Raw genomic sequence first — 287205 nt, 5'->3', positions numbered from 1 at the left:
CAGCAGGGCATGGGGACAACTTCCCAGGGTGCAGGGAAAGCAACTTGAAAGGCTCTACACAAGTGCAGTGTTTCCAAATAGACACCTACATCTATTCCTGCTGCAGAATAGGCACCAGCAGGGTTTTGCCAGGCTGTTTGTCACCACATGGAATTGCAGCCCTCTTGGAACTCCTGACGTTATCACAAATGGATCAAGAGGCAGCGCAGTTAAAAATAAAATCCCAGTTTTCTTCTGTGTCAAACCATGACATTGCTGCCCAGCATCTCGCATTCTTTGTGTAGAATAATTGTATACAAAGGAGAGAAACACATATATTACTTTAGCCTCACCCATTCTTTTAACAATATCTTAAGTACTGTAGTTTCATACTTAGCATCTTTGGCATTTATTCTTTCATTTCTATTCACTCAGAAGGCTGAGCCATAATCAAAACCCCCCACATTTCTCTATTCTGGTGTTGCTTTTTTCATAAAAGCTTTATAAAGGTTTTTTTATAGAGGCCACTATGCAGGATTTATACCTCAGAGTACAGTTTTATAGACATATAGGATTTTTACCCCCAAAACCAACAAAGTCAGAATGGATTTTTACATGAGAACAGTGTACCAGGAAAAGAGAATATGGAGGAAGCTGAGGATGCGCAGGGGTTTGGACAAAACCTGAGAATTTTAAAATGAGAGGAGGACTTCTAAATGGGTGTTTTGAACAACACCCTGACTGAAGGATGGGTGAGAAAGTAGATTTCCAATAGCAGAGGAAAACAAGGGCATGGAGATCACTCACCCAGGCTGGCCAAAGAAAGAAAAGGAGGAGCCAAGAGCAGGGAAGCGTAGAGTACAGTACCAGACAAAGTTACAGAGCCTGTGGTAAGTGAACCCCTTAAAACTTTAATGAAAGCAACCTGACTGATCTGTTTGTTCATCTAGTGTGCTTTCTATAATTTCAGTTTTCTCAGACGAATCAGCAGGAATATGGAAACCAGCAGAAATGACAGACAGCTGACCCAGAAAAAAACCACCACAACTATTTTCAGCTTTATTATACAACACACTGCATCCAAAACAAAGGCTTCATTAAAAAAGCTGCTCGTGATCTCTTCATAGAATCACAAGACACACACCCCAAACATTTTTGGAAAAGCTGCATAGACTGTGTTCAGCTGTCAAAAGTGCTTTAGGTTCTTTGAGTGCAGAAGGCATTTCAGTCCAATGTAGGAGGGGCCACAGGCACCAGGCACTCCTCTCTCAGACATGTCATTAAACATTTTACCAGTGCTTTAGTGAAGAATTCTGATCAATAGAGTGTATTACCCACAGCACGATGGAGAAGCCACATTTTGCTCGCTAACAGCTGAATTTCCCAGGAGCTATTGATAGCACAAACATGCCTGCCCACGCAGACAGAGGACACAGCTGGGTAATCCCTCTGCTTCCTCAGCCTGGACAGTGTGCAGGGCTAGCACATCCCTGAGCATGGCAACCAGGAGCTCTGTGCTCCCAAAAAACAGAGGAGACACCAGCACAGAGTGACAAACTCTCAGGCACAGGAATACCCTCAACAGTCTGGGCTAGAGGAGAGCAGTTTTCTGAGGGATGAAGTAGATGTGGAACATTTCCTCTTCCCCTTTCCTGCCAAACCCATCCACAGCAGGGCTGTGTGGGCAGGGGAGAAATCACAGAATCACAGAATGGTTTAGGTTGGAAGGAACCTGGAAGATCATCTTGTTCTTACCCCCTGCCATGGGCAGGGACACCTTCCACTATCCCAGGTTGCCCAGAGTCTTATCCAGCCTGGCCTTGGACACTTCCAGAGATCCAGGGGCAGCCACAACTTCTGTGAGCAACCTGCGCCAGGGCCTCAGCACCCTCACAGTCAAGAATTTCTCTCTAATATCAAATCTAAACCTGGCCTCCTTCAGTTTTTATCCATTCCCTCTTGTTCTGCCACTACAGATCCTGAAAAAGAGTTCCCCTCTGGCTTCCTTGTAGGCCCCTACAAGAGGGGCTGGGAAAAATTTGTGGTCATGGTGAACAGAAACTTTATGGGGGTGAAGAAGAAGCACAACGCTCTGCAGTTTGGGACAGAATAACCCTGTCCATTGGTACCAAGTGAGGAGCAACTGGCTCTGCAGCAGCTCAACATTATCTGTTGTGGTGGACACTGATGTGGCCTCAACCCAAATAAAACAATCTACATGCTTGGCTGCATTGGAGGAGCAAGGTCAGGGGATCAAAGGAACTTATGAATCTCCTCCTGTTCAGCAGCAGTCAGACCACACCTGAATTACTGTGTTGAGCTTGGGGCACCCCAGTTCAAAAGGAGAAAAAGTAGGGGGCCCAGTGGAGGACAAAAGGATGGCCCAGGGCCTACATCAGCTGAGGGAGGCCTATGTCAGCTGAGGGAACTAAGCTTGTTTAAATTGATGAAGGGAGGATCTGGGATCATCTGGTAGATCACAGAACCACAGAATATGTCGAGCTGGAAGGGACCCACAAGGATGCCCTGCACAGCACCATCCCCAAGACTCACACCCTGTGCCCGAGAGCATTGTCCAAACACTCCTTGAGCTCTGTCAGTCAACAACTACTTGATGAGCATTTTGACAAAGATCACATAGCCAAAATCTTCTCTCCAGAACAGCCAGGCAACACTCGGACACACCAACCAGAAGGACCACAGATTCTTCATCAGGGTTGGAATGGGCAAAGCCACAGCTGCCCTGACTCAGTGGTGGTGATTCTGCTCTGCAGGTGAAGGAGCCTGGACCAGGTGATCTCCAGAGGTCCCTTTCAAGCAATGTTTTTACAGTTTTGGGGTTCAGTTTCATCTTCTAAGGGCCAAGTTAAAGCAAAAATTGAAATTGCATAGTGTGGTTATTCTCTGGACAAGGCAAGTCACATTTCGGGGACATGGCTCTGTGTTTTGGCAACATTTGGAAGCAGTGAGATTCCATTAAGGAAAAAAGGCTTTTTGGAGGAGAAACTGGCTGAACAGCCTAGAACAGGTTCCTGTCACTGAGGACAGGTCCCCTGAGGAAGGATAGTTCTAGAACATTTGGAAGACAGAACTCAGGGAGACTTGTGAAAGATCTGCAGTGAGCAGAGGTCTCAAACTGAAAAGACAGGCAAAGACTTTGGAAGTTTTGAATCCAGTGAATCCAAAGGCCTTTACTCACCAGAAAAACAATAGGAAGAACCAGTTTTCAGATTAACACAGCCAATTCCACAAGCTGAAAGTCAATAAATGCAGGATTTGCTTTCAGGACTTCTGCAAGGCTCCCAGTGGTATGGTTTGTTGAAGAAGAATGTAAATGATGGTGAAGGGGTGGGTCTTAGGAAATACGACTGCATTAAAATCTCATGCAAATGGCTTGGAAAATGAGGACCTGGAAAAGAGCACAAACACCCCTGATTGTCTTGTTCAGGGCTTTATGTGAACTGCTTCATTTCTGCTGGTCTGCTAACAGTTGGATTAACTATAAAAATTCTGCTGGGAGAGTAGTTTGGAATGGAATTTTGGGAAAAGAGAGTCTTTCCTTTCTAGTCTGGTCATGAGTCTTGTGTGGTGAAGATGTGCCTTATTACTAATTTGGCAGGCAGGAAGAAAAAATGAGGCAGAAATCTCCTCTATGGCCATCACTGAAACTTTTTGCATTCCTTTGGTTGCCCTGTATTTCCCTAGAGCTCCACTGGGTGCACCTAGACTCTGCTTCTGAAAGAATAAAATGTTCAAAAAGAGAAAACATTTCCCTTTTAATTCTGCTGTTTTCTCTGTTCCCACCTCACCGAGGAGATGACAAATGTCACTTGAAAGCTGTGGATTTTGTAAAATGCCACAAAAAATGTTGGAATATGCATCATGATGTATACGCACAGGCAGAACCTTCTCTTCTGAGCCAGACTATCCAAGATCATCCCATGGATGTGCAAGTGCACTGCAGTGATGCCTTAAGAGGCCTCCTAGAAACAGAGACTAGACAGGAGTAAAGGATTAAAAGAGGTATTTATTAGAAAGGCCTTCAAAGGTACTGATGCCATGAAGATTTTTGCCTTTTCTTTTATACCCGTTATACCTTTTTACAACTTCTGTACTCCTAGTGCTTTTTGCCTACATTCTTGGACTTGTTTGTCAAGCTGAGAGACTCAACATTTTAGAAGCTTCGTAGCCAGGGATCAGTGTGCCCCAGACCCCAAGGTCCTCTCCAGAACACATTCTGTAAACCAAGAGAGAACCATCCAGGGGAAGGTTCCTTGGGGAGGGGGGCTCACTCGAGCCTCTCATTGGGGAATCTTTGATAGATGTGCTAATTAGTAAAACCCATAATGTTATACCTGATCTTTTGGGGCATATTCGGCAGGGTGCATCTTGATGCATATGACCTGGACGTGTGCACCTAAGGATCCTTAAAATAAATACCAAGGTAAAATCCCTTTCCCCTTCTAACCGTGTTTGACTCTTGATTTTAAGGCCAGGAAAAGGCATCAGTACACCCTGAGGAGCCTGAAGCTATTCTCAAAATGGACCCCAAAATGGACAACAGGTCACGAGTTCTTCACACTTTTATAGGTTTTGTTCATTTGCATATCAGGGTTAATTCTCCAATTAAAGCTTCAGTTTTCCCTTCAGCTTACCCCCCCCTTTGAGGCTCTTTGGTTTATACTTTTGGCCTAGGACAGTCTTGGTGTCCTTGGAGAGCAGGCCTGGAGAGGCTTTGTTGTGTCTACCTAGCATGAGAGAGCAGAAGTTAACAGGCTACAAGAAACTTCAGAGTGACACACCAAGCAGTACAGGATTTGAAAAATATAAAGGTAAAAACCTAAGGCATCAGCAGGAAAAAGCCTAAAAGGGCAGCAGTGGGTTCCATATTCACTCCCTAGGTTTTGACTCTAAAACTGCAGAGAAGGACATGTCCCACATAATAGAGTGACAGAGGAAAGAACTGAATGATTTAGAGCCCATCATTCTGTCAAGCTGCTCTGGTGATGAGCAAGGACAGTGAAACATATGTTGTTTGAGTAGTCACTCAAATCTCAGGGAAAACATATGATACAAGTCGTGTCTCTCAGTGTTCACCAAACACAGCAGCTACTTACATATGTGCCATGGGCATTTGTCTTCCCAGGCTTAAGTGGGGGACTTTTCTCCAGTTCCAGGTACCACCTCTATTTTGTAGACAAACGTGCTCTTCTCTTTCTCCTTTTTCTGGTAACACTCCAGCAGTACCTCTTAAATTGCCTTCTCTGTTTTTCTTCCTAGACAATGACTTATAAAAATGGGACTACTGGCTTCTACCAGGTGGCATGCAGACCCCAGCAGCAGAGAAACAGGCACACCTTTCCCTACTCCTGCAATCCAAAGCACACTGGCACAAAGTTTATCTTTCAAGAACCTTCTCAGAGAAAGCCACTCTGTTTGTACTTTGCAGGGTTATCCAGCACAACCACCCTTCACCATAAGCATCACAACAAACAAGGCAAATATTCCTTGCCCTCAGTTACCACAATAATCTTGAGGATGGCTTGGGGTGCAGTTAGGCTCATCCAGAACTGCTCCTCCCTTGCCTGACTTGTTCAGATCAGAGAGTCACTCCGTCATTCAACCTACTTTCTCTGACCTTGTGCAGTGTTTCTATCATGGAAAGTCGCCCTGTTGGTCTCCTCAACATCACCTTTATTTCCCTGTTCTTTCTGAGGAAGTCCAGCCAAGACAGAGGTGTTTGGAAAAGCATTTTCACATAGGAAGGAGTTTTACATGTGAAATGGAGCAATTTAGAATCATAGAAATGTTAAGGTTGGAAAAGACCTCTAAGATCATCAAGTCCAGCCATCAACCCAGCACCACCTCCATGTTCACCAATAAACCGTGTCCTCAAGTGCCCCATCCACAAGTTTTTGAACACTTCCGTGAGCATGGTTTTCCAATGCTTACTCACCCTTTCTGTGAAGAAATTCTTCCTAATATCCGGTCTACTCTTCCCCTCTCTCTCTCTCATCCTGACACTTGTTTCCTGAGAGAAAAGGACATCCACCTGGATACAACCTCCTTTCAAAGTAGTCAGGAAAGCAATAAGGTCTCCCCTGAGCCTCCTTTTCTCCAGGCCAAACACCTCCAGCTCCCTCAGATGCTCCTGGGGTGCTCCAGACCCTTCCCCAGCTCCACTGTTCTTCTCTGGACATGCTCCAGCCCCTCAATGTCTTTCTTGTAGGGAGGGGCCCAAATGTGAACAGTGATTTCTGCTGCAGCCTGACCAGTGCCAAGTACAGGGGGAAAACTATGGGAGTGGGAAAGATGCAAAGCCAATCCTCACCCCATCATTCAGGGAGGATAAATACATCATTTTTCTGTCTAGTCACGATTCTTACAAACTTTCAATATTTGATTATTATCAGGGCAGGGTGGATGTTACTGCTTATGTCTGGCTTTTCACATCAATTCTTATATTTTAACCTTTAAAAATGGTACTGACTTTGATTCACTTTTGAGGGAGAAGAAAAATGTTGAGGTAATGGTGGATCTGTTTGCTGTGGCCATTTCATCCAGAACAGCTACAGCCCCTTGAAAGCAGTCAGGGGGTTGGTCTTGCACTTGCCGCCTGCAGAAACTTAACTGACAGGGCACAGCTTGAAGAAATGTTTTGTTATGCTGCTTATTGCAGCACGGTGTTTGGCAGAAGTGATGGATGAATGTGATGACTGCCACTATTTCTCTTTGCTTGCATGTCATTAATGTATTGCTTCTTAAGGCTAATAAAATATGCAGTAAACTTTACAGTGTAAAGCTTCAGCATCGTAAAGGCCCTTTCCATGCGAGTGGGGTACTATGGGTGCCTATAAATTTGGGTGGAAAAAGAAATTGCAAGAAAACATTATGCCAAAAATAAAAATACGTGCTGAGAATGTAAGGAGTGAAAGCTTCCTGAGAAGTGATGAGCCCTGGGGACTAATGATCCTTTTCTGAACCTGCAAGAACTGATCAACACAGGATCAAGAGTTTGCTGCATTTTTTTTCAAGGTCACGTGCACACAGGAGCCACCAGGACATCAGTACAACCCTCTGATTCTGGGTAAATGGCCCCAAAGCTGCTGCTCCAGCTGGGAGCTGTCTGCTCCGTGGCTGTGCAAGTCCGCTGCTGGACTGAGTGGGCTCTGTGAATAGTTATTTGCCATTAACAATAACAGCTTGTTTTGATCCCTAATAGCAGCTTAATGAAAAATAAGAATTCTAATAAATACTGGCTGTGATCCTTGTCTCCCACAACTCACTTCCCCACCAAGAAAAAGGGAATTTACAGCATCTGAAAGGTGGACATTTCAGTAGCTGAATAACTTCACCATGATAAGGTAGAAAAAAAATAAGGGTTTTTTGTTGTTATTGCACTGAAACCTGTTGACAGAACTAGAGAGCTTTATTCAAGGACAGTCTGATAGCTGGAAGTCATTTGGAGAGGAAGGGAGTGGAAAGAAAGGGGAAGAAGTGGGAAGACTGCACTTCCTAAATAAAGACAGATGGTGCCTGTGGTTTCTCTCGTAGGTGTGTTCTTGCTTCCTTGGGTGCATTTGCAATTGAACACAGTTTGGTCACCATCTGACATGTTTATAAAAAACTGCTTCTTGGATTGGTGAGCCTGCTGATTTCTCTTGGTTTTCTTAAAGACTGCAGGACTCCTGGGTAATAAAAGAAATTGAAATAAAAATCGGTGAACAGTATGGCTTATTTCTTCAATGTCACTTTCTGAGACTTAATAAATACCTCCCCACCATCCCCACAATCCCACCCTATTGTCTCCCATATGGCACTGTGTTATATTCCCCATTTATAGCTCAATTTATTCTCTTGTTCCACACAGGAAAGCCCAGAACATGGAAAGGCTGCCTGGCACCACAGCTTATCCCATCTGTAGCAGCTGGAAAGCACAAAGGTCTGGAGAAGGGAGTGTAAACAAGTAACTAGACAGATGAGAGACACAACTATGGTTATTTCTTGAAAGACAAGACACATCGAGATTTTTTTTTTTTTTACAGCAGCAAAATGATCAAAACCACATGACAGCTCCTGCTTACAGGTATTCCTGTCATGTCACCCTTCTCTTTGTACCAAGTGCCGTCATTCCCTGGAAATAGTTGTGTCTGATAAAGATTAAAAGAGAGGATTTAAGGCTCAGAGTGTGTGTGCATACCATCCTGTCCTGTTCCTGTCTGATCACCCAAAGAGAAAAGTCCCAGCTGCGATTTTTGCAACACTTCCTTCGTGCTGTGTTGCATTCCCCAGCCCTTCGTTTCCTTGGGTTTAGTCCATCTCTGTAATATGGGATGACATTACACTTGTTTCTCCCCTTTAAACTTCCAGTTTTGATTCATAAGATGTTTTATCAGGCTGACAGGTGATCTCAATTCCTTCAAAACAAACAACCAGCAAATTAATTTTCTCTCTTTCTCTACCCATTCCCATAGAACACTGGGAAAAAAACCATATGGAAGATAACAAATCTATACATGTTTATAGCTCTGCCCATACCCCCAAGGAGGTTGGACCCAGGTGGGGGTCAGGGTCATCTCCCAGGCAAGTAGTGACAGAACAAGAGGACGTAGCCTTGAGCTGTGCCAGGGGAGGTTCAGATGGGACATCAGGGGGAATTTCTTCATGGAAAGCATGGTCAAGCACTGGAAGGGGCTGCCCAGGGAGGTTTGGAGTCCCCAATCCTGGAGATGTCCAAGGAAGGCCTGGATGTGGCACTCAGTGCTCTGGGCTGGGGACAAGGTAGGGATCAGTCAAAGGTTGGACTCAATGATCTTGGAGGTGTTTTCCAACTTAAAGGATTCTGTGATTCTGTGAAGGAATGGCAAAAGTTCCATGGTTAAACAAACCTTTTGTTTCTCAATGTATCCAGAAGGCAGATGTTCATAATCACTTCTGAGCTGCCTCTGACAGCTCCTGTATCTGCAGTGTAAGCCAAGACATAGCTCAAAATTATGGGAATTACCTGGCCAGTGGGTACAGTCACCCCAAAATGGACAAACCACTTGGTCCAGAAAGGCTTGTTCTTAATGCAACTTCTGCTGGAGAGCTTCAGGGCAAGAGAAGGTCTGGAGGTCGTTCTCACATCACTTGAATTTGTCTGACAGTGCAGGCAGCTCCACTCACCCAGGGCCTCAGAGAAGCTGATCTGTACGTTTTCATACACGAGTGGTAGAGAAAGGCTCATACTGCCCCAGCTTCCCCTCCACAGACACATTATTGACCCAGACAGTGCATCCGATCACTGCCCCTCTGGAGACTTTACTGTATTTCTGAATTTATCCCCACTCCTGGCCTTGAATATATTTACTTCATTTATAACACTATAGTCAAGGCTTTCCTTTAATTGTGTATTCCCAGCAAACTAGACTAGAAATCTGACAAAATTCAAAATCCAGAGAAGAGTAATCAGATAATCTCAGGGGAGGGATTTTTTTAGAATTAAACATGAAAAGAAATGAAGTTATGCAGTGTCCACTGTGCTACCTATACTGCAATAAATTTAGTTTATTTCATCCTGCTGTATACCATCAGTGTTCTGCACGCTGCAGAGTTTCATTCTGAAAATGCAGAACAGCACATTCAAAGTTGCAAGTGATAGGGAGAAACCAGAGCTTTTAGCATCAAAGAACATCATACTGGAGGGCCTTGGGAAAGTCCAAAAAAATTATTTAGGATTAATGCATAACTATATTAACTGGATGCTTCTGCTAAATTGATTAGCAATGAAGTTAGCTACATTAGCCTTTCCCAACTTTAGGTTCCAAGCTGACCCAAAAGATTATTTTCTGCAATTCATACATCTCAGAGCTGTTGCTGCTGCCTGACTGCTGCCCACAGGAGCTGTCACCACACCAATCACACATGGCTCATGTCATTTTTTTAAAAAAAATCTCTCTGTACTGATAGAGGGGGTAGAAGTGCTGGGCTTGATTCAGACCTAGACAAAGGAGAGGGTAAAAATCACCTCTTGCTCGTGTTGGGGGCGGCTGTGTCTGCCAGCGGGGGGGAATATTTGATAACTGCACAGGAGGCAGCTGTGATTTCCTGTCCTGCCGTGGTTTCGGCAGTGACTCACTGGGGATTGTGTGCTGCTGAATGCAGCCCCTGAATGGTGAACTCATTCCCTGTGCCTCTCCCAGAAAGGAGCATTGTCCAGTGTAAAATGCACCCAGCTGCACAGCCAGCGATGGAGCCAGAGCTGACATTTCCAGTTGCACGTGCTCCTCCTTGGCATGGTGCTGTCCACCCGTTTGAAGCTCAGATCCTCCAGGCAGCTCATCCCAAGGTCATCCTGCTGATGAACAGTGCTAAGTATTTTTATTTACGGCATTAAGCACATCCCCACAAAACTGGTGACCATTAGAAGTTTCCTCACCAAATGGAGCAAGTAAAATGCACGAACTGACATGGATCAGTATGAGTTTATCACATCAAGCACTGATTCAAAGACACAAAGCTTCGTGCAGGCACATCATGCATAGGCAGGAGAGAGTTGCTTTGCTTTCCAGAGACCCTCAATGGCCTGCTGTGAGAAACTAAATAAAAACTAAATAACTAAATAACTCTTTGGAGTTTCCTTGAACTGGCATCCACTGAGACTCACAGAATGGGTCAGGCTGGAAGGAACCACAGTGGGTCACCAGGTCCCACCTCTCTGCTCCAGCAGGGCCATCCCAGAGCACCATGAACAGGATTGTGTCCAGACAGTTCTGGATTATCTCCAGTGAGGGAGACTCCACACCCTTTCTGGGCAATCTGTCAGGGAATCTGGGCAGGAAACGGGAAGTGTAAAGGCATGGACAGAGCCTTAATCCAAGGCAATCAGAACTGTGAGTTTTTCCTGTCTCTCCAAATCACAATGCTAATGCCATTCGTGTCTCACAAAATGTTCACTACAAAATGTTCATTGTCTTTTGAAGAACCCTGTTGTCTTTTTGGGAGAAAGAAAACTCAGATAACTCCTCAGCTCAGGTATTCCCTACAGCAGCACTTTGCTCACGCTGCTAAATCAGAGAGTATTCTAATGCAAAATAGCTCTGTGCTGCACATTAGCTTCACAGGAAACATCACATGAACTTGGAGCTCAGGCCAGTAATCATGAAGTTTGGATATCAAACATATTTTACAATATTGTTCAAACATAATAAATACCTCAGGCAAGTTTCTCAAAGCCGTCAACTGACTGAGAAATGATGTCCCATCAGAGGCTGCTGAACATGTCACCCCTGTCATCCTTACATGTTAGGAACACTAATTGCTTCTCAAACTTGGAGCCACAGGAAATACAGCTACATCCATCCCTGCCCTCCACATACTGGGTAACACCATCCATCCCCATCCCACCTTGACAATTTTAATGATGTTTTCCAGGAAATTCTGGGAAATAGAAAGCAATCTCTGTCTTTCACACACGACACCAAAAACCTCCAGTAGCAACAGAGTGAGAAGCTCAGTAAAGCTGTCTTAAAAGGAAAATGGTGACAAAATGCTGGCTGTGTTGCTGCTACTTCTGTTTCACATAGATACGTGTCCCGTTCATCTGGAACAATCTTAAAGAGAATTAGAATACATTACAGTCGTAGAAAATAATTCATTAAGATTGCAGAAGATCAAAAAGCTGGCAGTGACAGGGGGAGGCAGGCATGTCCCTCCATGTCCTCCACTGCCATGCAGCAGCACAGCTCCTCTCAGCATCACTCAGCACCTGCAGCAGTTTGACTCCTGATGTGGGGCTGGATTGTCTGGATGGCTGTCACTGGGCATGGTGCTGCTGCTTGTCGGCTACTTTTGAACTGGTGAATGGAGGAAGCCACCACAAAGTGCCACAGGAGTAATCCATCCTGTACCTAAATTGTTCAGCACAACTCTCTTGCAAGCACAATGTCTGCAGTGGTGCAGATAAGGGAGAAGACTATAATCTGTTATCATGAATTTTAATGCAATGCTTTATATTTATACCCAAGCTATAGGACATAAAACTGAAATGAATTTCTTATGCTGCAAGTATTATTTGCTGTTTTCCATTCTGGTTGCCATTTCACTCAGATTTTCTTTAATAATACATTTTATAGGCCTGTACCTCTGCAATTCTCCCCTGCCAGCTCAACTCTTCTGTTAGCAGTAGCAATGGTCCACAAAGCCCTGTAATTTGAAGTGACCCTGGGACTACCCTTTTCCCTGTTCTCCCAAGGCTGGTAAAAATCACAGCATTAAACTGAAAGTAGCCCCAAATTTCCAGGCTTTTGTTAGCTTGTCTCGGATCCTCCCAACATGCATTTTTGATGTTTAATTTCTTTTGTGTTTGGCCACCTCTCTAAACTAAAATGGGAGCAGAACACCTCTTCCCAAGCAGCAGCCAGGAGCACTACCAGGCACCTGCACACCGATGAAAAGAGTCTCACCTCTGAAGCTCCCAATCAGCACAACCATCACCTCATCAGCCCAGCCCTCACATCCCTCCAGGTTCTTCCATGGAGGGGAGATGAGGCTGCTAAAGGTTGCAGAGAGAGGCAAGTTTCCTGGAGGCACCCTGCTGCTGGCTCCTGCCTCGTGCCTGGCATGCTGATGACACCCCATGCCAAGTTCATTTCCTTGCCTGCCTCCTCAGGCAGGTACCCTTCCAGCTCATGGAATGCAGCCTCTTGCATGCTGAGAGCAACACGCCCCCTGTGCCATCATCTTGTCCTCTTCCTGGACTTCAGTTAAGCCCTGGAATTGTTCTTCCTGTTATTGCCTGGCATCCCTCCCTCTGGGACAGTGCTCTCTCCTCATCCTCCCCCTCCATCTCCTCCTACTTCACTCTACAGCAGCAGAGCTGTTTGCTCTGGAGGAGGGAAAATTTCTTCCAGCCCCAGTTGCCTCACCCTGCTGACACACTCGAGCGTGAGGCCATGCTCGTGTCACACTCTTGCAAAGGAGTGGGAAACACTTTTGGCCAGGTGGGCCTTTCCCCTGCTTTTCCACCTCAGTTAATATTATTTAACATGTTCCCCTTGTGGTTGGGTGCTGACTTCACTTTTCCAAGCAGCATATGAACAAATGTTTGTTCAGGTTTGTATCACACACACAGGAAAACCACTTTTTCTTTCCTTCCAGAGAAATGCACCTCATTTGACCTGTTGCATCATAAAGGAATGGAGAAAAAGACACCAAAATAAATTACTGAAATCTGTTTTGATGGGGTATAAATTCCTGTCAATCAAAGCCAGTTTGGATGGGACATTAAGCAACTTGGGCTAATGGAAGGTTCCCTGCCTTCCATTGGAATGAGATGATCTCCCTTCCAAACCAAACCATTCTGTGATTCTCCGATTCTGTGAATTTAAGGAAGACCCCTGTTTTCTTAATGGTGAATCAGCAAGCAGCCTGGCATCCTGGCTTGACCTCACACAATACTGAGCACATATAAGCAGTTTTAAAGCCAAACATTAAGTAAACATACAGAGAACTTTATGAAACATTTCTAAGGCTGGTCTCAGAGCTTTGAAAGTATTCGTTTTAAGGCGTAATTTACTGCTCACTGTCGCAATAAAATGAACACCACAGATTAAAGCAAAGTTTGTGAATCTACAAAACATGGAAGTAAGGCACATGAGAAATGGAAATCTTCCTAACCATCCAGAGCATAAGTATTTCCCATGAATATTGGATCCAACAGCACTGTAGATAGTTAGAATTTTGTCACTGCTTCCAGCAAACCCAGGATAGACACAAGTGTTTGGGAATAGAAGAACCGATCTAGGTAAATAGAACTCATTTCCAGCAATTACAAAGTTAGGGGTGTGCAGCTGCCTGGGTGATTTTATTTCTTTGCATGCTAGACAGTAGGAAAAGGAGAATTAAAAGGGGGGTTTTTGCCTTGGTTTTCCTCTTTAATTACCTTTGATAGTTCTAAAACTTCTACCAGAAAATTACAATCATGTAAGATATATGTCTAAGCAAGACAGATCAGGGGTTGAAAGTTCAGAATTTACCACTTAAAAACATTATTTTGTACCCTTTCATGCAAAAACCTGCATTTCATGCAAAACACCCAGTAAAATCTCTTTCTTATGCACCATGTGGGCAGCATAAGCTGGTGCACTGTTTGTTCCCTTCTCCTGGTCTGCCAGTGGGAATGACCATCGTGGAACAAAGACTGTGGGAGTTAACTGACTATTATGTAGGCTCAAATCTCAAAGACTGCAGAAGTTTTTCTGGGAAGCAGGTGGCTTTTTTCTGGAGTTTCTCCTAATCCATCCAAAGATTGTCAAAACATCTCAAAGGTTTCCTTCTCCTCGCTCCCTTAATTATTGGACCAGTAGTTGGTCTCCTAGGGCTACACAGAAGGCAACTAATTAGTATGGAGAAATAAAGGAGCTGAAAAATCTAAACCTGCCCATTCCTGCACCTTGCAGGAGAATTTCAGGTGGGAAGGAGGCAGCATGGAATCTGGGTGTGTCCTCAGGACAGCCTAGTTTTGACACCCACTGCAGGATTCAGCAGCAAGAGAGAGTTCATTTAGTCACTGTCCCCACAGATGCCTCTTCTAGGGCCTGCCTCATATCTTCCAGCTGCTGACTGATGTTTTGGATATCCTGGAGAGTCTCAAATGGCGTTTCCTGCCTGTGGTTAGGTGATATCATCTCTGATTCACTCCATGACCAGAGATGACCACAAAGAGGGTGCAGGAAGTACTTTTCTCCATCCCCTTTTGCAACTTCTTGACCAAAAGGAAATCTATAGCACAAAATCATAGAATCACAAAATAGTTTGGGTTGGAAGGGACCTTAAAGATCACCCTGTTCCAGCCTCCCTGACATGGGCAGGGACATCTTCCACTAGGTTGGGTTACTCAAAGCCCCATCCAGCCTGGCTTTGAATACCTGTAGGGACAGGGCATCCATAACTTGTCTGGGCAACCTGTGTCAGTGTTTGACCACCCTCACAATGAAAAATAAGAGGCACAGAATTACTTTAAAGTGTCTACTGGCCAGACACCAAAAAAACCCACAGCACAAAATTAAATACTTCCTTGGAGTTTCCACTCTGAAATAATTTCATTAAAAGCAGCCTAAGCGTTTACAATTAAGGAATATACAGGGATGTGAAGACAGGTGAGTGCTCAGATATAACCACAGAGTCTGTGCACCACAAGGTCTTTTCAATATATGCTGCAAGTGGTAGATGGCCCAGTGGCTCCAAAAATACTCTGCGGCACAGAGGGAACAGAGGGTGGCACAGTCAGGGAACATTTCCGTGGCGAAGCTCAATATCCAGGGAGACTAAAAAGGGATGGGAGAAGAGCCTGTGGGAGGGAGTCAGATGCAGCAGGGAGAAAGGTGAGGCACACTGAGAGGAGGGATGTGAGAGCGTGCAGCGAGCGTGAAGGTGATGGAGAAAGACACCCTCTCCGTGCAGCCCCGCTCCAGGCAGCTGCGGGCAGGCAGAGCCGGGGCTCCTGCTGCGGTCCAGCAGCTCCGCACAATTCCTGGCATCCTCCCTCCTGCAGCGCTCAGGTGATGAGAACGCCTTGCCCTGCAAGGGAGGAGCCGGGGGGGCTGAGCACAGGGAAGGACAGAGCGAGAGGCAGGTGGGGTTCACCGGGACGAGGCGTTTGGAATGGACGCGGCAGGTAGGAAAACATCGCTGCTGGCAGGAATCCCGAAGTGGAGAAACGCAGTCTGTGTTTAGGGAGGAGGGAGAGAATTTTGCATCGCACTGCGATGACTTGGAGGGTGGGAAGGAAAGATCGAGGAAGCTCCATCGAGCAGGGGAGAAGCCAAGCGCAGGGTCAGCCGTGAGGCACACAGAAAGAGAGGAAGGGTCGGGTATCAGAGGTGGGGATGAGGAGAGAGGAACAGCGTGAATTCTTGTACAGAGTTGTAATAATCAAAACATTGGCAGGGCCTTAACTAGGCAGCCCTGCTGGGTGCCCAGATAATACAGCTGATTTTAATTGCTGATGTGTGCATTTTATGTCATTTGCCTGATGCACAGCCCCTTTATGACCGTGGAGTTTGACCACAAATCAACAGTCAGTCATAAAGCATCACGCAAATGACCTCCTCCCCAAACAGGCTGTGTTATTTTTATTGATATTCAATATTCAGATTTTAATGGAGACAGATGGATAGGCGTAAGGACAGGAGCAAGATGGGGCCCAGAGAAACGGATTTGAAATAAACAGATTGACAAAACATAAAGGCAGGAGGTAAGAGACAGATGAATAGTCAGGGAGGTGCCTGCCACCAAGGTAGGCAGATATCATCTGGAGGCAGACTGCTTGGGAAAGGCCAACAGATGACAAAACTGTCAGGCAACAGAGAAATATATGAGCATGAAATGGGAAAAGAAGGACCAAAGAGAGCAAAAAGAGAAATAATCTCATACACAAATCCCATTATTCCACCTTCCGCCTTCCTCTGCCTCACCACTCTACTCCTTCCCACCCCTCCCCGTTTCCAAGGAGCATGGTATAAAAGGTTTGATTTCGGGTCTAGCAGGCTACATACTGTCAGATGTGGCATTGTTAGCTGGAGGTCTAGGAGGATGCCTATTGCTTCTCTCCCACCTGCTGTTTATTTCATAAACTGCAATCAGCACGCAGCCAGTCCACACCTCTCATGTTTATTAGCTGGGACAGCGAGAGATGTCATTAGACCTTTAAAGCACGGGACCAAATACCACTAGTCCCAAATCAGTGTCAGTGCCAGTGGGTCAGCCAGGAGTCTTTGCAGCACCCACCTCCCCATTTGCCCACAGACCTCACAGACTGGTTTCATTCTCAACCTTTGAATTTCATTGCTTGGAATTATTTCGCATTGCCTTGAATTTCTATTCCCCTACTTGCTCTTGATTCACTTGTTATTAGTGTATGCTCATCCAGGAATCTGTTATAGACACCAAAAGTAGCATCCATTTGTCAGGGGCAGGAACAAATGACACGTGCATGGTCGGATATTTATTGTATTTATAGTATGACACAGCGAGTAGATATCAGCTCTTGAGCTCTGAGGTCCCAGCACAGGGAGGACGTGGAGCTGCTGGAGAGAGGCCAGAGGAGGCACCAGGATGAGCAGAGGGATGGAGCAGCTCTGCTGGGAGGAAAGGCTGCGAGAGCTGGGATTGTTCAGCCTGGAGAGGAGAAGCTTTGGGCTGAGCTCAGTGTGGCCTTGCAGGGCCTGAAGGAGCTGCAGGAAACCTGGAGAGAGACAATTCCCAAGGGCTGGAGAGACAGGACACAGGGAATGGCTTCCCACGGAGTAGAGTTAGATTAGATATTAGTAAGAAATTGTTCCCTGTGAGGGTGGGCAGGCCCTAGCACAGGCTGCCCAGAGAAGCTGCGGATGCCCCACCCCAGAAAATGTTCAAGGCCAGATTGGATGAGGCTCTGAGCAACCTGGGATATTGCAATTGTCCCTATTCATGCTGGGGGGTTGGAACTGAATGATCTTTAAGACCCCTTCCAACACAAACCATTCTGTGATTCCATGATTCTATTATATAATTCCCCTTTTCCTGTCACTCCAGGCCCTCATAAGTAGCCTCTCTCCACCTTTCTTGTGGGCTCCCTTCACTGGCCATGCCAGTGTCCAGGACATGCAGATATATTGGCTCCTGTTCGAAGAAAAGGGTACTAGTGACTAGAAATTCCAGTCAAACAGGGGAATTCCTTGTTACTTCCTTGTGTATGATTCCAGTCAAGGGACAAAGGCTATGTTTCAAACCTTCATGAGAGAAGCAGACCATTGTAAACTTTTGCCCATCTTAGATATGGGATCATTTGCCAATTGAATATTTCACTCCCTGCAGATGTGAAATTATGACTTCAGCTGCAAGGTGGCAGATTCAGGTCTCCACCAATGACTCATCCGGTCTGTCTGCATGAATGTATGAAGTTCATGTCCCCATCAGTGACATCTCTAAGTGACCAAACTCCCCAAAGTCACAAATAAAATCTAAGAAATACCCTTCAAACATTTGTAGCTAGCAAACACTATATGACCCCATAGCAATGTCTGTCTTCCAGTCTTTTTTTTGTGGATAATAGATAGAAGAAAAAGCAGTCACTGCTCCCTGACATTCATGGGGCTTATGTGGTTGAGACCTGAACTGGGAATCTAATGACAACTGGTACAAAGGATTCACTAAGGTCTCATGTGATTTGATTTCAATCTTCCGGGATTCTTTTTTAAAGGACTACATTCAAAATGTTGCATTGCTCAACCAAACGCTTTTTTAAAAAGCCAAACAAAAGGGAACCGTGTGAAGCTATAAATCTAGTTCTCTATTCATGCATAGCTTTCATTATGCAATCACATACTCTGATCTATGAGCTCTCTGAACAGGACAGGACTAAGCACACACTCCTGGGAAAGCAGGTTGCAAGAGCTGCCTTTAGTCAGAGTTTTGCAGCCTTGGTTCTCCTTTGATGTAAAATATTACGTGTCCACTGGACTGTGGGCAGGTTTGGAGGTTGCTGACAAAGACAGTGCCTGTCCCTGTTCCCACAGCACCCTGCATTCTCCCACCCACTGCAAAGTGGGCAGTGCACCAACCTTCTCTGCTGTGGGGAAAACAAGGAGGAGTAAACATTGCATCTCTCTTGGTTAAAATGAAATGACTCATCCGAAGCTGGATCAAACCACTCATTTCTTCTACAGACCATGAACAGACCATAATAGACCATACCCCTGCCTTTAGGAGAAGGAGCTGCTACAGAACCTTTTTCCTACAAAATATTCCCAGCTTCCACCAAGTCTGAGCATTCAGAGGTCATTGTGAGCCTGAAAATCAAACCTGTGTTGCCTCTGAAAAGGATCAGATTTGGCCTCATTGTCATTCGTGGGTAAATAGCACAATAAGATGTATCCAATCTGTAAAAGCAGATCCAGAAAGTGAACGTGTTTACATCAAAAATGATACTTTCATTTTGTCTTACTTAGAGGGCCTTCCAGGAGACAAGGAAAAGGTTATTTAGAGGATCTTGCCTTCTGTTGGCAAAGCATTCCAGAAAAAACTCAGAGATGGAGCTAACAGCTGACTGAAGCACCTGAAGATTCTGTGTGAAGTGTTAACAACTAATTTGGGGCACCCAGGAGTTTGCAACCTGGTCACCCTGTGACAGCTTGTGCTCTCCAAGAGCTTGTGCACAAGAATGTGCATCCTGAGCCAAACCTGCATTGAAGGTCACCCCTGAGGAACAGCAAAGCTGTCACCCATGAAGGTTTGGAGCAGCTCTCCTCAGGAAAAACAGTATAGTGAGAAGGGGCCAAGCTGCCCTACTCAAAGGGCTGGGCACTCTGCTCCCCACCTGAGCATGGAAACTGTGAGTGAGGAGTGTTCCTGAAAGGTTGGAAGCCTGGTCTGCAGAAAATGCTCTGCAAATCCAGTCCACAGACAGGGATGCTGAGCCCATGCAGGGAGTACACAGGGATGGCTGGTAAGGATCTGAGGTGAGAAGACAAAAGCTTCTCCACGGCAATGAGGACAAACCAAGTCAAAGCCAAAAAGCTGACTGCTTAACTCTTTTCATGTAAAGTTTTTCAGGGAAAAAAAAAAGAAAAAGCTAAACAGAACCACATCTGCCTGAGTAGGGGAAATTCAGAAGAGAAAAGAAAGGCTCCTCAGTTTGAGATTTTCTCCCATTTTATTTCTGCTCTGACTCTGATGACCCAGCCTCTTGGTTGCCAAAGCTGAAAATAATTTGGGCACAGAGACTTTGTAGAATGTTGCTCTGCAATATAAAAATCTTTCCCTCTGTCTTCATTCATCCTGGCTGAAGAGACAGCTTTCATTTTTTAAAACAAAACTGCTCCCAGGAAATAGTGTCAGTTCCCTTGTAAAGGCCAGTCCTCCATCACTGCAGGCCCTGTGTCCCCACCAGGAGCGGGGACACCTGGGGTGATCAAACCCAAAGTGCACTTTAAAGCTCCCTTTTCCAGGTGGATGTCCCAGACAGCTCCACAAAGGCACCCAGAGCCCAGCACTGTGCTGAGCACACACCCCAGCTCTGCAGAGTCCACCAGGACCAGCTGCAGGGACAGCTCCTCACTGCAGCGACTGAAGCAGCTGCGAGGACCTCAGCCAGTTCCCTGCTGCCTCAGCCTCTCTGAATCCCTGCTCAAACCCCCTTTCCAAGATCACACCTCCAGGAGTGGGTCTGTGAAAGCCAGACACAGAAGCTACTCATGATCTGCACCCTCAAGAACTAGAACCAGACACAAGATGATCTGTAGCAGGACCCAGACGTCAGAGGGTGAAAGTGTGACAGTTTTGGAGCCAAGCAGATGAAGACAAGCAGCAATCAGTCACAGCTGTACTGCTGCCACGCTCCAAGCTGGGTAACAAGGCCATTCCTCGCTGTGAAATGGTACTCACTGCATTCAGGAGGAGGGTGTGACAGTGAGCAGGGAGATGCCATCTACAGCTCCCTGGCTTTTTAATATTACGTGTGCATGGCTGGAGCTAGTAAGTCTTCCCCTGACACTTGCCCCAAGGTGCAGACAGCTCCAAGGAGCAGAATGAGCTCACAAAATAAGGCAGCAGATACATGTTGTCATTACCTATAGGAGTGAGTTACTACTGCTGTTTGCTATTTGCATAACAAGTGCCAAAAGCCCCAGACACCTACATCTGACTTGACTGACTAATCTATGCCTGTAATAGTGCATGGTGTTCATGAAATAAATGAAATACAGTTACAGTTACACTCCACAGCAATACAGGAGTGTTTTTTCTTGAGCACGCTCAAAAGGGTTGCTATTCAGTTGAGGTTCTCCGCAGCAATCATTTTTGCAAACTCATGGTGCCTTCCAGGAAAAATCCCAGAGCAAGTTTCTATTTTTGAGAGCTAGAGAAGAAGTCTGCAGAGGGTGAGATGCTGAGGGCTGCAAGTCCAGAATCCAGAAGTGCTATCAATAGAAAGACGATTGGAATTTGAGAATGACAGATGGTTTCATATTTTTCTCTACCGACAGCTCTAGATTCCACCCTGAATACAGAAAAAAAATGGGGTCTCTAGATCAGGGCCAAAGGTCCTTGAGGTGGGAGACAGAGATAGAAAACTTCCCAGATGAGTTTGTGCTGCAAAGGAGATGAGGGTCTGACCTGCTCCTCTTTGAAAATACTTAGAGGACAGAGTGAACTGTTCCCCACAGAAATGAATTGTTTAACTCTGCAGATAATTGAATGAAGGTGGAGGAAGGGGCTAAAAGTTAGGATCCCCCATCCTCTTTTCTCCATAAGGAGACTTTTTTTAGCTTCATGAAAGTAAACATATGTTACTATATCAGAAATGGAAAAGGGATCCATTCTCCTCAACCCATTTTCAGTCCCTGGTTTTTTTGCATGCAGATCCAGCTAATTTGCACACAGATCCCAGCTTTGTGAGACATTTCAATATGGAGGAACTTGTTCTTTCTAAAAGATGCACTTCTTTCCCCTCCCCTCCACATGCACCAGAAAAGGGAAATTTTCCCTAGAGATCTGGCATCTCCCTAAGGCAGTTGACTGATGGCAGCCCATGTAATTCGTTGTGGTGTAGAGGTAGAACCCTTCAATTAGGATATGGCTGCAACACTGCTCATTTCAGTGTTCTGAAGTAACCTACGTAGAAATGCTCAGGGACGTGAGTTGGGGGGGATTAAAGTTCCACTAAAAATCTTTCAGGGACTTTATCGAAGTTGCAATAATAGTAGATAAAATCCATGGCAGATGGTTAATATTCTTCTGGGAAGTATAATGCTAACCACTGAGAGGAAAAAAAACAGAAGGCTGTTGGACTTACTCCTTGCAGCATGTTTGGAGAAAGAGAGAAGGTAGTGGTTCAGGCTTACAAAGCTTTTACAAAGCATTTGGAGAGAACACATATGGATGGTTACACGTACGGATGTGTGTCCCTTTTGGATTGGGGAGAAGAATGAGCAATGAAAATCCCATTCTTCATCTTCTCTTCATTTCCAATAGAAAACCATTATTTTGCTGGTCGGTATTTTTATACCAACAAAAACATGCCTAATTAGAGAGAACCACAGCATATTTCTCCAGATGTATCTACCAACAGTAGTTAATTACATTGTTAATATTTAAAATTTTTATAATAACAGGAAGGTGGGCGAGATTTAAGGGGTTAGTACAATTGTAAGAGGATACCCCTCATATTTCCACATTAACAGCAAGACTCAGCAGAAATATGCTCTAAGGGACCCTATAGCAATAAAAATCCAAATTCAGCCAGAACTACTACTGCTCTTCTAACATGTAATTCCTAATGAAAATTTTAATTCACAGTATGATCAATTCCTATTAAAAACAGGTTAGCCAAACCCAGGAAAAATAGCTTCATTTTAGGCAATGGGCAAATACAATAACTCTCACTTTCCTCTCACACCTCCAGACTGTGTGTCTCCAAACAATACCCACCCGTAGAACTGAAAATAGCAGAAATATTCTTGAATTGTCAGAACATGGTTCCAAGGAAGTTCTTTCCACATTGGAAATTATGGTACATTCCACTCACAGTCATGAGACAAGTTAATTAGACAGATACAAGAAGCTACATAGTATTTTCGAAGTAACTCCACTGGAAAAGGTGGTAATTGCAGAGTCACTGAAGTAAAAAGGCCCTAAATAGAAAATGCAGCTCAAATGTCTGTGTACATGTAGATACTTTAACCTCAGCCTCTTTTTATTCTCTCTAAGTTCAAAATTCTGAGCCCCCACCTACCCTGTGTGCACATTTCTTGGCAATTCATGGCTCATTTTGAAGAATTGTGTCATTTTGTGAGACTCTCTGAAAGCTCTTAGATGCCTACAGGCTTTGCTGGGCTGGAGCTACAGCATGTGACAGATTGTGTGGCCATTTCACCTCCACTATATGATATCACTCCATTAAACCTCATTTCTGCTGGAGGACAGAAGCAGAAGGAAAAAAATATTGGAGGGACAGCTCATGTGCAAGGTGCTTTCTTGCTCAGAGTGCCAAGTTTAGAGTGTGGTTTTCTTTAGGTCTTGGGACAAAAAACTTTAGTTTGTGGCCCTGTGTTCATTTATGCCAATATAATGTCTATTAACTTTGCCAGAGTTAACCCCAGTGCGAATGACACGAGAAGGAAGCTCCAGAGCTTTATTTGTTTCTAATGAACAATGTCTGTATGCTTGAAAATAAATGAAAGTACATACAGAAATACCAATAAGCCCTTTTTGAACACAAAAACTACCCCTTGCTGGAGAGAGGGAAAGCAGATCACTGATTCCCAGAGCACAGACACACCACCTCTCCCACCCAGGACTGAAAGGGTTTCCCTAAGGAACTGCAGCAGCAGAGTGAAGTCAGTGACTGCCACTTGTCCCAGCACCATCCTGCACAGGGAAGTCAAAATGCCCAGTGGCAAAGATTAGGACTGTCCCTTCATGATGGTCTCCATGAGGAGCCATGCAGTGCCTGAAGAAAAACACTCCTAAATCCCCCTTGAGGAAAGTGGGTTGTGAAAAGTGGATGGCGACTGCTACAGTCATTGGATAAAATGCAAAAGCTTGGAAAAGCTTCAGGAAGGAGTTGCACACAGTGTCCCAGATATGACACACAAGGAAGGGACAGTTTGACTCCTCACATGCAGTCAGGGTACAAGCTGGAGGAGAAAAAAAAAAAAGAAATTCTTCAAAGTCTCAAACATGTATTCATGTATTTCTCCCCCACCCCCCATAGAGACTTCATTGTGTGACTCATGAAACATGTCATTTTAAATCCTTAGAGGATAACTTGTCAGAACACATTGTGCTTTAAAGCCTTTCTTTGGTCTCTCATTTAAATCTTTGAAAGACTTTGTAAGTTATTTTTTCGCATACACTTTGGTTTTAATATTGTAGAGATGAATGTGCCTTCTCTCTTGCGAGTTAAGCACTTAAAATATTCTGGATAAGTGAAATGTGAGGCATGAATTGTGAAAATGACAATCCTTATGGCCCTCTATATGCAGAGCAGCTCCAAGGCTCCCGAGCCTTCAGACTTCCCGCTCCTCCTTTGGTGGTTAGAGCTTCTAAACACCACCCCGGCAATAAAAGGTAAATGAGTTCCTGAAGCAGAGAAAGTACCAAGGAGATGAAGCTTTTGTGAACATGGATGCTGCTCTTACCATTATGGGCAATTAGAGGGCTTCGAAAGTGTGTTGCCTGACTTTCTGTTGCTTGGTAACTGTGCACCTAATTCTTTCTCTAAGAGGTCACAGAAATGTCAGAAAATCCATTTTGTTGGGGCAGGAGGGGGTGGAGAGACAAATGCCCCCATAAGAACATCAGCCTATGGATTCATTAAAAGAACTTCATGCTTTCCATTAGCAGATAGGAAATACAGTTTTATTCTGATTATTTTCCTAGCACCATAAAACTGCAATTTCTGACCATCGCCAACTATGTAACGCATTTACTGTGCCAAAAAGCTTGGGAATTGCAAACACACTGATGAAATTTGGCATGATACAGGTCAATATAACTCCTGGGTACACTGACAAATAGCCATTATTGGCCTGGTGGAGTCAATGGAAAAACACACTGCAACAGCGACAGCACTGTGAAAGTGATAAGGAATTTCTGAGACTGGAAGCTTTGCAAACATTGCCTGGCACAGGGAAAAAATTATGAATTTGGAAGAAAGCTAATGAGACAGAAGATAAAATTTTCTTCTCCAAAGAGATACAAGTTGCAGCTTCTGCAGCCCCTGAAATACTAAATGACTGTCACTGGAGTGAACAAATTAAGTGGTGTCTGTGAGGGAAGAGCTTGGCTATTTTTACCTGCATTTTAAGGAACAGGACTTTGGAAGTACATCTCATCCTCAGCAAATGTCCGGATCTTTCTACTCTGAGACAGGTTTAGTATTACACACTCTGTGTTACACACTATTCCCCACAAACAAATTCCCCCCTTCAGCTTCAGCAGTGTGCTCAAGTTTGCAAAACACAGTTTAGATTAAATTAATGCCCCTGGGATTAAGTGGATGCATTTTAAGAGGGGCACAATATGCAGGTGTCCACCACTGACCATCAATCATTTTCTTGCAGAGCTGAAGGTTTCCTGCAGCTGTCACTCTAATCGCTCTACAAGAATGTGCAGTCATTTGACAAAAGCATGTTTAGGAGGAAAGAAGGGCAGACAACTCATTCTGCATTTAAGAAACTGGGCCCATTTAATCATGAAAATAAAGGACATTTTCATGTTGAAACAGCCTGCTCTGTTTGTGAAATGACACAACTACACAACCCTCAGACCTCTCCGTAAGACAATGTTGTTGTGGGCAATTGAAAAAACAAAACTCAGGGCCCCAGCCTACCTTTGGCCACAAATTTTCTGCACAGTATTAGATAAATTGAACTCAGGCCACCACCTAGTGAGGGCAGATGTATCAATGGAAAATTAGAACTTGATTTTTCCTCATGATCTTCCACTGGGAGGATTTCTTCAGCTTAGAATGATCAAAAGGATTGTGAATACCTACATATCCATTACTGGGAGTAAATTATTCTGTAATATATCACTACCACTGAAGCAAAAAATCACAAATCACTAAAACACGTAGGTCTTTAAAGTAAGGGGAAGAAATGCTATCAGGTTCCAACAATGTCTGTTGTTCTGTAAGTACATAGGTACATTTCAGTCACCACATTTTCATCATAAACTTTGAGATAAATGCATGAAATCACATTGTTGAGATGCTCTCGTTTGTTTATATACAGACAGAGTAAAAGTGACTTAAGAGCTCATACAAATAAAGATTTCATGCATGTCCAAAACAAAGGAGTAGCACAGGCTACTCTAAGAAACATATATTGGCAAAATCCAACAAATCTTTGTGAAGATGCTTGTACCATTATTCTGGTCCACAGAGTAAAATGGATTTTGATGCACTTTAATGCATAATTAAATTCTACTGTCTTAAGTATGTTTCTCCTGACATGTTTTTCTGAAGACGCCATAGAAGATGGAAAAATGCTTTATACAACCCCTTAAAAAATGTAAGCTTACAGCAAAAACTTCTGAAATATTCTTGAGGCGATCAAAGTTCTGTGAAATTGAGGTGGGTTGGAGGTTCTTGGGAAAAACAGGCTCTAGAAACAACAAAGAAGGCGAAAAGTGAATAACTAGAAAACAGTAATGGTGCAATAAAAGACTATTTTTTTTCAGTATTGGCTGTGAAAGCAAGTTTAACAATAGCTGAGAATGAGCCATGCCAGCTACATCCAGAACCATGCAGGTCATGAATTTGCTGACTCTTAAACCTCCCCATATTTTCCTGTGGCTGGTTTAAACACTCTGCAAAGTTTATAAATGTAGTGAAATGGCCACTGGCATTTAGGCAGCACAAAAACTGCAGACAAACACACACAGCCACACACCCACACATTTTCTGTAAATAATCTGTCAGCTTCAAGTTCAATGTCTGCATTTTGCTGCTCCACACACTGTCTTACTGGAACCAGAGAACTGATTCAGGCAAGAAATGCTCCACAAGCTTAAACTCACCTGGCCAGGGCCAGGACCAGGGCCTCAAGTTCACGATGTCAAAGGGTCTGGTGGTTATCTTGGATGAAGGAAACATAGAATTCAGCTTATGTGGAACAGATTTCCTGATGTGCCCCTCACTAAAGCGGTCTGACACATATCTGAACTCCCTGTATGCTGGTTTTTTTCCATTTCAGCCCCTTGAAGTTGCTCTAATTTCATGATACAGGCTGGGGGCAGAATGGCTGGAAAGCGGCTTAGTGGGAAAGGCCCTGGGGGTGCTGGTGCCAGCGGCTGGACACGAGCCCAGGGGTGCCCAGGTGGGCAAGAGGCCACTGGCCCCTGGGCTGGATCAGGAATTGTGTGTCCAGCAGGAGCAGGGCAGGGATTGTCCCTCTGTGCTGGGCACTGAGAGGCCCCTCGAGGGCTGTGCCCAGTTCTGGCTCCTGCAGGAGAGCCCTGGAGGGGCTGGAGCGTGTCCAGGGCAGGGAAGGGAGCTGGGAAGGGGCTGGAGCCCCAGGAGCGGCTGAGGGAGCTGGGAAAGGGGCTCAGGCTGGAGCAAAGGAGGCTCAGGGGGGACCTTGTGGCTCTGCACAAGTCCCTGACAGGAGGGGGCAGCCGGGGGGGTCGGGCTCTGCTGCCAGGGAACAGGGACAGGAGGAGAGGGAACGGCCTCAGGCTGGGCCAGGGCAGGCTCAGGGTGGACAGCAGCAGGAATTTCCCCATGGAAAGGGAGCTCAGGCCTTGGAAGTGCCCAGGGAGGTTTGGAGTGCCCATCCCTGGAGGTGTCCCAGGAAGGGCTGGAGGTGGCACTCAGTGCTCTGGGCTGGGGACAAGGTGGGCATCGGGCACAGCTGGGACTCCATGGGCTGGGAGGGCTTTTCCAGCCTCAGGGATTCTGGGATTCTGGGATTCTCTAAGTGGATTAATCCAGGGCAAGCAGCTCGAGGAGATGTTTGTGCAGGCCCTCGGTGCTGAGGCAAAGATGATGTCCATGCCTGGAGAAGGAGGGAAGGGACAGAAATCTCAATCACAGAGAGGATGCACACACGGGAGGGCAGGGACAGCTGCAGGTCACACCAAAGCCAAAGAGACTGTTCCCAACTGCTTCCAGCAAGCCTTGAGTCCAGGCCCAGGTCTCTTCTATCTTTATTTGCTTATTCTAGGATTAAAGATGCACTAGGAGAGGGGATAAAATGCAGTGAGACTGGAAAGCGGAAGCATTACTTGTGACTGCCTTCCAACACCCAACATTGTGCACTCCTCCATCCATGTCACTGTTACTCATTTCCCATCTAAAGAAATTCTCAGGATGTTTATGGTATAGCTGTGTTTATATTTCAAAGTGAACAAGTAAATAGTGATTCTTTAATTGTCCCTATGCAGCTGAAAGAACACAGTGCTTGAGCAAAACCCTCTCTAAGGGGGTAAGTCTGGCAGACCACCTTACCACGTCATTATATTAAGGGCTGAACCTAATACATCTGACACTTTGAAATTCAGTGTCTCATAAATATCTCTCAATAAATCCTTTCAAGTTCCAAAGACCATTTCTAAGAAAACCACAATTCTCTTGATGTGACATGCAAGTTAATTTTCTTTTTGGGGAAAAAAAAAAAATTATTTCAGTTTTGTCCTAAAGAAAATCAAGGGAAATGAATTTTTCAGTAGATTAGCTCTTAAAAAAACCCAAAAACAAACAAACAAACAAAACACCCACCCACCCACCCCCCCCCCCCCCGACAAACAAGCAAAAAAAACTCTAAAAACCCCAACCTTCTGGAGTTTTAATAGAGACTAGAAGGATGTACTTGGAAAAGCACACCAGCCAACAGCACAAATATGAAAACTGTGTTAGTTTAGAATGGATATCTGTCTATACTGGGCACATCTCACTGGCTGTTGCTATTCCAACCAGCAGTAAAATCAGTTTCCCCTCTTGAGTACAAAATGAGTGAAATGCTTTTCACTGAAATACAGCAACTGTTTTGTCAATCTCTTACAACTTTGCACTCACATTTTTTCAAAGACTTGCAGAGGACAGAAAGTTCTCCCAGTCAATGAAGAGGCACAACTTCCTTACTCAGCATCGCACACACCCCCGCAGCATCTCACGAGGCTCCCGTGGGAGGGACACACACACTGGCAGCCGACCCACAGCCAGTCCACGTGGGCAGCACCCTGAAAGCGGCTCCTTTAATGTGTCTCCACATGTCCTGAAGTGATAGAAACCCACAGCCTCCCTCCTTCCTTCCTCTGCAGGACATCACTGCTTCTCTCTCCCACTGCTTCTGCAACATCCCTTGATCCGGACAGAATCATGGAATGGTTTGGATTGGAAGGAACCTTAAAGATCATCCAGTTCAAAACCCCCTGACACAACCAGGGAACCTTCCACTAGACCAGTTTGCTCAGAGCCCCATCCAGCCTGGTCTTGAGCACTCAATTTGTCCTTCCAGCCTCTTCCTAAAGGTCACTGTCTGGAATCAGCTCTTAGGTAAAAAACATTTGTGTAAGTAACTTTTGCAAAGGATGTCGGCCACATTGCATTACAGTAAGACAAATCACACTGTGCCAGGTTTATGACCCTACAACCTCTGGTTACTGCCCTTTTCCTGATGCTTTGCCTCCACTGCACCACAGCTGCTGCTTTTAACTCTCCTGTAAAAGCTTTTGAGTACTCCCACTGGAAAATCAACAGCTTGATCTTGAGAAAGGAAGAAAACACATCAGGCTCTCCTCCTGGTCTGATGTCCGGCACACTCCATGGCACAGGCAGAACTCTTGAGGGAGAATTTTGTTACCCATTTCAACAGGCTCTCCTAGTGCCCATTCTCTCCAAATGGCCGGTAAAAATAACTCTATATAAATATATTATTAGAGGAGAAAGGACTACCACAAGGCACAATATTTTAATCGAGGAAAACCAGGAATGGAGTCCTTCAGAACATGCCCCAGAACCTGGGCTATGCCAGGTCTAAGTGAACACACTCCCAGATCCAAACAGAAGGACTGTGGCAATCTCAGACAGAGATCAAACGAAGCCTGATCTGTTGAGTAAGGACAGGGGGAGAAGAAGATACACCACAAGCTGCCATGAGATTTCTCCAGTCTGTTATTCTTTTTAAGTAGAAACATGTGGTGGAAGATTAAGCAGCATCTTTTTAATCTCCGATTGTCCAGCTCCCCCTGCTGTAATTACATATTGGACACAAATGGGAACAGATGTTCAGAGTCTAAGCTAAGAATTATATACTTACTCAATATCCCAGTGATTCAAAACACTGACTGGGAGGCTGGAATTTAAATTTACATGGAGTGGCAAATGAAAGAGTTCCTAGAACACCATGAGGCACAGAGAATATTAATGCAAACTTGAGGATGCACCCTTAATGGAAGGAGACAAACAGACTGAATACCAGCTAGAGTGGTTTTAATTACAGTAATTTCTCTGTAAATTATTTTAACCCATCCTCATCCCTAAAAAGCTGAGCCTCCATTGTTATTTTTCACATAATCAAATCTCTACAACCCTATGTATGCAGCTAGATAGAAGGTTCTACCTAATCATTTCATCATCTATTGAGTGGCCAGACTAATTTCCCCATATAAAACCTAAGAAGAACAGATCTATCAGCCTGTATTTTATCTTGTTTATTTTCCAAGATACACACTTGTCCATTATCCAACTACATAAAAGCTTTTTGCCTGATTTGCTGAGAATTTTAAATAAGTGGCTATTACCTCCTTTCACCAGACTTGCCTTCCCTCGAAATATCACAGTGCTAGGAAGGAAGATGCTTTAAATTGGAGAGATGCCTTACCCAACACAGACATGAATCATCTTCCCTAAAATTTAAGGGCATCAAAACAAGAGAGAGGAAGTAGTTCTAGGGGGACTCAGGCATGTGAACTTCCACAGATTGCATCTCACTCCAGTCAGTTTCTCATTTCCTGAATCAACAGAACTGCTCCATTTTCTCTCAAACATCCAACTCCTTCCACCCATATTTTGGGTGCCAGTTGAAAGCCCATAATCTGATTCCTCCCACTGCAATGGCTCAGGCAGGAGTGCAGATTTGAATGTTCTGAGCACTCCAAGGTGCAGATGCACACCAAGAACACGTGTCTGAGTGTGACACAAATCCCTTTACTCATATGCACATCACAACTGAGAGCAGACACTTGTTTACCCAAACATTTTCTGACAGAAAACTTGAAAACACTCTTAAGTCCATTAGTTTCACTGACCATTATGAAAATGTTGACTTTTAAAAGCACATTTTATTACATATGATTTCATTTTTCTTGCAAGATCACAGGCTGGGATGCAAACCAATGTGCTGTTTGCTGCCAGATGGCGTGTTGGAAGGGTACAAACTTATTTCACACGGAGTGCTATGTGGCATGAGAATGCTGTTCTTACACTTCTAAATAGTCGTGCTTCTTTGAATGGTTTAGATCCCCAGTATTCTTTCAGTAAGCTCATAAGCTCTTCCCATTTTAGCTAAAGCCTTGTGAAGTTAATAGATAAATACCAGAGGACCTTTGGTGAAATTTTTATGGATAATTAATCTGTCCCCCTGCCCCTTAAGTTTTCTAGATGCCGAGCTCCAAAGGATCAGCAGGGCAGCTGGTCCAGGCACTGGGCTGATGTGCACAGGACCAGAAAAAAACACCATTGCCAGGTATAAAAGCAGCTGAGAAAGTGATAAATTGACCATAATGCATAATTCTGATAAAGGAAATAACCTCCATGTGCCTTCAGCCTGCACCAGGTCCTCCTCAAAGAGACAGGGGACAACCCAGAGTGTGTGTTCCACCACTCTGTAGCCCTGATTTTTCATGGAAAAGTGCTGGTAATATCCTTAACAGCATCAGGGTCTCCAGAAAGACCACCTATGTATTTTATCTGAACTAGCAGAACGAAGATAAAAGTCTTCAAAACCTTTTGGGAGGCACATTCCACGTGTCAACAGGCAAGGTCTACATCCACAGCCACTCTACAGCCAGGCAAAATAGGTTTAATTTGCACCAGCAGCCTCTGTGCAGAAATCCTGCATGGCTGCCCTGCGCTTTTCAATTTTTGACATATTTGCTTTGGAAAAGGAGGTAGAAAAACCTCTCTGCCTTTTTCCCTCAGCAAAGCAACGCGCACAGTCTGCGCCCGCTGCTAAAAATTGTATCGGTATCAATCTCCTCAGCATCACAAACACACCCACATGCGTCTGAATCCTGAAACGCTTATTTTGCAAAGAATGTGCCAAAAGATTTACTTACTCTTTAGAACTGTTTAATGATGTTGTGGGGATCAAAGGAGCAAGCATTTCATGACAAAAGGAATTTGTACTCCAGGCTCTACAGCACAGACAGTGATTAGTGAGTCATACATAAGAAGTGTCTCGCTTTTCTCTTTTAAAGAGCTGTTGTAGCATTTACCTAAACATTACAGTGCTGAATCAGTACTTTCACAAGTCTTCCCGGTGACTGCCTGAAACTGCTCACCTTACCTGGTTTATATCCTGGTGATGGTTCCTCGACTGAAAAATGTGTTCAGCTCTGTGTTAGCAGACATTAAGGATGAGTCCAGGATTTCCTGGGGGCTTGGAAAGCAACAACTGCATCTGAAGGAGATTTAAAAATATCAGTTCCGAATATATTTTTATTCACGAACAAAATAAAAATAATTACAAAGTGTCTCCTAGTGGAGCTCAGCTAACACAAAGAAACACTTTAATTCCATTACTTAATCTTAAAAAAAACCCCAACAAAACTACCCAGAGCTGAAACATCCACTCTCATTGTGATACAACCCCCATCCTTCCCCTGAGTTCTTCCTGTTTAAGTCCTACTTCCCCCTCCTTCCAGTGTATAGCTCCCATCTTGCTGCCCTCCTTCCTAAAAAAAATGCTGTTTCCCTCTCCTCAGTAATCGGGGATGATGATGATAATGATGATGATGATGATGATGATGATGCTTCCTCCACCCTCACTGGTCTCCCTGCCCCTTTTCCTGGACAGTGTCCATGCAGTTCACTCCCTCTGCAGCTTTGTCACATTCATAGCACCCAAAAATTCACCCCATGGTGGTACTGGTTTGCTCCTGGAAATTGGGAGAGCACAAAGGAAGAGAACAGGATTTTCTTTTTTAAATTGGCTAGAATAAATGGTTGTTTTGTGGTTGTTCTGAATGCAATTTGACACCCATAAACTTTTAGGCAAGTTGAGTTTCTTTTCATCCCATGTTCTCTCTCCTCGCTCAACAAGGAAAGGTTTTCAGTGCTGAAATGGAAAGATTTGCAGAAAAGACTCGCCTGTAATTTGAGTTCTAGAAAAAACCTACAGCTCCTCGAAGGAAATTAAAACCAGAAGGAAAACGAGTTGTTTTCTCATAAAAATCATTTTATGAAGAAAAAAAATGACTGTCTAAGCTAGCATCACTTATTTTTGATCTGCTAAGACTTCTATTCCTCTTTTTATAGATCTGCCACCAAAGACTCATCCTTTCATTAGCAATTCTCTTCATTCCCTTCAAGTGGTTCATTAGCAATCTCCCTACATTTCTGTTGGTTTTCCTCAGTGTGTTGCAAAGGGGGGGGACATTCAGGTATCAGATGTGGCACTGTAGTGGCCCCAGTGGGTGACACATCCTCTCTGCTTCGTGTGGCTTAACTCCCTTGTGCCTGAGAACCCTGACATGACGCCACTCTTCTGAAAAAGCAGCCGAGTAAAACACTTCTCTGCTTTCTTGGTGCTTCTCATTCTTGTATCACCTGCTCTGTGAAGTGAGGAAATTTAATTCACCCCGAGACATGGTCCCAGCCCTGCCACTGTCCTCACTTTTCTGTCCTGCCACTGAGCCCAGACGGCTTCAGCACTGGTGTTGCTGCTCACCTGTGCACCAGCTGCAGGGAGAGCTCTGTGTGCACTTCTGCTGCCAGATATTATTTTAAGAACAGAGCCTCCATTACAGGAACTCTGAAAAACACTTAAAAGTCCAAGATTGCAGGAAAAAAAAAACACTGTTAAAGAAACCCTCACTGGAGCGGGAGCATTTTGCATGATTCATGGGCAGCACGGTACCTGAAATATTTCTGTGGTGCCTTTCCCTCAAAGAGCAGTGTTGGGATTGCAAGAGAACATGCCAAAGCACTCACAGTATTTCTGCACAGCTCCTTGAATAGATGCTGCTAAATGTATCTGAAGGAAAAAAATTTGAAAGCTGTGCTGAACTCCTGTGTCAAATACGGCCAAAAACTCGACATTTTCCCTTGTCTGGTTGCTTAGTGCTTGGAGAGGAGGAAACATAGTCAGTTATTCTGCCATATTTATAAGTTAACATCCTGACAAAGTACATCTCAAAGATGGTAACTCGGGATCCCTAGCCAAATAAGAATTCCTCCAAAATTAGGAAAATTTGGATGAAAACTCCAGATTTGAGCAGAGCAGAGAGGAAAGACTGCAATACCAGGATTCAGATTAGCTTGGAAGCCTGGCATCGGAAGCAGATTGTTCCGCTGGAGCTGCTGCTTGGCTTTTTGAGCAAACAAATCAGTCCTTCTATGTGAAGGTACACACAGCTAAGGCAAGGAAGGCTTGCAGGATCCCACGTGCCTTTAGCTGAAAAACAGGCAGATTCTTCTGAGATGGTTTCAAGGTGTGTGTGACAAAACCAGCTTGCTCTTGATATTCCCCGATTCCAGACAAGAATTTCAGAAGCAGTCAATAAAATTCATGTTCCTGGCTTCATGTCTAAGCTCCTAAGTAGAAATGCTCCGAGAGGCACGGAGCACCTGCAAATCTGATTTATGCTCACAGCAGCCGCAGGAACTCTGCACCTTTGAAACTTCAAGTCATTTGACATCGCCAGCTTTTGACAGACTGAAGCATTTATTACTTCAAATGCTGTATTTTTTATTATCTGGACTAATATTTGAGAGCTGCACCTTCCCCTCTGCTGAGGCAAATCGCGCAGACCTCACATGGTTCATCACCTCCAAGCTGTCAGCATCCCTTTGTCGAGGCGCTGACATTGGAGCAGATGGCATTCCCGGGGTGATCTCGCTAATAATCAGAAGTCCTGCCCCCTGCCTCCTTTTTTCATTGCTGTTCAGCAATGCCTCTGCACCACAGCTCATGCTTGATTGATTACCTGCTCCTGCCTCTGCCTCCTTTCCAGAGCCGCTGCCTTGGGAATGCGCTGCCCCATGCTACAAGTGAGAACTCCTGCCTTTGTCCCTGGATGTGTGCCCTGGCATGTCACCTTAGTAAAATGCGTGTTCTTCAGATGAATGCAGCTCCTCAGGAGATCGAGGCAAGGCTGTATCAGTAACCAGTTGTCTTTCCTGCTTATTCATGTCTGTGTCCTCACCTGGGATTTATTGTTATTAGCTCTGAAGATGCTCAACAGACTGAACCAAGAGCAGATTCCTGGAGAAACCTGATGTTAACACCCTTATTACCTGCATCACTCCCATTTTCCAAAAACAAGGACAACTTTAACCAACCTTTGTGTGTTTGCTGCCTTTGTACTGGTTTTTCTTTTATCAAAGGGGCCCACAGGACCTTTCAGATACCTCTCAGAAATCCGAGTAAGTCACGTTAACAGTGACTTCTTGCTTTATTAAAAACTATGAAGTTGGAGAATATTATTCTACCTGGAGGGATTGTTGGATGAGACAGCATTACACCCCCACATTTTAATTTTTGCCTCACTCAAGGTGAGGCAAAAGGTTTTCTGGGAATCTTCCTGGAATTCATATCAAATGAGCCAGTTTAAAGTTTCTAGCATTAAACCTATTAAAGTTTCTAAAAATTAGCATATCATTAGCTTCTTCCAGTACTTTGCAACTTTCTTGCTAAAAGTCTACAGTGAATGGTTTATCAAAAGTGTCAGGCAGTTCTTGTTTTGCCAACAAAGAAAAAATACTCACATGCAGTTTTTAACTGTTTTCATTCTCTTTTCATTGATTTGTCTTTTTTTTCCACATGAGCAGGTTATGAAAGTTGTCCCTCCTTAAATCCCTTCTCCACGCCAATCTTTTTTTTCCTTCTCTGGCTTCTCCTCCAGTCTGCACTCTTTCCACTCTGAGTTTTATTTACCCACATGTCTTAGGGTTGGGTTTAGGTTTTTATCCCTCTGATAATTCTTCTACCAGAAGGAACTTGATGAGATCCAAAGCCCTCCTGTTTCAGCCTCTGGGTTCTGACGCTGGCCAACATCAACTGCTCCAGAGGCAGACATTGGCCATTCTGCTGCCCAAGTAGTCTCTTTCTGATTTCTGATGCTTAAGGGTAGTTTTAAACTCCATCCTTCCTCCTTTCTTCTTTTCCAGAATCATATTTTTAAAGCAACACAACTAGAGGGAAGATAATGAGAGTAAAATCCAATCACCTGTTTTTCATGGGGATCAACTGTGAATCTTCTGAGCCAAGACTTTGGCAGAGAAATTGGCAGTTTCCATAATGGAACTGTGAATCAAAACACACAGAGAGGGATTATTATTGAGCTACCATCCAACAAACTGGAAATGTATTTTGAACTACTGCTTTTAGTCCGTATTACTCCACATTCACTACAGTTAAGCACACAGCACTCCTTGGTTACAGGAGATAATTCATTACTCCTGGGTGAACTTTCCGTGGTTACTGCAGCACATAACCTGTGCAACTCCTAAACCTTCTCAATGTTTTATATTAAATGAATGCAATCAAAATGAGTAAGATGTCCTATACAGATAATGCAACATGCAGAATGAGTATCACACATTAATGATACACAGCAATAGCAGGTCATGCTCCTGAAAGCATTCCTATATATTCATGTCAGTGTCTGACAGATGAAAGGGCTGCACACAGCAAACGCTGGGCATCTCTAATTAATGCTGACCTAAGATGTGACACCAAATTAATTGTTCTAAATGCACTAGAAAAAAAACCAATAGCATATTGCATGAATGCACAAAAAAATTCCAGGGAATTTGAGTATCTTTCTTCCTGCAGGAATGGAACACACCACCTCAGACCCCGAGAAATCACGACGACCTGGGAGAAGAACAGGCCACAGAGCTGAACTGGTGCCACTGGGCCATGGCCACAGGCTCCCTCTTTGATAGAGGGTTGTTGACAATGCCAGAGGTACTGAGTACAAGAGCAGTTTTCAGCTTGGGTCGGTCAGCCTGGGGGTTTCCATCATGCCTCAAGTCTAGGAGGCAGGGAGGAAAGGCTGAGAGAATTGGGATTGTTCAGTCTGGAGAAGAGAAGCTTTGGGGTGACCTCATTGCGGCCTTGCAGGGCCTGAAGGGACCCTGCAAGAAAGATGGAGAGAGACTTTTTACAAGGGTCAAGGGTGACAGGACAAGTGGGAATGGCTTCAAACTGACAGAGAGTAGGGTTAGATGGGATATTAGGAAAAAATTCTTGACTGTGAGGGTGGGGAGGCTCTGGCACAGGTTGCCCAGAGAAGCTGTGGCTGCCCCATCCCTGGAAGTGTCCAAGGTAAGGTTGGACAGAGCTCTGCTTAACCTGGTCTAGTGGAAGGTGTCCCCTGCCATGGCAGGGTGTGGCATTGGATGATCTTTCAGGTTCCTTCCAACCCAAACCATTTCAGGATTCGATGATTCCATAACGCTACCTTAACTCACTTGTTTTTCCAGAACGATTTCCAGCCTCAAAGTTTGCAGGGAAGAGCCAAACAAATGTGCTGTGAATAACTCAGAAGCTAGAAGGCAAATGTGAAAGATTTCTAACTTATTTTCCAAAGTCTTACGCATTACTCTTCAATGCCTATTTTAGCCTGACTCATCTTGACTAAAAGCTCAGCAATAGCAAAGGTTGACAGTAACTCTAAACAACATTTGGGTGAGAAATTAGAAGGCTGGCAGAGGTAACAGGGTTTTCTGATAAAAAAAATAAATCTCCCAGTTTATCTGCAAAGTCATGCACCTGGTGAAATCCCAGGCATGAACTGGAGGAGCACAGAGCAGGGAGGAGAAGCTGCTGGAGCGAATCCATGGGTCAGGCATCGCTCTGTCATGGCAGCTCACCTGCCACAGCTCCAGGGACCACAACAGGAAAACCTACAGTTCAGCACACAAGGAATGACTGGAGTTACCATTTATTCCCTGCTCTGGTCCCAGTTCAGGAAAGCTGCTCAGTGCCTGCCCAGTTGTTTGCAGGATCAGAAGTAAAAGTGAATTTTTCAGTTGTGTGCATACAACACGTCCCAGGGAGCAACTTTTAAAGAAAAAAAAGATGCAGAATTGTATTTTGCTCTTGGTTATTAGAGTCTATTCTAAAGCATTTCTCTTCTACCATTCTTATTTGACTAACTAGTCATCTGTGATTTTAATGTGGTTTCAGGTTTTGCACCTTTTTTAAGGACTCTTCATGTACTTGTTAACAGCAGGAAAAAACAGCAGAACACTGGCACTGGAAATCCTCTCAGCACCAAGGTGACCTTTTATTTGCTGATGAGGTTACCTGCAGGTGAGATAAACAACGGGAGAAACCACTCCTATAATAACCAATCTCTTTAAAGTAAAACATAAACATCTGCAGTTTCTCAGACAAATGCATGTTTAATGTGTCCCTAACATCTCCCTGCTACATCCCCAGGAATTCACTTTCCTTTTCTGTCACAGAGTATCTGCCCAAGTAGAAGGTCAGGAAAAAGCCTCTGCATTCCCCAAATTCAGGCTCATCCAGGGCTGGCTCCCAGAGTCAGAGCAACCCTGATGCTACAGTGAAAGTCAGCCAGTGACCAGAGAGTGACCCCAGAAGATGCACCAGAAATCAAACCATCCCAAGAAAGCCACCCCAGCGGCAAAAATTTCATGAAGAAAAACGAGGACTGAAAGGGTGTGGAACAGGGAGATCAATTAGCTTTTTTTTTTTTTTTTTTTTTTTTTTTGCCTGGTGGATTTGCTTTAGTTTTGCATTTGTAATTACTTAAATGCAGTGTTCTTCACAACAGACATAATTCACAGGCCTTTAATGCTGTGCCTTTCAAAACAAACATGAGTCACAGCCCCTAGGTAAACTTCCTGGGCTGGCAGTGAATATCATTATTGTGTGATAGAGTGCAGCAAGCTGTTTGCCAGATTACTCAGTCTCCTAAAGCTAGCAAAATGCATTGCCATTTATTTATTATGCTCATGATAATTACAATTATCATCACTGCAGTGCCAATCTGTTTGCTGCAGAATGAAGGCCTCTTCATGATGTCTCCAAGGATTCAGTGTCAGCCTGAGTAGTGTAACCAAATTATGGGGCCTTGCAGGATTATTTTTTTCTGCAAAATGAGGGCTTTAAGAGGTATCAAGCAGCACTCTCCTGCTTGTTTAACAACAATGTGCAGGAAACCCCTGCTACAAACCCCCCCTTCTGTACAAAGGACTGTTCTGGTTCCTGGCTTTGGGCCACTGTCTTCTAAGAAAATATCCGAGCATGAGTTCCAGCTCAATATCAAGTACACTGAACATAAAAATGAATCTGTATTTCCAGTGGCCCACAAATGTGTCTTTTCCTGCATCTATTAGGATCCATAGAAATTACATAATGTCTGAGTACGGGTACAAAGTAAACATGAATCTGCCTCTGCCTTTATTTCTAGCCCGTTCCTCGGAACGTCTTGGCACCCAGAAGGAGGAGTCAGAACACGCTGAGACGTTAGGCCAGAGAGAGTAGCAAAACCCAGATTGTGAGCAGAGGGGGTGGAAACACAGAGTGTAGGCAGGTGAGAAATGTGAGATCATTTATCCAACCCTGCAGCAGTCTAAAAGAATACTGAGCTTCATATGGTGCTTTAAATCTTCAAAATCCCCAACCAGCGTTAGTCAAACTAATGAAATTAATCATCTAAGGGTCGTTATTCTTTTATTTTTCATTTTAATGGGTTTTTGTTGGAGGATTTTGATGAGTTGCATTGATTTAAAGCCCTGCAAAGGAGTTCTCTGAAGTTGCCTCGTGTTTCCCTTCACATACCTGCTGACAGAGGATCTGCAGGTTACCTGAACACTGGTTCCTTGAAGGCTCCTGACACGATCAGGAGCTGTGTTTCCTGCTAACACATGTTACAGTGTTAGGTGACATTTCTCAGACAAGATAGGACCAGATCTCTGGGATTCATTCAGCTAATTGGGTTTAGAGAGCTGTCTTGTCACCGCACCCTCACTGCACTGATGTGGAAATACGTTCAGCACAAATGCACAATCCTCTTTCATTTTCATATACAATGAGATGCTGAATTACAGCACTTAATATAAACCATTCTGCTCACCCCCGTGGGAGTTGCAGACGATCATCATTAGTGTAAAACCACAGCCATCATCTCACCACACTGAGCCCTGGAAGTTCAAATATGGATCTAAAACCAAAACACAGACTGAAGTCAGCTCTAGGGTTGATTCAGCGTTGTTATTAATCATAGAATCATAGAATATGCTGAGTTGGAAGACGCCCACAAGGATCATCACAGTCCTGGCCCTGCACAGTGTCATCCCCAAAAATCCCACCCTGTGCCTGCGAGCATTGTCCAAACACCTCTTGAACTCTGCCAGGCTTGGTGCTGTGACCATTCCCTGGGGAGCTGTTCTAGTGCCCGAACACCCTCTGGGGGAAGAATCTTTTCCTAATATCCAACCTCAACCTTCCCTGACACAGCTCCAGCCATTCCCTCAGGTCCTGTGCCTGGTGACAGAGAGAAGAGATCAGTGCCTGTTAATTATGAGCCACTAAGTGGGGCAAAGAGAACATTTGGCACCTCTTTGGACACAAAGCACTAGCAGAGGTCTATCTCTGCAGAACAGCAGAATAAACCATAGGTCACCCTACTTCTAATCACACCTAGGAACCTTTGGGTAGGCATTTGCTATGATTTTGCAGTGAGAGGGAATGGGAAGAAAAGCGAGTTCTGAACATTCACCTTGTCAAAGCTCCCAAAATGATGAATGATAAAGGTTATCAGTGAGTGACCCTTATTGCACAGCAGCAATTTAGGCAAAAAATTATCAGGAGCTGAAACTGTTTATCCTTCATTCTGCCACCATGCATAATGGACCAATTAAGATATATCATAAGCTGCTCATTGATGTCAGACCGAAGTCAGAGGAACTCAAAAGATGGGAACTAAACCAGATTGCCAAGGACAAGTAGAAAAGAAAAACATAAGCACATAAGGATAAAGGAGAAAGCCATAATCAGGGGACACAGAGGGTAACATTCCATAAATACACTAATAGAGAGTGAGAAAAGCTTTGTTCACTATAAACAAGGAGAGTGTTACTCTGCTATTTAACAGGCAGGGAAAGTGACTGTCAGGTGACACCAAGAAGACCACAATGGTAAATGCCCCTTTTGCATCAAGTCTTCTCTAAAAAAATGGGAACTACACAGGTTTTTACTTCCAGTCAGTTAATTTTAAATGATGAAACGTCTTTTGAATTTAGGAGAGACAGACAAGAAATATGGAGAGAGACTATTTATAAGGGCCTGGAGTGACAGGACAAGGGGGAACAGCTTTAAGCTGAAAGGGAGTACAGTTAGATTAGATATTAGGAAAAAATTCTTCCCTGTGAGGGTAGGAAAGTCGTGGCACAGGTTACCTAGAGAAGCTGTGGCTGGCCCATCCCTGGAAGTGTCCAAGGCCAGGTTGGATGGGGCTTGGAGCAACCTGGGATAGTGGAAGGTGTCCCTGCCCATGGCAGGGGGTGGGATGGGATGATCTTTAAGCTCTCTTCCAACCCAAACCATTCTGTGATTCTGTGTCCTCTGTTTTGACTTTAATAAGAATTTTTATATGAACTGATCTAACATTTACACAAGCAAGTTGCAAAATCCAGTCTAGGAGGAACTATGTAGATATAATCTAGATTCAGTCCAGTTCAGTGTTTTCATTCATAGCTACGACCATGGAATAAAGCTGGAAGAAACTAGAGGCACATGGGAATAGAACGTAAAATTGTGTCTGCAAACTAGCAAAATAGGGGGAAAAAAATAAAGTCCAATAAATGCAACTGCAATATCCTACACTCAACTGACAGTGCAAATACTGGATGTGGAGAAGCAGGTTAGGTAACAGCTCTGCAAAGATGGGTGTAGGTGTTAGAGTCAATGACAAACCGAGCATGAGTCAGCAGTGTCACACTGTTGTGAAAATGGCAAGTGTCACGCTGAGATACGGAAACAAAAATAAGGTTTCTGAGACGTGAATCAATCCTTCTGTTCTGCCCAGCACTGGCAAGAACGCAGCTGAGCTGGGCACTGCACTCCAGGAAAGTCTGCAGTAAAAGAAAATAGTCCAAAGGGGAGGAAACGTTGAAAGAACTGGGATATGTAGCTGAAAACAGAGGAAAATGTACCAGGTAGCCATCTTCACATAGAAAGCTGTCGTATAAAGGCAGGGAATAAGCTGTTCTTTGTGGAAATATAGCTAGGAGAGAAGGTTTAATTCCAGCAAGAAAGATTAAAACATTAGGAAAAACATTTTACTGGAAAGCCTGGTGAAGGAGGACAGCAGAACTCCTGCTGGGGCTGTCTCTCCATCACTGGAGGTCTAAGAGTACGTTAGAGAAACGTGTCAGAAATCATCAAGGTCTGCTTGATCCTCTTCAGGGGAATGGACCACCTGAGCTCTGGAGTTTCCTCTCTGCCCTACACTTAACACTTATTCATAAGCTGACCACAGCAAATGAACCCTAATCTTAATGAGTGACCTAGCTCCAGCCAAGCTGCCTATTGCCCATCACTCCACACTTCATGATCAAAGTGTTTTCTGAGTCCAGCTCTTTCCTCTGCATAAGCAACATGGTTGGTTTTTAATTCTGAGACTTTTAAAAATGACTTTTCCTTTCACTGTTGGCAAAATTCTATCTTGTGTTTAACCAGTCTTGTTTCAGGAAATGTATACATGCCTCTCCTTTAATAGCTAATCCTGTTTAAAATGCAATCTAAACAGATGCAGTATTTTACTAGCGCTTTCTGTTCTTTTCAGAGACACAACAAAGTTTAAAATTTACTAGTAAGTAACGTTATCAGCAAAAAAACCCAGCCAAATAAATGCTGTTTCACTTCGTTCCAAACTAGGATTTATGTGTAAGCAACCCCAATCAAACCAGAAAACCAAGTTATTCACATCATGTGCAGGTTCTTTCACAATGCTGACCCTCCTGTTCCTGTGGGAAAAGTATGAACTGAATTCCTATAATCAATACCTGCTCAGTGCCTTCCATCAGGCACCCTCGAATAACTGATCAAAAACTGATGCTATTCTCATTTCAGCAGTGGTAAAATACCAGCAGCCCTGCCTTCATCAAAGATTGAAGCCATTTCTCAAGGTCAAACAGGAAAGCAGTGCCCAGCTCAGGAATTTTGCCCTTGAGCTCCAACATTCTGTCTGGGTCCAGCTCTAACCCTGTTGGTTTGAGTTAGGGTTAGGGTTATGTTTTTCTGCATAAGAAGACGCCAAATGCCCAGTTTTAGACTGAGTTCCCTTTTGTCCATAACTATGGGATCACAATAACCACCCTCACAGCTATTTTTTTCCAGAATAAACTGTACAGTGTTAACCATTGATGCTTTATTGTCATTGATTTAGTAGCTGTCACAGAGTTACAGGAGGAGATGGATTGCTGTTATTTTAGCCTATAAAAGGTCTTATGCCTCTGTCAGCAAACACTTTATTCCTTAAAATAAATAAGTAATCTGAAAGAAAATAAACAAGCTGGAGAAATCTTTTAGACAAAAAAAAAAACAAAACCAAAAACAAACAACAACCAAAAAACCCACCTTTATTCTTTCTTATTTTATACTTTCTTTTCCATTTTGTAACTGCTGCATTCGCTATTTCTTTCTGGATAACAGAGCTGTGCTTCAGTGCTTTAGAGGAACCTGGAGGGCAAGTGAGGACATTCTTCACACCCCACTGGGAATACTTGTACTGGGCATCACTGGCAGGATTTGGGTAGCAGAGGACTGCAGGGGTGACCTGTGTGGGAGGAGGCCATGAACTGCCCTGAGCTGATTACAGCCACATCCAGACAGCTCTGGAACATGAAAACAACCTAAATCTCAAAATTTCAACCAGCCGGAGGAGTACTTGGCTCCTCTGCTCAAACATATTTAAGAAACAGGGGCAAGCACTGAGGGCAGGAGACAAAGGAGACAAAGGCACCTTCTTTGGATGCCAAAAAAACTGTAAAGAGAAAGGAAAAAGAGAGATTTGGAGGAATGGAAGGGGCACGTGGAAGATGCCCCTGAGAACAGAGCTGGAGAAGCACTCCTGGAAGGCAAGAATTGCCAGAAGAAGTTTCCCTCTGCCCATCACCTGCCCAAAGGAGCCAGTGGGGACTCACTGTGGCACACAGGGACAAGGGATGTGGAGGGGGGCACGAAGGAGGAGATGTGCTGGGGTGAAGCTTATCCTGAGAAAGGGGAGGAAAAGTGTTTCCCTAAGTGCTTAATCATTTCTCTCTCCATCTTTTCTCAATATCTGAATCAGTAATTAGGGGGTTACATTAAATAACAATAAATCAAGTGAAATTCCTTGAGTAGAGACATTTTGCCTGTGATACTTTGTGTTTCCTCATTATTCTGAAAAAAACTTCCAGATACTTTCATCTAAACAAACCTGCCTTCTGTTTCCTACTTCCTAACTCAGGTTATACATTCAGCCCTGCTGAATCTGCTACACCATAGGCCACTTTTGGCCACTGATGTCAGCAGGACACTTGAGAAAATTTCAGAGCAACAGCAAGAAATGCCACTGTGCTGCAACTTAGGTTTTCCAGCTGTATTCAAAATGACAACAGGCATTTACCTTCCTGGTCCTGCACCTCCAGCAAATAAGAAAACTCAGGAGCACCAGGATCTGCCCAGGAATGTCTGCACAGCACAAGCTGAGTAGGAGAGTGCTATCAGTGCTTTCGTGAGGCACCAACAGCCCTTAGCAAAAATCTACGGACTTGGCCAGCTCGCTTCAATTATCTAATTTGTGGGGCTATGTTTCATATATGTTTTAGATTGATTTAATTAGTGTTAATTAACATAACTTTATGTATTATGAGAGACAGCAGATACCCATAAAGATTTTTATATTGAGCTGTATGGCAGCCAGCAATGCACCAGCCAAAAAAATATAATGAGGCATATAAAAAAAGCCTGCTGCACAACACTCCTTGGTAATTTTGAAAAATGAATGTCAGAGTTTGCACAATACAAGACATGCCCCCCAGTCTGGCTATGGAAGCTGGATCAAGCTCTTGTTAGGATCATGGAAGATGCAAACTCCAAGGCTGATCGGGAGGGAGTCATTCCACACCTCCAGATTTTCTCCTTCCCCACAAAGCAGAGTAGATGGAAATGTTTCCTTTAATAGTATCCAGATGGAAGATACACCCTGAACTCCTCACTAGGATCAGGAGATAGGCAGTTGTCTTCTTGATCTTTTTTTGTGAAGTCTGAAGCATCATGTGCTGTTTGCCAGTTGTTTAAGATGGACCTGCCTGGTCCCTTCCAACCCCACCTTGCTACAACAGAGACAAAGGGAGCTTGGTGTGAAGGAGGTGAAGAATCTCCACCTCTAACCATGACCTATCATAGGGAGGAGCCTAAAGTTGTGGGAAAAGCCAGAGGCTGCAGAACAGCATCCACATTCTCCTAGAAAGCATGAAAAACAAATGGCAAGGAGAGCAATAGAGTTCTGTCGTGTCCCACCAGTAAATGTCCACCCACCAAGCCCAGGCACAACCAACAGGAATCTTGTCCCATGCAGAAAAAAACCCCAAGCCTGTTATTTTTAGTAGCACCTTCCTTTAATTGCACTGCTGTCACCCACACAGGCAGAATTCAGGAGTCTTCAGGGACTCAATTTGCCAAGGACCGGACAAGGTGGCTGAAAAACAAACAGAAAAATCAAAGAAACAAACAAAGAAGTAAGTGATTCCACAAGATGTCTTCCTTCTCCCAGCAGCACAGTTCCCATGTGGAATGAATGCCTTTCCCAGGGCTGTATCTTCATCTGCAGATCAAGGCCCATCTCAGAGATGAGGCAGGGTGAAGAGAAGTTGGAATAATACAGGAAAAACTGGGAAATGGGAGCACTGCAAGGACAAAAGGTTCCAATTAACTGTCATTACAGCTCCAGAGTTACAAATTCGAGGGGGTGCTGGAGAGATGAAGCACGAGGCTGTTTTGCCTCACATTTTGGCCACAGGAATGTATAATGAAAAACAGTAAAACCAGAAACCCCACTATGCTCATAAACAAATGCTGCTCCTTCCTGCCACGTGCCTTAATTACTGAACATCCCAACACTCCAGACCCGGGCCCGAGTTCAAAATCAGAGACTCAACCTTGGCATGATTTTGGAATCCTGAATGAGTGCCAGCACCACCAGAGTCAAAACTGTTCCTTATAGACTCCATTACCCTGGACCTGAAGAGATGAATGTGCTTTACAAGACTGCCACGACTAATCAATTGTGGCAGAAAAGCTTTGCAGAGCTGGAATTTGTTTTTTCTTCTGCTGAAGCCTCTTTTTATCTATATCATAGTGACACCCGGTGGCCGTGAGCATGAATGGACCTCGGTGAGAGAGCTTGGCTGCTCCTGCTTTACTGCAGACAAAAATGCATCCTGAAGTGTCAACATGTGAGCAGAAAGTGAAAATTATTTATAATTAGACTCTTTTTGACAACTAAAAAAAAAAAAATTAGATGTATCTTCATTAGAGAAATCTAAACAGGATTTTTTATCTTTTTCTTTTTGTGATAAAATAGGCACAGCTAAAAATTAAATGCATACAGGATATGTGGTTATTAGTCAAACGGATTTTTTTATGATGCTTACTACTTATTTTTATGATTAATCAATTTACAAACATTTTTCCACACAGAGGCTGATGCTCCCATCTTTGCAAAATCAAACTGGAAATATATTCCTACCTTGTCAGCTTGCTCTGAGGTACAACCAGAACTAAATTGCTTTTCTTTCATACAGTATGCAAAATATAAACACAAAAAAAATGCAATATTTTATTTACTGTGAGGGTGGGGAGGCCCTGGCACAGGGTGCCCAGAGCAGCTGTGGCTGCCCCTGGATCCCTGGCAGTGCCCAAGGCCAGGCTGGACATTGGGGCTGGGAGCAGCCTGGGACAGTGGAAGGTGTCCCTGCCCATGGCAGGGGGTGGAGCTGGATGATCTTTTTGGTCTTTTCCAACTCAAACCATTCCATGATTCTGTGATTCTGTTTATCTTCTAAAAGATAAAGCATTCAAGTGGCAAGGACAAGATTATGGGATGAGCGTCTGAGCTCTTTATCAGCTGTACTGGTTATCTCATTTACATGACCTGGGACTATATTGTTCCATTAGAAAAATAATTAGTGGTCAGAAAGACCAGAACTTGGAGAAGTCAACATTCCAGGGAGAAGGAAGGTGCCTGAATTCACAGAGCAAAGTCCTGTGCAACTGAATGCAACTGAAGTCGAGATCAGAGCTATAATCTCCTCCATGCACATCACCACAGTAACTATTGGGGACTGACAGCTCTTGTATTGAGGGTGTTTGACAGTGGGATTCCCATTTTCAGGCTCACAGACACTTCACCACCTCAGACCATAACAAGAATATCAGATTCCTGCCTCAACCTGACATCAGGCCATACTCCTGCTGGTCTGGAGCTTTTATCAGCGAGAAATTCAGTGGTCTAGCCTTGTCCTCTGCTACAATCACCATTTTCACAAGCTTCTGTATCAACACTCTGGGCTTCAACAAAATCTTGCTTCACAAACCACAGCATGTACCAAAATGCTGGAAAACATTCCATTTCCAGGTAGGAAATCTTGCCTCATGCACACAACATCGTGCCCATCAAACAAAGCACTGTTGTAGGAAGCTTCATGATTTGAATGAGAGGCTGAGGGGGGAGACCCGACACATCAGCATGCAAGGAGCCTCTGTCTCCTACACCATTTTTCACTGAGAAGGCTTTAAAATGCAAAATTCCTGGTAACCTTCCTCATTAGTCATTTCCCTGACTACAACAGCTATCTTTCACATCTGATTCGCTCAGTAGTACAAATATCTGTGGACTATGCATGACTGGTAACCCCTTGAAACTTCATCAGCATACTTGGCACAAGCGTGGAGAAACTGTCTCACTGAAGGACTCTCATAGATCACAGAGTTACCCCTGCCTAAGTTCAAGCCCAGTCCTCATCAGCTTTCAGCTGCCTTAGCTCTGCAATTTATGACTGTCGTCTCAAAGCAGGCCCCCTTGCTTTGAACATGTTGTGATCTATGGAAGTGGTTAATTATTTATTAATTTCTTTCTTTGGTCAAGAACATTGGTTGCATATATTTTGCAAAACAAAGTTCCAAGCTGTTCTTTTTAAAATGTTGATGGCATTATTCAAGGCTGAAGTAAGAGACAACACTACCTCAAATTTAATTTATTTTTTAATGGTAATAGCTTTATGAGGGAATGTTATGTCTTTATGTGCTAGCCCCACCCAGGACTCTCAGTATCAGCCTTTCGGCTTTCAGAGAGACCTGGTGACATCTGGCCTGGCACAGCAGAGAATTTATAAAGGTGAGCAAGCACAGGATCAGGACAGTCCTGAACTGTCATCACCCCAATGAAAACCCCAATGGTTGAGGTGCTGACCATCCTCTGCACAGCCCCAGGGGGATTAGAGGTCACACCAAAGTTCTGCTCTCATAATTTCACTTTTCCAGCAGCTGAAGCAACATGAAGTCCAACCCTTATTTGTCCAGTCCTGGCTGAGGGAACCCACCTGGACTTTCCACCTCAAAACTTCCTGTACTCCCATGAGAACGTAGCCTGCCCTGTATTTTAAACACCCTAAATATATTTTAGCTTCAATCAAGCCATTTCAATCTAGCCCCCCAAAAAGCAAGATTTTTACTCATTTTTCTATTCTGTATTCCAATAGAAACAAACACTACCAAACTTCTCCCCCATGTGTGCAGATAAAAGAGTCTGCTGAGCTTTTAGATATCCCCAAGTCCTTTCTTGCTGCAGTGGCTAAGTCCACTTTATACCCCCCAAGTTACCCCAAAAGTGGTCTCTCCTTACAACACTGTGCTAGAAAGTTCTCCCTTTGTCTAGATCCTGCTGGCCACTGGTCCTCTTCCCCCTCCCATCCCTTCTCCCATTGGCCCCTGTTATCTCACTCACCCTTGCCTCTGCCCCCTAGCCCTCAGACCATTGGGTTTGGATCCCTTCCCCTTCCTACACCCCATACCTGCCCTCTTTTTTTGAAAAGGGGGGATGGAAAAGGGAAGTTGACAAAGGGAGAATGAAATGATTCGACCTTTCAATGATCTTGCCATGATCCTTAACAACTTTGTTTGAGACCCTTACAGAGACACCAGCCCCAACTCCTCCATGGAGCCTGGCACCCATCACCCTGCCGTCTCCTAGATGTCCCTAACCTGAGCAAGCACCCAGAGACGCTGCTGTGGCTGATAAGAGCATGGAAACAGCAGCCTCAGTAGCCCAAAACCGCATCCAACACCGTCAAAGGAACTCGGGACTTGTTGGGACATTGGGAATTTGGGGGAGGGGTTGCCTCCCTCCAGAGGCTTTGCGGGTGTTTCTGGTTGTTCTGCCATCCTTTCATTGTTTGAAGTATTGCCACAACCCTGGACCCTCCCTGTTAAAATCAAAATACACTTTCCTCATTCATAGAAAGGGGAAGAACAGTTCCCACCTTGGTTAGTTTGGAGTAATTGGGGGAGGCCTCCTTTTAAGGTAAATTAGGGGGAGATGTTGTGGTGGCTAAGTCCACTTTACACCCCTCAAGTTGCCTTAAAAGTGGTCTCTCCTTACAACACTGGGCTGGAAAGTTCTCCCTTGTCTAGATCCTGCTGGTCACAGGCCCTCTCCCCCTCCCATCCCTTTTCCCATTGGTCCCTGTTATGCCACTCAACCTTGCCTCTGCCCCTTAGCCCTCAGACCATTGGTTTTGGATGCTCTGCCCGCCTTTGGGCGTTTTCAGGATAAAACCAGCACAGGCGTTCAGTTCTGGGTTCTTCTTGCCTCTGTTCCCTTTGGGTGTGTTGGTTCCATTAAACACCTCGGAACTGCGTGCAGAGAACCCCTCTCTGTCTCCAGTTCATGCACAGACTGTGTGTGTGAGCTGCTGTTCACAACCACCTGTGAGGGTGAGATGGGTGCACACGTGGGTGCTGGCAGAGTGCCACCTAAGCGTGTCCACAAGGGACCCAGCAGGGACCAACACGGCATCGATCCACCGAAGGTCTCATTCAATACTTTCTGATAAGAAAACCGAGAGTTTAGGCCAGCACATAAAAAATTTAATGTTATTTATAAAGTTATTGTAGTGTGTTACTGTGGAAATTGTTGGGCTGTAAAAAGACTGGAGTTGAATATATGCTCTATCCTCTACAACTGGACTGAGAGAACTCAGTAGTTTCCAGACAAGAAATCTTGGGTATTTCTCCACAGTATTAGTCTCAAGAAGTTGCTCAGACTTGTTTTAAATGACTTAATGCTGCTACATCCCTTGAAGTCTTGCAGTGAAAGGGTTCCTTGTTGTCTGCCCTTAAGCTTGCTCTTCGTTTCATACCGTAGTATCTAATTACACAATAATTCTCTTCCTGGTCTGATATTTATGCTGTTTTAAAAAAAAAAAAAAAAACAGGGTAAAATGGTTGTAGATAAGACAGATAACATAACACAAAGCAATGCATCTCTGATAAGAGGAGAAAAGTTGTAACATGAAATTTCAGTTCCCATGACTTTAGAGACGAGATAAAATCCGCAAGAGAAAAATCGAGGCTGAATAAAGAATCTGTGCAAGGCTGACTGCGCAGAGATGAGACTCCAGCTATTTATGCTCTTAGGAATTCTGCCCTGCAGCCCAGATAGGAAACAGATATTAATCTCATGCCTTTCTCCCTCTGCTTTTTCCCTGGGGACACCTCTCTCAGCACCTAGAGCCACAGAAAATTTGGGTTAGATGAGACTTCTGGTCCACCCCACTCCTCAGGGCATGGCCATCTTCACAGTGAGATCACGTGGATCCAGGCCCCATCCAAAAGGGTTTTGGAAATCTCCCAGGACGCAGGTATCACAGCCATCTCCAAGCACCTGTTCCACTACTGAACCACTCTCCTGTGTGGGATATCCCTCCCCAATTCCAGTGCATCCTTCACCAAAGGATCATGAGGTGAGTGATAAGTCTGCAGGTAATTTATAAATCAAACAGCTACACCATGCTGCAGGGATGACATTTGTAGTCCAAAATACCTCTTTTGATAAGTGGCCAACTCCAGCTTACTTTCTATTCTCCTCTGTCTCTCCAAGACAGGCTGGTGCAACTTGGGAAATCCATGTAAACAAGCCAAAAATCAGCCCATACTCCTCCCAGACTTCTTTCGGAGTCCTTCAAAAATCAACAGATGAAAATTTATTCACGCTCTTCCCTAATCCCATGATCATTCACCCAGTCAAATAGTTTCCAGGTATCCTTTGTGAAGAGAGGATAAGGAAAAAATGTTGTCTCTTATGAAGAGTGGCAGTGAGATTTAATGTCTTGATTCCCCTTCCTGGTTGCCTGCAGCTCCAAGCAGCTCCCTGGATTACAACCCCTCGCTGACACAAATATTTTAAGCAAAACAGGAACTTAGAATACTTTGCCATCCCAACTGCTCAGTGCATATAGCAGCAGAATAATAAATACTAAGCAGGGAGATAGCATTGACACTTGGCCTAAGGCTGGCACTGCCAAGCGATGTTTAAGAATGTCTCTTTGAATTCTGAAGCACTCTTATGCTCTTTTCTGTTCATGTACCACCGCTTTGAAGTTCATAAACATTCCAGTGAATAGCTTTTTGATTCATGTGAATGCTTGAAAAATACCTATTCCCTGCAAAATGCCTGCACATAATTGAGTTTTTCAATGCAGCAGCACAAATATTTGCTATTTGGTATTCCACTGCAAAAATCTGTCCTCCAGTCCATGAATAACTACGAAGCCACACAACCAGCAACATAGCAGAGAGGGCAAAAAGTCAAACGAGATAGTTTGCACATGTAAATTGACAATTGTTTATCTGTATTATCCACTGAACAGATTTGCAGAGTCCAGATACATTTAATAAACAGTTCATGAATAGCAAAAAGTATTTTCAGAGTACTGAATATTTTCACCTTTTGGACCATTATTCCTTATTACATTTCACTTAAAGATATGAAAACTACCAGGTATTTAAGTGCAGGGTTTTTCATGACAAAGAATAGTGAGAGCCTGCTGCATTTTCACCTTCAGATGAGATAGTTTGGCACTACAAATCATCACAATGTTGTCTTGAAGCGAATACCCCAGCACATTAATTGCCTCACAGAGGATTTGCTGAACATTGTTTAAGTCAGGGAAGTTTTAATTATTAAAGAGATGGAAGTGTTTTTCAACCTTCACACACTTTCACAGACTTGCATAGACAAAAGGAGAAGAGTTGTGACTCAAGGTGCAGCATTTGTTACAACACTAAACTTCAGATATTCCCAAGGAAAAAACGAAACCCAGAACAAGCTCAACATTAGTTTGGTTCTGTGACTGGAAGCACTCTCTGAGAGCTGAATTCTGCATGTTAAACGTCAGCTCTGCTCCCCACTGTATTTTTAGCATGGACACAAACTTTATTTTTTGATGTTACGGGAGGGAAGAAGTAGCACAAGGCAACATGAGGCTTTACACAAGGCTCCTTTTCCACCAGGAAGAGCTAACACAATGGCCTTTTTCTGGCATTTCTCCCACTCCCTGCTGAGGGAGGGTCCTGTGAGATGATGTTGGCATGTGGACACAACAGGGAGAAGCATGGCTCGTAGATCCAGGTAACTGAAGCTTCCCCAGAACTGCTCCAGCTCCAGCCAGGCATTGGGCGGAAGTTTGCTAGGCTCTGAGCTCAGAAGGTTCATGGTCCAGTGCACCTCCCCAGCCACCCTCAGCTCCTACAAGGAAATGAGCCCTTCATCTCTGCTGCCTGCAGCAGGTCGCTGCTACACAAAGCGCTTGTGGTTTGACTTGTTTGTTATCAATGCACCGCCTTTCATTCTTGTAAGGAAACTTCTTGTTCTTTGAAGTGGGAGAGAGTTTCAGAGGACAAAAAAAAAAAAAAAAGCTTGTTTCATAATCTTTTAATCTGAACTCTTTAGCAAGTTATACAAGCACTGTGTTTAAGGTTCTCGTGCAGAAGCGTGGCAGCTCTGGTCCACCTTCATCAAATGCGTCCGATGTCTCAGATAATTTGATTTTTTCTTGTTTCAAATGATAGAAGAGAGGGACCATTTATCAGTAGCTGTAGTGATAGGACAAGGAGTAATAGGTTCAAACTGAAAGAAGGGACATTTAGCTTAGATATTAGGAAGAAATTCTTCCCTGTGAGGGTGGTGAGGCCCTGGCACAGGTTTCCCAGAGAAGCTGTGGCTATCCCATCCCTAGAAGTGTTCAAGGCCAGGTTGGACAGTGCTTGGAGCAACCTGGGATAGTGGAACTACACAATCTTTGAGGTCCCTTCCAACCCAAACCATTCTAGGATTCTGTGATTCTAATACTGGCCTGCCCAACTCTTGTTTGGATCACTGCCTGTCAGTAGAAGCAAAACACAGGAGGATGTCAGTCTCACACAGTTCTGCTGCCTTTGTCCTCATGGGAATACAAATACCCTAAACACAGCAAATGTCCTGAGTATGAAGACTAGCCTGTCTCCCACCCCATTACTTTTGTGCATCCCCCTCCAAAGCCCTCTGGGGATTCCATCACATTGCACCTTAACAAATTACGTGTACCAGCTGAGCCATGGCCATTACATCAGCATTCCTGTGTTCTGAAACCTCATAAATCCTCAGGGAAAAGATTTAACACCGGTGCACATTCTTTTGCGTTAGATGGAGTTGTAGAGCACGATTGTTTCATCAGAATGAAGGCTGCCTGAGTCGTTTCCAGTGACATTTTCAGACGGAACACGCTGTGCCTCAGCTAAGGCAGTTTTGAGTACTACAAACAGGGCCAATTTGCTGCAATGCAAAGGTATTATTTTCTCAATCACTACGGGCAGTTTACACTAAAAACTCTCTGAGCACATCCCAACAGTGCCTGCACAGACAGCGTGAACCTCAGCATGTACCTCAGCAAAAGGCACAGAGATGGGCAATGCAGAAAGTGGCAGCGTGCTCAATGCTTTTTTTTTTTCCTTAGTATTCAAATTCAAAGTCTTGTTCAATTCCTCAGTGTTTTACCATGGAGATGGAGTCTGGGAAGGAGGACAGCAAACAGTGGGAGAGCAACTGGTTGCAAATGATACAGAAAAGCTCACTCAGACCTGCAGGAGTGCTGAAAGTGCTGGCTGATGTGATAGCAAGGCCCCTGTCTGCCATCTATGCAAATTCATGACAATCAGGGAAAATGACCTGGCTACCAGGAAAAGGGGAGTAATTCACATGCTGAATGTCAGAGCTTGAATTCAGAGGAGTCCTGTAAAACAGAAGGATTGGGCCAACTAAAACCCTTCTGGCATTCAACAAGGAGAAGCCCAAAGTTTTGGAGCTGAGAGGAAACAACTCCATGCATCAGGAAACAACGGAAAAGAGCTCCAAAGGATTTGGGGGGATGGTGGACACCAGGCTGAAAAAGAGCCAGCACTGCAACTCACCCTGTGCACACAGCAAGCTCCTCACCAGGCCACATCCGGAGGCCAGGACAACATATCCAAGGAAGTGACTCTTCCCCTCTGGTCAGCACGGGTGAGATCACAGACTGAGGACAGCTGTGGGAACCCAGTTCAGCAGGGTTCTGGCACAAGAGAGACAGGCAGAGGGCTACCAGATAGCTCAGGGTGCACAAACACAGGACCTGCGAGGAGAAGCTGAGAGGAGCTGGGCTTTGGGTTCACTGCAAGAAAAGAAATCTGATTGCTGTACCCTCCAGAAGTCTTTTCCAACCAGATCTTTCCATGATTCTGTGATATTGAAATGATTGTGTCTCCGTGTATGCAGAGACATTCATTCAGGTATATTTCAGGGGAGCAAAATGCCAGGGAAAAGGAAAAGAGAAAACAAAAAAACCCCTCAGCAGTCTACAAGTTAATATGGTAACAAGGTCCTCAATATCATAGTTGGGACCTAAAATCCACGTAAGGATTTTATGGCTTTTGAATGTGTCTGTGTGAGAAAACAATGAGGAAAATAAGAATCCAGGACTGACACCACAGTGCCACATTGTGACTTTTGCCTTCAACACAGATATTCCCGTGCCACTGCAGGCAGGTGGGAAGCACATGAAAATCTCTTCTTCCTACCCCTTAAATCAGCCCATATGGACTACTGCCAATTTCTATACTTTATTGATAAAATACAGCCCAGGTGTGAGTTTGCATGAAGGCTTTTCCACGGCATGGAAGAAAATACATTTCAGAGGGTTTTCTGATGGAGAACAATTCTTACCAGAGCTATTTTGGGAGTGCAGACAATACAACACTCTGCAGTGCAGGACACAGAGAAGGGTCCGCATGTTGAGTCCAGCATTCAGACCAGTTTCATCAATCTGCATCCATCCTGAAGTTGCAGATTTGTCTCTACTTTTTCAGGAGACCACCAAGCAGATGTTCCCCAGACCAACAAATCTGCTTTGTTCAGCACAGCAGCACCTACACATCCTGGCTGAGGCCCAAAGGGAGTACAGCTGTGTTGTGCAGTGTGACATTCCAGAGAATCCCTCTGAGTTGACAGAACCCTTCCTGCACCTCAGCACACCCCTGGGGTGCCAAGGAGGCAGCAGCAAATCCACTGTCAGAGCCCCTGAGCCAGACCCACTGTTTTGATAACATATTGAAAGGGGCCACAGGCTGCTTTCATCTTCCAGGACAGGGGGGATCACAACAACCTTATGAGAAACCTCATGTCCTCCCCCATAAAAAGCCCAGGGCAGCTCTGTACAGTGAAGACCAGGATCCCTCAATCTTCCCTTACCCAAAGCATAACCTTTCCCTTTCCCAGGAGCACTTCCCCCCACCTCTTCCCTTGCTGGTTTCTATAAGCCAGACAGGAAATCCATGCCTGGTCTAAATCCCTGCAGCTATGCATCACTGGATTGCACAGGGAACATCACCATCCTTCCAGGTCCTTAAAGGTCCTGTGAGCTTTTTTACACATCTCCAAGCCTCCAAGCCTGAAATAGAGGTGTTAGCCCACTCCAGGCTTAGCTACAGCTAAGAGCATTTTAAGAGACCTTAATCCTCCCAGGCATGCCACCATGTGGAACAGTATCTCACAATTCTCTCCTAGTTTCCTCAGTTTGTACCTGATGGAGCTTTTCCCAGTAGTTGTGCCACATAAATGCAGCTTCCTTGATTTTCCCATAGAAATACTCCTCTTCCCCACTGTCCATCTGCCTACAAAGGCCTTCTGAAGGAACTGGGCTTTCCACATCACCCCACCTCTGGTAGGAATGAGAGGTATTTGTATTCTGATTGTGATGGCAAATGACAAATCACCTGTCCCATGAATCAAGAAGATGGATTTAAAAATTGTAGCATCATTTTTTTTTAAATCTTAAAAGACTTCATACACATTCCGGTTTATGAATCTTTCAGACACAGTCACATCAAATGTTCTTTCCCCTAGAGATGTAAAGGATAGATAATGTTTGGTGTTTTTTTCCAGTGAAAGAGGAGAATTGCACGGAAAGTATCTGTCTTCAGGAACTGAGTGTTGTCTCAAACACAGAGAGACTTGAGATGGAATCAGCACCCTAAACAACACATTGAATCACCAAACCAGAAGTATTTTTCTCTGGCTTTCAGAGTTGGGTGTTGCCTCCACGCTTACAGCCACCCATCAAGCACAGTTTTGTAGTCTTTTTCTTTCTCCTTGTGTCTCATTCAGCACTTCAGAAATCTGTGACCAGCTGTGCTTGGCATTTGGGATGAAAACACACCAGATAAAAAAAGGCCAAGAAACTGTCTGCAGCCCAAGGTGTTACATTTAGCTGGGCCTTGAACCATCTCCAAAGTTTCCCTTTCCCTTCCACAGTTGGATTGCCCAATGCAATATTTTTTCAGGCTCTGAAGAAGTTGTTTGTGAGTTCTTATATCTTTGATTCCTTTGAAAAGAAGCCCTCTTATGTTTTTGTCTTGCTGGAAAATATAGTCTTAAAATTATGCTAGTTTTGAGCAGAAACAGAATAATGATGAAGTTGGAATAAAAGGTCCATACCCTTTGCAAAGGTTTCTAATATGACACTTGGAGGAGGATTATATAAAGAAACCAACAACAACAAAAACATAAAAACATCAGGCAAGCTCAGTATCTTCCAGGGCAATATAGCCTAGTAAAGAAAACAACCAATGCTGATCTATAAGAGACAATATGCTTGGGATTAAGGAGAAAAACACAGAAAGTCCTTTTTAAGAAGGGATTTAAACTTTGGAAACAGACAAGAAGTGAAAGGAGTTATTAAAAAAAAAATCTAAAGTACAAAATGAGAAAAGCTTGATGTAGAAAGAGCAAGGATTGAGAAAAGTATGCTAAAATGGAAAAAAAAAGTGAATTGGCAGGTGGTGAGGGAGATGAGAAAAATAAACAGAACAGCCACAATAAGCATAAGGTGAGAATATCAGACTACAAAAGGTAGTCTTCAGAAAAGATGGGGATTATGAGGAACAGAAAAAAAGTGAAAAAATCAGTCTGGTTTGTATCAGCTTTACGAGAGTGCAGGGCAGGGAAATGAAGAAATAATCATAGATAATATGGGTGATGTTGAGGCACAAAACAAAGGCACATGGAAGGGCTTATCCACTGAACCAAAATTAAGAATTGTGATGAACTGTGCCTAAAAATACACATGGCATGTTTTGATAGTGTGGGCGAGACGGGTCCAAAGCAGAGCACCACTGTTTTTAAAAAAGGTATTTTCTTGGCAGTGACAACAAAAATGACACAACCGTTGCCAGTGAGGGGAGAAAGATGAGTGGTGAGAATCAGATGGGAAGAATAGAATTTCTGGGTTTTGTTATCTTTAAAGCAGTTGTATCTCTCCAAAAGGGAGATAAGGGAGGCAGAAACAGAATTATTGATGAGTACGTGAGCAGACAGGAAAGAAGGAACATACCTGGGTGCTGTGAGCATACCAATATCACTGGCCAGGAGCAAAAGTGCTGCTGATAGCGTAAATAAAGAGACAACACAGAGGCCAAAACACTACCTTGGGCACAGTGCTAAAAGAGGCACCTCAAAACTGCTAAGAACTTGAGCAGTCAAGCTGGAAATGAGGTGAAGTGAAACCTCAGCACCACGATAAAGAAGGAGGAACAAACTGTTGGGTCAAACACAGCACTGGAGATGTGATTCCTGAGCAAAGCAAGGATGTCTGGTAGCAGGATGACACAGAGCAAGAGCACTGAAGGGAAAAGTGCTACAAAGCTGCTCCTCCCTTAATGCTTGAGGATTATCGTTAAGGGTACATTTCTGTACCCTTCTGTACATCCTGCAGCATTTCTTTCTAACTCGGCACGCTCCTAACTTGGTAAATTCCACTGACTTGTGTCTGGGGTTCTCTTCCCAGAAGGGGAAAAGCAGAAACAGGGGAGGGTGAAGGAACAAAGTCTGATGTGCAGGGAAGTATAGCACCACCATTTGTCTGTGTTACAACAGCTACAGCAGCACTGCCCACTCAAGTAAACTGATATTTTGACCTTACAGACTTCAGCTACAGCATAAGCAGCACTGGGGAAGACTTTGAAAACAAGAGAATGGAAGTGCTCAGTGACAACAGCCAGAACAAATTACAGGGCAAGGATGAGAACAAGATGTAAAGACTCCAGCAGCCTGTTGTCCATGGGACAGAAAGATGCTTCAGAAAGTGATGCCATTGCTTTAAGGCAAGTGTTGATGGCTACTCATATGGTAGGGAACCTTTTAAGCTTACAAAGAAATACATGGAGAAAGAGAAATCACAGAATCCCTGAGGTTGGAAAAGCCCTCCCAGCCCATCCAGTCCCAGCTGTGCCCGATGCCCACCTTGTCCCCAGCCCAGAGCACTGAGTGCCACCTCCAGCCCTTCCTGGGACACCTCCAGGGATGGGCACTCCAAACCTCCCTGGGCAGCCCCTGCCAAGGCCTGAGCTCCCTTTCCATGGGGAAATTCCTCCTGCTGTCCACCCTGAGCCTGCCCTGGCCCAGCCTGAGGCCGTTCCCTCTCCTCCTGTCCCTGTTCCCTGGCAGCAGAGCCCGACCCCCCCGGCTGCCCCCTCCTGTCAGGGACTTGTGCAGAGCCACAAGGTCCCCCCTGAGCCTCCTTTGCTCCAGCCTGAGCCCCTTTCCCAGCTCCCTCAGCCGCTCCTGGGGCTCCAGCCCCTTCCCAGCTCCCTTCCCTGCCCTGGACACGCTCCAGCCCCTCAAGGTCTCTCTTGTACTGCATGGCCCAGAACTGGGCACAGCCCTCGAGGTGTGGCCTCACCAGTGCTCTTAACACGTACACCCACACTGTCCTAAGAAACACCATCCTGAAGGTCAGGTTCACAGCCCACCCAGACAGAAATCCTGAAAGCCCAATCCCAGGCATGGCCAGAGGGTGCCTCCTCACTGCACAGAAAACTACTTGGGGGTTCTGGCCCTCTGAAGCAGCCTGTTTTAAATAGGACTTTATATTTGGAACTGCGAGGGACTACTGAGCAATTGCACTGGAGTTTTCTCACAACAGGAATAGCAAAGAGAGATGTTATAATATTCCAGGAACAAGAAGTCAGTGACATTTTAGGAGAAGCAGAGTGTTGGAGGTGGTATCTCTCTCTCTAATTATAAAGACCTGCTCTAGGATACTTCATCTCTCTCGTGTCAATGCAAGGACTGTAGGACCACCTGTGTCACAGAACCCTTCTTTCAGACACTCTTTCAGTACTCACAGCACCACACAGACCTGGCAGCACTGATCCCAAAGGGAGAGGTAAGGAGGAAAAGTTCTCCATCCTTTCTTCCTGTGGAGGGGAAGCACTGCCAAAATTTTCCAGCGGAAACTGGGAACCAGAGGGCACAGGCAGCAGTGTCCAAGGGCACCCTACAGCACCACACAAATATGAAGAGTAAATTGCACACACCCAGAACCGTGATGAGCCTGGCATGCGCACATCACCTCTCACCACAGCAGTGACAACAGCATTCATCTCTCTATAGCCACAGAAACAGCTTCAAACTGAAAGAGAATAGGTTTAGATTGGGTACTGGGAAGAAATTCCTCCCTATGAGGGTGGGCAGGCCCTGGCACAGGGTGCCCAGAGCAGCTGTGGCTACCCCTGAATCCCTGGAAGTGTCCAAGGCCAGGTTGGACAGGGTTTGTGCAACCTGGGATAGTGGAAAGTGTCCCTGCTTAATATAAAAGTGCTGCAAAGTACCAGTTTGGTCTACTTTTTCTGGCACTTACCCTGCAATTCTTTTAGAAGAATAATGCAAGATGAAAGGTAACTTTTAGATAGTTTTCCTAAAGTCCCTTTACTCTTATGTGGAGCTTTTAACTGGGAAGACAGAGAGCATGGAGGGAGAAGATGTGTCAGACTGTCCCTCACATCCACATGCATCTACAGCAAAGAGAGAACATTCATCAAAACAGGTAATGGGATTCTTCAGGAAGCAAAAAAACCCCTTCTGCCCATGCTTCACTCTTGGAAAAAATTGGTGCTGTAAGTTTAAAACTCTGCCTTTGGCTTGCGTGAGCTGCATTTCCTCAGCAGATTATCCCTGATCTCACTGCCCTTGGCAGCATTAGAGGGGGTCACATTTTTACACAGCTGAACTACTTGAACGATTTCTTCAAAGTATGAAATAAAAACATTCTTTCCTTCAAAGCAGCCATGAACACTTTCTTCTTTATTCTGTTTGTTCAGTTTTTCTTTTTAAGTCAATAAACACTTTATACCTTGTATTCATTGCAAGAAAAACAAATTCTACTCCATTATTCGTATCTACATTCTGTTAACAGCATCAGCTGCCGAAAATGAAGCATTTCACATGTGCCTTCGAAGATGTTAACTGCAACCCCTAAATGATTTTCTCCCCGGCAAAAGTCCTAATTGCATTTGGCAGGAATGGAGTGGGGAGTGACACCTCTGGTTATCTTCTGCCAAGCCTCAAAGAGCTGCTTTGTCCTCTTTCCCAGCTCCCAGGAGAGAACCAGCGCAGTAAACACCATCTCCTTAGGTACTACATGTAGCAGCAGCAGAAGCATTTGCAAAGGTCACCTAGCAGAAGGCATTCCTGCCAACTTCCCTTCAAATCCAAATGCTTATTATGAACTATTTAAAGCAGAACTTGCTTATACAAGGTGGAGTGAACCCGAACTACGTGTTACAGCCCTCTTTTGTTGTAAATGGGTAAGATTTACTCAAGTGCTAATAGGGTACAGGAGATGGATAAGGGTATTGCTAATACGAGGTAACCAAAAACTTATTCAGCACTTTTGCACAGACATTATATTCAGCCTACCTCTATTGAGACCCTAGAAAGATGAAGCAGAAAATCCTGAGTGCTTTTCCTCTTTGAAACATGTATTCTCTCATACAAGTCTAATAAAGGAGATTACCTCCAACATTGAGTCAGCTTCTATTTCTTATTTTTTCCATTTCCTAAATAGACTAATAGGATTATCAGTACTAAATCCTGAAAATCATATTCAAAAGCAACACCAGCCAAACCTTTGCCATGGGGACCAGAGTAGAAGGTGAAACCCTGAAGGGTTTTTTTGTGGTCCTTCAGAAACTGTTAAAATGCAGTCAATAAACTCATCCAGTAGAGACTAAGAAGGAAAAGGGAGAATCCAGAAGGTCTCGTTGCTCTCAAAATGAGACAGAACAGATTCCTGTATGGAAAATCTTAATTAGTTACCAAACCACTTCATCTGAGGCGTATTGGATTCCTGCACTCACACCCTCACTGGGTAAGAAGTGCTCTAAAGCTCTTGTGCTCTGTGTCCACAGCCTGTTCCTGTCACTCCAACAGGGCCCTTTTCCTCCTCCAAGTCACGTCACTGCACAGGTCCCTTTCTCTTTGTGCTGTCACAGCTCTTCTGTCCACCCCTGAGCACGCCAGGCCACTTCAACTGGAAGCTGTCTCCCTCCCTGCACTCTCCTGAGAGCCTCTTGTCACTTCTGTGATTTCTGTCCCCGTGTTCAGCACTGCAGTGCCCAAGAGCAGAACCTCCAAGGAAAGTCTGATCCAGCCCCACACCAGGACCAAAGAGCTTCCTCCAGCCTGAGGGTGCAGACCAACAGAGGAATGGAATGTGGTGTAAAAGGGACCCTGGGAAGAAAGGAGCTGCCAGATGGGTTGCCACTGAGCACGTGTAAACTGATTTTTGCAGGAAAATAACGTCACATTTGGTTTTATTATATATACCTCATACAAAGGCAAATTTCCTTTGAGTCTTTTCTTTTTGTTTTCTAGCACCTGGACATCCCAGATTTGCTTCTCACACATGAATACCCCAAATGGACTGATTTAAAAAAAAAAAAAACAAAAAAACACAAACTGCAGCACAATATGCTTTTCTCCAGTGCATTCCTCAGAACTGCCTGGAACAAACTTGCAGAAAATAGGGTGAGTCTCTGGCAGACCTGCAGCCCAAAGGACTTCAGCCTCTGAGTTTAGCAATTACAAGCTTCTCTAATTCGAGGTTCTGTGCATTATTAATCAGAAATCATGCAAACAACTCCAAGAAATATATTTCTGATGCCCAACATAAGAAACAGTGCAAACTATTTAAGAAGGAAAGACAAATTGAAGTAAAGTTACCAGATCTTGCCCTTACAAGCAGCAAATCAATCTGGTTTACTTCAGTGGGCTCTACCATTACAAATGAGGGAAGAATCACCTGAAGTTTTTTAAGCTTTATTTTCAGCCTTCTGCCTCTTTTTGGCTGGCTGCCTGGCAGAGGCTGCATCTCTGAAACAGCCTCCCTGATGCACTGTTTCCTGAAAACAAAGAATTCGAAGAGGCAAGCATAATTATTCTCATTGTTGGGTTCTGGAAACAAATGGCAGGAGACATAACTGATGAGAAGACCTCTAAGTCTGTGTCTGATGAGGAATAATGAACTGCTGGAAAGACAGCAAAAAATTGAAGTGCAAAGTTGTGTAACATTCTACACATTAATAACATAATCAAACTTTTTAAGTTGACCATTTTTTACTCATCTTTCTAGAAAGGGATCAGAGTCTTTTGCCTTAGGACATTTTTTTCTGGACCATTTCATTACTGTCATTACCAGGTGAATGTAGGATAACAGTCCTTTTACTAATTGACTTACTTAACCTTAAAGCACCTAAACAATTTTTCAGCTCTATCCTGCAGAAAGTCCAACATTCAGAGCTGAAAAGAGCTCATTATCACTTTTTTTTAGAGTATGCATGAGTTTTAAGTAGCATTTTGGGTTTATCATTAGCACAAACACTCAAAAGTCTAAATATACCCTGGTACATCCTGAACTCAAAGTTCATTCTGTAGAACACAATTCCATTCCACCTTTCTCTGGCATTTCCAGAGATCTCCAGAGGCCCAGAAGGATGACAAGACGACCTTATTTTGCAAAGCTGATAGATGCAAACCTCTCTTTGGTGCATCAGATTTTCCCCATGGCTTAGAAGCCCAGAATATTTCAGTGCCTGTGGACTTACTTTGCTGGTGACATCTTCATTTGTCATGTACATGTTTTTCTTTACATGCATGAACTGAGCAACTTCAACCTTTCTAAGACTTCTGGAAAAACAGAGCTCCATTTTGTTTGGTCTTTTTGGTTGGTTTTTGGTGTGTGGGGGGGTGTTTTTTGGGGTTTTGTTTGTTTGTTTTGTTTTTTTGGTTGGTTGGTTGGTTGGTTTTTTTGGTTTTTGTTTTTTTGGGTTTTTTGGTTTTGTTTTGTTGTTTTTGTTTTGTTTCATTTCGTTTGTTTTGTTGGGTTTTTTTATGGTTTTGGTTTTCTAATTAGAAAGAAATAGGATACAAAATAAGTTATTTTGATCAAGGTCACTGGGAAGAGTGTAACAATTTTTTTCCAGTGTTTGTTACTTTTTTGGATTAAAAAAAAAAAAAACGAACTTAAAAAAAAAGCAAAATTCTTAAACAAAGTACCATTTCAAGACCAAAAAGCCAAAAACGAAAAATAAAGAGCTCATTGTCAGGTTGCAAATAATCTTCTATCAAAACAAACTTTTTAAAAATTGCTGCTAATTGCATGTCCCTAGGTTGCCCCTCTAAATTCTCCTTCCTCCCAGAATCACTCAGGCATGTGGTTCATGCTCAGCCTTAGCATTTCAGATTTTATTTACTACAGCAGCATATCTAAACCAGAATCCAGAGATGCACTGGCCCAGGAAGGGAGGAAAGGAAGGAAGCTCTCTGCCCGGCTGGCAGTCACTGAGTTGAGGCCCCCAAGTTAAGGAAACTGCAGGTTTTCATAGATTATGACAAAATTTACCAGTCTTCAGAGGCTCTGCCAGGGTCAGCACCAGGGTCATAAAGAAAGGTGAACCAAAAAAAGCAGCAGGTTATAAAGACAGGTTGCAGGAACTAATTTTGCTCTGTGTGAGCTCCTTTATTTGTTGAACTTTGCAGTTCAACAACTATTGCCTAGACTTCCATGAGGACTCTCTATCCCATGTCCTCCACTTCCAAGTAAATACTGTGGAGTCTAAGCACTTCTGAAAAGTCTTGACCTAGCTGAGGGGTATCCTGAACATTCAGTAACAAGCTGTTCCTACTACTCTTACTATTAACAATAAATGAACAGTCTAGCAGTTCTGGCCAAGTGGGCTGCAGCCCCACATTTATGTCTGGGTAATCTCAGCAGTGCCAGCTCTCAATGTGTTGTTTTCAAAGCCCTGTTATAGTTCACTGCATGTTTAATTTTTCATAGTTTATGAATTTATAACCATTGCTGTTTGTGGTGTAGGAAGGTCTGGAATCAGGAGGTCGATATTGGATCATTTGAAGGTCTAACCCACAAATTATTTCTTCCCCTGTGCCAGCTAGAGAACAGAGTTGAGGAAGCCTGCAGAACTTTCTGAGGAGAAATAACACTTTTGTGAGAGTGGTCAATGCATTTATCTAGAGCTCTGCAGGTTGCCTCAGATGTGGAGCAGGAGCTCAAACAGCAGCTCCCCAGACAGCAGCGAGTTACACCAGACCAGAAACACTCAAACAGAAGGTGATAAACCATCAGAACAAACATAATACCAAATATATTGATGGTGCTGTAGCACCAGGGTGTTCATGACCCTTCCCTTAACCTCAGCTCTCTGCTGCCCTTTGAGACTGTGGGGCCTGAGCAAGCCCTGCTTGGAGCCACTTGGACCTGCAGCTGTTTCTGCCTCCCCTTCCTTGGTTCCTACTCCTTTCCACAAAGAGGGACCATGGCTTCTGCACAGCCCCTCTGCTTTAGCACTGGGACAAGCACAAAACAAGGTGTATTTTGCATCTCTGCCCTTTGGTTGGTCACGCACCACTCTGTTAGAGAAAAAAGGATCATAAAACCATGGAATGGTTTAGGTTGGATGGAAACTTAAAGATCATTCCATCCCCCCTGCCATGGGCAGGGACACCTTCCACTGTCTCAGGTTGCTCCAAGCCCCATCCAACTTGGCCTTGGACACTTCCAGGGATGGGGCCACCACAGCTCCTCCAGGCAACCTTTTCCAGTGCCTCACTACCCTCACAAAAGAGCTCCTTCCTAACATCTAATTTAAACCTATTCTCTGTCAGTTTGAAGCCATCCCCTCTTGTCCTGTCACTGCATGCCCTTGTAGAAAGCCTCTCCCCATCTTTCTTGGAAGGCCACAGTGAGGTCACCCTGAAGCTTCTCTTCTCCAGGCTGAGCAATCCCAATTCTCTCAGCCTTTCCTCACAGGAGAGCAGCTCCATCCCTCTGCTCACCTTGGCTCTACACCACCTTACGTGTTCACCTGCAGCCAGAGGGTGATATCATCATTCAGACAACTCATTGCACAGACAGTGACCAGAGAAGGCACCCCCACCCACAGATCCTCTACCCAAAATAAAGAGATGGATGGTGATAAGGATTTGCACCTACATCCCCAAGCACAGAGTCTTCAGCCACAAGATTCATTCTGCATGAGCTCTACACACAGGGCACAGACTCCATCCTTATAAAAGTCCAGAAGTGTCCCTGCCCTCCCTTTGGCACAGGGGACATTTTAGAGCCCCAGGAATACGACTGGAACAGCTTTCCTGGGTGGCACATTTCTCATCCCATGGGGCGGCTGTTTTATTCGGGGCCTTTGACGACAGAGCCAAACCTTGGCAGACACAAAACAGAGCCAGACCTTGTGGCCTCTGCTGCCACTTGATTGTTTGCACTTCTGTCTCATACAAGCAGTACTGCACTGGATTAGGCCCAAAATATGAAAAAGCTGATTGCAAGACAACTACAGACAGAGAAGACCTTTTCCCAGTAAGGTTCAGGAAGAACAAAACCTCCCCTCTCCCAGGGCTGCTGAAGTCTGTGAATTAACCCTTTGCACACTGCAGGTCCAGCTGGGCTTCCTTCCAGAACAGTGCGGAATTAGCAGCAAGGAACAATCACTCTTCTTAAAACCAAAGTATTGATTATGCTAAGAGCAAGAACACAGAAAGTAGACAAAGCAATTTTAGGACAGAGGTCTTTGTGTCCGTCTGCCCTTATCATTGTGTAACGATAGCACAGGTCAGTCTGACTCCTTCAGAAGCTCAGCAGAAGGCGCTTCGATCTGAGCAGTCCCCTAATAGCTTCCTCTTTGGGAAGGAGAGGATCCCTTTTTAGCCACACACAGTTCCTCTGCTCAGATCAGCTCCAGCACTTCCTCTGCATCTTCAGATGCCTTCTCTGTTCCTGCTTGTTTTCTCAGCAGGCCTGATCTAACATCTCCACAGAGCAGCTGTCCCCTCTGACTGAGTTCAGACACCTTGCCCACAGCACAGAGCAGTTGCATTTTTATGATGCTCTGTATCCTGTAAATATTGGTGGAAGATCGTGTTATAGAGACAGATGTTAATTCACTGTCAAGTGCCTCACGGTTTAAAGCACCATGGTACCAATGAATAAAATTAATGCAGAGTTGGATTAAAGTCAAGATTTACCTGAAAATTTATATGTGGACAGTTGACTTTAAAAAAAAAAAAAACACCTTTTCACAGAGGCTGATATTTTAAATTATTTTTATTGTTATTTACTCAAAGAACACATATTTGGAATCACAAAAATAGAGAAAAACAAGATTCACCAAATATTGTAGAATACAAAGCATATAGACACGTAAACTTGTGCCTACTTCTGACATTTCATTTATTTTCTGTATGTGATACATAAAAAACCAAATGTGCATGTTGACTGTGGCATTCATTGCATACAGATGACTTCCTCTCCAAGGAACATCTTGGATGTAGTTACATTTGGCTCTCTGGGAGGACTTTTTTTTATATCTCCTTTCTTGAGCAGCTGTTCACATTGCTCTTCTAAGGCCCATTCCTGCCAGCATTCAGAAATGCACTGGAACTTCTCACCTGTACGTGGCACAGCCTAATCCTTATCAGATGCTTAAATAAATAAAAGGAACAGAGGAGGCAAGGCAGAAACCCCACAACAGGCCCTGCTGGGATGGTTCACAGAAGGTTTCACACACAGCATCTCCTGTGCAGCAGCTGCCTGATGTGTATTTACTACGAGACCGATCCAGGGCTGTGGAATACAGGATGAGAAGAACTTTTACCAAACAGCATGAAAAAAAGGACAAGTTTTCTCTTAAACACTTAAAGGCTATGCTATATCTTCTATGCTCTGAAAACTATACACTCCTTGGACTGGAATTGCTTTAGCCAGGAGTGTGGTAACGTATCTTAGCAACAGCGGCAAGGGGGAAGACTTACTGTACTGTAAAAGAATTAAAACAAAATGCACATAGCTGCTGACTGTTCTAAATACATCCCTACCACTCTGAGGGGGTGTTCAATTATACTCCTGATTACTTTTCACATTCCCTTTTCCAAAGGGGCGGGGGCATTTCTCCAGTTTTCAGCTCACCCATGAAGAGCCCCAAGCATTTTAATTCCCCTTCAGCTTCATCTGCGACTAGACAGACCCCACAATGTAACCTGTCACTATCCCAGCTACGTTAGGAAAAGCCATTACTGTAGCACCCCGGAGATAACCTCTTTGTGTGAGCCTGGCTGCCACTCCCTCAGGTGTTCAGCTACCATCAGCCCACAGCAGCATTTTCCCTCTGTCTGGAGCAGGTGAGACTAGACAGACCAGGGCTGTGATATTTCACATTCCTACTTGTCAGGCAAATAGAGAGCTTTGTGCAGCAGGGGAACTTTGCACAATTTCACCTCTTAGCGAGGTGTGTGGTTTCCCACAAGCACAACAACCTCCTGAGAGGAAGCTTCATTTACATCCTCTCCTCCATCCCCAGCCAGGCCAAGGTCCTTGCAGGTTTTCCCACATCCCTTGCAGCACTGTCCTTCTTTCAGAGAGCTCCACCGGCCAGGACAGGGTCTGCATCCCCCTCCTGCCATAGATGCAGGAGGAAAAGCATCCAGCTGCACCAGAAGCACTGAAATGACCCAAGGGAGGCCCTACAAAGTGACCACAAGGGCTCCAGATCTGAGGTGGCAGAGCCAGAGTAATGAAAACATCAGTGAAAAAATGTGAAAACACCTATTTTCCTTCAGCAAGGGAAGGTGGGCTCCCACTTTCCTTGTAAGAATTACCATCTTCAAGCAACTCTGACAAATGGCTACGATTAACAGCGTCACTCGAGTATCCTTCCCCCAAACAGGCTGCTCAGCCTTCCCAGGAACGAACACCACTACTGTCTACCTCTTAGGGAAACTTCATTTAATACCTGTGAAGCACCTGGAAATCTTGCGGATGATTACTCCAGCTCAAGGAAGGGAAGGAGGGAGCTCTTTCAGTTTACTCTGGCAGGGGAGGGATCTTAGTCCACGCAGTTTGGCACAGATTCACACACAGGGAGAGACCAGGTGGTTGCCTAGGACAGCAAATTGATCAGGGGACACCGAGAGAACACATGACTTAAGCTGGATAATTTTCAACTTTTATCTACTAGCCAGGACTTGGGGGAAGAGCCAGAAACAACCACAGAGTGACTCTGCTTAGACTTGCCCAGTGTTACATTTCAAGGCTTTTGGACTATCTGCTCCATCCAACGATCCATCAGGCACTGTCATTAGTCCAGAGATGTCGAGACTAATTCCATCCTAAGTGTTCCCATCTTTCAAAAGGCCACACTTGACTGCCGTTATTAATTCCGTGCATGATGAAGACATTTAAAGCCTCGCATGCTCTCTCAAGGAGACGCCTTGCGTGCCTCGCTCCTGCCGGTGCAGCAGATGAATTTCCACACGCGCACACACACACGCCCGCTCCTCACACCAGCCGCCACCGTGTGAACTGGCACACGGGGACATGCTCCCGCATCCCCGAGTGACCCCGAATTCCCACCTCCACCTCCTCCTGCCCGACCACAGCCTCCGCTGCCGCGGGGAAGTGATGGCAGCGACTCCCCACGGAGGCTGCAGGAGCCTGGAGCCCCGGTCACCCCCGCCACCACATCCCCGCTCCGCCGCTCTCCCTTTAAGGCTTTCGGAAACTTTTCTCCCCACCGTGCCGTCACGCTCCGATAGCGGGGCTGCGGGCAGGGCTGAGCCGAGCCGGGAAGTTTCTCCCGTGGGCGCTGGGTCGGAGCAACTTTCCCGCACGGCCCCCGGGCAACCGGAGCGCTCGGAGCTCCGGGGGCCGTGCGGGAGAAACGCGAGGAGGAGCTCGCTTCGGGGGAGGGGGAGATGGAGTCGGGGCGTGGGTAAGCCGCTCCCTTCTTCCTCCTCCTCCTCCTCCTCCTCCTCCTCCTCCCCCCTCGGCTGCTCCAGTCTGGCAGCCAGGCGGCCGCTGCCTCCGGCCGGAGCCGCCGCACTTGGGAAGCGATTCCCGGCCCCGCGCTGCCGCCGGGATGGGGACGCCGCTGGCGGCTCCCGGGTTGCTGCTCCTCCTGGCCGGCACCGCGGGGCTCTGCCGGGCGCTCTTCTCCCTCCCGCTCCGCGTGTCCCACCCCGCCGCCCCCGCCGGCTCGCCGCCCGCCCCGGTGGTGCTGCGGCCGGCGAGCGGCAGCCGGCAGCAGGATGCCCCCGGGGCTGCGGACGGCTTGGCCTTGGCCTCGGATCCCGGCGGCACCCTCAACTTTTTAGCCATGGTGGAGAACCTTCAGGGCGACTCCGGCCGCGGCTACTACCTGGAGATGCTGATCGGGACCCCGCCGCAGGCGGTAGGAGCGGGCCGGGGGCTGCGGGCTGGGGGCGCGGGGAGGGGAGAGGAGGGGAAGGGAAGGAAGGAGAGGGCCAAACTTGTCCTGGGTGGGAGCGACTCTGCCGGGCTCCCCCGGTTCCAACGCAACTTTGTCGCCGTGCTCGGCGCTGGCGCCTCCTCCTTCCCCTTTCTCCCCCTTCCCGGGAGACGGGGCCGGTGCCCGGCGCGGGGGAGCGGCGGCGGCGGCAGCGACTTTCCGCCGGCCGGCAGGGAGGGAAGAAAGCAGAGAAGCAGCCCCCGGCTGCCCTGTCCTGCCCCTGCCCGGGCACTGCTCTGGAAATCTGCGGATCTGGTCCCCAGGCTTTTTTTTAGGCTGTGTCACGGCGTTTGGATCCGAAGCGAGTTGTTCTGCCAGTCGAACTGACCGTGTTCTAGAGACAGAGGGTGCTTTTTTTATTATTCTTTGCTTTTTTAAGCTGCTCTGCATCGTGATTGGATGCTTTGGAAGATCTTCCCGGTGCTCCCGGGAGAATCACTCGGCATCTTCCTGCTAAACTAAGTGATGGCTGGGCACAACCAGCCCCTTCTGTCGGGAATCCATGTGTTGCTCATTAACAGGGCAAAGAATGTGTGTGTTCTGAATATTGTTTTCAAATAGAGCGTGTTGCCTTGAATCTTCCCTCTCTGCCTCCAGCAGAGTGGCTGAAGTTTGTTTCAGGGTTTGTTGTTTTTTTTTTTTTGCCGTGTAGTTGCTCTTCCATCCGTGTCATGAGATCCCAGGCGGAGCGGTGCTGGGCTGCTGGTGGGGATGACTAGTCAGCTGAGTTGGGATTAATTTCCTGAGAGCCCTCGGGGCTTTCCTTCAGAACTTTTTGTTTGCTTCAGGAGTTTGGGTCCTTATGTTCCCAGTGTAGACAGGGAAAAAAAAATTCTTTATTCTTCTGCTTAACTCCCCTACGTAATAAAAAGCCAATGAATGCCAAAATGTGCAGCCAATAGAGAGTGTTCAGCCGTCATTGCATTTTTTGGACGTCTGTGAGCTCTTTCTTTTTTTTGACCCTCGAATGTATGAGGATTGACCACATCATCTCTCTAATCAAAAGGTATCACACTAGGATCAATGCATGCATTGAGAAAGGCTGGCATTGTTTTATAATCAATAAATAGGGTTTAAAAAAAAATCTAACTAGGTCTGACATATCAAGGTGTGGCCCAGTAGCCACAGAGGCCATGAAATAAATTTTCCTCCATGTTGAGTGATGCATATTTGAGTAGTTCTGTTAGTGTGGCATGGTGTGTGCTTCATAACTCCAGGGAACATTCAAACATTCAATATTGGCTTCTGCCAGAATCGAGGCACCAGATTTGATTGGACTAATCACCCAATTCAGCATGTGTTAAATGAAAAAAAAAAAAATTTCAGGTAGAAAAAGTGGCTATCAAGCATATTATCTCCTTACATGTCTTGGGGGATTCTGAAATTGGAAGAAGTGGAGAAGGAAAAATGTGACAGGCCTTTAATGATATGACTGGAGGTCTAAGAGGGAGAAATGTGCTGCCCTCAGTACACCCAGAGGCTTCACTTATGCTTAACAGCTCGTATCACTTGTATGATGGGTGATGTAAGGTTTCAGCTGAACTTGTCTCTGATTTTTATTTTTTCCACATGAAAAAAACATACTTTGAATCTGGCTGCAAAGCTTTTACTATTTGGAACTAGTTCAGACTTCTTGCAAAGTTAATTATTTTAAAGACCACCACTGGTTTGACACATGTGAGGCTTTATTTACAAGTAGACCCACTGAGGTTGTAAGTAAGGTTATAAATGCTTCTATTTCCCAAATCAGATCTTGGTGTGTAATGACTCAGTGGAGCAGTTAGAATTTATTCGCTACTTTTGATGAGGATGAATTTGTTCTCTCGTTCCCTGGCTAAAACCAGAAGACTTAAAGATCACAAATGTACTTGCTGTTTTTCTGCTTTGCAATGAGTAGTATAAAGCTACAAAGCTGCTACTGTTGGTGCTGGAATGCTTCACATGCTGCTACTAAAAGCAAGTGTCTGGATAGTGCCAAGCGTTGGATTGTGTTAAGCTCCTTGGGCAAGTCGTTGCTGGAGCTGGGAGTGGGCTGTGCATGATCATGTAGAAAAGGAAAATCTTTTCCTGATTTAAATGCTCCTCCCAAACTGACTTCGCTTCACGTCAGAAGCTGCGCTGTTAAGTGATGCTTGGACACCTTCCTTTGCTCTTGCACCCCTCCAGCTTGGGACTTCCCAGCTCCCTGCCTCAGCCAGGCCTGCCCCAGGACTGCCAGCCCAGAGAGCAGGAACACTGCCCTGACATTTTGCCAAGGAGGAAGGAGGATGCTGGCAAGGAAGAGCGGAGGAGCAGCGCGGCTGCGCTTCTGTACTGAAAGGTGGATGGCACGGCTGCTGCTCTGGATGGGAGAGAGAGGGGATGGGGAAATGCACACAGGGCAGTGGGGGACCATGACCAAGTAGCAGGCTGTGAGAAGAGGCACCAGGTTTGATGTCGTGGTCACATCAGTGTTGGTGCCCGGTGACTTCGGGAGCGTGTGCGTCAAGTGTTGGAAGCTGCTGTGCCAGAATGGGGAATGAACATTTGTGAAAGGCTTCAGCACTGCAGGGCTTGCTTTACTGCTCAGCTGCATTTTTAGAATTTTTCCTTTTTTAATTTCTGTTCTTGGAAGGAAGCTACGATGACAGAATTTCGTTTTTCAGGTCATTTAAGGCATACTTTTTGGCTTTCATTCCAATTCTGATTTGTCATATAGCAGATAAACACAGCACAGAACTGCGATTCACAATGGCAGTTCTGAAACACTTGTTCTGACGGTACAAAAATAGAGCAGCTGTGTGAAGTCAAAATTTATTTTATTTCCAAGACAGGAAACTTCAGTGCAGTCAATCCAGTTTTGCAAAGTGTTTGCAGCCAAAGTGTTTCTGATCATTTCCAGTTTTATGATACAGTATCCTTCCTAATCCTATCAGATCTCCAGCCCAGCTACCAGGTCGGTGTCAAATGTTATTACTCCCATTAATTCTTACTCATTCACATGTAGACCTACTTAAGATTATGTGAAAGGTGAAAACAGTCTATTGAATTGAAGGGTGTGGTGTATTTGTCCCTTACTTCATGGATGTGTTATGTGTCCTACTTCTGATGGATGATGTGCTTTATATCTGTCTGTACAGGTGCACTTCTTCCAATTCCAGATTTAAATAAGAGGTGGCAAGAGCCCAATATGAATTGTATGCAGTGTTCTTAGTTATTTCTTTAAATAATCCGATAGAATTCCTTTGCTCTATCTTTTATTATTTTGCCTACCCTGAGATTATAGGCACTGTGAGAAATTGAATCAAAGATCATTTAGGGGTTTTTGCTATCTTCGCTGCAGTTCTCTTCATATTAATTTTGTTTCTCCTACAAGCTTTTGACCAAAAGAATAGTCACTCTTAAAAAAACTCATGCTTTTCACAGCTTTCTTGAAGTCCATCTGGACTGCATTAAATGTTTGCAGGGACACTACCACTGCCTCATCTTGTCTCTTGTATGAGGTGGTGGTAGTCCTGCTGGTCCCACTGCATTTCTGAGCTGTGTTTTTATTGAGTACAGGTAAATGTTACTCCTGCAACTTCTCTGTGAAAGAGTGGCTGGGTGTGTGGCCCCTGAGAGCTCCGGGTCTGATTAACGACAGAAGGATCCAACTTGTATTCTGAATGCCACCGCTTCTTTCTTTCAGTGTCAGTTTTTCATTCTGTGCATGAAGAGGCTTTTCTATCTGCTGTTTATCCTAATGGCAGTTTGTTCTGTGCATGGGGTGAGCAAAAACCCCTTCTATAAACTTGCTCCCAAGTTTTAAGGTCAGCGTGGATGTTGGGTCTAACGGCCTCCGCTGCAAAACACAAACTTCAGTTCCCACATAATTGGTGGGAGGTTATTTTCCCTTCTATTTCTTCCAGCTATTAAAGAACGGAATGATAAAGAAGGATATGTATTAAATACCTCTAGTGTGTCACGGACTCAGAATTTATGGCTTCGTGTTCTGAAGGTGATGTACACACACATTAACAAGTTCTGAACTTGCAGCCATTATTCCTTAATTGCTGGTGGCTCTCACTCCCTGAGTGTTGGAGGGAATGAAGATGTGAGGAAAGATTCAGCTGCTCTTGTAATCTGATTTCTGGTGTGCTCTTCCCAACACCTCAGCTCCACTTTCTTAATTTTGTTGAAAAGGGGCGCACTGTCTTTCTAGATAGCAGTTTTAAAATGTGATCTTTCTTGGTTCAAATATTAGAAGGCAGGTTCCATCTCAAATCTCTCCTTCTTTCTGTCTTTTTAATTTTATTTTGTTCAGTGATTACTAGAGTCTTTTGTGTTTATTTATGATTTCTTAATGAAAGCTGAAAAAACAAAGAGTTGAGAAGCAAAGACGAGTTCTGTGGTGCACTGGAGTGTTTTGAGGTGGCAGGATCAAAATCCCTCCAGATCTGTCTCACAGAAACACTACTGAAATGCAAAATATGCCTGTTGTTAAATGATGAGATGAGTAGATTTTGGTGGTTGTTGCTGTTGGATACCTGCAAAATAAAAAGGACAAAGACCTGGCAGTTGTAATTCAGGACTAATTCAGTGAACAGCTGCGGCCTAGTGGGCTGTGTTGTATTTTTGACCCAAGACAAAGCAAACAAACATACCAGGTTTGGGTTGACAGAAAAATCCCTGCCTTTACAAATGAGCATTCCAGCACCTCCTTCCATTCAAAATTAGCCCTGGCAAAAGGGACTGCATGGAGGGAGTAGAGCCTGTACTATGGAATAACCCAAAATACGAGTGCTAGTTACAGTAAATGGAAGATGCTCACCGTGGTCATTCCTCAGGATGTGCTCTTCTCCCAGAGTTAGGGATTAGAGCCCCACTAACTGCTCCTTTAAAGGTGCTTTCTCCTCTTCAGAGGATTAGTGGAAGCTTTATTATCCAGGGTCTCTGGTCATGGCAATCCTGAATTCAGATCCTGGTGGGTTGGTGCAGAAGAGCTGTTGTGAGGAGCAGGGGTGGTGGGAATAAGTGTCAGGCTCACATTTTTTACACTCTTTGCATTTCATTCTCTATCAAGGAAAAAGCATCAGTTAAATCTGGAAAGAGGAAAGTAGAGGGTGAGCAAATAACTGTTTTGCCTGATTAAGGTGTAAATTAGTTGAGATTTGGAGTAGAAATGAGATGAAAATGAACCAGTGGACGAAAGAAAGCCCATGTGGAATTTCCATGTGTTTGGTTCATTTGAATTATTAAGGAAGAAATCTTTCTCGTTGTTTTTGGGTTTTGTTTTGTTTTTCTCCTTCTTCTCCCCCCCCCCAACTAGAGGACTGTGAGCTCTAGGGACAGCATCTGCCAAGAGAGATTTAAAAGCTACTACACCTTTCAGGAGTCTTCATTTTCTTGAAGAGCAGTTACGACTTTGAGTATGTGAGGACACATTAGCTATTACATTGCCTCCACATATCTTTGAAATTTTCTCACTCAGTGTAAGTGAGACGAGTCTGACCTGAAATGTTGTCTGGTCATTGTCAAGTACAGCTCTGTTTGAAGAAGGAAGCTGGTACAATGGCTTGCACGTGTGCCTCTCCAGTACGAGATGGACAGACCTCTCTCCCTTTTCCTACTGGCTGTAAAATACAGTTTTAATCATACAAACAACTTGTGTAAATAAGTGAAGGAACTTGTTGCTTCTATTTCAGCATAGATTAAGGCTTGAGATCAAATCTTCAAAGTAAAGGAGGCAGTAAAAAAGTAAGGCTCAAGCTGCCTTAAAAAAGGAAGTGTTTTTTTCCTGCCATTGATGGACCTGTCCTATGTCTTGGTGCTTCCCAGCCTGGGTTTGCTCTGCAGATCCAGCTCATGAAGCAAACACAGAGCTTGTTCCAAGGTCACTTTTACACCTGAATTTGTATCCATTAGCTCAGTGCTTTTCAAAGCACTTAAAGTAGCCCACAACTTGATAGATCTTATTTTCCTTTCTGCACGTGCCTCCATCACAGCCCGCCGTGTGACTGGATCGTGGCATTAAGGAACTGGGCTGGCAGGACCCAGCTCACTCGGGCTAGTAACAGCCTAGTTGAGACCAGGACCTCAGCATGAGCAATCCTCTATGCTTTTCCCTTGACTTGCAACACTCAGGGAGCTCCTCTACCACTGGCAGCACCTGAGGGAGCTCGAGTCTGCACCAACCCCATGATTTTGGTTTTGCTGCAGTAGCTCCTGCGTGCTCTGCACAGTGAAAGATGCAGCAGCCTGGGATCACCTGAGAGCCTCACCAAGGAACTCTACAAACTTCTCCCTGTTAGGATGAAGGTTTGGCCATGGCAGCTGCTGCTGCCCACATGCCCAGCCTGTTCAGCAGCCTTGCTCCAGGCGTGGCTGTCCAATGGACTTTTGGCCGTGCACGTCCAAGAGCAGCCACGTAGCAAAGTCAGCCCTGGAGCCTTCAGAAAGCCTCGGGGCCAGAATCAATGTTTGCTTCCTCTTTTGCCAAAGGCTGATAAAATAGCACCTTTTTTCCCCTGTTCTCTCTCCTCCCTCAGAGTTCTTCCCTCATTCTTCATTTTGCCTGTCTTTCCTACTGGTCTCGCTGCCTTTTTATGTCTAAGGGTATTTTTTGGGGAGGGCAGCAGGGGACAAATGTTTTAGACTTTCATTTTGGTTTTTTTTTTTAAGAGTCCTTCTCAAACAGATAAAACCTGTGGGGTATCATGGGGAGGGAACTTGAATAAAACAAGCTAGATGGGGGAAAAAAATCTTATTCGAGTGAAAATTACAATTCACTGAATTAATTAATGTGTCATAATTAGGCCCTTTTGAAGGGAATCTGTTAAGACAGTAATTGCACTCTGCAATCCCTTTTTTCCCTCACCGCTGCTTACTAATAATTTGATATTGTGAAAAACAAATTACTTGTAGATTTTGTCCTCTCTGCTCAGTTTGCAAGTACTAAAATTAGTTGATTTTATTTAGCTTTGTGGTTGGCTTATTTTTATACCTATTTACTAGCAAAAACTGCTGTTGAGCTACATTGCATGCTTTCAGGGAAAATGCTGGTCTCACATCCTAGGCTGGTCGTATTTTAAAAGAGGAAAGGTATTAATGCTGCAGTAACACTTGGTAAGCTCCTCCCCCCTAAATACAGAGAAGAATCCATCCTTAGGGATCCAAAACTCCAAAACTGGCATTTTTTCTTCAAAGAAAAAGACTTGACAACTCAAGAACTGAGAGTCACCTTTCCACTTGAGGGAAGGATTAAAGGCCAGCTCCTGCCATTTGACAGGGGAAAAATAACTGGATACTTTTGGCAGCCATCTCTCAGATAATTCTTTCGTATTTGTGAGTGGATCTGCCTGTGAGAGTGGCTCTCAGAAGAGCACCTTGGAGCCCACCTGGTGCTCAGGCTCAGGTCAAGGTCAGATGTGAGCATTTTCTCACCACCCAGGCTCTTTCTGTTTCCTACTTTGCTGCCATAAGAAGCTTCACACCAGAGAAAATCAGGATTTGGGGCTTCTACAGGAAGAAAAGGCTTACCTGCTTTGGGTCCTGCATATGCCAACTTGAAAATTTTATTGTGCTGTTTGGGAAGAAAAGAATTTGAAGAATGCCATTGGCAGCAATAGTTTTGACACAGACAATAAAATACTGGGGTGTCTCATTTCGACTGTGGGATTTGGATCTATTTTCAAAATTGTGACTTTGTGAAATCTCGAGGGAGGTTTTTTCCCTCACATTTTTTTTCCTATGTAAATGGAAACTTTACTTCCAAAATTCCGTTATGATACGTGCTGATACAGAAACCCTGACTGTCAGTGTTTGCAGTACAAGGAATTAACAGTTGTGGCATCTTTTCAAGGCCAGGTTGGATGGGGCTTTTAGCAACCTGCTCTAGTGGAAGGTTCCCTGCCCACGGCAAGGGGGCTGGAACGAGATGATCTTTAAGGTCCCTCCCAACCCAAACCATTCCATGATTCTCTGATTCAAGCCAGAGCACACTACACCAACTTGGAAGCTCTTCAGGGCAGTATTACTGTGCTGCTTAAGCATGGTTTGGAAAGGCTGTGCTTTTGTTTGCTGTGCTGCCTGCTAGATGTCTGCTACAGGAAAGAGTGAGGTGTGAGGCGTGTCAGAGAATGATTCATCAATCCTACCTTTTCTGTGACTAAAGATATTTTTATTTAATTCATTCATTTTTCTTCTCAGTGACTCTCGGGTTGCGAATAAGACAGAGGAGTTCAAAGGTGGTCACACTTCCCAAAAGTCTGGGAGCTGCTGGAGCAATATAACATCTGATGCAGTCACAGTGCTTCAGTTTAACTCTCAGAGAGTAATCTTCTCATTACTTCTCAGAAGCAAAGTCCTTCAGGGAATAACACAAACATTTCACTTGATCCAAAGTGCCAGATTTTTTGCATTTGAACTGCTGTGATAAATAATGTTGGGGATGGGGAAAATTCCCAAAATTGCTCAGGAGCTGTGGTTATGAACGCTGGTGTGTGCTACATGTTCCAGCTAAAATTAACTTTCACTTGCACTCTGCTGAGCCTTCAGGTTAACCTTGAATGACTTTTGGTCACTGGCAAGTGACCAGATGCCAGTGGTACTACCTGCAGCTTTTAATCCAGGTTTGGGAGCTTTTCTCTGTGGCAGGTGTGCACAACAACATTTGCTGTTGCCAGTGGGCGAAATTCCACGATTCCAATGCCCTGAGCACCATCAGCTCCAGTGGTATGGATAGAATGGTTTGGGTTGAAAAGGACCTTCAGGATCATCCAATTCCAGCTCCCATCACACATCCACCATCTCACAGCAGGAGGTAACCCCTGGCCAGGGTAGAAGGTAGCTCAGTCCTGCCTGCAGGTTGCTGTGTGGAGGAATGGGTTGCAGGAAGCTGTAGTCTGGCGTGTGCTGTTATGGTGTGTCCTGGCAGGCTTTACCAACCCCAGAGCATAACAAAGTCTTTTAACTTCCTGCCCTACAAACTCAATCTGGTATCTGGAAATGAAGCTGTGTTCCTGCATGCCTCTGTGTTCTCCTGTGTAATCAAGATTTTTATAGTGGAACTTGGTTAACAATTGTAATGATGTATGAGCCACGGGCGAAGCTGGTTCATTTCCCAGAGCTGCTGCCTCTCCAGTATTAGCCAGGGGAAAGAGTAAAGTATGAATGTTTGAGAAGGAGAGAGCAAAATAAATGACTCCAATAGCAGGGGGAGGAACAGTGCTGCTTTCAAAAAAGAGAGTTTTTTTTTTAAAAGCATATCTTATTTCATGTGAGAATCAAAACTGCCTTTTAAATTGTCCTGCCAAATTTTTAAGTAAAAATGTTAGAACAAATATGAATATAAAACATGATTCTTATTTTTAATTAATCGAACACATCATTATGACATTGCTTAACAGCTTTTTTTTTCCTTTCCTTTTTTTTTTTTTCTTTTCTCAATCAAATAGTCCTTCCTGATAATATGGAGCATAAAGCTGTTTTCTGTTTGTGCCTTTGAACTCCCTTGTATAATTGCAAGGAACACCCATGATGACAATCAAATTCTGCTTGGCAGTATCCTAAATAGGTCAGGTGCAATGGGGAGCAAAAGCCTTCCATCTGCTGTATTCCCTTTATTAATTGCCGGGGAAATAAAACCACTGGAGTTGCATCACCTTGTTTGTGCTCTGAGACCTAGGACTGCCTGTGCACATTCCTGTGGCCACCGAAGATGGCACGGAGCAGTGGGAAGCTGCCTGGCCCTACACCTTTTCCCCAGAGGGGTGGCACAACGTTTTTAACAGGAAACACAATCAGAATAACCAAATTCCAGTCCTTGTGACTGACATAGCTGAACTTGGGGGTTTTAGCCTGATCTTTCCCTCCTTCCCCTCCCTCGCCTGCACTGGCAGATCCAGTCATGTCCCTTTACCACCCTACCAGCCCAGTAGGTGTGTGAAAGTGTGGGATGGTGGCTGTTTCTGGGCAGAAAGGGAGGAAAGAGGTGGGAGCTGCTATGACAGGTGAGGAAGAGGTGGTTCAAGGTATTTAAGAGGGTGGGATCGGCCTTTTCAGCTCCTCAGGCTGACACAACCCAGATCTCGTGTTAAATAAAATCTGGCAGTGCTGCAGTTCAGTCCTGAAGAACAAGTCATGGCATTTTTACAGCAGAGGTCATGCCTTGAAGTACAGGGAGTTCACAGCTGGTTTTCCAAGGTGCGTTCTTCTTTATTTACCTCTCCATACCCAACTATCCCGGCTAATCCAGGGATCTCACTGCGTGAACATGTCTGTACTTTCTTTCCTGGCCTCCAGGAGGGACAGGCTGCTTTCAGAGCCATGAACTTCACATAAGCAGCAAGGTGGGTGTTCCCATGGAATCATACCCATTGACTTTCATGTTTAGGGGAGGTTGGCTGCTTCACTGTTGTGGTGTGTGGATAGAGGGGACCCAGGGAAACCTGTGCTTATCCACTTTGGGTTTGTTACAGCGTTTAGGGGAACAGACTGGAAAATGTCTCTAAGCATTCAGTGCCCTTGAAGAGAAGCACTAAAAAAACATAAGGAGGACTTCCTGAAAGCAGGCAGTAAGTGCAGCTAGGAGAATGTTCTCTCTAATGAGTGGTGCCCCACAGTGTGGGTATGGAAGTGCTGTTGGGAAGAGCTCGTTCTGGGGAGAACAGATAAGACTTGATGAGTCAGGAGTGTCCTGCTTTCACCTCTCCTCCTCACAGCTCTCCAGGCTTTCAAAAACCTTTGCTAACAAAACCTCATCTCCAAACCTAACATCTTGACAGAGGAGGGGGAAAAAAAGCCTGGAAAGAATCGTGTCACTACAAAAGCGAGGTGATGGGGGGAGGAGAGGTGAGAGATCAGACCTGGCATGCAGCCTTCTGAAAAATCTGATTTTTCTCAGTGCTGTCCTGTGCAAGTTTCATTTTCTTTCTATTTGCCTCCGAAATACAGCCTTTTCTCAAAGTTTTTTGCTGCCTTCAAATCACAGAATTATAGAATGGCCTGGGTAGAAAGAGAACTTAAAACTCATCCATTCCCACCCCCTGCCATGGGCAGGGACACCTTCCACTATCCCAGGTTGCTCCAAGCCCCATCCAGCCTGGCCTTGAACACTGCCAGGGATGGGCCATCCGAAACTTCTCTGGGCACCCTGTGCCAGGGCCTCACCACCCTCACAGGGAAGAAGTTTTTCCTAATATCCCACCTAACCCTACTCTCTGTCAGCTTGAAGCCATTCCCCATGATCTTGTAAATAGTCTCTCTCAAAAACAAAACAAAAAAACACCTTCTTAAATACTGAAGGAGCAGCTTTGGCACTTGGTTTCACATCTCCAGTGCAGTTTGAAAGCTGGGATCTTACTTAAATTTGAGTTTGAAGTTCAGATCTGTGGTGTGAGGCAGACCTTTAAATAGAGGTAGAAATAAAGGAGTGAGACTGAACTTCTCCTGAAGGGTTTCTGCCTGCTGCTGAAGGACAGAGGGACTGTGGTGTCTTTGGCAAAAGGGAGATTACCAAAAAAATAGCAGTGCTCATGAGGCTAGGGATGCCTCCTAGCCTAAGCTCAAGAACATCAGGAGTGGGCTTCATTCCCCTGATTAATTTTGTTATTTCCAGATGGCACAGTAAACATGGGCAGTGACTCACCTACAGGGTGAGGAAGGTTTAAAGATTAGTCACTTCAAGCCTTCTTGAGTTTGCCTAGCATGTCTTGGCTGTGTACATATGTATAAAACTGTTTTGGTCTCACTGCAGTTGGAGAGCTGTTGATTTAGTTTCAAAACAAGCTTTTTTTTTTTTTTTTCCTGTAGTGTAGGACTTCTGAGGCTAGGTAGAGAAGAAGAGTTAAAAATGCCTGTTTGGTTTTTTTTTTCAGTTTCATAGCAGTTTCTCTGAGTCTAATGAGCGATAGAGGAAAAGAGAAGAATGACCTGACAAAATAAATTGGAAGCTAATTTTGGAGAGCAAAAGCCTCGGAAAATTGAAATTCTGAACTGTTTGCAGCTTCTAACTGTAATCATTCACTGGATATAATACATTAATGTAGGCTTACTGATTTCATTACCTTAACCAAAAAAAAAAAAAAAAACAGAGCAAAAAGTCCTCCTTAATATTGTATTCTGAAAGGTAACGTATTAGCATAATTCCTTTTTTGTTTGTTTTTCTTTTTTACTCTCTTAAGAAAACCCAACCTCTAAAATTCTTTGACATGATTCTGCTTTTTTAGAAGGAGCATGCCCTAAGCAGTGCTGGTGAACAGAACAGCCACAGCAGACACTTAACCTCAGACAGTGCCGTGTTTACTGTGGAGCTGGAAGCTCTCCCTCTCCTCAGGTCCTCCTACAGCACCCTTAGCTCCATCTGATGTGGCTGGCCCTTATCCCATAGAGCTCAAGATCCTGCTGGACAGTGCCCAGCAGGTCTGCTCTGAGGTGGGTACAGTCTGGGGTTTCCGAGTGAGAAAGTTTTATGCTGGGAAGGAGCCTGTGAGATGAGTGATGCCATTCACAAGCACATCTCCAAGAGTTAGGCTCTTTCTAGCTGGGGAATTATTGAATCAGTAGCTGTCTCTCCTGCACCTTAAGTCACCCTGTTCTCCAGGGAGGGAGGGGTGAGCTCTGGATGAGACTCTTGCTAATTTAGGACATGGCACAGAGCTTAGACGTAGCCCGTCTCTAAACCGAGGCTGCGTGGGCACTGGGATTCCTCATGAGGCTTGCAGTTAAATGTGAGAGTTGCTCCCAGTGGCATTCGGCTTACAGCCTCCCTGTCTCGTCAGTGCTGTGCTGTAATTACCAGGAAATTGATTAATTTAGTTCCTTTACACCTACTAACAGGTGGAAACAGGCTTTTGTATTTAACAAGAGCTTTGTGTGCACTTGAGCGCAAATAGCTGATGTCTCATGCATTCATTCTTGAATTTCAGAGTGTTTGTGGGGGTTTTTTTAATCCCTCATTTGTCTAGGCACTCATTATCTTTCCATTCAAGAACGTGTGTGGTATAAGTACAGTGAATTTACAGATTTTCCTCACTCAGATTCGGGAGCCCTCGAGGAACCTGCTGCTCTCAGTAAGCACTAACTCTGCTTGTGGTTAAGTGTTGGTGGCTGCACTGAGGAAGGCTGATGAAGGCACCTCTTGGCTTCTGTGCAACCCCTTCCTTCTGAAGGGTTTGGCTCCCTGGGGGTCTCTGTGGCACCCTACATCTGTTAAAAGACTACCACTTTTCCCTTAGTCTTCTCAAGCCATTTAAAGCCTGTCAATGCTTATTTACAGGTGATTTTTTTTCTAGCTCTCTAGATCATTGTTGTTACTCTCTAATAAGTCCAGATTTTACTCAAAACCCAGTGCCTAGAGCAGGACTTCAGCTGCAGCTGGTTTATGTGAACCACAGGATCGCTTCACACACCTGGTTTTGTCTGCTCTAGGTTGTGAGGTGGGAGAGAGACTTGTGTCTGGGGGGAAAAATACAAAAAAGAGGAAAAAAAGGTTAATCTTTTCTGAAAAGGCAATGAGACAAAATTGCTACGATTCACACAGCTCTAAGATAAGCAAGTAATGGCTCGTGTTCAACAGCAAAGCATGTTCATATAGCATGAATAGGATGGATGTGCTGTATGATAAATCTAGACACAGCAAATAAATTTCAGCCTGAAAAATAAGATAGCACATGAGATGGCATGTGCAGAAAGAATGCTAATGTTTAGGAAACCGAGGGCACTGGCAGGAAGGAGAGCATAGAAATGAAGAATAGATATTTTGTTTTGTTACCAGGATTGATTGGCTGACTATTTTTTTTGTCTTTAAACCATAATAGCCTTCCCTTATTGTCAAAATGATAATATATATAAAGCACTTCCTGTAATATTTTTCTTCAAAATGACTATTCATCAGTCCTGCAGTCAGATGCTCATATTTCAACTCACAATTTAGTTTAGCAAGTTTATACTTCAGAGCAATCCGTCATTTTAGCATTTGTGTTTTTTATACAAATCTCCACTACAGAAGCATGCAGTGCTCTTAAGCACGGATAGATTGGCTAATCCAGATAGTACTTTGTAATCTTCTGGCAAAGAGATTATTGCTTTTCAGGCAGGGAAAAGAAAGTATTCCTCCCAGTCTAGCAGTGCAGATCATGAAGAGATCGAGGGGAAAAAATCTTCTGTGGGGCCCAGTGAGGGTGTCAGAGTTTCTGGGAATAGATGTTTTAAGTGGCTGGGGAAGAGAGTGAGTGTGAAGGTGGTAAATGTGAAGGTAGCAAATGTAAAGGCAGCAAATGTAAATCCCAGGTCCTGGCACCAGCTGGGAATGGAGTGAGGGGAATGGCAGCAAAGGCCAAACACACTCTGGAGAGCTTGGCCTGCTGCTGCCGCTTGTTCTCCTGTTGACTCCCCAGACTACAAACACAGCAGTTTCTGTGACAAACTTCTGCTGTTGTGAAAGCAGGAATTATCTTTGGTGATAAACTTGACCTTCTGGTTTGCCCATGTTTTCATGCAGCAATAAATCACCTTCCTTTGCATCCCCGGAGCTGCAGCGAAATGTGGGCACTACCTGCTGAACAAACGTCATTAGAAAATTATCTCCATTCTTTTTTTTTCCTTCCTCACAATGCCTCTCTTATCTTGGGTGCATGGGTGAACCCTTCTTATGACTACTGGAGGGGGTTTTTTTGGAGGTAGGAGCAGATAGGTTTTCTCTGGTGAGGTGACCTCACTCAGGGCAACACTGGAAATACTTCTCCTCCTGGACTTGGTGTAAAATGTGGGTCTGTGCCCTTCCTCCTCCTCTTCCTCCTTCTCCAAGGTGAAGCATAATTCCATCCAAGGTGCAGAGGCTCATTTGGCTTTGGGGTGAGATGTTCCTCTGCTGCAGGGACTGCTTGTGAGCAGTGAGAAATGGGAGAGTCCATCCCTGCCCCAATGTTCATGGGCAGTGTGCCAGCCCAACAAGTTTACCTATTTTTATTTTCAGTCTTACCTTTTAAACAAAGTACATGTTATTCTGCAAGCAGAAATGTGTTTCTGTGGAGGCTTTTTAAGTTTTATGTCTGACTTTGCAGTCCTCTACATCTAGAAATGCTTCCAAAGATTTCTCTAACTTGTCTTTTAAATTGCTTTTATTTCTGCATCTTTAGGGGAACAGATGAAGAACCTATATTAAAGCCTAGCCTTCTGATTTTTTTTTTTTTATTAGAAAGTAGGCTGTAAATGCTAACTCTGAGTAACACAGAGGGGAAAAAAAACATACAGTGTGTCTGTGCTTAAAAAGCCACCGCATATTGTAATATTACTAATTTGTAGAAACAAATTGCTGAAATAACCTGACTGACAGTCAGTGCCAATAATAACACGTAATAACTGTGGGCAAACACAGCACATAGTTACTGGTGTTTTCTTTTCTGTGTGATGGTTGTAAGCAATTCTTGCCAGATGGGCTGATAATGTAATTAGGAATCATTGTGTTAAATGAGGCAGCATTTAAATTGCCAACTAATTTTCCTATCTATTAACCAGCTTGAAAAAGAAGAGCTGTTACCCAAATGATTTCTAGCTGCTAATCCCTAACAAGAAACAGCGTTTCTTTGAAGTCTTTTTTTTTTTAAGTACTGTCTAGCAGATTATTTTCTGGGGGGTTTATTATGTGTAGGGCAAAATAAGAAAGAGAGTTAAGAGATGGTACAAGTTCAGGGGTGAGATGGGGTGGACTTCTACTAAGCCAGTACATTGTGATGTGTGGTAACAGCTCCTCTGCAGGTAATGAGAGGATTCCTATTTCTGGTCTCTACATGGGGAAAAAAACTTTTTTACTTTGTCATAGTTCACTGTGTGACATGCTCCAGCAAGCAGAGTAGAATTACAAGCCCTATTTTGTGTGTGCTTTGGGAGAAATCATGAAAGCACAGCAGGACAAGATTTTGAGTGGCACATGAATGTTACTGGTGTGGAATGGCTGCTCTTTTCTGAGGACAAGAGAAAGGGGCGCCCTTGGGTCGAGTTAAAATCCCAGAGGAGGCATGATAGCTTGTAGTTTTCATCAGGAAAAGAGATATCATTGCTAAAAGAGAGTAGATTTAGATTAGATATTTTTAAAAATTCTTCCTTGAGGAGGGTGGTGAGGCCCTGGCACAGGGTGCCCAAAGCAGCTGTGGCTGCCCCTGGATCCCTGGCAGTGTCCAAGGCCAGGCTGAACAGGGCTTGGAGCAACCTGGGATAGTGGAAGGTGTCCCTGGGGGTGGGACTGGATGATCTTTGTGGTTCTTTCCAACCCAAACCATTCAATGATTCTATGAATTCTTACAGAGCCAGATTCTTTGCTCTGCTGTCTTGTGAAGGAAAATTATCAATTATCATTAAGGTTTTGTCTGAATCCCAGAGTAAATGTAAGGCTGAATGAGATTGTTTATTGCATTTATGGACCTTTCTGTGCAAATCCTATTCCTTTTTTTATTTTTCTTCCTACTGCCTATGCTTCAGCTGAAGCAGGAATGAAGAGCCAAATACATTTTTGCAATCTGGTTTCTTTACAGAATCATGGAATAGTTAAGGCTGGGAAAGACCTTTCAGTCCAGCCATCAACCCAGCACCACCTTCCATGTTCATCAATTAACCATGTTCTCAAGTGCCACATCCACATGTTTGTTGAACACTTCCAGGCATGGTGACTCCCCTGGTCAGTCTGGTCCAGTGCTTTACAACAATTTCCGAGTAAAATTTTTCCCTAATATCCAGTCTAAACCTCCCCTGGTGCAGCTTGAGGCCGTTCCCCCTCATCCTGTCACTTGCTTCCTGGGAGAAAAGACTGACACCAGCTCACTACAACCTCCTTTCAAGCAGTTGTAGAAATTGCAGCCTGTCCAGTTGTGGAACTTTACTGCTTGACCTAAAGGGATTGATCAGACCTGTGAACTTGGGGAAAAAAAAATAAAGTGGTTTTTTCTATGGACCAGTCTCTTAGTGAGAGAGATCCCTAGCTCAGTGTGGGTGACCTGGGGAATCACATCAAAAGCGGGAGGTTTGATGGCAAGCCCTAGGATTCCACACCTGGAAAAGGCTGTGGATGCTAAACCATGCAGACAGCTGCTTCAAAGAAGTGCATTTTGCACTTTCAGCCTGTGGGATTTGTTTTGTATATTTTTCTGGAAGTTACCAAAACCTCCCAGCCTCAAACTAAAAGAGGGAAGAGAAACTTCTACAAAGTCTGAGCGGGCCGTGTATGAGAACAGAGGCAACTTCTGCCCCAGCTAAGGGATACGAGCAACCACTTTGCAGCAAAAAATGAATGATTGCTGCTCTCACTTTCCTTCAAAATGTGAAGGAAGTCACTTTCTGAATGCATGGTGGATAACTGCAAATTGTTTTATGCCAGGCAGTTAAATGAGGCATGAAGAATAACCATTCTAGTGTGGATGTCGTCATATTGACATCACCTGCTGTTCCAGGGCAGGTGCCTGAAGCACAGAGTGCCAAAGCTTTGCTGAATGAAAAAAAGATAACACATCAATAGGCAATTTTTTTTTTTTCTGGTAGCAAAATACAACAATATTTAGCAATGGAAGGCTAAGAAATATTAAAAACATAGTGGTAAGTTAAATTATTGAAGCAGCATAGCATACAGTAAGTGCTATTTGATGCTGGTGCTAAATCAAGCAGTGGGAAGTTTAAGGGATCCTTGAAGAATTGACAAAGTGTTTGACTTCTAGTGGAAAGAAATCATTAGGACTGGGGATTTTTTTAGTGTCTCTACCCTTTCAGAGTAGAAAAAATGTAAAATGCATGACCTCCGAGGCTTCTGCTTTCAGTGTTTGTGACTTTCAGTAAAGAAGTTTGGATTTGCTTGTTTTTATAGCCACAACTTAATGGCATATGGATAGTGCCAGATTCCCTCTGTAAGTTTGTCATGGCAGAGGTGGATGTTCCTGTCTTGCTTTCTGTAAAGTAGGGATCTTTGTGAACCTCCTGTTAATAATAACACTATTTGCATATAGGAAATGCAGACAGCAAAATAATCTCCAGGTGCTTTACTAGGTGCAGGTTTCATGCCCCACAGCTGTGGTAAAGATGACCTTTGAGGGGAAGAAACAATTTAGTGCATTTGCTCTCAGTGTCTGCTGTCTAGGTCTGAAATTGCACTTGGAAACCACAAAAAAAAAAAAAAATCCCAGACAAGGCTTTGCTTCTTCCAAAAGAAAAAGGAAGGTAGTTTTTCATTGGTTTTAATGCTGGGCACATGATCAGTCAGCAGTCTTTGTGCAGTTTTACTCCAAAGCCTCATCCAGCCAAGTCTCTCTGAAGGTGGCCTGTGCAAAACCTGGTTTCATCTGACAATCTGTGGCAGAACAAGGGGATCACTAAACAAGCATCTCTGGGTGACTGGAAGTGTTCCACTCGGGATGGCCATGATAAGCCCAAGGAAGCTGCTCTGCCTGCCCGTGAGAGCTCCGATTTACCAACCGTGCCACCACTGCTGGCTCTGCCTCGGTGTCAGGGTCCTCTGTCCCTGTGGGAGAACGGTGAAGGCACAGAGAGGTGTGGTCACCCTCCAGCTGTCAGCGGATCGCTCAGGGAATCAGGCTGAGGTGCCATGGAATTCAGTTTTTGCTTGTGAGCCAGGCAGCAAAGTGCAGCAGCTGGAGAGTGAGCACAAAGTGTGGCTTCGTGTTTTAGGAGAGGGCAGGGCTGTCCTCTGGAGATCACAGAATCATAGAATGGTTTGGGTTGGAAGGGAAATTAGAGATCATCCAAATCCAACCCTCCTGCCATGGCAAGGGCACCTTCCACTATCCCAGGCTGCTCCAAGCCCCATCCAACCTGGCCTTGGACACTGCCAGGGATCATGGGGCAGCCACAGCTGCTCTGGGTGACTTGTTCCAGTGCCTCATCACCCTCGCAGGGAGGAAGTATTTTCTAATATTTAATCTAACCCACTCTTGTCAGTTTGAAGCCATTCCTTGGGAATTGTCTCTCTCCAGGTTTCCTGTGGTTCCTTCAGGCTCTGCAAGGCCACACTGAGCTCAGCCCAAAGCTTCTCCTCTCCAGGCTGAACAATCCCAGCTCTCGCAGCCTTTCCTCCCAGCAGAGCTGCTCCATCCCTCTGCTCATCCTGGTGCCTCCTCTGGCCTCTCTCCAGCAGCTCCACGTCCTCCCTGTGCTGGTCCCAGGGCTGGGGCAGCTCTGCAGGTGGGCTCTCACCTGAGCACAGGGGCACAGGGGCACAATTCCCCCTTTCCTGCTGCCCACACTGCTTTGGATGCAGCCCAGGACACAGCAGGTTTCTGGGCTTTAAGTTGACATTTCCTAGGACATCTCCAACCTCTCAGCCACCAGCACCCCCAAGTCCTTCTCGGCAGGGCTGCTCTCCACGGTTGATCAAGACAGGACAGGATGGACAGCCCTGGACCATGGCTCCTTCAGTGGCCACCTTGTGACTCTCCAGAGCTTGCCTGAAGCTGCCCCAGCAGCACCATGAGCCCGGCGGGCACCGTGGAATGAAGCAGGCTCCAGTGGAGCCTTCACAACATGAAAGTGGCTCTTAATGAGACGTGAAGGCACTAAAGAAAATTCAGACCCGAAGGGTAGCCAGGAGAGAAAGAGAACTCAGTAAGTTATACCCACCCCAAAATGAGCTGCTAATCACTGGCGCTATTGTGAGGACTACAATAAATCAGTGTCTGCCCTGGCCGCCTGCATCTCATTATGCACAAACATGTGGATAGAGAATGTCAGCCTCAATAGCATCTGTCATGTGAGCTCTGCTGTGTCTGAGTGGGCTGGAGCTTGCATGGTTAGCCGGCTTTGTGCTTTCCCTCCTTCTTTGTGGGGGATATCTATTTTCTTCTGGAAATCTTGATTTTGCTCCGTCTTGTGGGTAGTAAATTTGCTCTTTCCTCCGATGGTTTGTGAATTCCTTGACGATAACATTGTATTTAAGGTGCGGGGATAAAATATCTTTCATATGTGTCATATTTAGTGATTTTTGGTTGGTTTTGGTTGGTTGTTTTTTTTTCCCCAAGTTCTCCTCCGTGTACGGTGCCATGCATATCACTGAGGCTAAGGTAACACCTACATGTATTTATGCAGCTGATGTACAGTGCCCATTACTCAAGCTTCATGGACTACCTCGGAAAGGCTAATTAATTTAAGCCCTGCAGCACCCCTTTGAGGCAAATTTGTCGGTCCTGATAGATGCACACATTGTAGCTGGTCTTTGTTATTTATTTTTCATATGGTTTCTATGCCAGGGAAGGGGGGGGGGGGGTGGAAATGAATAGTTTGTACTTTGTTAGGTGGTTGAAAAAATGTTTGGGTTTTGATATCATTGAAATGAAGTATGTAGCAAACTTTGGATTTTATTGCAGTGTCTCAGAGATTCTTATTTTCTTTTAAAGCCCCAGCTCCTGGAGCCAGGTGAACTTGAGGATGTCCTTTTGTTTTTAGATGTCTCTGTCTCACTCGTGTGGGTGCAAAATAAATTTTAATGTATTGTCTTTGCTTAATCTAAAATCTGGGATGCAGCGAGGTGCTTGGCTAAGGTTGTAGGTTTGTTTCTTTTTAGTCTTAAAATTTCTGCAAGATTGGAGCTGGGAATACCAATGACAGAGTGTGCGTGCAGTTGAGAAGAGATTCTCAGAAACTACTGCTTGGTTTTGTGTTCTTGTCTAAATTTCAGGGATCCTCACTCCCATACTTAAGGGGGTAAAACTTTAAGGGGGTAAAACGAGAGTAACCGTCACCTCCCTCCCCCTCCATGAGCAAACCAAAGATGTTTTTGAGCATTGACTCACACTTTTTGTCTACGCTCAGTCTTGTTAGAGAAGGATTCAGCACGTCTTCTTCAAATGCTTTCTCCGTTGTGTTTACACTCATTTCTCAGTTCAGCCCTGTTTCTCCACTTCCCGTGTCAACACCAAACCTGTTTCCCTGATTGTTCTCTCTTGCCCTTCCCACATCCCCTTCCGGTTCTAGATCCCAAGCTACATCACGTCTTAAGGAGTGATGAGGACAACCAAAGGGGCTGGTTTGAGCTGGCTTTAAGGCATGGGCAACCAAATCTTCGTGTCTCACTCCCTCCTACAGGAAAATTCTTAATTCCTTAATATTTTTCTGGGGACAGGCGTTTTAAGCCAATCTGAGACCGTGTTGTCACCAAAGGAGGCATGGTTGGCTTTTTCTGGTATCTGCTCCTACCATCTCCATTTGAGTAGCTGCCTGATAGGGCAGATTGCTTTTTGTTTTTTTTTTTTTTTGGTACCTGTAGATGAGGAACCTGATCTGATTTGCATCACAGCCCCGTGGCTGCGCCAGGGAGCCCTGGGAAGCATCCAGCCAAGAGCAGAGAAGAAGTGTGACCATTCTTTTGGTAGCAGCAGAGTCCCTGACTGATTTGAACTTAGCATTTAATGGCTTTGTACCTAATGTAGTTTCCAGGTCTCACTGAAAGAAGTGATCCTGCATGTGGCTGCGTTTTCCTTCAGCTTTGCCACTGTGCAGCTGTGATGGACCAGCCTGGTTACCTGAGCCAGATGGGGAAAGGAGGTGTCTTGTTTTGTCCATGTGGTTTTGTGAGGCAGTTTTCAGCCTAAATCACCCTCCCAATTAACCAAACAAGTGGCCCCCTCTTAGGCCACCTTTCAATCACGGTGTTAATAAATCTGCCACCCTCATTTTTAAAGGTGGTGAAGGCTGTGGAAGGTTGCTGCTGTTTGGGATGAACTGGGCATCGCTCCCATGTTTTCCAAGCCACGAGGCAGCTTCCTGCTCCTGCTTATTTCTGTCCAGACCTGCACTCAGCCCCTACCTTGGAATCTCATAAGCTCTAAGGCAAACAGTGCTTTAAGCAGTCCATAATTCAGCCTATCTCCTGGACAGCTTGCCAAGACTCATGGGTTGGGCCAAAAAAATTTGAGATGATCAAGAATTCATCTGCTGTGCAAATGTGGGCTTGGCGGGTTTTCCCCCTTCCAGGAACAGGACTATTTTAAAGCATTTCAGCATGATCAGCTGTTTTGGAGGGGCTGCAGCAGCATATCTTTCCCAAAAGTGACACTAAATGTATTTCTCAGGGCAATGCTCACCATGATTTTAAAACTGAAGGGAGTTTAGATAAAAACTGCAATGATTGGGGTTTTTTATCTTTTTGGTTCGTTTGTTTAATTGGATATGCAAATCACCTCTCCTTTCTTCTCTTTTTGGCAGTTAAATATTCTGGTTGACACTGGGAGCAGTAATTTTGCTGTAGCAGGTGTGCCTGATCCTGATGTCACGTCCTACTTCAATCCCGAGCTGTAAGTACCTGTTCTGCTGCCCGTTGTTACAGTGCGGATACTGCAACACGTGTATCAGACAACGAGGCCCGTGGAAAAGAAATCTATATGGACTGATTCTTGATAGATGTTTCAGAGATGTTTATTTCTCCAGCCGCATGGCCGGGGCTCTGCCGAGGAACTGAGGCAGTCACGGGACCCGAGGGTCCTTGCCCGCACAGGGGAACACAAAACAACCAACGGGGAACGAGGCTGACCAGGGGTAGGGAAAGCCCGTGTCTCCCCTCAGGGCCCTTCTCCCAGGGCTACATGGCAGGGGGAGGAGACCCTGACATTTCACCCGTTTATTTTTAACAAAAAGAGATTTAAAACTTAACATTGAAAACAACTGGATAAACATGACAAGAACAGTTTCAAAACAAAACGAGCTACCCTCCTGCGTCTTTAAATGTCCAAACAGATTCTCTGGAACATCTTAAGGCTGACGGAAGGGAGACAGGACTCTGAGCATGGTTTGTGGGGAAACTGAGGCAGGAGAGGGTTTCTTCCATTTGTACCTGTTGGAACTCTAAACAACAATAGTTAATTTCTTCCCTCCCCCTCTTCATCCCCCACTTGGCATTGGAAAGGGATTTTTGGGGAAACAATTGGCAAAGGCATGGTTTTGTGAGGGAAATCACGAGTGAAAAAACAGATTGGGAATACACTGGGGGTAATAGGATATAGGGTAAAAGGTGGGATTAGGAAAGGGAGACTGTAGGGACTGTTTATAGTGCGGATACTGTCTAACATGACTACAATTTTTAGCATATATACTGCCTTTCACAAAAACACCATCAGGCCCAGTGACCTCTGCTGCTTGTAACCCTCTTCTACCTTGTACAATTTTGAGCTCTACTACTTCTCCATCTCCTAAACTTGGGATGTATTTTTAAGGGTTATTCTTTTTAATAGCAGGTCTATGAACAAGTATGTCTTCCTGGTTGTCACATCTTGTTATAAAACCATAATTTTGTTTAACATTGTACCATTTTACTATCCCTAAAACCTTAGCTACAGTGATTTTTTCCTTTTTCCGAGTGGCTGCTTTCTGTCTCGCTGCGTTTTTGCTTTCTCTTTCGCTTTCGTTCACTCCTGTGTTGGAACTGCCAGGGCTGCTGGGGCCATCGGGGCTGCTCGTGCCTGCGCGCTCTTCCCGGGGTCGCATTCAGGGCCGCGCGGGCCGGGCCGGGCTGCACCGCTCAGCTCCCTGCGCGCCGCCGCCTCTGCTCTCAGCTGCACAGCCACTGCCTGGGGCCACGCCCATGTCTTGGCCAGGCCCCCGAGCGATGACCCCCCCGTGCCCTGCTCCAGCGCACGTCTCGGCTGGGCGCGGCTCTGCTCCGCCACCACCGCCACCAGCCACCACTCCTCTCACGGGGCTCGCTCCACCACATGTTGTGTGGGGCCGGGCGGGCACCGCCGGGTCGTGCTGCTCCCACTGCGCCTCACTGTGCTGCCGACACTGCGGCTCGCGCCACTGCGCCTGCACGCGGGAACTGCCTCGCTGCTGCTTGGAGAGGGCTCGGTGCATGTGGCCTGGGTCACACAGTCCCTGAGTCAGGCTTGCTTTCACCAGGACACAGCTGACATTGCTCAATAGTCTTGGTAATTAAATAATATTCACGAAAATATTTTTCCATCGGCATATATTTTGACTCAGAAATTAACTGTGTCCAAACAGTCTTCCAAAAGTCTTTGGTAAGAATCAAATCCCAAGAAATGTAGAAAAAGTTCTTAAACAACCATGAAAGGAAATGTTTCAGTTCCTTTTGAGCTTGAATTAAGCTAAAATTTATAAATCATTGTTCAAGAATCTTTTCAAGTTTAAGATAAATGTCCATATGCAGCTCTGAGAGCCAAGAGTCTTCCCACGGTTCCTCCATAGTTTAGAGATGGAACAGCAAAACAAAAACAAGAAGAGAAATCCGGAGTTTACTCACAAATCAGTCGCTGTCCTTAGGGATCAGGGATTGTTCTGCCTGCATTATCCACCATTTGTTACAGTGTGGATACTGCAACACGTGTATCAGACAACAAGGCCTGTGGAAAAGAAATATATATGGACCGACTCTTGATAGCTGTTTCAGAGAGATGTTTATTTCTCCAGCCGCATGGCCGGGCCTCTGCCGAGGAGCTGCTCAATCACGGGACCCGAGGGTCTTGGCCCGCACAGGGGAACACAAACCAACCAACGGGGAACGAGGCTGAGCAGGGGCAGGGAAAGCCCGTGTCTGTGCCCTCAGGGCCCCTCTCCCAGGACCACATGGCAGGGGGGAGGGACCCCAACACCCCATGGTGGAGATTAGCGCGTCTTTTGGATTCTGGCTCCTCCGTGCAAGACAGGATGATAAGGCAGCTCCTGGGGCACCTGTGACATCCCGTGGATGTTGGTTGCCTGGTGGGAATTTTGGCCTTGCCTGATGCAAAATCCTGCCTGACACCATGAACAGCCCCACTGATGGCAGTGCAGCTGAGCTCTGGCTGAACATCAGCAGCACTAATTAGGGCTAGAGAAAAGAGAAGGTAAAAAATCATTTGCAAATCACACCAATTTCAGCCAATTTCTTACCTGAATAGACTTGCAAGAAATTAAAAGTTTCAATATGCTTTGCCTTGGTTTGAAAACAAAAATTAAAACCCAGTAATTGTATCAGTTACTTGACATTTCATCCAGAAGCAAAATTACTTAGTCAAAACCTAATTTGTTGTTTAGTTGAGGCCTCAGGCCTCAATCAGTCAGTGATCCGGACAGACCCTGATGAATCTTGTTATTTATAAAATACAGCTTGGTGGTTCTGGTGTTTGTTATGCAGTAAATTTGCTGTGTTTAACATAAGCTGACATTAATCACAGCCAAGCACAGCTTTGTCTGTCTGAATCACTCTCCCTCTTTTCTTCCTCCCTTTCTGCCTTTCTCTAGTTTCAATTATTTCAGGTAAACTTCTCCAAAATGCAGTGTCTCTCTTTAGCTGAAGCATATGGATAAAAATACTTAGAGGGCTGGGAAACTGGAGAGTATCACCCTTCTCACTACCTCATAGGTGTTTTAACATGGGGTTTTACACTTTTTCCAGTAAGATGCACTGGTAATGGAGGGAAATCCATTATTTCCATACTGCTTACTAGAATAGCCTCACCTCCTGTCATATATTTAGATGTTAACAGAGATATTTCACATCACACTGATATGATACGAGTCTGGAAAATCCAGAATTTGCACTTGATAACTATTTCTGTGCTACTGCAGAGTATTTCTTGCCAGCCAGTTATCTCCTTCCATAGGCAGTGGCTAGAGAAAATTTAATTGCAAGGAATTAAAAGCACAAGCATTCTTTCTCCCTTGTCTCTTAATTGATGTTATTGAGACTGGAAGGACAAGGCCTCTCTCATAAGAAACATAAACTATTAGAAACAGCAACAGCAGAGCTTGTGTGGGGAAAAGGACAGACTGTGGAATCATGTGAAGGTTACAGCCTCTGGTCGGTGTTCTCAGTGGATACTGTGTTTTGAGAAGTTTAATACAAGGTTGATAATGAAACCTTGGAGTCTGCACCCTGAAGAGTTAGTTAGTTAAGAGTGCTTTGTAAAATTCCAAACCAAGTCATTACACTCCAGAGCAATTGCAGCAACAGTTTCTGGTTTGGGTTGCACTGATGGAGTCCTGCAGTGTGCTCAGAATACAAACATCAGCAGACTCCTGGGTACACCATGCTGCTTCCATTTTAAATATTTTAACTACATTTAAATAAATGCCGTCTCGGAGGCATCCTGGTCCCAGTGAAATCAGGGAGATGTTTCAAAAACACTGGTTGCAAGAAAGGTCTGTAGGTCACCTAGCACACATCCTGAATGAGGCAGGGCTGTCACCAGAGCAGGTGAGCCATGGCTGTGTCCAGCCAAGTCCTATAAACCTCTGAGAATCCATGCTCTATCCAGGCAGCGTGTTCCTGTGCCGTGCCACAATCTCCTGTGGAGGAAATACTTCCTGTTGTCCAACCTGAACCTCAAAAAATGTAACTCATGGCTCTGGCAGTCAGCATGTCAACTAGTCCCTTTGATGTAGGACCTGTGCAAATCTGAGTGTGCAGCCTGTCCTTCATGTAGGTTCTTGATGAAGACATTCACAGAGTCACAGAATCGTTTAGGTTGGAAAAGACCTCCAAGGTCATTGAGTCCAACCTGTGACAAATCCCCACTTGTCACCCAGCCCAGAGCACTGAGTGCCACATCCAGGCCTTCCTTGTACACCTCCACGCAGGATGAGTCCACCACCTCCCTGGGCAGCCTGTTCCAGTGTTTAACAACCCTTCCCATGAAGAAATTCCTCCTGATGTCGAGCCTGAACTCTCCTGCACAGCTTGATGCTATGTTCTCTTGTCCTGTTGCTGTTGCCTGGGAGAAGAGACTGACTCTCAGCTGCCTGCACCCTCCTGCCAGGGAGTTGTAAAGAGTGAGGAAGTCTCTGCTGAGCCTCCTTTCCTTCAGGCTGTGGACAGTTTTTCCTCCACTCACAACCTGTGGGGCTCTCTGCTTGTCATGAGTCAATGATCACCACCCTTTGGACCCAGGGGTGCAGCCCATCTTCAGCCCACACAGTGGCTCATGTGTTCAGCCCCACATCCTCAGCTTCCACATGGGAATGCCATGAGAGGTGGTGTCCAAAGCCTGACTGAAGCCAAGATGTGCTACAGCCACTGTTCTCCTCGTCTGTGCATCCAGTCTTGTTGTAGAAGGCAGTGAGACTGGTCACGTGTGATGTGCCTGTGAAATTCCTCATTGAGTGCCTGTGACTGCACTACTGTCCTTCAGGTGCTTGGAAACAATTCTGGGAGGTTGTTCTTGGAGACTTTTTCTGAACTGAGGTGAAGCCCAGTCAGCTCCAGTCCCTTGAGTCCTGCTGCTTGTCTCTTTTTGAGACTGGCCCTAGGACAGACTTTTCCGAGCAGTCGGAACACCTTCCCTCGTGTCGTGGTTTAAACCTCAATGGCAGCTCTGCCCCACACAGCCACTCCCTCCCTCAGCAGTGGGGTCAGAGGGAGAATCAGAAGTGTAGAAGTGGTAAAACTCCTGGGTTGAGATAAAGACAGTGTAACAGGTAAAGCCCAAGACGTGTGCAAAAGCAGAGGAAAACCAGGAATTGGTTCACCACTTCCCATGGCAGGCAGGTGTTGAGCCATCAAGCAGGGCTCCAACTCATGTAGTAGGGATTTGGGAAGACAAACAACCCCAAACATCCCTCCCTTTCCCTTCTTTCTCCAGCTCTATATGCTGAGCATGACACCATGGTGTGGGATATCCCTGGGGTCAGCTGGGGTCAGCTGTCCTGGCTGTGTCCCCTCCCAAATTCTTGTGCACACCAAGCCTAGCAAGGGTGGGGTGGGGTGAGAAGGAGAAAAAGCCTCAGCTCTGGGCAAGAGCTGCTCAGTAATAACAAAAACATCTCTATATTTCAACCCTGTTTTCAGCACAAACCCAAAACACAGCCTGTGCTAGCTACTGTGAAGAAAATTAACTCTATCCCCAGCCCAAACCAGCACACTTGGTTGTCATGATTTTGCAGAGATGGTAAACAGGGGCATTGACATCACATCAGCTGGATCTGTAAAATTACCCAAGAGCGACCTTTGCCCATGTGTAAATGAGAAAAATGACCTATGGGCACTTTTCTTCCTTCCTAGGTGGAACACTTCAAGATTAGATAAAGAGGTTTCCTCTCATCTGGTAATCACTCCTGCAGTTTTTCCCTATATTGTCATGGAGTGCTTCCGACGTCTTAAACTGCAAGTTGAAGACAAGGGGAAAGAAAGATTAGTAATTTGTTAAATTAATGGGTTATGAGTTATAGATGTGTGCTTATTAGAATATTCATGTTGTGTTGGAGAGAGTGATGGGTCTTAATTTCCTGATGCCACACTCTTAGTTTAATTTTATTCAGATGATCAAAATCAGAAATTGAATGCATGATTCTATTTTGACTGAAATAGAGGGGGGTGCATGGGAAAGGCATTATCTCTGTTTCAAAGGACCTGAAGAGTGTGTTTTTCAGGAAGAGCCCTCCTGGAGCAATTCTAGAACTAACCTGTTAAATGATGTTGTGTATCATATAATCTATGTGATATAATCCTGCTGTTCAATTGCCTGGCTCTTTCTGTACAAGGCGAGTAAAGCTGTTGCCATGAACTCTTTCACAACTTGGCTTTTGAGTGGCTCTGACAAACCTTTGCTGTGAAAAGTTTTGAGTTTGCTGTGATAATCACGCTAAGTCACCACAATGTAAAAGGTTTTGCAAAATTTGTCCTGAACTGAAAAGAAATCACAGTGTTTGTTTCTCACACCATTCAAAATAACAAGTAGTTTTGTTGAGTACTCTACTTAAGATAAAAGAGCTACTTAAACAGACATACAGAGGGATTTTTACACTTGAACCCAAGTGATCAGTAATGGCTCTGCAGCAATATGTAAATATGACATGCTCAGGGCTTTCACTATTCAGGAACAGTATTCATTTTTTTCAGTGTGAGTACTACTGCCTCACCATCTGAAGGTTCAAAAGCAAGCTGCTCAAGTGTTGATCTTTCCAAGAGATAGGGAGGTAAGAGAAATATAGGCAATAAATTGAGGTAATACAATAAGTTATATACCAGCAAACAAAAAAACCTGCTGCTTTTGCAGTGTGATCCTGTGGCGTTGGTTGTGTGCACTGTACAGCTGGTGGTTTGGGGTGAATTATAAACTTGTTGTGGGAACCCTGCAGATTAAATGGGACTTCTTGGTTAGAAATCAATAATTTCTGCTGTATTTTCATGTTTGCTTTGTCTTAAAGTTGTTTGGAGGTTGGTGTTACTGCAGGTGGTGGATTTGCTGTTGCCGTGTTGAGCTTGCTGCAAAGGGTTCGTGACATAAGAAATAACATTTTGGTTGCGTTTTGTTCTGTGCTGTGTGCTGGTAATGAGGATTAACTCTGCAAGAGAAAATTACCCCATTGCTAGTTTGCTCAGCTGAGGCTTGAGATCCATTTGAGGTTTGAGGACCAGGTTTCTGGTGGGTGCTTTGGAGAGAAGATAGAAATGGGAAGGAGAGGGAGGAGGGAGTAGGGTCACTACAGCACCACGATCTAGGAGACCTTATTCGTTGCCTCTGGCTAAGATACACTTTGTCCTGCTGGAAGATGTGAATTTCTTCTTTTCTCATCACAGCCAAAACAGCTTGTTTATAATTTTCTTTTCTGTGCTGTGTGTTTGTTTTAAAACCCTCTGCCCATGAATTACAATAAGTCTCTAGTTTTGACCTCTAAAGTTTTCTTGCTTTAGATCAGCGAGGTGGAAAGGTGAAAAAACTCAGATTGGCTGATTACAGGCAAGAAGATGGGGCAGGAGGTGGTTTTGCAGAACAAAATATAATTTACTGCTACAAGGTTTATGCGGGATCCCTTCCCACGTTAGCAATTTTACTCCTTGAAGGAAATAATAAAGTCTTCTCTTCAATATGACATTTGTGAGCTTTACAAATAAGATGAGTGTCTTCATATCCATTTCTACAGGTGGGGAAGCTGAGGCACAAATGGTGAGGAAGGGACTTGCCGTGCCTTTCCACAAGAAAGGTCACCAGCTGTGCTGGAAAATGAATCCAGTCTTTCTGTGTCCTGGTCCACAGCTTGATCCATCAGGCTCTTCCTGCTTATGGAAGAAGAGCCATGTGCTGCTGCTGTTCTAGTCATGCACTGCTTGTATTTGCAGATTTGCTTCGCTTTATTCTCCCAGCACTCAATTTTCTCTCTGATTTCAGATGTTTCCTCTTCTGCTGCCCAGCCTGACACTTTTCTACATGAAGAACCCTGTATTCTCCCTTTCATTTCCTGCCCCCCAGCTTCTCTTATGCCACTAATTATTCAGACTCTATTTTGATTTATAAAATGTACTGCCAGTGTCACAGCGGTGTTCTGAAGATCCTGCCTGAGCTGAGATGTCCCTTTGTGTAAGTGTCATACAAATGCAGAATTACACAGTAGCAGTGGAAATTATCAGATACAGGTAATTCTCTGGAACTCCTGCCTTTTTGAATATTATCTCATGTATTTCTGCTGCCTTGGATGTTAACCCTTGAAGGGTTAGGTCTTGGGAGTATCCAGAACTTCTTAGGGTTAGAACCTGGCCTCTTATTCCTTCCTTATTCCTTCCTCCCTCCCTCAGCTAGGAGGAGTCAGTTGCATGATCCATATGGCCAAAGTGTCCCTCAGGATAAAGTGTTTGAATTACGGGGCTTGTCCATGTTGCCATCTGAAGGTTGTTCCTCATAATAATGAAAATCACACCAAATTCATGCTGGCAAGCTCAGGCACAGGGGCTGTGAAGCCACTTCACGTGGCTGTTAGATTAAAGCTGGATTGCTGTGAAAAGTCTCTTCAGATGCACTGAGTCTGGTCTGTTCAAAAGGGGAAGCTGTATGCCAAGGAGTGGCTCCAAAATAAATTGTAAGGGATCTAGAAATTTTGTAGCTCTTCAGCAGAGCTGTGGGTGGAATATGATTACAATACTTACAGATTACAGGTCTTTAAAATGAAAAATCTGTTGAAGCTTTTACTAATGTTTTTGTTAAGCCTTTTAAACAGGATTCTGTTCCTTCCTTTGCTTGCCATACTTAACTGCTTCTTTTCCTTTGCTTCCCTGGTCTAGAAAAAATCAGTTCCTTTCCTCCTCCAAGTCAGTGAATCTTTTGTTAATAATATCCAAGTCTATTACTTGGTCATAGATAGGCCAGCCTGCAGATTTAGGAAACCTCTGTCTTGCTGTTGATACTCACAATAATATTCCAATTTACCCAAAATGGGCCTTTTAAGAATATTAATGAGGTATTAGTCTACAGCTATTTAGTTAGCTTGGCATTTCAATTTTAGATTTGAATTCAGCAGCTTTTCATTTCCTAGTGCCATCTAATGCATTCCTTCTCCAGTTAAAAGTGTTGCTCCTATTGTGATGGACCAGTCTGAGCCAGGGACACTGCACTAGGTGACATAATACCTTAGATCATTTTTTTTTTTAAACACACATTGTGAAGATTTGAGTTATTGATGGCTTCTGCATAAAAATGGGGCCTTGAGTTTTGGGTTTAATTTCTGCTTTTTACTGCTTTTACAAACAGTATGAATATATATTTTACACACTTTATTTTTTTCCCCTCTCTGGGAAAAATTGAGCTCAAATATATTCTGTTGCCTTGCATTGTAAATGAACAGCTCGTGCATGAGTGTATCCTTTCCTTTTAAAGGTCAAGCACATACAGATCTGAAGGGATTGAAGTCACAGTGAAGTACAGCCAAGGCAGCTGGACTGGAGTGCTGGGCACAGATGTCATTACCATGCCCAAAGGACTCTATGGCAGCTACACCATCAACATTGCCACTATCCTCGAGTCAGAGAATTTCTTCCTGCCAGGGGTTAAATGGCACGGGATCCTTGGTCTTGCCTACGATGCCTTAGCCAAGGTAAACCATCCCTTCCCCACTGATTGTCTTCCACAAGGACAGTAAACAGAAATCTATTAAAATAAAGCCAGCAGATGATCTGTCAGCATTAGACTCCACCCTTCCAGCCACTCTTTCCTACAGATCTTCTGTCTTTGTTCCAGAAAGAGTAAATTGGGTTGTGATGGTACCACAGTCCCATGTGAGGATTTTGGCTTTTCTGGTGCTGAAAATGCTGATTTTAGCTCCTCTGGAATGAATACATTTTTACAGAGCTCGTAGTATCAGAGTGGTGTTGGCATGTGTGTGGAGGGAGGTGTTGGAGCTCTGATGACATTTCTCAAGACTGGTCCAAGGCAAAGCCCTTGGCAGTTCATTCTAGGAGATTGTCCATTCATCAAGTAAAAGCTGAGGTGGATGGATAATTTCAGAATGAATATTAGCTACAGTGTTTTCAGGAACATAGAACCAAGCACATCCTGCTCCTCTGGAGGTAGGAAATTCAGGTAGAAGATTCAATTAAAACCTGAAATTTTTAGTCCAAAATGCATAACCGTAAATGGAAAACTGAAAATGTGATTGGAACGCTACATAGTTACAATTTTCAAAGTGAGTTCTACGCAGACAGAACAAACAATTCAACTCCGCCTGACGACTCTGCTTTACTCCAGAGTTGCGTGAGCGTTGTATTTATTGACTTCATGGACTGTCAGCAGGAAGAGAAGAGCTTCTTCTCAAACCCTGGCTTGGGCAAACAGAGTACTCAGGGCATTTGTTCTTCTCTTCTTCCAAGGACTTAGGGGTTGTTGGCTTCTGAGGCTGCTCTGGGTTTGTGTAGTGAGAGCACCTGGCCCCTTGGAGGGAGCCAGGGGCTCTGCCCATCATGAGACCTTCGTGCACAGAAATGTGAATTACAGGGAAGTTGCAGCACTCCAGTGATAGCAAAGGAAAACAGGACCTGCAGCGTAGGGAAGAGCCTGTTGGCCAGTAACCAGCTGAAGAGAGTGTGCTTGGACATGAAGTTCTGCAAAAGAAAAGAGAGGAAACAAGGGCCACTGAATTCAAAGTTCATTAGAATTCAGTAGTGTTGAAAAACTGAAAATCCTGACTTTAAAATTCTGCTTTTTAACTATGGAAAGGTGTGAAAGACAAGTTACATTTTAGTGTTCTAATAACACAAAGCTTCTTCCAGACAGAAATTATCAGTGAGAGCTTCTGTCTGAAACTGGTGTTTGAGTTTGAAAACTGCAATTGAAAATTACTCTTGTGTTTTAGGGATTTGGTGGCGGCAGCACTGACAGTGGTCAAGAGTAAAAATGTTTTAAAAACAACAGAAACAGAAAAATGACAGATACTGAGGTTTTAATGACTTATGTCTAGAATTTTCATCAGTTGGTTGTCAGAAATTCAATTTACTCATGAAAAGTGGTCTTGTTTGAATGATTTGCTGATTTCTGCAGAGAAACTTTCTAATGAACCCTGCAATTCTTTTTTGTTTGTTTGTTTTGTTTTTCAACACCTTCAAGCCTTCGAGTTCTGTGGAGACATTCTTTGATTCCCTTGTGAGGCAGGCAAAGATCCCCAACATTTTCTCCCTGCAGATGTGTGGTGCTGGACTCCCTGTTTCTGGAAGTGGTACCAACGGAGGTAGTCTTGTGGGTATCTGTCAATAGGAGAGGGAAGATGTATCTTTGTTCATCTCTCTCCCTCTTTTCTTTGACTATCCCCTACTTCTGCCAAATTTAGTGTTTAAATATATTTTCATATTTTAAATATGCTTTCTATCTTTTTTTTTTGAAAGAAAATTAAACCCTTAGGCAAAATTCGAGTGTTATTTATTTTCATTCTCGATTCTTTTTTTTCTCTCAAGTTTGAGTAAACTTTTCATCTTTCAACAAAGGAAAACATGAATGTTGTGGTGTTTCCTCAGGGCAGATTCTGCTATATTTCTCAAACTGAGTAGTCCCTTATTCAGCTGATAAATTTGTTCAATCTCATCAAAATGCTCCAGTAATTTTTTTTTTTGGTACATGATGTGAAAAGGGGGAGAGGAATCAAGGGGCTTTTCTTTTTTTGTCGACAACATATTAAAGGGAGAAATCTGTAGATCAGATCTCCTGCTTGTTGTTATTCTGGAAAGTCTTTCCATCAGCTGTAGTGGGACCATGAATCGGCCATTATGTATCTGGAACTGGGAGATGGAATGACTTTCCCAAATGATGCTGAAATAAGCATCTCAGCACAGGAGCTGATCACAAATACTCGTTTTCAAGAGAATTAGCATATTGTAAATGTTATTCATATAATTGAAGACCAAGAGAGAATTTGCTTATGTTCAGTTCAGAGTCTGAGGGTCCACAAATGCTCCCAGCCATCCTCAGCCTAGGTTTTGATGGAAGCTAATAGTGATAGCAGTGACAGGATGGGATTCCATTTTGTGTGTAAGAAAAAATGAAATGTTCTTGGACAGTGTTAAAGCTTTTCTGATCTGATAAAGCAAGTTTTCCACGTGTAAGTTCAATATTCTGTCCCATTTTTATACATTACCTAGATTTAACCACTGAAGACACTGTGTTGATTTTCAACAGTGGAGTTTTCACAACAGAATCAGTGTGAGGTTGTAGATGAAGATGCTGCTGATTTGGCCCAGTATGGGAATTCTGTTTGAAGGACAGTTTGTTTAATGTCTAGATGTTTCATACTGCTCTATTACTGACAGAGAACTTGACAGTAAAATCCTTACGAATGATGCTAAATTAAAATTTTGATGCCCCTGGGTATCACAACTAAGTATCCCCTTTCTGCGTGTACTTGCCCCAAAAGTGAACATTTGGGAATTTAAAGTATGTGACTTCTTTTCTCCTCTCCCTTAGGTCCTGGGTGGAATTGAGCCAAGTCTGTACACGGGGGATATCTGGTACACACCCATCAAAGAGGAGTGGTATTACCAGGTTGAAATCCTCAAACTGGAGGTCGGGGGACAGAACCTCGAACTGGACTGCAGGGAGGTATTGGCTCTTCTGTGTTCCTGTCTCTATAAAATGCAAGTTTGGCTGAGAAAAAACCCCTGATTGATCAGTTTTGTCTTGGCAAGCAGATGTGCTCCGCAGTCTCCTGAGAATTAAATTAAAGCAATTCTGGTCTAACAAAGGCAGTGGGTGATTTTGGACTGACCCCTGTAGAGCTGTCTAAGCTCACAGTTCACGGTGGCAGTGCACAGGTGTCATCCTGGGTTGCTTCATCAAGTTCTCATCCTATGCCTCCTTTTCGATTTTATATTTTTGCAATCAACTTTTGCTCTCCTGTGGTTGGCAGTTATTATTCCTGATGGATAAGCTTTCTGTTTTTATTAGGAATAATGTTCTGCTGTATCTGGATCGGTCTAATGAGACCGTGCTGTTGCAATTTTTATTCCAAAGCCATTTCTTTTTTTTTTTTTTTTTGTGGAGTATATATGTGTATGTGTGTGTTTTATCTCTTTCTTACTATTGCTTGTTGCTATTCATGTTTTGATTTTGGTTCTGTAATTTTTATGCCCCAATTTCTTTAGGCATCCTAATTTCATTTTACGCTCATGCTCTTAGTTGGAGATCAATGGGACATGATAAGTTTAAAGTTTTTACAGTTCATATAAATTAAGTGAAATTCATTATTACAATATTACATGTGCATAAATATTATATTTCCATGCAAAATATTGAAATCATAATCCCATATAAATTATTTAAAATTAGTCGCAGCATCTTTCAACTCAATAAGCAAAACAAGGTCTATTTAAATGCCTCTATTGTGCTGTTAGGAAAGCAAAACCACTGGTCCTTTAAAACAAATGTTTGCTTTTCTTTCTTGCCTTAAAAAACAGTCAACATGTTTTTGAAGGGGAGCCCTTCAGTGGTTTAATACATGCTGTTGCCAGAAAACAACTCACTGAAAAATTTAGTGGTGTGTTAGGAAAGTTTCCTGTAATTGTTGCTCTCTTCTGAGCCAGGGGTTGCTTTCACTGGTGCAGAAGGATCAAACCTTCCCGGATCAAAGGAGACCTTCCCACAGAAATTTAGAGGAAGAGCAGTAACATGGGAGTAGTACAATTAAATTTTGGCTGGTTAGGAGCTTGCAGAGGATGCATGATTCACTCTAGGATGAGGAGCTATGTTGTTGTCTCCTCTCCGTTGTTTTCTAGGAAATGGAACATTTTTTTGCAGCCTTCACCAGGGACTGCTCCTTTCCTTGCCAGGGAAAAGTTGTTCCCTTGCTTCAATGCTGGGAATCTGTCCAGAGCTACACCACAGCAGTGGCCCTGAGCCTGGCAGCCGGGGCTGGGAGAAGTCCTGAGCTGCCAAAAGTGCACTTTGCACTGGTAAATATTAACCAGGAAAGCCAAGAAGGCAAAACCAGGTGCTTAGCCCCAGTGTGAACAATCCCACTACACCCAGATTTTTGCACAGTTTTGTATTAATGGTCGACCTTCTTTAACTATTTTTTTCCAAGGGTGGCATTCCAGGATGCCAGTGATTGTGTATTTTGTGGTACAAATCTGTTAAAATGAACTGCAAACTGCCATGGTATTTCTCTCCACTCTTTAACAGTATTTCCAAGTGTGTAATAAATGGTTTCCTGTTTGCTTTTCTGTCAGCTCTGTATGGCAGCCCTACAGCAGCTCTTTCAAAAAGAAATGTAGAAATCACCATCAGAGTTACTTTTTCTTACTTTTTTGGTGTGTTTTATTTTCATCACTGCACTAAAGGGACTCCATGTGACTTGATAACATCTAAATCAGTGTATTTTAAATTCACTTGCTATTTGACCTCTTCCTAAGTAGCTTAGGCTGTATATCATCCTGTGTCTTATGATTATGCCATAAACATGTCACAGCTCAGTTATATTAATCCTGCTGCCTAAGCTGGCAGCAAAAGTAGTTAATGCAAATAGCTGCCACTGCTGCTTGCCTTTTTTTTTCTCCCCACAATTAATCATAGTTTTTAAAGAGTTCATGAAAAAGGATTTACCCTTTAAAAAGTTTCTATTTCATGGACCATATCTCAAGTTTGCTGAAATCTCTTAATTTGAGGGTTGAAGTTTTAATAATAAGAGCATTGTTTGCTGGGGGGAGTGGTGCAGATTTTAAGGCAGCAAGACTGAAATTTCAAGTTTCTTGCTTTTGTTTGTGTTTTAGCAGTTTTCAGCAGTCAAGGGATGAAGGTGTAGCATTTGTACTCTTGAGCCAGTACAGACATGTAATAAGGCCTAATTTTTTTCTGACTATTCTTACATTAGATATGCCTGCCATTAAAAGAGGCTGCTGTGTTTAAACTAGAGTTGTACCCATGCTAGCATAGACCTTGATTCAGGAAGCTGCATCAGGATGTTCAGCACCTCTCTACTGAATAATAAAGTGCTTTTGCCCCCTCTGAGAGGGGCCAGACTTCACTTTTTTACAGCAGTGTGACCATTTGCACCAGCTGTGGTGACACAGTAATTTCCTGACTGGTGCAGATAAACCCACTCTTGCGTCTGGGCTGATAGTATCTTGCTTTTTTTGCTCTCAGATTTCATTGGAATTGAAGCTATCAGCTGGAGAGAGCTGCTGACAAGTGTGACATGCAGTTCTGGGAAGGCAGCTGCCAAAAAGGAGCAGCTTTGTTCTGGTTAGGAGACAGTGGGATGTGCATTACAGTGACTACAGCGTGCAACTTCTCTCCTTTTTTCTTCTCCCCTCCCCAGTACAATGCTGATAAAGCCATAGTAGACAGTGGAACCACTCTCCTTCGACTGCCAGAGAAAGTCTTCAGTGCTGTGGTGCAGGCAATAGCTCGCACGTCCCTGGTAAGATAACACCATGAAACCTGCTCAAAAATGTGAAATTCCTGGGAAACGATCACAGGGTCTTTGAAAGGAGTGTCATCTCTGCTGCCTGCCTTGCAAGTCGTGGGTTTTTCACCTGAGGGGAGCAGAATCTTCCTTGGTCTAGCCCTGTTAATAAGGCAGAAATGACTGATGGCCTTTGATGGAAAGGAAGAGGTGAAAAAAAAAGGGAGGAGGGAAAAGGGGGGGGCCAAATGCAGACAAGAAGTGTGTGTATGGAAATGCATCAGAAATAGGTCAGAGATGGAGTATTTTATTCTAAGCATTTCAGAAACACAGGACATAATCCCTGTTGCTCTGAGTCAAAGTATTAAGAGTGCAAAAATCAGTCATTTCATTCAAAACAGAGTGTTTGTAAAGTAGGAGAACCTGCTGCTGCAAGCAGTTCCTTTCCAAGTGTAATTCTTACTGCTGTCTAGAATAAATGCCATTCATTAGGATTATTCATATCAATAAAGCTGCTTTTGACCTTCATTATTGAATTATTTATGTTCAAAAGCATCTTTCTTTGGAAATAGAGTGGGCTTTAGAAGTAGGGCATGGGGATGGTGGAGTTCTCTGTATGTAGAGTGGCTGAAGCAGCATTTTCTGGTTAATAAAAACTATTCATAAATTTTTGTTCAATACAAGGAAAAGCACCAAGAAGGTTAAAGAGGAAGAATAAATACCAGCTATTTCAGTGTGAACAAACTTGGTATTTTTGTCATGGATTCACAGTCAGACAGTGGCTGTTGATGCAAATCACAGGAAACACAGTAAGCAGCTGCCCCAAAGACAGAGCATTTGCCTGTGTGCTGACAATTCAAGATTGAGATCCTTTTCCCTACTTGATTGAGAGCAGAGATGTGGCATGAAGTGTTCTTCTCTGCCTGCAGATGTCCAGTATCTGAAATAAATGTACCAGGTACAAGTTCTTCTCTATTGCACAACCCTTAAGTGTTGACTGGAACAAGTTCAGTCCATGGGGGTGGAATTGAAAGAAGCCACCCCAAGGGCTCTTGTAACGTCACTCTGTGGATAAGGAATCCTCCTGGGAAGTGGGTCACAGTGGTCCACACTCCTCTCTGATGTTGGTCAGGACATTTGAACTGGGGCCTTTTACCTGACAAGGAAATAGTGGACAGATCACTAAGGTGTTAGAGGGGAACCATTCACTCTGCTTAATGGTTTTTCTTCTGTTCCTACAGAAAATGCATACAGTAGCTTTTTTTCGGAGTTCTTTTTAATCTCAAGGACCTGCCTGCTGTACCCCTTTCCCTCCACACACCCCAAAATTTACTTTGACAGCTCTAAACAAAGGAGATAGCCTGCTAAATAAGAAAGTAGTTACAGGGTGCAAGGATGGGATTCCAGCTGTGTAGGAGCAATGTCAGGAAAACGGGTATTTTCAGCAATTGTACTGCGGCTCTGTGCTTCTGGCAGGAGATGTACCACTGAAAAAAAAATCATCTGCTGTAGTCAGACACACTTTTCTGACCACAGGCGAGCCAGGTTAACAAGTTCCTGCTCCTCATAGCTTGTTATGAGCATCCCAGCCAGAAGTTATTTCCCCCTCAGGTACGCTGGGTTAACTGTGTGTGACACATCCCTGTATTCAGCTCCGTTAAGAAACAAGGCTGTGAGCTCTGTGCTCTTTAGTGGTGCAGATGGTTTTTTAAACCTTACTTCTGTGGACTGAAGTCTTTTAGGGAGCAGCTGTTAAGATGTAGTTTGGTGTTGCAGGGTGGTGATTTTGGCAGATGAGCAGAGATGAGCCAGGCAGCAACTACACCTCACTGAGCTGAAGTCAGGACAGCATTAATACAATGCTAAGTTAAAAAGTTGAACAAAGGAAGGCTCAGATAATCCTAAAATCTTTGTTTTAATAGCCTTTTGGGTATCATGCACTCACATCTCCCCAGTGCATTGCTGCAGCATGCAGAAGGAAGGGAAAGAAGTGCAGTGCATTAAGCAATCTTTGTGGGAAATTAAAGCAGGCACTTAAAACAGAGCACTTCACAGGCTTGGCCTGACCTGTCTGGGTGGTATCTTGTGATTTTTCTCAGATCTGCTTTTCAAGACAAAATGGAGAGAGAGAAGAAGTGTATTTCTCAGCAGGTCTGGCCTGGGACTTAGCTGTGAGGGAAGAGTGTTCTGCCCCTTGCCAAGGGATGCACTTCAGCCTGTGCTGAGAGTTACGGGTAAAAGGCCTGTTTGTGGTGGTAAATCTCCTTGTTCACATGAGTCTGTGCTTGTTGGCCCAAGAACAGAGCAGAGCACTTGGAAATAGGAAAATGTCTCTGTGCAGCCCCAACAAACACTTCACAGGCAGGTGTGTGGCGAGTGCCTGTCAGCAGTAAAATGCCATATATTAATGAATGAGCTGATGCTTACAGAATAATCAATATCACAGATAAATACAAATGAGGACAGTGCAGAGGCTGGATTCCATCTTTTTCTTCACCCAGATGGGAGGCTTTGGCTGGGCAGCCTCAGATCAAGCTCCTCCCTTGAATGCTGCTTTGTGGGGGAACAAGAACCAGCAGCCAAAGTAATGCAGTGAAACAAGGAAGGTTTTTGCTCAGATCTGGCAGCAGGTCAACTTCAGGGAGCAGGAGCATTGAGCAAGATGTTTGTCTTAGCCAAACAAGCTCTGTAGGAGTTTGCTTTTTGTTTTGTTAGTTCCATGGATATATTAAGTGCTGTTAATCAATTTTATTTCAAAAGCATGTCAGGTTATACTGGTAGGGAGTGACAGGGCAGCAAAAGAGACAGAGGGATGTGTTCTTTTCCATTCCAGCAAACCTTCGTTCCCTTAGAAGCCAGGAGATTTTTGGCTTAGCCCTTGGCTTCAAAACTCTGAAGCTGAGTAAGAAGCTGTAGGTGCATGAGGAGCAGGGAGGACCTCATTACATATTCACGTGGATTGTATTTTGGTTTGTGTATTTTATAAAATGTAACATGCTGCTTCAAAACGTTGGTGTTTGGTCAGAGAGGAGGTAGGGAGGCAGTGAAATCCCAGTGATGCTTTGGCTCTGTGGCACCACACATGTTCTCTGCAGCAGTGGAAACAGTGAGACACAAACAGAGGGGGAAGGGAGAGCTAAACTGGCTTTTGCCTCTTCCCCCTTCTCCCAAGTCATGATGGGTTATGACACACCTCACTTTGGGTGTTGGGGCTTGGGTTTTTGCTTTGGTCCTTAAAGAAGCAGCTGAGATTTGTGTTCATGCTTGAATTTCTCCATGGGAGTGAAAGAAGTATCCAAGTGACAGTGATCATTTACAAAAATCTATCAAAATGTCTGTAATCTGTAAGTGTAATTTTGTTTGCTTGGTTTGTTTTACAGATACAAGAATTCTCTTCCGGTTTCTGGACTGGTTCACAGCTTGCATGCTGGGATAGAACTGAAAAACCCTGGTCCTTATTTCCCAAACTCTCCATTTACCTGAGGGATGAAAACTCCAGTAGGTCGTTTCGGATCTCTATCCTACCACAGGTCTCAACCTTCTTTGTTTATTCATCTGTGCATTTATTTTTACTATTGTAAAGCACATTATACAGCTCTTAAAAAACAGGAGCTATTTTTAGCAGTAATAGGGGACTGGCTTATTGTATGCCAGGGAAACCTTTTTTAATCAAATTTTAAAAATCAATTTTTAAGTAGGGAAAATAACAAACTTGTCAAACCTAAAAGCAAAAAGGAAAAGCACAAAGCACAATTTCCCTCTCAGTGCAGTCCATCTAGTTGGGAATTTTTTTTTTTTCAATTTGCTGGGAAAAATAGGCAAGTTATTGTTTTGTTTTCATGAGCTTTGGCCACATCAGATGTCAATACAGAATGTCTCTGCTCGTTTTGATCTTCTCATTTTGCGAAGGGAATTGATTTGTTTCTCCAGGCATTTTGAGTTGGAGCACTTCTTCTGAATATGAAAATCTTGGCAATGACCCTTTGTGAGCTCTTCACCAGTTTCTGTAACTCACTTGGTTTATCTTTTATTAATATTCCATCCCAACTTTTAGAATATAATGTGCCACTTTTGTTTTTCTTCTCTGTCTTCTCCTCCCAGTATAAGGTGCACTACAGGCTGGTATCCTCCAACATTATTAATACATTCTTTTACCTCAAGGGACAGGCAGGAGCAAAGGAAAGAATGAACCTATTAAGTACATTTTAACTTGAAATATAGTACAGCCTTATGATAAGCTTTTTCTGTATTGATCATGTAGCTTGGCAATCGTTCATCTTCCTCGGGGAGACAGGGGGTGAAATGTGACTTGAATTTGTAAGATCTAGAACCTTGAAGCTGACACTGAATGCTCTCTGAATCAACTCCATCCTAGTAGTTTTTTTAATAACTAAATTATTCTCTAATTTGAGTTCATATCCCAAGTTCTTCCTCAGCCATCCTTTCCTTATGGAAAATATGGTAAATAGTGAGAATCTCGAGAATTTGCTGCTGACCTGCATGCCGTGACTGACTGTGTTCAACTTTATCTTAGAATCCACAAGCTTTACCTCTTACCTGCCTGTCAGTTTTGACTGGTTTTAAATCATGTACAGAAATCTGTTTGCCCCAATCCATTCTCTATTTCCAGTGGGATTTGTGTGCTTGAACTATAAAAACGAAGAAGTCTGAACTTCTACCTGCTGTGAGGTGTTGCTTTTTACACTCTGGCTTCCTTTTTTTAATTTATTTTTCTTTTTTTAAATTTTCTTTTTAACAGCTTTATATTCAACCCATCCTTGTGATAGGAGATAATTTGCAGTGCTACCGATTCGGCATCTCCTCCTCCACGAACGCTCTGGTCATTGGTGCTACAGTCATGGAAGGATTCTATGTCATCTTTGACAGAGCCCATAGGAGAGTGGGCTTTGCAGTGAGCCCCTGTGCAGGTAAGAGAAACATATCTCAGGACTTGAGTGAGGAAACTCAGAGAAACACCTTTGCCACTTATCTGTTGGGGAAAAGCGTGGTGACTCCCGCAGTGTGAAGGGTGTATTTTGAAGAAGTTCCGAGCCATTCACATTTCAAAGGAAGGAAAAAAACAAAAAACAAAAACAAAAACAACAAAAAAAACCACCCCAACTGTATTGCAACATCTTTTGGCATGAAGTGAATCAGCCTCAGCTCTGGGTATCTGTGCTGGGTTCTTCCCTCTCACAGAGATGGTCTTTCTGGAACATCTGTCTGTGTGTGCAGTTTCCCCAACAGTTACATCAAATGAGTCCCTGCTTATAATGCAGCTTCATTTTGGGCTAGTTCCTGCTCAAAGCTGGGCATAAATGGATTCTTCAACCCACTCTTGCAGTGTGCAGTGAAGTGCCTTACTCACACTTTTCTCTTCATGTAAATTGAGCCTGTTCAGCCCCTCAGAAATTTGCAAAGAAAGAGCTGAGGTGAAAATTGGACTCACATTTAGACTTGCAGTGTTTGTGTTAGTTCTAAACAAATACTTTTCTCAGTGTAAGCAGAAAGCCATTAATTTTTTAACTAGCTGCTGAGGAGATATAAAAGAGCTCGTAATTTTTGGCTGATTTTACTGTGCTGGGTAACTTTCATGATTATTCTTTTCTTACCAAGGGTAGCTAAATCCAAAAATTTTGGGGTTTCTTCTCCTTGTTGTTCAGACATTGCTTTAACATGACAAGAACATCCAAGTGGGAGAGGAGGGGAAGGATGTGCACCCATATGCAGGTCTCTGTCCCAAACAGGAGTGGTCTGTGCCCTGAAAAACATGGTCTCACCTGAGGTTTGCATGAGAAAAGGACTGGAACTGACAGTGCTTCTTTAAGCTCTTAGAGAGGGTGAAGGTAGTTAGGACTGGAGTGCTTAATGCAATCAGGTAATAGAGAGGAGGAAGAGAGAACTGGCTGGCTGAGTTGCAGCTCTAGGGCAATTTTAAAGCTTGTTTTTTTGATCTCTACATTGTTAACAGGCTCAGACTTGTCAGGTTTTAGCTCGTTCCCAAAGAAAATCTCGATATTGGTGAGAGTTGCTTAATGGACACCCCTGTGAGGTGCCATGCAGTGATGAAAGACACTTCATGAATGTATCTGGCAGGAGAGTGTAACTGGACAAACAATGCAGGCCAGGTTTCACTGCCTTTCATTCTTCCTGGTGCCTCCTGACTGCAGCGGGAGCAAGTGTGGAGCTGCCTCCTGTCCCTGTCCCGCTGCAGCCATCAGTGGGGGGAGGAGGGGGCATTTAACAGAACATATTGGCCACGTGTGGTCAGCAGGGGACACGAGGCAGCTGCTGTGCATAAGAACTGCTCTGACAGCCCTTCTTTGTTGAGGAAAATAGTCGGGGAAGCATAGTAACACCTCGGTGTTAATATTGCTACCTGCAAGCATAGTTTGACCACTTCACGTAGCTCTGCCAGAGAGGAAGAACTGAGCTTGCTGAACAGAACTACCATTGGAATTTACATGAGCTTGGACACGTGATTACACCCAGCTGGTGCTCCAAGATATTTCCTCCTTGTCTCTTCGTCCACGTTTTCTGCATATGTCTAACCCAGCATCACAGGAACTCGGCTTCCTGAGGAATCATCTGACTGGCCGGGACAAGATGCATGGAGTTGTCAGGTTCCACTCACATGGGGCAGATGACATTTCACTGGATGTTCCAGTTCTGCTGAGTCTCACTTCTTCACGGCTTGTGGTTTCCATATTTAACAGCACTTTCATCAGAGAGCCACGGCTGCGAGTGGAGCGCCTTGGTGCAGGGTGAGGGATTGAGCTGCCGAACTGGCTTCCCGTGGAGGCCAGCCATGCCCTCCACAGCAACTACATTCATCCCATTTATTTGGAGCCTTCCAGGCTGTTCGTGGGCATAAATTAAACTGAATTGCTGATGGCTTGAATCTTCAGAAATGGAGAAATGTTAAAGACAGTTTGGTGTGGCTTTGCAATGACCTTTGCTTTGTTAGAGTGAACATTAAGTTAAATCCGTGCTTTTATAAGGTGTTAAAGCTGTACTTGATGAATAGAATAATTAAGGGAACAGGACTAAAAACCTTTATTTCATTGAACTTCCTGGTTACTTTTCAGATTTGGCTAGAGATGAGAACTGGCTTATCCCACAATATTCCTTGGACTGTTGTAATTCTCCAGGATGTACCAAGAGTGAGGAAAGTTAGATAGACTGCTGCAGGAAGATACTCCATTGTAGCAGGAAATATGCCTTTTCCTCATTACATGAAACCCTTTAAGACTTAGACAAATAATTTCAAGTTGCCCATTGATAAACGACTGTTTACAGGATGACTAGGACAGGTTTTTGGATCAGGTCCCTTCTTGAGACAGGATATTCAGATCAACAAGTTGGTTTCACTGAAGCAGCCTGGAAATGTTCAAGGCCGGGTTGGATGGGGCTTTGAACAACCTGGTCTAATGGAAAGTTCCCTGCCCATGGCAGGGGGTTAAAACTAGATAATGTTTAAGGTCCCTTCCAACCCAAACAAAGGAAAAAAAAATAAGGAAGAAAAAAAAAAAAAGCCCTGTGGGAAAGTTTCGGTAGGCCCTAAGTTGAATGCAAGCCAAGGTAGGTGAAGGTGAAATTACATAACATAGAGCAATGTTCACCAGGGACATTCAGGAACTGGACATGAGGAGTTTTTTCTTCACCAGGAGGGTGGTACAGCACTGAAACAGGTCCCCATCCTCAGGGTTTTACAAGGCCTGGCTGGATAAATAAAATCTGCAGCAGAACTGATCTGTTGATCCTGACAGTCCTGTTCTGAGTAGGATCCTGGTCTAGGTAACTTCCAGGGGCCCTTTTCAAGCTGTACTTTACAATTTTATGAGGAATTTGATCTAATCCCAGGTTTTTTTCCTTTGTAACCACCCAAGTGGGTGAGCTAGCATGTGTTGAGTTCTACACAGAGGCGCCTTTTTGTCCTGTAATCATCAACAGAGAAGAAAATCTCATTTATTCAAGGTTATAAAAGTATTGTAGTTAGGTACCACCAGATACTCTAAAATAATACACTGAAATACTCTAATTTAGTTAATGTGTAATATGCTGAGTGTGACTGTTAGTTTATGTTAAGGGCTTCTTTGAACAATTTAGGCAAATTTCCTCTCAATTTCTCTGGGGGTGGAAGAGTGTGAGGGAAATCTTTTTTGCCTTTTGGAGGGGAGAAAGCAGAGTCTGTGCTGCTATCAAGCATTCTCAAAATGCAGTTTAAAATGTCAGCCACTATGGAAACAGTTTTGTCTTTTCTTCTTTAATAGGAGTAATTACTGTGCTCAAGCCAAATAATGAGTAATTAGAGACTGTTTATTTTCAAAGCTATTTCCAAGGTGGGAAATTGCACTGTTTTTTCTTTCCCCCCACTTTTTCAAAATACTACTAAGTAATGATACTTAGGCCTTGCATTTCAGAGTGGTGTTAAATGTGGTTGAGTGGTGTTGTTGCAGAACTTGATAGAGACAAACAAACGGTGTGTGGGGGTGAGATGTCCAGAAGAAATAATTGCATGGCAGACAAAGTGAAATCCTGGGACTCTGGACAAAAAGGATTTCTGCCACAGACCTTCTAGGCAGAATTTTACCATCTAATGAATTTAGGGAGTGGGTGTTTGGTTATTCACCAGTGCCAGGGTCCTCGTGGGTGCAGCCTCGGGTTCCCCCGGTTTGCTCTCACGGCATATTCCTGCTAAAGGAGTCTTCCCACACTTAGGGGTGGAGAAGGGATTGGTTCAGATGAGTGATTCCACAGAAAATTCCTTGTTTGGGCATTTTGTTTGTTGTGAAGGTTGGTTTCCCATCTGATCTGCAAGTTGCAGCCTCCCATTCCCTCCACCAACACAAAAGAGGCTCTGAGAGACAGGAGTGAGGGTGCAGGATTGTCCCTTTCAACACCAGCCCACAATTAAGTTGAATTAAGTCTAACAAAACATAAATCTTAAAATAATACAAGGTCTTATGAGGCCAGGGACTGAATGATGACTAAAATCTATGCAGATAAAGCAACCAACCTATTCTGCATTTTTTTGTCCACAAAGAACCTTAAAGACCACCTTCCTGCCTTTGCAAATCCAGGCTCCCTTCTTCCTTCCAAGGGATATTTTATGGTAATCTCTTCAAACATGGTTTCAGCAGTCATGACTAAGATATGTGAAAATAAGAAATCCAGTTTTCAGTAGATGGGATCACTTCCAATCAGGAAAGAGTGTGCCTGTGTATATATGTATAAAATGTGTGAGAAATTGAGCAGGACAGTTAAAACTGAGACCTTTATAAAAAAATACTCAGATGTGTCTTGGAAGTGGCTGACTAGAGAAGTGAATTATGACTGCTTCTTGCCTTTGTCATCATTTTTTGAGCAGCTGGGTTAGCTCTCCCTGCCCAGCACCATTGCTCCTTCATGTTCCTGTTCCTCACTCCTGACACTGACCTTCCTCTCCTCCACTCCCCTTTCATGGACAGCTGTCACCCAGCTCTCCTGCCTCACCTCCCCTTCCTTCTGGATTTTCACCCCCAAGAGTATCTGTGCTGCTTTCCACGCTGCATCTTGTGTTTAGGATGAAGTCCTTTAAGGACTGATGAACCTTCCTGCTGCTCCCTAAGAAGACAGCAAACACAGACGATCACAATATCACCTGTGGTGCTGTTCCAGTTGTTGGAAATATCAGAAACAAACAAAAAACTGCCCAGGCCCTGCCCTACACCAGGGTGGTTGTCATAGGATATTTAAAAGGACATTTCTGAAAGGTTAGTCCAGAGAGAAAAAAGTGATCGAGTGGTTTGGGCTTTGACTGATTGAAATGTCTGTTCTCTCCTAGACAGCTTGTGGAGATGAGGGAGTGTCACGGTCTCCTTATGCTTCAGAGTTCCTTTTTATAAACATGAGATTCTTGCATTTTTATTGCAACGAGAAATGCAGTAAAACGTGAATGGGCTGAGATGTGTGGTGACAGAGGGAGAGGGATATACAAGTGGTTTTAAATGGTGTCTGTAGACCTGATCCTTTTCTGTCTGTAACTCCTCAGAAGTTGACGGCTCTCCCGTGTCGGAGATCGAAGGCCCTTTCTCAACAGCAGACGTCGCCAGCAACTGCGTTTCCAGCCTTTCCTTCCACGAGCCGGTGCTGTGGATCGCCTCCTATGCCCTGATGAGCCTGTGTGGGATCATCCTGCTCGTCCTGATCATCCTGCTGCTCATCCCACCCCGCTGCCAGCACCGCTACACGGACAATGACGTGGTCAACGACGAGTCCTCCCTCGTGCGCCACCGGTGGAAATGAGAGGCTGGATCCTGAAAACTGAGACTTAAAACAAGACCAAGGACAAAGAGCTCTGCCAAGGGGAAGAAGCCAATGCCTCCTCAGTCCTTTCTACGTTCCTTACAAAACGCTGTTGAAAATCCCACCAAATATCCTGCATCGTGACTTTTATAGCTTTATTTTCTAACACCAGTTCTGAACCAAAGCACTGTTAACCACCTCTGAAGTGCTACGGTACTGGATTTGCTACTGCAGTACAACGAGCCTTTATGGTCTCTACAGTACCTTGTTTAACAAAAAAAAACTTTAAAAAAAGTTTAAAAAAAAAAGATAAAAAACCACACCATGATGTTCTTCCACTGTCTGAACAAAATTGTCCATCTCTCTTTCACAAAGAAAAAGGAGCTGTCAGTATTTTCTAACTAATCAAGCCCTGACTGTAGGAAAAGAGAAAAAAAATTAATAATCTTTCTTATTAATTGCATTAAATGAATACTGCTTTCTGTTTACATCAGTTTATTTTGAAACTGTGCTTATGGTATGGGGGAGGGAGAAAGTCAGACTTAAGCAGCAGAGGAAAGCAAGTGAGATCAAGAAGAAATGTTGGTTTGTGGTTTCTTGCCCTCAAGATCACTGCTGCCACTTGAGAGGGTCACCCTCCCTGAGAATTGTAACAAAATAGTCCAAGGTGGTGAAAACTGGGAAACAAACTTGTTCAGCCTTAGAGTAAAACAAGACTACCTCTCTTAATTTACAAGGATGCTACCACTGGTAAGTGTGTGGATTAGAACTGGTCTTGAAGCACAAAGGTGCTCCATAGAACCAAACAGAACTGCTTGGCTTTGAAATTTTTTTGGATTTTATAAAAGTTAATACTTCATGACTTTCCACTTCGGTGCACAAAAAAAAAAAAGAAACCTTTCAGTTTCCCCCCCCTCATGTGGGGTTTGTTGTTTTTTTTCTGAGTTGAGTTTGATATTTAGAAAAGGCTGATCTGCTTATGTATGGACAGACAAGAGAGCAAGGTCTGTGTTCTGCTGTATTTCTAGAGAGCATGTAACAAAAAGAAAACTAAATAAGACACGTTCTTTTGTTTTAATTTGGCTGAGCTCAGCAACCTAGAAATTCAAGGGAGAAGTACCTGTCTTTATGGACAGGCTGTGACGTGAAAGTCTTTATGCTGGCTTGTTTTTCAGCTTGAGCAGCAGTTGGAGGTGTTCATTTTGGTGTCAATCAAATGAGAAGTGTATGTCCTGCCTGGCTGAAAACAAACATGTAGGTGGGACGGGAAACAACAGTGGGAGAGAGCAGGGCAGAATGTATTTGACCAGGCTTCCATTCTGCAAGTGCACATCGTCATGCTGAGGTCAGAACGAAGTGTTTTCTTTGCAGATAGGACAATTTTTCTTTTCTTTTCTCTAGTTGCAGGACCTCCGTGGCTTCTCTGTAACACCGGCCTAAGTGTTTGGATTGGAAAGATAAACAATGCAACATTGAGGATTTTTTTTTATAAAGAAAAAGGAAAAAGTATTCCTTTGCATTTTGATAGCAGAGCAGTTTGCATATCTGTATGGGAAATGAAGAAAAGAAAAAAAGCTTAGCTCTGAATTTCCCAATCCCTCGCCTAGACGATTTTCTGCCCAAAATCCCTTCATATAGCTCTGATTCACGCTGCCTCTGCATCTGACTCTGCATGGAATAAGGAAAGATTTTTTTAATTTTTTTTCCAGAAATGGTGCATTTACAGAGGTGCACGTCATGTGTGCGAAAATAAAACACTGTGGGGGGTTTTTTAACTGACTTGTGTCTTTCACGTCATAACTGGAAGTGCCTGTGGTTTTCTTTTCAATTCTTACACTTTCAGATTGCTTGGCTCAATAGAGTAAAATAATTGATGCTGTGATCCAACATCTGAAAATGATTTCTCTTGGAATTCGGAGTTGGAAACAGGAGGGAATTTTGAGTTTGTCTCCTTCTTCCTCTGCCTCTTAGTTTTTAGGAGGAGAAAAATTGTGAATTACATGAAATAAGCCATAGAGCTTAGCTGTTTTCTCAGTGTTCTATTTTCCATATCTCTTTCTTAATATATTTTAATTAAGAGTTCCACGTTGTCCTCCTGGGTTTGGTTTTACATGTAACAAATAACTTCAGAGTTGTATTCCTTCTTTTTCTACAGTATGGCAATAGAAGTTATTCTTCTGTCACTTGTTTCAAACAGAAACACAGTATGGATTTTGGGTGGATACAGTGTTAAACAATAAACCCTCTTTCATTTCAGAAAGTAAAAACAACTTGTATGCTCTTAAAAAGTTTCATCACTGCTCCCCTCACCCCAGAACCTCTTATCTCCTCACCACAATGAGTTTTCTGAAGGAATTCATTGGGAAAGGTTCTGAGGAGGGTTTGTAATGACAGCTGAGGTTTCTTCTGAGTTGGTTAACAAAGTCTTCTTAGTGCACTGGATTTCATTTAAAAGATTTAAGTGTTACTCTTTCCCTTAGAATATCATTGGTCAAGGTATTTTAAGAGAAACACTTGAATGAAGAGGAGCAATAATCAAGTAGCACATATGAAATACTAACATATTCTTGAGTTTTCCTGCCATTCCTTCACAATTAAAATGTGGCTTCTAGTAAAAATGGTGGGAGTGACACCTGTGAGCAGCACAAACTTCATCTGGGCTTGTAAATTGATACTTACACTGGCAGATATTCAGGTGAGCATTGCTCTGTTGCTCTGGCAACAAAGAGAGCAATAGAAACCCTTGAGGGTTCCTTTTTAGCCTACAACACATTAAGAAAAATAATGCTCTTTAGCAGTTTTGTACAGAAGATGAAACGCAGTGACAGACTACACTATAACCAAGTGTAATCACTTGGTAACTTGCAGTGATCTCTTTCCCTGATATATTTCAAAAAATACATATGTTGTGAGGTCTTATGGTCCTGTTAACCAACTTCAGGTGTAAGAATAAACCACACCTTGAAAAAAAAAATAAAATAAAAAAAGGAGGGAAGAGGAGTGAAAAAAACCAGAGCATTGACTAAAGATGATACTGGAAAATATCCTTTGTTTATTATGGAAGGCAGGATGCTCCAAATCACAGCACTCCAAACCATCTCTTGTACACATATCCATATTTCTTGCTGACCCAGCTCTCCTCTGATGGGAATGTAACACCACGTCCACGGAAAGTGTCAGAAAGCCGTGTGCCCCTGGCTGCAGCCCGGCAGGTAATTTGATGCCATCGGTGCAATCGCCAGGGGTTTGAGGGGGTGTGGTTTGAGTTCGAGTGGTTAAACCTGAGCCCAGCCCTCGGAATAGGTTAATCCTATCCCCCTGCCTTCGCAAGTTTTAGAGTTATCATGGGGGTTTTTTTGGCGCAATTTAAATGCTGAGGGAAATAAATGAGGCATTTTAATAAGGCTTTTGTTTAGGTGCTGTAAAAGAAGTTAGGTAGAGGGGATTGTTCTGTTTTTAAAGTGAAGGACTGTGCTTAGGATGTGCATGTTAGATCAACCTAAATGCAACGTATAAGGGGTTTTGGTATCTCTTGTGCTCAACAACTGTAAAATTTATCGTCTAAAGTTAACCTGTGAGTACCCCACCCAGTTCCTTGTTGTGTATGCTGGCTTTGTTTCACTGAAGGATGAGCCATTCGTCTGCCAATCTTTTCCTTTTAAATATTAAAAAGCTTGTGAGAGTTGCTTAACACAGCACATTTCCAGAGAAAGAGAGAGAGAGAGAAGTCTTTAAATTTTCCAATATTACAAAATGATTGTGCTGCTGGAAGTTTCTTTGATTTCTGTAGGGTTTCCAACAACTGGGCTGGTTGGTTGTCATATCCTCATCTCAGCCCTGAATATAAATGGCAATATGAGCTGTGTAATGAAAGGTGTTGGTACAGTGACCTATGGAGGTAGAAGTAAAGGAAACTATGGAAAGAAAAATAAATAGGATGCCTTTAGTTTCATTAAAAATGGCAAGAGCGTAACAGGTTGATCCTTTTCAGAAGTACTGTACTTTTTACCAAGACATTAGTTGCTGTCAGACTTGACTCTCTGATTGATAAATTGTTCATTTCTGGCTGCCGAAGCCCTTGCTGCTGATGAGAGAAGTGAAGACAGATTGGTAATGGGATACAAGCAATCTTCTGAGCCAGTTCGATTTGCTGGCTTTTGAGGCCTAATTAGATGCTAATCCAGGCTTGTGAGCAATCCAGCATCCTGCTTATAGCTTTGGGAATGCTAGCAGAAATACTTGGCTTCAGCCAAACTTCTGGATGGGATGGCTCCAAAACACAAAAGCCAGAGAGCAACAGCAGCTGCTGAGAAGCTGCTGTAGGTGCAACATCAGCCAGTCCCCAGTTCCTTTGATAAGGGTCCACTCGCCTGGATGTTTTGGAAACCAGCACTCCAAGGTGCCTGTTGGTGCTACTGGGAATTATCCACTCCCAGGTGAACAAAGGGCAACGATCATCTTTAGGTAGGATCGTTGCCCACCTGCTGAATATTCCCCTCTCCATATAACAGGGCACACACAGCTGTTTCTCACCCCAGCAGTGGCCAGTTTGTAAGCAACAGGACAGGATCTCATAAAACATGCTGACATCAGTGACTGTGCAGTAGTGATACAAAAATGGTTTGCATTTGGCTGGATCTTTGTGGTCAGGTAGTCTTTGAAATACTGGGAATTTTAGATTAGACTAGGGAAGCACACACAGAATTTCTTTTGAGCTAGGCAATGAGTAAAACACAAAAGGTAATTTTCGGAATTTAAAAAGAAGTAGCCCTCAATAAGTGTTCTTTTTTTTTTTTAATTTATAACAATCACTTAAAATAAATATATTTTAGTATGTTTGCTGTCCTACTTATTTTCTGGGTGTAAATCTGATTTTTCTAATTTGTCTTCTGGCCCACTCACCCCTTCTCTTTCCCAGAAAACCAAAAGTTCTTAAAAGCTGACGACCTCCATATTCCAAATTCAGCCTTCTAACAAAAGGTACATTTTTCTTGTTTACCATTTCACAGACCTGTTTTAAAGTAGTTCCTTAGCACTTGAAAAATTAGCTGCAGGTTGAAAATACTTGCAGTGCCATTAGGAGAAGAATCGGAGCCAAAGCTTTACCTGTGCCAATGCTCCCTGAATTTTACTGTGTGCCAAGAACTCCTTTGTGCATTTGACTACGTTCCCTGGATTTCTTTCACTTCCCACGTGGAAATAACTCCCTGGTCCTGTACATTCTCCTTTTTCTCTGCCTTTGGGAAATACGAGGGTGGAGAGGAGGACCACAAGGAGCTGTGAGAGCTCCTTCCGTGACATTTTTTGTCCTAAAAACAACTCCAGCTGAGCAACTGAGTTTGCTCTGATTTTACAGCAATGTGTACTTAGGCAAAACACTTGAACAAATGACATTGTTTGTAACAATGCTCTCATCGTGTCCCCCTCTGATGAGGGAAATTTTCACAGGGCCAAGTCAAACCTGCAAAGGGCATGTTTATCCCTGTGTTTTCAGAGAGGGATTATAGAGCTGAATGTTTAAATGGTTATTTGCAGCATGGTTGTCCTTTGGAAAATTCTGTGGTAAAAGAAAAATGGACTTGAGAATGTTGAAGAGGAAATAAAAAGACAACTAACAATTTCTTGACAGCACAAAGGCATGGATTACTGCAATATGTGCTGGGGAAAAAATCGCTTTGGTAGCCAATACTCTGTGTGTGTGCATAAACTATACGAAGTTCAGTGTTTAAGACTTACCTGAAACAGGCAGTTCACATTTTTTATTGCAAATTTTATATGGAGATGCAGAGATCTTTTAAGGTTTTAACACTACATTAACTGTTGTTTGATAGTTATTCAGGAAGTGTGGAAAGGATTTCACCTTTAAGGAAATTATTCCAACTTAGAGAGGCATTTCTTCACCTGTTGCTTTGTTTTGGTTTTTTATTAGACAATGTTTTTAACATTGACTGAAAAGAAAATGGGATCAAAACTTTGAAAACAGGGGTATAGTCTTTCTAATTCAATCTTCAGGTTATGTTAGGATCTCTATCCCACTTACTGTCAAGCCTCATTACTCAATTTTTCAAAAATTGATACTTTGTACTTTCAGGTCTTGCCATTTTCAGATAAACACTATGTAAAAAATCAAATTTTATGCTGCGTAAAATAAATTATTAATTCTTTCAGCCTATTCTGTATGTCTTTTTAAATCCTGTTAAGATGAACTTCAAAGCTGATCAATTTTATCGGTCCAGATTCCTCCTGTGACTCTCAATTCCACCTTCTGGCTGTAGCTCTGCGGGGAAAGCAGAGCTGCTTTAGGTCCCATCTGACCCTGGCAGGAGGAGGAGGAGGTGGCCGTGTTTAGCTCCGAGGTGATTTTTCCCTGCTTATTCCCGAATAACAGATGTTTCTGCTTCAGCTTTTCATGTCAGTGTTGGACAGCATCGAGCAGAGAAAGCATGAAGCTGAGAAGGTGCTGCTGGTTTGGGGTGGATTCGGCTCATAGCTGGGCTGTTGCTGCCCTGTACTGCGGGCGGGGAAGGGACACAAATCCCTGTCCCTATCCCTGTCCCTATCCCTGTCCCTATCCCTGTCCCTATCCCTGTCCCTATCCCTGTCCCCATGGCAGAGCCCGCCCTGCTCCGCGCTCTTTCCCCGCCAGGTGGAGCCCAAGGGGCGTTTCCCAACTCCGGGACCCTCCCAGCAGTTTCTGTTCCTTGCCCGAATCCCATTAAAAGTACTTTCATTTTCTTTTCTAAATATCCGGCCTCAAAGGCCCTTAGCTTAGGGTCTTCTGAGCGTTTACCATCTCCCTCTTCCCTCCACCTAAACGCCTCCTTAAAAAGTCCCTTATTTCAAGCCCTGAGCTTTTTAAAGGCAGCAGGGTGTATTTATTGTGTATGTTGCAAATTAAGGGCGTTGGTCAAGTACGATGGAGTGGCACCAACTGTTTAATATTTTTCCTTCAAAGCTGGCAGGTTTTGCTTATTTCTGTCCTGATATTCAGTGAAGCCTCTCCATTACTGGCACAGGGTGCCCAGAGAAGCTGTGGCTGTCCCATCCCTGAAAGCCAGGTTGCTCCAAGCCCCATCCAAGGCCAGGTTGGATGGGGCTTGGAGCAACCTGGGATAGTGGAAGGTGTCCTCCCTGCCCATGGTATGGGAGCTGAGACTACGTGGATGGTCTCTGAAATTCCTTCCAACCCAAACCATTCCATGATTCTATTATTACACAGCTCTGCTCACAACTTTTCATTCTTTTACTTGTGCCTAAACTTCTCTTACGCTCTTGAAATTACCATCATCTTCAGAGCACCCTCCAGACTTCAGGCTCACGGAATCCAAAGCTGCAGAACTGTTTATTCACACTTCTCTTGCTCATCTTTGCCCATGAAAACTGGATTGTTTAAACAAAACAGCTTTTCGCTTTGTGTATGAAACACAAAAGTAAGAATTTATTGCAAGAATACGGCTTTTTTTGATAATGACAGTGGAGTGTAGACAAATATGTGAAGGCTGACGATGCAAGTGCTCAGTGTAATTTTTCAGGACAATGTGTTACTTAAACAGTAAACGTTAACCATTCTTCCCTTTCTCCACCAAAAGAAACTCTTTAAAAATAAATGGCTTGTGGGTTCTTTTTTTTTTTTCTTTTTTTTTTTTTTGTTCTAGAGGCTGACAAATACCATCTGGTTGCACCTTGACTCATCATTTGTTTGTCTAGGGAATTCAACAGCATACCCCAAGAAACGCAGGTTGTTGTAAAGAATGCAAGGATCTGTGCTGCCAGTACCTACACAAATGTTAGAGTGTTAGATTTTTATAGCTGTTAGCTAGAAAAGACTGCTTTTTCTCAATAAACAAGGTATTGTGATTCTTCAAATTCTTTCTTTTCATGCACACAGAATTGTTCTGAAGTACTATGAGTAGGAATACTATTTACTTTTCCCTTGAATGCTTTTTAATTGTAAATTTAACATTACTTTCAGCTTTCTGTATTCTTACTGTATGAAATTATTTTTATTGTTGGACATCTTGAACATTCTCTAGGCTGGTAGTTTATATTGATTTTTTAGCTGCTGATTTATTTTTGATTGCTGATGTAACTGTCTTCTATCTGGATGAAGTGCAATTCCATATATTTTCCACCTGTTCCTCTGAATTAACAAAGCAGAAGAAAAACACACAAATTAGCCCCACCTTTGTGTTGTTAGCAGGCCGGCAATGTCCCAGGCTCACAAGCATTACAGGTTTTCCACCTTATCAGCTGAAAGTAATCAAGGCTTGCTCTTTTCCCTTTGTTAAATGATCCATTTTTGCATATCTTGGGGAAGGTGATTTTAATCTTTTATATCCACAAAAGAACTATCTGAAAGCTCTCATCTTGTTTTAATTATTTGCTCCTGGATTTCATAAAGACAGTCAAGGTATACCAGAACAGAAAAAAACAATCAAAAAACAGTAATTGTATTACAATACACATTTACATCTCTATTTTTCCACATTCCTCTTCATGCCACCACCACACAGGATGCTGAGTTTCTACCTGAATTATGGCACAGGCACATGGCAAATTACGGGTGAGTTAAATAACTGCTCTTCCACATTGCTGCCCCTGCTGTCCATGTACATGTTCCTGTCTGCCCCAACTCTTGGGTAAAATTACTTAACTTAGTCATCAGCTGCACACTTTATGTAGGAGGTCTGTTTTTTTAAGTTCTTGTGAGCTCTACAAGCAAAGATTTAGTCCAGCATTCTCTCCCTGCCTTGCAAACTCTGCCTCCATTTCAAATCATTAAATTCTTTGAACTGGTCCTAGCAGGATTGAAAACGCACTGTTGGCCATTTGTGGGCAAGCAGAAAACATGTAAATTAAATTCCTATGAGGGCTGCAATGACACTTCTGCTCATTTGTTATTCAAGTGGGGTGTTTGCAGAAAAGCTCTCTGTTGGTGCCATGACTCAAAGGGAAAGCAGGAACTTGCTCTCTGGTGTAGTTTTAACTGTGTTAGCCCATAAACTTCCTCTGCTGACTGGATTTTGTGATGATAAGACAAGACTAAGACCTTGTAGATGCGTTCACCTGCTCCATTCAGTGCCATTTGTTTCCTGAATAGATTTCCTGTCCTGCTTATCACCAAAGGGTCTTACAGCCTCACGTGAATTGAGAGTGAAGATTAATATTTTGTAAGTTTTCCCCTAAGATTTCAAATGACAGAATGAATGTTTGCAGGATAAAATCAGAACTGGTATTTCAGAAGGGTTCTGCACCCCACATCTTCTATTAATCACTAAAGAAAGGACAGCATCGCTTTGTTTTTTGCAGATGCAAAACTGAGATATCTGAAGTAAAACATTTTAGAGTTTCCTCATCCTTAGGCACTTAAAATCCCCTCAGCCACTGGATCCCTGGGAGTTGGCAGGCCAGCAAACCAGGATTTGTAGCAAATGCCTGGGTGTAGTTCCATGTAGTTTAGGCAGTAATGAAAAGGAAGTAACCTGCTACACTTTTCTTGTGGGTAAAAGCAGGTAAAATTGCAGTTTTCCAATAGACACTGATTGCCAGTGAAGTGGTTTTTTCACCGTATTGAGGTGGTGACAAAGTTCCTAAAGGCTTAAAATTTTTCTCTATGGAATCTGTGACCCACCAGTGCTCGTACAAGAAATTTATTTCAAAATTAAATTATTCCAAGTCTTAGTTAATATTCCTGGCTTAAATAAAAATAGAGGAATTTTTCATTTGGTTATCACACAGGGTTTTGGGTTTAGAGATGGATTATTGTTACTTTAAGGGCTAGAATTGCAGTCTTCAACAGTTTCAATCATTTATTAACAGAGGCATAATTTTCTGATGTGCCAGCTTGCAGGATAACACTTCCTGCAGAAATAATTGCATATGTTGGAAGTATGCCAGACTAGTGTTGTCCTTAACTTCCTCCTGCCCTCTTAGAACTCTTTTTCTTTTCTGTCCTATGCTTTTCATTCCTTAAGTTTATTTGTCCCATGCTACCTCTTTAATTATTCACGCTCCCAGTTTTTATGCGACGTTGCTTTTTCATTTGCAAGCTCCAGTACATTCGAAAATAACCAGCAGCAATTACTCCCTTAGGTTTCATCTGCAATTGATGGGATATTATAACATACAACTCACAGACAAGGACAAGAAACAGCTCTCCTCCAGGGACTGCAAACATTTACAGCTTTAAGGGGTGTCCTGGGAGGAATGCAAAAGCCCCACTCTGTTCCTGTATGGATCCTCCTGTAGGATTTTATTCATCTCTTTGCAGAGCTAAACATAATTCCTGTGCATTGTTAGAGGCAGAGGGGATGAAAATGGAAACTAAATCTGAGATGTTTTAAGGGCAACTACAGAATCACAGTGTAGTTGGAGCGATTTTCTAAATGAAAATTCCAGCTATCCCAGCAGGAAGGAAACCTACAGATGATGGTGTGTAACACCTGGCACACAAGAAAAGATGAACCAAGGGTGGGCTGGTGTCATTCCAATGCTGTGGCAAGGGGTGGAAGAAGGAGGAGGGGTCTCCAGTGGAAAAAAGTCCTGGGTTGGGTTCAACTCAGAAATAACTGGCTCATCTGGAGAATGGACCCAAACTCAAAGAGAGAAGGTTTAGATCGGATATTAGGAAGGAATTCTCCCCTGTGAGCTTGGTGGGGCACTGGAACAGTGGGGGCTGTGGCTGTCCCATTCCTGGAAGTGTCCAAAGCCAGGTTGGACGGGGCTCTGAGTAACCTGATGTAATTAGTGGGAAGTTCCCTGCCCACGGCAGCGGGGCTGGGACCAGATGATCTTTAAGGTCCCTTCCAACCCAGCCATTCTGTGATTGTATGATTTTAACATTGGGGGGAGGGGGAGAAAGAAAAAAGAAAAAGTCCAGCTTTCCGAACGGGCATGTGAGTGAGTGGCATATGAGCCCTCCTTCTGTGCCGCCGGCCAGCTGCGTGCTTTCTGCGGAAGATAATTTAAAGTGATTTAACTTTAAGCGGGGCGGTGCGGTGCTGACAGGCGGCCGCTCCCCTTCCCGCTCCCTTCCCGGTGCTGGCACGGGAAGGCCGCGAGAGGGACGAGGAGGAGGAGGAGGAATAATGAAGTTGATCCGGCACTGTGAGTAGGATGCGCCCCGGAGCCGCTCCGGGCGGGCTGAGACCCCCTCGCCATGGGGAAGGGGGGAGAAGGCGGATCCCGCCTCAAAACCCAGCTCTTAGTCTGGAATAATTCATGCTCGAGTCTTAAATATATTCTCTTTTTTGCTTTTTTTCCTCTGTTCAAGCCCAGCTGCGTGCGGGTGGGTGTGTGTATTAGCGAGGTGTGGCTACGTGGGGTTTTTGAATCAGCTAAACACAAAATAACCCAATACTGGGCTTATATTTGGTGATTTAGTTGCTGCCAAGGGGCACCTGAGCGAGAAGGGAAATTGGGAGCTGCTGAAAGGTGGGATTGCCGACACAGGACCCGGAGGGAATGTCAGGAAGCTCTCTCAGGGGACGTTTAGGTTGGGTATTAGGGGAAGGTTTTTCACCCAGAGGGTGGTCGGGCACGGAACAGGCTCCCCAGGGAAGTGGGGAGCACCGAACCTGACAGAGCGCCAAGAAGTGTTTGGACAACGCTCTCAAGAATGCACAGGGTGGGATTGTTGGTGTGTCCTGTATTGGGCCAGGAGTTGGACTGGATGATCCTTGTCGTTCTCTTTAAACTCAGGGTATTCTGTGATTCTGCCATCTTTTCCTTGCGCTCTGCTGTTTTATGTGTCCTGCCACACCTCCGTCCTGACTGTCCTTCCTCCCGGCTCCTCTCTGCCGCCTTCTCTGCCTGCACTGTGAGTATTGCTGAGTATCTCTGCCTCATGACAGTAACAGAGCAGTAGCTCTCAGGGAGCTCCTCCGTGGCAAATGGAGCAAGGGAGGCACAACAAGCAGCTCACAGTCCCCACACTGCTCCTTGTTGCTGAGCAGCCACAGCCTCTACTAGCAGCAAAAGCAGAGTCTGACTTTCCTGCGTGCTGGCTAGACTTTGTGCTTTATAACTCTTAATTGCTTAATCACAAATATCAAGCTCTCTTGGCTATGTTAACTTTGTCTGAGTTTATGGCTTTGCTGTTACTGTGTAGAGGTTTGCACGTGTCTATGGAGAAACCCAAAAATGATGTACGTGTGCGGGATAAATAACCTCAGTAAATTTAAACCTAAGAGAGCCAGCTGGACCCAGCAGTATGGGTCAGTGAGGTCCCTCAGTGCCTTCTGAGTCCCCAAAAGCAAAACCAAAAGTTAGTCAACAGTGAAAATACTCCATGAGTTTTGAGAACCAAGTACAAACTGTGCGGGAGGGCTGGTAAATGTATGAGCCTTAAAAGGCATATTTCAAAAATATTTAAGAAGCTTGTGTTTTAAGTAAAATACAGAATATATATAGAATGATTTAGGTTGGAAAAAATCTCCAAGCTCATAGAGTCCAACCTTTGATTTATCACCACCCTGTGAACTAGAGAGTAGCACTGAGTGCCATATCCAGTTGTTTCCCGAGTTCCTTCAGGGATGGGGACTCCACCACCTCCCTGGGCAGCTCTTTCCAAGGTCTGACCACCCTTTCCATGAAGAAATTCTTCCTGGTGTCCAGCCTGAGCCTCCCCTGGCCCAGCCTGAGGCCGTTCCCTTTCCTCCTGTTCCTGAGCCCCTTTCCCAGCTCCCTCAGCTGCTCCTGGTGCTCCATTCCCAGCTCCGTTCTGGACACGCTCCAGCCCCTCAATGTCTTTCTTGTAGCAAGGGGCCCAGAACTGGACACAGGATTCGAGGTGTGGCCCCACCAGTGCCCAGCACAGGTGGGTCCTGGTCCTGTGGCCACACTATTCCTGATCCAAACCTCAGTCCATCGATCCAGCCTGCCCAGATGGCTCTGCAGAGCCTTTCTGCCCTATAGCAGATCAACACTCCCACCCAACTTCGTGTTGTCTGCAAACTGACTGAATGTGCCCTCAAACCCGTCACCCAGATCATCAATAAAGACATTGAACCTGACGGCCCCAGAAGTGATCCTGGGGGACACCACTCGTGACTGGACACCAGCTGGGTGTGGCACTACTCGCCAGCACTCTCTGGGCTTGGACATTAAGACAGTTCCTAACCCAGGCACCTGTCCAAGCCCTGAGCTGCAGCTTTTCCAGGAGATGCTGCCAAGGCTTTGCTGAAGTCCAGGTACACACATCCACAGCCTTCCCCGTATCCTCCAGGGCGGTCATCTGATCATAAAAGGAAATCAGGTTGGTCAGGCAGGACTTGCCTTTCCTAAACCCATGCTGGATGCTGCTGATCCCTTGGTTGTCCTGTTTGTGCCATGTGATCACACTCAGGATGATCTGTTCCATGGTTTTCCCAGCCACCAGGGAATAACATCAGGCACAACAGCAGTTAGACATTTGTACTTTCTCATCTATTTAGGTAAAATGCTGCACTGTTGAGCCCGTTTTGCAGCAGGGTTGCTCCATAATAAGGATGAAAAACAGTGCAAAATCACTGTTAGGGTAAACCTGCCAAGGTAACTATGGAATGAGCAAAACAAAATCTGACTCGTGCTCTCATAGATCTTTGCAATGTACCACACCCCATCCCTTCCCCAAAAACAGTCACTAAAATCTCTCAATAGAATTGTCATTTTCACGTCATTCTTCCTGGATTTTGTCTTTGAAACTTGTGACTTGGCCTCCTTTATGAATTAAATATATTTTGTGTATAAATCTGGTAATTTTTTTGAACGTTCAGAAAGAGCAAAGTTTGGTGTCATTCTGCTTGGTTCCAGCAGCTTCCTGATTTGTGCATGTGAACTTTGTCAGTGTTTGTGTTCACATCACTGCACAAATGAAGTGTCAGAGTAATCTTCAGTATTATTTTAGAGTGGGTTTGCACCACTGCTCGTGGTGGAATGAGAGATTTCTCATGGGGAATACTCAGGGAAATTTATAATATCTGAAGATGCATTATATTACTTTCTCAATCTTAATCCTTTGATGAAAACACAGCAAGTTTCTCATAATATTTCCCTGCAGTCACACAAATGGTTCTGCAATGTTTTTCTGGGCTTTTTATTTTTAAAGCTGGTAGAATGCAGGAATAACCATGTGGACAAATACAAATAGGGAGTAGCTAAAGAGGGAAAATTCAATCTTTACGGTGGATTATCAACAGAACCTGAGTCAGTAAAGTCTCCTCTTATGGAAAAAAAAATCAAAGTTCCTTTTGGCATGAATAACCAGAAGCAAAGGCTCAGGAATGTCTGTGTTGGAGCAGTGTGTTCATTCTGCAGAATTTCTCAGAATTTGGATGCAGACCAGATGGGCAGAATTCACAGGAAAGTGGCAGAACTAGCAAAACAGGACTTGACAAGGACAAGTGAAAAATTTGGCCTTATTCTAAAGAAAGGGTAGGGCAGAAATCTTAATGTTTATAGAAGGCAGTTCCAAGAAGGAAAGGAAAGAAGTATCTTATGAGTGTAAACTGTTAAAAGGAAGATTTAGACTAGATAATACACAGTATTTTCTAGAAGGCTAGCAAAGTGAACATACTGGGTATTTTTGGACATTGATCCTGTCGAACTCAGTTTTCAGGACTATAAAACTAATAATTTTCTTTTTCTCCACTTAACAGACCCTTGTTTTCAAGGACATGTTTCTTTACACATCAGGAAGTGACTCATGCCTCAAACAGCCTGTTCCACTACTGCAGTGTGATATTTCCTTGTTTAGCATCATAAAATTAGGTGGTGTATTTCATCAGGAAAGCCTGTTAGCACTTCTGGTGTTGAGGAAAAGTAGATATTCAATATGAGGAGGGAGCTTTTCACAACAAGGGTGGTAAAACACTGCCACAGGTTCTCCAGGGAGGTGGTGGCTGCCCCATCACTGGAAATACCCAAGGTCAGGCTGGACAGGGCTCTGAGCAACCTGAGGCAGTTGAAGATTCCCCTGCTCACTGAAAGGAGGTCAAATAGATTAACTGTGAGGGTCCCTTCCAATCCAAATTATTCTGTGATTCTTTGAATGCAGTCAGAGCTCATGGTGTGAAAGGGGTTGTTTGGGCCTTCTGCTATTTTAACCCAGCATGTTGCAAGGGTGGGTGCAGGGAATTCCCTGTGTGGTCAGCATTTAAAACTATTCCTGGAGTGTTTGCGTGTTTCAAAAAATCAATAGTAACTGCAAAACACCTCTGTAATAGCTGGTACTTACTTTTCAGAGTCAAAATCCTACTAGGATTAAGTTGAATTTCTTGTTTCTTTGGGGTATTATAGATGTGGATTAAAGGGAGTGTTGGGGGGAATTTTCTGCTTGAAGATCAAGTTTTAGAAATGAAAGGGGTTGTCCTAGATAGGAATGCCACAAATACTCTATTTGCCACATCTCTGAAGGCTGTGGTTAGCACAGTGAATCAGACAGAAAACAGCCAGTTTGGGTAGCAATCCAGAAAATATTACAAGATTTTTTTTGTTGCTATGAAAACATTTTTATGTCTGTGGGGTGTTGTTTTTTTTATTTTTGCCTTCACAGCTGTTTGGAGATTATTCGGACTGCTGTTGACATCGTTGGCTGCTTGGTATTTGGGGTACTTTGTTGCTGCTCATGTACCCCAAAACACAGTATCTATTGCTGTATTTCAAGAGATGGGAAAGAAACCAGTGTTGAGGGGTGTGTAGCTGTATTTATTTCCTCTTTTTTTTCTTATATCTGATATTGTGTATTTATGTGCTAAATGACAGATGGCTTGTTAGCTAAGAAATTACTTATGTGCTATTGTAAGAGTAAAATTGACTGTAAAGTTAATCAAAGCAAAGCTAAACTTTTTCTTAGACACTGTTTTTGAAGAAACACAATGTCAGCCTGTATCTGACAGTGTGTAAATGTAATTAATTGAACACTGATATAAGAACACTGTATCTGTTTGCTGGCATAGAAGTGCAAAGCTGTATCTTCCATCACATGTAGTTTATATTTGTGATAAGCAGTTGAACCACTAACTGAACTTTGTGATTAAATTCTCATTATTTTTTAGCTCAGGTGACTTACGTGTATATTTTTGTCATTCTACAACTAAGTTACTGTGTAAAAAAAGGGCTTAAAATAAGAATGATAACTATTCACTTCAAGCTGTGGGTAGGAAACCTTTATCCTTGTAGCCCTTGTGGATGGAATAACAGATAATAATTACCTTGTATTCATACCAAATCCTACCATATGGGGCATTTTTCCCTGGATAAGCTTGCACTTGGACCCAACATCTATTTGATAATCAGTGATCACCTTCAGCCCAAACAAACCTGTGATAATGTTGCCATGATCCCAGAGAACTGTCAGGATTCTGTGTTTAGATGTTTGAGTTTAGCACCTTGACTTTTGGGGGTTGATCCCATGTAGAAATTGTTCATGCAGGATTCAGTAAAACATTTTTTCATCTTTGCTGTTGCAGCCCCAGCCCCCAAAAGGCAGAAGTGTGACCACTGGTCTCCCTGCCCGCCTGGGAACTTTGCCTATCGCATCCTCAGCGGCGGTGGCAAACAGAGGAGGGCTAAAATTTGTTTTGAGGATGAGCAGTGAGTACTACTCCAAGTTGGCATCTAAGCAAGTGCTTTGTACTGTGAGGAAAGGTGTTTGGGTTTGGTTCAGTAGCAGCAACTGAGCTCCATCCAGGGGCTCCTATTCTGGTAGAAAACATCAGAATTTATCTGACAACATTTAACTCTTCTTCTTCTATCTTTTTTTTTTTAACCTAATCTCCAGTGATTTTCTTTGTTCCTCTACATAAGCTGCAGACAACTGTTAGCTTTCAGTGGGATTTTTAATTTTCATGGTGCAGGATAGCAGATTTACAGAAGGTTGATTGCTCAGCACCTTCTGAAAGTCAGGTTCTTTCATGGCTTTTCTTACTGGACAGGTGGAATAACTTCAAAACCTTGCAGTGACCTTTTCTGGAGACACAATCCACAGAGCATACAGCCACAAAACCACTTTATCTTGGTTTTGGGGTTTTTTTTCTCCTTTATCTTTCTGGCTGCACTTGTATGGAATATTTTCTTTATATGGCTCATTTTGAAAGAGTCACTGAAGGAAACTGACTGATGCATTGTGCAAGATTTTTAAGCTCTTGTTTACAACAAACTCTTGAATTAAATAACTGAAGAAAACATAAATATCAGAAAATTACTTAGCACTGGTAAACATAATTTTGCACCAGCCCTGCCAAACAGATGTATTTTACTGATACTGTGTTAATTTCAATTCCAGGCTTGTAAGTGAAGGGAATGATGATGCTGGAAGTGGTATAAACATTGCCATTGTGAATTGTAAGTACGAGAAAAAAATGTTAGAGAAAGACATACTTTTGTAGTGCAATAAATTACCAATGTTCTTGGGGGGTTGGATATTTTGGTTTGTGGGGTTTTTTAATAGCTAGTATGGAAGGGAAAATACTGCAAACTTAATTCACATTAATGTAAGAAAAACAAATCTGTGTGATAAAAACAGTCTTCTGGGTAAACAAAAGAAACATGTTCATAATCAGTATAGGAAAACAGAACAGAAAATGTGTCCACAGAAGTGGTATAAGTGTATTTTATTAGACAAAAGAATTGTAGCACAGCAAGAATATCTGTGATCTCCAGCAGCAGAACTCAACTTTCAGCTTCAGTCCTTGATAAAATACATCTGCTGCTCCACTGATAAGGAGGAAGCAGGAACTGAGAGTTGCAGTACTGCCTAAAGGTGTAGCCATGGTACAAATTCCTTTTCCAGACTTGGTCAGGGTACAGAAAGACAAACTCAAAGTTTAATTAATATTAAACTGTCGTTACATGTCTTTGCTTATAGTAAAAGCCACTGGAAAGCAGCAGGTGCACTTTATTCCAGGTTTGGAGGCACCTAAATCCTAAATTTTGATTTAGATGAATGGGAATGGTGATGAAGTGCAGTGTATTCAACAACAGATCCAGGGAAGAATGAATCCCTAAATCTTGTGGGCAAGAGGAAGAAAGGGAGTTCACAGGCACAGTCAAGTAGGCTTTGATTACAAAATACTTATATTCCAATTTTTTTGTCTCACTATTGCTAAGCTCTTGGCTTTCTCTAAACTTGCATGATTTTGTTGAAGGTTAAATTAACCATGGACAAGAATCTGTTCCAAATTTTTTCCCAGTTAACTACTGCCTTTTTTTCCAATAATCATAAAATCTTTACTGGGTAGGTATAACAGATAAAAATGAGTTAAAAATGAGAGTAAGAGGAGAAATACTCATCTTGAATGCACAAGAAAAATGATGGCAAATAGGAGCAGGTAAATCTGTCCACTATCCTGCACCTGTAGTAAAACGTATTTTTTCACATGTCCACTAATTAATTAGGCAAGATAATGACTGTTCTCAATAAGTGTCTTATGGCATTCAAATGGGATGAAAGGTGGGACATCTCAAACACTGCACAGAATTAAGCTCATTCAAATAGTCTTTGGCTTAACCAGTTTTCCTATCTATGGTTGTGACCTAGGATAGTGCATTTAGATATAAAAACATGGAAGCACACAGCAAAAAAAGAATTTTTCTTTAAAATAAAAGTAATACAGATTTTGTAGTTGCATTTGATGATTTGGAGACTACATGAAACAAAATATATTCTCCCCAAATCTTAAACTTGTGCTATTTCGTATTTCTTCCAATTTAAGAACTGAAACAAAAGAAGCCAAATAATACACAAAAGTAGAGATGCTTAGCTTTAGCTGAAAATGCTATGTTTGCAGATTGAATGAAATAATGTTTCCTCATATTTAGACTTTTTTTTTTTAATTACAGATAAAACAGGAAAAGCTATATCGACAAAATTTTTTGAAATGTGGACAGGAGGTAAGGAAAAGAGGGTAATAGAGCTTTTGTCAGTGTTTCAGTATTAATAAAAGACTTATATTCACATCATTATCCTCCTCTTTCCTGCTTGACTTTGATTGTATTATCAATAGGGATCAGCTAGAAACAAACAGCTGCTGTCTTCATAAAATATATTCTGGCCAGCTATGATGACAAATTTTGCCTGAAAAGCTGAATTTCTCTCTGTTTGAGATAATTTTTAAAAAATTAACTATCTTGTTCTATTCCCTTTTTTTGTTTTGTCTTTTTCTTTATTTCACTGTGGTAGGAATAGCACTTAACCAGATACTACATCCAGATACTTCACTCAGCAAAATTCCTTTTCCTGATGTATCTTGTACTAGTTTAGTTACAAAATCATCATAGGAAATTTGCTAATCTGTCTCTTAACATCCTTCCACATATCTGAAAAGATAATCTACTTAAAGAATAGCTTTTAACACATTTCCTAAACTTTGAACAATAAGTTTCCTCACCTATTAGTGAGGAGAAACAGAACGCTCCGAGGCACTGGAAGTTGATTCCCTGACTCCCTAAAAATGCTCGTGACCATGGGTGCATGGACAGGAGTGTGGTGTGTGTGCCATGAATAACCAGCTGTGTGACTGATTCCACAGACCACTCAAGTGAGATGACGGATTTTGTCAGGAATGCACCAGAAGGGACCCTCCTTCTGATGGCCACTCACGATGATGGAAGCACCAAGTAAGGAGGTTATGGAGGCTGAGGTGCAGAGCAGTTAAAAGCTGGGAAATTACTGTTGTGAATTGGTGTAAAGGAATGGTAAATTCCATTCTATACTCAGTGTTGTTCTCTCATTTCCTCTCTGAAAGTTTTACTTCCATGTCTTTTCCCATGATTGCACGTATCTGTGTGTTGGTGCTCCCTAGGATGGGTAGAAATTACATTGTTTAAAAGTACCCCAAAGAGCACTGCTGTTACCTCTGGGTTATAACCTTCTTTATTCTGAAATGTTATTTATCCACACCCTCAATTATGATGTCTCTAGTTTAGGTTCCTTATTACATTTAACCTGATTATTCAGGTGCTTTTGAATCTCAAGGGTTTTTAGCTAAGCTCATGATATGATAATTGTCCAGGAAAAGACTTAATCCATGTTTAATGCCCTTGTCCTTTGTTCTGTTGAAACATCAGATAGTTTTTGAGATACATTTTTCTTTCTGCTATGCTGTTACTATGCTGTTGTATTAACATCAGGAACTTACTGAGAAGGAAAAACATTGATAAATTCAATTCTCTGTGAATTCAATGTCATGCTACTACCACAGCTCTCAGGACTATTTAAATCTTATTTTTGCTTCTGCAGGCTTAATGCTGAATGTAAAGCATGAATCAGCCATGATATTTTTCATCATTTTTCACATCCTGAATTTTTAACACTTATTTTTTTCACTATGTTCTCCTAGGTTGAAAGATGACGCCAAAAATTTAGTAGAAGAACTGGGAAGTACGGAAATAAAGAATATAAAGTTCAGGTCAAGCTGGGTTTTTATAGCTGCCAAAGGCTTCAAGCTGCCAGATAATCTCCAAAAAGAAAAGGTCAGATTTGGTTTATTTTCACTTCATATTTGTGTGCATACCAAAACAAAAACTTTAGGAATAACTTGCCTGCAGGTTTCAGGAGGACTAAAGATACTGTTTTTCACAGAGATTTCTGTTTCCATCTGTGCCCTTGTTGTGTTCACTTTCTGTAAGCCCGGTCATGTTCATCTGTGTGGCTGAGGCAGACACAAACGAGAAAACCCAACACACAGGTCAGGTCCACGGATGATGCTGATTCTCTCCACAGTCATGTCAATCTTCCACAATGGGGCTCTTTTCCCAGAATATCACAGACTCATAGAATGGGTCAGGCTGGAAGGGACCACGCTGGGTCTTCTGGTTCCACCTCCCACGGTGGCTCCAGCACGGTCATTCCAGAGCACAGGGTTGTGTCCAGATGGCTCTGGAATATCCCCAGGGAGGAGACCCCAGAGCCTCTGTGGCCAATGTGCTCAGGGCTGGCCCTGCCCAGGGCAGCAGTTCTGCCTCCTGTGCAGGGCAATTGCCGGGCTCAGGCCCTGCCCGTGGCTCTGGTGCCGCTGCCGGGCCCCGGAGCAGAGCCCGGGCCCTGCCCTGAGCCCTCCCTGCAGCCAGGGACAGCCAGGGCTGAGGGCCCCTCTCAGCTGGGGCTCCTCTCGAGGCTGAGCAGCCCCAGCTCCCTCAGCCTGTGCTGGGCACGGAGCTGCTCCAGGCCCTTCCTCAGCTGCGCAGCCTCCGCCGGCCCCGCTCCAGGAGCTCCCTGGCCCTGCTGGGCTGAGGAGCCAGAGCTGGGCACGGCACCCCAGAGGTGCCTCCAGGGCTGGGCACAGGGGCAGGATAACCCTGACCTGCTGGGAATGCTCTTCCCAGTGCACCCCAGGACACCACTGGCCTTCTGCACTCTGCTGGTCAGGCACAGCTCATTGTCCACCAGGACCCCCAGGTGCTTCTCCACAGAGCTTTTCCCCAGCAGGTCACCCCCAGCTTGTGCTGGTGCAGAATATTGTTGCAATATTCTTCACATTCCAGAGCTTCTGCTGGACAAAGATACTCATTTTAGTGTATATCATGACAGCCATCTGGGAAATAAATAAAGCACTCTGTGTAAGAGAGAAACTGGCAGAATCTTCACCCATTATATTAAGCAAGATGTGCAACATTCTCCTCAGCTTCCCAGTCCTCCTTCGGTACCCCCTCCTCTTGTATGAGGTTTGACAAACTGGTATGTAAATAGAAAAAACTAAATATTGATTTTTTTTTAAAAAACTATTTTATTTTTACAGATAAACCACTCTGACCAGAAGAAGAACAGATACAATGGCTGGCCAGCCGAAATCCAAATAGAAGGCTGTATCCCAAGAAACCTGATCTGAACAAATGCATACCTCATTAATAAAGACAATTCTATATTTTTATATCTATGGCTCTTATTAAATTGCCTCCAGAACTCAGTAAGCATCCAAACACCAATGGTAAAACTGTCGCTGTTGTACCGAGAACAGTGAAAAGACAACATGAGTCCAGTTTCAGGATAAGTGGCTATATTTAATTATAGAAATCAGTTTATATAGCTTTGTTTGCAAGGGTGGCATAACACCATTGGTTGCTTGACCATCCACCTCTCAGGGTAATTGGTGGAATGCTCTGACACCCATTTCAAAATATTTTCTTCAGTGTACCATAACAAGACTGTGCATAACAAGTTAGCACCTGTGAGATAAAGCCTTGGTTTACAAAAACCTCAAACTGTTTCTCAGTTAGCTTGCATGAGAAAGAAGAACTTCACAGGATGCTGCAGCAGCTGGAAAATTCCTCTGCTCCTAGCTTTTTAGTATATAAAAGTTTTATAAAACAGGTCAATGCACAGTTTTTAACCTTTCTTTCCCCTCTGTGGTTTTATTCTAATCTGAAAACAAATAGGTATTTTGGTAAGTGGAAATAAAATAGTCTGGAATTGGAATAGACTGGTTTGGAATTACTATGTTCAGGAAGTTAGTCATAAAATGGTGGGATTTTTGAAAGTGAGTGTACATTATCATTAATACTTTTAGGGGGTTGGTTTTACTTGTTTCTTTTTAGTATGTCTTTTCTTTTGGTTCCCTTTAAATACTAATATGCAAATGGAACTTCATGTAAGTTGTAATATAAAAACACTAGCAATACAGCAAATTACTTTGATGTCAGTTTATTAATAACATCTCTTTGGAGAAAGTATGGCAAGAGCAGTTATATCTGTTGAGCTGATTTTAGTGACGCTGACAACACAGAACACCAATGCTAACATGTAAAGATCCAGTTACCTGAATTATTTTGCCAAATTTAAGCTGCAAGTCTACATAGTTTGATGTAATTATTTTTTCTTCCTGTAAATTTAACTTACTTTAAAAACTGCAGTGACTTCATGCAAGCTTAAGTGTTGTCCATGTTAACTATAGAATCAAGCACATGACTGAAAGGAAGCTGTAGGAACATTTATTCAATTTCCCTTTTTTTGAAGCACAGAAGGTGTCTGGACTGGCTGTAAGTGGTGTCCCCCTGTTGTTCAGAAGTCTCCCATATGGCTGATTCCCTAACTTAAGTTGCTTCCTGCAGCATTCCATATATGGAATTAGCCAAAAAGGACCAAGCCAATTGCAAGGAGAATAACTCATCACTATTCTTTTTATACCGGTCCATTATGTGTCTGATGATTGTCCTCATCTACTCTCTCCTCCTTAGATTGAACCCATCTGTTTTAATCTTTCTTTACATTTTTCTCACCATTAAAACATTAGTTCTGTGGTTCCTGCTTGAAGCCGCCTTTGAAACGTCAAATGAAGCTTGAAAGCTTCAAGTTTCCAACCATGGCTGCCACTTGTGGTCACTGCTGTGTTCCCAGCAGCTTTCTGGTGGTGTGTCCCTCACCAGTCCCTGAAGTTTCCTGCTACTGGTTGGCAAACTGCTCCACAGCCCAGGGGCACTACCAAAAAACCACTTAAATTAGTTTGACTCAATTTGACTTTGGCAGACTCAGTGGTTGCTCCTTAGCACCTTGCTGCTGATGAGGTGGATACAAACTGAGCACTTCAATAGCTGTTTCAATGTTTTTCCACATTAAGTAATTCTTCTTAATAATAATAATTCTTTTGGTGGTGATTGTGTTACTGGCAGGATGTTTATTCCTTTTCATCACAGTCACCCTCTGCTACATGCCTGAATTGTAAAAATAACATAATTGCAGTGCTAATGGCTGGCAGTCCTCAGAGTGCCAAGCTCTGAGACAGCCCTCGAGCTTTGTGCAGTCTGGCAGTCACTGCCTTCTGCTCCAGGCCACAATTAATCTCGCATCAATTACAATTAAATTTTACTTCACTTTCTGTTTAGCAGTTACCATGAAGTACAACATTCTTATGGCTTTACATTTGCTCTGTTCTTCATGCTCTGTGCAAGTGTTCCACTCTTTGCAACAGTAAAAGCAATCATCATCCAAGTCATCTGAATCAAAGATCGAACCACCCCGAGAACCTTTCACAGCACAAACTCCTGAAAAATGGTCTTTAACTCCATGGGGTTTTCACTTTTTCAGAGATGAAGCTGAGTCGCCTGGACTGGACTGAAGTGTGTTGATAATCTGCAGGGCTGAATAGCCATCATCAGCTTTGTTTTCATTTGTTCATGACACAGTACTTAAATATGGCAGGCAGAGGACCCTCAAATACTTTGGCAACCCTCTGATCTGAAGAAATCATGGGAAAGTGACCACTTGCCACTTTTTCAGTCACTTTTCAGATTAGAAGCAATCTTGCAGAGTTGCTTTGAAAGTGGGATTTTGACTTGGCACCTACAACTTGAACACTTTCAAGGGAACTGCCTCCTAGGAAGAAGTGAAAAGCTTTTTCATGGAATCCTAATTCTGAAAAACTAATCTGGGGGAAAAAAAACAGCTGCAGTGGTGGAGGTCAACGTTCTCCATGCCAGGTGACACTTCCAACCACAGGCAGCAGGTAGGAAGTGATTTCCTGTGTTCTCCTGAGCTGGGAAAGGGCTGGGAAATACCTCTGTGTAGGTACAAAAATGCTGCTAGCAAGGATTTTCTTGCTATTTTCTAAGTCCGTGAGAGATTTTTCTCTCTCACAGAAGAGGTAGCAGGGAATGTAAACAACCAAGCCACCTGCAACCTTGAAAAGTCTTGTTTATGGTATAGTAGAAAAATATTTTGACAATGGATGTTTTAGGATTTTGGCCAATCACCCCCAAGGGGTGGCTGGTCCTTTGTCCAATTAGACTATGAAGAAAAAAGTCTATAAAGAGTTTGTAAAATAATTAAATAAATCAATCTTGCTGCACAATTCCTGCCTGCTGGATCTTCTTCTCCTCCTCCTCCGCTATGGCTGTGGGACACGGTGATATACCGTAGGAACCAGGCCAGCAGTAATACCTCTGGGTGCTTATTACACACGTGGGGTCACCACCATGCAATAAGGTTAAAGCCTGCACAGCAATCCATCTTTTTCTAACCCCAGTAGGTAAATCCCATGGGTAGCCATGAGCTTTAGGCTGTGGCACTACTCAAGGCATGGGTTTGTGGATTTAAAGATGGGATGGCACAGCAGGTGGCAGCAGTGGCTTCCAGATCATCTACATCTCTAGAAATACCCAACCTTTAGGTGCTTTCCTGTCCTGGGCAGACAATGGAAGCCACAGACATGGGTGGTGGTCACCTTGGATGGACACCAGCAGCTTTGTCCCTAATGTGCCAGACCTTCCTTTCCTACACTTTGCCAGGGGCAGGCTCCCATTTCAAATATCCCTAGCAGAGCATTCCACAGGAAGAGGTCCCTCGTACCCCCTGACCATGTAGAAACACATTTTAGATGCTCCCATTTTTATCTCCTATGTTAACATAACAACCAGTCCTATATAAAGAACAAAGTACCCGGACAGAGTTCCTTTTTTATTTCTCCATTTAAGAGCATGAGAAGAGTTTCAGGGTCCTGACATGTCTCTTAAAATTCCATGGATCCCTGGCGGTCCAATTCAATGGCAGCCGTAGGAAATATTGATCAAATAATAGGTAACATTTTCAGTTTCTCAGTGGCAACCATTTCTTCATGTTCTTTGTGTAGTGTTACCTAACTCAAAGTGGAAAGTTTCCACTATATTTAAAAGCAAAATACAAAAAAGGAAAGAAAGGTGAAAGATGCTCATTTTGAGGCAGGCTGTGCTTAAAGGAAGACTCTGACCAAGTGCAATCCACCCAGACAAGCAAAGAGAAGCTGATGCTTTTACTTAAACATAGTGCCTGGAGGGAGGGAAGTAATATATGACTGTGATTTATGTGATCTCTTCTTAGCTGCAGTGAAATGCTGAACAATGACTAGAATTCAGGGGATTGAGATGGGTGGTTTTAATAACATTTGAGTGACAGCAGTTCGTCATTTCTGGGGACTCTGAAGTTTTGATTTCAATTCTCTGCTCTGTTTTTGGGGTTTTCTTTGTGCTGTGTTTTTGTTTTGCTTTAGATTTGGGTTTTTTGTTTTGCTTTGGTTTTTTGTTTGGTTGTTTTGGTTTGGTTTTTTGTCTTGTTTTTCTTTCTGGGAGACGTTTTTAGCAGCATAGGAAATGTAGCTTCTCAAAAATACAGGCTTTATACTAGCAGCTCCTTCTTCAGAAGATGAGAACATAGACCCTTTAGCTAGTTTTGCTGTTTATTGAATATTAAATTAATGCTTTCTCTTACTAATATCAAATTGCAATAACTTACTGATACCTTAGTAGTATCAATATCTTAATATTAATTTCTTACTATTTTTCTGTTGGCTAGAAGGTTTCCCCGCTTCTTATGCTAACTAGTCCTTCTCTGTGCTCGGTCTGTCTCTTCTTTTGAAGAGTTTCCTTTGTTCTCGCTGGGTTTCTGGGGTCACTGAGCTGGGGGTCGGTGGTCGCCGTCTCCCCGTGCCTGAAGCACTTTTATCCCCGGTCAGAGCCGATTTCAGCACAGCTGCTGAGTTGGCTTTATGAGTTTCTTCCTCATCTGGGAAGTTCTGCCGAATGTCCTTGTGGCCTGTCCCTCCTGCATCCTTGGTGTCCCCTCTGAGCAGGAGCTCCTTCTCCCCAGGCTTTGGGCACCTGCCCTTAGCTCTGACACCACTGGTGCCTGTCAAGCCCTAAGCCTCAGCCAGGAGATTCTCCCGACAAGGAACTGATGTCCCTGACACCTGGACATCAAAGGCAGCCCGTGTGGCTCCCTCAGGACGCCGGGCAGGCTCCGGGCCGGCCGCCACCTGCGGGGCCTTGACACTTTTCCTCCTGCTCAGAGGGAACCTCCTGTGTTTCAGTTTGTGCCCTTTGTGTCTTGTTCTGTCGCTTAGGCACCAGTGCCAAGAGCCTGGCTCTGTCCTCTTGGCACCCCTCCCTTCAGGCATTTCTATACCCTGATCAAGCCCCCCTGTTGTGAAACAAGGCTGAGACTTTTGAGAAGAAAAGTCAACTCGTTTATTTATTAACTGCTGAGAGCGGGAACCCAGGATAAGCTCAGGCTCCACATGACAAACCAGAGTAAAGCAATACACAAAGGACAGTGAGATCCACTAGGTGCTGCCTTGGACTCCAAGTTCCGCAGGAGGACCAGATGCAGAGCACCTGGTAGCTTTTAAAGCCTTTGGTGCCACCGGATTGGTGCATTTCTCAATCTGCGTGCTGATTGGTCCCTTTCCTGTTTGCTGGTTGGTCCATTCCTCCGTGCGTCCCTCACCAATCATTTTCAAATGAGTTCTCTTCATTGGTTGGCTCGTTCTCCAATCCCAGTCCAGGGCATCGTCCTCATCCCTTGTACCCTACGAAGCAATGTACTAGAAAGTTCCTTCCATTAAACCCATTGGGTCCTTGTTATATCCCCATCCAGTGGTTACATTCCAGCATTACACCCGTACAGTCTCGCAGCTTCCCTTCAATTAACATGTCCATCTATTCCACCCTCCACTCCTCTCTTTTATATCTCATCTAAACAGTAATAACCAACACCCTGAAACCAATTCATTTATTACACCCCCGTGGACTTCTGTAGCCTCTCCTCCCCAGTTCCCTCAGCCTTTCTTCCTCTGAGAAATGCTCCAGCCTGTGAATCATCTTCATGGCCTTTCAGTGGCCTCTCTCCAGTGGAGACACAGCACTTCAGGAGTGGCCTCACCATTGCTGAGGAGAGGGCAAGGGCTCCTTCCCTCAGCCTGCCAGCAACGCTCCTAATACAGTCCAGGCTGCCCTTAGCCTTCTTTGCTGCAAGGAGATGTTGTTGGCTCGTATGAAATTTGCTGTGGACCAAGACCCCCAGGTCCTTTCCACAAAACTCCTTTGCAGCCAGCTGCTCCCAGCATGTGCCGGTGCCTGCAGTTGTTCCTGCCCGGGTGCAGGACTTGGCACTTTGTCGTGTGGAACTTTGCCAGGTTCAGCCCATTTCTCCAGCCTGTCCCCATCCCTCAGGATGGCAGCACGACCCTCTGGCGTGTCAGCCACACCTCCCAGTTTTGTGTCACCAGCAAACTCGCTGAAGGCAGGCTCTGCCCCACCATCCAGAACGGGCAGAATGGGACGAGAAGAGCGCTGCCAAGGATGGGCAAAAAGGGGCACTTTCCTTAGGGAGAGTAGGCCAGGAGAGGCGTTCTGGTGTGACAGAGACACGTTCAGGTGACAAGGTCCCGAAGCTGAGTGGGCTCCCAGAGCAAACAGCAAAGGCTTCTTTGCTGGACATTCCCAAGCACAGCCCCAACTCGAAGCAGAGGGAAGAAGAAAAGGGAAGCGAGGAGCTGGCAGAACCCGGGAATGCTTGTGGCTGGAAGGGACCCTGCGCAGGTGTTAGGATCCCACGAGGGAGAGATGCCTCTGCCCGAATGAAAGTGCAAAGGAGACCATATGAGGACAACATACTGATTTTATTTAATATGGATTTTATTTACCAAGAAAGGGGAGGTAGAGAGATAGAAAGAAATAGGAAAGAGGTCTCAGAGCAGAAGATAATCAGTTGGGACTAGATGATCTTTAAGGCCCTTCCACTAGCAACCATTAAATCCTGGTCTAGAGACAGGAGGCCAAATACTCACTCTATCTACAGGAATATTTATTCAGAGGAGCTACAAAAATAAATCAGAACAGAAAATCAGTTCTCCCTCACTGTGCTGCAGGAGCTGATGTGTTAAAAGGAAAATGAAAGCAACCCCTTTTTACAGATGAATGAAAAACAAATGTTCACCTGCCCTTCAGAGATCACTGCTGTGTGACTCATCACAAATCTGTCTTTCATCTTTTTAAGGCACACCCCATAATTGTTCTGCAGTTGCCCAATATTAAAGAACAGGGAATTGACATTTATTGTGGTGCTTGCTTTCTCCTGACATGGAGAATCTCCTGATCAAGCTTTTCATTTCCTTCACTTACAACTCATCGTATATGTGCATGTCCAAGTATATTATAGTTAGACCTGGTTTAGGAACTGTTTGCTCAGCTTGACAGGATTGGGGGACAGAGCTACAGCTCCTGCACAAATAAACAACTGATGATTGTTAGTGATATGTAAAATGTGTGGAGCTCAGGGTTCACCAGAACGCCCTGCATCCCTGTTCACTTCAACTTAGCACTGGCCTGAGAGCAGCTCTGCACATAACCAGCAACTGATTTAGAGCAATCTCTTCTTCTTTACTGAGTCCCACTTCTCAGAGCTCATATGGATGAACTGTGAGGGTTTTTTTGTGTCATTTCAGGAAATGGGCCAGGATCACAGAAAGTTCATGGCTTCCCTGTCACAAACCCCATGTCGATGTACAGCTCCAAGGACTTTCCTAAATACCCCGGGGAACTTCAACAAAGTAAATTTCCCAGCTCTTCCCTTCTGGATTATGTAACATTCCAGTCAGATAGGACCCCAGTCCAATGGTACACTCCTCTGATCCCTTGCCTAACAATCCCATGGACAAAAAAGGGGAGGTTTTATTTTGTTGTTGTTATCTTAAAACTTTCATAGCACTGTACTAGAAATGAGGGCTCAAGAGTTTCCTAAGATATAATTTCCCACAGTTTTTGTTGCACGGCACCTCAACAGGAATGCAACATATCCCTTATCTATCTGGGCTGGCTCTAACTCCATTAGGGATGCAGTAAAACTAATGAAAGGAAGGCTTCCTCACCCTGCTCAGAAGAGCATAAATACTCCTTGTTTATGCATATTTCACTATGATCATCATTTTCTAATGCTGCTGATATTGATGTCTAACATCCCAGGGATTTCCCACAGAGAAATTTGCATTTAGAGTTTTACAGGGTTTGTTTCATATATATGTAATTTAGCCAGAAAACATCAGTGGAACGTGTATGTGATCAGTCAGGGATCACGTTGTTCCTTGGAAAAAGACTGTTTCTGGTGTTCTTGAACGTTTATAAGGCACAACTGGTGCAATTCAGATATGACCCTGCACATTTCATGATGCTGTTTTCCCATGTTTATTCCTGAGATAACATGGCTTCCTTGTGGACTTGGCAGCTCAAGCCCAGGTTTCCCATAGCAGAGTCTCAGGCATCTGGATCCTTATAGCAATTTATTCCCCTCGCTGGTGCCACAGGTTCCTGTGACCTTTGAGGGGCAAAGGGTCAGTGCCAGTTCTTGCCTGGGGCTCCCACCCACCAGAGCTCAACCTGCAGCTCCTGCAGCTGCATCCTGAGCCACCTGCACTGATTGTATTCCTCAACTCTGTGGTATGGGGAAAGCATTTTCCTTCTCTCACAGTCCACTGCTTGGTGTCTGCGCCTCTATTTGTGTTTTACTGCAGTGAAGTGAATATGTCAGTGAAATACCAACGTATTTCATAGCAAAGAGCAAGCATCAATTAAGTCCATAACATGTTTTCTTGTATGGCATAGGAGGGATAATTCAAATTGTAACTGCCTAGCAATGGTCATTCCTGACCAAGGAATGTTCTGACGTGGACAGAATGAGGGCAAGAAAGGGTTACCCTGGCTGGAGGCAGGGATGCCAGAGCCAGGGCTGCTCCCTGTGAGGGAGGGAGGGAGTTTCCACTGGGTGATGAGATAAGAAATGCTGCAGCATTTTGGTAGCAGTGGTGCAATGGGGGCACTCAGGAGCCACTTTTGGGAAGCAGAACTGGTGCTGGGGACTGGACCACAGGGATGAGGTGCCCTGTGCCAGCACTGACACGATGGATTCCAGGGCAAATGTAAGGAATCAGCCCGTGCCACATCTTTGCACTGTCCTTGTAGAACCAGTTATGGCAGTAGGACTCTGCTCTGGACATTGTTCATTAAATGTTTTTGCATTTAAGCACAAACATGCTTAATCCACCTCGAGGGATACAAAAGTCTCCCAACATTGTTCTGCTGGATCCTTTGCTACCATTTAATTTCCTGTTAGCAGTAGTATTTTACATGAATGGAGGAGCTCATCTCTGTAATTTTTAATGTAACAAGATTAAAGGGACCGGCAGGAGGAAGGTGATGCAAAGCCAGTTGCACCTGAGCAGTTCACGGACAATCAAACACACCACGTGCTGTGTTTTAGGTTTCAGACTCTCCCTGCCCCACCCAAATTGTAATATTTTAATGCTAAACAGCTGTGAGGAACTGCCTTTATTTGCCTTATCGGTAACAGATGGCACTCTTCTATTCCTAATTTATTATCAGAAACCAGGGAAGTAGAAAAATGGTTAGAGAAAAATATCACCACTTGTAAATGTCCCGGTGGCAACTGTTTAAATACCGTCATCATAATGATCATTAACAGATTTCAATACCCCTTGAACAAATAGGTTTAATATTCTAGATAACAAAGTTTTAATTCTTAGTCACACTGTCCTATATAAATTGAAGAAATGGTCCCTGTCTTGGAGGGGGGATATTTTTCTTCATTTTTTCCTCTTCCCCATTTTTGATAGCTTCTACTCATTAGGGTTATTTAATTAATTTTGGGACTTGCTGTGTAGAGTTTGCTTTGGGGGAGTGTCCAATCCACTGCACAGTTAAAGCTCTTCTTTCTTTTTTGATACATTAGTTCAGTTTTTACTTCTGATTACCTTGCAATTTGAAGACAGAAAAATACATCACCTTATCAGCTGTTGGTGGGTTAGGCTCTTTGTTGCTTCTCAGCAAATCTTTACTCCTTTATTCGGTGAAGTTTGTACCATATACTCCCTGTACAATAGGAAATTTCATCATTTTCGAAAGAGATAAAAAAATGCAACGTGTAATTGAAAACAAGCTCAGGAGCCTGGACAACAACAACTAAGAGGGAGTTCAGATGTTAGTTCCTGGACTGACTTCAGACTCTCTTTTTAAGCTACTTCTGGGCCAGGAGTGGAGGTTTTCATAGTGTAAAAAAGAAAAGCCCTAGGTCAATATTCAGTGTCCAGGCAGGCAAAATGGCTTTGGCAAATGCACCAGCACAGACAATTTGTAAACAGAGCCAACAGTTACAGCATTTTCAGGTGAAATCATTGCTCTGGTTGATGAATCCAGCTCTGGCTGAGAGTAACCAGCCTGGGAATTCACATGGAGTTGGGACTAGCTACAGGACTCTCCATAAATATTTATGAGAAATAAAGAAATATTTTGTTTAAAGCAGAAAGGAAACATAAATCTCTATGTTTAAAAGTTGAACCCAAGTTTCTACATCATTAGATTTGTATATTTACTCAACATTCTGCTAAAGCATCAACTGAAACCACAGTCTCTTCCATGCCTCTCAAGCAGAACATCTGAATTTCACTTTGCTTTACCCATTACCACAATCACTTCCGATGACCACAGAATTTGTAGTAAAGGACCCCAGGAAGATCCACATGTTCTTCAAACTGTCCTGTTCATATAGAATAAACCACTGCTCAACACTCAAACATAGGAATCACTTCTGTCCACCACAGAAGCCACTGGAGTCCTCACACACCAACCTTGGGGGTGACATCTGGGTCTGGTCCCTTTGCTCCCTGCAGATCCCCTCTGGTGATCACGGGTCAGGGTCTCCAGGATGATGAGCTCCATGTGCCTGGCTCCATGGTGGGGTGGTGTGAAGGCCGTCAGCTGGCTTGATGACCTTGCAGAGTTGTCCTCTGACCACAAACCAATCATCATCTACCCCTGAGACGTGAGGAGGAACTAGAAAGCAGAAGCAAGCCAAGAGAAGCAGGGAGGTCGACTGTTGGATAGTTGCTGTGGACAGGATGCTAACGATAAGATAGGATGTTAGAACTGACAACTGTGTAAGATGCTGAAATTAATTAATGAGTTATTGTTATGCCATGTTTGGAAATAACGCTATGCTATTTTTAGAACAGTATGTATATTGAACCAGTATAAATGTAGATGATGCTGCAATAAAGCCAGACGAAGACAACGACTTTTTACATCAAAACTCGTTGTTGTGGCGTTCTTTGTCTGCCTTGATAGTAGCTAGCATGCCACAGGGTGGAAAGTTCCAAGTGGGGGGAGCCATGCAAGGATTACACAAGAGAAAGAGGAAGAGAGGAGGGGGGCAGAAGGGAGGGCAGGCGGAAGGAAGGATCACTGCAGTAAAAACAGGAGAGATACTATCTGCCCTGCACAGTCTGAACCACCCCCTCTGCCCAGAAAGCTTGAAGTCTAACAAATCACAGAATCACAGAATCAATTAGGTTGGAAAAGACCTCCAAGATCAAGTCCAACCTTTGACCACACACCATAATATCAACTAAACCACAGCACTGAGTGCCACATCCAGTTGTCTCTTGAACACCACTATCACCTCCCTGGGCAGTCCCTCCCAATGCTTAACAACCCTTTCAGTGAAGAAATTCTTCTCGATGTCTAACCTGAACTTCCCCTGTCTGCCCTGCACAGTTTGAACCACCCCCTCTGCCCAGAAATGCCTAACAAATGTGCAAGAAAGCTGGAAGAAGGGAAAGTCCCCAGACAGTGAATAGGTAATAGGAGCCGTAAGTCTCTGCACGCAGCTGAAGAGAACACAGCCCACAAGGCGATGGTAGGAAGGACCTGAGACTGCAGAAAACTCATTACCTGGATAGTCCAATGCACATGGGATTACCCTGGTATTAGTGATGTCAGCAGCTCTGACTGCTTCAAGTAATTTGGATCTCTCAAATTTCAGGTATTTTTGTACTGGAAAAAGATTCCCTTAATTACAATATCCAATTTACATAAGGCAATCAGGCCCCACCAAACCACACTCAGACAAAGACACTCTTGGCTCCCTCTCTGTGACTAACAGGAAGCCACACAGGGATGGATTCTCACATGAATGAGGACTGGTTTCATCCCACCCTTCACACTCTTCAGAATTGTCCTTCTCATTGTAAGGATGAAACCTGCATGTCAAACACTGTGACCCAAACTTCAGCCAAGTCAAACAGCAGACAAATACACTTGAGACATTTGCAGGAAGAGGTGGAAGAGTTCATGCACAGCAAATCACCCAATTCCCTATAGCTCATCCCTTACTAGAGAAGAACAAGGCTCAGGAACACGTAACTAAAGAGAATGCCTCGGGTTTAAGTGTTTCTCTCTGCTCCAAACCAGGGAGAGCATTCTACCCACTGATGTATTTTTCAGACCCTTTCATGCACACACCCCCCCCCAAGAATGCACCCTCTGCCAGTTATATTTTCTCTCTGATCTTTCCATTCCTCTGTTTATTTTAAAGCCTTTCAAATCCCCACCCACTCCTTCCCACCACGTGGGACATGCTGCTTTTTGCTTGCGCTGAACCAGCTTTGCACTGGAGCTGCAAAGCTCCTGCAGGAGCTGTAACTCCCTCATCTATCCCCCCACAGTGGGATGGGGAAGAGAATCACAAAAAACCCTTGTGAGTTGGGATCAGAACAGTTGAATAATTGGAACAAGTAAAATATTATCGTAATAATTACTAATTGAAATTTAAAGAAATAAATCCCAAGTGATGCAGAGTTGCTCACCACCCATGATTGATGCCCAGCCTGTCCCTGATCAGCAGTAGGACCCCTCTGCTAACTCTACCCATGTAAACACTGAGCATGGCATTCCATGGTATGGAATATCCCTTTGGCCATTCCAGCTCTGCTCCCTCCTAGATTTTTGTGCCTCTCCTCACTGGCAGAGCACTGGAAACTGAAATGTCCTTGACTGAGGGTAAACAGTAGTTAGCAACAATGAAACATCTGTGTGGTATCAACACTATTCTCCAAACACCGCTCTGCACCAGCTACCAGGAAGAAAATTAACTCTGTCCCGGCCATATTCAGGACACTGGGGAAGGGGTGGTTCTGGGGGTGGGGCTGTAGCAGCCCCCCAGCACCCCTGTCTGATGGGGTGGCACTGGGATCTGTGCAGAGATGCTCAGTGGGGGAATGAGAGACGGGGTAGGAACATGGGGAGTACATCCAACTGGATCTGAAGAAGGGAAAAAAGTTATTAGTCAGTCATTTGAATGAATATCATTGTGAGGCTGTGGAATTTCTATACCTGAGGGTTTTCAAGACTCACTGGGATAAAGCCTGAGGCAACATGGTCTGAACCACTTTGATTTATAAGGTTTGACTAGACAACATCCTGTATAATACCTGCATAATTTTATGAGTAAGGACTTTGCCTAGTTGTTTCTGTCACATAAGGATCCTGCCAACTACTGCATTTACACTATATTTTGATTTCTTTTTAAATTATGGTGTGAAATGGCTTTGAAAAATGCTTGGTCATTCATCTTTTGCATCATGCCCCATTTTTTCTGTTCATTAAAATTATTTCAAAACATACTCTCTGCTCTCAGATTTGAAATTAAATTTTGCTTAGTCTATTTTAAACATCCCTGTTGTGTTGTGTTAGTCTGTAGAACTGTATTGCCAGTGAAACAAGCTGTTATAAATCATTACATAAACATGAAAACTGTTTTCAGTGCCTTACACTAAAACATTTCCCACTAAGGGGCTCAAGTTTTTATGTTGCTGTTTCAGGACAAAATATGAGAACCAAAGTACTTGATGTGTCGAGAAAGGAGAACCCTGATTTCACCCTTCACAGCAAGTGATACTGCTCAGAGTTCCTCCTTTTTTTGAAACATAGTCCTGTGATTAAACAAAACTGATCACATAACAAAGGCACTGCTGAAAATTCATAAGTTAATCACTTGTATTGATGTACGGATCCCAAATAGAGCAATTATGTTTAACGTGTCTCAGTAATTGCATCAGCTATAGAAAACAAAGAGTAGAAGACAGAAATTTAAGATAATACATCAGCTGAAACCAGGCATTTCTGGTGGATAGCAGAGCCAGACATTCAGTAATAACTCTCTGCAAGGGCCTGCTGAGTTAAAATTCTGGTTGTTGGGGTAATGGGAAAATGAGCTTCACAGCCATTCTTACAACCCATGGAATGCACAGCTGGAGACACTAAACTAACTGACGAGTTTCTGTATGCCAGGGTGTCCCCTAATTGTTAGGACAAGATGTACTCTGCAAGTTAAATGCTTGAAAACCTTTTTCAGAAAACCTCTATGTATTTCACAAGAAAAGGCACGGGAGGCTTGAATCCATTTAATAATGAACCAGAGCTCAGAGGAACCTGAGAATGACATCCTGAATACTGCTTGGAGAGGGTCAGTCTGAATCAGACCCCAGAAAAGAAGCCTCGTTCTCAGCAGTATAGGCTGGTACAGGATTTAAGAGCAGTAAAACAATCATGGACAAATAATTATTTGACTGCTTTGGATTTAAAAGATGCTTTTTTTTGCATTCTGGAGGATGAGCAGAGCCAGACTTTGTGTTGAGGGGGGAAATCTGACAACAGAAAGAAAGGTGCAGCTATTCCTGCAGAACATCAATGGTGGGACACTGTTTTTGGATGGTCACCAACTGCTTACAGGGATTTTCAGTAAGATACTTCACCCTGTTGTTGCTCTCTTAATGCTAACCCTATTATGCTTTGTCTTAATTGCAGCACTGAATATTTGCATTTGAAAAATCCTGAAGCAATTAACTTGCCAGTCATCCCTGTGATTAATTTCAGGAAAATGTGTGATGTTCATAAAAAGTGAGGCTTTTGAGTGCTGTTGTGGCTTCATAACCTCAACTGGAGGAAATGATGAACAACTCCCTAAAAGATAAATTATGTTTAGTGTGTCTCAGTAATTGCAGCAGCCGTAGAAAAAAAAGAATAGAAGAAACTTGAGCTAATGTATCAACTGCAGCCAGACAGAGCTCACTGCTGAACCAAAACCCAAGGACATTTGGTGAATAAACTAAGATAATGCCAGATAGCAAGGAACAAAGCAAGGCCAGCTCATTAAATCTGGAATGGGTAATTTTGGCAAGGGGAGATCACAACCACTGACTCACCACCCACCTACCCAAAAAACTCACTGATTCAAAAGAGGAGAAAGACTGAGCATGAGGACTAATTAGCAAAAGAAGTGAGAGAATCATTTAATCAGTAGAAGATAAAATACTAGTTAAGAAGAGAACTCTGTGACTTGTAGCCAGTGAACATAAATGCCTTTGTGTATAAATAGTGAAAAGTTTTGGTAGTCGCTGTGCTGGCTTTGTGGATTTGCCACCCAGCACTTCCTTCTGTGCAGAGCTGTAAATAAACCAAATACCTCAACTCTGTGTGTGGATCAGCCTCCTGCACACAGGACTAAAAAAGCCATTTCGGGACAAGAGTACGACTTAGAATGTCATTCAGAGTGCTCTCCTGTACAATTAAGTGCAAGTATAAGGTGGTGAAAGAGGCCAGGAGAGCTTAGAGCTGTGGTGTCCTGCTGCAGCCTGTGCCCAGCCTGGCTGTGTGTCACATCCTGCCACCCACAGCCAGAGCTTGGGAACAGGCCCTGTCTGAATCACTGCCAGGTGAGGAATGAGGGAAAAGGGCTGGGTCTAGACAAGTGTGACTGCTGTGCAGTCAGACCCATGGACCTGAGTAAGGCAGTTTGAAACCCACCAAAACAGCCAGGAATCAAGAACAGCAGATCACTCGAGGTTATGGACAAAACCAGAGGGAGTGAGAACTAAGGGGTGGTCCTGCATCCAACTTGCAAAACCCCTGACTGAACAAAGAATACTGATGTTGCTTAACAGCTTAGAGCCTATTAACAACAAAGAAAAAATCCCAAAACACAAAAAAATGAGGACAGGAAAGCAAAGGCAGCAGAAGAGGAAGCATCCTGACCCAGTGATGTTGAGGAAATACCACAAGGTCATGAGAAACAACTTGGAACTGTCCTGAAGCAGTGCATAACAGAGACAAATCACACTGTGTGTCAGCTTTCTTGTCACCCACATCCAACAACCTCAGCCATACCCTGCAGCCTCTGGCAGCCAAGGCACAGCCCAGGTGAATGGTGGCATGGTTGCCCACCCTGGCTGGGCTGGAAAGTCTCACTGGGAGGTGGAAAAAACATCCCTCTCGTGTGGAGGGGGCCCTCACCCATGTGCTTTTTGCATGGAGGGATGAGGAGGCTGAAAGGGCCCCTGGATGGCACAGGACCAGCATCCCCAGCAGGCGAGAGTGGGGCACAGCAGCTTGAACCAGCAGGTTCTGCCCCAGGCATGAGTGAACTGACTCACTGAGATGCCTTTTTGTGGGGGAGGAAAGGTACGTTTTTGCTCAAAGGCAGTTATTTCCAAATGCCGCTGCCATTTGTCCCTGATATCCTATTACACAGTACAGCCAAGGAAGGAGGAGCTCAGCTGTGTTGTGACGAGTTTCGTTTCTGGTGTGCACTAAACATAACAGGGAAATGAAAGGAAAAAACCCAACACATTGCATTATTATTTCCAGAGCTATCACAAACCTGTCACCTTAAGAGTATGAATTTCACATTTGCCTGACAGAGCCCCTCCAAGGACTTTCATGGAGACAGTTTTGCCAAGTTGAGAATTGTGTTTTGAGGTGACAGCTGTAACAGATTCAGAATTGCCTTTGATAAATGCATTTGCTGCATTAGTGCTAAATATCCTAAGGCTACACAGTGATTAATTAATAATTCACAATTCACTAAAAGTTCAGCAATAATTAAGCTTAGTTTCACCTGGGTATCATCTGCTGAAGAGCGTTACAGAAGTGTGGCTGGTCTTCTGAGAGGCTTCAGTGAGAAGACTGAGATTTTTACAAGGGCAAGTAGTATTAGGACAAGGGGGAATGGCTTTAAATTGAAAGAAAGTACGTTTAGATTGGATATTAGGAAGAAATTCTTCCCTGTGAGGGTGGTGAGGCCCTGGCACAGGTAGCCCAGAGAAGCTGGGGCTGCCCCTGAATCCCTGGCAGTGTCCAAGGCCAGGTTGGACGGGGCTTGGAGCAGCCTGGGATAGTGGAAGGTGTCCCTGTCCCTGACCATGGCAGAGGGCGTGGAACAAGATCATCTTTGTGTCCTTCCAACCCAACCCATTCTAGCATTCTATGGCTCTCTGAACTTACGGCTGTGAGGTCTCCCATTCTCTGTGGACACAATCCATGTGTTAAGATAACCATGCCCTTAACTGAGCCAGGTGCAAGGTAAGCAAGTGGTACCCACTTGTGGCAAATCTATCTTTTGAAACAGCCCGGTCATTTCCACAGAAGCCAAATATTTCTCCTGTGAGAATTAGTTTCATTTCTGCTGTTTCTCATCGTAGTGGGTAGGTGGAGCCTGTATATAAAAAAGCATCTGAAGAAGTTTCGGAAAGTCACTGCTTCTCCTTGCTACAGGAGGTCAGTTTCTCCTTACAAGGGTAAGTTTCTCCTTTCCTTCTTCTAAAAACAGTAATGCAATTTTTTACTGTTATCTTCATTCATTTTAATGTGACAAGGCTTCAAAAAGTGTCTAAAGTAAGTGTGATTAAACAAAGTTGCTAGGAGCAGGATTATTTGCTTTCTGGAGTGGCAAAAAAAAAGAAAAGATGTTAGTATTATTTCCTCATTAAAAGGAGACAACTGAGAGATGGCATTTAATTTTTTTTTAAAGCCAGTATTCAGCAAGATGATCTAGCCAGCACTATTTATGAGTAGGATCGTAAGCTTTGCATTGCTTCATTTTCTTTATGAGAAGACAGCTAGAGTTAATAAACATACAACACAGAAACTGTGAGATTTACCCAAAAATTTATCCTGAAGTCACAGGATGTGCCAGCCAGAAGTCTATGTGCTCCTCTGGCTGGACACAGAGTAAATAATCCAAGAACTGTGTGGGTTCAGCACTGCAGCTCTGTACCTTGGATTTGAGAGGCGATTTTTTTGGTAGGGGCTTCTCATCTTCTCCAGATGCAAAGCCAAAGGCTCATTACAAAAAAACAAAGCAACTCCTCTTCAGAACCATGAGCAGGTTGGTGTTTGTGCAGATGTGGGCGAGCAGCAGAGTGCTTCGTGTTGTGCTGGGAGAGGCTTCCCACACACAGGCAGGCAAATTCTGCAGGTATAGCTCAAGGAAATCAGTATTGTCCCAGCAAAGGAGGCAGGGGCAGCTCTGGTGAGAGGAAATTGTTGGCAGACTTTCAGTATCATCATGTCATCCAAGTGTCATGTTTCACATGTGGATTCTGGCCCATTGTAGAAGGGCTCTTAAAAATTGCAGCTGTTTTGTTTTCTTCTCCCCCTTTCTTCCATCCGATGTTGTCACGGCTCAGTACACAAAGAAATCACTATGCCATGTGGCACAGGGAAGGGTTACACAACCTACTTACCCTTTCCAGGTCCAGGGGGAGAACAGAGGTGTGGCCTCAGAAATCCACACGTTTGTTTATTCTGGTGCTGACTGCAGGTGCCTTTGTTCGGGGCTGGTGTGTGTGTGTGTACCCTGTGGTCTGCACCCCATCTCGATGTTTGTAAAGGGTGACAAAAGGTAGTTGGGTCTCCTCATGCATCCTCAGCCCCCTCCATATCCCTTCCACCTCTGTGATAGCCATGGGGTTTGTCTTAAGTAAACACGCTAGGGGGTTACTGCGGGATGTCTGGATGTTTGCATAAATAATTCATTCCAGAGAGCAGGAGCTGAGATGTCTGTGTTTAGCTTTGGTGGACACTGGCCACAAAAAGGATATAAAATGCTGCTGGAGACTGGGCCAACAGGGCAGCCTGGTGTCCCAAAGTTGCAGAGAGTTTCTGGGTTGATTTTCCCCCACTTCCCACCCCCTTCTCTCCCCACTTCCCCCAGCGCCCCCACCAGGGATACCCACAAGGTACCTCCAGCTCCAACGCTTTTGGACAGGTGTATAAATTCAAGGTCCACCCAAATATAGACATAAAATCCTAAAGTAGCCCCAGAGGTGCTTTGTTGCTTTGTAATGGTGAATTCTGCAGGGCCAAAGACTGTAAATCTGTACATTTCCAGCTGAACCTGCTCATACTGTAACTCCTTAGACATGGACTGTTGACCAAATCTGAGAGTAAGTGGACCAGGTTGCACCTAGGCTGCTCTGAGAAGTTTTGGAAGCAGGGGGAACTCACTTGTGACTCAACAGGAAGGACCGTGACCTGATTATAATCCATTGGAATAGATGATAGAGATGTTATTTTTATACTGCACTGGCAATATTTACATACTGTATTATTACATACTGTATTATAAATCTAATTATAAATGCCCATGCAGTCACTGTGTCCAGCTTCCCGTGCCTGGCCCAGAACCTTCTCTCAACTGCTCTGCTACAGTGTGTGGTGTTTTTTCTAAACTTTACACATTGAAAGTATAACCTGCATTGTGTCTGATCATCTTCTTCTGGCATCTGTTTAAATTAGAAAACCTGTAAACTTAATTCAACCAAAACAAAATTAACAGAACAGGAAGTTAATTGCAAGCAAAGATGTGGGTCTCCTAATTTGTTTTCCGAAGTGTTTGAGTTAAACAGATCTTGGTTTTGGCAGAGGAAGGCTAAAAAAATCTAGCTTTGAAAAAGTACTCTTGCTTTTTTGCCCTTAAATCACTCTCTCTGGAAATCACCTTCCCTGGAAAATGTCACACTAAAAGCCTCTAATTTCCTCAGTCACCAATAGAGAACAAAACTTCTGCATAAGGAAGTGCTGAACAAGGAAATAAAAGGCCTCCTAGTCCTCCCTTCTCTCTAACATCATATCAAGCAAAGTCTGCTTTTGGGAGAGGGTTTTAAGCTATAGAGGAGGGGACCACGATACAGAGCTTCTAAAACAGGAGTCAGACTTGCCTCTAACAAGTGTTTCTTCCACAAAAGAGGTGAGATGGCCACTTAGCAGACCATAGCTTGGTGTGTCCCACCTATGCAGAGCCAGCCACAGCCCTACATTCCTGACACCAGGAAGTTAAGGATTCACACTCCCTCCAGTCATGCCCAGATGCTGACTGAGCTTCTCCAAACATCTTTCAGCAAAATATTTCATCACGGAAAATTGGCTTTTTTGCAAAAGCTGGTGTAACTTTTTTTTTTCCCACAGAAAACAAATACTTTTTTTTTTCCCCGTGGCAAATTTTTTTTTTTAATACAAAAAAAAATGCGTAAGAGAGGTAGGGAGAAGGGTTCAAGTCTATTCTCTGGAGACCAATTTCAGTGACTTGAAAAGAGCTGTGGCACCTGGTACCTACCGAGGGTTTGGATCAGGGAATAAAAGTGGTGTTTGATTTTTTTCTGCTCTGATCAATGTTGCAAGGTGGAGTCACTCACTGCCCTGTGTTTGATTTCAGAAGCTGCACCTCAGAGTGGTTGGACCAGGCAGTGATCCCTGCTTAGTGAGTGTAGTGGTTTGGTCCAAAATACTCATTACTTATTTACACACTTGTGGAAAACCTACGTGGAAGCCCAGAAAATCAGCGGGTCATGGATAAAAAGAAAGCAGCATTCAAACAACCTTCTGAAAAAACCAAAAATACCCCAAAGAAAGAAGGGTTTGTATTTCCTTTCTTAAAACCATATCCAGAAGCTGTTACAGTGCCTCTCCCACCAGAAGAACCAGAAGAAGCTGATCTGATGTCAGAGAACATGTTTGAGAGAAGGCCTGACTATGAGCAGAAGGACTTGGAGAAAGAGTTTTCTGGAGAAGAGGACAAGGTAAGGCAAGAAGAGAGCACAGATTCTCCCACTCTTACTCTGTTGTTTCACTTTGTGCCTCAAAATGAATCCCTTGGTCTCTTCAGGCAATCTGCACTTGTTAGGTCTAAGGAGGACTTTTGGGATCAGGGCCAAGCAGTTATTTGTGTAACTAGGAAGAGAGGTACCTGCAATTAATCTGCAGACATTAACCATGCAGGTCTAAAAAAAAGAGATGGCTGCAGCCTAGAAGACAGTTTAATGTGTGACTTGTATCTGTTTTGATCCTAACAACAAATGTTGAACAGAAATCATAAAAGCTGAGATATTTTTTACTTGAGGCTCTTCAACCCTCAACAGAAATGCACAGAAAGGTTAATAATAACCTGCTTGGATATTTTCCACTGAACACAGATTGGTTTAAAGTCTGTGACACAGTTATTGAAGTTTTTTGACAATTTGCTAGCTATTAAACATTGTAGTGAAGAGAGTGGGCAGGGGTTACCAAAAAGGGTTTAAAATGCCTGCCTCCAGTAATATGTGCTGCCCTCCTCATCTTGAACCAAAAAATCTGCTCTGTTTGAGTACATCTGATCCACAGACATACTTTTAGATGCATCTTTTTTGGATAAAAGTGATGGAGAGAAACGTAAGTTTTTCTTTTCGAAAAATCAGGGTTGAATGTGTCTGGCCCAATATGTCTGAAACAGATTGGTGTTCCCAAAATTGCATCTCTAAATGCAGCAGTCAGACTGGAACATGGAGAGAGGAACAGGGAGAAGAGACCAAGCTGATCTTTATATACTTTAGTTGAGCATATTTAATAGCAGATGGACGAATTTTGCCAAAGACTGGAAATTATTTGTTTTGTTTTCATGTAAATGAAGAGCCTGTGTTGATATCTGGACATGTATCAAACCCAGAAAATGACAATAATCAGTCATTTAAAACAACCCACTCATATCCATGCCTCATGTGAGCCTAAAATGAGGTAAATAAAGAAGACCCATGATGATCTAAAATATTTCAGCCACCTGTTAAGAATGTTACAGCAGAACATTTTTGGTGTCTGTGCACAAACTAAATCTTCAAACTCCAAAATAAAGATCTAATAAGTTATTCTTTACCAAATTCAGTGATTTCTGGGATCAGTCTTCATTTGCATACACATATTCAGTACATCTGTGGATGAGTGGAAGAAAATGGCAGTTATTAAAAAACTTGTTATTAAAAAAAATTAACAAAGCACACTTAGTAATGTGTTCTTTACCTTCTCAGGATGGCTTCCAAAATTTGGTATTTTTACTAAGCATGGTCTTTGAGCCAGCCTCAACTGTTTCTTTCATATTTCCAGACACCCGTTTATTACCTGGAGATGTAAGGATGCACAGTGATATGAAATACAGCTTGATGCCAGTAAATAAGTTTTACTGAAGAAAAATGAGTACAAAATGAGTCTAATTTTATTTTTTTTTTAAATTATGGAAAATTCACTGGAAGTTTAACTCCAGCAGGCTGCAGAACACACCTTGTACAACCAGTATGAGGAGAAGATCCGACCCTGCATTGATCTTGTCGACAGCCTGAGAGCTCTTGGAATAGAAAAGGACCTGTCCTTGCCTGCAATTGCAGTGATTGGAGACCAGAGCTCTGGGAAAAGTTCTGTGCTCGAAGCCCTGTCTGGTGTTCCTCTTCCCAGGGGCAATGGTAAGAATTCACTCTCTCAGGTTTTCACTTTGAAGAGGTGGAAGGGGGTTTTTTTCTTCTTTTTTATTTTTTGGTCTAGAATTGGATAACTCCATGACTGAGACATGGAGGTGCCAGTGAGGCACCACAAAGTAAATCAAGGCACATGTTCCAGGTGGTCAAGAGAGCAGGAGTAAGAAGTGTGGTATAGTTGCCCCACCTGATTCTGTGCATTTCCCAGAAAACAGCAGTGCAGCTGAGTATTACTTTCCCATGGAAAACCAGTTTTTAAATTTGCTTCTGGGGTTGGTTTGGGTTTTTTAAACAACATTTTCTTACAGATACCATTATTATTATTATTATCATTATTACTATTATTTCTATTATTATTATTATTATTATGTGTAAAAAGTGTACAAAGACCTTTACTTAAAGCATTAAGTCAGAGATGATGGTTGGAAGACTTTGCAGCTCAAGAAGATCCGCTTTTCCGCTCTGTGTGTGTATTTTCACACATATAAATTCTGCAAGTTCCGTGTGAGTTTACCATATAATCTAGTCTTTCAGGCTGGACTTGTGGAAAAGTTTTTCATGGGACTTAGCTGCAGCAGTGAAACAGATCATCCAGAGAGGAGCAAAGCTCCATCTGTGGAGGTTTGCAGGGCCAGACGTGTCTGGGAAGAGCCGTGGTTGTCTTCATCAAGCACTGGTGACAATCCTGCTCTGAGCAGGAAGTTGGACAAGCCCCCTCTGGCAGCATCTCTTGGAACATTTCCATGTTTTTGTGTGAAACATTAGGCAACCCTGTGTACATCACACACTTCGAGGCTGTGTTTCATGCACAGCAACCTCTGCCTTTGGAACTGCTGCAGGTATTGTCACTCGCTGTCCCTTGGAACTTAAACTCAAGAGGGTACCTGAAGGCCAGCCATGGAAAGGGAAAATCTGCTACCGGAATGTTGCCCTGGAGCTCCAGAACGCCTCTGAGGTGGACAGAGCAATAAGGCAAGGTGAGTGGATTTGGCTGGTTCCGTTTCCTCTGAATCCTCCTCTTAGACTGAGCAGCATCCACAGTGATTGTGGAGTAACACCAAGAGCTGGATTCAGAGCAGAAGAAGCTGGGCCAGGAAACTCTCTCGAGGGAGTTGTACCAGGGCTTCAGTGGTGAAGATGATCCATGATGAAGATCTCAGAATAGCCTGGGTTGGAAGGAACCTTAAAGTCTTCTGGTTCCAACACCTCGGGCAGGGATGCCACCCGCTAGATCCATGATCCTTTTATCCTGATCCATGATAAAGGCTCAGGCTGTGTCTTACCTGGGTGGTGTCTTCCTGGTTTCCTGGTTTGGGGAGGTTGTGTGTCAAATTGTAAACATGCAAAGCCTTAAATGGTTCCTGTCATCAGTTCAAAAGCCCAGAGAGCTTGCGGTGTCTCTGGTTGGAAATCTAATGATTTTGGAGGAAATTGCAAGAAGGCAGGGTGGAGGACAGAGAGCTTCTGCCAGGTACTGTGACCACGGGCTTGGTCACTGCCCTTTGCACGTCACATTTGCTGTTATGGCATTTCGTGCTGTGTAAGAAATCAGTGTTCTTACCCACAGGGCAGTGAGCACTTGCCCTAAATGTGAAAGTTGGATTGTCCTTACTCCCTTGAATAGCTCTGCACACTGTTATTCTTTCTATTTTTTTATTAGCTTTTCAATACATTATTTGGATATTCTCAAAACTGGCCAGGTGATTGGTATGAATTAAGTAAGGTGATTAAAGACCTGAAAATCTCTCAAGAGAATGACTGTGGGGTTTCCTTGCTTCTTTGTGTTCACAGTTCAAGCATTATTGCCTTGTAGGATCTGGGACAATTTACTCTCAATCTCCCTATCAAAATGTGAAGAGTATAGAACAGCACCTATTTTTCTTTCAAGGCATCCAAGGATTAATTAATGCCTACAAAGTCTCTTGTTGTTGAGGAAGCATTTCTACAACTGACCAGTATTTTACCTGATCCCTTTCATTGTGGTTTATTTACATGTATTTTGTCTGCATACATGAGAGACCATAAATATATGCTCTGTAAAATATTACAGTTCATATTCCAACAGGACTTCACATCGCCCTGTGCTGCATGATAATTTCCTTTGATTTTTGCATAAATGGATTTAAGTGTGTGGCTGGATCTGAAAGAAAAAGCCAAGCCTAAAAGAGCCTCAGGTGGTAGTAGGTACTTTTCAAAGTCGTTGTGTTCAGCTTTGGTTTGATGCACCATCTGAAGCTTGTGTGCATTGCCTTGCTCTTTTCTCTTCACAGCCCAGGATGTTGTGGCCGGTCCTAGAGGTGCCATTAGTGGACAGTTGATTTCCCTGGAAGTTCAGTCCCCTGATGTCCCAGATCTGACACTAATTGATCTTCCTGGAATTGCCAGGGTGGCCGTGGGGGACCAGCCGAAAGACATCGGGGACCAGGTAAAACTCGGCCTCGTGTGCCAGTCTGTGCCCAGGGTCTCATCCCTTGAGGGGTCCCAGCAGACCTTTTGTGAAGTAAACAGAATAAATGGAGGGGATCTCTGCTTTTCCTCTGGCTGCTTTTAGAATAAATGCTGGGGAATGCAAATAAAGCTCTAGTTGGATAAAACCTGCTGTGAGAGTGATGTGCAGGAGCTGGGTGTGTTGTTTCTCCTAAAATACCTTTAAATAGGAATTTGGAATAAGAGGAGCCCAAACTAAACTAGATATACCAAATAGAAATGAGACAAGATTGGCTTGTCTGGGCTTTACTTTCTGGGAGGAGAGTAATTTAATTTGACAGTTAGATAGCAATCTTTCTATTGTATTGAGAAGAAAGCAGCAGATGTGATAAAATCCAAACATTACCATTGTCCCCAGCTGTCTGCATGCTCCAGAGATGGAGTCTAAAGCATTGCAGCCTGTCAGAAATTGGGAGGTATGGGGAGTAGAAAAGAGAGGCATCTTTACCAAAATCCAGGTGAAAAAGAGAATTGATTTACTGCAGAAGAAGCACAATAGGGCTGTGTGAAGCTTCTGCAAAACAACACAAATTATGAGAAACTCGTTTAGTTTGGCATTGAAACAGAAAAATGCCAACTAGATGCCATGTGCAGCTTCTGTTTTGGCTTTTTTTTGAATTTTCCCACAAACATTCTACTGAAATGTAAGCCAAAGACATTTGTGCTCCTTTCAGAGATACAAATTTGAGATTTATCAGCAGAATTGAGCTTGCTTTCTTTCCATAAGTGTGAACCTACACATCAGAACCAGATTTTCTTACATGTGATTAAATATCAAATACCTTTAATATTTCCATAATGAAAGATTATATATGCACAAGATGTTAAACTCAAGACAGGCTTAACAACATTAGTCTGGTCTCATTCAAGCCAGATGTTTGAATTAATCCTGACATCAGAAAAGAGTCTGCATTCTTCTGCTGACCCCTTTCCATGCCATCCTCTAGCATGTAATACTACCCTCAGCATATGTGGCATTTAATGTCATCACACAGTGGCTCATATTGCTAGAAATTGTCACATCCTACAAGAAGCAAACGTCTGATTTCACTGAACCTCCTCACTGCTGTATTGAATTGCAGATCAAAATGCTATTTAAAAGATTTATTGGCTGCAAAGAGACAGTCAATTTGGTCGTGGTGCCATGTAATGTGGATATTGCAACAACAGAAGCATTGAAAATGGCTCAAGAGGTGGACCCCAGTGGAGAAAGGACAATAGGTGAGAGAATTTTTAAGCTATGAGTTGAAAAGGAGGGCAAATCTTGGGGTTTTTTCCCCATGAGGACTGATGTCCTGTGTTCTGCACCAGATCTGTGAAATTAGCTACTAGAAGAAAAAAAAAAAACAAATAAGGAAAGCAGCCTAAAGAAAATATTTGCAAATGTTTCTAGTCACAATTCCTGAGCAGCTCCAAGAATCCCTTAGATTGGTATCTTGCTGGCACTCATGTTATGAATAACTGGAAGATGAAAATCTCAGTTAATGGCAGTTAATCTGAAGTTAATGGTAAAAAAGCTTTGCTGCTGCTTGGTAAAAAAGGTTTGCAAAGCAAAAGACGTGGTGGGAGGCCAACCACAGAGCGAGTTTTACAGTACAAAACCCAGGAGCTGAGAGCTTTCTAGGAGAGAGAATACAAAAAAATTGCTTTATAGAACATAGTACAGAGTGTTCCTGCTTGGTGGGTAACTTTCTCTTTTAATTTTACAGGAGTCCTCACAAAACCTGACCTGGTGGACAGAGGGACTGAAGAGTCTGTTGTTAAGGTAGTGCAAAACAGGGTAATCCCCCTCAAAAAAGGGTACATGATCGTGAAGTGCCGTGGGCAGCAGGACATCCACAACAGAATGACCTTGGCTGCTGCAATCCAACACGAAAGAAACTTCTTTGAGAGTCACAAACATTTCAGGTACTCCTCGCAGAAAAGTTCTCATCAAAAACATGTTAAAGTCACCTCAAAGCTTCCTGTTGATTTGCTGAGATTTAACTTAGGGGTTTCCAACAGGTATTAATTATACTCATTATTTCTCGTTGCCCATTTAGGGTTGTGTTTCAGTAACCCAGAAGATTTTTACGTAACCAAATAAACTTTTAAAATGTTGGTTTGTTGGGGCTTTTTTTTTTTGATGCAAAATACATGGGGGAAGTGCAACGAACTTCAGAAGTTCAGAATAGTCCCAAAGAATTTGAGTTAAGCATCTGAGCACTTCAAGTCAGGCACTGAAGTATTTCTATTCACTGGAAAACATGGTGAAACAGCATGAGAAGGAAAGGCTGTGCTGAGGGCACAGGCTGCCCAGATGACTCAGCAGCTGATCAGTCATAATACAGAGAATGGCGTCTAAAAAGGGTTTTGGATCAATGAGCTTCACACATGAAGGAATAGTAGAGCAGCACATTTATCTGCTGTTAGAATTTGCTTTATTTCAGATTCTTTTCTGTTTCCCTTCGTTCAGTCAGTAGCTGTCAAACAACTCTTGAATAAAAGTGCCCAGAGAGTCCTGGGCTGTTGCCACATCTGCACCAGCATGGCCCAGAGACTCTTTTTTTACTCAAATTGCATAATACAACTAGTGAAAACAGAGCAGAGCATCAGTGCTGCCTCCTTGCCCTGCACAGCCTGGCTATCCAAACCCACCTTTTCCTCTTTTTTCACAGGGCTGTTATGGAAGAAGGAAAGGCTACTATCCCCCATCTGGCAGAGAAGCTCACAAATGAACTTGTGAAACACATTATTGTAAGTAACAGAGGTCCCATGCTGAGCTGTTTGTATCAGTTACTACCTAAAATCTAGTTCAACCCTTCAGCCTTGGACTGCAGTCGGATTTCATCTTTATATGCACAGACAGTGCTTAATGATCCTTTAACCCAGTGATCTGAGAACAAACTGAACTGAGAGGCAGAGGTAAAAAGCCCCATGCTCTGTCCTCAGATTTGCCTTTTAACTGCAGATCAACAATAAGCAAATTATTTCATCTATTTGTGACTCGTAACTCCTGCCTTTTCAGTGGCAGCTTCTTTTTGATACTTCTCTTTGTTTATGAGGCATGTTGATCACCAGGGTGACAAGTTAGTGCTGTCAGCTTACTGAAACATGGTGATTTCTATTTAACTGAAAATGTCTTCAAAACATCAAGATGTTCTATTATATTACTATACTAATGTAAGGATATTGGGGGGTTTATTTGATATACATATATCTGTATGTAATTTTTCTTATTCCATTAAGGGAAGATGCTAAACTATAGAGAACCTCTAAATTCAGTCTCAAAGGAGAAAAAAAAATTATTTATGTAAGTTACAGAAAATAAGCAATTACACAGCCATGTTCCATCAGGTATTTATCAGGAATTGAGCAGTCACCACCTCATCACAAGCTTTCTGGCACAACCTGTGAGGACAGTTTTTGGCTCACTGTGGGTGGCATCTTGCCCTAGCCTGCAGCTGTTCTGCCCAACTCACAGTGAGGTCCAGCCTCATTCCTCAGGGAGATCCTGGCCCCTTGCATTCCCTCAATGAAGGCCATATTTGCTCTTCCACGTTATCCCACTAGCGCACATGGGACACAGACAGCGAGCTCTTGGATTTGTAGAAATAGCAAAGATCCTGTGCAGGTGTAGGTCACTCTTAGAGGGATTTTGTTTTCCTTCCAAAACCAGGCAGGTTCAACCTATCTCAATGTCCTGCTTCACTGTCTCCTCCCCAGAAAACTTTGCCAGCACTGGAGAGCCAAATTCGTGACACCCTCCATAAAACATTACAGGATCTGCAAAGGTACAGCAGAGGCACACCCAGAACAGAGTCTGAGAAGCTGCTTTTCCTCACAGATGTAAGTATCAGTATTGGTCACAGAGCAGAGCAAGGAGGTAACTGGGGGAGAAAAAGAAACCGCTTGAAATTATCAAAACATCAACGTGGACCACCAGGAAGTTTGTGGTATCTGTCACTGAAGTGCTTTGAGGGTAACAGAGACAAGCCACACCTGCAAAAATAATGGACCACAGGAGCTCATGGCCCCTTCTAGCATTTTTTTTCCTGTAATTATGGGGCAAAAAAGCCAAACAACTTGGTTGATTGGTCAAAATCAAGCATCTCAGCAAGGGAAAACTTATCCTCCTGCCTGCTCAACATTTTGAAGGGTTCCCATTGTTTACAGCGCTCATAAGATCAGATGTATTACAGATATGAAAATGTGATCTGCAAAATGTGATTTCCATCTAAGTGTCTCATCTCAGGGAGTTAGTCCCTCACAGTAAGCCTTCAGCAGTCAGGAGAGGTGCTTGTGAAAGCTCATCAGGCTTCATGCAAGTCTGGTTTATTAGAATTTAGTAAATGGTTCTAAAAGTCTACAGGGGGGAAAACAAAAGAGTATCAAGTTTGTTCTCCTCTAGCTGTGACAGTTTGGGGAAAAAAGAAAAAAAACAAACCCAAAAAACAACAACAACAAAAAGAAAACAACTCCAGGAGCTAAGAGCATAAAAGATGCAAGAAAGGGATGTTTTTTATGAAATGTGTCCCTGCTTTAACATCTAACAACTGCAGATTTACTTAACATCCACAAATTAACCTGAAGAAATGGAACTTTACTAAATTGCCTACTTGTTGTTCAATTCTCTGCAGTTGATCAAACTCTTTAACCAAGACATCTCTCGGACCACGCGGGGAGAGGAGCAGCTGTTTGGAGATGAAGTCAGGCTGTTCACGAAGATCCGCAAGGAGTTCCGAACGTGGGGCGTGATTCTCCTGGAGTGTGCTGCAAGGGGTAAGCACAGAAACCATCCTGGCAGCTGTCCTGAGAGCCCATCCCCTTGCTTTTAAACCTAGACACAGCATCTTCAATAAATATTTTTCAATAAATTTAAGAACAAGAAGCCAGGAGCATCCATCTGTTGTGGTGTTAGGCAAGTTATGCTCTGGTCCCTGGGGACATGGACATAGTTTGTATTAAATGCTGTCATTACAGAGGGGTCAGTGCTTGTCTCTTCTCCTAGCACAGCAATAAAATCAAGACACTGGCACAGAATTTGTTGGTGATTTTCTGAACCACTCTTCTAAATAACAGCAACACCAATGAATAATAATAAGTAATAATAATCTATGTAATAATTTTTATGATTAGTGCTAACGTTTTTATTTTATTATTGCTATTAATAGTTTAGAATCTGGGTGGGGTTTGTTCCACTTTAGCTCTGGGCTAAGGTGATACCTCATACAAAAAAATATAGCACATTTGTATAATATCAACAAAGAAACATTGACTGTGATATCTTAAATAAAAACAGCTAGTCAACAGTAGATTCCCTGGAAAAAGTGTTTAAAAGTGTTTCGTGAGCTTGGGGGTTTGTTTTGTTCAGGGTTTTTTTTAAACTTGGAAGTGACTGGTAATGGCCAGCTACTTCTGTGGGGGTAAAAATACCAAGAAGAACCAAAATTTTTCTGCCCTATCATATCTTCTGTCAGTCAGATGCTCGATGCCATGTGTGAGAAGGCTCATTCACTGAGCCACAATGTGTTAGCTCTGTTCAGTGGTAACAAAAAATGATCTCAGTTGTTGTTCCTCTCAAGAACAACTCAAAGAGGAGAAATAAACTTCCTTCTTAAATCTGAAACGTATAAACGGAGTGATTTAGTAGCAAAGCAACGTTACTTTACCATTACAGCTAAAAAAAACACCCCCAGTAGAGTGTGGAAATATGAAGACCAGTACCGTGGACGGGAGTTCCCAGGCTTCAGCAACTACAGGACTTTTGAGGACATTATAAAAGAGCAGATCAGAGAACTGGAGGAGCCAGCAGTTGAGATCCTGAACAGCGTGATGGGTATGGCCCAGGCCACGGGGGGCTCTTGTGTGGGAGACTCTGCTGGGCCTGACGAGTTTATTTTCCAGGAGAAGCTGATGCTCTCACTGATGCTCTCAGGATCCTTCAGAGTGAGGAAGTAAATCTGATTCGACTTGGGGGTTGCTCCTTCTCTAGAGCCTTCAATCTCCACCCATGGTCTCCAGCATTTGTTCATACTTTTCCCAGTGGCTCTTAGAAGGGAGTTAGAAAATAATAACTGTGTAATAAATAACAAAGCAAGGAAGCAGTACTGTAGAAGTACCTAGTGCCAGTTTGGTATTCCCAAACCCAGGGAGTGGAATTCACAACCCTGAAGTGGGAACACAGCTTTTTTGCATGACATTGCATGTATTATACAAGGACTGCTGGGGCTGAAGGAAAGGGTACATAACTCATCCAGTAAAAAGCACCCAAGAAGAAATGATGTTGTGATCCTGTCTCTTCTGTGTTGTGCCAGACTCAGTGTCTGTAAGCACAGAAACTGCTTTATCCAAGAAAATCTCACTGTTATTCAATCTCTCAGGTGTTAAGTGGTCACACTCTTGGACCTGGAAAACTAAATTTCTACTTGTTTGTATTGATCATAAAGGCAGAATATACAGCTGGTCAGCTATTTCTGAATGAATACAGAAAATCTCCCAAGTCTCATATTAATACCTTAAAAACCCCACTTACTTACCTGACTTTATTTTGTCTCTCTGTTCTTCCCTTAGAACTGGTTGAAGAGAAATTTATGGAACTCGTTAAAAGGAATTTTGCTAATTTCCACAATCTAAGCAGAGCTGCCAAGGTGAGGCACTACCTATAACCTGAGATAACTCAAAAGATGGAATGGCATTTGTAAATGCTTCCATGCTTGTGGTACCTGTCTCATTGTATTACCCTTGTGCAAGTGTGGAATTTCTTGCAGGAAAATAAGGAATATCTTGAAAATGTTAGCATGATTATAATGGCACTAATGAAAGTGCATTTTGCACAACTTTTACAAGATCTAATATATACATTCTTTATTCATTCTGCTCACATTCTTGATGTTTGCAACACAATGCAAAGAAAACCTGGTATGGCTGCCTTGAAGAGTGTATCACCAATTTCAAATTTAAGTCCTGCAATGGTTTGTCAGAGTGCTAAACAGTGTTTTTCCCTCTCTGAAAGCAAGCCAGAGTTTTAGCCAGTGCAGGAATCTCATCTTTGATGAAAGGGAGCAGGAGGAGGCAAGCCAAAAATCATCCAGCTATGAAAAAACTAGAAGATGACCATTCACAGTTTGGGCATTAGCATGTTTTGGGGTGGAGTTCAGTGATATGGATGTCCTTGAAGGCCTTTTCTCAGAAAGAGCTTTGAAGAAGAGACGAGAAGCAATACTGGCAGCCAGGAAACAGAGTTCGCTCACAGGGTACTGCTGAAAAAGGAAACTCAGAGGCAAATGTGAGTGAAATAGGTGGTTTGCTATTTGACTTGCCTGGTCAAACCCTACTGAGCTCCCAGGCCAACCAGCTGGTGAACAAATAAATTATTTCATCCAAACACAGAGGTATTCAGGCAGGATCTTTAGGTACTACACAGTGAGAGGAATGAAGAGGGAAGAAGTTCTGGCAGACGCTGGATATGAGAAGAGAGATGGGGTGTTTTCTTAGGGGTGCTAGGAAAGCATTTTAAGGGAATTTGAGCATGACTGAGGGAACTTTGCCACCCCCACAGACTTTTAGATGGAAGTATCAAAAAGGCCAGAAAGCATCAGATGGCTGCAATAAAAGCATCAGACAGGGAGGGGCTGGGCAGGGTTGGTTTGCTGACAACAGGTATTTTCCTTTGGGCTTCAAGCACCAGGTTTGGGCTGATCCCACTCGTGCATAAGGAGGGGACAAAAGCCATGTTTTGTGCTCTTTCACAACAGAGGAACCACAGTCTAAAGCATTATTCCATGTTCCCATGGTCTGGGATTAGACAGTGATGCATAAGGGCAGTTGAACACTGTGCCCACCTTGCCATTCCCCGGGGCCACTGCTAAGCACTGGACCCTTTCCAAAGGAAACAAATGTCTTAGGACTTCTTGTTGCTTTCTTTTGCAGGTGAAAATTGAAGACATTCGAGACAAACAAGCAGCAGAGGCTGAAAGACATATCCGGACACAGTTTAAAATGGAGAGAATTGTGTACTGCCAGGATGACCTTTACATTGGTGCTTTAAATGCTGTTAAGGCAGAAAACGGCCCCAACCTTGCCATGGGGAAAGATCTGCAGTTTCTTGATCCAAAGGAGCCCTCTGTTGTCACAGAGATGATTTCTCACACGAGCGCCTACTTCTCTGTGAGTTCACAGGCTGTGGTACAGAGATTTGCTGCCCCCTGAGTACTGTAGCAGATACCCCTCGAGCAGATCTTGCTGGGGTCAATATAGCCCTGTATGCCATACTACCACTATGCAGGGATAGCAGCCAGAGGGTATCTAAGTGTCTCATTCAGGTACATGCTCAGCTTCTGTACAAACTCCTTGGAGCTTCTGACCAGTGATGAGGATCTCAGGACGAAGCTGGGCTGTATCAGCACAGTCTCTGGGGACAGATGGTTGCAGGATGCTGGATATGGTGATTAGGAAAGCCTGAAGGTGTCAAAGTGAGAGCTCCTAAACCACTTGTTAGCTACCTCCCAGTCTGGCTCAGGTCAGCCTCAAGCCACTGCATATTCCTGCAGCCAGCAGAAAGTGGTGTCAGCGGCTTGCAGTCAGATCCTAAACTACTGCAGCAGGAGGAGCAATAATGAAACATTACATTATAATATATCAGCTGTCTGTAGAGATCAGAGTGCATCTGCTGTATTGCAGGTAGCACCCTCTAAGTGAAGTCTCTGGAGACAAATGAGGTGTTTAAATAAAGGATCATGTTAAAGAAAGACAGAAAAGAGAGCACGCAGTATCCAGACTTGCTTTGTCATAAAACTCCCTCAGAAAGCAACAAGTTCAATATTAACAATGCAGGAAGGTAGGCAGCAGCTCACTTTGAATTCCAAGAGTAGGGTTTGTGACAAATCCCTGCAATTAAATGTTCAGGCTGCTCAGGCTGATGAAGAGAAAACCATTAGCTTTCAGAGAACAAGAAACAAAGCCAGGAGTGCATAAGCCCTTCCGTCTCACCTTGCTACACACTCTGCTGTATGTCTTACCTGCAGTTAAATATTTTTGTAAATGACCTGAGAGCCATTTTCAACAAAAAAACCCCAACTGCCAGGGCATCACAGCTCTGTGGGACTGACTTATGCAAGGCCAAATGCAGTTTGAATGAGATGGAAGCTCTTTTAAGTGTCCATGGTTGCCTACACCCTATAGGAGCTACGAATGCCATTTTCAAGTTGTATTACAAAAAGAAAGACAGAACCTCTCAACTGCAGAAAGGCACTTAGGTCTGAGTGCTCACCCAGTACCAGGAGGGCTGGAGGCAGCCACTTCCCAGAGTTGGGAGAGGTTTAGAACCTCATGTTGCCCCAAAGCACCAGGATGTCCATGGGGAAAGGGCCCCACAAGCTCTTCTAGGTTGGTCTGTTTCAGTTTGCATCCATAAATCGACCAGGCAGTTGGTCAGGTCAGACAGGAGATGATCTCTTGGAGATATCAATAGATGTAACTTAGGCACAGACATTTCCCCTTAAGGCTAAAGCTTCCTCCAAAGCTGTCTTACACTTAAAAGAACAACCACATCAGAAATACCATCTAAATGCCACCATCTAATAGAGGAATTTACCAGCTTCAGGAAAAATCACTCTTTGATGTCCTGCACCAAAACATATTGTTAGCATTCAGTGAAGACAGGTTGGACACCAGAAACTGCACAAGTTCTGTTTGTCAGGAATGTCCTCCTGTAACTTGTCCCAGTGACAGCTGACAGAGCTGAGCAGAGAACAGCCTGCCTTGGCTTTAGTTTGCTGAGGGAAGAAAAGCAACAGCTGACATCCCCATGACTCCTAATTTTTAGATTTCAGGCACAAAAGAGACTGGTTGCAAACATTTTTTAGTTCATAGCAGTATTCCCTTCTTGAACAGTAATTCAGTCCAACATTTTAAAACCTTGGTACCACTTTTGTTTTTACCAGATTATCTATAGACCCTTCATTTTTCAGTTCTTTTTACCAATTTAGTATTTTGCCTTTTTCCCCCCCATCTTGCAGGGAGCAAGCAAACGCCTCTCCAATCAGATTCCTCTGATCATCCTGTCTTCTGTCCTTCATGACTTCGGAGAAAATGTGCAGACCGCAATGCTGCAACTTTTGCAAGATAAAGAGAAGTTAAACTTTCTCCTTGAGGAGGACACTGAAGCTGCTAAAACCAGGAATTACCTCAGCCAACGAGTTGATCGTCTCACCAAAGCCTGCCAGTACCTGAGAGACTTCAGCTTGTTGTAACTTCTTTGTTTTTCAGAAGTTTTTTTCTCCGCATCTTCTAGCATTACTGAAAAATGTAACGTCAGCCCAGACCTTTAATACTAATTTCTAGTGTTCAGTTTTTCTTTATTTTCTATAACCAGTTATATGCAAACAGCTGCTTTTACGTAAAGGGCTCCACTGGGGAAGTTGTGATTAATGAACATTATCCCATTTCTAAACATTTTCTTAATGAAACTTAACTCTGTGAAACTGTGAAACTCTGTGAACCACTGAAATAATCACTAAAAAGCTACCACTCTGAGGATTACATGTTTTGTTGTTTTTGTTTTTCTCTTTTTAATGATGGGAGCTGTGTAATTCACAAGCTGGAGAAATCAAATTATCTAACTGTTCCTCAATGAAGCTTAGTGCGTGACACTCGTGATCTCCCACTTCCCTTTGTGTTTTTGTCTTGCTGGGGTTGTTGTTCTCTTTCCTGCTATCACCTAAAGACACCTCTGCAAAGTGTCACCACTAAGTCAGCCCAGGAGGGAGAGAGGGAGCACATGGCGGGCATGAAACAGCTCCAGCCTAGAAGGAAAAGAAAGTTTATTTACTCCACTTCATCCAGAGGATGCCATTGGCTCTGTTCAGTCTCCTTTCCCAGCTGTCTGATTTGCAGAAGGGCCAAGAAGCTCTTTCTCTCAGATGTCTGCAGCATCACCTGAAAGTTTGGGACTGATGGGCAATGCACTGGAGAGCAGGATTTGGATGTCCAAAAGGAATGAAACCTCCCAGGATGTTAAATGTTACAAGGGTGTCTCAGCATGTGTTTTGCTGCTTTTCTCCTTCCCCTCCCCAGGGCAAGGAGAACCTTTCCAAAATCTCCTTCATTTCATGAAAGCCAATGCAAAATATGTTATCACACACCGTGTTCATGACATATTTTTCATAGAGTGCTTTGTGCACCAAAAGTAATGTCAGTATCCAGCTAGAAAAAATGTGCTTATACCAGTGTGGGATGTAGTAATTTCCAAGTTTCTTGCAAGAGAAGCCTTCTCTTCAGGCTAGAAATGACAGAAAGTGTTTGTCCCTGTGGCATGGAACTGCAGCTGGTGCCTGACTTCTGGTACAGCATTCACCCCAAGATCCAGCTTCCTTAACCCTCTTGAACACTGCAGCCAGTTTCTCCTTTCTTCCAGTACATGATTTTGCTACCATTGACTTGCAGTGCTGCAGGTCAGAAGCCACAGAAAAAGCACCTCAGACCTGTAACAACTTAATTTTTTAATTTCTGTTTTGAAAGTACTTTCAACTCATGGGCTATTTCACTGTATCCCCATGCCCCAAGGTGCACTTGATGCACAAGTGCTATTGAAAACACCCATCTCACACCTAAAGAGGAGAGGCAAGGACACATTGCTCCAGGCAGCATGAGGTGGAATAACAAAATAGGGTGCAACTCCCTCAAGCCACTGCGTGCAGGCTAAACTTCCTTATTTAATTCAATTAATTCAGGGTGATTTCACCAGACCCAGCCACCAAAGACATTCAGCATTCCTGGGGACCCTGCTCTCTGGGTTTGTTCAAGGGCCTGAAATATTGGAATTAAAAAAATCTCTTTGCTGACCCTCTTGAGGTGTTTTTCTTTTTTTTGTTTGTGTGTTCGTTGTCGGTTTTGGTTTTTTCAGTCAGATTCTCAAAGCACTTCATACACTGAATCCAGCAATTGCTTCCAAAGAAAACTCCAAGTAAACAGATATAAAACACAACTAGGGAAAACTATTTGTAAAAAAAAAAAAAAAAAAAAAACAAACAATTTATTTGGTGCAGTGTTTACATGTAAGATAATTGCATTTCAGTACCAAAAGAGAAAACAAGACTAGTGGAGTCATTTCATTCAATAAAGATTTATCCTTCTTAACAAAGTGACTTGATATGGCTTTTTGATCCTCTACCATGATTACAAATTATTTTCAAAATCCTAGTTCAGGTGGCACTTGGATATGAATTACATTTTGCTACAAACATCCAGGCAGATACATAAAGCAGAGCTCTAAGGAATCAGAAGCCAAATTTAGCAAATGAGGTAGTTCATCTCGTCCTGCAGAAACGCAGCTCTGTTTCCTTGTAGAAAACATCCAGTCTGTGTGTGTGTGTGTGTCTCTGTGTGTGTGTCTCTGTGTGTGTGTGTGTGTGTGTGCAGTACAGCCTGGCTGAAAATGTTTGCCCTTCGCCTTTCACAGCAGGGAGAGGTCAAGAGTCACCCTCGATGTGCTCAGCCAGGGAGCTCAGCACTGACTGCGCTCACTGCTTCCTGCTGCAGTTCCAGAGCATCCCTGTCCCGGGCATCCCTGTCCAAATCCCACATCCACAGCAGCAGCAGGCCTCGCCCATTTTGGGTTCAGAGCAGCTTAAGGCAGAACAGCACTTTTTGTAAGGACTGAGGCAGCCAGACTGCAACAATCTGACTTTTGATGACGGCTGTGTTGAGATCCTGAGGATTTTTAACTACCTGAATAGACAGTATTTTCTTTTTTTCTGTACCTGTACTGTAGTGCATGAAAAATTCCCTTCATATATACCCCTCACCCTCTACTCTCCTGAGACCCCACCTGGAATACTGCATCCAGCTCGGGGATCTCCAACATGGACCTGTTGGAGCGAGTCCAGAGGAGGCCACAAAGGTGTTCCAAGGGCTGGAGCACCTCTGCTGTGGAGGCAGGCTGATAGAGCTGGGGTTGTTCAGCCTGGAGAAGGTTCAGGGGAGACCTTAGCGCCCTTTCCAGTCCCTAATGAGCCTACAAGAGAGCTGGAGAGGGATTTTGGACAAGGACATGTAGTGAGAGGACAAGGGGTAGTGACATCAGACTGAAAGAGGGCACATTTAAATTAGATTTTAGGAAGAAATTCTTCCCTGTGAGGGTGGTGAGGCACTGGAACAGGTTGCCCAGGGAAGTTGAGGATGCTCCAGCCCTGGAAGTGTTTAATGCCAGGCTGGATAGGGATCTGAGCAACCTGGGATATTGGAAGGTGTCCCTGCCCATGGCAGCGAGGTTGGAACTGGATGATCCTTAAGATCCCTTCCAACCCAAACCATTCTATGATTCTATACTAAAAAAACATTCATTTCTTTTTAAATTGCCAACCAGCAGCTCGGAAATTCAACATTCACATTCCTTAACATTTAATTTAAAAACTACTAAACCAACTGTCTCGGCATCCCGCTAACGAAATCTGAAATTAAATTGTGATTTAAATTGTCATTAGAAGCCTGATTATCAAGCGAAAGTTACTCAACAAGGGAGAGGCATTTCTGCAAGCATTTGACAGAATGACTCTGCCAGGCACCACAAGGAGAAGAAAGGTGCTCATTGTAATAATCCTTCACTGATTAAGATCAGTCACTGTAGCCAGCACAGAACCAAGTGTGCAATCCTTCATGTTACTTTTAAAAAGAAAAATCAAAGAGGAAAAATGAAATCAGCTGCAAAGTGAATAAATATCCCAGGCCCCCATGGCTTCATATATTCTTGTCCTCAGGAACATCGATTAGCAAAGAGAGAGTTGTCATCTGTTTGCCTGTTTAAAAGACAAAACAAAACAGAAAACAATGGTTCAAGTTCTGTCTTAACAATTGCTCAGATGCTTCCCAACAGAACAGCTAAGTTATCATGCAAATCACATGTATTTATTAACTTGTTTTAAGCAAAACCACATTCCAGGATGTGAGGCCTTTACATTTATGAAAAAACTCAGTCTATTTTACCTGCATGTTTTTATAAATCCAGTCTGTAAACACAGTCATATTTCCATACACCCCAGGTTTGTTGGGAGTGGCACAGCCAGTGCCCCAGCTGGTGTCTCCAACCAGCCACCACACGGAGTGGTGGTAAGTCACCAGAGGACCTCCACTGTCACCCTGCCCGGGACACAAACACCTTGTTAGTGACACAGCCACCAGGAAAGACACGACCCATTCCACTCCAGGAAGACAGGTCTGGTTTCAAAAAAAATCTACCCACCATTTAGGGAGTCACTAAAAAAAATGTGATGGTGATTTTGGTATTAAATGATGTCTGCTTCCAATAGGGATGAAAATAATTTGCCCAGAGCCCCCTAAGTAAGATTGGCATTATTGACTTTCTTGTTCACAAGCACAACACTGTGATTAATAATATAATAATGATAATAACGCTGTGATTATGAGGAGCATTTGATCACTTTCAAGTACCAGGTAACAAACCATCCTTGAAGCATTAAAAAGGAGCCTCATCCTCTTTGGGAATTCAGTGAGAACTCAGCACTGGCAGCCATTCAGGTGATGAAACAAAAGCTCTCCTCTTTAAAAGGATACACCACCAAAGGAACAAGAAGCCCAACCAGATGTTATGCAAATGTTTCATTTTTGGGGGGGCATGTGATTTATTTGAAATAGAGAAATGGAGAAATGGAGAAATAGATAATTTTAAAAGCCTACTAGCAAGGCCTCAAAAGTAATCAGATCATTATTAGCTATTATTTAGGAATAATTACCTGACAGGAATCAATTCCCCCTGCTAGGTCCCCAGCACAGATCATTGTAGGCAGAATCATGCCATTGTAGATATAAACAGCATTACACCTCGAACGTTCTATCAAGGGCACCGCCACGTAATTCAAGTTATTGGATGTTTTACCTGGAATTGAAATATGCACAAACAGACAAAATTAGAATAAGCATCACATTACCTTGCTGTTACAAAAAAATCCCAGCAGCCAAGAAGAAAAAACCTCCTAGAAGCAGCTGGATGGAAGTTTAAGATCTAAGAAGTCTACAAGAGGTCAAGAGGACCTCCCCCAGTACCTTTTTCATACCAAAAAAAACCCCCTTTCCTTTCCTTTTCCCATTCTTGCAAATTTACTTGCATTGTGCTGTTTCAGCCTGAGGTGGTGGAAAGGAGCAGCTCCTGCCCTTTCCCACATCCACAGGACACTCTTGGCACACAGCAACCCTTGCTGCAGAAGAGGTGGCCCTGTCAGCAGGGGCACAGAATTATTTCCTGGGTGGGCATTTCTTGCCCCCAGTACTGATTTGAGGGTCCTTTTCAGTCTGCTGAGTGCAACACATCACACCTTGCTTTGAGACAGAATGCCCTGGGTAAATATTGGATGCTGTAAAACAGGTGAAAAAATAGTGTATCAACAGATCTAATTCAAACTGCCCCATCAGCCCATGCAGCAGTTATTTTGTAGGCTGAAGAGGACTAGTTTATGTTAAAGATCAGAAAATTCCAGAAGCACTCTTTACCTCCTTGGTACTCTGCTCCCCATCCTGATATCCAGCACTGCTGGTTAGGCTGGAACATCATTCCTGGATTAGGCAGACAAACTGGCCTCACAGTTTCTGAAAAACAAACAGAATAACAGATGTTCAGACGGAATTCAGAATAAATTTGAACAGCCACCGCTTACACACCATGCATTTCCTCTGTACTTTACATTCCTTGCAGGCAGCAGCAGGAAGTTTACCAGCTGCCCTTTCCCTGAGGGATACCTGATCTTCCCCTCAAATCTACCTGATCTTCACCTCAAAGTGAGGAACAAGCAGTTAAAAGTTCTAGCTTAATTCATGAGGTTAAAGAGAACAATTAACACCAGCTCTTCTGAGCAGTAGAAGATGAAGGAAAAATTCTGAAAACTACAGCTCTGCATTCTCTTTGCAAAACTCTGCTGAAAATAATCACAAGACAAGCAGGATTCAGTACTGATATATACAAGAAGTGTGAAGCACAAAAACCTGGAAAACAGAGAACCTCCCTGCTCTCAGCAGCAGAAAATCCCTTTCAGATTACTCCTGGTAGCTTTAAGCTGATGCACTGAAACACAAAGGGCCTGTACACAAAAAGCACTTCGAGTTGAAGTAATGGCTTGTGCTCTATTTTGTACCCATTGCTTACAAACAACTTACATCTGTTTTTGTGGAAGGAACTTCTTGTAATGTTTAGTTTTCTGAGGGTTTTTTTGACCATCATTTGACCTGACTTGATTTGGGATTTAATCAGCTGCTCCAGCACTGCACCTGTAGTTGTCTGCACATATAGCAGTGGCTAAACTGAAGAACCATACAGCATGCTGGGGTAAAAGTACATTATTGAGATGGGCCTAAACCCCCTCTCCATGTAATAGATTTAAATAAATCCTGCTTAGGAAATCAGAGGCTGTGCCCTTCCGTCTCTAGGGTCATTTTGTGCTCTTCCCATAAGTACCTACAAGGATTTCTTGATGAAATTCAGAAGTTTTAAAAGATGTGCTCATTGCCACTGGATTTTTCCCTTAAGAAGAGCAGAATACCTACCAGTAAAACTCAGTGGTGTCTCCAGCTTCATAAGGGCAACATCATTGTCTTTAGAGTCTGTGTCATAATCTGGGTGGGAAATTATCTGTTGCACTCTGTATCCACTTCTAAAGAGCATCTCATCCTGATTCAGAATCCCAGCATAAACCCTCCAGCTGTGTGGGTCAGAAAATCGCCTACAGAACAAAGAAAAGGTCTGAAGGTTTTCTTCTATGGTGACAAGACATGGATTAGGACCTTCAAAAAATTGTCTTCAGGAGTTGTAGTCAAATGTTTGTGTGACCAAAAATGCACATGCATAGAATAAAACACAAATTCCCAGACATGTAACTTGAGGAAAGCTTGGCTTTAACTTCAAAAATATATATAAAAAAAAAAATCTTTGCAATGGGTTAACTATCACTGTCCATCCCCTTAATCACTCAGCACAACAAATTAAGTCTGAGACTGCAACACTGAAGTCTTTTGATTTCCGTGGCTGAGGGATCAGGCAGGTATTTCTGAGGTCTCACATGTCAGCGGCATCAGCAGAAGCCAGAATTAGTAAAAACATGATCTAGTAGAAGAATTTCACTATCTTGAAAATGCCAGGGTCTTTTTGGCTGGTTTTAGGTTTTGGTGAGGGTTTTTTTAATGTTAAGCATGCTTGCTAGATGCAATTTAAGCAGCCTCTTGTGCTCCAGCACAATTTACAAAAGCTTAATAGAAAACTTGCCACAAGTGCTAAAACTCCCTCCGTGAGAAGTGCCAAGGCAGTAGTGGCTGCAAATTATCCCACCTCCAAAAAAAACCCCAAATCAGACTGAAAACCAGCTTTGTGCCAGCTGCAGCTTGGTTGCCATTCCCAAAGCTTTTGCACACTACAGAGCTCAAATCCAGACAACAACAGAGGGATAAGATCTCCAGGTAGAAATCAACACTTGCATTCCTTTCTCAAGGTTAAGGGCAAATATTCTTCCTTGCCTTAGCCTGTGATCCAGCCAACCAACCTTTAAAAATGTTTTTGCTTTGTGGGCTTTCCCTCCAACAGATGCAAATTTTAAGCACCTTTTAAACAAATTCTGCCCTTTACACAAGGCACCACAGCACCCTCAACTCTCCTTCATAGGTTAAAAATGTACAAAGCACCAGCTATTTTTCCTGATGGCTACACAAAGTGCTCCTTGGATAGATAGAAATCTATATTTAGTACTGAATTGGACTTCGCTGCCCTGTGGCAGGAAGATATGGAGAAATAAATGGCACAGGCATCTTTAAATTGATCATATCTACGGGAGTGTGATATTTGAGAATTTGGGAGAGGGAGTTTCCTTTGGCTTTTCTCACAGTGTAATTCAACATCTTCATGAAATTGTACTGGCTGGCATTAAATTTGTTGCCTTGAGTTTACATCTTAAAGTGGGTGGATATTTGTGCTCAACACCACCAATTTCATTTTGCAAATAAGACAAAAAATAAAATAAAAGTTCCTGTAGAAAGCAGACAGATGAGCTGCAGCCAGCCTCCTATTAATCTTCCCTTAATACTTCAAACCCACACTGCTACAGAGACAAAATACTGTGCCCAGCACCTGCATGCCAGGCAGGGGGGAGGAATTCAATTTTAAAGGGGAAAGCTGGGAGAATTGAATAAATTTATGCATTTCAGCTTGAAGAAAGGCAAATAACCATGGAGAGCAGAACTCACCCTTCCACACAGTGTGCTGCTGTCACAATCCAGTGGTGGGTGATGATGGAGCCCCCGCAGACGTGGGTGCCCTGCACGTGCAGGCTGACCTGCCATGGCCACTGCCCCAGCACGGCCCCACTGCCACCCACGATCCTGTTCATGATGCTCACACTCTTACTGGACAGGCCACACTCTGGAAGGTCAGTGACACACAGGGCTTAATTAAAGAGTGAGCTGGGAGATGGATTCTGCACCTCAGGCTTCCCCGGCAGAGGGGAGCACGTGTCTGACCTGTTGGGCACACCCCAGCTCCAACCCCTGCCCTGACACCAAATCCCAGGTCTGCCATTGCCCAGGCCCCATTAAATTGCAAACACCATCTGGCAGCTGCTGCCCTTGGTTCACCGTGAACTCTTTACACCTTTCAGGAATCTCTGGTAATTCAGACACCTCTGTGCTGTGCAACAAAGCAGCCAATGGCCAGGAGACTCTTCGGGACAGCCATTACCATCAGGAGGGCACTGCCCACCCAGTTACTGAATCTTGGAGAGCCACGGACATCCCAACACAGCTGCTGGGTGAGGGATATGGAGCTTCACCACAAGTCATTTAAAGGAACCAGTGGAGCAAAGACAAAACCAACTGGGGATCCAACGTCCTCCTTGTCTCCTCTCCCACCCTGCCCCTTAAACTGCACTATTTGAAACTTGGGAACCAGAGTTAAACCATTTGCCCATGCAAAGGCAGCAATTAATGCCACAGGTCCAAAAGGATTCCCCAGACAGAGCATTTCAAAGCGTGAACAAGCAGAAGTTTGAAAAAGCCAGTGAGTTACCTATGCAGCGCAGAGAAACCACGTTTCCTGAGGAACAGGAATCACTGCAGGAGAAATAAAAAAAACAAACAGGATCTTAGGCACTCAGTGAAGGAACTGATGAGCAAAGTCCACCCTCCAGCTGCTTCCTACCCTTTCCAGCTACGTGCCCTGCCTTCAGCCTCATCTTCCTGCAGAGGGTTCCCTCCTTTCTTCACTCTCTCCAGCTACCCTACCAGCAACCATCTGGCCTCCACCATGCCTTGCATTCACCAAAAGTGTCCTATGGGAAGCTGAAGACACCAGTACAAAAGGTTTGTAAGCCTACTGAGAAGCAAGATGAAGAACAGCATGAGAGAAAGTTGAGTTGATTTAGGAAGTCGTTGTAGAAGAACCTAAACAAGGGAGCTGCAGGAAGTTTGCAGGCCCAGCAGTTTTGAAACTGGACACTTCAGAGTTGTTTAATGAGAATAAAAATGATACTCTCCCCAGTGAAAGATCCGTTTTTGCATGCTGTTTGTACATGTGACTGAAAAAAAGGCTGTGCCAGCTGCTGTGAATGTGTTGCAGCTCGTAGCTGTTGTCACCATACACAAACAGCTCGTAGCTGTTGTCACCATACACAAACTCCTGCTGATGGTCAAAGAGCCTTAGAAAAATACCTTGGATATGGCAACCTTCCAGAAAGCACAGAGGATGGGACATTTTTCCTTTTAGAAGAGGAGAGGGAGGATGGAAAATTGACAGAAGAAAGAAGAACAGTTGCTGCAATCAGATTAAAAACAAAAGTCTCTTTCCTTTCAACAACCCCCACTGAAAGACATGCTTGCATTGTGCTGCAGGCAGAAGCTACAGCTCTTACAGCCTCTGAAGAGACCCTGATGGAAGGAGAGAGGCTTGTATTAAACAAAGATACCTGCTGTACAGCTTTTTGTACAAGTCTATATTCCCAGCACTCGTGTTCAGCTTCATGTAGCTCTTAAAGCTGACTTCAGGTGGTACCCCACGACTGTAGAAATACGTATCTCTGCAAAACAGAAAGTCCACTGTGAAGCCCAACAGTGGTTTCAGTTTTCAAACAAATGATAACAATAAGCTGTGCCAAACTACAGCTTCTGACATGACAACATTAGAAATATTTATTTTTGTTTTTAAGCAAACACGGAACCCTGGTGGTGCAGCTCAGCCAGAGTCTCAGATTCTTTAAACATTTGTCAAGTTCCACTTCCCACCAGTCACTAGGTTAAAATAATATTTTTAGCTGACGAGTATGCACCTCGTGTAACAGGGCAAGATGAAGAGATGCCTTTGCCAGCACATTTTCACAGCACGGCAAAGTCTCAGACACATTAAAAATGGCAAGAAGGGAACTTTAACCTTTCTGTGTCTGAGCAAAGGCTGACAGAAGTTGGACTTACACACTGTAGCCCATGTCTTTGCATGCAATCTTCCCATAGCTGTCATTCCAGTCATCTTGGCAAACAGGATGCCAGGATTTGCTGACAGGTGAATAAACTTCCAGGATAAAATTTGGTCCAAAAAGTCTAACTGCCAGAAAAGGAAGAAAGGGAAAAAGAAAAAAAAAAGGAAATCAAGAACACCACACACTATTGCTGCTTTCTCTACTTGGAAGTAGTTACCCATAATATCCACCTCATGCATGAACTGATGTTAACTTGATGCTGCCTTCTACTCAAATTCTGCATGAATATCCACTAGACAGAAATATGGCAATGACTTACTTCTTTTCATGTAAGGCAACTTAAAAGAACTACCAGCTTTAAAATGCAAGTGTACAAGATAGGGTTCATCATTTCATTTCAGCTTTTATGCTCAAAATTCTATTTTATATTCTACCACTGAGAAAGGTTGCAATAGTCAAAATTTTCTTATCTTTTCTCTGTTCTACCATATATTTCTTATAATGTCACATACTGTGTATAAATAAAGTATGATCTATTGAAAAATACTTTTTATTATCTCTTAATAAATTTCCTTAGAGAAGCACTTGTAGAGCAAGTATGTAACCAGGATCAATTAGCTCTGATGTTCCACGTCCCATTATGTATATACTTGCACAAGAATTTAATAAAAAATAGTTCAAGCAAAAGAATGGATTGAAACAAGCTTCTCCAAGAACCCATTATTCAACCAAATGGAGTGGAACAGCTCCAGAGCACAGGCCAGCAAATGCTGACCCTGCAGGAGAATGTGCTGAATCAAAGTTTACAGGGAGGGAATAAGAGCACAGCTGGAGTTTTCCAGTGTGGCACTGGCACAACACAAGATGCCAAACCTCTGCAATGGACAAGTCAATGATGTTTCCACCTTCTACCTTCAGCTCTGCACTAAAGCCTCCCTTGGCATCTTTTCAGTACAAAGCAATGATCAGGCCAGGCTTTCTTACACAAATGAGTTATGAAGTAGTTGAAGAACTAAGGGCAGAACGAGGAATACAAGATACATGGAAAAAGACAAGCCTGACTGAAGACCACCAGGTTTATGTTAGCACCTGAAGCTTACTGAGAAGTCAACAGTGCCTGTTCCTTCCAGAGACAATGCTAGATGCAGTTCTGCACAAACCCCACTCAAACTAAAAGGTAATATTTAAAAAACTGACTCAAAGTCAAGGCAGCTCAAACCCCTGAGCCAGGCATTTTATTTCAACTTTTCTAACAGGCTGGAAACAAACTGAATATCTCTGTACACCCTTCAAAGTACTCTCACATCCTAAACCATTTCAAAGATATACTTGAAGCTAAACCAGCCTTGTTTAACAGCCTTAGGCAAGCTGCGGACAAGGCAATTTGCTCCCAAGCTCTTGCAGTTGATGCAGGTTTTGTCCCCCAGCCCTGGGCTGCTGTCACTCACCACAGCGGGTCTCGTCCTCCCCGTTGGGGCAGTCGCTCACTCCATCACACCACTGGGAGGGGGGCATGCACACCCCTGAAGAGCCACACTCAATCAGGGAGCTGAGACAGTGGTTCTCTACTGCAGGGAGAGAGAAACACAGCCACGAGGCTGCACATCAGCTCCAGGTGCCCAGCTCACAAGAGGTTTCCCGCTTTGATGGAGCAAAACTTGGGAAGCGGCTCTTAAACCCGGGGGTGGGAGGGAACCCAGCCTGCCACAACAGAAGATTTATTGCTCTGTCCTTTGCATCGCTTGTCAGATCAAGGCACTGATGCAGCTGGTTGGATTTTGGCCACTGGCCTCCCCTGAATAATCAGGCACCATTAAGTTGTCAGGTCAACTTTTCACTGGCAAAGCGTTAACGCTTAGAAAAGGAGGAAGGGAGTGAGTGCCTCAATTATATACTTTTGCTATCACTTAAAACAAGATTACACTCACCCTGGTTAAATCAAAATGAGTCAGAAAAACATCTCCAAGAACACAAAATGTCATCCTAATAGTTCTAAATGAACTCCCTTAAAATGACAGAATAGTTTGGAAGGAGTCTTTAAACATCATTTTAGTCCAGCCCCAATGCAATGAGCGGGGACATCTTCCATTAGAACTCTCTTCCTCTTTTCCTGAGCAGAACAGAAAGGAGAGGCTCCCTAAAACAGCAATTTGAGTTTTAGTTTCCTGCTTTTTCAGAAAAGCAGCTTCCATTGAAAGGGAAATTAAGACAGCACAAGGCAAACTTCACCTGAGCTGAACAGAATTGGTCCAGCCCTGCTTCAGAGCTCAGTCACCCCAGCTGGGGATGATTTCCAAGGCAAACATCCACGGTACAACTTACAGGGCTGAGACAGGCTGGGCTCACACAACATCTACACATTTTCAAAGCAAAAGCCCCCCAGAAACAAATAAATGGATGTAAATGACTTCTGCTTCAACAGAGATCCCATTTTACTAAAACAAAATACTTCTTGACCATTTTTACTCTTGCAGTTAAGGTACACACTCTTACTGCAATCCCCTCCCTCCGCTTGAAATTAAGTGAAGCTCAAATTTGGAAAGTAACAGCGGCGTTAAAAAGAAAGAACATAAAAAAACCTCAACCCACAAACAAAACTGATCCATTAAGAAGCAACATTAGTTCACCTCTTAGGAGAAAAGAAACAAAGACTTTCCTGTCCTTAATTCAGCATAAAACATAAGGATGGATATTTCTGACTTAAAAAGCTTACAACATCTTTTCTTTCAAAACAAAAAAAGAAAAAAAAGAGCGAAGAAAAAAAAATAACTTACCAAAATACCAGATGAAGAAAGCAGCAATTGCACAACAAATGACTATTAATATAGATAATAAAATTATTATGGTTTTCTTTAGACCTGAAATGAAAGCAAGGGAGAAAAGAGAAATTAGGTTTACCAGTAAGGCAATTTCCACTCACCAGCACTATTTATTTGACATTACAATCAGACATTTTCAGCCAGACTTTTCTCCATTCCACCATCATTCCTCCAAAACACCCCTGTTCCCATCCTAGCCAGCTGCTCCTTCTTCATCCACAGGAAAGTGGCTCCTTCAATGCACAAGTTGGAAGGGAAGGTCCCTTTCCTTTGTAATCTTACTTCAACAGATCTCACATCCAAAATCAGAAGAAATGCCCCCAAAACTTACTGGCTGCACACGTTCTCCTGGATGGGTGTGCTACTGGCCTGGTGGACTGGTGGGTGGCAACCCTTGGGACGTAGCTTGGCACTGAGGGAGCGTTTGTGGAGAAGAACTGTGGGTATGGATTAGCACCTGCTGCCTGCCTGGCGGCATAGATGGGCTCTGGCTGAAAGCCCCGATTCTCGTAGTATGGCGGTGGACCCTGAGGGATGACGTGGGGAGGAAGCAAACAGGAGAAAGTGAAAAAACAAGGCTGCAATCAGGACAAAATTTCAGAACCTTACTCTGTGAAATACACCCCGCACACAGAACACTTACTAGTGACTCCAGCTTACACAGAGATTCACAGAACATGCCTAAAACCTCACGTTTTGAGTAATAGAAATAACACAGAGTGAGGCTGGAAAACCTCTGGCAAGATCAGTTTCCTGATCCATAGCAACCCAGCCTAAGAAGGATTCTTGAGCCCAGCCCTCCTAAGCTGTTTGCACACACGCTTGCCCTGGAACGTCTGACAGGGTAGAAATAAACAGCAGGGACAGCTGTGGGCAGCACCATCACAGAAAGAAATGCTGACAAGTAACAGCCTTTGTCCAGCTCCAGGACAAATGCTTACTGCCCCATTTCGTGCTGTGACAGCACCAAGTACACCTAAGCAATTTCTGACACATGCTGGCCTGCAACAGGTTGTGGAATATTTATCCTGGAAGAGCTTTAAGAACTAGTTAGAAGTTGTGCTAACCTATCCCACCAAAATAAGCTTAAATAAATCAAAAGCATATGCTCAAAAGCATAAATCTCCCCTAAAAGTATCTGAGCACTTGAAATGTTGGTTAATTCAAGCCTCTTACACCTGCCTCACAGCATCTTTTTCCCAAAAAGGAAACACAACAAGTATTCCATGTTTTAAGACTTGTTACTCAGGACATCACTCAATGGGCTGTTACATGTAAAGAACTAAAAACGCATTAAAAGAAAAAAAACCAGAGAGGAATATTGTGAATATTTTGTTTACTTACTACAGTTGAGGTCATTTTTCCTTTGTCAACAGTACGGAAACAATCCAAGTGTTAGGGAGTAAAGTGTGAACCTATACAAACAAACAAAAAAGAAAAGGAAACAATCACAACTGGAGGCTTTGTCCACCTTTCTTGTCAGTTTTTCCTTCGGAAAAAGGCCAAATTTGCAGAGGGGGGAAATAAAACAAATGAAAAAACTCCTGAACCAAGCGGAAGTATTTGAAGAGAGGGTACAAATCAAGGTGCAGCATGAAATCAGATCTCAGCAGCCTCTCAATACAAGGATTATACAGTGGCAGCTATTCATTAGCACGAGGGCAGCACAAACTGAGAAGGTCAAGTCAGTGCTCACTCTCGCTGACAGAACGAGAGTCAAAGAATATCCTGGCAGTGACCCACACGGTGTCAGTACCAAATTCAGGTCCTCCTGCCTCTCTCAACACTTGCTCATGTATCTTTATGCCACAGAAACCAGAACATGAGCAAAGCATCAGGAAATACAAACTCAACCAATTCATGGGAACACCACAACTTGCAGCCCCCACAGGCCACGTTTTTTTTCACTCTTACCTGCTCCAAACAGTTGTTTTCTTGGCTGAGTGTTGCAGCCACTGCACCAAAAACAGGGAGAGAAGCACGGCAGGGGAACCTTGCCACAACAATAGGGAAGTTTTGCAAACAGGGTAGAAGAGAGGAGCTGCATCCAATGTCTCAAGCATCCAGCAGTTTATTTTGAAGTTAAACATTAACGTTGAGCAAAACCACCGATTGCCACAGACACAAGAAATACAAAATGTTTGCTGGTGCAGATCCAAAATAGGCAGTTATACACCTCCACAAGCCATCATTCTAATAAATACTGCTAGCTACTGAATCCTCTCATGTTACTCTACAAGAAAAAAAAGCCTAGAAAGTGCCTCAGTCAAGCACTGAGAAATACCTTTCCCTACCTTGCAGAGCAAAAGCCAGCACATGGGCCCACTGCAGCTGCATTAAGATACAGCATAATTCAGCCCAAAGTGAAAGTTTATTTTTTAGACCATCTCTCAAGGCATCATCTCACCCAAAACTGAACTGCAAACGTCTCTGGAGCAGATTTCAACAGCTGCTTGGCACCTCGAGCATGCCAATTCTTTGTGACACTTCAGGAAGGCCATGCTGGTATTTGCTTATCAGCACTAGCAAAAAGGTGTAAATAATGCACCACTGAACTTATTTGTGCGTCAAACAAGTGAGAAACGAGTCTTACTCCTACTTACTGAAAGTCCATCAGACTGGTGACTAAGGCTCCAGGACTTCTGCTTCACTTTATGTCCCATCCATCCTTGCCCAGCTCTTCACAGCAGTCGGGAAGTGCAGCTCTGCCCACACTCAGAGACAGATAAGTCACAGCAGGATAGTTCTGTTCCTTGTTTTCTGGAAAGGAGACAGGAAAAAAGGGTTAGGAATTTTAGTGATACCAGACAGAAGTGGTGATTCTGAGGTAAGCCAACAGGTATTATGACAAAAAAAAAAAAAAAAAAAAATTCCTGATTTTTTTTTATTACCATTTGAAAGGCATTGCAAATTAGCAGGGAAAAGTGTTCCTCACTCTTTTGGGGGAGTTTCTGGGAGTGGTTTTGGTTTGCTTTTTTTCAAATGAACTGAGGAAAAAATCTCTCTTGCTTAGATGGTTTTCAACCATCACTCCCAATTTAGTTCTTGTTAATCTATTTCCCATCCAGCTTCTGATTAATAACAATTTCCCTGTTATAAAATACAGGAACTCATAGGTACATAGACTTCCATGGTATTACATATACACATTTGCCAGTGTTTTAAAATGACATGAAACCAAAAGCACTGAAGTCCCATTAGTTTTGAAAATGTTTAATGCAAAAATCAATCTGTAGCATCCAGTAATGATATAATCTGGTTGTCCTAAGCACACATCACTCCCACCCTTCAAAACGTTTTACAAACACATCAAGGGAACTGCAACAACTTCTCAGATAAGGAAGCTGGGTCATGGAGAACCAAACTGACCTGTCAAACACTCCCCATCCCAACAACTAGAGAGCTAGAAGGGACTGGTCTGCCTTATCTCAGCCCCCTACTTTGGCCTCTAGCTCACCTTATACATCAGACAAATTTAAATAGACCATGTAAAAGTGTCATAAACCCACTCTGGTGCAGAAGAGTTCAGTGGGAATGTACAACTGTCCTTCCCTCTCACTGCCATCACTCCTCCTGATGTCTGCTGAGCTGTAATGGCACTTTACTGGGTGCATCTGAAGGAATAAACTTAAAGAGTCCTTTAAAGGGAGCTGGAGATCCCAGGCAAGGGAACAGGGATGGAGCTCCCCAGCAGAGCAGGCTTCAAGGTGTCACAGGGTACCAGAGGCTTGAGGGTTGGCTTGGTAACACCTTCCAGCTCTGGAAAAAGTGCACCCAGATAATGAAAGGGACCCCTCAGTCCTACGCAGTCGAGTCCCAGAATTTCAAAAACACCAGTATGGATGGAGCAGAACCAGCATTTAGATCTCCAGCAACACAGAAGGTCCAAAACTGAGTGTGTTTTTCTTGCATGACTTGAATTACTGGAATAAAGCCACTGTTTCTTAATGACTGGGGAAGAAGAAGAGTAAAAAGCCACCACTGACACTGGTCACTGATGAATAAAGCAAAATGTGTTGCCTCACAGCTGGCAGCTGCTACTTGCAGTATCTGAGCTCCTTCTCACATATGCCTTAGGAGTGTTAATATTAACCTTATGTCATGGGTCATTAAGATTAAAGGAATACACCATTACTTCCAGTAAATTTGTCAAAAATGAAAACAAAAAAGGAACAAAGAACAATACAAAAATTAAAAATATTAGATTAATTCAAAGCAAGTTCAATCCAATAGCTTTTGGGGGCTTTTGTTAGTTTTTCTATGGATTTCTGCAAATCAAGTCTTTAAATAAAAGTTGCAGCAGAATTGGTCAGTACTTCATTTGACAACATCCCATTTAACCAAAAATGGACTTTCCAGACTCTCAGCCCTCCAAAGGCTTGTCCTCCTCCCTACCACAGTGACAGTCACTCTTCCCCCTGAACAGGAAACACCAAGCACAGAGTTGTACTGCTCAGCTGTACATGGCCCTCACCACCAGTCCTAAAATCCCTCACCTGGCAAATTTTGGGCAAAAGTGAGATTCTGCTTTTCCCTCATGACAGCAGAATCAGCTCATGGCTCCTTCAGACCTCCTGTGTCCTTTGCTGGCCAGGAACCAACATCCCAAAAAGGCAACAGAAAGGATGAAAGCCAAAGAAACCCTAAAGGTCTAACCAGGATTTTGTTAATGTCACCACACCTGCTGCCTTTTACCCTGGCTCTCCATGCAAGAAATAATAACAGGATTTCCTTAGCACACACCATGTCGTGATTGTTAATTGGTTTCCACAAGCTTTTATACAGAGATCCCTATAGGCTGTTTCCATGCCCAGGTCAATAGGATGGAATAACCACCTCCAGATACCCTAATTCAACACTGTGAATTCAACTGGCCAGAGAAGCCAGAGTTATATTGGCAACAGCTTGCTTCCTGCATTTACATATTGCTCCAATACATGTCTTGTGCTACTTCCTGAAACAGAAACATCAGCTGTTTGCTAAGCTCTGTAATAATTATCAACAATTGAAAAAAAAAGAAAAAAACAGAACCAAAAAACCAAACTAGTTCTTCACAGTCAGACCTACATAAAAGCAGCCACATGCAAACAAGAAAGATGTAAGAGGACAGAACTGTCAAAAAACAAATGAATGAAGTCAAATTCATCTTCTAAAAGGAGGAAGCATAAAAGCATCCAAACACTCTACATGAACCTGACTAACACACTGCATCACATCCAAAAAATTCCCTGTATCAAGCATATGAGCAAACCAACAGAACTCATTAAGATAGCAAAGGAGTAATTTCAGTGCAAAGCTCAACCTTAGAGAAGGGCAGGCCAACAAATTATGGCGTTGATGACGCTAGAAAGGAAATATGATTTCATTTTTTTCATTCCCAACAGTTTTATGACCACCTCAAAGCAACATAACCGTGAACACAATATAACCATGACATGATGGTGTGGAGGAAAGGTCAGTGGGGCAATAAAATTAAAAAAAATAAATAAAAAGAGGGAAAACAAGCAAAGAGGTGATTCCAGATTCATTTTCATGATCTTTTCACAGAGCAATTTCACAGGACAGTTCCTGCCTTGTCACCTGGACAAGAGAAAAGAAACATGGTCAAGATTCCTGTTTAACAATCAGGACTAAAAATTATCATGAATTCCAAATGAAGCATAGAAAAGCTTAAAAAAAATCCAATTATGAATGAATGAATGAAAAAGGAAAGGAGCTAAATAAGATTTTTCATCTCATTTCATTAACAAGATTCCCTTGACACCTCTTCAGGAAGTGGCACTGAATATTTTTATTGTGATGATGATTTAAAAAAGTGATTTTAATTTACTCCATTTATCCTCTGGAAGGGGTCAAAGGCAAATTGACTGAATGTCTCAAAGTCATCAAAATCAGGGTCCTACAGTGTCCTGGCCTTCCAACAAACCTCCTCAACAGAGGTGAGCTCTACTCAAGGTGCCTGTGAAGTAACATCACACGTCTTCCAGAGAACTACGTGAGACTATGCAAATATTTACATGAAAGGCTGCCACAAATAAAACCTCGTCCTTCCCATAGCTCCTAAGAAATACTTTTGAAGCTATTCTAGATTAGCTCCTTAAATACCATTATACTGTACAACTACTTATCAAGAGGTGTTAAAAACCAGTGCCTCTTGATAAGCACTATCAGCAGCTGCTCAGTGAAGTCCACAACAGTATTCCAGGTAAAACAGAGGCCAGGAAACCAAGATTAATTCTACTTCCACATGTAAAAAAAAAAAAAAAAGGAGGCATTAAAAGCCTCTGAGTGTAGCAGTTGCATTTTAAAAAGCTATAGTCATACTACAAATAATCATCTATTATTATTATTATCATCTGAAAAAAGACATTGACATCAAACTCAGCCTTATCACATCATGTGCTTTGTTAGGAAAAGTGGGGTGGGGAATGAGGCTGAAATGCTCTTTTCTCATTTCACTGAGTGGATGATGAGTGGCACAAGACCCTACAAAACCAGCCAGTTCTGAAACAGAACGGACCAAGAGCCCAGAAGAACCAGAGGTTCTGGCATGGTAGAAGATGGACCCATTGGTCAGCAGCAACTGCAAACCACAGCACTCACCAGCACATCACTGGAGGATCTGGAGCATGCAGCAACAGCCAGCTTGGCCTTTGGATTCTTATTTCACTACATCCCAGGTCCTGCCTCTGCCCTTCTTCCACGGCAGAAGCAAATGACTTTCTGGCAGAAGCATGTTTGCTTATCATCTTCATATTTGATTATTACCTTCTGGCAGTAAAATTCAAGTGTCTGTCTACGTCATTGGAAGTCGCTGGCAAGGAATTAAACCTCTCAAAAACACTTGTTTACCATATTTGAGCTGGAAATTAATGTGCTCTGGGTACCCACAATGCAGAAAAACAAAACCCAGCAATGTTAACCAACCAGACTTATTTAAGATACCTGTCCAGGTCATCTATTTTTAACCTATGACCTACAGGTCCTGAGGAGCTGCAAACCACTTCTAAGAGGTCTACGGCAGATAAGAGTCAAAAGCAAATCTGCTGGCAGGAGGTTTGAATTCAGTCCATGGGGAGGCTCGTGTTGCCAGAAACAGGTTTCAGGATGCACACATCAAAGCTGTGGGGGAAGAACTGCTGCAGAGCACAGGCACCACTGAGCCACAACCATGGCACCCAAGCTACTCGGTGTGGACCAGCCCTGGACTGGCACAAGAGGAAAAGCCCATATCTTCAGAACTGGCAACTCCAAGACAAATATTTTGACCAGCATCCCAGAATAATGTGTTGCTTTGTTTTTCCATCAACATCCAGGAACATAGTTCCAACTTATTTCCATTTTCAGGCTACGCTACCACGATAGATTTGCTCCAGGTTGTCTGTCCTGTGAACAAGTATAAATTTTAACGGTTTAAGAATGAAAGGAAGAAGGACAAAAAGTCACATGAAGTCCTACTTTGACATCAGAATTTGTCTTAGTCCACCTATCTTTTGGTTGTACATTTACACGTGCAGGTAAAAGCCACAACTTGCCATTTTCCCAGTTCATTGATCTACGCCACGCACAATGTCCACCTTTTTCCCCACCTAATACTGCCCTACACGATGCAAATAACCCAAGCTGCTTCCTCTGGCTCTTTCTAAAGCACTGGAGACATTAGTGTCCCCTGACTCAGGGCAAACAGGGCCACTTAGGTCAAAGGCTCAGTGTGACAATGGTCCCTTAAACTCACAGACACCCACCCACCCAGGAAGCTGAGGCTGAGATTCGAGGTCAATGAACATAAAGCCACCTGCGGGGGCTGTGGACTGGATTGATTTCAGCATGCAAGGCTTTGGCACAGATGTTTCAATGGTATGGCTCTTCCAAAAGTTACTCTTCCAAAATCACTTGACGAGCTGTGCCAACTTTCACCAAAAATTAGCGCTTTTGCTAAAAACCAAAGCGTTAATACACACTGAAGAGGCCCCAGCCCTAAACGCTGTTCTGGTTTACTCTCTCTGCTCGCTCGGTGACCTTGAGGAAGTTGCCCAATCTTTCACCCTTCATGACCAGGGCAAGAGATGGACAAGCTCCATCTGGAGCGGTGCGGGGTGGGCCGGCGCTGGCTGCGCCCTCCGCACCTTCCCCACTGCGCCTCCTCGGACCGCGGTATCACTGAATCCACAGCGCGCATCCACCTCCTCCGTGCGCGTTTGGCTCCCGGCTATCTCGGCTTCCCCATCCACCTCTTCTGTGTGCGTTTGGCTCCCGGCTTTCTCTTACACCCCGGCCCGCGGGGAAGCACAACTTTATCGCGCTGCATCTACCCCTGGAGAAACCGGCTGCGGAGAGGGGGCACCGGGGAAAGCGGGGGGAACGCCGCGGAGAGGGGCGAGCCACGGCCCCTCTTGGTTCTCAGTCATCCGGCGCCTCCTGCCCCGCGGGACGGGGATCCCAGACGCCGCCGCGGTCCCTCCTCATCCCCCCGCAGAGCACAGCCGGAGTTCCTTAGTTAAAAGCCAAAACCAGCAGGCGCAACTCGCAGCGGCCGGGATGGCGATCCCCCTGCCCTCCCTTCCCGGCGCTCGGGAGCCGCCCGGCCCCAGGTGGTTCCCGAGGCGAGGGGGCCGCGGGCGGGGAGAGCAGCGCTTACCTGGGGCTGCCGGAGCGGCACGGCACGGCACGGCACGGCACGGGATGGGATGGAAGGCGGCGTAGGGAGCCGGGAGCGGGCGGTGCGGCCGGGGAGGAGTCTCGGTGCGGGGCAGGTGCCGCAGGTGGATGCGCCGCCCGGCCCCCTCCTTCCTCCCGCGGCGGGCGGGACCCGCCCGCGCCCGCCTCGCTCGCCCCGAGCCACCGGAGCCCACCGGCCCCGAGGAACACGGGCAGCTCTTCCCTTCCCTTCTCCTCTCCCCAGCCCTCCTCCTCCTCCCGCGGGTGTTTGCGGAGCTAAGGAGCCGGAGGGAAGCGAGGAGAGCCCGGCAAGGGGCCGAAGGGGAGGCGGCGGCTGCGTCCCCTCTCTGTGTAAGACCCCCGGGTTTGGCTTTTGCTGCTGCAGCCCAGCGAGCTGTGGCTGTGCCCTGTGTTTTGAACTCGCCCATCGGTCCCTGTTGGCCTCAGTTTCAGGATGTTGCAGGCAAATACGGAGTCATAACACTTCCCTGAACAGGGCAGGTCGGCACCTGATAAAGATTGCTCGTAAAATACCGGCCGGGGCAAATGACTCCTGTTTTCTTTGGACTTTTCTAGGGTCATTTAATAACGGGTCATTCTGGAAAATTACTGCCATCTCAATGGTCGCGTTACTTACAATGCTCTGGTGGTGCCTCCTGTAAGGCAGAACTACAGAGAGAGAGGGTTTTTCTCTGCCAAAGCTGAGCTCCACAGCAAAACAAATAAATTCTACTCATATCCCAAAACTTCAGAGTAGTGCTGTAAAAGTTGTTAAATGAAGAAATTCCACTCACTGCTAATAACAGCTCCGATTTAGCTGCAATATTCCTGCATGCTACGCTTAACATCTCTGTATGGAGACGGCAGATAAGGCAAAGTACACAAGTTCGGCATGCAAGTGTCTGGAGTTTGTTTATATTTCCAAATGCATATCAAGGAATTGCATCAAGCGCACCAAGATCATACCTTCCGTATCTTTTCCGGGTCTATGTGTTTATTCAGAGAGAACTATGAATCTTCAGACTCGTTAGTGTGAAAACATAAGGAGTATTGTCTAAAACAATAGCTTAGGTTTTTCAGGTGCAGCATTTTGGGGGCTACTCCTGCTCCTGCGCTCCCAAAAGGAATCAGTGAGATTCAGTAATTTTCCAGCATGGATTCAGTTGCACGAATTGGATCTCAAGTTTCATCTGAAGCAAAAGGTAAAATCACCCCAAGACACAACTGAAACACTGTACTGTGCCCTTCTGTGGTTCTCTACGATGCCCACCTGTGTGGCATGTCCTTGCCTTTAATCCACAGCAATAGATGGCCTTCAGAGCTTAGAGATGTTTTAGGTTTGATGCAGGGTGCCTGGTCATAAGACTTCCCTGTTGAGTTTCCTTATGAAAATGGAGGGAAATGGCCCTGCAAATTGTTACTTGGCATCATGGCCACGAGAAAAAAAATCCCTCAAGATCTGTTCTGTTCTACAAGAGAAGCTGAACATTTCTCTTATGCAGAAATTCACTTATTTTTTTTCTTTAAAAGTCATTTGGCAGTTATGTACTCCTGTACTGATGGTGTCTCGTTCCTCTCTCAAGACATAATCCAATAATTTATAATTCAAAACTCTGTTTCTTTTGAGTTTAGAATATCCTGGAGCTCAGCTTGGATTGCTCCAAATGATCCAAATGTCTTGCACGGTGGCTACGGATAAGGAGAGAGATATAAAAAATGTAGGCTGGCTCCTGTCAGTCTGCAGGTAGCCACTCGTAAGGCAGGACATCAATTCAGGTGTCACAAGCAGAACTGGGCAGAAGGACACGGCAGCAGGTAACAAATACGCTGTGCTGCGCTGCCAGGGGAGTTTAAAACCCTTTACGAGGACCCAGCGTTGCTTTGTCCGCTAGGAAACAACACCAGACCTGCTGGGGGGCAGATCCAGGGCAGCTCGGCTAAAATGAATGGAGCCCTGCTTAGTTACAGCCTTGAAGATCTGGGCGTAAGCCAGCTCGTTGATTACCCCTGTTCACACCTTTTCTTCTCGGAGAGGGCTGAGCTGGTCAGTGAACAGCGCATTCCCACCCTCTTTCCCCCACTTATTCCCTCCCTCCTGGCTGGTACCTGGCTCACTAAAAGGCCTTGCAGAGCTCAAGCGTAGTAAAAGCCTTTTTTTCTTTTTTTTTTTTTTTTAGCCTGGGTTAATATTCCCCGGGGTTAACTCAGCTTGCTAACAAAGGTCAGGAGAACAGGAGCGCTGGAGCGGCAGCGCTGGGGAGGGGGTCACTGCCTCCTCTTGGCAGCAGAAGCTGCCTGGTCTGTTCAGCTTGTCTTCCCTGGTCGAGGGCTGAGCTCATGGCCCTGTTATCTCATCCGGAATAGCTCCATGAGCGTGTAATTGTGTTTTAAACCTTGCAGAGATGGCTTTGGCGGAGCGGGACGCAGAGCACTCGTTTTATTAACGGATTATAAACAACTTCTAAAGGAGAGATCAGGGCAGGGTTTGGTTTTTCCGAGTGGCTGCATGTTTTGGGAGGAGCAGGCAGCGTCTACTGGAGAGGGATGTGCTCTTGCTGGGTAGACCAGAGGTTACTGCCCAGAATTCAGGGTGTGGAGAGCTTCAACATGACCCAGCAATTCCTCCAAACACCTTTATCGCACTTAAATATGAGTAAGTTCAATGATCTTAATAATAAAAGTTATTAATAAGTTGAATGTTTAGCAAACCACTTCCTCCTCCGTATTTCTGCAGCAAAACGATGCTTGGATGTTTTCTTTTGCTTCTTTACAGGCATGCAAGCTAGCCTTTTCACAGAGCGGTGCTAAGCATCTGAATAAATAAACTGATGAATAAACTGCTCTTTTTAGGTGTCTGGCATCGCTTACCATTGTTCATCCTACCACGGGATACCTTTGGCTTCCTGTGGCACCTCCTCAGCCCTGTTGTATAAAGTAGCTCTGCCTACCCATTTAGTAGAATATTCGGAGTTGGAAGAGACCCACAAGAATCATCCAGTCCAACCTCACAGACCCCCCAACAATCTCAGCCTGGGCATCCCTGGCAGCGCTGTCCAAACGCTCCTGGAGCTCTGGCAGCCTCGGGGCCGTGCCCATTCCCTGGGGAGCCTGGGCAGTGCCCAGCAGCCTCCGGGGGAAGAACCTTTCCTGATCTCCAGCCTAAACCTCCAGACTCAGCTTCATTGTGTTTCACCGGTCACGAGAGTGAAGAGGTTGGAACCTGCCCCTCCGTTTCCCAAGACCACAGTGAGGTCATTTGTCATAACTCCCTTTGTTTCTGCGGGCACTCTGTCAACACAGTTCGTTCCTCACTCAGTTAATGCCCAGCTTGCCATGTGCTCCCTTGTATTGTGGTTTTTGCCTGTGTTTCACGTGTTTAATCAAAACGCCGGGGCAGTGGGAGATAAAGTCTCCCTAAATCCAAACATCCGAGTACTTACTCCAAACACAGGGAGTCAGGGTGAGCTTGCTCTTGACACTTCGGGATTACAGCACAAAACTTCCTTTTACCATTCCAATAGAACTACAATTAGAGCCATCTCCAGGGAATTTCGGTGCTAAAGCCCACAACTGGGAAAAAACCCACCAATATTCAAATGGTGTTGTCCTCGATGCATTCTTTCTTCCCGTGAAAGATCTCTGTGGTTGATAGAAACTAGAGTTACCCACTCACCCATAAAACTACACCAACCCTGGGAACATAATTAGTCATTTAATAACTAAGTTTAAACTAAATGTATGTTGACTTTGGAAGTACATTTGCATCTGGCTGGTATTACCATGAATACACACTCATAAATTCACCTGCTGCAGGCATGTTTGAAAATCAAGATAAATGGGCAGACATCTTCAAATATAATCTCTTTTTTTATTCCAACAGTTGAATGAAGCAGAAGGTGGTCCTTTGTTAGGGCATTAACTAAATATGCTGAAAAATACACAACTCCTTAAACCAATTACCCTGTTATCTGGGAAGCAGGAGGGGGTCTCATGGGCCTGCAGATTAGAAAGGTGTGTCCTTGTGAACATTCTCACTTCTTTCCCAGTCTTTCAGAAAATATTTTAAGAGTTTGAAGCCCCCCACAGATGGAAACCCATAAAATTGCCCAGACTCTTCTTAGTTCTCAATTTGTATTTTTTTCCCCTTTTTCCTCCCAATTCAGTTTTCTGGTATAGAGGCAAAGCCTCAGAGTTACGAAATTAAATTCTTTGCTGTCTCTCCGAGGGAAGACAGGAATAATAAGTGACCTTCACTTAAGATCAGGTGCATGTTGTTTCAGTGGGTTTCTCCTCTGTTATTGTATAACAAGAGAGAATAAAAATTCAAATACTTGCCCTTTGTTGGATTTTTCTGGGTGTATCATGCAAATACAGCTGCATTTTCCCGTATCAGAAGAGAATTTGACCTACAAATTTGACCTCCTATCCACATTAAAATAATCCTACTCTTGCGGCACAGACATTAAATGACAACTTCATTTATTGTATGATTTTTCTCCTGATACTTGGGACTTTTTTTTTCCCTCACTGATCTGGTAGTTTAGCTTTGTCTTGCACTTGTAGCACAAAGCAGCCATAAATCCAAACTGCTCAGCCAATTAAGCCAGGTTTTTAGTTACTCATATTCCAGCCTGGTCTGAAGCAGCTAAAACGCATCAGTAAATTTGAGTTTCAATGCAGAATGATCTCACTGTTCTCATAAAAAGAAATGACAAAAATGCATTTTAACTTAACATTTTAAAAATTTTTATTTGCAAAAGAAAAATTACTCAGTTCTCATGTGGTTGGCTTCAAACAATCAGTGAAAGAACTGTGTTTCAATATAAATTAGAATCAAATACATTTAGTCTTCCTGATGCATACAGAAAAATACTGATTGGTAAAATAAAAAGAAAAAAAACACAATAAAACTTAAAATAAGATTTATTTTTTTCTGATTTAGTAACCGAAAATTATGTTTTGGATGTAATCTTGGACAAAATTAACATTGATTTAATGGAGCCAGATTTTCTCAACTGATCATTTAATTATAAGTTTTTAAAATGTTGACTGTTAACCATGCCATCTCATATTAAAAAAAAAAAAAAAAACCAAAACAAAGAAAACTTTTTTCTATACATTCAGGAAGATCAGTGTTTTTCATTTATTTGGTAGTAATTATATGCTAGTAGATTAAAAAAATGAACAAGAGCCTCTGAAGAGCTGAATTTTCTGAATACCTGCATGAGATAACCAGAGATAAATCCCATCCGAAAAGAATTGCCTTTTGTTTGTCTGAATAATAAAGAGAGAGGGGTTTTTTTCACTTTCCATAGTAGTTCAGCTCCAGATTTGCTGGATAACTTCAGTGAATTTGTTCCCATCTGCCTGCATTTTTGTTCTGCAAAAGGGAATTATTAATGGTATGCAATATCAGGAGGAGAACAGCTATATTCACATTTAACCCAACATTTGTAAAAGTGCTTGGAGACTTGTTGATTGACCTGCTATAAAAGGGTAACAATAAAGTGTCCTCTTTATATTTACCTGCAGATAGACGAGCTTTTATGGCCTGTTCCTGCATCAGGTATAAAAAGTACTTGATTTTTATCAACAATTGGACATTGTTTTAATTCCATGATAAACAAAGCAGATGAAGTCAGAAAACTGTAAATCACTGATTGGTCACCAACAAAACACTGATCTAGTTCATTGGATCAGACAGGTTATAAAGGAGGAGAAATGCAGCTCAGTTTCATCTGTTTGTATTCTACAGCAAGCCAGAAGTTCACTTAGGAAAAAATAAATTTAGTTGTCATTATGAGGAAGTGCTGTTTGCATATGCAGTTTTCAGGGAGCTGTGCTTTCCATGGAAGCAGCCAAATCTGTTGTCCATAACTTTTTGACAAGACAACTTTGTTTTTGACTAAGGTAGGGTTTTACACTTTGATTCCAGTCTGTTCAATTATTTTACTTTACCTTTCTTTTTAATTTCAACTGAAGTGGCTCAGTGAAACACTATTTGCACTATAATTTCAAGTGGAGGAAGAACGATGATTTCTGAAATTATTTCTGAATCACAACTACCACTCTTCCATGTCTTGGTATAAAAATTATTAACCTGTAGTAGGATGTCACACACTCGTCACTCTTGCTGCATTTTCCTTGTTAATGACTAAAATATGTCTTACTTCATCAGCCTTAATTTAGGTCTGACTCTCTCTTTATTCTGGTTCAGTGGCTGCCTTAATTCCTTAAGAAAGAATTTGTTTGCTTGCCTGCTGCCTATGTAAAGAAGCCTTGTGTTTGAAGGCACAAATAAAGCCCAAATCCTTCTTCTCTTTAGATAAGGTGGCACAAGAAAACAGATCCTTTCTGGTCAACAACAAGAGCTGTGGCATTACAGTTTTCCTCTAAAAGGTGAAAGATTGATGATCTAGTTCAACCTTTACCTAATTGCCAACACTTTGTAATTAAGCAAGTAAATTTTCTAAAAGGAAATTCCTGGGCTTGGTTAACCAATTTGATTACCAATTTTTTTCTTTGGAGTTCTATATCTCTTTTGTGATCAAAACCCAACCACACTGAAAGTTATCAAAACTTCATAGGAAGCTAAAAGAAGTTAGCTGGAAGTGTTTGTTTTCTCTGGGATTGGTTGGACATAGGTCATCAGACTCCTGTATGAGCACCTGATGAGTAATTTTCAGAAGGTAATTTGAACCCATCCTGGGAAAGGAGTACAAGCTGGCTGATACGAGTTCCTGCTGGTGATGGACCTGTTTTCTTAAGTATTTCTGTGTGCACAGCAGCAACAGTCCCCATAAATACCAGCTAGGGCTGGCATCTGCACTGCTGCTGTACATAAAACTGCTCAAAGGGCAAGTGCAATAGAAACCACTTGACAACACTGCATGGGCACTCTAGAAAATGGCTAAGAAATGAGTATTTCCATAAATACCCAAAGCTGGCAAAACCTCTGCTTTAGATCTTAACATTATACCTCTATCAGGTTGGTCTTTGCAAAATGCTGATTATCTTGCTGTCTGTGTGGGCAGGTTTTGAAGGAAAAAATAAAGAATGATTGGCATAAATGGAAGTCAGGTAACTGAAGCTGACCAACAGTTAATTTTATGAACATATTGTGTCTGTAGTTAGGGATTTTATTTTATTTTCGTTTATTTTGCCACTTTTTTTGCTGCTACATGCTGCCTGATAGATAATGAGTATCTGAACCAGCTGGGTTGTATTTGTTTTGGAGCAGTTGTATTTACATTCCCTGTCTTATTTTTTAAGATCTACTTCAAGATCATCCTCCCCTATCTGATTTTGAGGAAGGCACATTGTAAATATTTTATGGTTTGGGGTTTTTTTAAATTTTCCTTTATTTTGCCCCTTTATTTATGGCTCTGGTTTTGTAATTTCTACTCCTATGTACATATGGCAACTGTTAATATTAACTATGCAGTAGTGAAATTGTTACGTGCTTTATATTCTCTCCTCTTCAAGACAAAACAATCCTCTGACCCTGTTCCCTGTGAATTTCGTTCTACTGAGCTACTCCAGCCAGATGAAGAGGATTTCCACACCTTTGAGCACAGCTGCAACGTGCCTGTTGTACAAAAACAAGAAGTTCACCTCTTCTGGAACTGGCTGAAGTGGCAGAGAGAGTTTATAACTTCAGATTCCTGCTCAGGAGTGATGCAGGAGTTCGGTGCTTGTGTGTCCTGCCCCTTCCTGAGCTCTCCAGGCCCATTTCCAAGGGAGACTGGCTTATCAGGAGTGCCAGTGCCGAGGCTGGGAGGGTCAGCTGGTAAATGCATGACGTTCAGACCGTGGAAAATTATAATTCCCAGGATGTGGGGTGGGTAACCCGATAATCCCTCTAAAAGCAGCAGGACGGCCAAGGTGGACACCTCACCACTGTGCATGTCATAGATGTTGGCAGCATTTGGGTGCGTTTTAATGTATTTTTCCTACAGTTTATGAATACAAAATAACCCTCTTGTTTAAAGTTATCCTGTAAAGTTCGTGTACCTTGATACCAGTCAGGTTTGTTGGAAAAGCCTAGTCAATACACAGTCTTTTAATACTGGACTACACTTAAAGTAAGGACTGTGGGATTCCACATGGAGAATGTGATTTTCAGGGTATCCTCGCAGAGGTTAGAGCTGGGACTCAGAGAAGTTACCCTTTAAGTGTTGGGAACTGTCAGAAGACCTTAAAGCAAAGAATTCCCAAAATAGCCAGACTTTAGCATCCCATTACATGCCCCAGAAAGGCAGACTTGGAGCTAACAATTCAGGAGAGTGTCTGTACTTGAGCCCTTGCTTGATCCCTGTCTGAGAAGACTTGGAAGTTTTGTCTTAGATATGCTAAAGGTGACAAATTAGCCCAGATGCCCGTGAGTCATTTCATGAGCACAAACTGATTGACCTTCAAACACTCAGAGTTCGTCACTTATGAAAGGACTTAAAGGAGGCCACTGGGTCTCCTGCATCCTGTGCACCCAGAGTAGGTAAATTTTATGCAATTCGAATGCAACCGGTCCGCACTAATCCAAAAATTGTAGCATCGTGTGATGAGGCTGCAAAAGCTGCAGCCTTGACTCTTACCTAGGTGGGAGATCGGGCTGTTTGTCAGGCTCTGAATGGGGCAAGAACAGCAGGTTTTGACTGTGGTGAGGCTTCACTCATTTGCATGTGAACAGAGAAGCCGAATGCCGGTGTTTCTGCAGGGAGGCTCAGCGCCATCATCCTCAAAGGGCCCCCAGAAGGAGCAGCAATAATCCTGTAACAGCTTCTTCAGGTGCTCCCTTCTGCAGGAGGAAAGTCGACTAGCAGGAATTATCTCAGCCAGCTGAGCTTAGCCTGCTTGTCTTGTGAGAGAGGGACAATCCTCGTGTCCTGGGGACATCCAGTGACCCAGTGCAGAAGGTGAGCAGTCCTGTGAAACAGCCCTGAAATTGGGTGTCTGTTCTTGTAGACGCTGTTGTGCTCATAATACACCCAAAGCTAAAGCTTAAAAGTGAAAGGCAAGTGGTCTGTCACCCCTGTTATGGGATTACACTCATTTTTTTCAGAGAGATGTCCCAATTACTCTCCCATCGCCTGAATAAAAGGAAATGAACATAAGAGGAGAAAACTAAGAAGAAAAACTCTGTGTCTCCCTCAGAGGTGCCTGAAAGATTGATTCTTCCTTAACAGCAGGAGCTTAGACACTTGCTTGGACACAGGTTGGTTTAAAACCTGCAAGAAGATGATTTTTTTGGTGTGGCTTTCAGAAAAAGGGTTGCTGTGGTACACAGCAAGAAGGGTCTTGGTCAGCTTCAGAGAAAAGTGGTTACAGAGTATGAAACTGCAGGGCCTCAGAGCAGAGGAGCAGCCGAGCAAGACATGGGTCTTTAGGGACAAAAAAAAGAAAGTTAAGGCACCCTGATTTCACTGTGATGCTTTTGAGGTTCGTTCTTGTTTTATTCTTTCTGCTCAAGTGTCCCCAAGAACACTGATGCTTTTTTTAGGTTACACTCTCCAGCTGTCTGGAGCTACCTCCTAAATGTGGGCATCCCCTGAAGTCCCTGGAAGGAACAATGTTCCAGCAAGGGCTCGAAATGCACTTTTGGTTATGCATAACACTCCAGTCCTCGCAGCACATACTGTTCTCAGGCCACTATTTCTGTCCCCTGCGAGCAGAGCAGTTGCAAATTGCCTTCCATTGAGGCTATTGTCTAGTTGGGTTATGGATCAGAAGCTTGATTTTTTCCCCCCTGGCTTTCACATGGAACACACAAAAGCATCCTGGCTGAGCCACCCAGGGTGATTGGCTGTCACCCGCAAGTTCTGGGTCAGCAGGGTGTTTTGACTATAAAGTATATGCTGAAAGGAGTTTGTGGGGCACGGTGTAGGGCAATGGCACTACTGCTGAAAATCATGCTAGGAAATGGCACAGGTTTCAATGGGATTCCCCTCCAGGAATGTTTGTCGTTAAAAAAAATAGACCTATAATAGAAGTTTTCACCAACTTTTCAGGTATGTTTGAAGGCTGGTGGGTAGGCCTGGCAGATCTGTAAAAAAGCCTGGTTTAGCCAATGCAAGTGTTATGGAAGAGCTTAGAGTCAGGTGGATGTTAAGCCTGAAATCGAGAGCTTTCCCCTACCCTCGCATGGTCCACACGGGCTTGTGTGTGTGAGTCAGAGGGGCAGGCAGCCAGAACAACCACAAATAACCACAAATTCATGACTTAAACCCAAATAATAAATTAATTTCTCTCTAACCAGGGGATCCCCAAAGCAGAGGCACACAAGAGGAGACACAGACATTGTTAAACTCATGCCCATGCCACGGGATCTCTGTCCTGCTGTTTACACAGGCTTATCAAGGGTTATTCCCAGCTCCAAGGTCACTTCGGCTGATTTACAACCCTCCTCCAGTTTTTCTGCTTTTTTAACCCATTCCTTCCAACACTGAGTATAAAAGAACTCTGCCAAATATCTGATGTGTCCTATTGAAACCTTGCCTGGAAAAAGAAAATAGACGAGCTATTCAGGACTATAAATCCACGTCAAATCAAGAAGGAGCTGGTTCTCCTTCCTGGTGCACACAGAGCACTCACTGTACTTGTGTGAAACCTTTGCCAATGTTTTTATGACTGAACCCAGGAAAGCTCTCAGACGCAGACTATAAAGCCCCTGAGACTTTTTGAGAAGTATTTTGAGAAATATTTGAGAAGTATTTCTGGAAATTAAGAGCTGTGTTCGGTCTGAGAATAAGCATGGAGCTGGCCAGCATCCTCATTCATCCTTGGGCTTGCTTTTCCATGTTCTTCAGGAATGTCAATACCTTGTGCCAGTTTGACATTTACTCAGGCCTGACTCAAGGAGTTACCGAAATGCCTGGGAAAGCTCAGGTACATTATGATCCTTGTTTTGATTAAGAGATTGCCTGAAATTCTTCTCCTCACAGGTGCTGTTCAGTGTGTAGAGACCCGCAGCTAAGTCTGAGGTCTCCTGAAGGGAACTCTCAAGCACAGCCTGGTGTTTTTCGAGGAGCTGTCTTGTTTCAAAGCCCAGTTCCTCAGGATAAAGAGGCAGGTAAATTCCTCTTTTTCCCCATGGACACTTATGGACAGTCCATCTCATGTTGTGCTGCCTTTCACAGCTGCAGTGACAGACTCCATGGAGGATACCACCACAAAAAAAAACTTCTTTCAGGGTTCTCAAAGGGAAAAATTAAAAGAAATCTTTTTTTTCAGGGAGGGCCCCACTGACTCTGACATTTCTTGCATCAAATGTGCCCTCTGTTTAGTTTTGTTGCAGACTATCTGACCTCAAAGCAACATACAACAGTGATATTAGGACCTCAAAACAATAAACAAGAGTGAAATTAGGGAACAGGCTCCTGCAGGATGGTTTGAGAAATGGAAGATGTAAAGAGTTGACTACAAAAAAGTCTTCCACATGTCCCAGGGACTGATTGATGGACAGATACGCTCCTGGGGAGGCAGCCTGGCTCTATCAGCATCAAAGGGGCAGGCAGTTGGAACAGGCTTTTCATACTGGGAGTGCAGCAACTAAGAAAAAAATGAGATGAAAAACATTTAATGGGGTATTGCATAAAAGAGTCTGCCACAAGACGACTTGAAATACTTGTTTCAGTAAAGCTACGTGAGAAACAAACAGAAAGATGGTTATTTTGTGTCCTGTGATAGATTTTTTTTTCTTGGTTTTGGCTGGGTTTTTTTGGTGGGTTAGTGAGTCTAAAGCTAGTGTGAGCTCTTTTGTGCATGTCTTACCTATTCTGCAGGACACCCTTCTGTATAGGTTTTCCTCAGACAATTTTTTCCAAGGTGGAGATGCCAGGACAACATGGTATCTGCACCACTTTGGTTCTTTGGGGTTTTCAGTGCCGTGCATCCCTTAGAAAGGAGCTGTTTTGGTCATGCTAACAGAGGCTGAGATGTGCTGGCAGGAGTTGCCTGGATGTGGACATGAGCTGCTTGCTGACCTGAACACCTCCCTCATTTCTGTATGTGCCTGTGTGACCCACATCCACCTTTTGCTTTTCCAGCAAAACCAACACAGAACTGTCCAGTTTCCTCCTGCTTTGACCCAACTATTTCTCTTCCTGACACGTTTTCCTAGTCTTAAATTTACGAGACCATTGCTTCATTCTTGCCCCTCTAAAAAGGTAATTCCATAATAAAACCCCACCTGTCAACACAAGAGAAAGGCAAAACCTTCTCTCTGAGTGTGATATCCACAGGAGAGAGGATTTCAGAACCCTCTTCACTTGCATTTTGTTGTGAATTTCTGCCAAGTCCATTTTTGTCATTATATAACAACATTTAATATTAAATCTTGGAGATTATTCATATGATCAGCTGTATAACTGCAGTGAGCACTCAGCTTCTCATAGACTGTGCTGAAATGTCGGTGGTTATGCATTGAAAACAAACAGCAGCAGCCAGCTCCTTCGAAATCCAGTTTATTTCTTCATAAGGTACCCCATTTTTAAAGGAATACAGTCATCCTTATCAGCAAAGGCTGACCTTACATAGCTCAGTGAGGACAAGAATGCATTGTTTAGAACTGACCCTTTCCTCCTGCAGTTAATCTGGTGGAACATCTTGCCTAAAAGCACAAGTTTAGGATTGCAAAGGCGCATTTTTGCCCTTGATTGCAACACAGGTGGAGTACAGTTAATACCTGCAATGTGGCCCTGGCTGTTGGCTTGAAGAACTGAAATTTCTGAGGGCAAACACAGGCCCCTTGCTGGGGGTGCTGTCCCCGGGGGCTCCACTGGGACAACCCTTCTGTGCTGGGTGGGGAATGCAGGGGGCAATCAAGTGAGCCTGCAGAGACCTCTGCTTTCCAGCCTCAGGAATTTTTTCACCGCATAGATAAGGTCCCAGACATTCCTCTGACTGGAACTGGGAGACTTTCCTGGCCTGATGGGATCTTACTGGCACAGGTTATGCAGAGCTTGGGATAAGTGTTCTACTGGAGACTAGTGGACAGATCTTGAATATATGCAAAAATCCAAGGTGCTCAGAACAAAATCCCTGTTAAAGACACGGTGAATCACTGCCAAAACGTTCATGAGGGGTCTGGATGTGGCGCTTTGGGATGGTTTCGGGGTGATTATGGGGTTGATGGCAGGACTGGGTGGTCTTGAAAGTGCCTTCCAACCTCGATGCTTCTGTGATTCAGTGATTCTGTGAATGCCCCATCCCAGGTGCAGTGCTTGGCCTTGTTGAACCTCATGGGGTTCTCTGGTCCCACTTCCCAAACTTATCTAGGCCCCACTGGGCTGGCAGTGGGACTGGAATATCTCACTGGTATCTCCCAGCCTTGATGATTCTGTGACTCTGTGACTAATGAGCTGGGGCAGACACAGCTTAATTAAAGCCATAACAAAAATTTCCGCCTACTTATGAGATTTAAGTACTCTCAGAAAAGTGTCTTAAGTGCTACAAGGTGGGACATAATTTACAAAGTTAAGAACTTCAGTTTCATGTATCTTTTCCCTACTCCCGTTTGTTTTCTGGTCAAAATCCTTAAGATTGATTCATCTCTCAAAAAAGGGACTTCAGAAAGTCAAATTTAATTCAAAATCCAATAAGATAACTGGGAAATGTAATCTTTTTAATATAATTTAGTTCATTCCTAAATATCTAAATAAACTCCATGGGATTTTCTCCATTTTTTCCTCACTAAAATTTATTTCTGCTTTGTTTGACTTGCCAGTACTAAGACTTACCTAAGGTGCAAAGGGTTTTAAAAACAGAAACTGAAAAGCTATTAAAAAAAAGTTAAGTCATTTGTTTTACTGAATATGAAAAATTGCTGTAGAGAGGATAAAATACTTGCCTATTTGAATCCTAGATTGATATATAAGTAGACACATAGATCCAGGTTTCTGAAGGAAAAAAAGTATGTGTGTTTAGTGTAAAAGTTTTTGCTATCCTAATTGCTCAATAGTATTTAGTGAAAGGGCTTTTCTGCATAAAGGTGAAGAAAAATATACATAATATATTCAACACCAGAAAGAAAATTGAAAGGATGAAAGTATGTGGGTTGGCAAACCTGATGGCAAATAAAAATTAATGATCAAAATGACAGCAAGATGTGTGAACTTTCTCATTCATTATTCAGTTTTTCTTTTGCTGTTGTATTCATTATTTATGGTTCTTTGAAAATGAAGCTGTATGCTTAAAGTACAGTGCCTATTACCACTCCTGTTGTTGTAGATCCTTTGTTTGGCCATAAGTCCTTAAATTATCAAGCAATAGTTTTTATAAGATTAATACATTTACATTTCAAATGCATGTGCATGCTGTTGCATGAGTAAACTGAATGAATCACAAGCCTCAGAATAATAACTGTAGGCCATAGTGGCAGGAGAGATTTTGCTTTGGTTTATGGGTGTGTGTGAGAGAACGGTGAAGTGAGATTTTAGGAGGAGGAGGAGGTCGGACTTTATCTTCCTGCTTCCCCCAAAACCTGCATTCAGTGACGTGTTCAGAAACTCTCTGGAATTATAAGGCCAAAGTGCAAAGGTTACCCGAGTAACTATACTAAAGAATAATAATTATATAGTAAGAACACAGCTGGTAAAGACTTATCAGACTGGATAGCACCACAAGCTTTTAAAAAGTTTTATTTATTAAAACTGATGTATGCAGTTAAACGTAGTAAATCCATATTGCTGGAAACCAGATGAAATGAACCCCAGGGGTAACCAATTAAAGGCAGTGCAATTTTACAAGGATTTATTCTGAGCAAAACGTTGAAGGGAGAGGTGATATTAAGAGGCTTAGAGAAAATGAAGACATAAGCTAAAAATGATAGAATTAAATTAAGATGGGAGGTAATCAGAAATTAAAAAAAAATCAGAAAAGTTTACTTCTACTGGAACTTGGGATGAAAACGGTCTATTGACTCTATGAATCATTTTGGGATGATTGTGTAAAATAGTTTAAAGCTCTAATTCTTAGGATGGTGATCTCAATTCAAAGAGATACCAGAAAAAAAAAAAAGGGAGTACACAGAAGGAGAAAGCAGGGACAGTGGTGGTGCCCCAAGGCATTGCAGAGCATGCAGGGATATGGTTGGGAAAACCAGAGCTCAGCTGGAGTTGAATCTAAAAAAGGATGTGAAGGACCACAAGAACTCTTCCTTTAAGTACATTTTGCAGTGAAATGAAGGCTAAGGAAGATGTTGCCCTGGGGTTGCGGATGCCATAACTAATGAAAGAAAGGCTGAGGTGTTCAGTGCCATTTTTTGCCTAGTTTATCACTGCTCAGATTGGTCCTCTGGCCCTTCAGGTGTCTGAGCCTCTTAGCAGAGCCTGTGGGAGCAAAACCATACCCAGAGAACACAGAGTTAGTGAGAGCTTGGGCTAACTAGGCATAGACAAGTCCATGGGAAGCATCTAGGGAGCTGGGGAAGTGGCCTCTGTCACTGCAAGGCCACTCTCTGTCAGTCATCACTGTGAGGTTTCCAATGACTGGAAAAAGCCAAATGAAACACCCATTCTCCAAAAGGACAAGGACGATCTGGGGAGCTAGAGGATGGTCAGCCCCAGCTCAGTCCCTGGGGATGTCACACAATCAGCCCTCTAACAAGCCATTTCCAGACATAGGAAGGACAAGAAGTTGTTTTGGATCAGCCAAGATGGGTTTACCAAGGGGGTAATTGTGCCCTTCCAGCCTGAGCACTTCCAATGATGGCATGACAAGCTCTGTGTACGAAGGGAGAGAAGTGGACCTCGAATTCCTAAACTCCAGCAAGGCATTTCATAGTGTTTCCTTCAATATCTTTATTGCCAAACTAGTGAGATACAGGCTGGATAAATGGATGATAAGGTGGGTGGAAAACTGGCTGGGCTGCTGGGCTCAGAGCATTGTTTGTACTCCGTCAGCGATCCAAAGTCCAACGGGGTGACCAGTTAGCAGCAGCGTGTCTGAGGGATCAATACTCGGACCAGCAGTGGTTCATGCCTTTATTAATGACCAAGACAACAGGACAGAGAGCAATAAAAGTTCCCACTGTGGAACCACTCGATGCACTGGGCTGCTATTTAGAAGGACCATGACAAGTGGCTCAGCACTAGCGAGGCCACACCTCGAGTGCTGTGTCCAGTTTGGGGCTCCCAGTACAAGACATGGACTCTTAGGAGAAAGTCCAGCACAGGGCCACCAAAATGGTCAATGGGCTGGACCATAGCACATACAAGAAGAGTCAGGGACTGTTCAAACTGCAGAAGGGATTTTAAATTCCCAGCAGAAGGGAATTTATCGCTGTCTGGGCCTAGCTCACGGGAGGTTGCAGGGGATAGAGCCAGGCTCTTCTCCGAAGGGTGACAGGGAAAAAGGCAATCGGCACAGGTTGAAACACTGGAATCCCTGAGTAGATATCAGGAAAAAGAAGTATCAGCGTGAGTCTGGTCCGACAGGGACCCAGAGAGGTTGTGGGGTGGAGATACTGGAAACTCAGGTGCACAAGCCCTGAGTAGCTGGAGCTGCCTGACCCTCCCATGAGCAATGGGTAACACTCAGCGACTTGTCTTTCACAGAATCACAGAATATTCTGAGTTGGAAGGGCCCCACAAGGTTCATTGAGTCCAACTCCTGGCCCTGCACAGAACAACCCAAGAATTAATGACGTCAAGTGAGCACAAATTTGAAGACAAGAGAAGGGAATACCAAAGGCCTGGAGAGGAGCTCTTTGCAGAGCTTGGTGTGAGGACATATCTGTGGAATGTAATAGGAGGAAAACCTCACCTGAGTTTCAGGGAGAACAGCAAATCCCTTTCTCCATGTTTCTTTTATCTATTACAATTTTAGGATCCAAGCAGATCTTGCTTTAGCATATAATCTCTCCAGAACTTTTCTTTCTGATCAGTTTTCTGTCCAAATTAATCTAATTAAGAAGGCAAAGCACCTAGCAGCCTGGTTTAGGCACAAAGTTAAGTAAAAACCTCATTATAGTAAAATAATTTTATGTATTATCTTACACATTCAATACAGTAATTTTGTTTCCAGGCTGCTGTTAGAGCACATAATTTCCCCAACAGCCATAAGGAAGGGAACATGTTTTTTCATATCTGTCTGGTTGCCTGAGGAATTACCATAACATGATGAAGGATGTTAACAGTTAAAGCTGAGTTGAAGGTGCCCTTTTGTGCCTCATCATGTAAATAAGTCAGAAGTTTGAACAGTGACATTTCCATTGGGCTGTTTTGCTACTAAAGGGCTTTTATTTTATAATCTTATAATTAGTACTTGCACTGTGCCCATCACGTGCTGGGTTTTGGGCCTCTCCACAGTTCAAGTTACAGGGAATGAATTTAATTCACATTTCAAACAAAGTGAAGTCGTTACTAGGAGCTGATGTGTGCAAACGGACTGCACAAATATCAGTGGAAAACACGGGGTTGTTTGTTTGGAGACACCTCTAGGAGTGGCTGTGAGTGCCAAGGTACTCCTACGTAGGGGTATAAGGTATGGCCCAAGCTTCCTCTTCTCCTCACTGCTGGTCTTCATTTTCACAGGAAAGCAGGATGGAAGGTGGCTGCAGCTGGAGTAGTCTGGATTCTGCAGGAGTCTGAAGGAAGGAAACATGGGATATGAGGATAAAGATGTCCTAAGGAAGGTCACTGATAAGAATGAGCACTCTTTATACCTGTGGAGTAACCACCATCCTGGCATAGGGAAGATCCACATTCGAGTTACAGCCACAAATCACATGGCAGGTGGGCTGAGGTCCTTGTCCCTGTCCATGTCCCAGCTAGCATTTCCCACTCCACTGACTTTCTGGATCAGATTATATGCAAAAATTCAGTCTGGCCCAGGAAGAAGGTGCTGGCATGCATGGAGCTGGTGGGGGACCTCTGCACTTCCTCATGACCAAGAACTCCAGGTCACACAGCAAAGAGCTACAGAGGGATAGATGGCAGATGATGGGGGCCTGGAGGGGCTTCAGTGGAGCTAAAATTTTGGATTTGAGTTTGGTTCCACAAGGCTTGACCTCATTTGGTTTCCTTCTCTCAGTGTTAAATGGGGAGCAGACAGTAATTGCCTGCCTGGCTTTGTGAGGATAAGTGCAATAAACACAGGATCCAGACACCACGATGTGAAAGGTAGATTATCTTTTATACAAATAAGGAACTGCTTGGCCTTCTAGCAAAAAAAAAAAAAAAAAAAAAAAAAGATAAGGACTGAAGAAATTTGACTACACCTGGCCTGACACCATGTGTGTTATACACAGCAGTGCTGTGGTGTTTGCATCTCTCCAATGTGGCCAGTGTGCCAACAAGCTCTTGTTGATCAGCAGGACTTATGTCAGCACCTCTCATCCAGAAATGCTGTATGGGCAGTGCTCTCTCTCCAGAAGATGGGAAATCCATCAAGTGTTGCTTTCCCCTGTATTTTAATCTAAATTGATGCGTGGGAGAATGGGTTGAAAAAAAAAGCTTGGAGATGTCTTGCTATGTTTTATCACGTGCATTTGCACTGTTGGCATCGGGCTTTTTGTAACTCCTCCATTTTTCTTCCTTTCCTTCTGTGTTGCTCAATCTTCTGGTCACAACTGGGAGAACAAATAGCGTAGTTTAGAATCTCTGAAGCATGAGTAAAACGTGTTATCTTAAACTGCAGGCCAGCAACAAAAATAGCTGCAAATACTAACTATAAATATATAATAACACAGAAATATTAGGGGAAGAAAAAAGCTAAAAACTCTTTTCAAAATGCCATTCATTTTCTCAGTTCTGCCCAGCTCTGTGTGGAGCCACATCCATGCCCTTTGGAGGATAACTGTGTTGGGGCCCATGTTTTCCCTCTTTTTTTTTTGACTCTGGAGAGCTCCTATAGCCTGGATTCTCCCCTTAGTTAATGGTTAATGGAATTTTAGCTGAGGTGATAAATCCTGCTTCCTGCTTCAACCTACACAGCCCCTTCCCTCCCCCCCCAAAAAGAGGGTTAACTGGAGATTTACATTTCTCCACCTCCTCCCCTGCCTCCACACTGCTGCCCTTTGCATCCCCATTGGGGATTGCTCCAGATCTGAACAAAGGGAAGGGTCTTCAGCGAGAAGAATGGGGGTGGTATGTGTATAAATAAAAACACACCAGCTCGTGGTGTTTCTGTTGCTGGTTTTGTGTTTTCATTCTGGCTCAGTACTGGTTTAGTTTGTCTGGCATTTTCTGGGAATGGGATTGGGTTTTAGGAAAGAGAATCCCACCTTTCAACTCAACAAGTGTGAGATCTGCATGGCAAATCTCATGACTGGGGAACAGGTTTTTTTGGAGAGGACACAGATACACAGAATGACAGGGTTTGGACATGATTCCACATATAGATGCCTAAATTTAGTTTCCTGACATGTAGGTGACTTCATGGGAGCTAAGCTTCCACATCAGGGTAAGCTGAATTGCCCTCCCAATACTGCACATTGCACAGTGGAGTCTTAGCCAATAAAAGTAGTTTATCATCAGCATTTGGGATTAATTCCCCCTTTTAGTACTCCATCCTAACTTGAGTTAGGCTTTCAAAATAATTTTTGGATCCTACACTTTTCTTATTTTCTTCTTTTTTTAAGACTAATATCCTACTTTAGGTGTAACAGGCAGAGTTACAGTGCTGCTTTATTGTGACAATTTCATATTTGCATTATTGTTAACCATTTATTTGATTACATTTCTGTAGGGAATCCAGTGAAACATTTTAATCTTGCTAAATCTACTGCTGCAGAGTGGAAGTAAAAACTTCCTCGGACAGCCATGCCCGAAGAGCAGTTTGCAGCAGTTCACTGTCAAAACAGTGGCAAATTCTGTAGAAAAGACTTCTAGGTCTGCAGGAGGTCAAAAGTGGGGCATCAGTCAGCAATGCTGTGGTTTTGTGAAAATAAGCACAGTCTGGAAGTATAAATGAGAGCAGTGCCTGCAAATGGGGGAAGGAATCTTTCCCCCCGGCTCCATCGCTGGTCGGGCTGGAGTTCTGTATTCAGGAACTGACTGAGCACAGTTCAAGAAAGCCCCAAGGAGAGTGATGGGAAAGATCAGGAGCAAAACCTCCCTCCCAGGATTTCCAGGGAAATATTGTAGTCTTGTTTAGCTTAGAGCAGTTGAAGCCAAAGAGCGCAAGCTTCACGTGCATAGAAGGTGTAATAGTTTCTACATCACTTTAGGATTTTGCATCCAAACCATGTTTGTTTTTACTCCTTTGATGTACCTACCCTGGACACAATCTACAGACCAAACAATTCAATCAATAATTCTGCTTTTGAAGGCACACAAACTGCATAAATGTTTATAAACCCCAAATCACGTCACTGTGCAGGTGAACATGGTCAGGGCTCCACTCCCTGAGCTATGGAGTGGTTCCCTGACAACTGCTGAGGTGCTGGACAGCCTTTGGAGACAGGCCACCACCTGACAAATTATGGAAAAACTATCTGAAATCGATATTTCATGGAGGACATATTGTTAATAGATTGCCTATATGTAGTTTACAGATACAACTTTCTGCCTGTGAGTAAGCTGTTAGGTAAAAATTCCTCTGATTAACAACCACATTGTTATTTCATTTCTTATTTGCATTAGCATTAATCCTATCCATTTTATTTGAATTCCAGCATTTGGTAGCTGCTGTCATGGAATCAAAAATATGCTGAGATGAAGTTTGACATTAAAATAAACTGATCAAGCAACTGCTAAAAACTTGAGCTCTGGTTGCTTCCCTGGCTTGGAACTGAATTTGGAAGCACTGGTCTGGACACAGAGGCAAGAGGGAGAAAGGGGAAGAAATTGATTTTGCTTAATTACTGAATTAAATTGTCTGTGGAGACTGTGATTAGGGGCTTCTGGTAAAGCCCAGCCTATAACCTCAGCCTAAACACCAGATCCTCCATGCCATCCTCATGGATGGACCCTTCTAATCCAACTTGTAGTCCATTGCAGAATTGCTAGAGAACTTTTACCATTCTACTTAGTTTGTATTCCAGTTACCCATTGCTTTTGAAGGCACTTCTTAGTATTTTTTAGTTCCTTACTTGTAGAATAAGCCACTTGAGAACTAGAGTGGCAGAATTAAATATCCTCAGTCTGATTTAACCTGGTGAATAAGAATGTTCCCCATGCAATTAGCCACAATTTTTATATTACCACCAATGGGAATCCCATGGCTGCTTCTCAGAGTACTGCACTGAAAATGAACTCTTAGTCATAAATGAGCTTTTTCAAAAGCTAAATCTCCTGAATATGCACAACTTTACTTCAATATTGGCAAAGATTGCTCTCAGTTAGATTTGACAGACTCTCTTCTCCAAGGAAGTTCAATAAATATATTACATTTATCCTGTGCTAGAGATTGGCTTCCACCTCCATACTGAGGCAGGAATTGTTATCTTTGTCACTTGCCTATTCAAAGAAAGAAATTACTGCTCCAAGGACTTGTGGCAACCAATTTGGAAGGACTTAGGGGAAGGGGAAAGAGATTCAAATAAAAGAGTGATGTACACACAAAGAAACTCTAATATTCAGTAGGGACCAGATCAATCCCATTTCAAATTTCAGGACAAACACACAAATCTTGGACTGCAGGAACATGTTGCCTTTGGCAGAGAAGTTCTGCCTCAGAAATCCTTCTTGTCCTTGGTTGGTCACTCCCTGGCCACTGCATTTACTGCCTGCTCTGCAGATATGTCAGCGCAGCCTTGATGTAAACTGAGTCTCTGAGATAAGTTGTCATAAATCTCCTCTCTTCTTCCTTTCCCTTTATATTTTGGGGTTTTTCCCGAGTTTATTTACTTCCAGCCTAGATAATTTCAGAACACCAACCAATAGCTGCGCGGGGAGGAGCAGGGAAGTGTGACTCTGGGAACCAACCTGTTTTGTAACACTGCCCTCGTCTGACTGAAGCAGCTCCCGGATGCCCTAAACTGTGGCGTACCCTTCACCTCAGAATGAAACATTTGAATTCCACAGGCATTCCAGAGCGAGTGGGAGACACTTGGACACTGAGGGGCTTGAAGCAACAGAGATGATAGAGGCCAATAGAGGAGCAAGTAACAAATTTTGCCTGAACAACAAGAGATTTTCCAGGAGAGCAAGGTTGTGTGGAGGAGCAGCAGGTGAATTGAAAGGAAGATGCTCTAAAGGAGGCAGAATCAGGAAAAGGATGTGTAAACATAAAGGGTGGCTGTGAAGGAGAGCAGAGAAGGAGGAATAGAATGAGAGAGGTAAACAGCTCCCTCTGGGGCAGACCTAGAACAGAGGATCTGAGCCATTGCTTAGAGCCATAGCAGGGTTTTAACTTCTCAAACAAGGGGATACTGCCCTATCAGTACTGAAAGGTTACAGACTAAATACTTTATCAAGCATAACCAACTCTGGTCTTCAACGTGACAAAATACCCCAAACTTTTGTAATGGTTTCGCAGACAGTTGTGATAGAAACAAGGAAACATGGAATGGTTTGGGTTGGAACGGACCTTAAAGATCATCTCATTCCAACCCCTGCCATGGGCAGGGACACCTTCCACTATCCCAGGTGGCTCAGAGCTTCCTCCAACCTGGCCTTGGACACTTCCAGGGCCTGATGGGGCATCCCCTTCTCAATTTGCCTGGAAGCAGCAGGGAACTGCAGTGCCACCTCATATCAGTCACTTGCCACAGGAAAACCCCAGCTGCTCCTTTGTCTTTTTGTGCCAGCTGAGTGTCATTAATTGTATCAAGAGAGATGGAGCACTGAAGCAGCAGGTGTGGAGGAGACACACACTGTATAGCCATGCACTAACTTGGACAAATCCTGAATGATGTTTGGACTTGTTGCTCTTCTGCAAAAGGCCCATCCTGTTCACCACAGTAAAACCAAAAGTGCCATGCAGCAACAACCCCTGTTCAAGCTTGTGACTTGCCTTAAAACACAGCTGAAACCACTTTTGTTTTTCTGCAGAGTCAGACCTTTATAGATCAATCATGCGAGAAGGTTTCCTGCAGCTGTGATTTTTAAGGACTTCCCAGGTGCTTTGTGTTTCCTTTTCAGTGCTCTCAGAATCTATATAATGTGAAGAGGTTTCAGGGAGTTTCTCTTTTGCTGTTTTCTTAAAAGCCAGTGTACATTTTGGGCTAAGAGATGCAATTATTGCGACTTCCCTGTGTCAGGAGAGGCCTCACCTGGGAAGATTTTTCCATGAGACAGCAGGTGAGAATGAAAGCAGCTCAGTGCTATTCTCCTTTTTGTTTGCTTGGTTTTGCTTTCTGTCTTTTCACCATGAACCTGCCTGTGGGCACCTTTCAAAACAAGGTGGGGATGAAAAGCTTGACTTTTGCTTTAGTAAAAGGAAATTGCTGGATTTGAGTGATCAAAGTGTGACTGGTGATTCTGCCTGGCTGTTGGAAGCTGCAGGAAGGGGGGATGCAGCCAGAGGAAAGCAGGTAGATATGGGGCACCCTGCCTCCAGACTCTGACATGAAGCATTAGTTAATGGGATTGGAGAGGCATAGGTGCCCTCAGCTCACCCCAGTGGGGTCCAGACTCATGAATTCAAAGTATTTGTCTCTCACTTTTTTGCTCTAGATTACATAGTTTGGAGGAGATTAAAGAAAAACTTGCAACAGGTATCCTGGGAATGGTGGATGTCACATGCTTCAGTGTTCTTTGTCATTAAAAGTCAGGCACTCATGTATTAAGGCACGACTGCTTCACAGGCAAATGGGATACTGTAAACACTCTATCCTCAATAAATACCACACTGAGGTTGTAATTGTGCCTTATTCTGGCATTTCCTGGATGAGAATTCCCATAATTGAGTCTCACTTTGAGAGCCTGGTTGTGACCTGACCAGTCTTGTGTTTTCTCCTCTGGATGTTATGTTTTGAAATAGTGAATGGCAGAGCTGAAGGGGTTCAGGACTTGGGGTAGTTTGCAAATGCGTGTTTTCAGTGGACCTTATTAACTAAATACATAAATAAAATTCCAAACTCCTTAGTGGCCACTATGTCTAGACCAGTGTGTGAACTTGCTCTCTCCACCTAGGCCTGTTTGTCCACTTCCTCACTTTGGGATATCACTGCCTGAATTCGAGGCTGTGAGTGTTGGGTCCTCTCTGGAAGGTCTTTGTACTGCTTGTTTAGGTGGTGCCTTGTACAATGGTGTGTGCTCACCTGAAGGTTCATCGTGCTCTTGTGGGGTTGCAGTAAATAAACTCTTTCAAAGAGTCCCTTGGGTGAGGAAATCTGAGCGATGATGCATTTGTGTGTGAGAGACACATGCAAGGAATTGATGGCATTTAAGCATTTTGCTGGTGAAGACACCAGCTGTCCTGGAGGAACAGGAAAGCTATTGTGGACCTGGACCTGCCTGCCTTCCTCTGGTGCCAGTGCTGCACAAAGCAAGTTTTTGTACCTCTAATGCTATTCAGCTTAGCAAAAGGTACAGCCTGGGACCAGTCAGAGAAGATAATTAAAGAATGCTCAGCTTCCACCCCTCATATAAAGGTCATGTGTTCATATTTCAGTTATTTAAGTCAGCCTCCAGCATTTGTAAAGTGTCTGATGCTCTCCTAGTGCTGTGCAAACAGTAGCAGAAACAAGGCAGAATTAATTTTCAGTTAATATGAGGTGTTTGTAACAGGGATGAGAACAATAAACAAGTTTTAGAATCAACCCTTGTGCTTGTATATGAGATGATTTGACCTTGTTAGGCTAATCAGATTTTACTTGTAGAATTAACTGTAACATTCAGTATTAGTAATCCCAGACAGTCAACACTGACTCAAGATCCATCTGCGTTTATTCCCTCCAGGTGGGGGAAATTTATTTTACTTGAAAAAAAAAAAAAAAAACAACAACCCAAGTTTGGAGTATGAACACTCTTGTTCTTACTTTTAAAAAGTTTGGTTTTCTGTGTCTTATGCTACATTGTTCATCTTCAGAATATTTTTTAGCACTTCTGATATCTGGAAATATGTAAATATTATTATTGCTGTTAAATGAAACCTGAGATTCCTGCATAATAGCTTGCCTTTGGGAGTTTATATTTGAGTTTAAAAAACAACAACGTGGGACAACTGTGATAAAATCATAAGAACTGGCAACTCTTAAGTTTTCAAGCCAGGTGGGGAAGCATTGTAAAAGAGAAGAAAACAGCCTGGCAGGAGACTTTTTCCTGATGGTGAAACCCCATGGAATTACGAGTGGCCAGAGGATGCAGAGGGTAGATTGATTATAGGTCACTCTACCCACTGCAAGCACAGGAAAACTCGAATATTCAACCATCGAGTCTGCCTTGTACTCATGGCCTTTGCTGGGCTAATCCTCCCCTCCCCAGCTCCTTATCTGTTGATAATCTTTCCTTATCCTGATAAACGTTTGAAGTACAGGAACTTTCGGCACAGACTCTGCCCTGTGCCGGGGGATGCTTGGGGAGCATCCCCAAGGTTCAGGGTAAAAGCAGAGACTGTGACTGACTCTTTATCAGATCAGTCAGTGTGGTGACTTGCTTAGAACAAGGAACTGGGCAAGGCTTGATCCCTTTCCCTGAAGGACCCTTATCCCTAAAACCAAGGGCCTGGAAAAGTCCTGGCCTTCAAAGAGGAAGACAGCACAATTTTGTCAGTGGTGTTTTAGCACTGAACAAAGGCTTAGGGAGCACTGAAAAGGAGATAACCCAGCAGATCTCTGGTTTTTCATTGTGCTATGATTACAGGGGAGCTTTCCTGTCACACAGCTGAGGTGTCCCTGGGTGGTGGGAAAGACACTGGTGATACCTCACTGCTGTGGCTCCTCTTCCAGCACAGAAGCACGCCATGAACAGGCAGTCTGGTCAGAGAAACAGCACCAGGGTTCACTGCGTTCAGCAGCGTGGAGAGGTATTAATTCATGCTCTGACGGCTCATCTTACCCTCTGCTTTTCTCTCAAAACTCTGAATTTCATAGCCTGTCACTCTGGATGGATGGCCAGAGAGTGTCCTAGCATGAACTGCACGCTCGGTGTAACACAAATCCCTCGGTAAGAATTGCGGGATTGGGGGAACAATGGAGCCTCTGTGCAGCTCTTATCTGATCATGGACGCTCATTCAGCAAGAGCACCGTGTGGGCAGGAGGGAAATCTCCTGCAGAAAGGCTGACCTAGCACCCAGGTGATGGGAAGTGCGTCATCCCTAACTCCCCGAAGGAGCAGCGTCCTTATCTCCAGCTTGCCTGGTGGTCAGGGACATGACCCTGCTTTTCGGCCACAGGGCTTCGGTGTGCGGGCCAAGGTGGTGGCTCACCCTGTCACCTTGGCCTGTCCCTCATACTGCTGTGATCTCTGTGTGTGCGCTCTTGTGCCCTCTCTTCACTCAGGGGTTAAACTTAAAATGGAGGAGGTTGGATTTCACACCATAAAAAAGACCAACAGTACTGCTGTACCAGTGACTTGTCCTGCACATGGGGGTGAATCCACCCAGAGAGGGACTAAGCAGTGGCTCAGTTGCCAGTTTCACATCTGTATCTTCCTGGTATGAAAAACTGGAATTCTCTCTGCTTTTCAACTATATTGGTGCTGCTTCTCCATTCATCTTCCCCTCACCACATCCTCTGAGCTGCTTCAGGCTCGTGCTGCTTTTTTTGGGAAGCTACTGGCTTTGTGTTACCATCAGAGAGAGCAGGAGAAACAGCCCTTCCCAGTCAATCCCTTCTTAAAGTGTGTTAAGCTTTGACTGGGAGGGGTGAGAAGAGGTTCTCCTGTCTCTGTTTGACTTTATTTTACTTTGAAGCCATCAAACATCATTCCCCCGGCTTTGTCTGCCTCTCAAATTTGGGAGCCAGCAGAGGGAATATGATGAAACAGGTATTTAAGGCAATTAAGGAGCAGGCTGGAGCACAGGCTGAGTTATCAATCATTGCAAGACCTACCTGGAGACATGAAAGAACTGTGTAGGTACTCAGCACATTCAGTACTGCAGCTACAGAAGAGGGGCTGTCTGGGGATTTCTTTATATTTCTCTTCTGGCTAAATCTGCAATGAAGTGGATAAAGTTGTTACTTTACCTGCTCAATGTCTTATGGTTTCACATAGTGCTCCAAATCAATACTCTGGAAGAGATGAAAATAGGAAATAACTTTTCCAGAGGTCTGGTCTAATAAAACTCAGTTCCAGGACTAAAGCAGAAGATGGACTGAGAATCCCAAAGTGACACACAGCACTTAGCTTTGTCTTTTTTTTAAAAAAAAAAACCCTTCTCATGCAGCTGCAGTAATCTAAAACAGAACTGCCCAGCTGAGAGAAATCCAGAGGACAGAAGTCTTTTAGCCCACCAAAAAAAAAAAAAAAAAAATCTGTCAAGGGTCAGATTACATCCTACAGTGTCTTCATGTTGTTACTCTTGCTTATTAAAATAGCAATTGTGTACTGATTTTTACAGTGCCCACTGTAAAAACTCTGCCAACTGCACTGATAATGTATTTGCATTCAATATATTGGTGAGTCAGCAGTAAGATTTTTGGCAAGTATTTGTTTTTCTTTTGACAGGATAATATTCTAGTCATTCCAAATGGGTAAAAAGGAAAATTTCTGCCTGTCCCCAGTTTAAATTATTGGTTGCTGTCCTATAGTTGGGAGCTGTGTGACCCTGGAGCTGTTCTAGCCAGTAATGCTGATGAGCTTGTTAATGCCAATGGATTCTGGGTTTAGGGCATGAAACGCTTGCAAAATTTAGCAGTGATCTCTTGACTTCAAACCCTGAGAAACAGCAATCCAGGCAAAGAATGTGGAAAGGGAAAGAAACCCAAGCAGTGTGTGGTGGCATGACCAAGCTTAGAAAACTTTTGGGGAAATAGACCGGGATTTTTTTCCTGTAGTATCAGCAAATGAATTAAAAAAAAAAAAATATTTGTGATAATAATGTTTTTTAAATTAATCGTTTTCTGATGGAAGAGGTTTTGTGGTTTTGGCACTTAAGCAAAACCCCACTAGGTGTCCCCCGTCTGTCAGAGTTGCTCGGAGGAGAGCTGGAGCCCGAGGTGTGGGAGGCAAAGCCTGTTGCGGTTTGGAAGGGTTCGGGCTTCCTGCTCCTCCTCCTCCTGCCCGCAAAAGAGCATGGAAAGTTGGTTCTGATCCTCGGAGCGTACCTGTGACACTAGCGAGGCATCCATCGGTGTTTCCATGCTATAAAGAGACACTTTTAAATGCTAAGGGTGTGTTCCTCAGATGTCACTTGATGCACACGCTGTAGATGTGCTGTGTACTTAGAAGAGGATCAGACCTCCAGTTCCAACCATTTAGACCCTCAATATTTATCAGCATCAGTCTGGAAATACCTCTGTGTGCGTACATGAAACCAGATTTTACCTGAACTTGCAAACCTCTCGAGTCAGCGAGGGTCACTTGGGAATCAGAAGAATTTTCTGAGGTTTTTGGTACATTTTTTGCTGTGGGGTTAGGAACACCCCAAGCACTGCTGTGCTGCTACTGCCTCAGATCTCTCCTTTTGCTTTGCTGGAGGTGGTGGGAAGTGTGTAGAAGATTCCAGGTGCCTCTCTGCTTCACTTCAGCAAACCCCATTTCATCTTGTTGGTTGCCTTTTTGGATAGCAGAAGTTCAAAATCTCAGTCAAAAGCAGAGATGTTTGAAGTCTTTCAGGCAGAAAATTAGCATGCTGGCAAGGACTGTGGTTCAGAGTAGCTGCAACCCAAATTTAGCTGTACTAAATTAAAAAAAAAAAAACCAAACTAAAAATCCCATTAGTTGTTTTCTGTGTAGTTCTGGCATTTTTGTGCTAGTATTCCTAATGAGCTTTGTAAATAATCTTTAAAAGTAATCAAAATCCAGACTGAAGCTCTGTGAGGGGCACAGTGACCACATGACTAAACTTGTAATTACAAATCTGTGCTCAGTGTTGTTTATGGTCTACTACACATCACTGCCAAAGGTGGTTGGATTTTAGATTATGAGGGGGAAGACAAAACCATTAGAAGGCACAAACCCAAGCACCCTTAGGTATCTATCCCACTGCTATATTTGTTTTTAATATTGAATTCTGCTTCTGAAATGTAATAGAAAACAATCTTATTTGAATGTTTCAGTAATCTTTTTAATAAGTCTGAACACTAGCTCTCCGTGGGACCTCACACGTTGCTGTTTCAAAATATTGAAACCATCCTATATTTCTAGAAGAAAATTGTTTTTAATGAACAGAGACTGCCAGCTCAAAATACACATTAGCAAAAACCAGATTATTAAGCGAGCTAAACGCTCATGAGACTTGCAAATTGATAACTGGAGAGAAGAAAGTTCCCCATGTAGCCCCGGGGCAAATAAAGCAAGGGCAGAACAAACACAGGCCCTGACAAAGTGCTGCAACATTGGCCCCAGGTCTCCCTGTTTCCAGCTCGGCTGAATGCTCAGCCTCTCTTCCTGAGGGCTGCTGCTTTTTCTCCTTGTTTCGAGTCCTTCAGGGCACATCTGTTGCCCTGTAACCTCCTCTGGGTAATTTTTTTCCCCCTTGTCCTAATGCTGATGTTCCTAATAGAACTCTGGAATAGCCAGCAGCGGCTCTGGCGCCTTCGTGCTTATCTTGCCCTGAAGAAATGGGAGGTTGGACCTCCCTTGAGTAGTGCCATGAATTCCCTGAAGGAAACCAGCCCCTTCATGGGGGAATCCAAGAGGGGAACTTGACTCTTTCAGCAAGGCAGACCTTGTGTCCTAAAAGGCAGGAGTCAGGGCAGGACTCGGCGTGACTCACCCTAGGTTTGAGTGACATGTTTCCTGATCCAACACTTCTCCCAGCGTATTTCTCGTCTCATCCTGATCTTAGTCATAAAGTTTTATGAGTGCTTTTCTTCCTGGCCTTTTTACCTTAGCTCAACGCTGCTAAGCAGCCCTTTGTTCCTTTTAGTCATCCACCCACAGCTTTCCCAGTTTTATTACTGCCAAGATGAATGTGCCTACTTCTCTAGGCCATTCAGCACATATTGATTCACCCAACTTCTAATCAGCCTGTTCTTATTCTCCAGTGTGGAGCTGGGAATTAACTGGAATTCAAATAGAATCCTGCAGATTAGGATGTCTGTAGAAGCAGATCCTCTTTTGTATGGGGCAGAAGATAAGCTTTAGGTTTCTAAATACTCCAGCAATCTTTGACATGATTAGCACTCCAGGGAGTGTTCCTGTTACCCAGAAGGGCTTTAATTGTGCCCCTGGGGTATTATAAGGTGGGAGGGGAGCCGACCTGTGTTAGGGAAAGATAAATCATTTATCACATCTCTGGGTATTTTGAAAGCCCCAGCAAACATCAGGTTGGAGCAGGAAGCTCAGCCACCGTTCCTGCTGGGGGGAGTTAACTCATGGATAATTCCCCTGGCAGAGGAGGTTGGCACATCACCTGCCTCCAGAGGATCTGCTGTGTCCAAGGCACTCTTTGGGAAGACACGGCAGCTTTTAGGGCAGACAAAGAGTGCTGTGGCTGCTCCCCATCAATTACGGTGCTGGCAGTTCAGGAGGGGTCTCAGCCCAGGGACTCGTCTCTGTCCTCATGGGCAGCAGATTGTAATTTTTTAATTTTCATTTGTAGCTCCTTTATAGGTATAACTACCTCTGAGGTCAGGGCTTCATCTGGTAGAAGAATCCTTGTTATCAAGAAGCATAGAGGGAGCAAGGATATAATTTTTCTCTGGTCTTTAATTAGTGGGATTTTTGAATGGCTCCTTCACAGGCTAGCCCTTTAGGTTCCTGCTGTTTCTGACTTGTCTGACCCTCCTTTTCTCTCTCCCTCCAAGCTCCAGCCCTCTTATTTCCACTGTTGTGTCTTTCCTTCCCCTTTTATTGCATTTCCCTCCCTGCAGAGTTTATGATCCTCACACCTACCGCAGGCTTTGCTTAACCTACAGAAAAGATCAAGTGTTGAAGAGCCAATGTTGACGCTGACCTGTCATCGCTGTAACTCTGCCGTGCTGAGGCTGCTGCCAGGTGGCCAAGAGAGATCTGGCTGCCGACTCATTGTTTGGAGACCTCTGCAAGCTTGGGCGTGTGGGACTGTCTCTGCTTGGTTCTTCTCATTTTGGCAGGGCTCCCCTGTGACAAACAAGGGCTGGAGTCTTGTCCACTAAAAACAGTGGAAAGCAAAACAACCCTCAACTCACACTTCATGTCTGGGTTTCTACCCAGAGCAAACCAGGCTTACAAACCATGTGCTCTGCTGTCTTTCTGCACAGGCACGTCCTGATCTTTGTGGAGCTTTGCTTTTGCTGTAGGAGTAGCACCGAGGCTGATATTTAGTTGGGCCCCCTAAGCTTAATATCCATGGAAATAGATGTAGAAAAATATCCATCTATGTTTCCGTAAAGTTTGGGATTGCTTGCACACTGGGAGGATTCTAGAACAAAAAAATAATCTAGTTACAGGTGTAGTTATACCAAGTGGGCAGCATGAGCAAGAAGCTGAATAACAGTGGGTTTGAGGATATTTTAATACAGAATTAAACTATTTTATTGAAGTGAACAGCATTCTTGAGTCGACTCCCACCAGACTCAGCAGCAAGATCAGGTCCACAAAAATGAAAATTATGCTTAATAGGAGAAGCTGGATGTGGCCATCAAGCTTCTCATACAAAGAAAGAGCAGAGAATAGACCAGGTGTGCATGAAGTAAGCAGAGAAGAGGTGACTGCTCACAAGCCAACCCTGGTTGCCCTCTCCCTGCACACCCCAATAGTCAGCATGTCCTCAGCCTGGCTCCCTGCTGTGGTGTGGGAGGAGGAGGAAGGAAGGAGAGCAGGAGCTTCCACCTTGCCATGAACTCCTACCTGGGAGCAGGGCATGGAGCACAAGGGGCAGAGCAGGGGCAGCAGTCGCCCTGCCAGTGCTGGTGAGGATGGAGCTGCGGTGTGACCCTGAGCTGCACAGGAAGATCTGGGAGGAGATGCCAGTCTCCATCCTGGTGGAGGGGGTGACAGCCCTCCAGTCTATGCTCAGAACTGTGTTTCCTTCTCGAGGCTTTCTTTCTTTGTTTTCATGCCATTATTTGAAATACCTTCACTAAAGAAATAATTTTCCAAACACCAGATTGCTTGGGAGAGCAGGACAATTATTCCAGGAACGTTTTTTTGGGGGGAGGAAGTGTGCACACACTCCCTGTCAGGGAGAACCTTTGGTACCTTTCATGAAATACGATTCTAAAATCTATGCATCTTTCAACACCGGAATCTAATTAATAGACACAGATTTTTCTTCATGAATGAAGCAATCCTCTCTAATGCTGTTGTGCCAGCTGTGTGCTGGGGCTGAGAATTAGGATATTGTAGACAGGTCACTCATGGGGTGCTGAAAGAAATGATCTCTCGTTTCTTACAGCCAAGGGTGACTTGGTAATGAGTGTCTGTCCCAGTGCCACAAGGTAGAGCCCGGCACAGACAGATTTGCGCTGTAATGATGATACATTATTGATACAAGAAGTATTTCACCCAGTTACCCAGCAGACCTCTCCCACAATACGTTCTTGTGCAAGTGCATTGAAATCTCTGTTGACATTGAGTGTGTCCGGCTGTGTCATTATGTTTCCAAACAAGCCACTCCTCCTCCCCATTGTTTCCTAAACCTCTTGCCGGAGCAATTATTTACTTCAGTGCTGAGCCACAATGAGGAAAAAAAATATGTATAGAAAGCAAGCCCAAGAAATCTGTAGGAGGGCACTTTTCAACTAGTAAAGGAAGGAAATGCTTTTTTGGGGAGTGATTTTAGAGATGATTCTTTCATTACGTTCTACTACATTTTTAGTTCTTCATGCTGAAATTTTTTCAGGAGAGGGAGATGACTTGCACTAAGCAGATCCATTGACTGACTGACAAGTGTCCATCCGAATTTCAAGAATTAATTGCCCTCAAAAGAACTTTTATTGCCACATCTGTTTTTCTGCCCTAAACATGAATGCTTTGGGATGGTAACTTGTCTGTTGACAAGTTGTCTTCCTACTACACAAAGTACTCATCCACACTTAAAATACTTGGGATTTTTTGAGGTGAGGAGAGACTCTTGGGGTATTTTTTTTAATCGTAGTGTTTGATTATCAACAGTACTGGGTTGTATAAAGGTGTGGAACAAAGGGACCCTTTCATATAAGCACAAGTTTACTGTCAGCACAGGAACGTGTTGAAAATGTACAGAGGTCAGTGCTTAGGACAGGTGATATTCTCTATAGATAGGAGAAGATAAGAGATATTTATGGGTGAATGAAACCTGGAATTCCTGTCAGTTGAAATCTTTATATGTTTTTATGCCAACTATAAAACTGTCTTAAAAGAAAAAAAATGGTCCATAAATTATTCCAATTAGAGCCTGTCAGTTGCTGCCACTGGATTTTCAGGTGTCCAGTTAGAACTGGAATTAGGGCATGTCACGTCTCTTCTTCTTTTAGGATCAAGCTTCTATGTTGAAAAACATCTCCACTGAGGAAATATTATATGGCTTGGATGAGTAGAAAATATACCATAAAAATCTAAATGTTCTAAGAAATTCAGCTCACCAGGAAACTCAATTTCTGTCCTGTGTGAGTGATCTTAGGTGGTGTGAAGCTGTCCAGAAAAAACTGAAACTGCACCAAAAAAAAAAAAAATTTAGATTTTGAGGTCAGAGTAATTTTTCATTCAAAAATACTTTGGTCAGGAAACTCAAGCTTGTGTATGAAAATGTATGAAAATGGCAGAGGTTATTTTTGTGTAACTCTGCACGTACACTTGTTGCCTCCTGCATGGAGTCTGTAAAGCAGTCACACAATGACAAAGTTCAAGTGAGTAATGGGGTTTTTTCTTAAGGGTTTGTGTGTGCAGGGATTTATATATCCTGGTGCAATGAGTTATCCTGTGTGGTAACTTCAGAAATAGATTCAGTGCGAACTTCCTTACCAGTTAAGGAAAGTTATATACGTCAACACAGTTATTCAGTAAAATGCCAGATTACAGAGCAAGCTCTATAGGACCAATGTTAATGGGAAAAAAGATATATCTGGTGAGCCTGTAGTCATCCTGCACTCAAGCTGGATAGGAGACGTGGCCACTGTTCAAAAGGAGCAGGAACCTTATGTTCAACTGATTTTTGTCAGTTTTGAAATCTGAATTTCTTCATGTTTTGGAAAGGAACCTGGCAGGTGCTGTATGCCAGCCTGCGTTGGGGTTCTTACATCTCCGTTCATTTCCTTATTTGAGCACAGTACTAATTGTGCCAGTTAAACAGTAAAACAAGGTTAAAAAACTCATTTGGACCAGAAATACCCACGGTGGTTTAAGGTCAATGTGACTTTTGGCAGCAGCAGTTTGCCTTTAGTGGCAGAGATTGTGCACCTGTGCTTTGGCTGTTTTGGTGCCAAGGGATTGCCCGTAACAGGGTCTGAACCAGCCTGAGCCCAGCCCTGGCAAGGTCGAGGTGCCAGCACTGGTTTGTTTTACAGCCCTGCAGTGCAGTGGCCTGGGTTGCAAACACCTTAGCAGGTAGCAGCATCCTAAATTGCAGCTATTAAACTTGGCATTGCCTGTTTGACCCATGGCCTGCAAAGCTTTTCTGGAACTGGTCTCCTTTAAGCTGGTAACGAGACCTTTGCAATCTCTGTGCTTGTTTTAGTAAACTGATCTTATCTGCAGATCAAAATAGATTTTAAAGGTGCCAAATGCTTGCAGTATATCTCCTGTAACAACACATTTGTTGCAACAGGTGAAGGTTTAAGACTGAACAGAACGTTGGGCTTGGCTGCTCTTTGTGCTGCCTTCAGCTTCAGGGAGGCTGTGGGAGGGATGTGAACCCCTCCACTGTACAGAGATGTGACTTTTTGGGCTCCTTGCAGTGTGCACTGCACTCTGGTCTCTGGTTTGGGCTTTATCACTGTGTTTCATAAGGACAGTATTTACTTTGACATGCATGGTGTTTTTCTTCCCTGTGCCTCACTATTAAATCCACAACTAAAAGCACATTGCTGTGTAATTACACACACGCGCGTCTTGCTTTGGGTTTAGAAATAAAATTGCAGGCATCTGCAAGGGGCATCTCTTTCTGTCAATTCAAACAAATAAGAGCCCTCTTGTAAAATGCTGACGTGTTTCTCCTTTCAGCCTCAGCTGGAATGAATTCTGCAAATACATTTGGTGGCAGAGGTCTGTGAAGGTGCTGGGGTTTTGTTTTTCATCTTCAGAAATGATGTTGTGATGATGCTGAAACAATTTACAGCACTTAGAGGGTGTTATATAACAAGTTAAGTGTGTGCTCAGAGGAGTTGGAGCACTTTGGCCAGGAAATTGGGCTGGAGAGAAGAGTCATCGTGGGTCAGGCCTGTGTCAGGGTGTGCAGTGGGGAGGAGGTCAGACAGCCTTGGAATTTTGGAACAGAGCCAGATTGGAGACACTGCTGCTTTGGGATTTCTTCCCAAACACTCTGATTGTGGAGAAGCATTAAACCACAAACGGGACAAGGCATCTGCAATCCGTGGGCCGTGCTGGGGAAGGGTTGTCCTCAGAGCTGAACAGAGAGGTGCTTCATGCCCAGTGCCCTGGGTGGTGGTAAACATCTGCTTGTGGGCAGGGCTAAAATCAGGGGGAGCAGATGGTGTTCAAGGGCTTTCCTTGCCCCGTGACCCCCAGCTGCCCCCACAGCCTTCAGCAAAGACAGCACAGGGTCACAGCTTTGCACTCTGCTGTCAGTCACAGCATCTTATGGGACAGGAGATGGTGGATAAAACCCAGCCATGAACAGCCCTGCCTGTGCCTGGTGGAAAAGTTCCTGTCCATCCTGTAGTCCAGCAGCAGAGCTGGACTTTCCCTGCCAGCATCCCTGGAGCACACCCAAAGCCTGCAGTGAGTTTGCACTTGTGCACCTCGTTGCTGTGCTGTGGCTGCAGCAGGGAGCTGGACCCCCCAGATGTTTCCCAGGTGCATCATAGGTGCTATTAAATACAGGAGGGGGGAGAAGAAAATAGACTTGTCTAGTGCTGTTTTGTCAAAATACAACCAGGACAAGTGCAAACTAATTAGAAATCTAGACAACTCCCATATAAAATGCAGTGGTGTGTCATGTGTGTGCCAACAGGCAAAGTGATTACTCAGTTGTTGTTCAGGCAAAAATTCCCACTGAGTAAGGTCAGAGTAATCACCTCAGGATCTGTCCCTCCTGTGCTTCCCCCCATCTGCCACCGTGCTTTCCATGTGACGAGCTCCAGGCGCTTTCTGATCCTGGCTGGGTGCGTGTCTCGAGCTCAGGGCTTTGCTGACTCAAGGCAAGGCTTGGCACGACACCTGGACATCACCCATCCTCTGGGAGAGGAAACACAACCTCGTGGGCTTCTGTCCATTGTCCTCCTGCCAGCCCCTCCATCCCTACACCTACTTCAATTGCCACAGGGATTAGGCAATGCTGCCTGTGGGAGTGATCACAGTGAATTGATCCCCGTCATTTCTTCACTTCACCTTCCCCTGCCTTTCCATACCCTGCCCTTCATTCCAAAAGCTGTGCTTGTCTTTTCCCCACGGCAGGGTGGTGAGGGAGGATTGCTGGTGCCTGGGCCCTTGCTGTACCCATGTACCCCCTGAGCCTCACAGTTTCCTGAGGCAGGTGCATGTTTTGCTCCATTTGTACATTTTTGGGGTTTGTATGCTCTGGAGATCCTCCTGTGCTCTCTTGAGATCTGTAATGGTAGAGCCCTGGTATTTTTGGTCAAAATCCTGCATGTGTCAGACCCTTCACACTTCTCCCTGAATCAGTGTTATTCCTCAAAGGCCACCTCCAGGGCCTGTCTTTACCCTGGAGGTCCATGGCTTGGTCTGGTTCCCTTATTCTGAGTCAGCTTTCAAGATCTAGACCAAAGTTTTTGATCCACACATGGCAGGAGAGGGTGGGCGTGCTTTTTTTGAGGGATAGGACTCCCGTGGCTGCAGTCCTTTTAGTAGCTTGGATAGTCCTTAATGTCAGTGTAACAAGCACTGCTAGACATTAAACTGTGTCACACTGTGTCCCCATCCTTCTGTTTCAGGGATTTTCACTTCCTTGCATTCTTTTCCCCCTCCTCTGCTATCTCCCTGCAGGAAAGGATTGCATTCCTAACTTAAATATCAGGGGCTCTCATCATCCTCCCATTGCTCCCCATTCACTGTCCTGGGCAAGGAGCTGCACCTGCCCCTCTTCTGAACTGTGGGTTTCCCCTCCTGGGTCTCTCACACCTGCCCCAGGCCAGCTCCCCTCTGCTCGCCTCTCCTCCCTGGGCCCCACCCAGCTTTATCTGAGAGACAGACAGAGATATGACACACAGCTGTGTTCACTTGGCTGATGATCTGTCCCCAATTAGCCCAAATGCAAGCTAGCACAGCAAGAAGGAAAGGAAGTTATAGGAGGGCTTGAAAGAAAAGGCCACACACTGTGGCAACAGCAAAGGAAAAAAAAAAAGTATTTGATTTACAGAAAAAAGAGGGCTGCAAGGTGGACTTCTGGGCCAGTTAGCAGGACTCATCCACAGACAGGACAATTCCCACTTTGACTTCATTTTCTTGTGCTCAGTAGTGGTTTTCTCTTTATGTTTCTTATGTGCTCCTGGCTTGGCAAACCACAAAATCACAGAATGGTTTGGGTTGGAAGGGACCTTAAAGATCAACTTATTCCAACCCCTTGTCATGGGCAGGGACACCTTCCACTAGAAAAGATAGAGATGTAGCTTCTGATGTTGAGTAACAGCAACGCTCTGGAAGGAAATGTCTCCCTTTCTGCTTGTGTGGGTATTAAGTGTGGCTGCTGGGAAGGAAAAGGCCTGTCCTTTGGAACAGGCTTATTAAGGGAAACCAGCTATTAACAGGTATATATGGAAAGGGTGGAGTTCCTTATTACTGCACTCATTTCAGCATCTCCTATCTGCCTCAGGAGTGCATCACGGTGATATCAGCCTTTATTAATATAAAACTCAGTATTACGCACCCCTGATTACACCACAGGTGTAATTCAGTGGGTCTCTGACACTGCAGCCTATCTGATTAAAGTGGCACTGGAGGGATCAGTGACACCAAATTAAGCTGTCAGTGTCAAGGATCTTTTGGTGTAAAGTTAAATTATATCCAAGGATTAAAACCTGGGAGACTGTGATCTAATTAGCTGGAGTTTATCCTGTGAGTGGTTGGGATGTAATAACTTGGTGATGCAGAGATGAAAATGCCCAATGGCCAATTTTCTCTGTGGGAAAGTGAGAAATTACTTGGGTTTGGTATGTGCTGCATGACTCTTCTGTGTGGTTTTTTGGCTGGTTTTTTTTTCCAGTCTAAGGAATATGCTACCGTGGAAAGATGTAGTCACTTTAATTCTTTTCCAAGCATGTATGGATTACAGAATTTTCCCTCTCTCCTTGAGGAAAAGTATCTTTATCTCATTCCTGCCTTCATTACAGAGTTACCACAAAACTCTAATTAGGGGAAGCATGTTTTTAGTGGTGGACTTGCTGAAGAATTAGTACTTCTGTTCTGAACTCCAGTGTTGACACTTAAATGCTGTGTGGGAACAAAAAAGCCTACATTTCTTGCAAAACAAAACTCAATAATTCCTAATGAAAATTTTCCAGAAACCTTTCATTTTTATAGTACAGGTGTCTTAAACTCTACTTTTATACAGATTTTAATAGAGATCGTAGTTAAAAAAAAAATCACCCTATCAAAACAATTTTCTCATTAGTTTTGTTGATATGAAAAATCGTTATCTTGCTTTCTTGATAAGACTTATATCAAACCACTTCTGCAAAACATTTAATTTTGTTTGAACTGATTTTTTGTTGTTTTAATAGAAAACTCTTCTCTCTGATGTTTTGATCACCTTTATTCAGCACAGGAGTGCCCAGTGTTTCACCTGGGAGCTGCAGAGTGGCTTCAGATGGATTTTATGGGACTCAGCACAGCTGAGCATGAGTCCCACAATATTTACCCAGCCATGAGAGAAGCAGCTGTAATTATATTGGCCTTTATCATTTTCTCATGGCTGCCTTGCTGATAAGCTGCCCTTGGTGAGGGCTGCTCACGCACGTTCAGCGAGGAAGCCGCACATTTGTGTGTCTGTGAGTGCACACAGAGGCACCAGGGCTCCCCACTGTACCATTCCAGCCCCAAAGGGAGGGGCAACTCTAATCTCTTTGTCAGCATTAAAGCTTTTCTCGTCCTGCTGTTGGTAGTGGGGACTCTAATGGGATTCAGTCACGGCTCAGGATGGCCCTTCCCCTCTAACCCTCCTCACTCCTCCGTACTTGGCTCTGGGAAATGAAGTCCCTTAAAGTTGACCCTTCTTCAGAGAGCATGGTGTCCAAACTGGCCTCCTTCTGCACAACTTGGAAATAAATAACCTTCTCCAAGTTCCCTTATGCTGTGTCCTCGTAATAGTTCTTGCTTTCTTTTCTTTTTCCTCCTCTAATCTCAGGCTGTTGGTGTGCAGAGGAGCCTGGTTGTTCTGCTCTGTCAGTGGGAAGAAGGTTTTTATCATCTACCAGTCAGTGGATGCATGTGAACAGGCAGGAGAAGTCAAGCTGGCTTTTAAGGAAAAAGATGAGCTAAAAAAAAAGTATATTTCAATGACAGTGAGAAAGTGATATAAGGGATGAAAAGAATTGTATGCAACTGAAGGAATGAAAAATGTCCCAGATTCAGCTTCTTTTCAGTTTCATTTTTGATATGTCAATATGTAACTGTACAATTTTAGGGAGGGGATATCTTGGGATCAATACTTGTACTACTTCAAGTAGTGCCTTTGACCCACTCACATGCCAAGCTTGTCACTCGGTGTCTAAATAAAAGCTCTGGTGATAAGTAACCGATGCAGTTCCCGAGTGAACCGTGCAGGAAATGTGCTGGTTATTAACTCAGTTTCCAGCTGGGGAGACAGACACTGGAGTGAAAGCTGAGCCTGAACTCGTGACTGTAAATATCAGGCATTGGAAATGGTCATCATTGCTCACAGCTTAAGTCAGCTTCCCATTCCCCAGCACCCTTTTGTTGTTACTTTGTCACGTTTGTCTCTTAAGGGATGTATTTTTAAGTCTTCTTGCCTCTCTCATTTCTCTTTCCCTCAGTACTGCAATCCCTGTGGCGCTTCCTCATACCTTTAAAACAGTTCCCACATCTCTTGTGGCCAGAAAATTCCCCATTCACCTCCAAATCATCTCTGTGGAGAAAGAGCAGAAGTATTGAGGATGATGTGAGGAGATGGGGTTACATTTCTACAGTGGGTTTAGGATGGTTATTTTAAGGGCAAAGCCTGTAATTTGCTCAGAATTTATATTAATTTCATGAAAATAATGTTCTTCTTCCTGTTCCATTTTTAACTGGCACTTTTAATATATCCTACTGTGTGCTAGCAAAAAGAAACATTTTCTCTTTATTCTTCCTCCCACTTTTGGATTCTTTTCCTTTTACTCTGTTCACTTCCAACATCTGATCAGCCAATTTGTCTACCTAAGGTTTCTCAAGATAAATACATGATTTGCCATGTGCACCAAAACATGCTAAATGGATAAAAATAAGGAATGTTAAGGCTTTTTAGGTCCTCAAATCTATAATTATATTAATTTTCAGCAAAAAAGTTTCATTAATTATTTTGGAGACGTTTCATATGGTAAGGACTCTTTCAGGCTTCCTTTCTTGATGCCTTTTTTTCCCTTAACCAGAAAGACGTGTTCTTTTGCCTGATGCCATTTTTGATACCCCTACCATTATCTCCCATGCATACCTTTTCCTTTAAGTATTTAATTGATGCTGGAGACTGTGCCCTGTTCAAAAACAATTACATTAATTCCTGTATTTTTCACATAATGTGCTATGTCTGCTGCAGCCTACAAAGGCTTAATAACAAGGCTAAATGCTCTATGTGGGTACAGTGAAGATTAAGCTCGTCAGAGCAGGGAAAGTGCAGAAAGTAAAGTGGAGGAGAAAGGCTTTTGTTCAGCTTAAGTGGGGTGAGAGACCTTTTCCTCACCTGGGGCCACACAGGGTTCCCAGGCACCAGTGTCTCTTGCAGTGGCACACACCAGTCTCTATTTCTGTATCACCCAGACCTTGTACAATGCCCACAGACCTGGGATGAGAACATGGCTACAGCCAGTGGGATCTGTGCCCCTCCCTGCCCCACAGCACCAGGATCATTCAGCCTGCTGAGCCTGAAGCCCCCAGGGATGACACAGCCCCCACATGGCATCTGTGTGGAGTTCTGCACCCAGCTCTGGGGCCCCAACACAAGATACTGAACTGTGGGAATGAGCCCAGAGGAGGCCACAAAGATGATCACAGGGCTGGAGCACCTCTCCTATGAGGACAGGCTCAGAGTGGGGGTTGTTCAGCCTGGAGAAGAGGAAGCTCCAGGGAGACCTTAGAGCACCTTCCAGTGCCTAAAGGGGCTACAAGAGAGCTGGTGGGGGGCTTTTCACAAGGGCATGGAGTGATAGGACAGTAGGGAGTGGCCTTAATCTGAAGGGAGGGCAGATTTAGATTAGATATTAGGAAGAAATTCTTCTCTGTGAGGATGGTGAGGCAGAGAGGTTGTGGACTCCACATCCCTGGAAGTGTCCAAGGCCAGGTTGGATGGGGCTCTGAGCAACCTGGGATAGTGGAAGGTGTCCCAGGGGGTTGGAACAAGATAATCTTTAAGGTTCCTTCCAACCCAAGTCATTCTATGAGCGGGGAAATGGGAGCCCAGGATGATCCTTTGGGACAAAAGAGTGGAAATGGAGACTGGACAAATATCAGTAGAGAGGATGAGGAACAGGGGTGGGACTTTGCAGGGCACCAGCTGGGGAAGTTGCCATCAGGGTGGAGGTTTCACACCTCTGTGCTCCAGAGTCAGCGTTCAAAATCAGCCAAGCAAGGAAACAGGTCAGCCCTAGCCCCGTGCAATGGGAACTGTGTGCACAGGGATATTCCCTGGTGGAAAACAGCACCTGTGGCTGCAGTAGAGGGAGAAGCTCATCAGTTTGGGGAGGGTAATGGCAGGAGAGGAGGGAGGCCCACACTTTTGTATGTACAGGCAAGGTGTTGCAAAATGATAGTTGTGTCAGCAGCTGGCCAAGCCACGTGGATGTAGTGAGGCAGAACTTGTTGCCTTTAGCCTCATTCTAGGGAGCCAAATTGGGTAAACCAAATTTATTAACCCAGGATTTCATTTATAATTTCTCCTGGAGGAGAAAATTCAGAACTCCTCTTGCTCTTTTCTCCCCCTGCTCCTGCCGTGCCTGAAAGGAAAAGCAACCAGCCAGGGTTTAAAGTGTCTGACAGCAGTCCTGATGCAATGGCAGTGCAGGGTGAAATAACCAGTTGCAAACCCTGCCTGGGAGCGTGGAAGATTTGCTGGTGCCGTGCTGAGGGACAAAGCTGCCACTGGTGCCTGAGCCGTGGCTTCCCAGGCACAGTCCCACCCTTTTAGCCTCTGGTGTGGGCACTGCCCTCGGTGTTACTGCCTCAGCAGCCAGAAGTGCTGAGCCAGTTGCTGCCTGTTTAGGTAGGGTTCCCATCCTGTCTCCCAGAGAAGTTGGAGTTGCGTAAGGGCGCAGATTGGAAGCCTTGCTGGGGCACGGGGGAAAGGGAAGTTGTAATGGGATAAGTGCGTGCAAGGCAAGATCCTGTGGGAGAAGAGAGGGTGTCAGCCAGGTTTCTCTCTGCTGGCTGGGGAGCAGATCATTCACCTGCTGATTGTTTTTAATTCTTAATCTGCTCCTGGTTCATGGTGTTTGACCTGATGTAAATTCCTGTTATCTGTTCATATATCCATCCTCTTCTGTCCCTGTGCCATCGCTAACAGCTGCTGGAAATGTTAGACCTGGTCTGCAAAACCAGCCTCCCACTGGGTTCAATTTCTCCTGGAGATGTGTACAAATGTGCCCTTTACACACACCTGGCTTGGGTGGCTCTGAAGAAACAATTACAAAGTTCCTTAAAAGTCAGGCAGACAAACCCTTCAATTATAAAAGGGAAAACCAAGGTAATACGATGTGAGGGTCTGTAACAGACCCCTACAGTATGGAAAGGGATGCACAGCGATTTTAAAAAAAATTAAATCCCTATAATGACTGTCTGAGGGTGGGACCATGTGGTAAACAGGCATCTCACTCTCCCAAAGGTCAAGAGAAGAAGGTCAACAGGAGAAGCAGTTGTGTGGCCAAGTTCCTCCAACATGGGAGAGACAACTCACCTCAGAAATGGGAGGCAGCTAATAATGAACTGGCTATTTCAGTATCCTTCCTGGTTAACAGAAATGGGTTGAACAATCCAAAGGTGGGAGTGAACTGAGTGGTCATTAAAAAAGCCAGGTCACCACGATAGGAATCGTGGATTTCAGGAAAGGTACGGAGCTGTTTGGCTGTTATCTGGGACAAAAGTCTAAAGGGTAAAGGATGACTGGCATTAAGATACCGTATACAAAACATGCTGGTAGACTTTCCTGATGCAGCAGCCACCTGGAAAGCTTTGTCTGAAATGCCCTGCAGACCCTGGAGATGAGTTTGGTACAGACGGGCGCAACCCCGCTTCAGATGTGGCACAAACTCAAGGGTGGGGAGCAGTTCCTTGGCAGCAGCAGACCAGAAGGACCCAGCTGTGAACGGGGTACTGAGGATGTCCAGTGGCAAATTTGGCCTTCAGCAAGAATGACCAAACTCTAAACAGACTTGTGCTATGTTATGGGCTCTCTGGATTTGTTTGTGTTTTGGGATTCCAGCACGTTGTACTTCGAGTGTTTCATGTCCGCAGGAATGTGAACAGCATTAAAATCAAGATTAGGGTGATTGATACGGTGCTGTTTGTTTGCTAACCTGGTTCCAAAAGGTTATTCCGCTTTGTAGCGTGCTCTGAGTTATAAATGAAAGTATCCTGATGTCTGGGTCTGCTCTGAAACGTGCACAGTGAAGCCAAAGGTTCACAGTGCCCTGAGCAGTGCTGATGTTCTGGCCTTTGTGCAGTCTGGGGAGACAAGGGATATAGCTCTTGCCATAATAATATTAATACTAATGAAAAATAAGAGATTTGAAAGAGATCTCATGTAATTACCAAAGCCCTGTGATTCAGCCAGCTTTGTTGTCTTGCAGCCCTCTTGCACTCTAAGTACGTTCTGTTAGCTACTGCTAGAGGTTCCTTTTACTGTTACAAAGCTGGAGCATGAAGAGAAGTATGTGCCATGTCCAGCTTTTCCTGTTCAGGGAGTAATTTTTTCCATGACGTCTAATCTTTTTCTTTTGCTGAACTGTCAGCAAAGCCAGACCACTTTGGCTTGGCATTTTGCCCACATCCACCTACATATTTTTCTTAACAGCAAACAAACTAATTAAATGCCTTTATCTTATGAGGCATTCCTTTCTCTCAGGTAGTTACTGATTAAAAAAAAATAAATAAAACTTCTCACTATTTTGAGAAAACAAGAGATGAGTCAGTGTGTTCACAGTCTGGTTTATTATTAAATAAGAGCCAGGATCAAAAAAAAAAAGAGCAGGGTGGAAAAAAAATGTTAGTGCTGTCATACTGTGTTTGTGGCCAGTGAAAAAAGATTGTTCTCACTCCAGTGAGCATTTCCAATATCTGTTAAAATTCATGAGCAATACATTTGCACATGAAGGTGGACAGGGGTACATAAATGAGGCAGAGGTACCTCTCATGTGAAAGATTATTGTAATAAAATGTAAATTTTATAAACCGAAGTTGATATTGCTTCGTGTTCAATAGTCCTTTCAGTAATGCCAGCTGGAAGTGGAAAGGCAATTATTCAGAATCAACAGAGGTTCTCCAACTCTGATAGATAACAGTGACCTTAAAAAGGAGACAAAGCTTCAATTAGTAACTTTAAAAAATTGAACATTTTTGAAGTGAATTAATTGGGAATGGAAAAATTCAGACAGGTCATCTAACCCAACATCTGCTTGTGGAGCATGGAGGGATAGCAGGATGTGTTCTCTGGAATTTGTAGCTCCCAAGCAATTCCCCCGATGATTTGGATAAATTCCCTGGATATATCCTGCCTAGTGGGTGCTGTGACACATCTGTGCTGCAGAACAGCACAGGACAGCAAGGGAGCCAGAGCAAGGGACACAAAGCCTGGCTAGGTGGTGCCATGGGAGCAGTGGGGCTTGTTCTGAGATGGTTTCTTGTGCCAGGACTGAAGAGCAAAGGTGGTGATGGTGAGGGCAGGTGGCTCTGGTGTTAACCTGAACTGGTCCTTGTGGACCTCCTGGGCCTGAGTGAAAAGGTGCCACTGTCTGAGCGCTGACTGCAGCACTCTGATCAACCCAAGGCACCAGCCAGGCAGCGAGTGCTGAACATGTTGATAATCTGCCAGGACAGCAGCCACTGTAATGCTCTAAGCTAAAGTGAAAACAACAATAAAGAGGTCTTCAGCTGTCTCCTTCCCTAATATTAAGCCCAGTTCTAGGCTTGCCTGTGTTTGTCTGGAGAACAATTTGTGCCCCAAGTCAAACCAGGAGACGCTTGCTGCTATTACCAGCAGCCCTCATCCTACCTTGGGAGGTGTTGCAAAATGTGTAAATCAGCTTAGCTTTTCATCCCTTGGTTTTCTTAATCAGGCCTTCAACTCCAGCCTTTGATGCAGGCTTTACTCACAACAGACCTATTAAGTTATTTGCTCCTGCTATTGTATATCCAGGAGATCCACACATGCCCCACAGTTACATAGAAGCCATCCAGACTGACACCAGTGTTTATGCAAATCTCCAGGATTTATCATTTGGCATAGACTTTTGGGATAAAGTGCCAACGCTGTATTTAAAAACTACCATGCCATGGAGCAGCATCCCAGCCCCAGAAAAAAAAAAAAAAGCAGGAGCTATTGGCTTCCAGTGCCACCATCTCTAATCCCAGCCTCCCAGCCCTGAGTGATTCAGAAGCAGACTGAGATCTCCCATGCATGGTTTTGATCCCTAATCCTGCCCAGTCCTCCTCCTTTGATATGCAGCAGATGGCTGCTGTTTTCCAAAGGGTGATTAGGAGACACCAGATGTTGGAGGTTTGGTAGCACTGGGCAAAGTGGAGTCAGTGTGGCCTGAAAATGGAGCTGGGAAGGCCCCATGGGTGGAGCTGATGGTGAGTTTGGCCAGACAGTGATGGTGAGGAAGGCTAAACAACCCTGACACCAGCTCCCATCCTGCCTTCCCACTGGGCCAATTACAGCAGGAAAACAGGCTCTGCCAACCCAAGCATTAAGTGTGTGCCTGTAGACACAAATGTGGGAGTCCCTGCCTCATCCCAAAATAGCCCAAAAGTCATTGGTTCATTTTAATGCCAGCCCTCCTCCTGCTTGTGAGCTCTGTGGATCATTTGGTCTCCACCAACCCTGCTGTTCCTAATCTTGGCCCTCATCTTAGCACAGGACATCTGGGAGCTCATCCTTGTGAAAACACTAATCCCTTGAGGACGCTGCACAGGCTCTCATCCCAGGCTCCTGGATTTACCTCATGGTAAAACAGGAAACTCCTCAGCTCCTGTTGAATGAAGTCCTGGCCCTGCCCTGAGCTTTCTGGGGCGTTTCCACTGCCTTTGGGCTTAGATTAGCACTGGTGCCATGTGGGTGGGGGTTTGAGGCTCCTGTGTCTGAGGGACCATGTGGAAAACTAAGGGACTAAAGAGTTGCACAGATCAGTATGTTTGTGTACCTGCAAGGCCAAACAAGCAAAAGCAAGGGTGTCATCCTGAGGGAAAACATTGATCTGTGATTTGTTCAGGTGTGTTTTGAAAAAAAAACATCGCAGAAAGGATGGTTAGGGCTTGGTTTAGCATGGGCTGAAGATCTCTTGGGCTTCATGTCCTGCTCTGCTGTGTCCTGATGGACATTTAAAACTAGGATGGCTACCCTGTGGTTGAAGAGTCCTCATTCATTTTGTGCCAACTCAGGGCCTGTAAGTGAGAATATCACCCCATCATTAGGGCTCAGGCTGCTCACAAAGCTGTAATTTCTGTTCGGTTCTTGTAGTCCTGTAAAACTGAAGAGTCAGCATCACCTGGGGCAAAAGGGTCATAAGTCACTTAGGTTCAGCTCAACGTCACTGGATTAGAGTGTGGAGAGCAGAGGTTGAGGAGTTTGATATAACATGAGCATCTGCAGGGCCCGTCTGGCTAAGATAAGGGCTGATTTATGTGGAGGCAAATTATCTTTGATTGGCTCAGAAGGCAGATGAGATTTCTTTGTAAGGCTGAAACAAGTCAGTGCCTCCTGGAGTAATCCAGTGTTGATTATTCTGGGCCAGATTCAACTCATTGTGTGTGTATATATATTATATATACACTGAACAGGTATTATGGTTTGCACCTCATGAAAAGCAAACTACAGCGTAAAAGCAGATGGGGTTGTGGTCTAGGCTTAAGACAAGGGGCAAGATGGGCATTGGTCTCAGAAAAGCAGAATATTTCCTCATTGTGAGGAGAAGTGAGTGGCAAACTTGGCAGATCACTGGTGCCAGGAATGCTGAATCAAATACTTTCATTTAGGACAAATGGATGTTGAGTGTTACTGGAAAGGCTGGAATAAGTTATTTGTTTCTAGGATGACCACTGGCTTGCAATCATCTTCTAGGTAACGGTGCTCAGGTTATTTCTTTTGATCACAAAGGAAGCTTCTAGCAGCTTCTCATAGAAGCCACCTCCATAGCCCACCCCCAACCTCCAAAATGCTACCATGAAAACTCAATACACCCAAAAGATCATCTGACATATGCCTCCAGCTCTGAGCCTTCCCTACACCCAGGAACCCTCAGCCGATAACTCCAACCTTTCAGAGACTTTCCTCCATGCCTCATTTTCTCAGCTCATCTTCTGCAAGGCAGCCCTAAGCCCCAGCCCTAACACAGGAGACCAGTGAAGCACTGTCAGCTCGGGGTGGATTACACAATCACCCCTGGAGACAGCAGCACTTACTGGAGGTCTTTAGTCCTTGCTTTTCGCAGAGTGTTAGACTCAGCTCTTTGGTTCCTTCTGGACTTGTGCCCATAGGCATAACCCAAACCCAGTGTCAGCCCAGGAGCCTGGGCAGCTCAACCCAAACTTGAACTATCAGCTTTGCCAGCAATCCCTCACAAGCAGCACTCTCGCCAGGAGGACCCATCAGAGGAGATACCTGGCTCTGCTACTCCTACATGCCTCTGCCTCCCTCAAAACTCAGGCATGAGCCCAGTGCTCCATTTCCACACCAAAACCCTCTCCTAGTTCCAGTGATACCCTGAGGTTTGTCCCAGGAGCTTCTCATCGCTGTGGCTGTTTTAACAACAAAGTGGAGGCAGCCTGGGTGGGATTTGGCTTTCCTTCCTTTGGCCAGCCCAGTTCTCCTGGGCTCACCTGGGCTGTCTGCTCTCCCTCTCTGGTCAGTGCTGGGCACTCAACTTACCCAGAGGCACAGCCCCATGACTGAGAAAGGTGGGATGAATAAATACACTGTGTTTTCCTCATTTTCTCTTCACTCGTTGCTGGGGGAGATTTGGCACACTTGTAGGGACACCTGAAGCTGGGTGTGCTGCATTCCAGCTGGCTATGAAAATTTATGTTAAATGAACAACCTAAACAACAGCTATTGAGCACTGCTGAGCAGCCCTATTTGCCCTGGTTTAATAGACTCTGACTTGGTCACTTATTTTCAGCCCTTGCAAATGTGTTTTTTGGGTCCTCTGTTGGTGCTCTCAATAATTAATTGGTAAGTATGTTATCTGCTGTGGTCTGAGTATAGCCCCTGACCAGGGATGTGGGGGAGGAGACCCTGTGCTGATGCCTGGTCCTGCTGTGGGAGGACTCCAAGTCCTTGGTGATGCTTAGACCCTTGGTGCCATGGATTTCAGCTCTGTGGAGCTGGCATTCTGTGCTTAGGCAGTGGGCTGAGCCTTTCCTTGGGATCCCTGTCACTTCTGGAACAGCCTCTGAGACCACACATCCGTGTTCATCCAGCACGTGCTGAGCAGGAATGCATGGCAAGAGGAGGCCAGGGAGAGATGCAGAGCAGTCAGAGGAAAACAAAACAAACTGCAAACCTCCTTTTTTGTTAGGAGCTGTCAGAAAAACACCTGGTGGAGAGTTGATTGCAGCTGTTATCTGACACCAGGTGATATGGTGCTGTCTGGGGTGGGGTCTGCAGAGAACAACTTTGGTACAGGAACATTAAAGATGTAATGGCTGGTTCAAACAATGGGAGTCAAGGGAAATAAAAGAGGAGGAGGAAACTGAAGCTAGGCTGTGTTGGAGGCAGCAAAGCTCTGCTGGGTTACCTGCTGCAGGTGTTGAGCTGTAATGGCAAAGTATCAAAAGGAAAAATTAAGAGTTGTGTAATTAATACCCTATGAATAATGCAAATAGGTGCCCTCACAAGTAGTTGTATAACTGATTCTGTTACAGGGATGCTGCATATTTCCACAAGTGCTTTTCATTTCCAGCTCTCTTCTTTATGTTCTTCCTCTTCCTCCACATTTCTGTTGCAGGAGCTGGCTTTCTTTTCACTGACTTCCTAAGTTTGCCATGTCTGTCCTCATTTTGCTGCTGATAGGGAGAGATCCTTAATAACTCAGCCCAGCTAAGATAGGAGGAAGTGAAAGGAGGAACCCTCCATTGTTAGTGGCAGGGAGAGAGAGAAAAAACCTGTAGTGACTGTGCTGAGTGACAGACAGGCCGAGTTACAGAGGATGCTGGCAGCTGTACTCCCAAAAAAACAATGGAACAGCTTCTCCAGGGAAGCAGACACCTGCTGCCTCCCGCCTCTGGAGATCACAGTGCAGCCCTGCAGGATACAGATGGGAGGAAAAATCTGCACTGGAGGGGGCTGAAATACGTGGCTGTCCTTTGTATTCATTTCTCTCCCTCCCCCCCTGCCCTGTGAGTCACTGAGGATTCACCTTTCAACTCTGGATGCATTAATTCACCAGAACTCAAAGGGCAGGGCCCAGAAGAGGAGCAGGAGATGAGGAGAGGCTTAAGCACCCTTCCAGAGGCAGCTGGCAAACCTAAGGAAAGGAAGGGCAGGCTGGACCCTCAGCATGTGTGGTGACTGCAGGCACAGCTACGTGCCTGGGAGGTACAGCTGGGTCACCCTGCAGTGACAACATCCCTGCAAGTGCTGCTTCAAGGGACACCAAATGTGGGCATCTAGGGCTTAAGGTCTGGTGGGTGAAATTTTCAGCCAAGGGTGAGTTGAAAGAAAGACAGGACAGATACATTTGCAGCTTTAATGACCTTTTTCAGACAAGGCATCAGCACTTAATGAAGCCTAGGTACAAAGCAGGCACTAGGCTAGAGCAGCCATTCCTTGGAGAGCCTCATAACTTCTTATTTGCATGTATGTTAGAAAATATCTCACCTGGATGTGAGCATTGTGGTGAGGAAATCTTCCTGTCCCAGGTTCTTTTAATGGCTTGATTGAAGGATGGGATGTCAAATAGCACAAATTTAATCCATGGTTAAAGGATTATTACTTGGCTCCTCAACAACAACATATTCTGTGGAAACCTGGTGATCTTATGTGTGTCACAATATACTATTTATATCCTTATTAGGTATTAATCGTGTCACAACTCGGATCCGCAGACAAACTCTGCTGGCATCAGAGGTGTTGGTGCTGACATCTTAACTTCCCTGCTGTTGTCCAAATGCCTTTTGGGCAAAACTGGAGGATTGGATTAGTTGTTCAGGAAGAGCTTTAAGGAGTTAAAAGCACTGGAGGGGGAGCCAAACCCAAAAGCTGAGGCTGGCTCTGGCCTTCTGGCAGGTTTCTCCAGCAGCAGCAATGACTTCCCTCTTCCATTTCACTCAAATCTCATGGTCTTTTGAGGAGCAGCAGAGCTGCCCCCAAAGTCCCAGCATCTCTCAAGAGCTGGGCTGTGCCTCTCCCAAAACAGTCCTCTCCAGAAATTAAACTTTCTGCAGAGCTGAGGTGCTGGGGCTCACTCTCCCTGCAGGACACCCAGTGCCTTGCCCAGGAGTGAATCTTCTCTGCACCTGGGTCTGCTCCTGCCACTTGCTGCTGGCACAGGAGCTTTGGTATCTTATCAAGGAACATAATTGAAGCCTCTCAGGAGACCTTCGAGGAAGCCATAATCCTCTGGCATGACAGTGTGGCTGGTGAGGAGTGGCCAGGGCTTGGCACAGAGCCCCTGGCACTCACCAGGCATCGGAAGGGGGCAAGGGGACGTTTTTAGCTAAGGGATATAAACCTAACTTTGCTGGGAGCCTTGATCCACTTGGCTGGAAGTTTTTGCCCATTATACCTTGGTCTCTGGTGAATTTTGTTAATCTGGGATATGTTCAGGGCCTTAGAGCAAACCTAGGGAAACAAACAGAGCTTGGGAAAACAGCAGAAGGGCAGGAAGAGGCTTGGTAAAAAGCAGTGTAGCTCTGCAACTGACCACTTTGTGGGTGCACATGTATGTCTGCAATGGAGCTAAGAAATACTTGGTAAATACCTTCTTTATGGGCCAAAAAATGACCTTTAGAGGAGCAACAGGTATTAAAATATGGTGAAGAAGGCAGCTGGGGGACAAAGGGAGGAGTCATAGAATGGTTTGGCTTGGAAGGGACCTTAAAGATCATCCAGTTCCAACCCCACTGCCATGGGCAGGGACACCTTCCCCTGGAGCAGGTTGCTGCCAGCCCCATCCAGCCTGGCATAAATAAACCACAATAAACCACTGCAAAGAGATGAGGCCAACAGTAAGTAAGTTACTTGCAGCTCCTTTAGTTTTTTGGTGATGCCAGAGCAGCATCACCACGTACCATTTTGGACCCAAGTCCTTGCAGCTGGGTTTGGATTTAGTTTATCGGGATGGGATGGGATGGGGTTGGAGCTGTTGTCAACAAGTAGCATTGTAGAGGAATCAGGAGGAGTTTGTATCCTGTCCCATGTGACTGCTAGAGAGACGATAAAGATACTTTCTCTGCCACAAGAGGAGGTAGAAGCTGAATCCAAAGGCAGGATGTCTTTAGACTGATCAAATAAGTGCTTTCAAGGTTTTTTTTATGTGTGTGTGTGTATACATATGTGCACACACATATATTTATGTGTCTGAATATGTATAACAATACATATGTATCTACAAATACTTTCTGAAATGGTAACTGAAGAACAGTGTAGGATTCTGGAAACATTCAAATATTTACTATAGATCAAGTGGACACTGTGATAAGTGACTGGGATATGGAAGGTGTTTTCCCTATGAGCACTGTACTTCCTAACTGCTTAGAGAGGAATTATGCTTTGATTTTTCACTGGTCTTTTAACACAAAGGCAAAACTGAATTTGAGGAATGCTGGTCTGACCCAGACTGTGCTTTCTGGGTTGGGAACAACCATACCAGCGTCCATGGCTAAGGAAGTGGATGTTTTTTCCTCTTGCTTTTGCAGATGGAATTTGATTTCTTTCTGACAGCAGCAGCGTCCCACGGGAGTGGATCACGGGATTGTGGCAGAGCTGTGATGTGTCTAACTCGAACCTTTGGCAGCCTTGAGGGACACACCCTGAGGCAGCTTTTAGCCGTGTGGATGCTCTGATAGACCTCAGGGAGATGGGATGGAGTAGCTTAAGGGGAGAGCTGCAAACTGCTGTAGGACCGAGCAGTTGGTGGGATCAGGTCAGCGAAGCATTGAGCAAGCAGAGATGAGTTACTGCTGTCTCCTTTCTCGTGTTTTAGTCTGGTCCTGAAAGCAAAGAGTGACGGCCCTGCCTGTGAGCAGCTTTTGCTGGGGGGAGTTTGGTGGATGTAGTGATCTGAGAGCTCCCTGCCTTGAGAAGTGGCTAATTTTCAGTGCAAAAATAAGAAATGAGTGTTGCGTGAGTGAGCGCGTGTGCCCAGGTGTGCGGGCGGAGAGCGGGCACGTGTGTGCCTGTGCAGGGAGGGGCAGGTGCACCCGGCTGTCCCTGTGAGGGCAGTGAGGAAAGAGCCACGTTAAAAAGCTGGAATGGCTGGAGATCCCGTCCCTATTGTCTCCTACCTCGCCCAGCCTCACCCTGTGCTGTGTTCCTGTTGATTCCTCACAAAGAGCTCAGATGCGGTGGATGATGGGTTGGGTTCTTCCCTGGGAAGTCCCACTGCCTTGTTGTGACCCTCGTGCCAACCTGTGACACTGGGAGAGCCCTGCCTGCAAGCTCACAGAGGGGACTGAGTAGTGGCATGCACTGGGGGCCCTTGTGGCACACCTCAGAGCACAGTTCTCGGAATTTTACATGGAAACAACATGACTTTAGGCCTTTTTCTGGATGCTGTAGAGCACTGGCTGGAGCAGGGTGCTGCGGTGTGGGGCAGGAGGGAGCAGGGGAGGTGGCATTTGAAGGAGCGGTTCCAGATGTCTGCAGGCGTCAAGCACAACGCTGGCCAAGTCCCATAGGTCAGCGTCCCTCTGGTTTTAATGGGAGTCAGATGCATAAAATCCCTTGGAAACAGGTTGCTGTTGTTAGAGGAATGACAGCCTCCCCTGGAGCAACTTTTCTTGGCTTGCTTCAGGCTAGAGAGATGGTCAGCACAGTCCTGAAAATACTTTGGACAGAACAGTCCCTTTCCAAGGGTGAGCTGTGCCATTGGGGACTGCATCCTCTGCCTGACCCCAAGCCAGCCCTGCTTCACCACTGCTCTTCGGCTGCCAGCATCCACCCCAGTGGGGGGAAAAAGGGAACCTCCTCTAGGCACACGCCTCTGCCAGCAGGGAGAAGCCAGTGTATTCCTCCTCATTTGTTGGCCTTTTAGTTTATTTTTACTTTTAACTCCTCCAGGAAGGAGCAAACTAATTGAGAGGTAAGGGAAGCTCAGAGGGAGGAGTGGCAGAGGATCAGGGATGCCTCAGCTTCCCCAGTGGCCCAGGCTGGTTCTGAGCCACGATGACTCCCCAGCCCTTTCTCTTTGCTGGGTGCACTTGCCAGCACAGCTCGTTAGCAACAGCCTTCACCATCGGGCTTCACCCTGGCTCAAGTGGCTGTTTTGGTTACTAATGAGGAGGAATGAATGGATAAAGTCCAGTGGCATCTGCAATGCCACCTCCCTGCCAAAAAGCTGGAGCTGGAGCCACCTGTGGCGCGGTGCTTGCCGGCACACGCCGAGCCGGCTGCCGCCCTGGGCACAGGGCTGCTGCAGAGCTGCCTCGTCCTGGCAGGCCTTTGGGGAGGAAACACAGGCTGCTGTGCTGAAAGCGTGTCTGGGGCTGTGTCCTTGGCACGGCCGTGGGGATGCCGGGAGCAGTTCTGCAGCTCTCTCTTTCCCCAAAGCTGGCAGACAAGGAGGGGGAGTGACCCCCTCAGTTTCCAACTCTGCAAAGATTTTTGCTTTGCAAAGGAACCAGAGCTGGGATGTTTTTGCAGAGGAAACACTGCCCTAGTGAAAGGGAGGGAGGTGAAAGCTGTGGGTTGTACCTGTGGCCAGAGAGCTTGTCTGCATCAGCACTGGCTGCCCTGGTTTGCTGCACTAAAGCAAACTTCTTCCTTGGGAACTGGTGCAGTCAGAAATGTGTCAGGAGCCCAGGGGATGAGGAGAGAACAGAGATGATCCTGAGAGCCGTGTGGCTTCATGAGCAATGGAGCAGTACCACCTTTCTTTAATATATCACCGTCAGAATCTGGATTTATGTCAAGACCTGGGGAATAAAGGCTTTTCTGCTTTGGGAAGTCGGTGTTCAGGCTAAGTTAATCTCAGGGCATCCAGCATGTTCTTCAAGCTGGGATGGCTAGTCTGCTAAATAGATTTTAGATCTTTTTTATTTTTTAAAGGAAGATGTAAAGTTTTGTGAGCTGCAGAGACTGGCGGAGGTTAGGCTGAAGTCAGCCTTTATATTCACCACAAATGTCTAGACTTTGATTTTGTAAATGCCTAAACCCCACTGCACGTGTGCTTTTGGATGTAGCTACTGTGATAGAAGTTTCCAATGTTGGTTATAATTGTGGCCTGCTAAACCTCCTACAACGCCCCTAGCTAAGCATCTTTGCGAAAGAAAGGCAATGCTGGGGCAAAGCCAGCCTCACTGGGGGTTTTAAAACACATGGCAGACATCAGTAATTCAGCACAGGACTTGGCATGTTTTGCCTGTTAGTGGACTAAGAAAAGCAACCCTATTTAAATAGATAAAAGGGAAATGTATTGGACCCGGTCCCTGTTGAGGCAGGGTCAGGGCATGAACTCATGTGAAAACTGGCTCTGCCAGGGTTTATTTCCTCTGATCCGATCAGCAATGGAGACTGGGATGGGGGAGACTCGTCAGGCAAATTTCTCTCCTCATGCATGTTCTGAGTTGGCCCGTGGCCCTTATTCCTGTCATGGTCAAGGGTTACTCTGTGCCCCTGGGGCAGAGCAAACGGGCTCCTGCCTGCTTTTTCAGGGGAGAGTGCAGAGCATCTTTCCCCTTCTCGTTGCCACAGCTGTAGTATTTGTCTTACGCTTCTGCATGTTTCTACTCGAGTCTCTTAGACAAGGTGTTTCTGCGTAGATCACAAGTTGCTCTTTGTTAGCTTTTAAATGGTCTTAGCTCTACATCACTGCAGAGCAAAGCCTGAAAGCCTCTCCCACAGTATGTCAAAGACATCAGGTAAATAAGCTAGTGGCAGCACTGATTTTAAATCCTATTCTTCCTCAAGTGCCTGTTCAGTGTTTCTCTATATGCTCAGGACATCTCTGGTGCAGCAGTGAGGGTTTTCCAGCCCAGCTGGGTGTCATTCCAGCCTCTCCAGGGTGACAGTGTCCCCGGGGCACAGCCTCTCCATCCTGTTCTCCATCACAGCTCACTGCCCTCCCGGCCCCGTGTCTCACTGCCGACAGCCCCTGACGCTCAGCCCGACGTGTTGCGATCTGCCTGTGCCACCTCCCTGGAAAGGGCTTCCTGTGCTCTTACCCTGCCCTGCTTAATCAGCGCTCGCTCTGAGGTGTGAGTCTCTCCCTGGCTTGGGTCGACAACAGTGGTGGACATGGCAATGATGGGTAAATGCTTGGACTCGATGGTCTTGGAGATCTTTTCCAACCTAAACAATTCTGTGATTCTCTAGGAGTGCCTGTGTTCGGCATTTTTCCACAGCCCTGGATTAAAGAGTGTCCCAGAAGCACGGAGGGGGAGGCAGTGGAGCAGTGCTGTGAATGATGCATCCCTCTCCAGTACCAAACTGGTGCGGCCGAAGTGGTCACAGGCTTCATGCAGAGACCTGGGTGTACTTGCAGGTGGTTTTGGCCAAAGAGCAAGACAGGCAAAGTGCAGCTGGGCATCTTCCCTCAACCCCCTACCCCCAGGACTGGTGTCTAAAGAACCCACTGCTCTGCCTTCCTTGCTTGTGTGGGTGTCCTTCAAAGAAACATATCAAAAGTCAAGGAAGGGGGGGAAAGGCTGGGTACTCCCTCCGCAAGGCACAGGGACAATGGGCTCTGATCAACAGCTGAGCTCACAGACAACCAGGGAGGTAACACAGGTTTGCACCCCATGAGCACTTTGGCACCTGAAGGCTTTGCCTGGGATTTTTGGAGACAACCATGAGCTGGTCTGCACCTTATGCCACCCAGCTGGGGTTAAAGTAGTGTGGAGGAGAGGAAATACCCCCTCCTCCAGTCCTCTCTGCTAAGGGAGGCCTTGCAGAGCAGCTCCCACATGCCTTGTTTTTCTTGCAAGCCTGATGTTGAGTGGAGCCAAGGTGGTGCAAGAGAGGAGAGAGGAGGCAGGAATGAAAGGGCTGAGGTTTGCCTCGGGGCCTCTTTGCAATCACCCAGCAATTCTCTGCCCTCTCCGCCACCGCCGAGCAGCGTGTTTGAACCGCAGGCTTGTCGAGTCCTCTCGAGGCCTGTACAAACACGGCCCTGAGCAGCAGGTAAATAAAGCTGCCTGGTGCTGGGAACAAACTGCTGCAGAGACAGGTAATGCAGCAGGGGCTGTGCTCTCCCCCGGGGGCAGAGGCTGGGACGGAGGAGTGAGGAATGGGGATGGTGTGAGGCACCTTCCCTGCTGCTGGGGCTCCTGCACGGGGAGACGGCACCAGCGGGCGCTGGCAGGAACCCAGACTATGCCACCAGGGCTGTGCAGGCAGAAAAACCACACCTAGAGATGAAAAGGTGAAGGTGATGGTCACGAACATCATTTCACTGTATCTTTTTTTCTTACGTTTCTCCCTGGGCTGAAATAGCCACCCGGGGCCACAGTCAGAAGCCCTAAGGAGGCAGATGAGCACAGTGTCTGCAGAAAACCCTGCAAGCAACCTCTGCCTGATTTTGGAGGTCAGAAGGAAAGAGTTGATGTTCATCTTTCAGCCCTCTCTACTGCAAGGGAGCAGCTGGGGACCTGGAGCAGGCTCAGCTCCACGCAGCCCTTTGTGTCACACCACCTCAACCCACCTCCCAAGCCTACAGGGTTTTTTTTTAAAGAACACACCTTAGATCGGAAAGAGACAAGAAATGCCTGAAAGCCTTAGGTCAACAGCCAGAGACTTCAGCTAAGTCAGACAAGTGCACATATGACTAGAAAAGTCAGAGACCTTCACAAAACACCAATTCCTAATTGCTGCATTAGTGCCAGTTTAGCACCCCCACTCACCTCTCCTGCCCCCAAGGAAGGCTGGTTCACAGAGAAAAATACTCACTCCAATACTGGCAGCATGTCATTGCAATCCTTTGGGGTTTTTTTGTCTAGTGCCAGCTGTGTTGCCTTCTTTGTAATGCATAGCTGGTGCCTGCTATTGTGAAAGACAGCATGGAAATAGAGACTCATGAGTGTGGCCTCATGTTTAATTAGAAGCTAATGTACTATTATTATTAGGCACTGAAGGAATGTACTGGCGAAGCAGTGTTTGAGCTGTTTTAAAAGCATTTTATAAGTGTACTTTCCCCTTCCCTTGCTGGTGTGAACCACCTTTATTAGGAGGTGCAAGACTGCTGTTACCTGGTCTTGCAGCTCTTTTGCAGTTTGGGCAAGTACTGGAATTTAAGTGTCCTTAATCTCACTGTTCAGGAGACTCTGAAATGGAAGGGAATGATGTGTGCTAGGCTAAGCCAAATGTTTAAGCTTGAGAGACCAAGTGGTCTGTGGTTGAATTTGCTCTACTGAGACACTGATTAAGCACAGCTTAATGAAACATGGCCACCTTATTGGTTGGTCTCCAAAGACGTGGAAGAAAGCAGTAGGAAAATGACAGGGTTTTTTTTTTTTTGCTGAAGAAGTTTCACTGTCAGCACCTTTAGGAGCTTACTGGGATTGCCATGCTCTAAGAGAGGTATTATTTGTAGCCACCATGTAGTGGCATGAGTGTGGCTTCACCATCTACTTTTTAACACTATTTCATTCTCCAGGAACAGCTACAGCAGAAGAGGAAACCATCTCAGTTGTACATCGTTGTGTTACAGGCATAAAGGTCAGGTTATGTGAGGCTTTATTCTACATTCTTATTCCGTAAATAACAAACACCCCCCGTTCCTTCAAGCTCCTTACTTTCTGTAAAGCTGCAGGGAATGCAAAAATGAGGGCAGCTTTACATGTCAACAATTTGGGCTTCAACATCATTCAAGGCAAGTTTGGATGGAGCTCTGAGCAACTTGATCGAGTGGAAGGTGTCCCTGCCCAGGTCAGGGGGTCTTTAAGGTCCCTTCTAACCCAGGCCACTGTATGACCACTAACAGTTGTGTTCTGCTGCTGCTGGTCAATGGGTTTTTAGTTGCTTTATCGACTCCAAAATACAGACAAGTTGTGGAACATGATCTTTTATTAATAACAGGCCACATTTGTACTTCGAAAGGAGTGAAATTAAAAGGTGTATTAAAACATACCCACTCTAAGCAATCTATTTTCTTCAGTAGAAAAAAAAGCATACAACAGGTAGAAATCCTATATACACAGTATATCAGTTCTAGTCATCAGCCCCTCCAAACAGTGTTCTGCAAATTGGTACAACGGTGTTAGAACAGACCATCCAGTTCCAGTTCAGTATGAATTTCAGCTTTTGACTTGTTCATTTAAGACAAACCACTAAGTACCTAGTCCAGTTTACTGATCTCAGGATACATACAAGGTAGTACTGTACATGAAGACAGCAGTGTTAGGCTTTTACTTCTGCTTATTATTTTTGGAATCCTGCCTTGTTATTAAGTCTGCCTCATAAACTTTGAGTACATGGAAATCTGTAATCAATGTCTCTATTAAAAATGTAGCAGAAGCCTGATTAACTGTACCTTAAACAGCCCTTTCCTCAACTCCTGCATTTATTTCAAGCAGATTGGTGTTGTACTCTATACACTGGAGGCTTTCAGCCCAAAATATCAATCACTGCAATGAACCACGAATCTATGCCATCTTTTTTTTTTCTTTTTGTTTTGAGGAAAATAAAAAAAAGCATAATGTTAGTTCTTAAATTAGTTTGGCACATTAAAAAAAAAAAAGCAGGGGGAATGCAGAAATTGCATCCTTCTCTCACAACGTCCTTGGGAGGGGAATGTCTGGATCCATGCAGGGCTGGCAGGCATAGAATGAACGACACAGACCACGGCGTGGCAGACTCCAGCTCTTGGCCTTGCTCCTGGCCTCAGTCACACTCAAACACCTCAGTCCAGCAGCTGCCACCACTGGTCAGTGCACCCCTGCACAACTGGAGAAGGCCCTGAAGAGCCGAGCTCCAGCAGCCTCCTCACACCAGGTAAAAAAGGCACCACTCGGCACCTTCTGATTAAGTGTCACTTAACAACGCGGTAAGTGAGCTATTCCTGCTCTGCTGAGCAGGCGGGAGCAGGGTCTGACATCTGGCTCTCGGCATGTCAGTGTGAGCCCCGTGCTTCAGGAGAACCTCCACTGTTTTCGCGTACCCCCCTCGCGCAGCCAGGTGGAGAGCTGTGAACCCCTCACTGTCAGAAATATTGATATTTTCTGCACTGACAAGTTCTTCTACTACTTCAGAGTGCCCGTTTTCTGCCGCAAGGTGTAGTGCTGTCCTACTTAAAGGGCCTTTGGCTAGAACACTGGCCCTTTCATCCATCAGCAGCTTTGTTGTGGCTAAGTGGCCGCTGCGAGATGCCAAGTGCAGGGCCGTGTATCCTTCTGCCGTGGCAGCCTCGATGTCTGCCCCGTGCTTGAGGAGCAGCCTGGAGGTGCTGGTGTGGCCAGTTTCAGCAGCTATGTGGAGAGCAGTCTGCAGGAGCCCGTTCCGGACATTGACGTCCGACTCCAGGTCGATGAGGAGGCGGGCGACGCGGTAGTGACCCCGCTGGGCGGCCAGGTGGAGCGAGGTCCTTCCGTCCACGGTCTGCACGTTGACGTCGGCGCCGCGCTGCTTGGCCAGCAGCTTCACGATGGGGAGGTGGCCTTGCCAGGCAGCGTAGTGAAGGGGCACCCAGTCGTCCTTTCCCTTGATGTTCACGTTGACGCCTCTTCTCAGCAGGATCCGCACAATGTTCTCCTGGCCGTACTGGCAGGCTATGTGGATGGGGGATCTGCCCTCAAAATCCACCTCGTTCAAGGATGCATTCTTATCAAGCAGCATTTTGGTGCTGAAATCATCCCCATTTTGGGCAGCAAAGTGAAGAGCAGTCCACTGGTCCTCATCTTTGGCATTGACGTTGATTTTCCTGGCCATAATCAGCTCCACAATGCTTTTAAATTTCTTCTCAATGGCTATGTGAAGAGGAGTGGACCCTTTCTTGTTGGTGAGGTTAGGGTTAGCATTGTACAGCAGGAGCCACTTGACACATTCTTCTTGACCTGCTTCAACAGCCAAGTTGCAGAAGACTGGGAGTTCCCATCTAAAACAATGTCAACATCTTGAGGCTGGAGGATCTTCATCAGCTTGCTGGTATCTCCAGATAAAATTGCCTCTGTTAGCTTCCTCTTCTGTATGTCTGTAGTACCAATATCTAAATGGATAAAAGGAAGAAAAAGATTTTTGAGGGTGGTGAAACACTGGAACAGGTTACCCAGAGAGGTGGTGGATGCCCCATCCCTGGAAACATTTAGCTTCATCTAGTTGAAGGTATCTCTGCTCATTAAAGGTCCATTCCAACCCAAACCGTTCTAAGATTCTATGGAAAAGACAGCATCACAATTCTGATACTCGTCACACCTTACCTGTCCGTGTCTTAGGCAATGAGCTGCCTGCAGAGCAATCCATCCCCCCACCCCACAGGAGTCCCAGAACATTTTCAGGTCAGATCTGGGCCCCCATTAACTCTGTCTCTTGTGGCATGAAGACTGAAGGATGTTGTGGTTCATCTCCCTGCACTAACCATTTTTTACCTAACTGGAAAACAAATGTCTGGGGTTTGCAGCACTGGACTGGAAAGTGAGGGGCTCTTTATTACAGTGGTCATTGGGGTTGCTGAGAGGGTGGCTTGAGTCCTCTCAAAAGCTAAGGTGCTCAGGTTTAGGCTTAGTATAACTGAAAAAGCCACAAACTCAGCTGACCTGACTGGGCAGTGGCTTTAATGCCAAGTGGGATGCTGGACTAGTGAACTAGTCACCTCCCTTCCAACCAACCTCTACATGACTGATTCTGTAATTGCTTTAATGGGAGTTTATTCCTTTACAAAAGTAAATGGGATTTACTATTTCTCATTAGATCATATTTGGGAACCACAAAATTTTTTTAATTTTTATTTTTTCCTTTTAAATAACTACCTCCAGTAAACAAATTTGTAGTGCTGACAGCAAGAGAAAGCAAGGCTAACAGTAATTTCCAGAATGTTATTCTACTCTCCAAACCATTGACTCCCATGCCCCAGTCCAAACAACTACAAAGGAAAACCTGACCATTACCTGAACTCTCCCTTTCAAAAGAAAGGGAAAGAGAGCCTCTGGATGAGAAAGCTGAATCTACAGATGAAACTCCTGAAAGGCGCTTGTCACTGGAGGCAAGTTTGGACTCAGAAGAGCTGCGGCTGAGATCCTCAGGGCCTTCCATAGTCTGTGAAATCCCTGAATCCAACTGGGACAACAACTCGGAGAGACTGTAATCCTTAACTGATGGTAGAGCAGGCTGCTGTTTCTCCTGGGACAATGCACAAATCCCCTTCAAGAGAAGCACACAAGCATTTTAGAAAGGTCAGCAAACAAAACTGAGCACAAGACCCTACAGAAGAAACATAAATTTGTCAGTCTGCAGGTAGCCTTTAAACATTGTTTGTATCAAATGAAACCTATGAAAAAGGTCACAGATTTTTCAGAAGAAGGAGGGCAGCTTTCATCAGTACTCACAGAGCCACGTGGCTCTTCTGTCTCCAGTGGTTTTTAAGATCAGTCACACCCACATAGCTCCAGCCTTTATCTCCTAACTGTCCTGCTCTCCCTCCACCGAATAAGACGCACTTGGAATTGGTTCTGCCCTGAGGTTTTCCTGAGCTGGTCCATGCACCTGCTGTCATTTGTGCATTCCAGTCCTTTACCAAGAGTCACTTCTACCAGGCAAGATCGTGCTCGAAAGCAGCAAAGAGAAGGTTGCTTAGGACCTTCCAGGTCATAGAGCAGCCTATTCCTCCCAAAACCCAGCAAGTTCGAACAAGAAGTGGAAGAGAAAATACCTCAGGCTGCTGTTCTGGGGCATTCTTGGTGTCCAGGTCCTGAGTTATCATCTCTTTTGTTTCATCTTCTGGCTTTTCACAAAGGGCCTCTGTTTCTGAAGTGATTTCTTTGGAGAAAACAGGAGGTGGTTTTAGCGCTCGGTTTTTTTAGGAGACTTTCTGAGATGCCCTGTTGCCTGTCTCTATCAATAGAACTTAAAAAAGCTCTGAGATACTGTGGGAGAAAGGTGCCAATCCTTACCATTCCATCTAGCACCTCATCAGTGGGCACCAGTGTGCAGCCAAGCCAAGGGTACCCAGGGCTGCCCAAACAATTCATTTTCAGTCACATCAGACTGGTGTTACACAGGGGCCACACTGAATTCATAGCAGGTGCTTTGGGCAAGTTCAAGCCTTTAGCTGGCAGAGAAGTGACTGTACAAACTGTTTCCTTACAAGAGAACAATTCCGTTTCTCAACGTACAACAGTAAAAATTTAGAGAGCCAGGTCCTTCAACGCTTTGGTACACTGCAAACCACACCAACTCCAGCATGGCCTATACCCCAACACACACAATCAGAAATAAACATAATTTCTGGCTAAATGGACTGACTGGTTCAGTACAAGGTTTATTCTTGGCGTGTTTACATAACACCGTCATGGTCAGACATGTCCTCAGATAATCCCTTCCTCCACAAATGAGTAAGTGGCCTGTATCATTGTCTCCACCACACAATATGCTCTATTTATTCTGTCACAGAGCTTCTCAGCATTTACCCCAAGGATTAGCAGAGTCCTGAGCAATAACATGACTCATAGAAGAATAAATGGGCAGCCAAGTTACAAGGAAATCTTACCTTGAAATGTTGGCCGTTCACCAGGATCATCTTGCCAACATTTTTGCATCAGTTTGATCAAGTTATTACATGAATGAGGTCTGGATTTGGAAACAGCAGGTAGCTCTGGGCGGTGGCCTTTAACTACTTTTACCATAATATGTAAAATGTTGTTTTCCTCTGTGAAGCAAAAGCACACAAATTTAGATGTCCCAGCAAAAGGAATCACTTCTCTTTTTTCTAAGAGCATTAAGAGTGGCATTAGGCTGAAAATTTGTTTTCACACCCTCTTTTCTAGATTTCTTATCAATAGGGGAAAACAATTTTTGGTTGTCCCCTCCAAGGAGGTATTTTTCAATGCAGTAACACCTGCTTCTCATATATCACTTAAAAACAATTTTCAGCGAGTGCCTGTGTTCTTTTCCCACCCATTAAAGATAAAGAACAAAAGGAAAAAAAAACCACCTCAAACAATTCTTTGCTACCTCTCTTTGGATTTCCCTATCTGCTGTAAGAAAACAGAACCTTAAGTTTTATTTAGACCAGGTACCTGAACTATTCATAGAGGTGAAGGAAGAACACAAATCAAGAGGTGCAGTAATGCAGCTCCTGACTGTAAATCAACCACTGGGCTGAACGGAATCTCTCACTGGGAGAAAAATTAATAGTAGACTGGAACTTGTTGGGACATGTTTGCTATACATAGGCCAGTCACAGACACAGGAAAGTCATAAAGAATAAATAGCTGCCTGTTGGGCGGTGCATTTACTGCAGGGTGGAACAGGGCTTATTCTCACAGACAGTTTTGTTTTAAAGGAACAAATCTGTACCCACAATCTACAAATAAACTACAGAACCTCTCTACAGAGGTTTCTGAACAACAGCAGAGTTGCCTGCCAAGCAGGCTTTGCCAACACATCAGAAGTCTGTGCAGGCCACACACTGATCTGGAGCTGTGCAGCAAACTCCAGTAGAAGCAAAAATGTGCAGACAAGGGCTCCTGAAGCAATACAGGTTCTGACTTCATGATGTAAGACAAAGGAAGACTTAAGCTTGTGATCAGAATTTGAGAGTTTAAAAGTGCTTACCACATAAGATTGTCAGAATTTGGAGGTCATGCACAAAATCTGGGGCTGGTGGGGCAGGAAGCGTGCTTATCAATGGGAAAAAGGAAAAAAATCCAAGATAACACACAACTTACCTGCAAAAGGCTTCTTCTGCGTAAGAACTTCCCCAAACCACAATGGAAAAAGCTACAAAAAAAAAAAAAAAAAGGCAAAAACTTTATTTCCAGGAGTTTTTTTAAATAAAACTAAAAAATTCACAGAAGTGTAATTTGTTTTCCTTGTCCCTCCACTTTTGCATCTAAATTCAGCTGATGAACACACACACACAGAGAAAGATGCAACCAAGAACCATGATTTCAAAGTCTAGCTTTGGCAGGGAGGTACCTGAGGCAGCAAACACAGGGACTTGCTGGAGGCTGCCAAGTTCTTGGTAGCATTTACCAACCACTCCACATCAGCACTGACAAAATCAGAGAAAGCATTACAGTGGATTTAATTTAATGCTTCTACCCTGCAAGATAACTTTAAAGGAATCCATTTAATTTAGAATAAGAGATATCTCTTTAATCTACAACTGTAATTTCCTTTTCCTAATAATTTTGCCATGAAAGAAGAGCCAAAGACCTAGTGATGAAATCCAATGAAGATAACTCAGAATTTTGTCACAGACTCAAAAAGTAGGTCAGGATGTACCTTTAGAAGGGAAATTAAAGGTGGGCAGAGTGCCTCCCATTGCCAGTTGCTAACAAGTAATTTCAAGACCCAGGATCACCTGCAGTTTTTCTAAATGCCTCTACCCTGCAAAGACTTTGCAAAAACAAAAGCTAAAGTGACACATTGCAAGATGAGGCTCAAACCAGATTTAGGGGTTTCATGCTTAAAAAAAGTAAGAAAGGACTCATTTTACAGGGTTACTAAAAGAGTATTCAGGTGTTTTCACAGTTCACTGACCTGTACACATCATGTTTGGTGTCAAAACACCTGTTTTTCTCCTTGATGCGCTCTGGAGGAAGGTAGGCAATAGTGCCACATAAGCCATCCATGCTGATGTCATGGGAATGGGACAAACCATTGCACTTTGCAAGCCCAAAGTCAGAAATCTACAGGAAAAAAAAAAAAAAAAGAGGAGGAGGAAGAGGGTGAGAAAAGTGCATGGTACCATTAGACTTTCAAGGTGTTCACAAAATACTTTCTGCAAAGAACAACAGACGCAACCCAACACATACAGTGAAGTGCTGTTCAGAAATATTAAGCCAATAAAACATCTCTGGAAGCATAATGCCCTGGTAGGCTTTTCTTTATGGTTAAGCTAAAAGAAGAAGAAGAAAAAAAAATAAAGGCAAGCAGTTTTTGCAAGCAGCAGCATGCCAGCCCATTACATAGCAAACACAACAAACAGTCAAGACAATTTATTGTCATTTAAACCAGTTGAATTTAGTTACTGCAAAATACTTTAATGCAATTATTGGCCCTGCCACCCCCTTTCCCTATGTAACCTCATGTTGTACGATGTGTTTAAACGTCCTGGCTCTCCAATGAACTCTGGAGAATCACTCTTTCAGGTATCACTGTTGAACTGACCATGCCAACAAGGACCAAGCCCAACAGCAGAGCCACCAAGTGCTACAAAAACCCAAATGGAAACACACACACACACATACACACACACCAAAAACCAACACAGGGAACTCTTTTTGGCAGCCAGGAGATACAGCAAGTTGGTGCAGTGACGCAGTGAGCACAGCTGAAATGAGCACAAGTGACAGCAAGTTTATAAAAAGGACACACCTCCACTTTAATATGAAGTGTCAAGCAAATATGCATGCATTTGCTCTCAAAGGCATACCAATCATCGAACAAACAGATAGGCCAGGAATTTCCTTTGTCTTACTTATTTCCCACTGGACAAAAAGGTCTATTATGCCAAGTGGAAATTTCAAGAAAAGTCAAGTCTTTTTGGACCACTGAGCTCACTGATTTTAGTCTACATGTTAGATAAGATACCCCCTCCCCCTAACTTATACATTCCTTTTATCTAATAAATACTCAGGTTTTTCAATGACTCATTCCCCCTTTTGATCTTCACAGCTTCTCCTTTGAGAAAGTTTTCCCTCAAAACAACAAGCATAATTAAAAAAAGCTTTTCTTTCTTTTTTTTTTTTTAACTAGGCTCCGACTTTACACTTTGAGAAGTTTCTCTCTAAAGATACCACAAAACTAGTTGCAACATGTGTCCATTACTGGAAAGGGAGAAAACTGCTGCCAGCTTCAGCCTCCTGGAGAACAGGCAGGTTATGCAGCCATGCAAGGAATCTCCCTTTGCCATAAAACAAACAAAGCAACCCACACAGCTTCAGCAAGAACTTCTCCCATGGACAAAGAGCTCAGCAGTGGCATTCTGAGAAGCTGGAGAAGTCCTGCATTCTAGAACACAGGTATGTCTGACCTGTTGTGCATCTGTATCTTTAATCTGTAGGGTAGCGTGGGAATGACTTGAGAACAAAAAAACCAAAAAAAACCAAAAAAAAACAAAAAAAACCAAAAAAAACCCAAAAAAAAAAGGGGGGGGAAAAAGGGAAAAAAGCAAAGTCATCTGGAGGAATAGTTTCTCATCCCTGTAGAGCTACACTCTCAGAGAGGGACTGCTGGACTCCTCAGCAAGCCAAGCACTGGAGCCCAGGAAAGCAGCAAGTAGTCAAGAAACCCACACCCACAAGCCAGGTCACCATGGGAAGAGCCAAACTGACCACCCCAGGAAATGCTGCATGAGTCTGGGGTGCTTGGTGCTCCACAGGAGAACAAAAGCACAACCCCAGCATCACACCAGGCTGTGGTGTCAGGTTATATATGATAATATATAAATAAATGAACCGAACCCTGCAAGTCTGAACGGATCCGGTGAAGCACTGCTCTCCTTTGATTAATGTGAAGCACAGGCTTGTATACACCTCAAGAAACCCAGGCATAATTAAAGCCACACACCTCCCTCTTTGTCTAAACAATGCCGTGTTTCCTACTGCGTGTGTTAAGAAATAAAGATGAAATGCAGACAGCAGGGTGACACTCCTGTGTTCGGAGCCACCAGCTACAGTGTGTGAATCTAAGGCTGGGGGCCAAGGCAGAGCTGAGAGCTCTACACAGAAAAAGTCACCCTACAAACTAAGAAACAGCTGAAGTACACAGCATACACCCTCCCTGGCCTAGCAGGAGCTTCACCTTGTGGAACTGTCCCAACCTAGTATGAAGGATTGGGTGTTATGCCAATTAATAAAAAAATCACCTGTAGAGCAGGGCTTCGATCATATCAAATTCTGCAGCAGAAAGCACTGGAAATTGAGGAATTGTTATCTTGCAGGCTGCAACAAAATAGTGAGATTCTGCAGACAGTTTTTCTGGCTTTTACTAGCTCCTCTAGGGTGAATTTTCCACACTGCACGGTGTATTTAGTCATGCAAGTTCTTTAAACACCAGTGGGAACTGCGCAGTGGGTGGAAGATACAGCCATTTCACTTGCCTGTTTTGCCTTTAAATTGCTTGCCAGGCACCTCATTCTGCAACACCCTTGCTGGGGAAGGCAGTGGAAGCAGAGCACCCCTTCCCCACTCCTTCCTCCACATCCTTGCTGGTCCTTGCAGCCCACCCCGGGCTCTGCCCTTCCCCACCATCCGAGGGAATCCGTAATCTCGCTCCTCACATCAGTTATTCCAGGTGGGTCCCACGGCGCTTCAAAAGCGCCCGTGGTATGAGCAGGGGAGACACGGAGGCGACAGACTGCTCCATGCAAAACCCGTGGTGGGGAGGTAGGAAGAAGAGAAAGCAGCCTTGGCCAAAGCCCACGCAGACAGTGGGATGGTTCATGTTCAGGCAGCTCCGCTCGCTCAAGGGCTGCACGAGAACAAACACATGAGCGCCGAGCAGGGACGGGAGCTGCGCGTGTTTTCCTGCCCGCTTCCAGCAACACTCACTTTACTGAAAGATCCCAAGATCTGAAGATTTGTATTTATTTATTTTTAGTTTTAGTTTAGTTTGTTTTTGACTCATGCGTGCAAGCCTTTCTCTGCTCCTGCCTTTTGTGGATTTTTCCACTCCAGTATGCAAAGTTTCCACTCCACTCGCAAAGTTTTAGATGCTTTGAGAATTTTTTTGTGATTTTTTCTCTGTGAAAACCAGAAAATACACTCACATAACTCAGTTACTACAGTCAGCTATTCCCAAGCACTGCAGGAACAAAATGAGTGCTTGGAAAGTGCTTTTTTTTTACTGATGACTCCTGAACTCTGCACTAAGCTCCTCATGCTTTATGTTATTTTTCTGCGAGCAAAACTGAAGAATGCACTGCAGTGGACTCAGGGACGGAGTTCACCAAAAGGTTTTCTGCATCAAATCCACTGGATTAATTTTTAATCACTGCTGGAACATCCAGTATTTGTCTCTGTACAAAGTCTCTGCACTGGGATATTGAGTGCCCCCACATTTATCTATGGGGTATTCGGGTGTCTGGCGGTGGGGGAAGTTTCCCTTGTTTGTTTTTTCTGGGGGTAGGGGAAAAAGGCTTTTACATTTTTGTTCTTTAAGAAATGCCTGCAATTTTTAAGAAATTTGCACAGGTCACAGATTTGGACTACTAAAACTACTAGCAGGAAGGACTAAAAATTAATTCCAAATACCAACACAATCTGCACTTCAAATCTATGTCTTTACTTCAGTGATTATGAACGCACTTCACTTAGCTTCTAACAAGAATCTTTCTGAAACAGACTCTATTTCCATCCTTTTCCAACCTGCCCTGAAACTTTTAACTCCTCCAAACCCGTTTCAGGTGGGACATTTGTGACACTCTTTTCAGAAGCAGCACAAACCAAAGCCAAACATCCATTTTAATCCATCGTGAATCTGCATTACTGTAACAGGGATGGTTTTGTTCCCTCCCCTGTGCCACCACAATTAGATCAATCAGAGAATTGATCAAGGCGCAAACCAGCTTTGTTGGTTGGGATTAAAGAGCCATGCATCAACAGCCCTGCATGGAAACCTTGATTAGGAAGGGTGGCAAACAGGCAGAAGGGATACACAAAACAAAGGCTCCTCATCTGTAATAACAAGAGAGCAATTGCTGCTGATAAAAACGTGGCTGTGCTACCTACACCAGGCAGTCTAATAAAAAGAGACAACTGCTCTTTACCAGCCTGGCCTCTGGGTATTACTGGGACCTACAGTTAACAACCTACATGAAGAAGCTTTCTGATAATCAAATTTGCCATCTGACTAGGCTGCTTCTAACTGCATGCTCAGAAATTTTGCAGCTGAAACAAATAAAAGTGAAGCCCATGGAGGCAACCTATCTATCCAGACCATCAGCACAGTACAACACAGCAGCAAACTTCACACTGGTTTAAACTGGAGGACTGGGGAGGGGAGAAAAGCAACTACAGTGAGCTTAAAGCAGTGCACAGCTGAGAGCAGCTCGTTCTGCTTCAAGCTGTTTAAAACCAAAATCTGGGAGATGAAAAATAACTGGTCAGGCTTGTCTCTGTGTGTGCATGAACCCACACATACATGTATGTGTGTCTGTGTGTGTATGTGTACAAATATATATGGCAAGATGAGGAGCTGCAAAAAAACCCAACAAACTCAGGCTGGATAGTGGGAGAAACAAGAACTTAAAAATAATGTTTCTGCCCAGAAGTATTAAGTGGCAAGTTGGTTTAATTTTAAACACCTGAGCGAAAAGTAACACTCCTGACCATGAGATATTGGAAGACAGAAAACCTGTGAAGCAGCAACAGAGATAGGAGGGCATGGAAGCTGGCAACAAGTTGGGCATGAGATTTCTGCACGTGGTGAGGTGTTTATTCTCCTACCAAGGGCCCTGGAGAGAGATCACATCGCAGCAGGGAAGGAGCAGAGTCACGGCCCACGAGGGCAGCGCTGGAATGTGGCATTGCTTCCCCTGTGCCAGCGATTGCCACATCACAGTAGCTCAGGGGACACATCCAGAATGTGTGTGGAGGGCAGGAGAGCTGAAGAACGAGCTCAAAAGATGTGGTCCAGTTGAGCAAAGAAATACATGTCAGACAGCATGTAAATATCGAAAGATTGAATATAAGGAACACTGGAGAAAGGAGCAAGGGAGGCTCTTGTTGGTACAAATAGAAGTAAAATGTTGACATGAAGGAAGAAAAAGCAGGCTGATCCCTGCTAGCAAAGCCTGCCTGGGTATGGAATAATCCTGCCAAGGAAAGCACAGCGTTTAAGGCAAACAAGAGGGAGCAGGACATGGCAGGGAAGGGAAGGGAGCTCCCACCACCAACTCACAAGGGAGGATGGATGCAACCATCTTCCAAAAACCAGCAAAGCTTTACCTTCCGCCGCACATATTACACACAAACATTTCAAATCCCCAGAGAATCCCCCAACATGCCTTTCACAGAGTTAATATCTGTCTATCTATATCCCTGTTCAGGCCAATCCCATCCTCCTAATTATCCTCCCAAGAACAAAATTCAGCACACGCTTATGTAATGCACAGGCTTTATGATATGGAGGCACCCACTTGATGATAAGTTCTGTACAGCAGCGCTGCCTTAGTCACCAGCCTTGCTGAGGGCTTTACAGTGAGCATGGTGCTCATAAAAGGAGCAGGGTGTGTTTGCATTTAACTGCAGGATGGCACAGCAGCATTTCTAATGCTCTCCACTGGAAGACTCTTTCCTGGCTCAAGGGCAAACAGTTTATAAAAGTCCTCCCTACCTCCAAACTCTTCTTTCACAGTCTGCAACATCTCTCCACTCACCTTAGGACTCTATTAGGGACAGGTCACCTACTAAATTAATGCCAACATTTAAAAACACTTCAATCAGCAGCTCCATTAGCCTTCCAGCAAGAAAATGCACATTAAATCAAGCTGCAGGGTCTGAAATTTAATTATAAATTTCACGTCACACCAAAAGAAGGTTTGGGGCCACATTTTTAAAGTGAAGGCACCTCACAGAATATGTTCATCTCTTATTTTGCATACAGGTTCTTGCATCTGCTTTCCTTCCTGGAGGGGTTTCCAAGATGCCTGTGGATGTAGAAGACTGCTGGCTGGAAAAGGTTTGGATTAGACCATTCCTTCCTGAACTCCATGGAAAGGATCTGAAGACCTTCATGTGTTTCCTACAGTTCAGAGATGTCAGCAATGACCTCACCAGAGACTTATTTATTTTTGTACGTTTTGCACTTTGCCCCCTTGTGTTACATCACCACCCAGATATAGGCAGAACATCAGGCACTTCAACCTCCTGAAACAGTGAGAAAAACACAGCCTTCCTATCTTGGCTCATGGATGAGTCAAGAATTAGGAATTTAAGAAGTTATGCAAGCAAGCCTGAACTTTTAAGTAAATAAATACTTAGCAAAGGCCTCTGAGCACTAGTGTGTGAGAACAGACTTTGAACAGCTCAAATCCTGATGTTCCGGTCATAATAGCATGACCCCCTGTAGATGCCTCCTACCTCAGAAAGAAAATCCTTCTAAGAAATTAATCACTAAGAGGCCTAGTAAAAAATCTGAGACCATCACAGGTGTGATTTCATTAGTGGCACACACCTCTTAGGGCTCCAACCCTCTCATGACATCAGGAGATTTGTCTTTGTTTAATGAAAACTTCATGTTTAGAATGGTGCAGGCAAGACCAAAGCCACTTTATCAGCAAGGGGGCCAGGAAAACAGGGAGCTAAAAAAAAAAAAATAATTGAACTCTAAAAAAAAACAGGGAAAAACTTCATTTTAGTCTCTTTCCTCTCTAAAAAGGAAGTTGAGAAAGCAAGTCCAGCTCTCAGAACAGAACCTCCAGCAGAGAAGGCTAACAAGTTTGCCAGCTTACTCTGGAAATGGATAATGAAAAGAATTTCATGCTGTTACAGCCACAAAAAAACTCCTTTCAGTGACCTGGTATGCATGAACAGTCAGGACAGAGATACTTCCTCAGTGCACATGCCCTGAGCAAATGGAAATGAGTTGCCTCTGGGAAGGTTTCTCCAGACTCCAGCTGTAAATGAGATCTCTGCATTTAGTGGCGCAAAGACCTAGAAAGAGGCAACCACGGGAACTGTGAAGTGGCAAAGATGATTTAGAGGTTCACACCTCTTTTCTCTCCCTGTTCTCACCTGCCTCACGACCCTACTGCAACAAAATTTGTAGCAGGACCCATTAGGTCTCAAAACCAGAGTTCACTACATCCTTTTAATATTTCAGGAGGGTTCTCACAAGTTCCCTAACCGTACCTCTATTTATGTACCAAAGTGGTGCATAAACCAGGTGGATTTATTTAAGGGCTCTATTTGGGTGGATTTTAATTTGGGAATCAGAGGGGTTGGGTCAGTGGGCATTTCTCTAATTCTAAAGGAATGCTGCTGGTTTCTCTCAGGCTTTTTGCATCTGCCAGGAGCCGTGGTGGAATGTCCAAAGGTGGGTCCCTCGCACAGAGTGTCCGATGCGTACCTTGACGTGGTAGTGGGCATCCAGCAGGATGTTTGCAGGCTTGAGGTCCAGGTGGAGCAGTGGAGGGGACATGCAGTGCAGGAAGTTCATCCCCACCGCTGTCTCGTGGATGATGCGGAAGCGCAGTTCCCAGGGCAGAGGCTCGGAAGCCAGGAGCTTTTCCAGAGACCCTGTCTCCATGTATTCCATGACCAAGCCGACCGGCTCTTTGCAGATGCCATACACAGGAAGGATGTAGCGGAACTTTGCCATTTCCATCTTCCTGGCTTCTTCCAGTAACTCCATGCGCTCCCTGGGTGGAAGAGAATGGGACATGAGGGATGGAGCAGCTGTTTCTCCTCACGCCAAACACGCACAGAACATTTCTTATAAAACCAAACACCACATTTCACCATCATCCCCTGACTGACCCACGCTGCCCCTCGCCAGCCTGCATTCCAGGTGTATTTCCACATTTAGTAACGCTGGGTTTTATGCTTCCAATGGTAGGCAGCTCCCAGCTGCAGGACCGCAGGGGAGTCCTACACTCCCCCAGTGCGAACACCCCGAGTGCGAAGCCCATCTATGTCCCTGCTTTGATGTTTAAGCTGTGCTGTTCAGAAGGAGGATGATACACCTAGAGCCCAGGTTTACCACTGCTGTAGCTCCTTCGGCTGAAGTCATTAACTTTTTGTGAGTCATAAGGCTGTGCTAATCAGAAGAGAGGCCGGACAGCATCGCTTCAGCAACCCTGTTGGTGCATCCTGAGCGTACACAGACCCAAACCTTGGGAGAGGAATCCTTGGGACCCACCATTTAGGGAAGCAAACTGCCTGCTGTAGCCAGGAAGACACAACAAAAGCCTCCCCAAAACACAGACTTGACAACTCCCCTCCAGCAGGTGCCAAAAACTCCCAGCACACCATTGTCAGTGATGTAACAGGCCCAGTCCCGGCAGCTGTAATGAGCACCCCGGGTGGTTTACAGGTCACTTCAGCCTGACCCTGCACAGGGTTAAGTGTTACTCAGTCTGAGCTGCAGCCTCCCAGGTCAAGACCCTTAATTGCTGTGCCTTTCTTCTGCACCTCCCTCACATGCTTCTGCAACAGCCCACAAGGACTCAAGTGGCATAGAGGAAACAAGGGTCCTCTCCCCGGGCTGGCTGTGCCCACTGAGAGGGGCCACACGTGATGGTTTAAAGAACCTTCAATCTGTAAAAACTGCGTTATTGGTGATGATGGACTCTGCCCAGAGCAGCTTTGGGCCACGGGCACTGACACATCACTATTGCTGTCATAGATTCACAAAAGAGGGCACAGGGAGGTCAGACAGGTAATATTTCCTGAGCAGACCCTCTCTTATTACACAACAGCTCCTGCAATGTACCCAAAGATGTGCACACTGTCTAATGGACAAGAGTACCTGAAGTAACAGGACCAAGTCTGTGCCCTGTGCCACTAACAAGGGATGCCAGTTACCCCAGCGGGAGCCTCGTGGCAGAACCTCGGCTCCATCAAACTGTTTTGGTTTTTAAATTTTAAATCCAAGGCCAGCTAGAAGCACTGTCCACTTCTAAAAAGAGAAAACACCAAATCCAGCCTTCACACAGCTAAGTCTTTTCTTCCTGCGTGTCCTCCACTGCCTGGATGACCTGGGAGAAGCTGAAACGCAGCTTATGAGGGACCCTCAGATTTTGGGAGCTGTCATTTGGCCCTCAGACTCGGCAGTAGGACACTCCCCAAGGCTGGCAGTGTGCTCTGCTGCCTGCTGCTCACCTGCTGTGGCAGCCTGCAATAACCTGATGCAGGTAACATTTCCCACCAGGGCCTAGCCAGCAGCAGCAAACCTATTTCAGAGGCAAGACCAAGCTGAAAGATGGTTTTAAAGAGGGACAGACATGCTGAGAGAGGAAAAAAAAATAGATAAGGGAAATCTTTCCTATTAACCATGTTGGCTCCTGTTGCTCCCTACAGCAACTTTCTTGTGAAATAATTGCCTTTGCAGACAAGTACCCAGTTTGCTCCTTGGCACGCTGGAAGGGAGCGCCCATGAATAACACAACCAACTCCTTGCCCCCGAGCCACACGCATAGCCAGCATAATTCACCGGGCTGAGCGCTGGAGTCGGGGATGTAAAACACCCGTCTGAGCCCTCCCAGGCAGAGCAAGAACGCAGCAGCAGCCAGCGCCTAACAAGAACCACTGACTCCTCGGGATGGGGTTCCAGGGCTAACAACAGCCTCAGAGAGCATCACCAAAAACACAGACTGGCTGCAAGAAATGGGGCGTTTTCTACAAAAACAGAATTTTCCGTTTCAATAAAGTAATTTTTTTTTAAAAAGCTCCCTTTCTGCTTGGACCAGCTCCAGTGAACTGAGTGAATTAACAGACTAGCAGGCGAGTGCCCTCTATCTAATTTGCCTGATTAAATAAAGCCCCCGTGCAACAATTACCACCCTGAGCACTTTCCCATACCCAGAGCATTCAAAAGTGAATCAGCCAGAGGCCTGGTACAGCCGAGGGAGGCTTGCCGGCTTTCAAACAGCTTTCAAAAAGGCCCCTGCCACCTTTTGAAAACAGAAAAGGAGAGAAGACAAAAGAAATCAAGAGAGCCAAAGCAGTCATTAGCCAAGTGCTGGAGCGCGCTTGCATTAATCGTATTAACACAAACAGCTCGTTAAAGCAAGATCTCCTCCATCAGGCAAAGATCAAAGGTCTCTCCCTTCCCTCTCCCCTCACAAGATGCCACCGGCGCTGGGCGCAGCCCGAGGTGTTCTCGGTGCGCCCATCGCCTCGATACGCGAGTGCTGATGCTGCAGCGAAGGGTGCTGCAGGGATGGAGCCTCCAGCTCGCATGGAACAGATCAAGGATGGCACGGGAGGGGGCTGCGTTGTGCTGCTCGGCTACTCCGGTGCTTAGGAATTATTCTGCACTATCCAAGCAAAGCTCCTGGTGGGGTTTCTCAGTGGAGAGCCATAGGTCTAGCCTCTGATATGATAGCTTCTTATTTACTGAAAGGGTCAGAATTATCTTCTCTAGGCACCTCGGCTCCGCTCCCCTCTCCCTCCAGTACTATATCCTAACTTTATGGTAATAAAGGAAAAAGGAAAAGGGGGAAAGGAGAGAGAACAAGGGAGAAGAGGGAGGAGAAGGGAGGGAAGAGGGGGGAGAAAGAGCGGGGAGAAGAGGGAAAAAAGGGGGGGGAAGGGGAAAAGGGGGGGAAAGGAGACGAAAAGAGGGGAAAAGGAGGAGGGGGAAAAGAGAAAAGAAAAAAGAGAAAAAGAGAAAAAGAGAAAAAAGAGAAAAGAGAAAAGAGAAAAGAGAAAAGAGAAAAGAGAAAAGAGAAAAGAGAAAAGAGAAAAGAGAAAAGAGAAAAGAGAAAAGAAAAAAGAAAAAAGAAAAAAGAAAAAAGAAAAAAGAAAAAAAGAAAAAAGAAAAAAGAAAAAAGAAAAAAGAAAAAAAAACAAAAAAAAAGAAAAAAAGAAAAAAACAAAAAAAGAAAAAAACAAAAAAGAAAAAAGAAAAAAGAAAAAAAGAAAAAAAGAAAAAAAGAAAAAAGAAAAAAAGAAAAAAACGAAAAAAGAAAAAAATTTTAAAAAAGAAAAAAAGAAAAAAAAGAAAAAAGAAAAGAAGAAAAAAGAAAATGAGTGTACACACAGGACAGCTGGGGTCATGTAAATCACAGGGTGCACACACTTTCTCCTGTAAGAGTACCAGAAGACAGGAGCCCACGCATCAAGAGCTCCAGCACTGGGTCCAGTGCCAAAGAGCATCTCTCTGTCGGAGAAGTCAGCACAGATCAGCTGTTTGCAAGCAACCAGAAATACTACATGAATGGGAGACCTCCCAATAGCTGTCTGTTTCCACTCCAAGTCAGACCCCGCACAGATAGGGCTGCATTCCTTGGATTCTCCTGCAGAGACAAGGGCCTTGCCCACTGCCCCCGTCCCCAGGGCCCAACCCTTGTCCCACAAACCCTGCCACAAGAACAGCAGGAATTACGACTGTACCTGCATTTGCATGCACCCAATCTTTATGCCCTAGAGATAACACTGCTGTAAAACTACAACCTTAGACTCACCAGGCAGTCCTTGCAGTTTTATATTCCCCCACCACTACCACCACATTTCCCTAATGGAGTCTGAGAGCAGTTAAAGTTGCTCCAGAGAAACTCAAAATTTGTAATGGGGCCATTTGTGTGAGCCACCTCCAGACACAGAGCAGCCAGGCTTCTCCCAGCCCAGGGGAGATCCAGCCCTGCTCTCCAGTCAGGAATTCAGGCTTCCTCTTCACAAACTGCTGGTGGTGCAGATGGAGGTCCACAAAATTACACCACCCTTGAATTTCCTCAGAAACTCTTTTCATCTGCATCATGACAGAGGTTTTAAGAGCATGCAGTGGCCTCTGCTCTGCAGGGTACGTTTTTAACAACTTCCACACTGCTGACTCTCAGAGAACAATGTGTATATGAGAAGACAAGAAAAACCACTGTATGGTCAGGGCAGAATATGCTGGGGCAGGGGGAAGGGAAGAAAACCCCTTTTTTCAGGTTAACAGATGTCAGCCCTGCTAACAGATTTCTGCAGTGCAGCTCTGGTACCAGAGGATTACAGGCTAACCCAGACAGCCAGGCTCACCCCATCTCTTTTAAGGAGCACAAGGTGAATCTTAGGTTCTCCCTACACAGAAAAGACGTTCATTCACCTTCACCACCTAAATAAATGTCCACTAACAGCAAGGCATTCCTAAAACCTCCTAAATGTCTAAGTCCTGCTCCATTCCCAAATCCAGGATGTGCAAAGGGAGACATATGTAGGGCTTTGCTCATTTTTTTTTCCCCTAATCAGGAATTTTTTTCCACCTCCACACCCTGTAGTCACCCCCATGGCCAACGCCTCCAGCAAAGAGCCCTCTCCAGGAAATGTTACATCCTTACAATCTGCACGTTTACGTTCAGCAGAGGAAATCCACACAGGATTCTCTCTCTCCCAGCTTGCCACCCTTTTTCTCCAGACCACACTTCCATTCTGGCCCACATGGGTAAAGAGAAGAGACTTCACCCTCTCCACTGCACGTCCTGGGGGAGAGGCTCCTGCACCTTTCCGTCACACACTCTTTTGTTTGGATTCACATTGAATCTCCCGTCTTGAGAGCATCCTGAATCCCATGTGGGAAACGAGATCTCAGGAGCCGGGAAAGCAGGAGCAAATAAGGTGTTAGGAATGGAATTTGGCTGGATCGTCTGAGAGGGCTTGGGCTTAAAGATAGAAAACACTTCTGGCTCTACATTCAGTTTTTCTTCTGCTTGAGGCCACTTGGCTCTATGATGTGATAATTGCCGAGGGAATTACTCCAAATCTCTCACTGTCTGCAGAAACACCGAAAGAGAGACTACACAGAGTATTACCACCACCAAGCCATTACAAACAGGGTTTTAATGTGGTACCAAATAAATACATCAGAAAAAGCCTCTGTGCTTTTCAGTTAATGTTTCTGATACCACTGGCAATTCTTCTTACTCTTCACAGGGTTCCAAGAAACAGCTAGTCCAGTTAATCTCCTGGATTAACAACCTAATTACAAAGGCTTGTTGCAACCTGCCAGCTAAAGAGGCAGTGTTTGATTCTGTCTGTGCCCCCCACCCCACCATTTGAATAGCACAAGTTTATTAGAAAAGTTTTGGGTGAAAAGCAACCAACTTCTGAAACGGGGTTGGTAGAGCAGCCCAAGAACCAAAGGAGAAATAAAAAAGAAAATAAAAAATTCAGTGTAGATTTATTTTGCAGGAGCAGCTCTTTCAAAGGCCAGGGATACTCTAATTTCTTATCAATGCTCTCCTCAAGCATCTGAAGCACAAATTCTGCAGTAAATAAATTACTATTTCAAGAAGCAGTTTATTAAAATCAATGAGAAGCTGCAGGAGCCCCATGCCCTCAAGGTTCTCCAATTCAGAAGGCATTTTTTGCTTCCTGACCTGCATATTTGTATGGTCTTCCAATATTTGCACACCTCATAGCCACGGAGGGACAACTGGCTCTCTACTGCACATGGAATATATTAATATAGAGATTTGATAGCAAATCTCAGAATTAATTGTTCATATTAAAATAGGCAACAACATCCTTTGTCTCAGAGCAAAAATCAACTTTCTGAGTAAATTTTTAGATGTACACTGCAAATGAAAAGTATTACAAATGTTCTAGCTTATTTTTAAGACATGTTTTAATCTTAACTTCAAAATTAATCAGCTACAGTACTATTTTGATCAATAAGCATCAAACCTGAAATCTCCTTTGAGGTTTTAGTAGTAGGAGGGCTTGCAGGTTAGCACAATAAAACTCACTCTGCAACTTAAAGGTTTTTTCCATTTTATTCACAGGCAGCACAGTTACCCTATGCATATAGTAAACTCTCCCTCCGCAAAGGACATTTAATTTCATTTACTATACTCCATAAGCCATGCCTACTGCAAAGTCAGAAATTCAGATAATGGAAAAGATGCTGCACTACCCCAGAAATCCTGCAGAAGATGGGTTTACAAACAGTTTTAATCTTATCTCCCTCCTTCTGCAGGAAAGGCAACAACGGGAAACCTTTTGTGACTGAGCCAATCCACGTCTCAAAAACTGAGCTGCAGAATCGGCTTGTGAGCTGGCAGAGATCCCAAAGATCAAGTGGAGCTGGGAAAGCTCCATCAACATGACTTGTGCATATTCACCTCCCTCTGCACAGAGGCTGAGCTGCTGGAAGCCACTACTGTCCCTACAACACAAGGATGTTTCTGAAGATGCATATGACAGCCTTATTCTCCTAGGAAAGGAGACCTGCCCTCGATAGCCCCCATCCCTGGGGGTGTTCAAGGCCAGCTTGGACGGGGCTTGGAGCAACCTGGTCTAGTGGAAGCGAGCTGAACGGGGTGATCTTTTAGGTCTTTTCCAACCCAAACCGGTCTATGATTCTGTGATCACACACAGACAGCGTGAGCACAGCACAGCCCATCGTCCTCACCAAGGACTACCACGAGTGACACAGGCCGGGGAGTCCCACCGTGGGCCACCTTTTCCTGCAATCCAGCACAGCTGCACACTGGAGCCCCCAGGGAGGGCTCACCCCGAGCAGCCGGACACACGGAGAAGCGCTGTGCCTGAACTGGAGCCGGACACATTTCCCAGCACGTCTCCCTTCAGCACCCGCTCCCTCAAGACACCGAACCCGCGGCTCCAGCGCCCACACCCCAACGCCCCCCAGCCCGAGCCCGCTGCCACCACATGTATCGCGACTTCTACACATGCGAGCTGAAAGCCTGGCTCCTCCCAAGCCCCTGGATCCCCTTTCCACTCCTCCTCCTGCCCGTCCCGTCCCGGACTGCGCCCTGTGCCTGTGGGGCCGCAGCGGGCCCGGTGTGTCAGTGCAAGCCGACACACGCACAGCCGGGGCTGGGCAGGGCAGAAATGCCTTCCGAATGGCTGCGAGGGAACGGGCAGGACACAGGGAACATTTCACGGCATCTGTTGTTGCTGTTGGTTGTGAGACGGGCAGGGCTGCACACAGGGAGCTCTCAGTCGCTCCGCGGCTCCCCGGCTGCGCATCCGCGGGGCGACTGAGGGCTCGGAGTGCCTCTGTGGGAAGAGTCCCTTGTCCCCCCATTGCCCCCATTGCCCTTGTCCCCCCCTTACTTCTCATCCACATGGAGGCTGGGCGAACACTTGATGGCGAGCCAGGTCTTCCAGTGGAGGTGCCGCACCTTATACACCTGCCCGAACCCCCCCGAGCCGATCTTCTCCCAGCTGCTGAACTCGCTCTCCTCGAAGGTTTTCAGCAGCCCCATGGCCCAGGGGGAGCCGCCGTCCCTCGCCATCGCCGCTGCTGCGCCCGGACACCGCCCGGCTCCGCGGAGCGCAGCGCTGCCGCTGCCGCCCCGTCCGCCCGCCCAGGTGAATCAGGTGTGCCGGGGGGGACCGGGCTGGCGTCACTTCCTGGGCCGGGCGAGTGGGTGGGTTTTGCACAGGTCCCTTTTCTCTGCCGGGACAGGCGAGCGGGGCAGTTGCCCGGTTCCAGCTGCCCCGGGGTGACGCTCGTGTCCAGAGCTTCCCCCGGCCAAAGCGCTGGGGCGGGAGGGGAGCGCCGCGCACGCTGCTGAGCTCTGACAAACAAGGTGTGACAAACAAGCTGTTAAATAAAGGAGAGGGAAGCACCAGCCATCGCATTCCTGCCTTTTCTTTTTCCCCTGCCCAGGGAACCGCAGCGGGCCCCCGTGCCTCCGTCCCTTGACCTGTGCATCCCGGCCCGGTGTGTGGGACTCCGGCCAGCCCGCCCCAGGCTGCTGTCTGTCCAGGCACGCTCTGAAGCAACAATTTTTAGGCTCCGGGAAGCTATTGCCGAGAACTGACACGTCTCTGGGTTTTAGGTGCCTGTGGGACTAGAAGCTTTGATGATCCCAGCGCTAGATTTCCTGGATCCTTTTGTGGATCTAATTGCAGGGACCACAGGACTCCCAGAATCGTTCTGTTTGGAAAAGACCTCCAAGATCATCAAGTCCAACCTCTGACCAATCTCCACCTCGTCAACTAAACCATAGCACTAAGTGCCATATCCAGTTTTGTGAACACCTCCAGGGATGGGGACTCCAGCCCCTCCCTGGGTACTCCTTCCAATGCCTGACCACCCTTTCAGTGAAGAAATTCTTCCTAATTCCCCCCTGAACCTCCCCTGGTGCAGCTTGAGGCTGTGGCCTTTCATCCTGTCCCTTGTTCCCTGGGAGCAGAGCCTGACCCCCCTGGCTGCCCCCTCCAGTCAGGGAGTTGTAGAAAGTCAGAAGGTCCCCCCTGGGCCTCCTTTGCTCCTGACTAAACACTCTCACCTCCCTCAGCCACCCCTTACAGGACTGACTCGCTGGATCCTTCACCATCTCCTTTGCTCTTCCCTGGACACACCTCAGTATCTTTCCTGCATTTAGGGGCCCAGCACTGGACACAGCATTCGAGGTGTGTCCTCAGCAGTGCCCAGCACAGAGGGACAATCTCTGCCCTGGTCTTGCTGGTCACACTATTTTTGATACAGGCCAGGTGCCATTGCCTTTCTCGGCCATCTGGACACACCTGGGCTCATGTCCAGCCATGACTCAGACCAATGGATACAGGGTCTCACTCTGTCACTGGGATGCTGCACTTGGAAGGAAGGAGCCTGCACCCTTTGGTATGTAACAGGATGGTGAAGAGATTGCTCTGATCTGCATCGCGACCTTCACACCTATCACAGGTCTGAAGGTTAGTAAAGCTCGTCTTTCTTTGTTACACTGAGTATCAGACTCGAGGTGATTGTTCTAGGCAGCCAGTGTGTGTCATTTAATCTGGCAGGTTGGGCAATAGATAGAGGACAATGTGTTTTAAAGCCAGGATAATAGCTGTTCTTTGCAAAGCTCCGTTTAAAAAAGAGTCTACAGAGACATTTAATTACTTTCAAAAGACGCAGGACATGAAGCTTGTTCTCAAAGCTTTATTCCACATGGATTTCTTCCTGCTTAATTTACTCTGGATTAAACTAAACAATGGCTTACTCTGAATGAGAACATCTATGTATAAATAAATCAGGAATAAGAAATCGCTGTGTGTAGAGAGAAGCTCATGGGTCACCTCTATGACCCAACAATACACCTTGATCTGGTCATCTTCTCCTGGATATCATCCTGACTTGTTCCTTGCTTTTTTTTGGGATTCAGCTCTCAGTGGATCAGCCTGGAGAGTGTGCCATGCTCTCAAGGAGCTCTGCTTAAACTGAAGTGATTTGGGGAACCAGGGGCCTGGACTTTTCGAAGAGTGCATGACTTTGTTCCAAATAGCACACCAGATACTTAATTCCTCTAATGATGCATTGTCACTCAAACTCCTGTTTCACTGGGAAGATGGTGAAAGTTAAGCAAGACAAAACCCAGCTTGCACTTAGCTGGCAGTTAAGTTTAACCAGAAAATAAAATGTGTATCTTCTGCCTCCACTGTGATTTGAGAATTAATTCAACAAACACCAAGCAAGAAAGGAGTCAGAGCTCATGACAGAACACGGAAAGAGCTCATCTGAGAGAATTTCAATTGCTTAAGTGCTTTCAAAAGGGCTAGGCCTAAATAAAATTCACATTTAAGGTGCTTAGAGGACTGGCTTCCCAGACTCTGAGCTTTTTCTTGATGAAGTGTAGGAAGGCTAGGAAAGGACATCAGATGAGCTTGTCTTCAAGAGGCAGAAAAAGAAGCCAGCAAGTGAATTCCAGAGCAGTCAAGTCACTGAATAAAAATAAATAAATAAATAGATAAGTAAAATAAAAATTAAAAATATCTTAATAGTTGGCCAGGCTGACAACAGTCAGTACTCGGTTTATCGAGAACAAATCCTGTGCAACCAACCTGATTTCTCTTTTTGTGGCAAGGTAACCAGTCTCGTGTAATTCCTTCTCTCCTCTGCGTGTATGTTAGCAGGGGCACAGCAGAGAAACTCTCTTCTTACTCTGCATTGGTGTCTTGCAGTATTTCCCAGTCCTTTCAGAGAACAGGATTCAATCCAGTGCTTCAGCCTGGTCTTTTTAGAATGAAATGTTTCTAAAGGGTTGCTTGGCATGAGTGAACTCAACCAACCTGATGCTTCAGAAGGTCTCAGGGCACCTTTGTCCTGTATGTTAGAGCTAAACTATTTTGCTTTTACATTCTGTGAGCAGAGAGCAGCTGGCAACGAGGTAACAGCTTTAAAGTTGATATAAAACAGCACTAATTTGCAAAACTATTAAACAAAAATCCATCTCTTTGACCACTCTGCAAATATTTAGCTATGTCTGGCTTTTTACACACAGATGGTGCAATAGTGCAGCTGGGTTAAGCCAACCCAAAGCTCTGAAGGAGGCTGCTGTCCCCTTCTTGTGCTGGTATTCACACGGCTGCATTTGCATTCACGTGGTTGAACGGTAACTGAATCAGCTCAGTGATCTCACTGAAAAAAAACTCCCTTGGTTAGTTTTCAGACAGATCAGAAAGCTGGCCTGCTTGACCAGGTGCTCCTTAATGTCAACAGCAAGGGAGGCGAGTGGGCTGGAAGGAAACTGCCTCCGGAAGAAGGTGATGAAAGGGGCACGGTTGCACATTGGAGAAGATGCTGGAGTTCCTTGCTGGTCTCACGTAAAGCACCCTCACGAACCGTGGAGAAGTGTGGTGTGGAGATGGAAATGAGCAGTAGGAAGAAGGTGGGAATTCTGAAACCAACTTTTACTGAAGGAAGTATTTTAAAAAGCAAAGTGCAGATAATCCTTCTGAAGTCAATGACACACTGGACTGGACTGCTCTGGGCACATGTGTGAATTTTTGTGAGTTCAGAGCTGAAGGTAATGGCAGCTCTGCCTGCTAAGCACCCCAGGAATTCGTTCCTTTATAAATTGATTTGGATGCACGAAAGTTAAGCCAGGAATTAAAAGGCAGTTTGGAGACCACGCTTGGGCCTTCAGCAGAGTGGTTTTAGTGCTCGCCATAGCTGAACAAATGAGAACACAGGTTAATAAAAACCTTGTGGCTTCCTTGTAAAGATGAGAACTCTTCTTTAGAGGCAGAGAACTGAGGCACATCATCATTTGCTGGAGATCACATAAGCTTCTTGCTGTAGACAGTAACAGAACAAACTCTGTATTTGATGTGATCTAGAAAGAAAATTACTGGTTTGGGGCTTTAGGTAGGCTTTGCAGATTGCTTTTAACATGCCTTATTTCATGGAATTATATGCTAAAAACCGTATCAGGGCAACCACTCCTCTCCCAGACACTACACTTTAAAGCTTGTGCAAAATAACAGCACTGCTTAGTGAACCAGCTTTGAGATTCTTTTTTTCCCAGAGACAAACACTGTGCTTTTTCACTACGGCTTTATAGAAACTACTGAACTCTCTTTGCTAACATTCTTCCTCTCTAAGAATAATTAAAAAGCCCTGCATTCAGGAACCTAATTGAGAAGTATTAAACAACCCAAATTTTACATGCACCTTGTTATCAGCTCTGTATATGATGGTAGAGACCCTGTACAATGTGAAAAACTACTAGTTAAAAAAAAAATTAATCACATTTACGTTAGCAGCAAATGACTAGCACGGTTGTTTGTGTGGTATTCGGGAGAAGAATGCCTAGGTTTACATTTTAATTCTTAAACCTTCTGAGAACAGCAAACACGTTCTGCATGATTTCCCCCAGCTCGGTCTCGCTCTGCTCCTCGGCAGCCGCGCTCATTTTTCGGGTACATTTTTTCCCTGCTCCCGGCTGCGCTGCAGGGCACCACCTCCGAGGGCACGGCCAGAAGGGCTCTTTGCCAGCACGGCGAGCTCCTCCTGCCTCCACAGAGCCCAGGGCTGGGCTGGTCGCACCGAAATCCCCAGGGATCCCGTGCCAGAGCCGCAGCCAGACACCGCGCTGGTTTTCCATCCTGCGCCAGCTCCTTATCTGATGCTCCGGCTCCACGAGAACCGGTCCCCGCTGACTCACGGCCACCTCAGCCCACGAGCTGGTTTTCAGGCTGGATCCCACAAATCCCGGCAAACGATGCCTCGTTTGTGGCAGAGCCGCTTTCTCCTGGGAGGCACGGGGTGAAGTGTGCGTGGGACAAAGGGATTCGCGAGCCACAAGCCCCGTGTGCGCTCCGAGCGCTCCGGCCGCAGGCGCTCCCTGCCCTCTTCTCAGCGACAGCGCTCAGCCCTTGCTGCGGAGAAATCGGCTTCAGAATCACTTCGAAAGTTAAGCACAACCAAAGTTCTACTTTTCAAACCCCAAATGGGTTCACGCACAGTTGGTTCAGCACCCAAAAAAAGAAAAAAAAACTGGTATCAAAATCAGGAAAAAAAAAAAAAAGGCTCTGCTTGTCACCAAAATGCTTTCAGCTTGATCTTTTATTTTGTACATTCACAGCAGCATCTTGGGGTGCTAATAATCTGAATTTATTAAATATTAAAATTAATATTTTAATATATAATATAAAATATTGTTAAAGTCGTAACGAAATATTATTAGCATCTCAACATGAGATTATTAAAATTTTAACGTAAGATTATTAAAAAATTTGCCATCAAATCTGAAAAACCCCTGAAAAAAACCCTGAAATTCTTCTTTGCTAACTGCTGTTGTCTACTAGATACACGGGTGTTAGCAAAACCTCTGTATACAAACTAATACAAAACTGTAAGTTACTACTGACCAAAAAAATGGATGTAACTTACTATCTTTGCCAACCCCTTGTGTGAATGCAAACTCTGTAAATAATAATGAAATAAACCAGGTACTTAAGCAACAACAGAATAAAACTCTAGAGTGTCATTTAGCAGCATAACCAAGAGCAACTATTTAAAAAAAAATTTCAAAAATAGTTCTTCACGAATAAGTTATCATCCCATTTGGTCTGACCCCACAGTTGATTTTACCTTACAAAATGTAAGTGGTGGGAATTTACGACTTGCAGGTCATATTCTTGGCCAGCAAGTGCAGCTCCACAGCACAAGTACAAATCCAATAAATGCCGTGTTTTAATCTGCCCTGTGAAGCCCTGAATGGCCTTGGTGTAAATTAACCTTGCTACCTGCAGTGCAGCCTGCACCAAAGGCAGCGACCTCCCCATCAGGCATGGGGAGTAAAATGTGGAATATTGGATTAGAGACTTCAGGTAAGCTGTTGTAAAAACCTGGAAAAGGCTCCTGTGTGTTCTGGCTGACTAATACTTTCCATTATAAAAGACTCTTTCTTTGGGAAGCGTTAACACCTCTGCTGCTTGTTGCAGGCCTTTGATATTTAGCAGGGGAAATCCCAGAGGCTATAGTGGTACCAATCCATTGCCCAGAGAAACGTGAGTCAGTTTTACCTGAGCTGTAAAGTATTAAAAATGCTGCCTCCCTGATTCATGCACTAAAGCAGATTAAAATCAGGCTGACACCCACATGTGTCTGGCCTTCCCCCTCTGCACAGATGGCTCAAGTGCTCTTGAAACATCATTTTACAGCCCAGCACATTTAATAAGATTCAAATCTGAGCACAGAGATCTCAGCTGCCTGCAAAGCAGGAGCTTCTGAGACAGGAACAGCCATGGGGGGGAGATTTTTACACCTGCCCCTTTTATTCTGACTGTATTTGCAACGGAGCTTTTAAATTCCTTTGTAATATTTCCATTGTAGCAAGAAAGTCTCTCTAACAGCTCCTGAAGTGTTTTTGAAGTCACTCAATAAAGCTAAGAAACCTGCCAACATTTTTATATTCTTCTCTACATCTCACAAACTATTAGCTAATTTCTAATAAATAACGTCATGGGCTAATAAAAAAATGGGACTTTTTACCTACCAACTCAAACTCTTGTGCATTGGCTCAAGATTTTCCCTATGGACTGTATTTTTTTAATAAATAACTGAACACATGTATATGCTATATGAAAATACAGAACTTAAAAGTTTCTTCTTAAAAAGGGTACAAATGAACTTCCTGTATGTGCATAACGTTGTGTTGATCTTGCATCTATTCTCCGAGCACATCAGAATAATTTTACAAGAAAGCTGAGAAAACACAGTGTTATATACGAGATTTGACAAGGATAAAAGAGAAAACTTTGAAACTTGCTCTGTTTAAGAAAGCAAGCCTCTTCCAAAGAGTAAAAAACCTGATTATTTTTCATAGTAGAAATCCAACAAAAGACTGTTTTTCTAGAAATCTACCTGAATTCCCAAGCGCAGTTGCATTTCTACCAAGTTTTCCACCACGTTGATTGGTGCTGATTGGTGTTGATTGGTGCTGATTGGTGCTGATTGGTGTTGCTCATCAATTTCAGCAGAAGTAAAACACGTTCCCAGCAAAGCCTGAAGGTCAACACAAACTGGCTCTGGCAGAGAAATGTTTGTTTCTACCAGGACATTTTCTCCAGTAGCTGGTGATGGGCGCTGGAGCTTGTTCAAGTGTCCCCTCTTGTCTTCCAAAACTATTTTGACTTGGTCAAGATTTATTTGTCACCATCTAGAGATTCTGAGCCAAACCCTTGGCTGCATCCAAACTCTGATGACTTTCATTGTCATCTTTATGTCTGAGGGGAAAAAAAAGTTGAAAATAGTGAAAACAAAAACTACAAACATAGCATTTGCAGCAGAAAATAAGAGTAACATCTAATTAGATTGCCAAAACTGATAATGTCAGCAATTAAAAGATGAATTGTGTTGTTGTTTACTATGTGGCACTCAAACAAAAGGCACTCTCTGGGATGGAACACCTGCCAAGAGGGTTCCAATAAGTAGATTTCATCAAATAACCAGCATGTAAGAGAAAATAGGAGATACATATTCATAATAATATTTAATTTGTTGGATTTTCCGAAACGGAGGGAACAGCTTGTTTATGCTACAGAAGCTGTTCATATATTTCTGTACTCTCTTTGGTGGCTACAATTTGCAGGGTTAAAAAATCGGTTCCAACAACACAGGTGACAAGATTTTTCACAGCTGTAAAAGCTATAAAAGCGAAAACTGCTTTTATTTCCTTGGTTGAACCATTTTAAATTTCACTATCATGATGGAAAACCTAATGTAAAGTAGTAAATTGTTTCACACTCAGAATGTCTAAAACAGAACCTGAATTAAGAAAACATTAAATTAATTATCTGGATCTCTAAAAGAGAACGTTTTAGAAAAAAGTACTTTATGATCTGATCAAGAATCTGCTGGCAACATACCTGAAATGAGAATGGCTGCTGAGTTTGTGAACTTTTTGAAGATGTCAGGTCAGTGAGTAACTCCAGGAGAAAAGTTTTGACAGGTATGGAATTTATATTTCAGAATTAATCTTGGAAAGAAAGATTGTTAAAATCATGGGAGGTTTGCACGTATATATGACAAAAACTAATCCCCTGTTGAAAAGGGGAAAACCACACTAAGTAACTGAAGAACTCTTGGAATAGCTTCCTAAAATATTTCCAGTTTGTGGTTATTAGAACTTGTCTGATTAAGGAACCCCAGTGAAGGTGGAAATTCTCTGCACTGGCCATCAGTACTGCAGATCTCCAAGAGCAGGGTGACAACAGATCCCACTAAAATACATTCATTTTACAGTGCAGCAGTGATCACAGCTCAGGAAGCTGAAGAAACAGGCAGCAAGCATGCATAAATTATAGCAGCCCAAAGTGAATTTTAATGTGTGACCACACTCACATGATTAAAAGTTTCCCTATTTTCAGGTAACATATTAGTTCTAAGCATGGAGCTCCAATACAGAAAGGTGATGTTGGATTTTAATCCCTGAAATACTTTGCTGTTGAGATTAGAATTGGCATGTGGGGTTTTTCCCCTCAAAAAAAAAAAAGGAGGTGGGAGGAGGTTGGCCAGAGTTCAAGACTCTGAGAATGCAACTGCATGAATCTTACAGAAAGCACTCAAAAGGAGGAATCAGGTATTTGCATAATACTTGCAAGAGTCCCAGGAATGTGTGTAAATAAATGCTTGATTGATGAAAATAAAATATTTCATTAACTCACACGGAACCAATGCACATAGATTTGAAACTTCAGTCTCATTTACAGAAATCTATTTTATCCTGCTGTTTAAAATACTCACCACATGCTCTCTCTTGCAGTGCTGTCTCGAAGTCCGTGAAGTCCATGAAATAAAACCACATCCTTCAACATCACAGCTGTAGGCACCTGAATCACTGTGTGTTTCAACATGTTTATGTAGATCAGAGGCACTCTTAGAACTGAAAACAAGGTAAAACAAATAACAGATATAATAGGACAGAGGAATAGCCTTGTGGTTAATGTTTAGGACTGGGAGGTAGAAATTTTTGGCTCTGACAATGACAAGTGAAAGCGGGATATGTGTAAATTGCTTCTCTGCCTCAGTTTTTCCACCTGTGGAAAGGGGATAGTACAGACGCCTCTTTGATGTGCTCTTAATTTCTTTTTCCATTCCCTCTTTCTTCCCACACATCCACACCATGCCCAAATCCAAGTTATTTTTCCACAACCATGACCCTTTCTTTATGTTCACATAGACAAAATTCTTGTCCATTACCACTCATCCTCTCTGGTATAGAAATTCCAATTATTTCCTTCTATTCCCAACAATGTGAACTCAAAAATACTTAAAATATTGATGCATTTTACCCCATTTCCAGCACCCAAAGGCTAAGCTTCTCATCTTCTCAGGGAATGTTAAAAATAATTTGCCAGTGCTTATATGTGCAACTTGGTTTGTCACATCACCATGCCATGAGCCTCAAATTTTGTCACCTGCTGTCACAGAGGAGACAAAGGAATTATGGTGGGGGGGAAAAAACCCCATTTTTTCAGTTCTGTATCACAGCTTCACCAAGATACTTTCTTCTACATGACAAGAAAAAATGAAAATACCATATTAAAATTGACATATTATAATGCAGTTAGGAATAAAATACACAGAGAAAGAATGAGATCAAATGAAATGCAGATCCAATAAAGAGGGTAGTGAAATAATGGTCGATTTACAGCGTTTCAGGTTACTTCCAGAAAACAGATGGAAAGATGTAGAGGATCATGTTTCACCCTCCAGGCCGTCACAAAAATGATGATTATTGTTTTGCCCTTGGCACTTTCAGATGGTTTTTAAGAGGTGGACGTTGTCTGGAGGCCTCCTGACAGACAAGCACTGGCAAATTGCTTTTGGTGTTTGAGGTATTACCACGCTCACAAAGGTGGCAGGAAGAGTGTCCGTCCTCTGCCTCCCCCTTCCAGGTGGGATCTATTTCCTCGAGGCACAGCCCTGCTCAGGGCTTGTGAGATATGGGATCGCTCTGACTCTGGAGCTGGGAGAACCTCTGGCAGAGGGGCGGGCAGGGCTGGAAGGACGTACCCTGATTGTGTGTGTGAATCAGCAACCCATAAAGAATGCTTGAATTTGGATAAAACTGGGGTTTTTAGGAGTTTGAAACCATGCATTGTTTTATAATCAGCCCACTGCTTTACAAATGTCCAGAGGAAAACAGTCATGTTGTCTCAAAAAAAATATAATCATAGCAGCTACTCCAGGATCACTCCCTGCACAGGTATTTTTCCTCATAGTTTGTCTCAGGCCAGGAATTTTGTTCTTGTTTTCTCCCTAACATAAATAGTTTCATGCGGAAAACCCGTCTGGAAATAACTTAATCTGCAAAACTGTGTCAGTGAATTTAACAGGCTCTTGGAA

At 44.2% G+C, this 287205-nt stretch overlaps 5 protein-coding genes, 2 long non-coding RNA genes and 1 pseudogene across 12 annotated transcripts; 4 read left to right on the top strand and 4 right to left on the bottom strand.

The window, feature by feature from the left end:
• Nucleotides 1-66715: 66715 nt before the first annotated feature.
• LOC116440377 lies at nt 66716-70062 on the bottom strand. Of its 2 annotated transcripts, none has more exons than XR_004238572.1 (3): nt 69822-70062; nt 68418-68910; nt 66716-67252 (listed from the first exon to the last, which is right to left on the bottom strand). It is a non-coding gene; the product is annotated as an uncharacterized LOC116440377 (long non-coding RNA). The 2 variants fall into 2 exon arrangements; XR_004238571.1 differs by lacking the exon at nt 69822-70062 and adding an exon at nt 69199-69338.
• BACE2 (beta-secretase 2) lies at nt 69378-123921 on the top strand. 2 transcript variants are annotated; one of them, XM_032101082.1, is made up of 9 exons: nt 69378-69854; nt 92085-92173; nt 101459-101675; nt 103181-103309; nt 104528-104662; nt 107376-107477; nt 110843-110992; nt 112222-112390; nt 117496-123921. In XM_032101082.1, exons 1-9 carry the CDS (start codon nt 69543-69545, stop codon nt 117747-117749), a joined length of 1557 nt encoding a protein of 518 aa, XP_031956973.1. In that variant the 5' UTR covers nt 69378-69542; the 3' UTR covers nt 117750-123921. The 2 variants fall into 2 exon arrangements, with proteins under 2 accessions (XP_031956973.1, XP_031956972.1); XM_032101081.1 differs by lacking the exon at nt 69378-69854 and adding an exon at nt 80016-80093.
• A 155-nt stretch (nt 123922-124076) lies between these two features.
• FAM3B (FAM3 metabolism regulating signaling molecule B) lies at nt 124077-139599 on the top strand. Of its 3 annotated transcripts, none has more exons than XM_032101084.1 (9): nt 124077-124084; nt 128820-128855; nt 133282-133419; nt 134198-134321; nt 135013-135071; nt 136569-136619; nt 137258-137345; nt 138068-138200; nt 139466-139599. In XM_032101084.1, the coding sequence occupies exons 2-9, from the start codon at nt 128837-128839 to the stop codon at nt 139553-139555; spliced, it is 702 nt and encodes a 233-aa protein (XP_031956975.1). In that variant the 5' UTR covers nt 124077-124084; nt 128820-128836; the 3' UTR covers nt 139556-139599. The 3 variants fall into 3 exon arrangements, with proteins under 3 accessions (XP_031956975.1, XP_031956974.1, XP_031956976.1); XM_032101083.1 differs by having other exon boundaries at nt 128811-128855; XM_032101085.1 differs by lacking the exon at nt 124077-124084 and adding an exon at nt 129450-129567 and having other exon boundaries at nt 128565-128855.
• A 16935-nt stretch (nt 139600-156534) lies between these two features.
• Nucleotides 156535-176178, top strand: LOC116440373 (interferon-induced GTP-binding protein Mx-like). Of its 2 annotated transcripts, none has more exons than XM_032101079.1 (14): nt 156535-156869; nt 159808-160171; nt 161665-161857; nt 162709-162846; nt 164140-164294; nt 165439-165577; nt 166066-166264; nt 167014-167092; nt 168062-168184; nt 168976-169117; nt 170016-170174; nt 170909-170985; nt 172268-172504; nt 174355-176178. In XM_032101079.1, the coding sequence occupies exons 2-14, from the start codon at nt 159941-159943 to the stop codon at nt 174586-174588; spliced, it is 2106 nt and encodes a 701-aa protein (XP_031956970.1). In that variant the 5' UTR covers nt 156535-156869; nt 159808-159940; the 3' UTR covers nt 174589-176178. The 2 variants fall into 2 exon arrangements, with proteins under 2 accessions (XP_031956970.1, XP_031956969.1); XM_032101078.1 differs by having other exon boundaries at nt 156541-156869; nt 161662-161857.
• Nucleotides 176179-176340: 162 nt separating this feature from the next.
• TMPRSS2 (transmembrane serine protease 2) lies at nt 176341-196368 on the bottom strand. The gene is made up of 15 exons (XM_032101080.1): nt 196249-196368; nt 190214-190370; nt 188955-189025; nt 187942-188137; nt 187566-187649; nt 186240-186359; nt 184787-184916; nt 184285-184395; nt 183390-183433; nt 182573-182747; nt 180887-181062; nt 179840-179935; nt 179086-179228; nt 178319-178471; nt 176341-178131 (listed from the first exon to the last, which is right to left on the bottom strand). Exons 3-15 carry the CDS (start codon nt 188967-188969, stop codon nt 178120-178122), a joined length of 1455 nt encoding a protein of 484 aa, XP_031956971.1. The 5' UTR covers nt 188970-189025; nt 190214-190370; nt 196249-196368; the 3' UTR covers nt 176341-178119.
• Nucleotides 196369-254856: 58488 nt separating this feature from the next.
• On the bottom strand, nt 254857-276955 carry RIPK4 (receptor interacting serine/threonine kinase 4). The gene is given in 10 exon segments (XM_032101076.1): nt 254857-256884; nt 256887-257011; nt 257910-258162; nt 258671-258777; nt 259508-259666; nt 260688-260715; nt 260717-260739; nt 261494-261653; nt 269038-269329; nt 276693-276955. Coding segments are annotated over 10 exon segments (2382 nt in total). The 5' UTR covers nt 276875-276955; the 3' UTR covers nt 254857-255831.
• On the top strand, nt 261665-268112 carry LOC116440372. Its single transcript, XR_004238570.1, has 2 exons — nt 261665-262988; nt 267574-268112. It is a non-coding gene; the product is annotated as an uncharacterized LOC116440372 (long non-coding RNA).
• A 1908-nt stretch (nt 276956-278863) lies between the features above and the next one.
• LOC116440370 lies at nt 278864-286247 on the bottom strand (annotated as a pseudogene).
• Nucleotides 286248-287205: the final 958 nt, after the last annotated feature.

This window comes from Corvus moneduloides, chromosome 2 (genome assembly GCF_009650955.1).
Source record: "Corvus moneduloides isolate bCorMon1 chromosome 2, bCorMon1.pri, whole genome shotgun sequence".
NCBI lineage: Eukaryota > Metazoa > Chordata > Aves > Passeriformes > Corvidae > Corvus > Corvus moneduloides.
Note: the sequence above shows the minus strand (reverse complement) of the source record. Positions and strands in the feature narration are given on the sequence as shown.

Coding starts and splice junctions, on each gene's coding strand:
- FAM3B (XM_032101084.1), top strand. Junction 133,420..134,197: donor AAAGAAACCAGTGTTGAGGG/GTGTGTAGCTGT, acceptor TTGCTGTTGCAG/CCCCAGCCCCCAAAAGGCAG. Junction 136,620..137,257: donor TTTTGAAATGTGGACAGGAG/GTAAGGAAAAGA, acceptor CTGATTCCACAG/ACCACTCAAGTGAGATGACG.
- TMPRSS2 (XM_032101080.1), bottom strand. Junction 184,396..184,786: donor AAAGACATGGGCTACAGTGT/GTAAGTCCAACT, acceptor TCTGTTTTGCAG/AGATACGTATTTCTACAGTC. Junction 183,434..184,284: donor TACAAAAAGCTGTACAGCAG/GTATCTTTGTTT, acceptor TTTCTCCTGCAG/TGATTCCTGTTCCTCAGGAA.
- BACE2 (XM_032101082.1), top strand. CDS start 69,543: ATGGGGACGCCGCTGGCGGCTCCCGGGTTGCTGCTCCTCCTGGCCGGC. Junction 69,855..92,084: donor TCGGGACCCCGCCGCAGGCG/GTAGGAGCGGGC, acceptor TCTTTTTGGCAG/TTAAATATTCTGGTTGACAC. Junction 92,174..101,458: donor TCCTACTTCAATCCCGAGCT/GTAAGTACCTGT, acceptor TTCCTTTTAAAG/GTCAAGCACATACAGATCTG.
- LOC116440373 (XM_032101078.1), top strand. CDS start 159,941: ATGGATAAAAAGAAAGCAGCATTCAAACAACCTTCTGAAAAAACCAAA. Junction 169,118..170,015: donor CCTGGAGTGTGCTGCAAGGG/GTAAGCACAGAA, acceptor TTACCATTACAG/CTAAAAAAAACACCCCCAGT. Junction 170,986..172,267: donor ATCTAAGCAGAGCTGCCAAG/GTGAGGCACTAC, acceptor TTTCTTTTGCAG/GTGAAAATTGAAGACATTCG.